A 250,024-nucleotide genomic window follows, 5' to 3' on the forward strand; every position below is an offset into this window, starting at 1 on the left:
GTGGTAAACGGGTCTGAGGTTTTAACTGAAACCCAGTTTGTGTTTCTGTTCTTCACCTGAAGTCAAGAGGAGCAGTTCTACATCAACAGTACCTTCCACACTTGAACTACAAGGACATTCCTGACATCTGGATCGGTCTCTCAGGTAGTCTACACACAACACACACACACACACACACACACACACACACACACACACACACACACACACACACACACACACACACACACACACACACACAGCAGTCTCATGGAAACTCCTGTGATCAGATAAGGACAAGGACGGGACGTTCCAGTGGGTGGACAAATCCAAGGTCACCTTTTCAAACTACGGACCCGGCTGGCCCAGGAACACGGCGAACTTCTGGGACTGCGGCCAGATCTTCACAGGTTGGACTGAGCTCGGCTTTCTTCTGTGGTTTTCTCGGTCTTCCTCCCAGATCCCGGGTTCAGCTCGCGTCTCTGTTTCCACATTCCAGGAAACTACGCTGGCAAATGGGAAATGACCAGCTGCTTCAAGAAGCTGGCTACATCTGCGAGATGACGGGGCGGACAGAACCCCAAGCCCACCGCTGCTCCTCGGTCAGTCCCGCCTCCGGGCCCCGCCGGGGCGCCGCGTCACGGCGCCGCCATGTTTAATCCAGGCTTCCTGTTGGCCGCAGACTTCCACTGCGACAGCGGCTACCTGCTCTACTGGGAACTTCTGCTACTTCTTTCGAGATCGAGGACGTGACGAACTGGGCCAACGCCGAGGCCGAGTGCGTGAAGGAGCAGGGCCACCTGGCCAGCTTCCACTCCGAGGAGGAGTTCTCCTTCTGATCGGTGAGCGCTCAGCAGATCAGTGAACTCTTCTGTCTCCCAGACAGCTGGAACAAACACAGATGGAAAGATCCGGATGGTGATCCGTTATGAAGCAGAGAGGCGTTGGTGGAGCATCAGGCCCTGCAGGTTCCACGTGTGGCCTCTAGGGGCTGCTGTTCCTTTGGAAAAGTTCATTTCAGTGGAAATCGACTCCTGTCAACAGACAAACAAAACGCTGCTGGAGTTTTTCATTTTCCCTTGAATACGGAGCCTTAAGCAGTGGTTTATTTACTGGAATGACTGTGAATGAGTGAATCTGTGGGTGAGGTTTAAACTGTCACTTAAACCTCAACACCTGTTAAATATAACAGAATATATTCCTATCACATGAACATTTCTCTCTGTATCATTCAAACAGATTATTAAGAGAGTGCATAAAAAATGTAATGATGAAAGGCATAAAAAAGGCCCAAGTTCTGTCAACATGTTGTTATTAGAGATTAATTAAATAAAATCCTTGAAGTATATGAAGATAAATACATTTAGTGCTTTTACAGGTTAAATTCTGAAGTTTGATTGTCTCCACTCACTGTGAAGTGTGATCTCTTTCAGCAAATCCTATCCTGAAGCATTTTAAGTCCTGTTCTGTTCTGTCCCGTCCCGTCCCGTCCCGTCCCGTCCCGTCCCGTCCCGTCCCGTCCCGTCCCGTCCTGTCCTGTCTGTCCCGTCCTGCAGCTCACATGCCCGGGGAGGCCTGGGGGGTTTGAATGATAGAACCACTGAGGGCCACTTCGTGTTCACCGACAGCACTCAGGCAGTAAGTAACACTGACACGATCTGTTTCATTACACCCTGGAAACCTTCATCACTGGTTTCTTTTTATTTTATTTTCGCTAAATCAGCAGAATTTCAGGAAACTTTTAAACAAACTGTGCACCAAGTTTGGATATTTTCCACATATTTGAGCCAAACACTTTTTTTTTTAATTAAAAAGCCTCAAATAGATAAACTTGAGTCTGAAAGGATTTTCTCTCCTTATTCTGTTTAAGTACTGATAATGTTAACGACTACCTTTCAAATTGAAAAGAAGTGGAAGATGAAATCAAACACTGTTCAGAGCCTGAAGCTGCAGAACGCTGATGTGTTAAAGAACCTCTGCAGACTTATCGAGCCATTTGTTCGTCTCATTTTCAGATATCTATGGTTATGCAGTTTCTTTAATTTTTTTGTATTTTTGTGATATTTTATTTTCATATAATTTTGTTACTAAATGAATCTGTTTCTGAGCTGAGCTGTTCTGTTAGCTGAGTAATCTGTGACTCATGCTGTTCATGTTTTCTTAATGTGATTGATCGGTGATTGCTTTGTGATTGATTTTAATATTTGAAAAACCCCAAAACAATTTTCTCTTCTGTTGTGTAAATATTTAGAGATTTGAAGGAGGTGAAATTGAAGAAATGAGTTTGTAGTTTTCTTCAGGACCTTTTTCTGAGGAACGTTAAGCTCCGGAGTTTTCTGCACATCAGAAGTGGAATCATTGGACTGAACTGTGTGTGAAGAGCTGCTGCTGCTGCTGTGTGTTCAGGACTTCCTGCCCTGGGGCAAAAGTCAACCAGACAACTTTGAGGATGAGGACTGCGTGCATGTGCAGGGAACCGGCCCAACCGGATCCTGGAAAGCTCAACGACGACTGGTGCACGTCCAGGAAAGACTACATCTGCAAGAAAGGTGAGCGCCGAGCACGTTGGGGTCTGCCGCTGCTGCAGAGTCACTAATGAAGCCTCTGTTCCCCCCAGAGAAAGGCGCCGGGCCCCCGCCTCAGCCTCCCACATCAGGACCAGGTCAGAGCTCAGATCTCAGGGTCAGGGTCGGGTCGGGTCAGGGTGACTGACCGGCTGTGTTTCCTCCAGGGTGGAATGAGAGTGTGGCTCGTGGATGTCGGACCCCTACAACGACTACTGCTACCTGTTCAACTACTACTCCATGAGGACCTGGGCCGAGGCCCGGGCCGACTGCGTCAACCAGGGGGGCGACCTGGTCAGCATCACCGACCCCGTCGAGCAGGCCTTCATCCAGGGTCAGCAGCCGCCCATCCTCCATCCTCCATCCTCCATCCTCCATCCTCCATCCTCCATCCTCCATCCTCCATCCTCCATCCTCCATTCTCCATCCACCCATCATCCATCCTCCATCCTCCATCCACCCATCCTCCATCCTCCATCCACCATCCTCCATCCTCCATCCACCATCCTCCATCCGCCCATCCTCCATCCTCCATCCACCCATCCTCCATCCACCCATCATCCATCCTCCATCCTCCATCCTCCATCCACCCATCCTCCATCCTCCATCCACCATCCTCCATCCGCCCATCCTCCATCCTCCATCCGCCCATCCTCCATCCACCATCCTCCATCCGCCCATCCTCCTCCTCCATCCTCCATCCGCCCATCTCCATCCTCCATCATCCATCCTCCATCTCCATCCTCCATCCACCCATCCTCCATGCCTCATCCACCATCCTCCATCCGCACCATCCTCCATCCTCCATCCTCCATCCTCCTCCTCCACCGCCCATCCTCCATCCTCCATCCTCCATCCGCCCATCTCCTCCATCCCCTCCTCCTCCATCCGCTCCATCCTCCATCCACCCTACCTCCATCCTCCATTTTGCCGTCCCATCCCTCCCTCTTCCATTCCGCCATCCTCCATCCGCCCATCCTGCATCCTCCATCCACCCAGCCTCCATGCCCACCCATCCCTCCAAGCCTCCATCCTCCCCATTCCTCCAATCCTCCATCCTCCACCCGCCCAGAAGATACACACAATTCTAATCATAATAATTTTCTCTGTAAGATATTAGAATTTGTGAAAAGAGGCTAAACGAAAATAAAATAAAGAGCTTGATGATAATATTGACTGGAGCAATCACAGCTTTACGGAGTGCAGTGATGTTTCTAAAACTCTTTCATTCCCATAAATATAAAAATCAGTCCTAAAGTTCTGGGGGTTTTTTCAGTGGACACGTGAAGCGATAGGGTCCCATGGTGGTACAGTGGTTAACGCTCTTGCCTCACAGCAAGAAGGTCCTGGGTTCAACTGCCGGCCGGGGCTTGGGGCCTTTCTGTGTGGAGTTTGCATGTTCTCCCCGTGTGTGTGTGGGTTCTCTCTGGGTACTCCAGCTTCCTCCCACGGTCCAAAAACATGCATGTCAGGTCAATTGATCACCCTAAATTGCTCCTAGTGTGAGTGTGAATGGCTGCTCGTCTATCTGTGTCAGCCCTGTGACAGACTGGCGACCTGTCCAGGGTGTACCCCGCCCTCGCCTGCAGAAGCTGGAATCAGCTCCAGCGACCCTGAAAGGGAGAAGCGGTTCAGAAAATGGATGGATGCATGTGAAGAGATGCTTTTCTGCTTTCTCTGCCACCAGGTGGAGCCAAATCAGCTCCAATCCAGCGGGTGTGTTTAGTTCTGCAGAGTTTAAATACATGAAGTTATGAAACTCTGCTGCAGGTCATTCTTTTAAATTATCTCAAGACTTCTTCATATTTTTAATTGATTCATTCCAGACACGTCAAACTATATGGACTTATGCACACACACACGGACACGTGTACACACACAGCATGGTTACAGCAGCGTTACTTTTCACGTTGGTGTTTGGTTGAAGCTGAAGAGGCGAAGTGGGGTCAGGTCCTCGGTTCACCTCTGGACTGAATCCAGATGTTGACGGTGTCCCACAGGTGTGATCCAGCAGAGCCCCACCGGGGTCTCCCTGTGGATGGGGGGCTTTCACTCCACCAACGAGGGCGGCTGGGAGTGGATCGACGGCTCTCCATTCAGATACGTCCACTGGAACGCAGGTCAGTCCGAGAGGGGCCGGGGGTCCAGGGGTCTAGCGGGGCCCACCAGGGGGTCTGAGACGAGCCAGTTCATCGGGGTCTACAGGGATGGGAGCTGGGACTGAGCTATAACTAAACTGAACCCCCTTTAACGTCCAGGATTACAGCTGGAAACAGAAGAGTCCTGCTTTCTGATCATTTCCACTAATTTTAAAATTTCTCGGTCTCCTTCAACCAGTTTTCAGCCAAGTTTGACCTTTTCTTTGTGGTGACACGGGTCTCGTCCACGGGCCTCGGTCCACGGCCTCATGTTTTGACCCCCCTGACTCTCCGCTGTCCAGGTAACCCAGACGTCTATAACGGTGAAGACTGCCTGTCCATACTGATCAACAACGGCTACTGGAACGACGACAAGTGCGAGCGCAACCGGGGCTACATCTGCAAACGGAGAGGTGAGGAGAGCCGCCGCCCACTTCCTGCTTCCTGCTTCCCACTTCCTGCTTCCTGCGGAGACGACCTGGAGTCCTGACGTCTGTTCTGTCCTGCAGGAAACACGCCCGAGCCGCCGCCCGCCTCGCGACGGTAACGACCACCGTCGGACACATCTAGCCAGGGGACGGGAGTAGGAGGAGGAAGAGGAGGAGGAGCAGCAGGGGGCGGGGCCTCATCTGTCCGGGTTCTGACTCTCCACAGGGTTCCTGACCGCCGTGGTGTGCCAGGGCTCGGGCGCCGTGCTCCACTGTGAACACAACAGCGTCATCAACATCCAGGCCGCCTTCTACGGACGCCAGAGCGACGACATCTGTCCACACCTGGTGAGGAGGAGGGTGAGCCGCTCCTCCCATCACCTTCATGTTGACTCCACCCTGATTCAGACTGAGCTCTGAGTTTGGGGGTCATGGGTTTGAATCCCACTTCCAGCTGGAAAGCCTAATGGTCAACGGTTGAAGCTGCCTGGAGGCGACTCAGCAGGTGTTGTTCCTGCAGGTCAGTGCAGCGTGGAGGGAATGCTTCCCGTCTACAGGAAGGCCTGCGACAACCGGCAGTTCTGCTTCGCGTACGCCAACGTGGAGGACGACCCCTGTCCCACCATTTCCAAATACCTGCAGATCACCTTCAGCTGTGAGCAGAAAGGTGTGTCCCTGTTTCCCTCCTGCCGTCCGAGGCTCCGTCCCGCCCCTCGCCGCCCCTGAGCTGGCTCTGCTTCCTGTCTGCTCTCAGTGTGTCCGCACGGCCTGGGCGTGGAGGACGGGAACAACACGGACGTCCAGCTGTCCGCCTCGTCCTCCTCCGGAGCCTTCACTGCCAGCCGGACCCAGCTGAACGGGGACTCCTGCTGGATGCCTTCAAGAGGCGGTACGTACCATGAGAGCAGGTTCACGTCGTTAGATCCTGAAAAGACCCGGAGGACAGCTCATCAGGAGCTGAGCCATGTCAGAGCAGAGGAGGGGGTGTTAGCAGAGACCTTTGGGGACTTGACACACTCTCCTCCATCTGTCTTCATCTGGACTCCCATGTCTCCGTCACAGAATCCTCCAGCGGGTCCAGGTGGAACCTGGCCAGACCAGAAAAGTGATGGGCATTGTGATCCAGGGATGTCCTCAAAGTGACAACTGGGTCACCAAGTTTAAGATGCAGCACAGCCTCGATGGAATCTTCTGGACGGACTACACAGCTGACGGAGAGGTGAGTTCTCTGGTTCCACAGAAAACCTCCGTTCAACCCGAAGAGCTACAGAACCTTTGGTTATCCTCCAAATGTGCAGTTCTTCCCAGGTTCGACAGACAGGGACACAGCCGACACTCAGCTGCTGGGAACGCCGGTCTCGGCCAGATTCATCCGCATCTTCCCAACAGAGTCCAACAACCGGACCGGACTGTGCTTCGACGTGTTAGGATGCACACCTGACTGTAAGAACACACAGAGGCTTCACAGGAAGATGCTCTATAATCTGGATGTTAGAGGAGGAAGATGCTCTATAGTCTTCAGAGCAGTGTGTCTTTGTGTCATTTACTATAACCGTGGTTCAAACAGATGCCATCAGCTGTCAGAAGAAGCCTGACCTGAACTTTGCAATGATCGAATGACGTGAGTAAACTCTAAAAACTCTAGAAACTCTTTTGAAACCCATGAAGAAGCGTTGTACGTCCTGTTGTGACACGTTTGTGTTCGTCAGGGTTCACTGTCCGGCAGGATGTGCCAAGGCTGATTATGCGGTGTACGGTACTTCCACGTACCGAGGGGTGAGTCCAGGTGTCCTTCAGAGGTAAAAGCAGCCTTTTCTCCTGTATTCTGATCGTCCATGGGTTTCCCGTTTGAACAGGACTCAAACCTCTGTGCAGCAGCCATTCATGCAGGAGTGATCCTCAACGAGCTGGGAGGCGACTGCACCCTGCCTGAAAGCCGATGGCCAGGACTTCTACCCTGGCTCCGTCAGGAATGGCATCACCTCCAAACAGTCAGTGGACCAAATGTTATTAACCAGCAGCAAGCGCCATGGAATAACAGGACCAAAACCCGTCGTTTGGACTGTTTTCAAGGGAAAACAGGAAGCGTTTTGGGGTGTTTATGTGACAGGAAGTGCTCAGAGCCAAACTCTGTCTCCATTGAAACGGGAAAAATGAAACTTTTTGTGAGCCCCGGTCCTGCATGTTTGAGTTCTCTCCCTGCTTCAGCACACCTCGATCTGATGCTGAAGCTTGCTAAAAAGCCCAGGAATGAGTCCTCGTTGCAGTCAGGTGTGCTGCACCTGGGACAGACCTGAAGCCTGCAGGACTGCGGTCCAGGAGGACCAGAGTTGAAGCAGCTGTCTTAAAGATGTCCATGAACTTTTTCTGTGTTCTGTAATCTCACTCTGAACAGATATGTGGAGATTATACGTGTCCTACACGTTCGCAGACGGGGGTGAGTGGAGCTGCCTTCCTAATCCCACAGATTGGAGATGAAGTGAACAGCCGGTCATGACGGTGGTCCTGCCTCTCCTGTCACAGAGCTCAGGTGTCCTGGAAACGACTGGTACGAGTTTGGGCGAGTTCTGCTACAAGCCGTTCAGCGAGAGGAAGACGTGGCACGGCGCCCGGCAGGCCTGCAGGGCCCAGGGGGCCGAGCTGGTGTCCGTGCTGTCCATGGCCGAGCAGAACTGGCTGGAGAGCTACCTCTACATGGGTGAGGACGCACTCAGGGACTCGGTCAGCACATCTGTGGTGTTTGAGTAGAAACGCTCTCACTTAGGACACTTTCAAAAAGATGGTCTGAGCAACTGGTGTGCGGCATTCGCTGCCTATAATTTGACACCTGCATCTCTCACGTTGCGGGTTAACTACATGTTGCACCTCGCTAACCGCTGTGTTCGTCCTGTGGTGCAGCCACCAGCGACATGTGGACGGGTCTCAATGACCTGGCGTTCTCAGGGCTGTTCATGTGGTCCGACGAGCACCTGACCACCTTCACGTACTGGGCTCCGGGCGAGCCCAACAACCACGAGGGCTTCCAGGAGGACTGTGTGGAGATGTCACACCAGGTGAGGGGCAGCCGACGACCACCACTCAGCCATTAAATCATACAAGAACTGTGAAGATATCACTTATTTCAACATCTGCGCCACGACAAAGAAAAGCTTCAAAGTGTTGTTCCTTGGTTGACTGATTCCAGACGGGCCGATGGAACGACGTGGCCTGCACTGAGCTCAACTCCTACATCTGCAAGCAGGCTAAAGCTCATTACCCTCTCCCGTCGGTGAGGCCCACGGTGTACGGCTGTCCTCAGGTGAGACCCGCGTGCCCCCACCACACACGGACATGGCGCTGTACCGGCACTGTGTGTTTCAAACCCTCCGCCTGCGTCAGGGCTGGGACGCCTACGCCTACGCCTGCTACTGGATGGAGGAGACGGCCAGGAGCTGGACGGAGGCCAAGGCCTCTGCACGGAGAAGGAGGGCTTCCTGGTGCATGTGGGAGACATGTGGGTACAGTTCAGACCGCATTATCTGACCTTACTCCGATATGGCCTCACCCTGACCCGAACCCTGGGGTGACTTTACGTCCGCCTCTCTTTCAAACTGCAGCTATGAGCAGGCTCACTTCACCGTGGCTCTGTCCTCGCGGACGGGTTTCTGGTGGATGGGCCTGCGCGCTCAGGGTGGCGGCAGCGGCGGCGTGGACTACGTCTGGGACAACGGCTCACCGGTCACCTTCACTCACTGGGACAGAGACCAGCCAGGTCCGGCGCCGGCTGCAGCTTCACCGCGCGAGGAAACCTCCACGCCCGACTCAACGGCGTCTTTCTGTCCCGTCTCCAGATAGCGGGGACGGTACCTGTGTTGCTATGACAACCGGATCGGCCGGCGGCTTCTGGGACGACAGGCAGTGCTCTGAGAAGTTCGCCTTCATCTGCGAGAAGCCGCGACCGGACATCGGCCCGCCCACCGCCGGCCCGACTCCGCCTCCAGCGCAGGGCTGCGCAGCCGGTTGGACGGCGCTGCCGCACTTCAGGAACTGCTACAAGGTGGGCCCAACCCCAGAAACCCGGGTCTTCATGTTGCCTTTTATCTTTAATGTTAGGATTAACACTTGTTCTTGGAACGGACCACGGGCCGATTCCCTGCAGCTCTTCCACAGATGGACTGGTCCCAGAAGAAGAACTGGGGCGCCGCACGCAACGACTGCTTGTACAGGGGGGGGGATCTGGTCAGCATCCACAGCCAGGAGGAGAAGGAGTTCCTCTCTACCTACAGCAAAGGCACCAACAAGTGGATCGGCTCAAACACAACCCTACAGGAAGTGGGTTTGATTCCCATGTGTCACTAATCACTCTGGAGCGACGGTCTCATAACCCCCCCCCACCCCCCCCGTCCGGTTCCCAGGGTACTCCTGGAGCGATGGGACCCCGCTGTCCCACACCAACTGGGCTGACGGGGAGCCCAACACCACGAGGGCCGCGAGGAGTGTGTGGAGATGGTGAGCAGCCCCAGCGGGACGTACTCCTGGTGGAACGACCTGAACTGCGACACCCATCAGGACTGGATCTGCAAGATCGTGAAGGGGAAGGAGCCGGTCCGAGCCCCGGGTGGCCCCCTTCCCTCTCCCAGGTACCGCCGCTTTGCTCTTCACCTCCAGGAGGAAAGGGTCCAACAGAGCCAGACGCACCTGCTCAGGCAACAGGTTCCTCTCCAGCTCCACAGCAGCTCTGTTTCTCTGCTGCTGTCAGATTTCCAGGATATCTCATCATTGGTTGGTTTGGTTCCAGTTCTCTTTCAGAACTCTTTCAGATAAAACCTCTTCTTTGGTAGTGTTAATCACATCTACTGAATGTTCACGTACATTCAGTGTCCATTTCGGTCAAGACAATAAAACATGATGCACTGATTCCATCCTGCCACGCTCACCCTGGATGTTTCCCAGTCACTTCAGATGTTCTGCAGGACCACAGTGTCCCAGTGTCAGTCGGGTTCAAACCAGTCCATCCCTCCGTCTCCAAGGAGCAGAAACGTCTTCCCCTCTGGCCCATAGTCCACTCCACTTCCTGCCACTGGAGCTGCAGTTCTCCTTCAATATGCCATTACACTCACTGTTCCGCAGAAGGATGGACAAAAATCTACATCCTCTTCTGAGAGCACTTTCTTTGCAAGAGAGTCTGTAATTTCATTTCCTTCTATTCCTGAAAAACTGGGTATCCACAAAAACATATGTGGCATCCTAATCTGTCAACTCAAACAGCTTAAAATCTCCCAGATTTAATCTGGAAATACTCTTGATCTCCCTTCTTTTAAAGCCTCCAGAACAGCAGCAGAGTAATACAATAGAGAGCATGCAACAGTTTTTTGAGGCACATTCTCCTTTATCCATTTCAGAGCCCATAAATTAGCAAGTAGCTCAGTGGAACAAACTGACAGACTATCTAAGAACAGACACTCTGTTTTAACCCACCGGTGGCCATATACACCCCGAGCCCAGGTCTTCCACATTCTGAGTCCTTAGAGCCATCAGTAAAGATTAATTTAAATTCATTTAATTGCTTCAGACATTTATTTACTGCACCACTGGAAACACTCCTCCCCCTTTCTAACAGCTGGAGATGAACCAGGAAGAAGCCAGAGGGGAACAGGAGACAAGAGTTCTTCCTCACTCTGCCTTGATTGAAACACGTCACTTTTGGTATTTGCTTAATCTGATGAATGGAAGAGGTCTACTCAGTGATCCAGACTTCTGAGGTCCTCAGGAAGAGGTCTACTCAGTGATCCAGACCTATGAGGTCCTCAGGAAGAGGTTTACTCTGTGCCTTTGAGTCAGGAGAAACCAGGTGAAGCAGCGTTCAGTTCCTCACCTGAACAGACTTCCTGCTGTCACACTCTCTTCTTTCAAATCAGGACTTATATTAAACCACTATAATTAACTCAGTCTTTCCATTAAACTATAGATTTTACCTTGTTTCATCACCTTTGTCTTAGATAGTAGTGTTCTGATGAAATCTGAATCCCGTTTAAGCGCTGGAGTGCGGTTTGAACCCTGGCTGGAGGAAGTACAACGGCATCTGCTACTACTACAACGACACGGACATGGTGGACTTCCACACGGCTGTGCTGCGCTGCTACGCCGAGAAGGCTCTGCTGGTGTCCATCCTCAACCAGCACGAGCAGGCCTACGTCAACAGCATGGTGAGGCGCCGCCGGGCCCCGGAGGGGTTCCTCCGCAGGGGCTCCGCTGACCCGGTGTTCTCCTGCCCCTCCAGGTCGGCACCGGGAAGGTCTCCGCAGCCTGGATCGGACTGAGGAAGTTTGGCGTGGCCAGCGGACAGTACCTGTACGTCAGCCTCATGGAGGGAAGCAGCACAAACACAGAGGAAACCACTAACTCATGTGAAAGCAGCACACCTTACTGAAAAGCAGCACTTTGATAGGTTTATTTTTAATTGTCTCTTTCAAGTGAAGGGGACAGACAGTTAAAAAAAAAAAAAAGTGGATTTTAATCCCTTGATTAAATAAAAGACCGAAATGACGTCTGCACTGCAGCGCCATTTAACCTGCTGACTGGAACGATAGCAACTTCCAGACTATAGAGCATCTTCCTGTACTAACATCCAGATTAACTACTGACTTTCTTCCTCAGCTGGGTGGACAACTCGCCGGTCTCCTACACTCACTGGAATCCCGGTGAGCCCAACAACGCCAACAGGGAGGAGCAGTGTGTCCAGATGAACAGACATCAAGGTATGACAGGTCACTGCAGGCGCAGCCTGTGGGTTTCAGTGACATCTAGTGGTCACGGTGTGCACGGCAGCCACCTTCACCAACCTGAAACGCCCTGAAATGCATTCATGACCTCTGACCTGTTAAAGGTGGATGGAACGACGTCAACTGTGGGCGGGCCGGGGCGGGCTACGTCTGTAAGAAATACCACGGAGACGACCACACTGCGCCCCCGCCCACCCAGCCCTGGGAGGGAAACTGTCCGGAAGGTAACTCAGGGAGGGGGAGTCCGTCACAGTGAGGGTCAGAGGGTCCAAGTCTTATTACTTAAGGCCCTGCTGGTTCTGTGGCTCTTCTGTTCACATATTTTGGAGAGCTTTGTGATGGAAATAAAACATACTGGTCTCTTCCAGTGTTCGCAATCGTCCTTCCAGGAGTTTTAAACTGAATTGTTTTTGTTGCAGGGCTGGATGCGTTTAAGGACAAGTGCTTCCTGTTCAAAGGGAAAGCCAACGACATCCACGGCACCTGGTTCTTCGCTCGGGACTGGTGCAAAGATCAGGGAGCCAATCTGGCCGTCATCGACAGCCAGGAGGAGAACAGTGAGCTCAGCACTGATTAATGTAGGAGTTCTGACTGAAGAGAGCCTCCATGTCTCCATCCTCCTCTTCCTCCTCCTCCTCAGACTTTGTGACCAGCTACCTGAAGGACCTGCAGCACCAGACGTGGATCGGCCTGTCGGACCTTCTGGTGGAGAACCAGTACACCTGGAGCGACGGGGTCAGCTCGGTACTCTACACCAACTGGAACGACAACGAGCCCAACAACGTGGGCGGAGCGGTACGGCCGTCGCTCCACGGCGACAGAACAGTCCTCCTCAGCCGCCCGGTCGTCTCCAGCTTCTCCTGCTCCTCTCCACAGGAACACTGCGTGGCCATCACTCACACCATGGTGGCGAGCGGCAAGTGGAACGACGACGCCTGCAGCAACAGCCACAGCTTCGTCTGCTCCATGAAGAAATGTCAGTCAGCGCCGCGGCGGCGGAGTCAGAAACACGGCGCCTGAGCCATTCGGGAGCAGACGGTCTTAATGTTCTGGCTGGTGTGTGTCGTCCCCCCCCCCTCAGCAAGCAGCATCGATCCCCCCCCAGCGACCAAGCGCCCCTGCCCGTCCGGCTATATCTCCTGGTACCAGAACTGCTACAAGCTGGTGGAGGAGGCGGCAAGCTGGGAGGCGGCGCAGGCCGCCTGCCGGCAGCAGGACCGGGGGGACCTGGTCAGCGTGGACTCCAGCTACGAGCAGGCCTTCCTGTCCGGGGTGGTCCTGAAGGGCAAACACGAGGCCTGGATGGGACTCCGGCGCCAGGTGCTGCCTGGAAAACACTCTCATTAAACTGACTGACGGGATCAGAACCTTGGGTTCCCGAGGTCTCTATCAGTGTCTCACGTCTCCAAACATTCTGTCCCCCGACGGTGCCGCAGGGCGACGGCTCCTACAAGTGGTCGGACGGCTGGCCGGTGTTCTTCACCCAGTGGGGCCCCGGAGAGCCCAGCAACCTGCAGGACGAGGGCTGCGTCAGCATTCACGCCGCCTTCCCCTTCCACGGCACCTGGAACGACACCGACTGCGCCGTGGCCAAGTCCTACATCTGCAAGATCTCCTACGGTACCGCCCCCCTCCGTCCCAGGCTTTGACGACCGTCCTGGTTGACGGGATTGGTTTGATTAACCACTTCCTGTTTCTAAAGCTTTAAACTTACAATAACGCAGATGTTATTCCAACCCATGCCCGTACTTGGCAGTAGTTGAGAACTGGTTGTGTTTCAGACTCTCCGCCGCCGACCCCCGCCCCCGGCGACGGGCAGTGTGTGTTCAACTTCGTGCCGTACGGCCGCCACTGTTACTACACGTACGACGGGAGGAAGGGCTTCTCCTGGTCCGAGGCGCAGCACAGCTGCCAGCAGGCCCACGCCGAGCTGGCATCCTTCCACAGCCGGGCAGAGGTGGAGTTCATCGTCAGCCTCAACCGCACCAAGTACCTCCACCTGTGGATCGGCCTGACCCGGGACAGGAACAGTGAGTCCGGACCCCCGTAGCGTGTCCGGAGGGCGGAGTGCGCCGGCCTGCTGGACGCTGCTGTGTGTCGTTACAGTCGGCTGGGGGTGGACCGACAAGACGGCCGTGGGCTTCCTCAACTGGGCGGCGGGCGAGCCCAACGCGGCGTTCCACCCCGGGGAGACCGGCGAGGAGGAGTGCGTGGAGATGTACCACGACGGCCTCTGGAACGACAACAACTGCCTGGAGAGGAGGGGCTTCGTCTGCCGCCACCGCCAGTGTAAAGTCTCTTTTCTTTACTGTCCACTGTGAGGACGAGCAGACCACTCACCCGCTGTCTGTCAAACTTTCAGACTACCACACGGACGAGAACAAGGACCCGGTGTTTCCCACTGACGATCCCGGCAGCGGCAGTGACGGCGGCAATGGCGGTAAGCAACAAGCAGCAGCCATGTTTCCTCACTTTACTCTTATCCTCCATATCCTCTTAAAACCTGCATTTTGAAGCACTAGCAGCCGTTGCAGAACCTTTCCTCTCTACGAACAGGCGTGATCGCCGGCGCCGTCATTGGCGCCATCCTGGTTGTATGCCTCATATGTGGACTTCTGTTCTACGCCATCCGCGTCCGAGGCTGCATGCAGAGCAGCATCAGCTTTCCAGACATGGAAATCACCACGGTCACATCGAGCGGCGTGGTGAGTACAGGTTCAGAACGCCGTTAGATCTCCATCTGAAGGAAACGACGAGCTGTGACCTTCCTTCTGTTGCAGTCGGCGTTCAACAACCCCAACTTCGAAGAGGAGTAAATCACCGGGACGACGACCGCGATGCGTTCTGTTCAATCAGCAATGAAGTAGTGTGAAGTCTTGTAGGACTGAATAGTGTTGTGTATATTTTAATACACTAATGAAACAAGGACTTTCCAGAGATTACTTGGTCATACTGTCAGCTTTTCTCCCTAACATGTCCAGATAATGTAACTGTAGTGCCTTCAATAAATTACAGTAAACACAGATGTAGTTTCCAGTATTTATTTACATCTGCAACACATTTTTCTTTTTTTTCTTTTTTTTTTTAATAAATCTCACAAAAAGAGAGAGGGGAAAAAGCATTGTTCAAAACACTTTTCCCAGTAAATCATTAATTGTGCAGAATAATTAAAAAAAATGAGGCACCGACAGCCGAGAAGAAGGTGAACAGAAATGAGAAGACTCGGGCTGTTTGAGCTTCCCGCCAACGTAAACAGTCATGATTCACACAGCACCCCTCCTTTCCATAACACACACACACACACACACACACACACACACACACACACACACACACACACACACACACACACACACACACACACACACTTCATGAGTTTGATTTGTGCCCCAACACCAACCGAAGTGCAAAGTTCTGCCCTTGTGTCCAAATCGGATCGCTTCCTCCATATTTACATTCTCATCCAACTAAACTCTTCGAGTCAAACTGAGGGTAAACAGAAGTAGGGACCGGCGCAGTCCTGCAGGTCTTCAGAACCACGGATGAGGAAAAGACTGGAGTGGCGGCCTGCTTCAACGAGACCAACTGAAATTCATCCAGCTTCCTACTGCAAAAACGCAAAGGGAACAAACGGCTCCGACCAACCGGGCCGCTGTAAACGAAAAAGAGACGGTTTCCCTCTCGCTGTGATGGGAGCCCCTGTTTGAGGGACGTTAACATTTTACTGTTTCGGTTCTGGTTCCGTAGTGGTTCTGGGTCCGGGCTGGCCCTGAAACGAGGAAGCAGGCCGGCTGAAGCTCCTGTAAACCTTCTTATTTCATGTCTCATGAAGGAAACATGTTAGCTTGTGATCCAACAAACAGCCTGTAACAGAATGATTCATTCAGACACCGCTCCACTCTAAAGCTAAAACAAGTCTTCATGCTCTCTCAACCCCACGTCAATCGAAACGCTGACTGAAGCTGATGCTAATTCTGACGCTAAGTAAAGAATCCAATGCTAACTTGATGCATACTAAAACAGCTGACTCTAATCTTGATAAGAGCTGAAGAAGCTGATGCTAATCTTTGCGTGAGCTGAAGCTAACACCATCTTGACTGACAGCAGTGTGAAAATCAATTCGCCGACACAACACGGCGTTATCACGTGAAGCTAACAGACCTCACCTGTCGACAGCCAGTGGACACCAGGAATCACTAAAGGAACCAGAAACTCTTCAAACGTGGGTTAAATGAAGTATTTCCAATCAGCAAGTGGCTGCAGACCCTGAAGTGAACAGGCCTGATGTGAAGGGAACCGACAGAATCTCTCCTCTTTGTTCGCAGGTCACGGTTTGATTGTTTCAATCATTTCATTCTTCATGTCAATGATTCATTTTTGGTTATTTTTTTCCACCCTGAGCATAGTTTAATCTGAGAACAGAGTTTAGAAGCTTTGAAAAAAACAACCACTTTCCACGTGATATAATTCAACCCAGTCTCACGCAATTCGTGCTATGAGTCACGTTAATTAATCTATTGCATCGTGTCCGGGAGCACACTTGCACAGTTTTTTCGTGTCCCACGTGACTCTTCTTCTTCTTCTTCTTCTTTTGGGTTTAACGGCGGATGCGGACTGACTAGCGCACGACCGCCACCCTCCAAATTAATAGTGAACGATTGCCATTACAGCTTACATCTTTTGAAAAGGGGTGCAGCATACAAGCTTAAAAAAAAAACAAAACTTATATTCTCTTGTCAAGTCCTGTATTTTTTAAGAACTGTAGCAAATACTTTATAGCTTTGTGATCTGATGTTTTTGCCAAAATGTTTCTCAGACTAAAAACATCTCCAGAGTCCTCAATTTTCCTTTTGGTAAGGAGTTGCTCATCATTATATTTTGCACAACTCATTAATACATGTTCAACTGTTTCATATACATTACAAACGTCACATTTCCCAGTATTATGCTTTCCTAATAAATGTAACGTTTTATTTAAACCTGTGTGCCCTATTCGAATCCTTGAAAGCATAACCTCTTCCTTCCGGCATCTACTACCTTGGTGACCTGATCCAACCTGAGGACTAATACTGTAGAGGTCCCTCCCCTTATCACCCATGTTCCATTTCACTTGCCACAGTGCTTTAACTTTGTTCCTTATTATTGACTTGGCCTCCGATTTTGCAATATTACACTGAACAGAAATATCTCTTGAATTTAAAGCCCGTTTAGCTACTTTATCCACTTGCTCATTTCCAGGCAGACCGACATGAGCTGGTACCCAAACAAATTTAACATGTGACCCTGCATTTTGGATGCTCTGTAGCAGAACCAGAATTTCACATACAAGATCGTACCTTTCACTTGCATTACCTGATTTGAGATTCTCTAGTGCCGAGAGTGAATCTGAGCATATTATAATTCTTAATGGTCTAATTTCATCCACCCATTGTAATGCCATTATAATGGCTATAAGCTCTGCTGAGAACACTGATAACTGATCGGTAACTCTTGCAGAAAACTTAATATTAAATTCAGGGATCACATATGCTACTGACACCCTCCCTGTGTCTGGCTGCTTTGACCCATCAGTAAAAATTTGTACGTATCCATAATAATTATCGACATACATCAAGGCCAACTGACCAACTGTTTCCTTTATAAGTCTTCATCTTTTCATGTAAAGTTATATCAACTTCTGGAACTGGTAGCAGCCATGGTGGGTGCGGAGGAAGGACTATTGATGGGCTAAAATCAATATTTCCAACCCCAGCTTCCTGTGCTTTCCTTTGCACACTGACGCCAAAGGACTCTCTTTAACTCTTTTCCTGACTCCATGTTGGTGTGAGGACACTTTTTGTTGGGTGATCTTCTTTATGTCCTTTCAAATGAACATAATATAACAATGACAGTTTTAATCGCCTCAGCTCTAAAGGCATTTCACCAACTTCTACCTGAAGCGCACATACTGGGGAAGATCTTATTGCCCCTGAACAAAGTCTAAGCGCAGTACCCTGAATAACCTCTAGCTTCTTTAGCTCAGACTTCGCTGCAGATCCATACGCCAGACACCCACAATCAATAACAGACCTTATTAATCCGTCATATAACCTTTTCATTGAAGTCACATTTGCTCCCCATTCCTTACTGCACAAGCACCTGATTATATTAATAACTTTTTTACATTTCCCCACCACCTTTTCAATATGGCTGCGCCAGGTAAGTTTAGAATCAAACTGCATCCCTAGAAATCTCATACAGTTTACTCTCTCCAGCTCTCGGCCATACATTTTAAACTTAAATTTTCATCAACTTTCTTAAATGAGAAGAACACCACCTTAGTTTTTCCACTGAGACCCTAAATCCCCACTTCCCAGCCCATACTTCAACAGTGTCAATAGCTTTTTGCAAACTTTTAACTGTGAACTGAACATTCCGTCCCCTTTTCCAGAGAGCTCCATCATCTGCAAACAATGACTTACCTATAGTATAATCCAATGAATCATATACATCATTTATCATAATTAAAAATAAAATGGGAGAAATAACACTACCCTGAGGCACACCGTTTTCTACAAAGACGCTCCCTGACAGACTACCATTAACTCTAACTTGGATCTCTCTATTGCTAAGGAAATCTTTAATCCAATTGTAAATTTTCCCACCTAGCCCAAGCATGCGAATTTTGATTAATATACCATCTTTCCAAAGCATATCATAGGCCTTTTCTACATCAAAAAAGACAGCAGCAACCACCTCTTTGCATGCTTGGGCTCTTCTTATGTCATTCTCCAACTTGATTACTGAGTCCATTGTCGACCGTCCTTTCCTAAACCCACTTTGAAATTGAGTCAGCAGATTTCGAGACTCTACATAGAAATTTATTCTTTCGACAACCATTCTCTCCATAATCTTGCCAAGGTGCGATGTTAATGCAATTGGTCTATAATTTGATGCTACTGCAGGGTCCTTTCCTGGCTTCCTAATTGGAATGATAACAGCTAGCTTCCAGCTTCTAGGGATTGTCCCTTGCTCCCATGACTTATTAAATAACTCTAACAGAATGTTAAGCGCTGAATTACTGAGATGTTTTAGCATAGCATAACTTATCCTGTCTTTCCCTGGAGCAGTAACTTTTGCCTTATTTATAGCCTTTTTTAGCTCTCTGAGCAAAAACATTGCATTCATACTGTCATCTATACTCTCTACATTTTCCAAAAGATGCTGGTAATGATTCCTTGTCACCTCTCTCCCCAAGTTTTCCTCATGGGTTAAATTAGCACTACTATGGACCTTGGCAAAAGCTCTGACCATCAGCGCCGCTTTATCGCCATCGCTTACTGCTACATTTTCTCCATTCTTCAAAACAGGATAGTTCCAAGACTGTTGCACCCCACCCATTTTTTTAACAACTCTCCATACATCGTTTATAGAGGTTTGCCTCCCTATGGTGCTACAATAACTCTGCCAATGCTCCTTTTTAACTTTCCTAATTACACTCCTTACTTTGGCTTGCTCTCTTTTATATTCTAAAAACTTATTAAAGCTCAGACAGTTCTTAAAGTCCTTAAAAGCTCTGTTTCTACTTCTGATTGCTTGAGTACAATCTTCTGTCCACCAAGGGACCATTTTCCATTTCCTGGTCTTGACTCCTTAATAGACGCTTTTGCAGCATCAATTATCGCTTGTTTTACATTTTCACTAAAAACCTCCACGTCATCTATTATTTCAACTTGCCTCATATTTCTATCACTCATAACTGAAAACATAGTCCAATCAGCTGTTTTAAAATTCCATTTCTCAGAAAAAACCATAGCTGCCCTGCAATTTCTACTACCAAGCTTAAAACTAATAGGGTAGTGGTCACTTCCAATTGTAGTCTCATTTAAAACTTCCCACACTACCTGGTCTGCCAGAGACTGAGTTACCAAGGTTAGATCCAACACCGACTGCACTGACAGCCCCACTCGCGTAGGTGACCCATCATTCATACAAACCAACCCCTTCCTATCCATAAGATCCTCTAAAACCAACCCATTGTGATCTGTTCTATCTCCTCCCCACAGAGAGTTATGCGAGTTAAAATCCCCCATCCAGATTATTTCCCTACTGTCTTGCCCTTTGATCAGCTCTAAAGTCTCAATATCCAGCCTCTTACAAGGGTTATAAAAATTTACTAGTACAAGGCTCCTTTATCGCACCACACTTCAACCACTAAATAATCCAACGGGAGCCCACCACCCTTACCCAAAACTCTATAAGAGATCCCCTCTTTAATAAAAGTAGCACATCCACCCCCACTACCCTCAACCCTGTCACTCCGCTCGCATGCATATCCATTTAAAACAAAGTTCAATTGTGGTTTTAACCAAGTCTCCACAATACATACTACATCAGGCTTGATCTCTAGATCCAAAATAAATTTCTTGAATTCTTGTCCATTTGCTATTAGACTTCTAGCATTCCGTTGCAAAAAGTAAATGCTTAGGTTTTAGCTGATAAAGGCGACGCTGACACCTGCAAAGATGACTGTGATCGGAGGGCTGCCCTCTCAGCTTCCTCTCTCTTCTGAAGCTCTTCATAAATACTTTCCCATCTGACATCTTTAATACCCAGATATCTCGCAGCACTTTTAACAACAATAGCAGTCTTTTCGGACCGATGTTTTGCTTGGGATGTACAATTAATAACTTCAACAATAAAATATAGGAAATCTTTCTTTTTAACAACCAGTGAGTCTGCATCTATAACTGTACTTTTCCCCACTCTTGGTGCTTGGTTCATCATACTGGGCACTCGCTTAGCTGCCTCAGCGTAAGACACTTTTTCCTCTGCTCTAATGTGCTGGATTTCAGCTGCTCTCTTTCTGACAGGGCAATCTCGATATCCCACACTGTGCGCCCCACCACAGTTAACACATTTCTCTTGCACCCCAGCTCCACATGTACCATAGTCATGTTCCCCTCCACATCGACCACACGTTTGTGTACCTTTACAGTAAGCAGCTATATGGCCATATTTCTGGCATTTAAAGTATCGCAATGGCGGCGGGACGTACATCCTCACACTGTAACTTAAGTATCCCACAGTCACATATTTGGGAAGTACACTCTCTTGAAACTCCACTAATACTGACAGACTATCAACTTTGTCTCCAGCCCTCCAAGCTTTAGCCTCTTCAGACCAACCACACGTCCACCCCGATGCTCTCCTTAAGTTTCCCGAGATCCTCATTAAGGGGAATACCATATATCACCCCTCTACTGATCTCTCCTGCTCCCATCCTTTTCCTTGCAGTCAACACTTGTTTTTTGCAAATGCTAGTTAATTTTAGGACTTTGTTCTGTTGGGCTTCATTTTTACACACTATCATTAAGTCCCCATCCGAGTGCACTCTAGCCCTGATCACTTCCCCAATTTTCTCCTGCAGAAAGCGAGAGAGAGCCACCGGCCCTACTGTTCTAATATCATGGCCCTCCTTAAACTTCACCAAAACTCTAATCCCTTGCTCCTCCTTTCTCCTACTAACAGCTGGCTGCCTCGCGTCGTCTGAATCACTGCCCTGGCTCAACACTCGTTTCCTCTTTACACTAGCGTCCTCAACGTCACTCTCCCCCATACTCTCCCCACTCCCCCATCCCCCCGATCCTGCCATAAGGCAATCGCTCACAATACAAGTGGAGGTTTTGTGGATCTCTTTTGTCAAAACTCACGACCGGTAGTCAACTTCGCGCTCCCCTCCGCTCCCGCAGCCACTCGCTGTCGACCGTCCCCCACGTGACTCTTTTTAAACTAATACATTTCAATGAGAGTCTCCTGGCCACGCCCCCTCGCGATTAAACGAGGCATAAACTGTTGTTTCTTTTATCCAGACACTCAAATAATAGCCAGTTTTACTGTTTTATTGCCCTGTCCATGCTGAAGGTAACTTTTAAGATGTGTGCACCCACATAGCCGAACAGGAACATGCTGGAAACATCGCGATAGTATCCATTCAAATATAAAAGGGGAGAAAAAAAATTATCCACTCTCTGTATGGTGGAAATACATATTGGCGATCTACGTGGTTACATTCTCAGTTCAAATGTGTTCAATAGTGAGCAAAATGACGTTACAAAGCGAGTTTGACCGGGGAGGAACGGACATGCAGCGCAGGAAGTAGCTACAATTGCTCACCGGCTGCCGACAGCTCAGTCGCGGGCAGCCGGTTCAGCTGCTCCGCTGCTCCCCTGCTCCGCTCGTCGCGTGCGGGCGGGCGGGCGGGCGACTGGGCTGTGCAGCCGCGCACCGGGCTCCCCGGTTGGGAGACTGAAGGACAAATTGTGTGATTCTGGTGACTGACAGGTTAGAAGTGGACAATGTGCCCGGGGCTTAATGTCGCCGTTCTGTGTGCACCGGCTAGCTCAGCTACAAGCACGCAGGCTCTGTTTGCTCACGTGACCTAACCGCAATGCATCATGGGAATCGTAGTGAAAAACAAGACGGGTGGTCCGATATGCACAATAACCCGCCGCGTGCGTCTCATATGCACATCTGTTCGGCAGGTTTATGCACCAGATCATCCGTGCTTCCACATCTGCCCGGGACGCTGCGCCAAAATCATCTTTTAGACTGTCAATGGACAAAAACCGTTCATCCAGAGAGCGGGATTGTTGGTATCGCGAGAACACAAGATCTCGCGGGAATAGCAACATTAGCAGTCACACAGTTGCTGGCAAATCACAGAAATAAATCCAGATCGATGTGTTTCTTCACTCTCAATTCATAAGACACGCATTACCCTTTACCAGTAGCACATGCTTAGCTGTTCATATGTTTTATTGGCGTTCATAAGCTCATAAACGTAACCCTACGTTCAAACCCCATAAGGAACTACAAAATCGGTGACGTCATCACATAGACTTGCATCATTTCCGCCATTACAATTTGTAGTTCTATCTTCAAAATACCCCTTATCCCTAAGTAGAAGAGTAAAACATACAAAATAAGTACATTTAGGGGTTTAGAGTGATGAGGAACATGCTTCTTTGGATTATTTTTTCAAATGAAACTGACATACATAAGTGAAATTTAGTTTTCCCCACATATCGTGATGCCCCCTGCTGGTGATAATATCAAGTCACACCTGACAGGACAGTGGAGTTCAAGAGCTTTGTATAACAGTTGGTCCCATGATTCTAGCATTTTTCATTGTCAAAATAGAAGCTTTAAAATAAGCAGCAAAGTCAAAGTTCAAAGGTCAATATCTCTGAGCAGGAGCAAATTCAAACTTCAGGTCTGGCATAATCTTACTCCCCTGATCAAGTTCTTTACAATGATGTATCATGCTTAGTCTTATGACATATTTTTAATTTTCCCTTCTCTGGAAGCAGGCCTGTTTGACATGTACGTTTCAGGGAGAAATGTGGTCTGAGGGACTCTGGAGAGCAGGCTCAGGTCCAGCCTCACCAGCAGGGACGGAGGACTGCCGCTCAGGCCCCGGCCGGCCTTGGCCGTGCGGCCGGGCTGCTTGAGGCGCTTGCGGCTGGCTTCACGAGGCGTGGCGGCGCTGTGAGAGCCGCCGGACGCCGCTCTGGACCTGCTGCGACTCCCTGTGTCTGGAGGAGCCAGAGAGGGCGGGCCGGGCGGAGCAGGACTCTGGGCGGGGCAGGAGCACCGGTTTGGATGTGGAGCACCACATGATGGACAGAGAGCGGGCGGGAGGACAGAACAACAAGACGTCCTTTTCAGACGGATTTTAATGGACACCTTGTCCTGGGAGTTCCCGCCGAGTCCGACTTTCGTCTTGACCTTGGCTTTGTCTGTGAAGCTGGAGTCTCTGGTCTGAGCGGTCGCCGCGGCGCCCGGACCGCTGGCTGCAGTGCTCTGTGACGGTTTCCTGGAACCGCGGCGTCCGTCCCCATCAGCAGGGACGGCTTTCTGGAGACTGTGCTGCTGGTGTCTGTCCGGAAGGTTCTCGCTGTGCTGCTGGGGACCGCCGAGGTCGGGGGTAGACTCCGCTTGGTGTGAAGAACCCTGCGGCCCCGACTGGCTGCCGGGGGGAGGGGGGGGGGGGTGGGGGTGGGGGGGGGGGGGGGGGGGGGGGGTGCCGTGGCCTTCAGCGCCGGAGCTCTGCTGGCTGGACCGGATCCAGTTCCCCAGCTGCCAGTCGCCACGGCCCAAAGCCGGGCCATCAGGCAGCTTTCCATGCTGCTCTGCATCACACACACTCAAACACACACACCATGAGGAAACGTGCAGCATTTATACTGACGACACACAAAACCCAGGAGCAAGACGCCACCTGTGGCTGGTCTGGCGGTGGGAGTGGCTCCTCGGCGGTGCGTTCACTGTCCGACTCGGACCCAGAGCTGCTGTCAGAGTCGCTGGAGCTGCCAGTGTCTCTCCTGCTGGAATGTCCTGCTTCTGAGGAACTGACACACAAACACACACATAAACCCTATTGGTCAAAATATAAAACACCTCACTTAAAAAAACAAAAAACAAACAAAAAAAAGAAAACAAGGTTTGCTCTGAACACAGTTTCAGTTTTGAAACATTTTAAATGTTGGTAATCAGATGCACATAATTAACTGCTAATAAGTGTGACAGTTGTAGACGCAGTCTCCGGTGTCTCATACATGAGACATCTCGGTTCATACATGAAAAAGCTGCGCGAGCTCGGAGGCCACGCCCCCTCACCCAGAGGCCACGCCCCAAACTGGCTGAACTTTTATCAGCTTGGCCTGGAGAGTGAACAGACCTAAAGAGGAGCAAAGATGCAGCAGGGGATTCTTCAGTATCTTCTGCTCGGCGGTTTAAAACACGTCTAAATACAAAACCAGTCTTGAGGAGTCACCTACTTCGAGGAAGGTTTTTGCTTGAGGTTGGATGAAACCGAAGATGAAGAGTCATGATTTCCTGGAAACAGATGTAAGCCAAAAAAAAGACCTTCTCAGTGACTCAGAATTTTGACCGAGTCTGATCAACACCAACAGTCAAATATTTCCTGAACCCTGAATAAACCTGAACCTGGCTGAACAGTCTCTACACCTGAAGTGGAGTCCAGCGCTCCGTCTCTCAGCAGGTTCATCAAACTCAGTCTCACCCTGAACCGAGAGTCCATCTGCTCTGAGACAGAAGTGTTCGGGTCCACAGCAGCTCATTTGAGCTGGTTTAACTCGGAGTAGCTCCACCTGGAGTTTGGTGCGTGAGCCGCAACTTTAAAGAGACGGTATGGATGAAGCCCCGGTTTGACGAGTCGCCGTGGCGACGGGGAAGCAGAGGGCTCCGTGCATGGCAGCTGGCTCCGTTGGTGTGTGAATGTGTGAGTGAATGGGTGAATGTGATTAGACTGATGTGATTAAACACTGTGGGGCTGCTCAAGTGGCAGAAAAGCCTCATATAGTGATTTAAGAAGGCTCCCTCCTGCACCACAGACCTGCTCCGCAGCAGTTTGTAGATGGTGTGATGCTTCCCGCCTGGAGCTGAATGTCAACAAATGATCCACGGTTCACGAGTCCAGACTGTAGAGGAATACAAATACCTGGGCACTGTTTTTCAGCAAGTTTCAGCAAGTTCCAATGGGTCTCAGAGGTCCAATACCAGTCTATTTGATGTTTTTTTGCCTAAAAATCCAGTTTTTTCCTGGACTTCAGCCAGCCTGAAGTCCCCTCTCCTGAGCTCTGCTGAGAACACGCCGTTTCTGGTCTGTAGCTTTACATTCTAATGAGCTTCTCTGACCACGCCTCCTCCACACCATATATGCGAGAGGGCATAGCTCTCGCTCTGGTATCACGCTGTAATGTTGACACACGCAGAGCCGGTCCGACGGAAAACCATGCATTGCGGAATTCGCATACACCGTATGTTGATAGATACTGATGCTGCAGCGGGATAGATACCTCAGGCTTTGTCAAAACAATCAAAACATCATCCGCGTAAAGGGTGATCTTATGTTGCCTAGTGGCAGTGGCAAGACCATGAATATTACAATTTGTCCTGACTGCCTCAGCGAGTGGCTCGATTGCCAGGGCAAAGAGCAAGGGTGATAAGGGACATCCCTGTCTTGTGCCCCTTAGAACTGGAAAATTAGCAGAGCACAGTCCATTCGTAAGCACTGCAGAAAGGGGATTGGTATAAAGTAACTTTATCCATCCTAGAAAATTTTCACCTTGGCCAAATTTGTGCAATGTGTAGAGCAGGTATGGTGTGGTGGATCCACTTTGTGAGGGAGAAGAGACATTCACCAAAGAGGGCTTGTACCTTTAAGAGGGGAAGAGTTCTGGGGTGATTAGTGGTTATGTGTTTCAGCTGTTGTGTGCTTTTAAAGGTGAGGTGTTTCAGTGAGTTTGGAGTGGAATAAAGCAACGGAAGTTTTCAGTTCACCTACGTCCCCCATCTCATTGCTTCAACTCCACACTGGTGACCCCGACGTGAGCGAACTATGTCCGACCACGAAGCCGTCCCTGGAACTCCGATGCAGGTCGCTGCCACCGACACAGTTAGCAGTAACGCTAATACCATCTATGCTGCGGCAGTCAAGCTACCCGACTTTTGGCAGCATAACCCACGGCCATGGTTCCAGCATATTGAAGCACAATTCCAGCTGCGGGGGATTACACAGGATGCAACAAAATATTTCCACGTGGTGGCAGCGTTGGATGCTTCCACCACGGCGCGCGCCATGATGCTGCTGGAAGCGCCACCAGCAACCGGCAGGTACGAGGCGTTAAAGACATTCCTTCTGGGGCTGTACGAACTGTCAGAGTTGGAGAAGGCTGACCGCCTGCTTTCTCTCAACGGCCTGGGTGACGGCAAGCCATCGGAGTTAATGGAGAAGATGTTGGCTATATTAGGATCGGCTGATCCCTCATTCCTCTTCACGCATATTTTCCTGCGTCAACTCCCGGCGCCTGTCCGTACGGCATTGGCCAGTTCCCCGCTGTCCTCCGGTAAGAGCTACCGTGCTCTGGCAGCAGAAGCGGACAGGGTTTTCCTGGCTAACCGCCAACAGTTCGTCCATGCCCTTCTGCCTCACCAGGACATCCCTGCACCGCTTATGGAAAACTGTGCAGACACCGCGGCTGCAGTGACAGCTCGCCGCCAACCCGATGAAGGCTTCTGTTATTACCATGCCAGGTTTGGAGCCAAGGCCAAACAATGCCGCAAGCCCTGCAGTTTCAAGGTTCGGGGAAACGCCGGGGCCGGCGCTCGCTAGCAGCTCTGGGTGCCGGCAGTGGTTGCAAGCTGCTGTTTATCACAGACTCATTGTCCGGCCGGCGGCTGCTGGTCGACTCCGGCGCACAGCGCAGCATCCTGCCAGCTCAGACTGTGGACACCATGGCCGGTGGACATGGACTACAGATGGACGCAGCTAACGGGACGCCCATCCGCACGTACAACACCAGGTCGGTGGATGTGTATTTTGCCGGACACCGTTTTAGCTGGGACTTTGTTATGGCCGCTGTGTCCACGCCGCTCCTGGGCGCAGACTTCCTCTGTGCTTTCAACCTGCTCGTGGATGTTAAGAACTGTCGCCTGATAGACGCTGTCTCTTTTGCTTCGTACCCATGCACGCTCGGGGGAGCGGGAGCACTCTGCCTGTCTAATACACTTGTCGCCGGGGACCAGTACGAACGCCTGCTAGCCCGGTTTCCCGACCTAACTACACCGACCTTCTCATCCACCGTAGCTAAACATGGCGTGGAGCACCATATTACCACCGTGGGCTCTCCAGTCTACGCCAGGGCCAGGCGTCTTGACTCTGCCAAGCTTGCCATCGCCAAGGAGGAGTTTTCTACTATGGTGCGCTTGGGCATTGTGCGCCGCTCGAACAGCCCGTGGGCTTCCCCCCTGCATATGGTGACTAAGGCTGATGGTGGATGGCGGCCGTGCGGCGATTTTTGTCGCCTGAGCAACGCCACTACCCCGGACCACTACCCCGTTCCGCATATACAGGACTTTTCTGCCCACCTGGCGGGGGCCGTCATTTTTTCCCAAGGTGGACCTGGTTCGTGGTTACCACCAGGTGCCGGTCCACCCTGCGGATGTGCCAAAAACAGCTGTGATCACGCCCTTTGGACTTTTCGAGTTCTTACGCATGCCGTTTGGCCTTAAAGGCGCGGCACAGACTTTTCAGCGCCTTATGGACTCTGTGCTACGAGACATGCCATTTTTGTTCGTGTACTTGGACGACATCCTCGTGGCCAGCGCTTCCCCAGAGTAGCACATGACGCACCTGCAGCAGCTGTTCCTGCGGCTCACTGACCATGGCCTCATCATCAACCCGACTAAGTGCCAGTTTGGTCTGTCCTCCATCAACTTTCTCAGACACCACGTTACGCCGCAGGGAGCCGTTCCCCTTCCTGCCAGGGTGGAGGCAGTCACCGCTTTCCCCCGCCCCCGCACCGTGCAGTCCCTGATGGAGTTCAACGGCATGGTGAACTTTTATAACCGCTTCATGCCCCACGCCGCCCACCTTATGCGCCCACTGTACGCAGCTCTGCGGGGTAAAGCGCCTAGGGACGTGTTGGACTGGTCCACGGAAATGGACAAGGCTTTCAGTGCTGCCAAGACTGCGCTGGCAGGCGCTGCTCTGTTGGCGCACCCCTCTTCCACTGCTCCAGTTGCACTCACAACAGACGCCTCTGATTATGCCGTGGGGGCGGTGTGTGAGCAGTGGGTGGGTGGAGTCTGGCAGCCTTTGGCTTTCTTCTCCAGGCAGCTCCGGGACAACGAAAGCAAGTACAGCACCTTCGACAGAGAGCTGCTGGCCCTTTTTCTTGTCACTAGACATTTTCGGTTTCTGTTGGAGGGTCGGCGGTTCACTGCCTTCGTGGATCACAAGCCGCTGACTTTCTCCATGGCTAAGGCCTCGGAGCTGTGGTCCGGCCGTCAGCAGCGGCAGCTTTCCGCGATCTCTGAGTTCACCACTGACATCCGGCACTTGTCCGGCAAGAACAACTTTGTCGCCGACTGCCTTTCTCGGGCGGTTGTGGGCTCTGTACACCTGGGGTTGGACTATGCTGCCATGGCGGTGGACCAGGCCGTGGATTCTGAAGTCCAGGCCTACCGTTCGGCCCCTACAGCACTGCGGCTGGCCGACGTGGCATTCGGTGTGGCCAACACCACTCTCCTCTGTGACACCTCCACCGGTTGTCCGCGTCCTCTGGTGCCTGCTGCTTGGCGCCGTCGGATTTTCGACGCCATCCACGGTCTTTCCCACCCGGGTGGGAAGGCCTCAGTTAAGCTGGTGGGCGGCAAGTTTGTTTGGCCCAGCCTCCGGAAAGACGTTAGAGCTTGGGCGGGCTCATGCGTGCCGTGCCAGCGTGCAAAGGTGCACCGTCATACCAAAGCCCCTTTGGCACCCTTCGTGGTGCCCGAGAGACGGTTCGACCATGTGAATGTGGACCTGGTGGGCCCTCTGCCCTCCTCCCATGGATACACTCACCTGCTCACGATGGTGGATAGGACGACCAGATGGCCCGAAGCTGTCCCCCTCTCTTCCACCACAGCAGCGGACATCGCCCGAGCGTTCATTGGGTGCTGGGTGGCCCGTTTTGGCACGCCTGGTGACATCACAAGTGACCGGGGGCCCCAGTTCACGTCAGAGCTCTGGACTGCAGTCGCTGACCACCTGGGGGTGCAGATTCACCACACTATGGCGTACAATCCGCAGGGCAATGGACTGTGTGAGCGTTTTCATTGGGACATGAAAGCTGCTCTTCGGGCCGGTCTTACGGACAGTAACTGGATTGACCGCCTTCCGTGGGTCATGCTTGGCCTCCGCTCTGCCCCCAAGGAGGACCTCAAGGCATCGTCCGCCGAGTTGGTATACGGTCAGCCTCTACGAGTCCCCGGGGAATTTCTTCCCGACACCACAGCTCCCTGGTCAGCCACTTCCCATCGTGCGGTGTCTCGGGCCGCCGCCGACGCCTTTGTTCCTGTTCCAACGTCACACCACTGTTTGCCTCAGTCCTATGTGCCCAAAGACCTGCCAACTGCGAAGTATGTTTTCATCAGGCACGATGGCCATCGGACTCCGCTGCGGCCCCCCTACGACGGACCCTTCCACGTTCTGGAGGCGGGGGCTAAGAACTTTGTTGTGGACATGGGCGGTAGGCCAGAGCGGGTCACTGTAGACCGTCTCAAACCTGCTCACATGGACATGGAGGAGCCGGTTCAGTTGGCCCTTCCCCCGCGGCGGGGGCGCCCGCCGGTTTTGGACCGGGCCCCTTCGCTGGTCGGGCCGCCGACCTCCGGTGGCACCATTCCGCCAAAGCGTACTCGTTTCGGGCGGTTGATTCGCCCCCCACGACATTGACGGTTTCTTTGGTTTTGGTGAATTCTGGGGGGGCCTGTGTGGTGGATCCACTATTTGAGGGAGAAGAGACATTCACCAAAGAGGGCTTGTACCTTTAAGAGGGGAGGAGTTCTGGGGTGATTAGTGGTTATGTGTTTCAGCTGTTGTGTGCTTTTAAAGGTGAGGTGTTTCAGTGAGTTTGGAGTGGAATAAAGCAACGGAAGTTTTCAGTTCACCTACGTCTGGTATTTCAACGCGGTCGAATGCCTTCTCAGCATCTAGAGAAAGCACCATACCACTCAGAGATTGCTGTTGATAAACTTGAATTATGTTTAGCAGTCTACGCACATTATTATATGAATTACGACCTTTTATAAACCCAGTTTGGTCCTCTTTTATAAGAGTTGGGAGTAAGCCTTCTAATTTTGTTGCTTAAATTTTGGAGAGGAGCTTTAAGTCAGCATTCAACAAAGAGATAGGGCTGTACGATGCACAGTCCTCAAGGGTTTTGTCTTTTTTTAAAATTAGAGAGATGTGTGCCTCTCTCAGAGACTGTGGCAATGTCCCTTTCCTAAAAGAGTCATTAAACATATTTAGTAGAGGGTCAATCAATAAATCACTAAACTCCTTATAGAATTCACTACTCAGTCCGTCTGGCCCCGGAGATTTACCAGATTGCAAACTCTTAATGGCATCGAGGATTTCCTTCTTAGATATAGGAGCTTCAAGAGATGTTTTCTGGTCATCAGATAGACCAGGAAGGCTAAGGGAGGGAAAAAAAGTGTCCATTTTCTCTGTTGTATCAGTTTGTAATCCAGATTTATATAAATTTTCTTAAAAGTTTTTAAATTTATTATTAATGCTGATGGTATCAAAGGTCTGCTTGCCCATATCATCTATGACTGAGGAAATAATACGAGAGTCAGATTTTTTCTTTGTCAAGTACGATAGATATCTCCCCGCTTTTTTCACCATGTTCAAACATTTTTTGTCTAGCCAGTCTGATTTTACCTTCTGCCTCTTTTGTCAAAAGTAGATTTAAAGTGGAGCGAAGTGCCGTTATCTCTTTGAACTTCAGTACAGAAGAATTTTCAACATAAGCTCTCTCAGCACGTTTCAGTTTAGATTCCAGGATTTTCTTTTGTTCTTCCTTTTGGCGCCTCTTAGTGGACATATAAGATATAATAATACCTTTTGAGTAGGCTTTAGATGTTTCCCACAGCAGTGAGGGGTCAGTTGTGGAAGCTGAATTAACAGACAAAAATGTCTGAAATTCTTCTTTGAAGTAAGATATTAATTTATGGTCTGTTAGGATAGCAGGGTTAAATCTCCAGCGTCCAGTGTGGCTGACTTGGTTCCTGAAATTATACTGCATGAATACAGCAGCATGATCCGAAATCACTATATTTCCTATAGAGCTAGAGATAACTGATTGTAACAAGATTCTTGGAAGGAACAGATAATCAATCCTGGTATAAGAATTGTACACTTTTGAAAAAAAAGTATACTCCTTCTCAGCCATGTGTTGAGCTCTCCAGACATCTATGTAACCTAGGTCTTCACAAAGTGCTGAGATAGTTTTCGCCTGAAGAGAAGGTGGAGAGCTACCAGGCGGAGATTTATCTATGATAGGATTTAAATGACAATTAAAGCTCCTGTCCGGAGTTTTGAAAGAGAGAGGTTTTTTTTAATCCAATGTCTCGAGGTTCCCCCTCCCTCTGCTTTCATGAGCGACCAAGCCACGCCCCCTTAATTGTGCACGCTATTATCCGTCGGGTGAAAATGAGAGCCTCCGAGTCCTACAGCATCCTCCATGTTTAGCTGTTTACGGTGGATGTTCAGCAGACCATGGATATATCCGAGGTAAGCGCAGCAGCTGCTGCGGAGCTAACTCTCCTCTGCCTGGGCGAGCGGCCGTGCTCTCTGGCTGCTCCACACTTTGATTGACAACAGGAGAATGTGGACGCTCGAAATCTATTGGCTGACGCTGACCGGCGCTTTTTCGGATAACATGGGGGTCTATGAGACGAAGGCGGGGCTCAAAAATAAATTTTTATATTGCGTTATGCTAATGTTATATTATAGTATCGAACCAGACTGACACATTTAAGCTCTGTTGAAAAATGATACATACGTTGGAAACGAACGGAAACTCCGGACACGAGCTTTAAAATCACCTCCAATAAGCGTGTTTCTAGTTTTAAGTTCTATTACTTTAGAAAAAGAAGTAGTTAAAAGATCACTCGGGTGTCCAGGCGGGTTGTAGATATTCATTATAGCAATTTCTTCCCCATGAATTACACCTCTCACAATTACATAACAACCTGTGGTGTCCTTTGTACAGTCCAAAAGTTTGAATGGTAGATTTCTCCGGAACAAAACAGCCACACCTCTACTCCTTGAAGTAAATGAAGAGAAATAAACCTGTCCAAAACCACTTTGCTGTAGTTTCAGATGCTCGCTGTCACTTAAAGTCCGAGTTAACCAAAATCAGCCATTTTCTTCTAAACACCTTAAATAAGTCATAAATGTGTTTCTTTACAACATATAAAAGCCATTCCTCCATTTATGATTCAATTTTGGAGGTAGACTTCACAGACTTTTTTCAGCGCTTCTGTGTTCAGGATTTAATGGGCAGGTCAGAAATGAGGGCCGCGTTACGTAACGCGGCCCTCATTGGCATAAACCCGCCCCCCGGATGCTGAGGATATAAAAACATCTAGCGCGTTAGCATCGGTGGTTTTCCCGCTAGCTTTCGAGTCTCGGATAGCATCTCGTACGACAATTTGCAGTTAGCTAACCAGTCAGCCAGCCAGCTAACCAGGCATGTCACCTCCACGTCGCTCGTGCATCTTCCCTGCGTGCCACAGTGTGCAGGGTAACGATGCCGTGAGCTAAATAAACCCGCCCGGCCCGCCTCGCGGGTTGCCCTCGTCCCTGGGGGGCGTCGGCTCACCCCAGTCCCGCCACCGCGCCGCGAGGCGCGGCCGGGTCAGGGAGGCCTTCTCCCCGGGGATCGCAGGGGTTCCTCCGCGGGGCGGTGTCCGAAGCCGCCGCGGAAGGCGGATCGGTTTCGGAGGGGGTCGGGTCGGCGGTCGGCGGCGGCGACTCTGGACGCGCGCCGGGCCCTTCCCGCGGATCTCCCCTGCCGCGGACCCACGGCTCCCCCGCCCGGAGCCGCGGGTCGACTCGGCTGGCGCCTAGCAGCTGGCTTAGAACTGGTGCGAACCGGGGGAATCCCACTGTTTAATTAAAATAAATAAATTACCATTCTGATGGACACTGTGAAGAACGAGGCTGAGCACTCTCAGCATCTGACTCAGAGTCAGTTTTGGCTGTGATGGCTCAAATTGGTATGGCTAACAAGCTAGCGCTAACAGCCTCATGAGACGGACCCAGCTGGAGGCGGCTCCCCTCCCGCGTGTGGGCGTGGTTCCAGAGCTTCTAGCTGACACGCCCCCAGCGTTTCACAGCAGAGAGAAGTGCTTGTTTTTACATGATTTTGAGACCTTATTTTATATACTTGGCAATTTTTTGAATCATTCAAATTTGGCTCAGTGGTTAATGACACATGTTTATGCAGTGTGACAAACTCATAACACAAATTTATTTCTACTTAACTCGGACTTTAAGTGTGTTTCCTGCAGTAGCGCTACATCAACACATTCCCTTTTAAGATACATTAGAATTTTTTTACGTTTTACAGGTGTGTGAATACCATTCACATTCCAAGTGCATAGCTTCAAAGTTACCATAATTATGGACTATGAAATGAAATATTGCCTGAACACATATTGCCTGCAGGATAATCCACAAAAGAGTGAGCCAAACAGAACCAGAACAGAACAAAAACAAATAATAAAACAAAAACAAAGAACGGTGTACTTAAGGTACACTTTGCCTAGCATTGGCAAAAACAACAAAATACACTATCCTTCTCCCACACTAAGAGAAGCTCGAGTGATGAGGTCTTCTAACACCAAAAGAAAAAGATCTATCCGGGAGGTCGGGAGCAGTTACACAGTGATCTTACAAATCACCGTACCCCAGATAAAGAGAAAAACATGTCATTGTCAGTCCTTAAAACTTTAGTTAAATGAAATGAAATTACAGCCCGACAGAGCTGTTGCCCCAGATGGAAAACTTAGTTTGTTTACTCATCGTCACCGGGGGTGTCCTTCAGTGACTAGAGATATTTCTCCACCGCAGCTGGATCGTGGAACATCTTCGTAGATCCGTGAAAGGTGATTCTCAGTGACGCAGGGTAGATTTGCCTGTAGTCAGCACCGAGAGCTCTCAGCTGTTTCTTCACGCCATCATACTCCTTTCTCCTGCGAAGGACGGATGCCGAAAAGTCCTGGAATATCATCACCATACTTCAGGGCTTGATTCTTCCGTCCCATCTCCCACGCCGCATTCATTACCCGCTGCTTATCTTGGTAATTGTGGAACCTCACCAGCACCAGCCGCGGTCTCGGGGTGGGAGGGGGCTTTGGAGCCAGCGTACGATGTGCTCTCTCTAACTTCACTCGGCCGGACTTCGTCTGAATGTTGAGGATTTTTGGGAGCCAAGTCTCGAAGAACTGAGTTCGGTCTTTTCCTTCGACCCCTTCTGTGAGACCGACAATGCGGATATTCTTACGTCGCCCTCTGTTTTCCAAGTCGTCGGCTCGCTCACTCAATTCCATTACCTTCTTCTCCAGCGCTTCCAGCTTTCCTGTGACCGGGTCTGTGGTATCCTCCAACGCTGAAATTCTCTGTTCAGCCTCAGTTATGCGCTTATCGTGGCTGTCTGGCTCTTCTCAATGCTTCATTAAGAGCTCCGACAGTGGACTTAGCTTTTCATCAATAACTTTGGAGATGTTAGCCGTTATTTCACCCACCGCTTCGCAAAGTGCTAATAGGCTAGCGTCTGCTCCGGTGTTAGCTGTAATGCTAACACCCGTATTTGTCTCGCTAGCCTGCTGGCTTGACTCCCCCTCCTCAGGTACTTGGTTTTTCGGTAACGCTTCCTTTTACAGTACGGTAATTACCATGTATTAACGTGGTAATTGCAGGGTAAGTACCATGTAATAAGGAGAAGTTACTGTAAAATTACCATGTAATTACAGGGTAACTATGTTGCTAATTACCTAGTACTTTTAGAGTAATTACCAAGCCAATTCCAGGCAAATACCAAGTAACTACCTGGTAGTAAGTATTAATTACTGGGTAATTATAATGTATATAGCAACTATGTCGGTAATTGCCAAGTACTTACTAAGTAATTGCTAAGTAATTACCATGTAATCATTGGGAAATGTAGACTTTTTACTAGGTATTACTAGGTACTGCTAGGTGTGTACGCTATGTATTTCCCTATTAGTCAAGTGTTTTTTACTACTTACCTGGTAACTTCTTAGTATTTCCCAGTAACTACAACATTTACCTGGTAATTACGGTTGAACTGTAGACTACTGCAAAAGGAAGTGAGGCCTGTTTCCACACTATTACCTGGTAACTACTTATTCGTTACCCAGGAACTGCAAAAATACCTACCTCGAAATTACATAGTTATTAAAGTGGATTTGTACTGTAAAAGGAAGTGAGGTCTGTTTCCATGTTATTACCTGGTAATTGCTTATTTGTTACCTAGTAAATAGAAAAATATTTACCTGGAAATTATATAGTTATTAAAGTGGATTTGTACTGTAAAAGGAAGTGAGGTCTGTTTCCATGTTATTACCTGGTAATTACTCATTTATTACCCAGTAAATAGAAAAATATTTACCTGGAAATTACATAGTTATTAAAGTGGATTTGTACTGTAAAAGGAAGTGAGGTCTGTTTCCATGTTATTACCTGGTAATTACTCAGTATTTAGCCTGTTACTCGGAAACTTTCACATTACCCCACAAACTTGCACCAAAAATGCATCAAAGCCCATCAGTGTCTGTGATACAGTCTCTGAACAGCACACTGTATCTGTCAGGGGATCAGAGTTTCCATCAAAACCACCATCACCAGCCATCACATTACATTAAGATGAACGCATTATTATTACACTTCCTCACTCCAAACACCCCACTGTGACAGACATGCAAAAACAAGAGAGCTGCCAAAGATAAACATTTTAATCAAATGGAGTTCAACTTCTTAGAAAACAATTTACAAAACAGTGCAAGTGCACATTTTTAGCAGTCAGGCACCTTTTTTTTTTTTTTAAGAAACAGAACAGACTTCTTTTGCAAAAAACAAAATACAAATAACAGTGATAAACAATCACTATAAATCAACATTAATAAGCACACTGCTCCAGTCTTGTGAATTCACATCATGTGTTTTCTGCAGACCCGTCTGGTCTACAGGAACCCTTGATCTCCATCATTCCGAATACCCAGGACCGCCGTCGCCAGGTGTTGTCACGTTGTCCACGTCCAGACTTGTACCTCCCTCGGCGAGATGAAGACGAGGACAGCACAACTGTTCCTTCTTAATGCTCAGGGTTTATTCACTGTAACACCCAAACCCCAAACGTGAGAGCTGAAAACATACAAATATACATATTAATAAACAGAAACTTACACAATAAAGAAATATACACATTGCACAAAACACAAATATCTTTAAACCTTCAAACATACACATGAAACCGACATTACAACCAAAACATTCACCCAAGCCTGAACCACAGCCACCCAGCACCAGCTACTACCACCGCTAGAATGATCAATAAAACACCAAGCAACACGGAAATATACACACCTCACTGGCTGCATCACATTGTAAGCCGTTTGTTTTTGCTCTTTTTACATACTTTTTGGAGCGTTTTCTCTCTCTCCACGTTTGTGTGCACCACTTAATGTGGTCCGGAACGTCTGCAGAGGGTTAGTTCCGCCACTCGGTGATATTTATATTTAATTAAATTTCGGTTCTACCTCGACTGAGAGAAAGCTTATTTATGGCAGGACGTCTGCAGACACTTGGTGATATGGTGATATTTATATTTAATTCAATTTCGGTTCCTACTCTAATGAGAGAAAGCGTGTTTACGGCGGAACGTTCCAGGTGGGACCACATTAAGTGATGCATAGATAAACGTGGAGAGAGAAAATAAGAACAAAAAACTTCGTGAAAAGAGCAAAAACAAACGGCTTACCTCCTTTACAATGTGAAGCAGCCAGTGAGGTGTGTATATTTTCATTTTTCTTGGAGTTTTATTGATCATTATCGTGGTGGCAGTGTGGTGGCTCTGCAGCTGGGTGCTGGGTGGCTGTGGTTCAGGCTTGGGTGAATGTTTCGGTTGTAATGTCGGTTTCATGTGCATATTTGAAGGTTTAAAGATATTTGTGTTTTGTGCAATGTGTATATTTGTTTATTGTGTAAGTTTCTGTTTATTAATATGTATATTTGTATGTTTTCAGCTCTCACGTTTGGGGTTTGGGTGTTAAAGTGAATAAACCCTGAGCATTAAGAAGGAAGAGTTGTGCTGTCCTCGTTTCCATCACGCTGAGGGAGGTACAAGTCTGGACGTGGACAACGTGACAACACCTGGCGACGGCGGTCCTGGGTATTCGGAATGATGGAGATCAAGGGTTCCTGTAGACCAGACGGGTCTGCAGAAAACACATGATGTGAATTCACAAGACTGGAGCAGTGTGCTTATTAATGTTGATTTATAGTGATTGTTTATCACTGTTATTTGTATTTTGTTTTTTGCAAAAGAAATCTGTTCTGTTTCTTAAAAAAAAAAAGGTGCCTGACTGCTAAAAATGTGCACTGTTTTGTAAATTGTTTTCTAAGAAGTTGAACTCCATTTGATTAAAATGTTTATCTTTGGCAGCTCTCTTGTTTTTGCATGTCTGTCACAGTGAGGTGTTTGGAGTGAGGAAGTGTAATAATAATGTGTTCATCTTAATGTAATGTGATGGCTGGTGATGGTGGTTTTGATGGAAACTCTGATCTCCTGACAGATACAGTGTGCTGTTCAGAGACTGGATCACAGACACTGATGGGGTTTGATGCATTTTTGGTGCAAGTTTGTGGGGTAATGTGAAGGTTTCCGAGTAACAGGCTAAATACTGAGTAATTACCAGGTAATAACATGGAAACAGACCTCACTTCCTTTTACAGTACAAATCCACTTTAATAACTATGTAATTTCCAGGTAAATATTTTTCTATTTACTGGGTAATAAATGAGTAATTACCAGGTAATAACATGGAAACAGACCTCACTTCCTTTTACAGTACAAATCCACTTTAATAACTATGTAATTTCGAGGTAGGTATTTTTGCAGTTCCTGGGTAACGAATAAGTAGTTACCAGGTAATAGTGTGGAAACAGGCCTCACTTCCTTTTGCAGTAGTCTACAGTTCAACCATAATTACCAGGTAAATGTTGTAGTTACTGGGAAATACTAAGAAGTTACCAGGTAAGTAGTAAAAAACACTTGACTAATAGGGAAATACATAGCGTACACACCTAGCAGTACCTAGTAATACCTAGTAAAAAGTCTACATTTCCCAATGATTACATGGTAATTACTTAGCAATTACTTAGTAAGTACTTGACAATTAACAACATAGTTGCTATATACATTATAATTACCCAGTAATTAATACTTACTACCAGGTAGTTACTTGGTATTTGCCTAGAATTGGCTTGGTAATTACTCTAAAAGTACTAGGTAATTAGCAACATAGTTACCCTGTAATTACATGGTAATTTTACAGTAACTTCTCCTTATTACATGGTACTTACCCTGCAATTACCACATTAATACATGGTAATTACCGTACTGTAAAAGGAAGCGTTACCGGTTTTTCTTGCGTGGCATTCCGTCGGACTGTCTCAAAAAGTAACTGTCAATGTTCATGTTAGGTTAGTGAACCATGGAAAGGTCGGAGCACTATTTTTCAGGATAAAGTGGAAAGAATCAGCGATTTAGCCTAGCAGCTCTCCCGAACGTGACCGTCTCCTACGCCGCCATCTTGAAAACCCCTAAACCCTATATTTAAAAAAAAAAAAAAAAAAAAAAAAAGGAAAACTCGCCTCAGAGATGAACTCGGTAACATGACATGTCACAGTCTGTACCAGTAGCGAATATTGGCGGAAAAAAAAAAAGGAGGGAGGGGAAAAAACTAAAAAATTAATTCCACACATTGAACTGTTAAGCAACATAAACAGTTGTGAAAGTCAGCTGCCGGAAACAGTACCTTCAGTCTCCTGGCCTTCGGCCAGTAATTATTCACTCCAGCTTCAGATGCCGCAGCAGTGTTAGTTTAGCGTTCTACACAGAACATTTGAGTCAGATCAGGTTTCAGCTACTCACGCTTAGCTGTCAGCCGTGTTATCCTTTTCTCCCAGTTTGTTAATGAATGCCATTGCATCCTCCGGCTTGTTAAACGACTTTGTAGCGTTGTTTATGGTGATCCTCAAGGTAGCTGGATAGCTCAGGCCGTAGCTGTGTATTCCCATTGATTGAAGCTTCTTCCTGGCCTCGTCAAAAGCTCGACGTTTCCTCTGAGTTCCACTGGAGAAGTCCTGGAAAAAGAAGATTCAGCTCCCCTCGAGCTGGACCTTTTTCGCCCTCCTAGCTGCCTCAAGCACTCGAGCCCGGTCGCCAAAATTATGGAATTTCACAATCATGACCCGTGGATAAGATGGTCGGGATCCGGCTCCTCTCAATGCAGGTCCCGCCATTCGGTGCGCTCTTTCCAGCTTTATTTTCCCAGCCTTGGTGGGGAGCGCCAGGACTTTGGGGATCCATGATTCCATGAAGCTCAGCACTGACGTGCCCTCCGAGGATTCTAGCAAGCCCACAATTCTGAGGTTTTTTCGTCTACCTCGATCCTCTTGATCATCCAGTCGTTCCTGCAGTGAGGCTACGGTTTTTTCCAGGTATGAAACACGCTGCTCCGTCTCCATGTTGGTGTCCTCTACTGCTGAAATGCGTTGCTCAGCCTCATCCACACGCTTGGATACATCCTGAAGCTCTTTTATGATATCTCCAATATTTTGAAGAAAGGAGTCAAACTTTGTTTCCATCATCTCTGAGATGTTCTCAGTGATTGTAGTCATGGCTTTGGCCAAAGCAGGACCTAGCGTTTCAGTTTGGACTGAAATGATTTGGACTCTTCGTCATCTAGTATTGTAAACATTCTCCTTCTAGCTAAATATCACATTCACTGCTGCAAATGGAGAGGAAGTACCCCTGTTTTCTTATGTTTTCTGAATGATTTCAAATTGTATTATAGCTCCCTGAAGACACTTAAACCAACACTAAGGAACTTTCAGTTTTTGTTGATTTTGGCGGTGCCAGTGTACAAAAGCGGTAGTGTTTTGCCTGAACAAATACTACAGTTCCCATGAGGACTAGCGCGTGGCGTCGTAAAATGCTGCTCCTGGTGGCATGCTGTCGGACTGAACTCGCCGACATTTGTTTCCAGTGGCTGTGTGAAGGACGGATAGCGACGAGGTAATGAATGTAATGGTGGCTAAACAATGTTATAGTTGCTTATGCTTGCTCATGTGGATCTGTTGGGTTTCTCTGTAAAAGTGTCTAGAAACAACCATGTTGTAATTGGCACTTCATAAATAAAGCTGAATTGAATTGAAAAATTGAATTATATCATGATGTGACGCATGCCGTAAAGCAGTCCGCACATTTGGAGTTTTTTAGTGTGCAGGGTTCCTACCACCCTCCTCACAATTGCTTAGTCCAAGTGAAAGCAATACTGACGCTCTCAGGCCATGACAGAGGGTCATTCAACTAGTTGTAAGTGGATGTATCATCACTAAAGGTATTAAAATGTTTTATTAACGTTGAAAAGTTCCTTAGTGTCGCTTTAAGGACTGGAAGAATGCGCAGATCATCAGCAGTCAGATCTCCAGAAATTTACTCATTTAATATGTATGCTCCCACCTTCAGCTTTTTCTACTCATCTTTTCTTTTGTTGTATATTATTTGCGCACGCAGGCCATGTACCAGATGCTGGACCAGTGCTTCGTGGGCCTCATCTTCTCCTGCTTCATCGAGGACAAGAACGCGAAGACGGGCCGCGTGCTGTACACCTGCTTCCAGTCCGTGCAGGCGCAGAAGGGGTCCGAGTATGAGCGCGTGGAGATCCCGGTCCACGTCCACAAAAAACTCTTTACTGAGCTGTATTTTTATGGAGAGAATTCCATTCAGTAATAATATATGGTTTTGTGATAAACTACCCCACCGAGCATTTTTCGGTCTAAATGATGTCTGCATGTTTCTTTGACGTCTAGTCTAAAATTGGTCCACCAGCGGTCTAAAAATTAAAGTTTTTTATCGGTCTAAGCTAGACGTCTTTTAGACGTTTAAGCATTAGCCGTCTTTTAGCCCTCTATGTCTGTACGTCTCGTCTCATCTTAGACGTTTAAATAACCACTAATATACGTCTATTTGTAGACGTCTAAACTTAAGACGTTTATTAGACGTTCATTTATATACCAAATTTATACGCCTCTTCTGATCTTAAGACGTTTAAATAACCGCTAATGAACGTCTATTTATCGACGTACAAATTTAGACGTTTGCTAGACGTTTATTTTGTACCAAATTTAAACCCCTTACAGAAACCACTAGTCTTATAGACGTCTATCGAATGTATTAGGATATTCTAATAAAAATGCAGTCATTGCAATTTTTTAATTATTCACCACAAACCTGTATTTTAACATTTTTTTAATCTGAGCTCCTTTTTTAACCATTAGTACTGTAATCTAAACCAATACCTTTTAAATAAAATTCAAAAATATGAATGTCCAAAAAATATTTTTAATTTCTTTAGCCCACTTGAAAAGAGAAGCACAAACTCCAATACAAACTACCTACATAAAATATTTAAAAAAGTTTTTTTTTTAAAATGTAACCTGTAACGCTTATCAGGGGGTGCAACAATGGAATTACAGTAAATAAACGTTAGGGCTGAGTTAATGCGATGGAGGGGTGTATCTGACTTAACAAAAGAAACCAGGTTCGCTATAGGAGCTCGGTATGTGAATGAAAACCAATGGAAACAGAAATTGATTTTGAAAGATGTATTGACAAACAAACAATAATAAACAACAAAGGGCCCAACACAACAGAACATACACAGATGGGGGGAAAAAAACCCCAAAGGGAGAAAAAAAACCTTCAACCTTATGCACAGTTCAGGTGTCCATATAATCCTTGGTTGGTTTGGAAAGTTTATTTCAGTTCATGCTATCCTTAATTGGTCTGCAAAGTTCAGTTCAGCTTACACGATCCTTGGTGTGTTCGCAGAGTTTAGTTCGGGTTTATAATCCAGGCAAATTGAGGAAGGAAAAGAAGATCCTACCAGGCTCGGGCAGCTCGCCACCTCCCAGGGGAGGAATCTTTTTCAATGTTCTTTTGGTAGGAGGGGGAAAAAAAACCTGACCTAAAATGAAGGCCAGAGAGAGGAGATGCAAAACAAAAAACACAATCAGCATCAAAGTTCAGTTACTAGTAACAAATCATTTCTTCATAAATAAAAGGGCCATTTAAATCAATATCTATAAATAAATCAGTTGTATTACATTAACTTCACAATCTGTATCAATGGCACTGTATTGAGCCTAAGGCTACAATTAAAAAATGCAACCCAAGAAATATCAAAAAGAGATAACGGCAAACGGCCGTCACATCACATAGTATGGTGTCGTTACTGCAGGTACAGAGACTCAACAAAAAAAAGAAAACACACTCGGAACCGGTCCAGCGCTAACCCGGAAGTGCCGAAATTAAATCAAATTAAACACATTAGATGATATCCTCTATTTTATGGGAAGGGTTCAAGTGATTGTACTGTTTTGGTGACTCACCGTCGGATGTTGTAGTTTGTACGGCACAGAATGAAGTGGATTTGAGGCAGGAGTGGGTCGTGTCTCTGTTAGCATAAGAAGGCAAGGCTACGTTACCCACGAGTGCCGATTGCAGTCAAATGCTTACTTAAAGTTGAATATTTGGAAGCGGTGGCACACAGGAGGAGCGGAGTAACTCACCATTAGCAGGTATGATTTCTGATTTCAGCGCTTTTAGCTCTATTTCACCGCAGCGAGGGCAATTTCTCACGAGAGGAGGGTTAGCTGCTGCAGCCCACAGTCACAGCCGGAGAAACCGGAAGTGGCCTCGGCTCGGCCATATTTGTTTAGTGCCCTCTAGTGGCCTGGGCCAATCAGTGCGTGGTGCGTTCATGGGCTGTCAGGTGACACAGGTTACAAACGCACTTCAGGGTATGTACACGTCACATACGAGGTTCGTAGGAGCCGAGTCAAACAATAACCACTGGCCACAGAGGCAGAATGATTTGAAACTCTTTCCTTCCACAAAGATCTTAACAATACAAAACACAATAACATTACAACCTTGGGCCCATAAACTAAGAAAAAATAAATAAATAAATAAATGTCCAAATGGGAGTGTTCCTCGGTGGTTTGAATCCAAAAGTCAAAGTCAAAAGTCAAGATTCAAGGATATCGAAGGAAGGCTTTCGTTGGTGCCGGTCAGTTGGACTGACACAAATCCTACCACTGAATCCGTTAAGTGGTGTGGCGGAAATAAAAGTTCTGCTTGAAGCACCGAAGGTGGACTGGGAGCTCGCCATCAGTTGGCTCGCTCATCAGCTTTGTCAGACACGAAAAGCTGAAGCTTCACTCTTTCCAAGCATCACAATAGACCTTTCCGAGCTCACGTCACAATCGCGTCACAATCCAAAATGGCGGCTTGCGTCGGTGAAAACAAGACTGTCGTCAGTGAGAAAACACATCGGACTCAGAGCGGTTTTGGCTTTTTTGTGCATTTTTTTTCTTTAAAACAGTAGCGGAATGACGTATGAGTATTACAGCAACCTGCCCAGAGAGGCTAAAGTCCGCTACAAACAGAAATTGGACTTGATAGGTGTAACTTCAGATGAATGTCCATACAAACTGCCGACAGGCGCTTGGAGTAACGACCCCACGAAATGACCAGATAATGGATGTATGGGGACCTGTACACCTATCTCATTCACACCAGGTAAGTTCTTTTATAATACACATGCAAGTTAAAACCATTAGCTGGAGTGTACCTTTGACGTACTTAATGTAAGCCTTTTGAGAGAAGTAGTATTTTACATGCTGTGTGTTGTTTTGTTTGTTTCAGGAAAGTTCACCAGGGACAGCATGAACAACAAGAAGAGTCTGGAAGCCTACCAGTACTTCCAATCTGGAAGGGTGGAGAACGTCTTATCTTGCCACATCCACGTTACATGCCAACGTGAAACCGTCACAGAGAGACACATCAAATCACACATCACATCAAATATGTGTACACAGCCTTGTAAGTGGTTCAACCACATCTCACTGCCAGCGTGCATGTGCTCATGACAGATAAAAGCTTTACACAGGAAGTCATTTTTTGTCATTATTCATGTTTGTGTCAGTTTAACTAGCCATGTTGTGATGTGCTGTGTAAATAAAGAGAGAGACATTTTCAAGTTTTCCGTTTTATTATAATGACATTAAAAAAAAACCATTTTCAACAGACTGGAATGCCTCCCCAAATAACCTAAATGATGTAAATTCTTCAGCACAATGTTGCACCAATGTGTTTTTTACTCCTGGTACACAATGCTGTCACCTTGGTTGACAAAAGCTGCACAGGAAATCAGTATGTTGTCAATCCTGCTAAGATCAAGTTCATCTACCTCATCAGTCAAAGTTTTAATTACGGACAAATTTGGACAGACTTGGTGTTGGGATGAGATATTTTCTCTTCTGGCAGCAGCAAATCTCCGGCGTTTTGACTCTGATGACTTGGGGTCAGTTTGGTTCTGCTTGAAGATGGAGGGAATGGAGTGATGTGTAGGATCTTTGCTGGGTCTCCCTGAAAACAGAAAGAAAATGAATAAATAAGGCTAGATGATAATGCATAGTTCCTACAGTCAGACTGATGTGTTATTCATAACTCCACATTGAATTGAATTAAATTGAAAGTCCTTTATTTGTCCCGCAGGGGGAAACTGCAGGGTTACAGCAGCACAACGTAGAAAAGAAGATGAAAAGGTGTCGGGAGCTGTATTTAGATATGGTTGATAGCGATAACTTCTTGTGCAGTTTTCAAGTCATTTGCATCTGAGAATTTGAAGATAAGAGTGACGCATCTCGCACTCGCCGTTTAGTTTACCCGTTATGAAGGAGGTTCCCGATATCAACGTCATAATAGAATGTGTGCTGTAAAACGCAGACACTAAAATACACCCACCTAAAGTTATTTGTTTGAAAAAAAAACACCACTCGTTCGCCAGTTTTCAGTCCTCCGACGCCACTGGCATTTATCTAAACAGGTGTTGTGCCAAGGTACTCACCCCCGATGACGGCGTTATGGTATTAATAACTTAGTAAACCGACAACACAGCGCTGGCGCTAAATCAAAAACATGCTGGAAACAAAACAACAGGCTTTATCTTTCTCAAAAACGATTCTTACCACTTAAGAAGTGTTCACCACAGAGGGCTGCTGGCGTCCATTCCGAGTCGTCCGGTTCCACTCTCTTCCTACTCTTCATGGCGTTTAACTACTTTCTCCGACGATCGGGGTCCATGGGGAAGATGTGGAAAGACAATGCCTTCTCCTTCATGTTGTGGCTGGAACATCTAACCGCACAAAAACTTTTCGGCATGATTTCTAGAAAACGTTTACAGCTGTCACAAAGCTACCGCTAAGGCTTGTTTTCACCGAGTAAAGTGCGTTGCATTGTGGGTAACCTCGGAAATGCCCGGATATTCGGAAAGGTCTATAGAACCTGACCTGTATTTAGAAAACAGGTTTACAATCCAATTCAATGCATAGAACCTCTTCAAATGATCACCTAAATGTTCAATTCAAGGTGGTTGTACAACACTGATATATCTTTATCAAACAGGAATCAAAATACTATGGGTTACATGCTGAAAACCATAATTAATCTTAACAATTAAGAGTTTATCATGTCAAAATGTATTTAAATCAATTTGAATTAAAAGGAATAATGTTTTAAAGTTTTCATTCAACCAATGAATTCTTACTTCTACATGAAGGCATAACATGTGCTTCCTCATGTGTTTCTCTGATTTTCTAGTTTTTTTAACATCAGAGAAGAGATTTTCACTTAAATACATAAGTTCTCATAACCTAAGTAACTTAAATTACAGCTTTGCTGCTTCTAAGCAACTTAAATGAACTTAAAATGACTTCTTGTACACCTTCTGAACACATTTTAACTTCCCATCACATGTGCAAAAGATGAGGCATTTCACAAAGTAAAACTCTCATAATGTGCTCATTCCAGTCAAATTTCACCATCAATCCATTAATATAAATGCTTTAAAGTGCAAAACATGAATCAAAAACAACTTAAAATGTACAAAACACCCTTAATTGAATCAGCATGGTCACCTCATGACATCTCCACACACACACACATTGCAACAGGTGGCGACTAGCTTAACAATGGTTTTTTCAGGAGAAGCGCGGCCGGAAAGTGCTTCAACGACGGTTTTTCCTCTCTCTGAAACGGAGTTTTCAGAGCATGGTATCAACAACTACTTCATTCCTCAGTTTGACAGTGAAATTGTACAGTTTTCATACCTTTTTTCCCGTGTTTCTCTCTTACGCGGAAGTGAAGTCGCGTGCTCCGTCTGTGCATTAGTGAGGTTAAGCTGCTTCACGAGCGGCCTACTACTTCCGGTCTTCAAAATAAACTTCAGGTTTTTCTAAGTAAAATACAAAACATTTATAAACATAAGGAAATAATTAAATAATGACTGCAAATTAATAGATTGTATTTATTAACCCTTCTGGAGGTGGGTCACATAAACATTGCAGTGAAAAAATAGAACAAGTTGTAAATACAAAATTAAAACCATAACAATAACAACAACATCATCATCAACATTTTTTTTTTTTTTTTTTTTTTTAGATTTTTTTGTTTGTTTGTTTTATTGCTGCAAAACAAACCTTTAAAATAAAACTACACCACTGGTGTCCTGGGTCTCCTGTAACCCCCTCCACCAGTCTGAGCTGGGGCCTGTTTGAAATAGAATCCCATGGCCGAGTGGATTTGGTCGTCTGTAGCCTCCTTAAAATTCTTCCGAATTGCTTCTGCAAACAAAGCAATAGAAGAAATGAAGAAAAACTGCAAATGTGGCTGCCTATTGTATTATGTATTATGGTCAAGTATTGGCAACTGAATATATCTCGTCTTCGAAGTTAAACACTAAAATGTTTTGAAAATAGCCGAAGCAGAAGCTTTTAACCTCAATTCCTACAGAGAGAGCAGCCCTTAATTACTGAACGACAAGTTAGCACTGACTAGCCGATGCTGTTGGGCCCAGCTTGTGACACGGCAGCCCGCCTGCTAGCAACTAACACAACATGCAAGCAAATGCTAAATTAATCAATGACGGTAAAAGGACCAAACATTGCAAAAATAAACAATTTTCTATAGTATTTGCTTCGACACCCACCTCTGTATGCCTGAAACAGCACTTCTTCGACCAACTTTTCCGCCGTTGTTTCAGTACAGTGGAGCACGCGTGCACAAGGATTTCACAGTTGGAAGAAGCGCAGTCCACAGGCACAAGTTGAAGCTGTTTTCAGGTTATGGTCGTACAATCTCCATAAGACTGTAAAGTAGTTAAGTTTTATCATGGACTACTTCTCTCTGAGCGGAATAATGTTTTCCCAGAAGTGGTTGCACGGTGCGTCACGTGAGCGTAGTACACCAATGAGGTTTTTGTCAATAACGAAAGCAACATGGCGGCAGTCAGCGTTACAGAGGCTGAGAAAACACAATCAACATCTAATAATCTAAGGGAATTTCAGCCTCAAACTTCGTTGTCGAGTGTTCAGCAGGATCTGGGCTTTCAGATTTACCGAAGGTTTTGGGGAGGTTTCATACATTTTGATAGAATAACGCGAAAACACCGATCACTCTACTGTGAAAGCTGTGCACTTCAAAGAGCTGGCTCTTCCATCAGATTTTTGTTTGATTTGTATTCCGAAGATGTAAAATGGTGTAATTATCGACTCTGAAATGTGGGATATTAGACGTCTACATCTAAACTATACCTTATAACAATTATGGCAATTAAAATGTTCTCAATCCAATATTTAGAGATCAGTTTTGCAACGTGTAGTTATTGTTTTAAATACACAACTACTGAATGATGGATTAAATTCAGTTGACTAGATTTGGTCTATATCTAGAAGTTGAAATGCAGTAGAGATTTAGACGTCCAAATCTCGGCTATATTTATACTATGCTGTATATCGCTCGATGGCTATCAGAATTATATCAGTTCAGTATTTGAAGATCAGTTCTGCAACATACAGTTATTGTTTTAAATAAACAACTTTTAAATAATAGATTAAATTCAGTTGTCTAGATTCGGTCTATATCTAGACATTGAAATGCGGTAGAGATTTAGACGTCTAAATCTCGGCTACATTTATACTATACTGTATATCGCTCAACGGCTATCATAATTATATTAGTTCAGTATTTGGAGATTAGCTATGCACCTTACAGTTGTTTTTTTAAATAAATAATTCTAGAATAATTGATTAAACTGCAGCGTCTAAATTCCGTCTAAAAAGAGACGGAATCTAGACGGTTGAAATTAGGTCGAAAAAAAACTAGGTGTCTACTAGGCATCAATTGCTCAGTGGGATGGCATCCAACGTACGTATTACCCACGCCCCTGCATCCATCGTACGTCATCGAGTACAGCCCTATATAAACGATGCCTCCCCTACGAGTTGGAGTCGGACCAGAGCGACCGATCTTTTTCACAGCGATTAGCAGATTAGCATTGTTTTGGCATTAGCATCATTTTAGCATTAGAGTTAGTTGGTTAGATCATTTAGCGTAGTACACAGGCGTAATTTACGTAGGGTTGGTGGGTTATAAAAACCCACAAGCCCCCCGGGCGCTCCTACGCTCCGTGTTCCGAGTGAGCACCACTCTGCGCAGCTCCGACACTCCGTGTGAGCACCACACCGACCGTCACCGCTTGGACTCGCTCGGCCAGCATGCGCTGTCACAACAACTGTTGATATAGCCAATTGACTGTTGTGGTAAAGATAAATATTAAGTCACTGTGTACAGACAAATCCAAGGCACTTCCCGTGGTGCTGAAATAGCCAATCCACCATTGTAGTACAGAGTATCAGTTGGTCACTGTATCCGTGAAAATCCAAGGCACTGTCCATGATGCTGAAATAGCTAATCCACTGTTGTGGTGCAGAATGTTTGTGGGTCACTCTTTCATGATGACTCCAAGGCACTGTCCATGGTTCTGAAATAGCCAATCTACTGTTTTGTTTAAGATCAAAAGTGAGTCTCTATTCTTTGAGGAAATCCAATTCGCTGTCCATGGTCCAGATATAGCCAATTGAGTGTTGTGGTAAAGATTAATATCAAGTCTCTGTTTACAGATAAATCCAAGACGCTGTCCATGGTGCTGAAATAGCCAACCCACCATTGTGGTGCAGAGTATCAGTTGATCGCAGTATCATTAAAAATCCTCGGCACTGTCCATGGTGCTGAAATACCCAAACCCACCATTTTGGTAAAGATTAACAGTGGGTCTTTATTCATTGATGAATTCCATTCCATTGATGGGGGGGCTCCGCATGTAACGTCGGAGCGAGGATGGTGCGGTGCTCGTGCTATTATATTTGGCCGATTTAGTTTGAAGGGGCACAACATTTATTTGAGGGGACCAGGCCCCCTTTTGCCCCTGCGTAGACCTGGTCCTGGCTGCCGTGTTACAAGCTGGGCCCAACAGCATCAGCTAGTCAGCGCTAACTGGTCGTTCAGTAATTAAGGGCTGCTCTCTCAGTAGGAATTGAGGTTAAAAGCTTCTGTTTTGGCTATTTTCCAAACATTTTAGTGTTTAACGTTGAAGACGAGATATATTCAGTTGCCAATACAACATAACACAACATAATACACATAATACACCATAATACATAATACAATAGGTAGCCACATTTGCAGTTTTTCTTCATTTGTTCTATTGCTTTGTTTGCAGAAGCAATTCGGAAGAATTTTGAGGAGGCTACAGACGACCAAATCCGCTCAGCCATGGGACTCCATTGTTTTGCAGCAATAAAACAAACAAAAAAAAATCTAAAAAAAAAAAAAAAGTTAATGTTGTTATTGTTATGGTTTTAATTTTGGATTTACAATTTGTTCTATTTTTTTTCACTGCAATGTTTATGTAACCCACCTCCAGAAGGGTTAATAAATACAATCCATTAATTTTCAGTCATTATTTAATTATTTCTTTATGTTTATAAGTGTTTTGTATTTATTGTATCTAGTGAAGCAGCTTAACCTCACTATTGCACAGACGGAGCACGCGTCTTCACTTCCGTGTGAGAGAGAAAAACGGGAAAAAAGGTATGAAAACTGTACAATGTCGCAGTCAAACTGAGAAATGAAGTTGTTGATACCATGCTCCGAAAATTCCGTTTCAGAGAGAGGAAAAACCGTCGTTGAAGCACTTTCCGGCCGCATTTCTCCTGAAAAAACCATTGTTAAGCTAGTCGCCACCTGTTGCAATGTGTGTGTATGTGGAGATGTCATGAGGTGACCATGCTGTTTCAATTAAGGGTGTTTTGTACATTTTAAGTTGTTTTTGATTCATGTTTTGCACTTTAAAGCATTTATATTAATGGATTGATGGTGAAATTTGACTGGAATGAGCACATTATGAGAGTTTTACTTTGTGAAATGCCTCATCTTTTGCACATGTGATGGGAAGTTAAAATGTCTTCAGAAGGTGTACAAGAAGTCATTTTAAGTTCATTTAAGTTGCTTAGAAGCAGCAAAGCTGTAATTTAAGTTACTTAGGTTATGAGAACTTATGTATTTCAGTGAAAATCTCTTCTCTGATGTTAAAAAAACTAGAAAAGCAGAGAAACACATGAGGAAGCACATGTTATGCCTTCATGTAGAAGTAAGAATTCATTGGTTGAATGAAATCTTTAAAACATTATTCCTTTTAATTCAAATTGATTTAAATACATTTTGACATGATAAACTCTTAATTGTTAAGATTAATTATGGTTTTCAGCATGTAACCCATAGTATTTTGATTCCTGTTTGATAAAGATTGTCAGTGTTGTACAACCACCTTGAATTGAACATTTAGGTGATGATTTGAAGAGGTTCTATGCATTGAATTGAATTGTAAACCTGTTTTCTAAATACAGGTCAGGTTCTATTGTGATGCTTGGAAAGAGTGAAGCTTCAGCTTTTGTGTCTGACAAAGCTGATGAGCGATCCAGCTGATGGCGAGCTCCCAGTCCACCTTCGGTGCTTCAAGCAGAACTTTTAATTTCGCCACACCACTTAACGGATTCAGTGGTAGGATTTGTGTCAGTCCAACTGACCGGCACCAACGAAAGCCTTCCTTGGATGTCCTTGAATCTTGACTTTTGACTTTTGGCTTTGACTTTTGGATCCAAACCACCGAGGAACACTCCCATTTGGACATTTATTTTATTTTATTTCTTAGTTTATGGGCCCAAGGTTGTAATGTTACTGTGTTTTGTATTGTTAAGATCTTTGTGGAACTAAAGAGTTTCAAATCATTCTGCCTCTGTGTCCAGTGGTTATCGTTTCACTCGGCTCCTGCGAACCTCGTATGTGATATGTACATACCCTGAAGTGGGTTACATTTAAAAAAAAAAAAACTTTAAATATTTTATGTAGGTAGTTTGTATTAGAGTTTGTGCTTCTCTTTTCAAGTGGTCTAAAGAAATTAAAAATATTTTTTGGACATTCATATTTTTGAATTTTATTCAAAAGATATTGGTTTAGATTACAGTACTAATGGTTTAAAAAGGAGATAAGATTAAAATTATTTTTAAATATAGGTTTGTGGTGAATAATTAAAAAATTGCAGTGGCTGCATTTTTATTAGAATATCCTAATAATACGTTCAATAGACGTAATAAGACGAGTGGTTTCTGTAAGGGGTTTAAATTTGGTACAAAAGTAAACTTGTAGTAAACGTCTAAATTTACGCCTATAAATAGATGTTCATTAGCGGTTATTTAAACGTCTAAGATCAAAAGAGGCATATACATTTGGTATATAAATGAAAGTCTGACGTCTACAAATAGACATATATTAGTGGTTATTTAAACGTCTAAGATGAGACGAGGCGTACAGACGTAGACGGCTAAAAGATGGCTAATGCTTAGATGTCTAAAAGACGTCTATGTTAGACCGCTAAAAAACTTTAATTTTTAGACCGCTGGTGGACCAATTTCAGACTAGATGTCAAAGAAACATTTAGACATCATTTAGACGTCATTTAGACTGAAAAATGCTCGGTGGGACTCAAAGTGCATGTGTACATCATGTAAGAGAACAGAACTAACTCAGTATTAGCTCACAGCAATAAGCTAACGTCACAATCAGTGTACTACACATCATGCTAAAGGCTAACAGAATAAGCTACATAGCTAGAGCTAACTAGCAAAGAATTCGGCAATTCTACCACAGAAAGTAACATACATCTGCAACAGGCACCATCAACACGCAGCAACAAAACAATGAATCGCTACTTACAGACGTATAATCACTCAGACTTGTCATAGAAAGGGAGATGATGCACAGGCTGCACTGAAGGGGAGCTACTGCTGGAGACAGCAATATTAAAAAACCAGTAGGGGGTACTGTTGCAGGAAGATTAAAAGGCAGAACACTCCCCACCTGGTATTACATTGTGATACCACTGTCAACTAAAACATAACATGCTGGGGGCCCCGTAAAACAATTAAGTGTCTTTTGACAGAAGGAGAACAACTTCTGAGATGGGGCTCAGGAAAACCTTGATGGCACCTTGACTGATGATTCTCACTTCGACCTTGCATGTTTTCCCATCAGCACTAGGAAGAGTCTTCTGGATGACTCCGACAGGCCATTCATTGCGTCTGGCCTGATTATCTCTGAGAAGGACGACATCTCCCTCTTGAACGCTTGGTTTATCCTCTGTCCACTTTCTGCATTTTTGGAGTGTTGCCAGGTCTTCCATTCGCCAGCGCTTCCAGAACGTGTCGGCTAGAAATTGGACTTGTCTCCATTGATTTCTATGCAGATCTTTCTGGTCGAACTCTCCTTGAGGGGGTAGCAGAGGACTGATCTTTATATATATATATATATATATATATATATATATATATATATATATATATATATATATATATATACATACATATATATATATGTATATAATACTTGTATTTTCTTCCTTTAACCTGTTTTGTTTTTATATTTTTAGCTGGGGGACTACCAATGGAAATTAGCTTGGTAGCTAGAATTGGGTACATTTGCATTTTATTTTTCTTAAAGTGTGTATTAATGTACATTGTCCCTGCATTAAATAAACTAAATTCAAATTCAAATTCAAATCTTTTGAGTCAGCAGCATGGCAGGTGTTAGGAGAGTGGGCATTTCAGGATCCACTGATACCGGCACCAACGGTCTGGCGTTCATCATGGCCATAACCTCTGCCATCAATGTTGTGAATACCTCATGAGTGAGAGGAGCTGCACCTGCACGTAGTAGCATTGTGTCCAAGATGTGGCATGCAATCCCTATCATCCTTTCCCACGAGCCGCCCATGTGGGAAGAGTGAGGCGGGTTGAAAGTCCAGGTGCACCCTTGACGAGCAAGGTAGTTCTTGAGCTTGGAGTCTTCCGCGTAGATCTTTAACTCCTTGCAGGCTCCGACATAATTGGTGCTGCAGTCAGAGCGGAGTTGCTTGGCAGGCTCACGGACAGCGAAGAATCTTCGCAAAGCATTGATGAAGGAAGACGTGGACATGGATTCTATTACCTCAATGTGCACAGCACGGGTACTCATGCACGTAAACAGAACTGCCCAACGCTTGCTTTCAGCGCGGCCTCCTCTAGTTCGGCGTGAGGTGATCAACCAGGGTCCGAAGGCATCGAGACCTACATGTGTGAAAGGAGGCTCCTTGGCAAGACTATCGGTAGGTAGGTCGGCCATTTTCTGCTCCATAAACTTTCCCCTCAGCTTCCTGCAGGTCACGCATTTATGGATCACTCTGGAAACCACATGTTTGCTTTACACAATCCACAACCCTGCAGCCCGGAGGGCACCCTCTGTGAAATGGCGCCCTTGGTGAGCTACCTCCTCATGATAATGCCTTACCAAGAGAGTTGCAATGTGACTGTTTTTTGGAATGGTCACTGGGTGCTTCTCATAGTTAGGGAGATCAGCTGATGAAATACGTCCTCCGATTCTCAGCAAACCGTCTTTGTCAATGGTGGGATTAAGTTTCTTCAGAGGACTTTGTTTTGAGAGTTTACCACCCTTCTCCAAGCACCTGATCTCTTCTTTGTAGGCTTCCTGTTGAGCACTCCGAATGACCACAGTCTTTGTTTGCCAAAGTACATCAACAGCGTGATCTTGAGAGATTTGTGCTGCAGCTCGCACAGTGTGTATGAGTCATCCCACGGCCCTTAATATTGACCTCCAGGTTGAGAATTGTTCGAAACGGCTTGCTCCAAGTTGACCCTTTGCAGTTTTGGTAGAGAACACTCCAACCACAGGCCGGATCTCTTCATCCACGTCTGGCTCAATCAGTGCAAAGGCTCCTTCTGGTGAGGGTTTCTCTTTTTCCAACTGTCTTAGGAACTCTGGGCCAGAGAACCAGTTGGTGTTCTTTAGGGTTGCTGCTGACATAGGTCTTGTGGCGTGATCAGCTGGATTACTTTCAGTTGTGATGTGGTTCCACTGTTCTGGGCAACTAGACTTGAGGATACGGTTGACTCGGTTAGACACATACATGTAGAACCTTCTGGAGGTGTTATGAATGTATCCAAGGACGATCCTGCTGTTCGTGTAGAAGTCAACCGCGTTTACAACCTCATCAATCTCACTGAGGATCAAGTCCACCATCTCCACTGCCAAAACAGCACACACAGTTCCAAACGTGGAACTGTGTGAGCTGGCTGAGGCGCCAGCTTGGCTTTTCCCATGACGAACCCCACGTGGCACTGGCCTTTCTCATCAATGACTCAGAAATAGGCGACCTCTGCAATGGCCATCACTGAGGCGTCAGAGAAGACACACAACTGCCGATGTTGGGCTGAAGCAAGGGACGCAGGGAAGTAAGTTCTTGGGATGCTCAAACCCTCAAGGCCTGAAAGAGATTCCTTCCCTGCTTCCCAGGGTATTTCCTTTTGGAAATGTCCTGGGAAATGCCCTCCTTTTTCTGCAGGAAGAGTGGTGTCCCAGTCGAAATCCCCGCTCGATATTTCTCTGACCAGTGCTTTCCCTTGCATGGTGATGGGAGCAACCAGTCCAAGGGGATCAAACAAACTGTTGACAGTTGACAGGATGTCCCTACGGGTGAACGGCTTCTTTTCTTGTTTAGACACTTGAAAGGTGATGCAATGTGTCTGAAGATTCCAGACCAGTCTAAGGCTGCGTTGTGGTGGCAGAGCTTCGGTTCCTAAGTCAAGGTCTTTTAGATCGTTGGCGAGATCTTCTGCAGGAAAAGCTGCCATCACTGCAGCACTGTCGGAAGTGATTTTGTGAAGGCGCAAATTGGACACTGCTAACATCTCCCTTGTTCTTGTCAACAGGTCGATTGCTTCTGCTTCTGTGGGGACTGATGTGAGGCCATCATCCACGTAAAAGTTTCTCATCACGATTGCTGACAGTCTGCGCCATACTCATCTTCACACTGCTGGACAGCTCATCATGTTGGTATGTTGGATGTTTTAATGCTTTAATCTTTCAAGCTCAATGAGCGCATTACCATGATAATGTCGGGCTGATACGGCCGTCCGCTTTGCTCCTCATAACATTGGTTTGTAATAACCCATCTCCTTCACTTCCTACCAGCCACAGCCAGAAATTCACCATAAACATTACTGCATGGTTCCTCAATCCAAGTCAAAACTTCTCCAGGGTTGCCAGATCTGACTCATTGTTTTCAGGCCAAATACAACATAAATCCCATCTAGCTCGATAAAAGCCGAATCCTCAACCTCTGTAGAAATTCGTGAAACTACTATTTGCGTAATAAAGAACATGTCATGAGGACACAGCTGTACATAAAAAAATTAAGAAAACAGGAACTCTAACAGGATCTGGCAACACTGGTCTTCTGAGTGGACAGATGCAGCTACTTCACGTATACTCAAGTTCATGGTACACACTATTTCATTTCTAATGCCTTCATTCACTCACAGCTTGACACTTTTTCAGTTAAGCACAAATAATTTCGCTCTGTCACGTTATCAGAAGCATTTTTCTGTGAAATCTTTCTTTTCTTTCAATTTTATGCTGTTGGGAATTACTTTTTAAAGAAGATGCAGATATTTCTAGCTAAAACTGCAAACTCTGGTGTCAGTCAAATCTAAAAACTGATGTGCGAACTGATGACTTGCACATCTGTGGAATATTCTGGTGATTCGTTATGTCATGAATGTAAAGGTGAAGAAACAACGAAACGAAGTGTTTGCTGTTCATTTATTCTGCATCTACATGTTTATACAAACTGAGATAAAATTCATCTGATGAGACAATACATTCATATCTACAGAGCATAAATAATCTTACAGGTTGTTCTGTACATGAGCGTGGAGCAGGGAGAGAGGCGGTGTGAGAACACACACACACACCTCACGGGTCTGCGGGTCAAACGCGCTTGCTGTAAGGCTTCTGAAGAACCCAGTCCTTTGAACCCGTCCTCCTTCAGCAGGGACTCCTCCCAACACCGCTACGTTAAGGCTCCTGTTCTCACCAGAACCCTGGAAGAAGTCTGACCTGTTCTCCAGACGTCCCGCAGAGCCGCCGAGGAAAGCCCTTTGACGTTAAGGCTTCAGTATGAACGAGTGAGTGAACGAGTGAACGAGCGGAGGAGGCTGCAGCCGGGACAGACTGATGACAGGCAGCGGTTTGACATGTGGACGTCCCTCCTGGTTCGACACGGCTCCATACAGGAGGTGAGAACGCTTTGAAATGCTCCGACTGCCGGAGAAATGGGTCGACCTGCACGACTAACCGGACCGAGCCCTACCGCTACCAACCAGCCAGAACATTAGGACCACGCTGTCAGGGTAGAATGGTGAGAGCAGGGGAGTTGAACCCACAACCCACCATGTAGCGGTCATGTCACTGCTGGTCCCGATGTGTCCACTGGGGGGCGCACTGACACTCTGCTCCAAAGATCTTCATATTAAACAGGATTTAAAATTAGGTTATCACACAGCAAATGCTGATAATCTTAAAAACAAAATCTGCTTTTTTCCATTATCTGAAGTAAAAAATCTAAGAAAAGAATCCAAATTCCATTATTTCCTCACAGATCAGGCTGGATCTAGCAGACACATCAGACAGCTGGTCATAATGTTGTGGCTCATTGTGTGAGCACTCAAAAGAGCAAACCATAGGATTACCCTACATTTATTCTGAAGGACGAAGCACCTCCTGACAGGAGGGCCGACGCCGTCTGTACTGAAATTTCCCGTATAAAGTAACTTTAAACATTGATTTCATCCCGAGTCGTGCTGCTCAGCAGCACTACGGCCAGAGGATCTCAGGAGGTTTTCACCTGCTGACTGTGGAAAACTCAGCGCTGCGGCTGACAGAAGGTATTTTTTCTTCTACAATGAAGAAACGAAGGTGAGATAAATGAGAAGTGAGACAGAGGAGCTCTGAAGACGATTAAGTCCTTGCCACTCAGAGTGAGGAACCGAGGCTCTGCCGGGCGGGCCAGAGGCGGAGCGGTCCACTGCTCCACTGCTCCCCGTGATGGAGGGCGAGATGGTCCGTCGTGGCTCTAACGTCTGACCTCTAGTGTTGTGTACTCGTGACGGTCCCCAGCCTGCCGGACCTGGATCGCTCTGAGCCGCCCGGCCGGCTGCTCTCAGTTGCTGACGGCGGCCTCGGGGCCGGCGGCGGGCGCCGCGGGGATGCGAGGCATCTTCTTGGCTGGACTGGGGATGTGCTGGAGGGAGGAGACACAGAAACAGCAGCAGCGTGAGTGTTTCCGTTCAAACCGACAACCTCAGGGACATTACATCAAGTGTAACACCACATCTCAACACCAGGTGGTGTCATGAGTCAGTGGGGCAGAAGGATCAGCTGTGCTGACAGACAACAGTAAATATATTTAGCTTCTGAGCTTCACTGGACTGAAATTCCTGCTGGAGACACTTGGTTACAACATCGTTGACCGATCAGACGTGAGGAAGTGAATCTGAGATCAGCTGGAGGTTTACTGGCAGTTACGCTTTAATAAACACCCTCTACTTTTAAAGCTGTGGTTTCTCTTACTGACAGCGTGAGAGGACTTCTACAACAGGACACTATTTTTTTCCTTTTTAATACCGCAAATAGGCATACTTGTAGCTCGACTGCATCGTATTTGTCATATTTTGGGACAGCTTGTCAACAAGGAGCCGTTAATGTTGAGGATTTCACTGCAGTGAGACTCGGCTTTCCTTCAGTCACACTCAGCTGCTTCTAAGCCGACGTATGAAATCCATGAAACGCCACGCCGCTGTAAACACACATCTTAATACACACACACCAGACACCTTTATTACACAGGTGGATCTGATCACACACAAAACCAATCCTGCAGTTATAAACGTCTCATTTAGCTTTGCTTAACGTAAAAGCTTTAATTAGAAATGTGTTCAGTTTCTCAGTGTGTGTGTGTGTGTGTGTGTGTTGCTGCACTTTCAGATCCAAACACTGGAAGAGGCGCCTGAGGCAGTCACCACCAGTTCGTCAATGAAAGAAACCCAGCAGCAGGTTGTAATCAGAATAAAATTTATTAGGACGGCAGCCTGAATAAAAATATATAAATAGTGCAGATCACAGCTGAGGGACTGGGGGGTTATTGCACCGGGTTTAGAGTCGGGTCTCTCTCCTCCAGGGCGGCGGGGGGAGAGGGAGGCGTCCGGGGCGGGCGGGGGTCCTTTAAGTGACGGACGGCCTCCTTTTGTAGTCGGCCACCTTCACCACCCGCTGCGGGTCACCGTACACACACCGTTAGTGCCGCACTCTGTGTGTGTCTGAGGTTTAGCCTCAACTCAAAGCGACACATACACACACACCCTTGCTACAGGAGCTCCTCCCACACACAGACACACACCCTGTGGAGAGAAGCAGCAGCAGGTGAAAGGCAGGCGGCGGACGGCGTACCTCGGCGGCCGAGCTGGAGCGCAGGCGGTCCGGCTCCGGCACCAGGTCGTCGTCCAGAGGGCGGCGGGCGTACTCCCTGCGGTGCTTGTCGTCCACCCGGGTCAGGTACCAGGTCCCGGGAAACAGGTCCTCCAGCGAGCTCTGGGGGACGTAGCTGGCTGTCGGGACGACAAGAGATCAGCAATTAATGGAAACTCCGGCTTCAAATCATCCCATGGGAGGATTCTGACGGCTTCCGCTGATGATGATAGAGGAGGCGAGTGTGAAGCAGCGCCACACCTAAGTGGTGAGTCTCCTCTCTCAGCTGCATGGTCTCGGAGAAGACGGCGGGGGACACCTTCGTCCTGGAGTCCAGCCTCACCTTCAGGTCGCTCAAGCTGGACACCAGTTTGTCCAGACTGGAGCCTGAAACGGCAAACAGAGGAACTCTTAGCAATCCATTCATTTAAGCCCATAACACAACTTTAACTGAATTCCCCCTGTGTGTGTGTGTGTGTGTGTGTGTGTTCTCCTCACCGGGTGTGTGGTCCTGTGTGACTCTCAGAGAGTACAGCGTCGCAGCGAAGCCCGATCCGTAGGAGAAGACTCCGATCCTCTGCCCGGCGATCTGTGAAGGAGTGTGTCTGCAGACACACGGTGTGGTTACAGCCGGCCGGACGCCGCTCGTCTGCATGCTGCAGTGTGTTGCTGTTGTCGTTGTCGTTGTGGAGACTCACAGTGCGATGACGGACGCCAGGCAGCCGTACACCGACGGGGTGTACATGTTCCCGTTCTGATTGGAGATAAGCAGCGACGGCTTGGTCTTCCTCTCAAACAGGTCTGCGCTGGCCTTCATGAAGGCTTTCTCCACGTCCCGGTCGAAGTAGGTATCCTCTGGCCGCACGTCCCTGTCACACACACACACACACGATGAGCAAAACAACCACCGGCAGCCGTTTCTGCTCTGCAGGGGAAGCAGTGTACCTGAAGGCGTCGAGGCCGGCGAAGGGTCCGCTCTCAGTGTTGGGGCTGGGATGGTTCAGGAAGTCATTCAGCATCAGCCTGGCCAGGGACTTCTGCACCAGCTTGCAGTAGGGAGAGTGGAACACGAGGAAGCCGAAGTCCTCCAGGCTGAAGCTCTTGTCTACAGCCTCTGTCCGAACAGGAAGGAGCGGACTATGTTAGAGGAAACCACGCTGAGACCCTCCTCCCCCCTCCTCCTCTCAAACAGCACAGACAGAGGCAAAGCAAGAGGGAGAAAACGCTCTAAAGAAGATATGAGCGGTGAAAAATCTGCTTCAATGAGCTCCGCTCCATCAGGTACCTTGAACATGGATACGTCTCGCCACGTTAAATGACTTTATGCTCACTGAACCCGAGTAAACTTCTTAGCACAGCAAGTCGGTAACGACTTAAACCCTCTGAGCTAATTAGATCATTAGTTCCTGGGGAACCAACTCTCTCCTCCACCGGTCCCGGTGGGTCGTGCTCCTGAGCGTGGTCATAATGTTCTGGCTGACGCTCACCTCGCTGCCACTGGGCGTGGATCTTGTTGCGGTACAGGGAGTAGCAGCGGTCCAAGGCACTCAGGTAGCACTCGATGGACAGCTTGCCGTCCACCACCGGATACTCCGACACCATGTCCGGCTTGTAGAAGTCGTAGGCGTGCTGCATGTGGGTTCCCCGCAGACCTGACGTTCCACACACGTAGAAAAAAAAAACTGTTCATAACACTGAGGTCTACAATCTAACATCCAGCAACACTACAACCAAGTGTTCTGTAATGTCAGGATTTACTGTAAGGGAATAACTGTTCAAAAGTGTCATTATTTAATCAGTGTTCACCATTAAAATCTGCTCCTTCCTCAATTAATGTTGAATAATAAAAAGGTTATCATTTCTTAAATTGTAAAACTGCTGCATGTCTCCACTGAAACATATTCAAACCACAATCAACAGGCAAAGTAAATATCTGAAACAGAGCGACACGCTCAGTGAAACGAGGAATCAGTCTGATAGTTTCCATCATGACTGAAGTTGAATTTTTCATCCCAAGAAAAGGCAAAAAAACAAATCTGTACTAACTGCATAACACTGATCAATGATCGATAGTCATGACGTAACCATTAAAAACAAACAGCGAGCCACCTGACTCGTATCTCAGGGCTGATCAGATAAGACAGTCAGTTCTGCCGACTGTGAGCAGAGGTGGACGTCTGACACACTGAGCGCTGACTGAACACACTCGGGCTGGACTGACCTCGCTCGAAGGCCAGCGGAGCGTTGGGCCCGACCAGCATGGCCACGGCTCCGGCGCCGCCCGTCGGCCGGGCGCTTCCCGTGGCGTACACGGCGATGTCTCCCGCCACCACCAGCGCGTATCGGCCTGCAGAGGACAGACACAGACAGACAGATGTGCTAAGAAGTCACAGGCAAGTTGAACTTTGACCTGTGAGGCCGTCCCCCTGTGTGACCCACCGTCCCACGAGCTGGACTCCACCCAGTTGACGGCATTGAAGAGTGCGGCCGTTCCACCGTAGCAGGCGTTTGTGGTGTCGATCCCCTCCACGTCCGCGTTGCCGGAGTCCTCAAACAGCTGCATGAGGACCGTCTTGACCGACTTGGACTTGTCGATGAGGGTCTCCGTGCCGACCTCCAGCCGCCCGATGCTGTCGTAGGAGAGGCTGTTCCTCTCCATCAGCCGCTGCACCGCCGTCAGGCACAGGGAGTTGATGTCCTCGCGGTCGGAGCAGAAGCCCATGCGAGCCTGGCCCAGGCCGACGGTGTATTTGCCCGCCGACACGCCGTCATACTGCTCCAGCTCGGCCTGGTCCACGTACTGGGAGGGGAAGTACATCTCCAGGGCGATGATCCCTACGTCTTTGGGCCATGGTCCCAAACAGCTGACGGGGGCTGAGCCAGGCATCCTGCACAGGGGAGCAGAGGATTCACCGTCAGCCTCACATCCAGACACCGGCACCAGAGCAGCAGACCACACGGTTAGGACAGGTTAAAGAGGGGGACGATGAGCACAGCTCACAGCACAAAACCAAACACCAGACTAAGACAGACATCTCCTCTAACCCTGGAGCTGCAGGTCCCCTGTCCTCTCCCTGTCCTTATAATCAGATGAAGCAGGGAAACCTGTGACCCCTGCAGGGCAGGAGCCCCCGGTACCACTGCTGGAAGCCTCCTGCTTCAAAAGTTCATGAATTCCATACAAGTGGCAAGAACACTGGCCTGAAGCGAGCTAGCAGACTAGCGAAGACACGGACACGGCTACTTCTTACAGCCGCAAACACAACATGGTTACAGCGTTTAAATGTCCCTGAATGCACCGAAACCTCCGCTGACAGGGAGGCTAACAGCTAGCTAGGCTAGCTTCCACCTCCCCAGTAAAGTTTGTCCAGTGGAAGTAGCATCACGGGCACGTGCAGAGCGACATACCGGTTTGACTGACGGGACCCGACAACGACCGGGCAGGAGGAGAAACTGGGGGAAAGGGCGTCGGGATTTCCTGGAACTTAAGCAGTTTATGACCGCTAGCGTAAAGCGGTCGGCTGTCACTCTGACAGGTCACACATCCATGTGAAAGAAAAGCAACTCGCACGAAAAGACAGCCTCTGTTTAATTAAAGACTGCTACACAGATAGCCAGAATCCCACCACGGAAAGGAGAGCAGAGTCTGCAAAACAACAACAATGCTGATAATAAGGGTGTGTTTTAAATTTTCTGTCCGGACCAAAATAGCAGACGCACCGCGTCTGGCGGAACGCTGGGGCTGCCCGGAGCTGCCCGGAGCTGCCTGGAGCTCCCCGCGGTGACTTCAGTTCAGCAGAAACTGGGTCATAAAGGTTTACCCGCTGCTAAGGACCGCTAACTTTTATGGTCCAGTAAAAACAAGCCAGACATCCCGAAATAAAATAATAAAAAACAAGGGAGGGAACTCTTTCTGCCTATCCCGAGCACGCACGGACAGTGACCGCGGCTGTTTGTGACTTCCCGTTCCGCAGACACGTGCACTGAGCGTCGCAGTACAAACCACCGTCCTCACCTGAGTGTGAAGTCCGCTCCAGCGAAGGTCTGAGGTCTCTGCGGCCTGTGTGCGTCCTACCCGGCGGTCCCTGCCACCCGGCCGCGTTTTACGTGTATTTATGCCGGACGATGACGGTGCAGCACAGCACCTGGCCTCCTGGCCAATCCCCGCGCACGAGCACCATGCGGCGCGACGCTTCTGTCGACCTCTGGCCAATCAGAAGCCGGGAATCACAACCACGCGCCGGAGCCGCGGTGTCTATCCAATCGGGTGACATGTACGATGTCTGGTGAGAGAGGATGGGCCAATCAAGCTGCGGGAATAATTCCTGGCGCGGGAGACATCTTAGCGGGCGGCGCTCGAAGTCCGGCTGCCTGAGTGCCGCCGAGCTCACCTGTGTGCAGGTGGTCTGATCCGTGCAGTTCACCTGTGTGCAGGTGTGCAAATAAAATACACAAACATAACTGAAAGCTCTTATGTGAACAACACTTTTTTTGTTTTTATTTTTTTACGTAGTGTAAATTAAATGCATCAGTTACGTGAACGTGTGCTTTTCCAGATCAACAGCAGCATGCATCCTAGAATATAGCATATCAATGGAATCATGCAATGAGTTTTAGCAAAGTATAATCATAATTTGGAATTATTGTACCTCTAATAATAATAATAATAATAATAATAATAATAATAATAATAATAATAGTAATAATAATAATAATAATAACATTTTTTTTTTGGTCCAATGAAGATAGAATACACAAATCGACAGAAATAGTGTAATTAAAAAGTTCTAATGAGTTTTTTTTTTCCTCTACAGTTTAAGAAAGTTGATTTTCAAGGTAAAGCTAGAAAAACAATGTGGGACATAAAAGGTGAAGTGATGTCTGATGTCTTTTTAATTCCATGGTAGGTGATGACTTATTATTCACAAAACATCATAAATCAAAGGGCAACAGCGGCGTCAAGGACAGGTGGGGAGACGTGCTGCTGTTTTCCACGTGGAGAAAACTTGTGTGAAGGTCAGAACAAATACAAGATTGTAACAAATGTAACACCCTGAGCCACTAACCAGTTACTCCAGGACGTCTCTGTGGGGGGTCCTCAGGTCTGAGACAGCCTGGAGGTGTCTGCAGTAGACCCTGTGTTGTTGAGGATGGTTAGGGGAGCAAGGGTTGGAGGGTTTCTCCTAAAATCCTCCTGAGCTCAGTGCTCTTGTCTCATGGCAGGAATAGTTAAATTTCCTCCTGCTGTCCAAAATCTGGTCCTTGGGGCTATTTAGAGACAATAATCTTCATCATCTGAATCATGTGTCCCTCTGGGTTTGTGCGTGTCCCTGGTCTGCACCCATTGTTAATGAAACCCTGAAGGAACGACTGACTGGTGGCGGTAATGCTCCTAAGTTGGTTGCCAACCGCTGTAAAAATCTAAAAAGAAGAAGAAGAACGACTGACTGGAGAAAGAACAGAGAGTCTGGTTTTGCTTTTGTTGGTCCTCTTTTAAAGTACCGTCACAGGTTTCCAACGGATTTGTCTCGTCTCCACATGCTGTTGAAAGGTTCTTGGAGCACTGAGTCAAGTGTGTGTGTGTGTCGCCACCCCTGTTGGGTCCATGTGTTCATAATGATGTCCTCAGTCTCACCTGTTTCCTGTCACTGTCCTCTTTAACCCTGTCTGCTCTGGCTGTGTCCTCGTGCACAGTGCAGGAGGACACAGCAGCTGTCAGTCAAATGAAGAAAGAATAAATCTCCCTGACTGTTCTGCAGTAGCGCATCGAGGGACGTGCAGCTGCTGAAGGAGGCGTGGACGGTGAAAGCTACGAGCATCGTCGTCGTGAACGTTTTGGAAAATCTGTGGAATCCGTTTTGCCTTTGCTGCAGATCAGTCTGCTGCTCTTTCACCTTTACTCAGATTACCACATCCAGATGAACTCTGCCAGTCTGGCTTAGAATAAAAAGGCTTTTGACAGAGAACAGAGTGAATCATTGACTTCAGTCCATACAGCAGCACCAAACCCTCCAAGCATCAGTGCAAACTCACAGAAGAAGAATGAGTCACTAAACCAATCATCAGGACAAAGAAAACAAGACAGCGGAGCAGGAGAGGCTCCACCAGACTCTTCCTCTTTCTCTGTGAAACTCTAACTTTCATTGAAACACAAGATCAGGTCTTAAGAGGTTTTCTCTTTTTGATTTTTGAATCAGTGTCTTTTAAACGCTGTTTCTCTACCCGTCCTGTAAATGTCTGCCTGCAGAGCAGGAGAGTTTCCAGACTCTGAAGCTCCTCCACTTCATTACTCAGAACCACCAAGCTTAACCACAAATATGTCTGTTATTTCCTTTGGACACCCTTTCTTCCACATGCTCTCGGCAGCCGCCCCCAGTGACTCCAGTATTCATCACCGTCTGTGCGCTACCCTCCCATATCAGTCTTCTGATACGAATCAAACCCAAACTGCTGTATTTTTATCTCCCCCAGCACAACACTGGACACAGAGTAGTGAAAAGTGTCTTTCTCTCAGACTGTGTCCTGAATGGAGACATGCTGTCTTTTCCCTCTGGAGCTCGCCGACTTCTTCAGAGTAAATATTGTCCCTGGACCACTGCAGAGCCTGTGGTATGTCCGATAACAGACGAGGATCTGAAGCCGTCCAGGCTCCACAGGTTTAAACACCCGACACTGGTGATCAATACCATGAAGCCCCATATCAGTTTCTGAGGGATTCAAAGAAAAACTTAACCTCTTCCATGCTTGTTGTTGCCATTGTCCCCGAATTTAACCTTTAGGTCCCTGAAATGAAGACTTTTATTTTGTAGTTTCAGATACAATAGTGAAGAGTTGAGGCCATGAAAACTTTAACCTGCTAAAAAATCCTTTCCTGCTGGGTTTGGCTCCAGCAGCTGCGTCTGGATGACAGCTTTCCAGTTTCCAGACATGAAGCTTCAGTCAGGACACTGCAGAAGAGACGGATCGCTCCAGACCAGGACTGCCGGTCCTCTGAGGGTCTGCAGCTCTGACCTGCCTCCACTGGAGAGAAGCTCGGCTGCAGTTACCGCTGCGAAGCGACGAGAACATCAGACAAGACGGTTTTCACCTAAAAAAATTTATTTCAACACGGCCACACCTCAGCCGAACAGCTGCAACAATGAACTCCAGACTAAAGTCAGAGACGGGAACGCGAGAGATGAACTTCTCTCCTTTGGATGAATTCGTCCACTCCTCCCCGCTGCAGGAGGAGAGCCTGGTGGAACTGGAGGGAAACGCTGGATTAACTCATAAAAACACTCTCTCTGGGCAGGTTCCTCCAGAGCGCCGGCCCCACATGAGGAGCGGCTGCCGTCCTGCCCGAGGCTCTTCAGACACGCCGCGCTCGCATCTGGAAGGAGGACAGACACAGAACCACGTTCCTCGTGTTCAGACCGGGCTTGGAAAGTCAGCTTTGCTTGGAACATCCTCCAAACAGGAACCAAAAGGCCTGACTGCTGCAGCGAGACGAATTACCGTTTATCATCATTTTAACTGCTGCATCCTGTTAAAGCTGCTGGGTTTAAAATGCTGTGGACCTCTCGGCCCTGGTTCCGGGTTTGAAGACGGACGAGGCGTGGGTACCTGAGCGGAGCAGGAGGCGCTGGACGGGGACAGGCGACCCTCACGGGGCTGAGTCCCGGACGGCGGCGCCTCGTCTCTGCTGCGGACGCTCGCCTGGGACCCGGCCGAGCCCGGAGTCCGACCCCGCCTGAGCACAGCGGGAAGACACGCTGATGCTGGCTCCACACAGCCCTGTGTGTGTGTGTGTGTGTGTGTGTGTGTGTGTGTGTGTGTGTGTGTGTGTGTGTGTGTGTGTGTGTGTGTGTGAGTGAATACCTGTGGCCGTTGGGGTGTGTGTGGAGCTTCTGCCGGCTCCAGGAGTTCTTCACACAGCTCCTGGATCCCTCCTCCACCATGGGGCTGGGGACCTCCCCGACCCCGGCGGGCTGCAGCAGGCCGGCCGCCTTCTCCTCGGCGCTCAGGACCTGGAGGAGAGCAGAGCTTTAGCCAGGCTCACCGCGAGGAGGAGGAGGAGGAGGAGGAAGAATAGCACCTACAGACACCAGCGTCTGGACCACGGCCTCGTCCTGCTCGGACCAGGGCTTGGTGGGGAAGCGGATCCTCCGAGTCAGCAGGCTGAACCACTTCTGCTTCAGCTCGAACAGCAGCGCGGCGGCCTGGAGACAGCAGCGGAGACACGGTGACCGGAGAGGACGAGGCAGGACGGCCGCCGCTCCGAGGCCAGCTTCTCTACCTCCTTATCCAGCTGGAAGACCAGGAAGTCGTCGATCGTGATTCCTGCTTGGTCCTCTGTCTCACTGTCACTGTCCTCCTGCGCTTCGTCTGAACACACCACATGGACAGAGGACAGAGTCTTCAGCAGGACATCGGAAGGTTTACTGTCGGGAAGCTCCACTCACTTCTCCAGAGCCAGGGTCTGAGCAGATGGCCCACCGGGTGAAGGTTAAGTTATCAAAGCTCGTTAGAGACATTATGTTTGGTCAGGGTAAAGAGAGCCCTGACGGGACGGCCACGTGAGACAGGGTCCCCGTCCATCTGCTGCACGTCAACACAGAACTGTCTCCAGGAGGACAGCAGGAGGGACAGGGGAGCTTTAACTGGACCCGACCAGACCGGACGCACTGAGGAGACTCCTCACAGCCGGAACCGGGTCCGTGGCTGTGAAGACGTCCAGCGGGACTTCTGGTTGAATCTTCAGAGGACAGACGCCGCTGTCTTTACAGACCATCCACCCTGCATGTGACCGGTGCCCCTCCCCCCTCCCCGGGGTATTTACCCCGCTAACATAATGCTGCATTAGCATGGGGGAAGTGTGTGTTCACGGACTTAAAAAGGAAGAGTGCAGTGTGAGCTGACTGCATCTCCTGAAGACAGATCACCACGAGAGGCTCCGGAAAGGTTCAGGTCTGCATCTGCCAATGATTCCCTCTCCTGTGGTGTACCACAAGGTTCGGTGCTGGATCCTCTGTTTTTCATTTTAGCCTTTATTTACCAGCCCTGTTCTCTCTCTATTCATTACTGCTTGGATCCATACTTAGAAAACTCTTTGCAGACGACAGACAGATATACAAACCAAGTCTGACTCTTTCAGAACCAAACCACTGCTCGACTGTCTGGAACTTTTCACACCTTAGAGACCACAACACCGAGGTGGTGGTTCAGCATCTCCAGGAGGTACATTTCTGAAGTGATGTATCAGCCAATATTCTGAGTATTAACACAAATACAGTGTGTTTATAAACCAGATAGCGACGGGCGGTCTGGAACTGGACCCTGAGGGTATTTCCAGCTCATCCCACACTTCTTGTTTACATGTGGAATATATTCCTGTTGTGTGGGTGTCCCACTCTCCATGCTTGTCAGGTTATAAAATGAGACAATTCACAGTACAGAGAAGGTTTTCATAAGACCACTCTGCTTCGATGCGGCACTGGACAGCGGCCCGGGCGGCTGAACTGCCGAGTCAGCAGGCTCTTACAGTAATTACAGCAGTACACCCTGAACCCGACCAACAAACTGATGAGATTTCTACTGCGGCAGTCGGGATTCACTTACAGTTTAAGATGTGGTCGTCCAAATGAAAATTAAAAAATGATAGAAACTCTTTGTTTGTGGTGCACTGAATCCTTTGATGTACAGTTCTGCTTTTTAAAATAACTGCTACAAATATTCAGCCTATGATGGCTTGAACTGAAGTTGCACATTAATGATGAATAAGCAGGAATCACAGCTCCGTGTGTGTGTGTGTGTGTGTGTGTGTGTGTGTGTGTGTGTGTGTGTGTGTGTGTGTGTTCACCTGCGGCCTTCTCTGCGCCTCCCTCGTGGAGGGAGAAGCCCAGCGCTTTGGGATCGCCTCCGAATATGGCGATGGTGACGGCGGTGACCACGGAGCAGCAGCGGACGCTGGCCTTCCTGTGGCCCCGCCTCATCTCGTCGTAGACCAGCCAGTCGGTGGGGAGCGCCTGGCTGGGCTTGGCGGAGCCGGGCTGCACAGCGGAAACACAGCGGATGTCAGCTCCGACGCAGAGCCAGGACATCCCAGGATGCCCTCCGCGGGGCGCCGCTCTGCTCGCCCTACCTGCTTGACCTGCACCTGGCTCAGGACGGACGTGGGGTGGAAGAGGACCTTCTTCTCGCGGCTGCTGGACAGCGTGGAGGTCTCCCGGTTGATGTGGACGAAGTTGGGGTACATGCCGGCCACCAGGGCGGCCTTCACCACGGCCCAGTTCTCCGAGTTCTGGTTCACGTCCCGGATGTTGCTGCCTCCTCGCGCCCGCACGAAGCCTGCGGCGCAGCAGCAGAAACCGCCTCGTTGTCAGTGGACAGAGTGAACGTTAACTGTGATTAATCACAGTTTGATTTATACGTTTAAAATGAAGGAAACGACTTCAGGTGTTCAGAGGAACAAAGGATGAGCAGCGGCAGCGGGGGGACTGACCGATGGCCCGGAGCTGTCCCAGCAGCTGCGTCCTCATGCCCAGGATCATGTCCATGGTGGCCTGGGACAGGAAGTTCTTTTCACAGAAGGATTTCTCCCAGCCTTCGCTGCGAGACTGCTGCCACGCCTGAAGTCACAGAGAAAAAAACAGCGTTACTGAACTTCCTACAGCCGGAGGCGAACACAGCCGCAGCGTGCCGATGCCGGACGGTACTGCAAACGTCGACGTGTGAATCTAATGTCTGGGCTGACTGCATGTAGTCATCATACAGCTCGATTATTTCCGCGTGTTGAATGAGCGAGCCAGAGCCACCGCTGTTCCACCAAGGTCGGATCTCAAGAGGAGGAAAAACCATTCAGACAGAAACGATGGTTTCTGATCACATTTTACTCAAATGAACAGGGGTGTTCAACCTGCGGCTCTGGAGCCACATGTGGCTCTTCGGTCCCTCTGTAGCGGCTCCATGAAGCCTTCACAACATGATAACATGAATAATCATTTAGCTTATTTTTATGATTCGTCACTCTTGGTTCAAAAGGGATTCAAATAGCTGAAACTAAAAGAAATGGGGAAAAAATGTTAGAACTGCTTAAAAAACCTGAAATGTCTCCAATTTCTAACATAAGAGAAATAAATATGGCAGGAAAGTAAGCATAGAAAACTCTAAAAAAGAGATAAAACAGCGAAAATTTCAAAACTGTCAATAAAGACTGCTAAAAACTGCTAAAATCAGGAACAAAAACAGGTTCAATGTAATAAAATGTTCTCTGTTCTGAACTGCAGTTTAAACTTCATGAATGCATCATAAGATCTAGTTTTCGTTTGTTCATCAAAACCAAGAATGAAGCTTCCTGAGCTGCATTCGCCTCATTTTAAAGGTTAAATGTTCTTTATGGCTCCAGAACAACTCGCCTTAAGGAAAAGTCACTGAAATGGCTCTTTTGGTCATAAAGGTTGCAGAACGCTGCTCATGAAGGTGTTAAAAAAATAATTCATTCATTCATTCATTCATTTTCCACCGCTTTATCCCTTTCGGGGTCGCGGGTGGCTGGAGCCGATCCCAGCTGCTGTGGGCGAAGGCGGGGTATACCCTGGACAGTTCGCCAGTCTGTCGCAGGGCTGACATATATAGACGAACAACCATAAAAAAATAATATCACTTTGAATCTGAGCACTGAGACCTTTAAAGTCAGTCGTTCACCCTGACACAGTGAAGCACTTTGTAACGGCGCAGAATAAATAAAGTGTCGGTTTCCCCGGGAGCTGCTGGCGACGGCGTGACCCCCACCTGGAACGCCCTCAGCAGAGCCATGTGGTCGCTGAAGGTGTTGGCGGTGAAGCGCTTGCGGCTGTGCAGGGCGCTCTGCTTGTGGGCGCCCTGGGCGGGCAGGGTGAAGGGGTCGCGGTAGGCCAGGGTGCAGGCGATGGTCAGGATGGGGTCCAGACACTTCAGCACCACGGCGCACAGCACCATCTTCCCCAGGTGAGGCTCCATGGGCAGGTCGGCCAGGTGGTAGCCCAGGTCGGTCAGGTCCTCGTGCTGGTCCATGGCATCGATCGTCTGAGGAGGGACACACACACACACACACACACACACACACACACACACACACACACACACACCTTTACAGGTGAAGGAAGCGCAGGGAGGAGAGGAAGCGGCTCAGCAGGGCTCCTCACCTTCAGCATCTGCACCGCGTTCCGCACCGAATGAGCAGGAGGAGGCTGAGGAGCTCTGGACAGGAAGTCCGCCACCGGACACCTGGAGGGGGCCAGCAGCTTGGTCTGCAGACACAGCTCCTGACACACACACACACACACACACACACACCTGTGTTAAAGCCCTGCGTGGGAGATAACCAGCTGTTCACAAGACACGGCCTTTCTCTGCTCAGTCCACGTTCAGGCAGGAGGGTGTGGCGGAGGAGGAGGAGGAGGAGGAGGAGGAGGTGGAGGAGGAGGAGGAGGAGGAGGTGGAGGTGGAGGAGTGTACCTGCAGTGGCATGCGCAGCAGCTGGGGGACCTGGAACTCCAGCATGCTGCTGAACCTGAGTCGGCTGAAGAGGCGGAAGCAGATGCCCGGCCGGCAGCGGCCCGCTCTGTGGACACACCGACAGGCGTCTTCACGGGGCAGCGGGCGGAAGCCAGGCTCGCCGTCCGCGCTCACACTCACCGTCCCGTCCTCTGCAGCGCGCTGGCTCTGGAGATCCACACCGTCTTCAGCATGGACACACGGCTCAGCGTGTCGAACGACTTCTGTAGGAGGAAAACCAGCAGGTCTCAGTTCACCGCTTCCTGTGTGTGTGTGTGTGTGTGTGTGTGTGTGTGTGTGTGTGTGGGGCGCCGCACCTCTTTGACTTTCCCTGAATCGATGACGAACACCACATCGTTGATGGTGATGCTGGTCTCAGCGATGTTGGTGGAAAGAATCTGGACATAAATACATACAAGTGTTTTTGTTCTTAAAAGTAGAAACAAGTTGGAGAGAGGGCGTGGCTGGGGGCGTGGCTGGGGGCGGGGCAGAGCGGGGCGGGGGCGGGGCTAACTCACAATCTTCCTGATGCCGGGCGGCGATGTCTTCATGGCTCTTCTCTGGTCCTGCGTTTGCATGTCGGAGTGCAGGATGAACACGCTGTACCTGAGAGACAACACAACCATCAGGCCGGGCGTTTCCATGGCAACTTCTGGGACAAAAACACTAAATCACCGGTCAAAGTACGAGCAGCTGAACATCCTGATGATCACAGGGTTGTGAGAACAACATGATCTTCAGACTTTAACGCTGAAACAGGCCGGACGGCGTCGTCCCTGCGCAGCTTCTTCAGGTCGAAGCCTCTACCTGTCAGGATGAGCGGCGAAACGCTTGTCTTCATACAGGATGCAGTCTCTCAGCGCCACGATGTCGTCGTACCCGGGGAGGAAGATCAGGACGGCACCTGAACACACACACACACACACAACACACAACCACACACACACACACACACACACCTGGTTTTAACCTGCATTCAAAAAACCCTGACACAACAAGGGATCAATATAAGTGAAGAAATACATGAGATGATGGAGACACTGGTCTATTCTTCGGTCAGAACGGGTGGCAGGTGAAGGAGATGCTGCGTATTTGAAGCTGTATCTGTGTCTTTGTTACTTTCTGTTTGTTTCTCTACTTCTTATCAGTGAAATATAATAAAGCAGAGAAAAAAAAACAAGAAAATGGGACAAAGGTGACGAAGAGGTTGGAGAAGTTGACGGTTTGAACCCCAGTGCTGACCTGCAGTTAGTTTTCTAGTGTGTGTAGTTAAGGCAAACTCCACAGGAGTGTGTGTGTGTGTGTGTGTGTGTGTGTGTGTGTGTGTGTGTGTGTGTGTGTGTGTGCGTGTCGAACCGTCGCTGGTGGTGGAGCAGATGTTGTGCAGCAGGTCCATGATGAGGTCCAGGTCCACGAACTGGTCGTCGAAGCTGCGGTGGTAGAGCTCCAGCAGCCGCTGGTCCTCGGGGCTCAGCTCGGGGCCGGCCGGCTCCAGAGGGACGTCGTCCAGGCTGCAGCCCGGCTCCAGGGGACTGCACAGGACACAGCCACCGGCGTGAAGGCGCCGATTTGAAGGCATTTACTAACACATTTAACCAATTCAGGGTGTAATATGTGTATTTTACAGGAAATGCTGAATATCTATTTTGAGAGGTTTAAATGAAGCAGCAGCAGGTCGGCGCTGCACTCACATTGCAGACTTGAGTAAATCCTCAGCGTCCGTCTGCTGGAAGTGCTGAGCGAAGTCCAGAGCCGACCTGAAACCAGAGGAGAGCTTCGGGTTCAGTTTCAGTTCAGCGGGAGCCCACAGTCTGAGCAGCCCGGCCAAAAGGTCGCTTGATAGTCTTCACTTAGACAGTCTGAGTCTTCAGTATGCGGAGCCGGACGGCGGCGGCGGCCTCCGGTTGCACATTGTGTGGTGTGTTTCGTGGCGTCCCACCATCCGTTGGAGGTCTTGATGGTGAGGTCGGCGCCCACGCTGAGCAGCTCCTCCATCTGCGGCAGGAAGCCTCGGCCTGCCGCCACCATCAGAGGCGTGATGCCCGTCTCGCTGTGAGCGTAGTCCACTAGAGGGGAGGACGCAGAGACGGCTCAGTTCAGGTCAGAGCAAGTGGAAATACATCACCCAGACATTTAGTAATCAAAAGAAACCTTTTATGCTAAATGGGTTTCGCTTTTATAACGCTGCGTGTCAGCAGAGCAGAGAGAGCGGGGAGGTGAGGAGCTCAGCGCTGTGGAGTCGTACCGCTCACGCCCTCGCTGAAGATCAGGCTGAAGATCTGAACGAAGCCCTCCTGGTCTTCATTCAGGAAGACGTGGGAGATCCAGTAGTCCATCTCCTTCTGAAGCCTCGGGTCCAGCTGCTCTGCGCTGCTCTCGCTCTGAAGCACAAACATCACACAACCGCTCACCAGGGGAGGAGGAGGTCATCCTGCTGCTTCAGGTGATGTACATGAGCATACACATGAAGATAAGTTAAAGAGAAATAGAAAAAATGAACATTTATACAACGGAGGAGAAACAAAATGAGGCTAGCAAGGGAAAAGGTAACGTGTTCACGCTACAGCAGAATGACTGGAGCTCAGGTCCAGACATTCAGAACACAACAGGAAGACAAAGAGGACTGAGTCTTCATAACGCAGAGCAGCTAAGTATCAAATGAAATCTGGAAACACGACTTTGTTTCTTTTAAAAGTGCTAAAAGCAGCTGAGCATCGTCCGTTCTGGTCTGAGGACGCCGAGTCATGATCGGATTAGAAAAGACACACACTGATACAACGGTCTGATATCCATCCAAACCCCGCCAGCCTGCTGCAGCAGACCGCAGTGAAGGCGGGGTGACTGGATGGGCAGGTGGTCTGCAGCCACCGGGGGAGGGGGGGGTCACCGGTTCACCTCAGGGGGTCAGGGGTCAGGCCTACAAACCACTGTGCCAGTGTGAGGCTGAACTATTGCTCATTGCTCCACATTTTTAAACAACAAGTCCAGTAGAATGTCTCCATTTGTTAAAGATTATTCAGGAAACTAATCATAGGCGTGATCAGAGCAGTGGCAGCACTATCTGCATTTTCAGAATATCCTGTCAGAGCCTCCTTCAAACACCCAGCTGTACCAATAAAGCGCTTCCTCTATTGGCCACTAGGTGGCAGTGCAGCGACTCTAACTACAACTACGGGTGAGTAAAAACAGTAAAACTGTGGTGTGTGTGTGTGTGTGTGTGTACCAGGTTCTTTCCCTGCGTACAGCCGCCGTCCTGCAGCAGGCCTGCAGTCAGCATGTGTGTCCTGTGAATGTCTCCAATGGAGCATCTGTCCACCGCCTCACAGCACTCGGTCAAACGCTTCTGCTGCCGGTCCTCTGAGGAGGAGGAGGGAGACAGACGGGGTGAGACGACGGTCAAAGGTCAACCGAGCAGAGCTTCCTGTGGCTGCACTGACTGCTATCCTTGGTGTTGAAGCCCGTCATCTTCAGAATGTCCTCCAGGAAGAGTTCCTTCACCTCAAACTGCCGTCCTTTGACTGCAGAGACGCAGAAGAATCGGTTCGCTCTGAAAATCCAGACTGGACTTCTGGACGGTTCCCACGCCTGGGGCGCGGGACTTACGGTAGATCACCGGGCAGGAGCCGAAGTACTGCGTGAACAGGCTCACGTCCAGGGCGGCGCTGGACAGGATCAGTCTCAGCGAGGGCGTCTTCGGGAGAACGTCCCGCATCTTGGTCAGCAGGAAGTCGGTCAGCCCGTCACGCTCGTGTACTTCGTCCTGGGGGAGGGGGAGGGGCAGAGGGGGTGAGAGCTGGAAATCCAGTTTAGTTTGAGTGGTTTAACTGCTTCCACCAGAGGTTTACTGGCTTCTTCAGAAAGAATAACTTGCGTTCATTTGAAGGCACGTTCTCAGATTCAGCTGCAGAGATGTTGAGAGTAAATTAGACCTAATAGCAAACCTCAATGAGAGAGGAGGAGAGAGCAGCAGGAGCACGGCCTCTTCGGCCTTCATAAAGCTGATTTCAGCTGAATACCCAGACTGGCACTCACCACAATGACATGAGTGACAGACGTCAGGATGTTATCTCCAGACATCAGGCTCCTCAGAAACACGCCGCTGGTGCAGAAGGTCAGCAGAGTCTTCGGAGACACCCTGAAATCACGCAAAGTCAGAAGATGTGAGCTGATTTGCAAATAGCACACAGAAGCCAAACGCTGGCAGCAATCATGTGTGAGTGGGGGCTTGGCGCAGGGCGGGGCGGGTCACCTGCTCTCCAGCCGGATGTGGTAGGCCACGGTCTGGCCCAGACTCTCCCCCCGCTCGGCCGCCACCCTCTCGGCCACGGCGATGGCCGCCAGACGTCGGGGCTGAGTGCAGAAGATCCGGCAGGCCTCTCCTCTCCTGCTGCAGTCATCCAGCAGGAACTGTGGGATCTGAACACACGGTCACACTCCAGCACTCACTACACATCTGGAGCACAAACAGCTGCTAACAGAGAGAGAGATCAACACATGCGCTGCATCCAGAGCTCTCATGACAGTTTTCATTATCATAGCTGTATAATTTCAGTTCGTGGTGAGACAATATTAAAGAAAAACGATAACCTCACTTACTTCATCAGATTATTTAATGTATTAAATGAATAAGAAGGTATTTCGATGAGCACCCACCTGTGTGGTCTTCCCCGAGCCCGTCTCGCCCACCACCAGCACCACCCTGTTGTCTCTGATCAGCTGCACGATGTCCTCCTGGTGTTCGAACACGGGGAGGGAGCGGCGGAAGCCGTCCAGCGCTGACGGCGTCCTCTGCAGCGGCACCATGGGAAGACCGCTGTTCAGGCGCTTGCTGATCCTGTCAACGTCACTAAAGCTGTCTGGAGAGACGATCATTATCAGCGACGCCCTGTTCGTCTCACACGTTCCCTGAACTGAGCAGGTCTGGTCGTCACCGTGCTCGGCAGGCAGAGACGATCTCTTGCTGCTGAGCTGCATGTCGGAGCGCTCCCTCTTGCTGATGGGAAACCTCTGAAGCAGGCTGCGGATGGCGACCAAGGAATTGTGGGAGATGTCGAAAGACAAGGTGGGCTTAGCTTTATCCGAGCCATCCTTCTTCTTGATGGTGAGGAATCGACTCGAGCCTTTCCTGGAAAACGAAACAATGGAACAGCAGAGAGTTTGACTGAAAGAGTTCAATCACCGTCTTCTTCTTTAACTTCAAATGTCATCAATAGGACAGATACAGGAAGGCCTGTTTTGAAGCTTTTACCCTTTGCTCTTGGAGATGTAGCCCAGCGACCGAGCCATCTCGTGAATGAAGGCCCTCTCAGTGCTGGTTAGAGAAGAAGGAAACTCCAATTCTGTCCAGGAAGAGAAAGAAAACCAGGAGATGAACCCACTGTAACCCACTCGAACATCAGCAGTGTTCGTCGTGTTTACCTTTCTCATCACTGAAGCGAAACGTCTCCAGAGAGCGGGTCACTGCGATCTTCACTTCTTCACCAATGTGGATGTTCTTGAGGCCTTTGGAGCCCCGGGATGGGCGCGCCTGGCTCCTGGCCTCTTTCTTGGAAGCTGCACGTGTGTTTGACATGATGCACTGCAACACAGGAACCCTGCATCTCATCACACGTATCCGTTTCATACAGCGTCCTGATGGAAAACACTGCTGGGCTACGCTGTCTACGCTTCACACTTTCCTGAAACACATTTAAGATGCGTGTACAAGTTTGAAAGCAGTGGTCAGTGGGCATCACTACAGGGGTGAATAATATCATCAGCAAATTTACCCTCCATGAAAAGTTTTTAACTTTTATACCAACTGGTGAAAGCAAAATAATAAATAGTATCGTTAAGAGGTATTCAACCAAAGGGAGGCTCCAGTTTCCCCAAATCTGCTTGTTTCCAGAAAAATGTCTTGTTGTGATGAACACAGCCTCGAACAAAAACACTGAGAGAAAAGTCATGATGAGCAATGAAACTCAATCTGATGTGCATAACGCACCCAGCACTTCTCCCACAATCACTTTTACAGTGGTTTGACCTTTGACCTTTGCCTGGAGGAGGTGATCTGGAGTGAGAAGAGTCTATGGCCTTAGAGGCAAGAGAAAGAGCTTTACTTTACTCTGAAACGCACATTTCAAAGCAACATAATTGCTTTAAGCACTTTTATCATAAATCATATCATTACATACTGCAGGTTTATCAATATATAAAATATTAGATAGTTTAAACCTGTTAATATTGTGCTGTGTTCAGGTGTAAACAGACTGTGGGAAATCAGAGGACTCGTTCTTCAGCCTGGAGCTTCAGCCGCAGTGGAAGCGGGTCCCGCGGTGTTGTTAGCCGTGTGTACCTCCAGGAGTTTCTGCTCTGCTTCAGGAGCGGCTGTAAGTTTCATTTCACTGAAAATGATGGAGCTGGGACCGAGCGGGACGAGCCGCCGCTCCCTGCTAGCTAAACTCCCCGGCCGCGCTGGAAGTTACCTGCCGCCGCGGCGCCGGCTCGACCGGCGGGCTGCTCGCTCTCCGGCGACGAGTCCCGGCACGAAGACGGCTCCTTCCCGGACGGTGGACGAGGGGCTGCGGTGCGAAACGGCGCTAAACCTCTGGGTGGCGTTCTCCTCCAGGATCCCTGCACCGGCTGCTCTTCTTCTTCGCCGTGTTGACGGTCCTCGCGGGTCTGACGCTCTGGCGCCACCTGGCGTCCAGAGGGGGAATCGCACCAAACCGTGGAGACGGAGTTGATCCATTCTGATCCAGGGGCAAATCAGGTTCCACATATTTCACAATATAGCATCTATTCTGAAGGAACAATGGTAAATTGAAGAAAAATGACTACAAAAAGGGAAAACACTATTTCACTGTGTATGAGTCACACTGCATTCAACCAGAAACACCGTTCACAAACCAATCACTCAAGAAAGTGGAGTTGACAAGGTATTCTGTAATGCACCTTTATTATGCAGGTTAGTTGTGAAAAAATAGACTAATATTCACATTTAAAGACCCAACAAAACCAGAACACATGAAATCACTGTCTGTACATCTTCACCAAAACCCTCAGTGACAAACAGCACGAGCAAGATCTGACGTTCAGGTTCAGTCTCTCAGGCCTGTGGCCTCCGCTCAGGAAGTGTGAGCGCTGCGCTCGCTGCTGAAACACGTCCGGCGAACCAGTGGCTGCAAATCTCCAGTCAGGCTGATGTGGCCCTCTGAGGGATTCTCCTGTAAAAACATCCTTTCCTGCTCACAGCATTTAAAAGCGTGGTCCAGCGTCGTGGTGCGTCGCCCGGGTCTCACCCATGCTCCTGCTTTCACAGCAGCTGAGTGGTGGGAGGTAAAAAAAGAAAAACGTCGAGGGGCAGACGTTCTGCGGAGCAGCTCCAGGGAGACGGGGCGCAGTTAGCTGAGGCTCGTTTTAAGGCAACACAGATCTCTTCTATCACATGACACAGAGCAACAGAGTGATTCTGTTTCTTCAACACGTACGCTGGAGTGCGCTCAGAGTAGCGAGTGCACAGACTCGTATGTGGAAATGTAAATGTGTGTGCGTGTCTACAAAGACCGGTGACTGTCTGTCTTCACCTCCACGTCATTCGGGCCTCTCAGCTGGCTCTCTCAATACGCCACGCTGTCGTTTTATGAGTCTGTAGAGTTCAGGAGTCACAGTGCTGAACGAAAAGACTCTCAGCCTGTCAGTCGAGATGCAGGGTGAATTACACCCATGGTGTGAAGACTGGTGAGCAGCTGAGGACCACCTGAGGTGAAGACTCACAGTTACTGCTTCTCGTAGGGATGCACACTAACAGGAGGCGTACAAACGGTGACACAACTGTAACGGCGCCTCTTCACATTCACACACGAGCCAGGAGCCTCGGAAAACCCGCAGCGTCATCAGCTTCTGCACTCAAACATCGAGGAATTTTATTCTAGCAGTCCGGGACATCCTTCCTGCTCCGTAACGCTGACTGACGGACATTCAGCTGCAGCGGTGAATTCACAGAGACCTCACGTTTCCACCTTCCCCAGTGAATTCATTTCATTCCACATTCTTCACTTCTGACTAAAATCAAATGGACCGCCGGTTTAAAAGGGAGTCAATCAATGTGCGGCAGCGGAGCCAATGAAACTGTTAAAAAGCTGACATCCAACACATCGAATCAGGGCTTCGAAGCCCCGCAGGCCGGCACACTTCCCCACTGGGTTCTGTTCAGCAGGAACAGAGCTGATCACCAGCAGGCTTCTCTACAACCCGCCTTATGATGGCTTCTGTCTCTGACGGTGATCTCTGTTCTGCTCTAAATTTTGCCATCTTAAAATCAAAGACATGTTAAAGTGTTTTTTTCAGTTTTCAGTGTCACTATGAACACACTTAAAATCAGTTTTTATTCCACGTGTCTGTCCTACCGACTGAGACCTCAGTAACTCTGGATTCAGAAGCGGAAACGACTCCTTCCTGGAGCGGACCGGCGGCTTCCCCACTCCCGACGTGTGTCTCCGAAAGCCCTCACGAGGCTGGGGAGGCGCCGCCGGCTCGCTCAGTAGTCGAAACACTTCATGATGGCTTCTCTGTCAAACTTGAAGTTGAGGAAGGTTTTGGAGGACAGCAGGTGCTCGCCGCTCTGCTGGCCGCCGGAGCTGCCGGGGTTCACGTCTGTGAAGAGAGAGGAGCAGGGCGTCTGTGTGAGGACGGTCAGGTCAGGAGGAGGTCAGGAGGAGGTCAGGAAGAGGTCAGGAAGAGGTCAGCTGAGCATTCTGAGGAAGCACACCTCTGTCGAAGCTGTCCTGGAGTCTTCTGGGGTGAAGCCTCTTATCTTCCTTCTGTGAAGACAGTGGGAGAAACAGTTTGTTGTAACTGTCCTCGGTCGGAGGGAAGCTGGAAGCGACGGTTTGTCTCGTACGTAGACGGCTTTCATCTGATGGCCGCCGGCTCCGTTGTCAGCGGCTCCTTTCCTCACGTACGGCGAGTCCTGACCTTTCTTCCCATTGCCCTTCAGGTTTGGCTTCTACAAAAGGAAAAAGGAAGAAGTGGTGAAGTGTCTGTGTTTGTAGCAGACTGGGATGTTTCTCTGCTGCGGTTCATGACGTTTAGCTCTGCAGTTAAAAGCATCAGTGCAGAGCAGCATCTTGTAGCTGCGCTCTCTATTAGAGGCTGTGAGATCCAGATAAATCCTCAGATGTGTGACAGTCCTGACCTGGTTCACTTCATACTGGCTCAGCTGGCCCACAGGCTTCTGCTTGTTCTTCCAGCCCTCTGCAGGAAGTGATTCCACGCCAGCGAGGTGGCGAGATTTAGACCTACGAGCCAGAAGAGGAACACCGAGATCATTTTAATTTTTAAAATAAAATCACAAATCTCAATTTTACTGTCATTTTTTAATCTGTGGGAGAGATTTTTTGCTCTGGCTGATCCTGGACCGGCTGCTCACCAAACGCCGTCCGAGGCTTTGGCCGGAGTGTTGCTGTTGCTCGCCGAGTCCTCGTCGCTGTCTGGAGACTCTCCCTTCAGCTTGCTGATCCACTCCCGCAGCGGTCTGAGCAGAGAACACAGAGTCAGCCTGCAGAAACACTTCTCTCACCTGCAGCTGCCCTGTTGGCACAACACTGCCCTCTACTGGACGGACCGACTGACTCTACACATCATCTGCTGGTGGAAACTTGTACTGCAGGTCTAAACAGATGTATTACACTGGTAGGCTAGTTCCCTACAGGAACTAATTTCATTACTTTGGGTGGAAAAAGTCGGAATATTATGACTTGACAGAACTGAGGAAGAACAGAATATTCGGTTATCGTGTGTGTCTTCATCATGAAATGCCAGATACATCTGCTCTCCACACACCTGATGAAGGGAATGGCCATGAAAAACCTGTTGGGGGCCAGACCCAGCTTGGACTTGGGGGTCATGTCATTCCTGTGACAGGGCAGCTTCTCGATAGGAAACCATTCAATGTTCTGGAGGAAAAAACAAAAAGAACACAGATTTGAGACATTTCCACCAGTGACACAAAGCACCGGACGGGAAAAGAAGGGTCGCCCACCCTGATCTCCTTCCTGGTCTTGGGGTAGAACTTGGTGTCTTTGGACACCCCCGGGATGATGTAGAGCCGCACCAGCTGGTCTGTGATCTTCTGCTCGATGTAGCGGTCTTTACTGATGCGGTTCTTGATGTCGAAGCCCGTCTCCTCCAACACCTGGACAGACAGCCGACCAGCTGAGGCCTGAAGCTGCTGCTCCCCGTTCAGACTCAACAATACAGCCCGGAACGCTCCGTTTCACTGAGAGCTTCAGGCTTTACTGAGGGACAGTTTGACTTATTTAAGCTTTTTGTGGGGAAAAATTACAAACAGTGTTTGTGCCAATCTCCACAATTGTGTATTTGTAGGGATTGTGGGAGATTATCTGTTGAAAACCAATTACACACGTATGAAAATCATCACACGTCTTGATTATTTATAGGTACTGTAAAACTGTAAGAAGTCATTCTGCTGCTGTAACGGCCCACAACAGTCAGTGTTTACCACGAACGCCACGTGGTTTGGGGCTCACCTCCCGAACCGCACAGTCGTACGGCGCCTCGTCCTCGTTGACCTTCCCCTTCGGGAAGCCCCAGCCCGACTTGGCCAGATATCCCTGAACGAGCAGCACCTGGGCGGAGAAAGAGGCGGCGGTCAGGAGACGGAGCAACGAGGTTAACTTTCCCATTTATTACTTTTGAGCTCTAAATGATTGAAATATGTTTGGTCTAAAGGGTAAACCGTGCACTCACGTTTTCCAGCGTTTCGTCCAGAATGATGGCGCCGTGCGTGGGAACTCCCATCTTGTACTCTTTCCACTGCTCCAGGACCTTCTGCACGTCTTCTCCATGAGGCAGCAGGAACGGACAATGCTGGAAGAGTTTGCAGCTGTCAAGGAGCAGAACATCTGGACGGAGCGCCAGCGCAGCTCGCCGGGGGGAGAGGTCATTTTATGGAAGGATATCAGCTTTGGCGAAGTCTCGGATCCCGCAGTGAGGCGCCCCCGGGGTGTTCTGCATGCAGAAGTCCAGGTAGAACCAGTGGGCCAGCTCGATCTGGAAGCACACCCGGATGGCGTTGTCCCGCTCCTCACTGGGGATGTGCAGGATGAAGCGGCTGAAGGGACACAAGACAGAGGACTGGCTGAGGAACACTGCTCAGAGACTTTCAATCAGCCGATGTATTCACGCTCATCGTTCGATCCAGCGGCTGAGACGTGGTTCAGGATCACCGGATGCGGTCTATATAAGACCGGGGTATCAGAGACATCTGCCCGCCAGAGAAAGGGCAGAGATCCTCAGCACCGCCTCAGGCAGGCTGACCTTATCGGAGACAGCACAGTCCCCTGCTCCAGCACCGCTGCTGATCATGGGTCAGATATATATGTGCTTTATGCAGAGACTTTAAATGCACAATTACAACTGTTCCAATCAGTCTCACACAAACAGCACACAAGACAATGTTCAAATATTGTGTTTGTCTTATTTTCTAAATAGTGCCGTGTTGCATATTCTGTATTTACTGTTTATTTATACTATTTTGGATATATATCTGAAATTGTGTACTATCTTCATTGTGTATCTACTGTAAGTACACGTTGAACGTACACATTAATATTTTATACAGTATTCTACAATGTGTACATACAGTCTATCGACTGTTCATTTTTGGGTGCTACCCTCCGATGCCACTGCCACGTCTGAAATTCAGAATAGAAAACACAATAATAAAGGGATTTCTTTCAGTGAGCACCACACAGAGAAAGTAAAAGAGAAGGAATCCTCGTGAAGAGAGTATCGGTGGTTTACAGCGCAGGATGCGGCTCACATCCCTCCTCCACCCGGTGTTCCATATCAACCTGTGACCATTTTAACTGGTGACCGAACGCCCCGAGCGTCCGTTGTTACTGCTAGCAACAGCAGATGCGGGAAGACCCGACTGAAGCCTATAGCTGTCCTGGTGAACGCCTTTCCACAAACTGTACAATAAAGTTTCAAAGCGTGTTACCTTTTGTGACTGTTTATCCTTGTTTGATGAACTTGTTACAGGTCGTGACTGTCACCCAGCTGCTTCTGCTGCTGCGTGCGCTCATATTAGCATGATCGAAACGGAGTAGTGTCGGGGTCCTGACACGTCACCGAGGGGGCGGGGCCACACCTCGGTCACAACTTGACACGGAGGGTGCAGGCAGACAGTCACAAGTCATTATAAGCTGGTGTTATTGGCCTGGAATGGCTACAGTACTCATGTACATACTGCCTCTTTCAATAAACATCACTGTGATCCATATTTATTGTCAGTCGCTTGATTACTGAGCAGTGTGAGCATTGTTTATAGCTGCGAAGCTAGCTAGCTGCGGGATCCCGTTACGTCACCAAATGGGCGGGGCCACACCTCGGTCACAACATGACACAGAGGGTGCAGGGAGACAGTCACAAGCCATTATAAGCTGGTATTATTGGCCTGGTATTTCAACAGCACTCATGTACACACTGCTTCTTTCGATAAACATCACTGTGACCCATATCCATTGTCATTCCTTTGACTGTTGAGCAGTTTAAGCACTTGTTTGTAGCTACAAAGCTAGCTAGCATCGGGATCCCGTGACGTCACTGAGGGGGCGGGGCCACACCTCGGTCACATCTTGACATGGAGTGTGCAGACAGTCACATCTGCCCTGAAGCTGGATCAACCTGTGACTGCTGTCAGTGTGGGGATCTGTTAGTAGCTGTCACCTAAAGAGAAACGGCCCAAAGGCTGAAGAACGTTCTGGTCAGTAAATGGTGACGGAAATAATTCATCAAATGTCTTTATTTCGTAGTTTGATCCCCCCCTAGATGACCTGTCCAACATCTGCTGCAGATGTGGGGAGAGTGACGTTTTAAGGGGTCCTATGGCTGACTGGGCGTGTAAAGTCGATTACAACTATTTGAAATGTATGACTCGAACTGTATGTATTTCTCTCCTGAGGCTGAATGCTGAAATTGCAGCAAATGGTGTCACTGCCCCTGTGTTGGGGAACCTCACGCAGGACTGGACTTCTGTCCTGTGTTATTTCATATTTCAGTCTTTTTTTATTTCTTTTTTCATTTTGTCAGTCCTGTCCTTATCCCCTCACCCAGACCAGAATGGCAGAAAGTCACCCTCTCTGAGCTTGGTTCTGTAAAGGTTTCTTCCTGTAAAAAGGGAGTCTTTCCTTTCCAGAGTCACCTATGTTTGCACATGTGGATCTGTTGGGTTTTTTGTCTATAACAGTGCCAATACATTTTTTGGTGTGAATACACTTTCTTTTTTGAACAACATTGTGCTGTATGATATTTGTGGGTGTTACATCGACCAACATGATGTCTTGTTACTTCGACATGACTTCCCATTGACGCTGGATTTAACACAGTGGTTCTCACAGGGTAATTTTACCCCTGGGTGTACAATGGTATGCCAGTGGCAATAAAACTAGCAACAAGTCAAAATACATTTATTAAATAAAACTGAAACAAACTATGAATGTAATTTCATTGACTGAATTTCATAGCAAGTAAGTGCTTCCACAAATTCAGAGCTTCCTCCCATACCATGATGGCTTGACCCCACCTGGCACATTCCACATGTTCATAATTAGGTTCATGAATCCTGATGGTTCTCTGTTATCATCCAAACAGGGCACTTTAAGTTGATGATTACTTTCTATGTGTAGAAATCATTTTTTAATCTAATTGAATCACTTAAAGTTTTATTTGTATCTTTTTTTCTGAAGAGTTCAAGAAACACCTCTTCAAATGATTGATATTTTGCACTGTTATAAAATTTTATAAGTCAGAAACTGATGACATAGTGCAGTATATCTCTTTTGTTCAACCAATAATGCACAGGTCTAATCAGGGGGTGCTTGAATGAATGAATTGTTCACAGGGGGTACATGACAGAATACAGTCTGAGAACCACTTATCTAACAGATCCCCACACTGACAGCAGTCACAGGTTGATCCAGCTTCAGGGCAGATGTGACTGTCTGCACACTCCATGTCAAGATGTGACCGAGGTGTGGCCCCGCCCCCTCAGTGACGTCACGGGATCCCGATGCTAGCTAGCTTTGTAGCTACAAACAAGTGCTTAAACTGCTCAACAGTCAAAGGAATGACAATGGATATGGGTCACAGTGATGTTTATCGAAAGAAGCAGTGTGTACATGAGTGCTGTTGAAATACCAGGCCAATAATACCAGCTTATAATGGCTTGTGACTGTCTCCCTGCACCCTCTGTGTCATGTTGTGACCGAGGTGTGGCCCCGCCCATTTGGTGACGTAACGGGATCCCGCAGCTAGCTAGCTTCGCAGCTATAAACAATGCTCACACTGCTCAGTAATCAAGCGACTGACAATAAATATGGATCACAGTGATGTTTATTGAAAGAGGCAGTATGTACATGAGTACTGTAGCCATTCCAGGCCAATAACACCAGCTTATAATGACTTGTGACTGTCTGCCTGCACCCTCCGTGTCAAGTTGTGACCGAGGTGTGGCCCCGCCCCCTCGGTGACGTGTCAGGACCCCGACACTACTCCGTTTCGATCATGCTAATATGAGCGCACGCAGCAGCAGAAGCAGCTGGGTGACAGTCACGACCTGTAACAAGTTCATCAAACAAGGATAAACAGTCACAAAAGGTAACACGCTTTGAAACTTTATTGTACAGTTTGTGGAAAGGCGTTCACCAGGACAGCTATAGGCTTCAGTCGGGTCTTCCCGCATCTGCTGTTGCTAGCAGTAACAACGGACGCTCGGGGCGTTCGGTCACCAGTTAAAATGGTCACAGGTTGATATGGAACACCGGACCACAAGCCGGGTTCAGAGGAGGAGAAGCAGAGGATCGGTTCTGCGGGGTTCTGCGGGGTTCTGCGGGGTTCTGCGGGGTTCTGCGTCCTCCCTCCTACCTGCAGAGGTCGTCCAGCACGCTGGAGGGGATCTCCACTCTTTTTGTTTCCATGTTGCTTGAAAACATCCCGACTCTCCGCGACTCCCACAGCCATCAGAGCCCAAACAGACCGCCTACGTCCCGGGCTCCCGTCGTGACTTCAGCCGGGAGGAGCTCCGCACTCAGACCTGCCACGGGAAAGCCACTTTTATCCCACAAACACTGACACAATTAACCGCGAACTACAGACGCACAACCGACCAGGAACTGGAGAGCGAAGTGTTGTTTGTGCTGCGTTCACGTCCCACGGGAGATATCAAGATAAGCCAATAAAAATGGTTTAAGCCACATGTAAGAGCTAAATATACTGTGGCTCATTGATTATGTCTGAGTTTCTGTAAATTTTAGTGGCATTTCCGCCTTAATTAAAAGCTACTCTTAAAACTTGTTTTTAGTGACCGCTGTGTGCATCGTCGGTCGTTGTAAATACGACATTTTTGTACAATTGAACGCGGCATCAGTTTACGTCCGGAAGTAAAGTCATCCAATCTGAAGCTCGAGCAGCGGTCACGTGACGTCTCGGGTAAACTACGCTTCATTTGTTTTTTTAACTGAAGATTTTCCAGTCTTGTAGAGGACAAACTATAAAGACTATAAAACATGGAAGAAGGAACATCAGTTCAACATGGAGATTACACAAAGTCGTAAAAGGACAAATATAATGAAGCATAAATTGTAGCTCACAAAAATAGTAATAAAGTAAATAAGCATTAAAACAGAAGGAGCTGTGAAATTAAAACAAATATTGTTTTGGTAGTTTTCATCAGTCTCAATGAGTAGTACGTCTTAAAATAAATTATAAAATAGTCATAGCAGGGACTAGGCTCTCCATTTACAGCAGTGAATGTGGCATTTGGCATATTAGAAACTGTAACATTTAAAATATAAAGTGTGTTAAAAAAGGATGTTTCAGATTTTTAGAGAAAGCTGCTCAAAATTTATGAATAACAAGACAGGTTAAAAAAATGTTTTAAATTGCTTTAATCAGAAAAACTGCCTACCTGATCGAATCTAAATCGTTTATGCAGGAAAATGGACATTGGATAAAATTCATGGCAAATTTTGAGATATGTCTCGCTGACCACAAGCCTTCATCTCGACTGGGAAGTTTACCTTTTTCTGCCAGAAAACCAGAAATAATCAGTTTTAGAAACCATACAATATGATTTATGTTGCACTTTTTTGTACAAGAAAATGCGGCACAAAGTGTTTCACACCTGAAAAACTAAAAGAATTAAAGATTAGACTAAACATAATATCCAGATGTGCATTCTCACACAGACATGTAAGCAACTCATATTTAGGGTAAATTCTCTGAAAATAATTTAATACTGGGAAGTAATACTCATAGGATGTTGCAAAATTACTGTAAAATGGTTTAGCTGAATTCTTAAGACAAAAAAGATGCTTGAAATTAGTTCTCTATTTATCCTGTGAGATATTATGTACTTGTGTTTTGTTGTAAGCTAAAAAGCAGACAGACGATGTCATTCTAATATCACGGTCAATAAATTCCTGCAGAAAGTTGACTAAATCAAATTAAACTTAAATAAAGAATTAAACCTTTGAGGTTTTATTAAAGGGATTTTACTTGATACTGTACTCAATTTACTGTCCTGAAATGTCTGCTCCTTTAAGGAAGATCTCAACAGGACTGACCTTTTAACCTCCAGGGACTGTGCAGAACAGACTACCCTCAATTAAACTTACCTTTAAAATACAGCTGTTTTTTAACTTCTCCTGCTCTGTAGCACTTTGAAATCTTGAAATATAAACTGCACTATAAATAAAATTATTAAAAAGTTCAAGGTTTTATTTAAATGTTATTTAATTTCTGGGATGTTTTTCTTTTCTCATGATGTTTGTCTATCTGCTGCTGATGGTGCTGGAACTGTGATGAATAAAGTATTCCTCCTTTAAGATTCACTGTGGTGTGAGATTAATCATCCAAACTACAATAAGGCTTCAGTAGGTATGCGATACAAAACAGATTTAATGAACAAAACAACTTTATTTTACAGCATGAACAACAACATTACAGTGATAAACAGAATATTAGAAAAATAAACTCTGAAGAAATAACTGAACACTTTACAAACTTTGACTTATTTGTCTTAATTTGTCTTGTGGCTTTAAATGTCACCTTAAAACCATTCTGAACACAAACATGTTCAGAAAGCCGTGTTAAACCCCCCCCCGGCAGGTGTGGAACACGTCGAAATTCACAGGTGGTCCTGGCCACGGATCCTCCGGGCCAGCTGGATATCTCGAGGGTAGATGGTGACCCTCCTGGCGTGGATGGCACACAGGTTGGCGTCCGCCAAAAGCATGACGAGGAACGCTTCTGCTGCCTGGAGAAAACCACAAGAGCTCCAGTCAAACCCAGGGAGACTGATTTACACCAGCCAGCAGGAAGCCGCTCATTCAGACCTACATTTGTCCTACATTTTCCTGAATATAATGAGATTCACATCTCATTTTAATATGCATGTGTGGAGAGGAAAGGATCAGCTCGTCTGAGTTCAAACGCCAGCGGCCGCTCACCTCCTGCAAGGCCAGGAGTGCGTACACGTTCCAGCGCAGCGGCACGGAGCACTGCATCTGGCAGACCTCGCGAACCTGCAGCAGGAGGAGCATGAGAGATGGTGAACTGAGCCGGAGCTTCAGGGAAAGGTCACGTCTGGCGCGGCGGCGTCAGACCCACCAGGCGGAAGAAGGGGGCCTTCCTCAGCAGGAGGTTGGTGCTCTTCTGGAATTTACGAATCTCCATCAGGGCCCGGGTTCCAGGACGGAAACGTTTCCTCCTCGGCGTGGCCGGAGGCCGATCTGGAAGACAGACACATGGAGTTTATCCCAGGGCGGGGGGGTTCTGTGGCTCTGAGGGATTACAACCATCATCTAGTGTAGAGCGAGATGCTGACAGATCTCATACAGCAGAGCTGTGAAACAGGACATCCAGGAGGGGACCAGCAGTTCAGGGTCAAAGTTCACTATCAAGCCACTCCACAGGTCAACCGATACACTCCCTAGCTCCATCATAGAGCAGCAGTTTGGGTTCAAACACGCTCCTTGGACAGGTGTCATCTGGTGTGCCGCTGACCTGCAGGCGCCCGTCCACCGGTCCGCCGCCTCGGGCTCTGAAGACCAGACGTCGACGGCTGCGGCTCCGGATCCGGCTGCCTGGGGCGGCGCTGAGGAGCTTTGCCCTTCCTACGGCTGGCGGATGTGTCGTGACGCATGGTCTCTGATAACCAGGTCAGTGGCCGTAGAGGACGTTCTCTCTGCAGAGCAGATGAGGACAACACGGAGAGAACCTCAGAAGAACCCTGAAACACCATCAACACAGAGCAGCCCTTCATGCAGCCCAACAGCCACTGCAGCTGCATCATTAAAAGCTTCTCTTGAAATGATGAGTTATTTCATTTTTTTGTGCAGACAAAGACAAAATTTATAGTATAAGGAAAACTTCAGCTTCATTTTTAAAAATTATCTGCAATATGTATCATCAGACAGTTGTATGGAGGGATTCACGTGTAACAGAACTAAATATAAGAATAACATTTTAAAATAAATGATTTTTATTACTGATATATTGGAACTGAAAGTGAGGAGAAACAATATAAGAAATGGGAGAAAGAAAAAACGACGATAACTGCATGAAAACAATAATCTGAGGTGAATTTAGTGTAGATTGTACAGATTACAAGTGGAGAAACTGCAAGTTTATATCACATCTGACTGGAATTGCATAAAAAACTGTCTGTCTGTATTATTTTTTCCATATTTTTAAAGGAAGCTTTTACAAATAAAAGACCAATGAAGAGACACAAGACGAATCGAAGTCAACCAAAACAATGTGAAACTCCACATACAGCCATCTGCAGTACTGACAGTACAGAAACTTCACTTCGTGAACAGTTCTCGTATTTTATCAGGAATTAAACGGATGTTGGCATAAACGTGTCTTTATAGCTCCAGAACAGTATTTTTATTAAAAAGAAACTAGCGTAAACGTACCTTTGCAGAGTCCTGATGAATTTGTGTCGGGCTGGATTCAAAACATGCCACATTCCACTCAACCAATCAGGAGCCGGCTTTATCTTCTTCGTTTCTTCTGTTTGAGGGTGGTCCGTAAGACCGCAAGAGATGCATTACCGCCACCCACTGACCGGAGCGCGAAACAACAGAAGAACGAAAAACACCCTTTTTCAGCTTTTTAACAGCTTTTTTAAAATTAATTGATGATACATTTAATTGATTATTTCATTATGTATTTATTTATTAATTTTTTTCCCTTTTAGTCCTCCATACTTTTTAGCATGAATGTAAAAGCGCAGTTCTTCTTCAGACGGCAGGTAGTTCCATGCCAGAGCCATATGGTGAGTTTAATAGCATTTCAGATTGTAAACTGTAGATGGATGAAAACATTTCTGGTATATAAAAGGATGCTGTAAAAAATACTGCTGCTTCTTTGAGGTTTTATATTAAATGTATTACTTCTCTGTGTGGCCAGTAGGGAGAGTGAATGAATTGAAGATAAAATAATTGACAAATACAATGATTCCCAAGATAAAGTAACACCTTTTGAGTTAGTTGGATGCTTCCAATTCTAAATATTCCTGTAATGATCTGCAACTGTCACCACTGTTGTCTTTATTTTTCTCTCTTACTTACAGTAAACTGAGTTTGATGAAATATGTATTTTCATAAAATAATGAATAATCCTAATTTACAATCAAAATTTAAACTGAAAAAATGACACTGCATGCTTCGAGACTCTCACCCCCTGACCTCTGTGCCCCCGTCTGCCTCAAACTTGGAACATCAATGTTCCTGGATAAGAAGATTAAACTGTCTGTCCCTCCACAGTTAAAACACTGCATTTTCTTTTTTTCTGAGCTTTTAAAAATGTCTCACATGACTTTTCCTATTTTCTAATGAAAAGTTTATTTTATTTTTTTTTTTTTTAAAAAAGCTATCTTCAGTCGTCTTGTTGTACACTCAAGAGAGGAAAGTAACCGAGCATTTGAGTTGAGGGAAAGGTCCTCTGTCTCTGAAACAGTGGACAGGCTGGGCGGGCTGCAGACAGTTTGTCACTGCGTTGTCAATCAGAGACATTCATGTTTTACTTTCTGATTTCGTCTTTAAAACTCATCAGCCGTTGTCAGAACAACAACACTGCGTAGGTAAAGTGAATGAAACCTTCTAATGGATGATTTATAGACCTGTCAGCCACCCTCATCCTGATGTCCCAGGATGCACCAGTGCAGAGGGTAGTGCTTGGCATCACAGACTCAGAGAAGAGCCTCAGTGAAGTGTGGCAGATGCTGAAGGACTTCAGTCACCTCAGGAACAGACTTTCCAGCAGTGCATCCAATAACGATTCCCAAACAACTTATCAACACTCCATGTTTATTAAGGAGCAGATTCACCAGTCGCCGTCTCCACTGCTGAATACACTCCGATCGGCCTTCACTCGGTGTCCATCATCTGAACGGACTGGTCGACCACTTCCAGGGTGAGAGGCGTCACCGTGTGGCTGAGGACGCCCGTGGTCCCGGGTTTATACCTGTACTGCCCCCCTCTGTGAGGAGAAACACAGCAGCAACACAAAGGCTTCAGGAATGGTCCACTCAATGAATTACTCCTGAAAAACAGTCTCAATGTTTTACCCGGTGAGCTCACTTCAAGGCGTTAATGCATGGATTCATTCCTCAGCGTCACTCTGAGTCAACGGGTATATTAGTATAAATCAGCCCTTCTGTAGCGGCTTTCCTGAAGCTTTCTGTAAAATGTACCTAAGAAAACATTTTATCGTATTTTATTTTATTTACACACCAGAATGGTTTTCAAAAGGACTCTTATCGTTTGCTTGAAAAGAGGTTAAAAAGATGTGGAAAAACCACAAGAAAGGGACAAAACAATAAAACGGTTAAAAAAAACCCTAAAATGACAAGAATTTCTGGGGGACAAACAACGTGAAACTGTTGTAAAAAGAGTCCAAATATTTGAAACAGATAAAATGTCACAATTCTCTAAGAAATGCTAAATAAAAGGATGAAACCACTAAAAACGTTTAAAAAGAATTGTTACTTCATAAAATGTAACATAAGATTTGAAACAATACGTGACACTAGCCTGATTTTAATGACTGACATTAAGCTGAGTGTATTTTAAACTGTTTCCACACGATTGGCCAGCAGAGCGTCTTTGACTGCTTTGGAGACGGACTGGACCCGAGCCAGACGGACCCGATCCGACCCGACCACAGCTGGACCAACTCACTTCTCCCCCTTCACTCCCACTTGGTCGAAGGATCGGAGCATCTCCACGCCGGCCTCGGTGATGACGCACAGGTCCACGTTGCTGCCCGAACCCAGGTCGCAGAAAATCCCTGCAGCGATGGCGTCTCGCACCAGCTGCTTCCCCTCCTCCAGCTGAGGCGAACACACACACACACACACACACACACACACACACACACACACACACACACACACACACACACACACACACACACACACACACACACACACACACACCCGGATCTTTACCGATCAGGCCCAGTCCTCAGAAAGCACTCGGACAGGGTAGGAGAAGAAGTGGAAAACTGGATAAAACTTTGGTTTTGGTCTGAAAACTCACTCAGGGTTCAACAACTCCTGATCACTGATCATCAGTAACCTCCCGCCAAGTAGCAGAATACACATTTTGTGAACAGCTGTTGGAAAAACTACTTAACAAAAGCATGAAACATTTAACCTAAACCTATTTCTTTTCTATTAGAATTTGTTTTTATTGTTAAATATTCTGGAAATTAGGCTTGCTGCAGAGAACAGCACGCAACAACCTAACAGTACATTCACCCAAAACCGTATTTTAAACATCATTTTCAAACATACATTAACCAATGAAGTTTAATTTGAACCTTTTTAGTCACATGCGCCACAGCAGCATTTCAGGAGACGGCTGACTTTTGTGCTTCTGAATTGTTTTTTGTTGAAATGTGTGAATTAATACTGAAATATAATCTTTTGTGAGGCCAGTCTAGAGTAGCAGGACTCCGTCTGACATTTTCCCTCATGATATAGTATCATTTATTAAGATATTTCCAACATATTGTGCAACCTTATTCAGACAAACTGTTCCTGTGAATGTGTTTGTGTTCTATTATTTCATGGTTTTGCTGCAGTTTGACGCTCAGATTCAGGTTTTAGAAAAGAGATGCAAATTTGAACGTTTCATACCACTGTTGCACCACATTTCTCATAGCCAACATGCCTTTTTATTCAGTGAAGAGTGGCTGCTCTCACCTCCATGTTGGGCTTGAATCTGTCTTCAAACACCGAGGCAGCCGCAGCAGCTCCAGAGCCTGAAACCACCACCACACAGGCTCTTATTCCTCTTTATTTCCAGGTTCACAAGGAGCTCATAGACCGAGTGTGTTGATGCTGAGAGGAGAAATGCGGCGATAGCCGGTCTGGTTTGGCCCAGTGTGCAGGAAGTGTGTGTGACAGCTGAATACATGCCCATGGTGAGGAACGGCAGCTTGTCGTAGGAGCCGTGCGGGTAGACGCTGTACAGGTGAGCCCCGGTCACATCCACTCCGCCGACAATCAGAGAGGCGCCGACGTGACCCTGGTACCTGCAGGCCACACACACACACACACACACACACACACACACACACACCTCCTCCGGTCAACCCCTGGTGGATGCCGGGCCTCGGGAGGAGAGGGACGCCGTGTTTCGGACAGCCTCACCTGAACAGCATCTGCTTCAGCTGCCTGGTTACCATGGCGATGAGGGGAGGCCGCCCGGTGTTGAGCGTGTGGAGCTCCACGTTGGACGACAAGATCTGCGTGGTGATCTCCGCATCAGCGGCCACGCCAGCGCCGCAGCAGCTGCACACACACACACACACACACACACACACACACACACACACACACACACACACACTGCTCACGTCTGTCCTGCAGGTAGCAGCAGGTGGGTATGAGGAACAAGATGCCAATCTGTTTGTTTTAAACGCCTCACAGGAGCTTCTCTTTGTCCTGATTCAACATTCACTCAGACGAGCGGGTCCAAACATGGATCCGTTGGAGCCGGTCCAGATTACCCCTGAGAAACGCTGCAGACCACCTCTGAAATCTGATTCGCTGAAACATCACAGCGAAGCCAAATGCTGAGAGACGCAGCGACTCTCTCCGCTCTCCTGGAGCAGCGGGGGGTCATTTCCCAGGCCTGTTCTTGCTGTTTCGAGGTGGAAATCCAGTTTGACTCACTAGATCTTCGGAGCGATGTAGTGAATCTTCATGCAGTTCTTCTGAGCCACCACCATGTCGTCCGTGGCTCTCGTGTCTGCCCCCAGGATCACCCCGTCCTGGAAACAAGCGGCGCATAAACACACTGTTTGAACCAGTTTCCTGTTTCTTCACAGACACACACTCCCAACCGGGAAGTACGTCTTCGAAGCTTTTTGTGTACACGATCAGCTTAAGAGTGGTGTTTCAGGAATGTGCGTTGTTCCGGAGAGCAGGCCGGCCTCTGTGGTCGACCCGCCGATCAGCCTCACCATGCTGAACACAGCCTCACCTTGAACACGATGGCAGCGATGGTGGTTCCTGTCTTGACGGCTTTCGGGGATTTGTAGCCCATTTCTGACAGATCAGACTCCAACACAGCATTCCTGGAGAGGGTGACAAAACACACAGATCAAAAACCAAGAGGAAGAACTTGTATATCGGCGTTGTTTTCATGTAACCTGACTCTGTCCCCAAATCCAGTCAGTTGTATGACAGACCTATCATGATCATAGATGTATAGTTTCTTTACCTGCGGCTGTTTTCGAAAGAAAAGCCTCTGTTTGGCAGGCTGCTGGGATTCAAGCTGTGAAGCATCTCCAGTCAAGTTTAGACACACTCTTTCAGAATGCTCAGTCACGTCGCGTCTCTGTGCTTTTCCACCTTTTTGACTTTCACTTTCGTTTTTTCAGCTGAAGCCAAACCTCCCTGCTGACTCACCAGCTATTGGTTAACCCTCGAGCTGAGCTCTGCCTCCAGCCAGGACAGATCCTCATCTGGAAGACTGCACACTGGAAGGCAGCCAGTCAGCGAGTCCAACGGCTTCATCTGTGTCTGATGGGAAACCCTGAGAGCTGCTGGAGCTCCGCTCTGTCTCTGAGGGTGAGGAATGGATGCTGAAGAGGATCCACCTTCAGTAGGCCAACGCTACTCATGGTACCTTCACAGACCAAGTTGCTGGTCAGCTGTGTGTTGTGAAGTCCAGAGTTTATCACTCTGTCTGTTGGTTTTCCAGCCTCTTATCTGTGGGAGCAGCACAATGTTGGATACTTTACAAAACACACAAGACTGCAAGCTCAAGTTACGTCCAGCTGAAACAAAGCACAGAATGTCCTGCAGGTCCAATACTCAAAAGGTTTCACCCTGATTTGAAAGAACTGGAGACGAACATAGATCAACAATCAATAAAACTCCTGAAAACACTTTTTCTGTGCGTTTTATGTTTTCCCCTCTCCGACTTTAAAATAAAGGCTATGTGATGATGGAAGTTTCTCCTTGGTTTTTTTTAAGAAGCAGAAATCACATTATACAATATGTTATAGATATGAGTGTTCCATTCCACGATGTGGAAGTTTTCACCGTTTCCAACATATATTTTACACTAATTCATAGACTCATTTAAATGAAATTATATGCCTTTTTAAATTTAAAACAATGACATTTAGACGTTTGATTAAATTATGGTTTTCTTTAGAGACACACAAGTTTATGGAATATTACAGAACGTGGTCTGTTTAAATGTGCTGAAAATACTCCAGTTTCCTGATGGCAGTAAATTCATACATCAAACTTTAAAGACTTACTAGATAAACACAATTCAACTAAATACTTTATGACTGATTAATCCAACTTGCAATGGAATTTCATCGGACATGTCACTTTTGGGCATGAAAAAAACATGAAATAAGGCCTCTGGGTGTTCCGGCGAAGCAGAGGGGAGGAGACATACTGGAAAACAACACGAAAAGCTCACGCAGATAAACTGAAATACCTGATTGGGCCAAAGTCTGTGACAGATGGCCTCTCTTGTCCAATCACAACATAGCATGTCTCCGCTGAGCATTTTAGCCAATTTATAAACGTGGCACTACATAGCCGCCATTGTTTGCCAGCTCTACGGAGTTTATCCATACGCTGTGAGATCGGATGACAGCGCGGCGCAGCTCCGCAATACGTTGCGACACAAGCTTGCTTTGACGGGAAGTGGGCGGTTCTACTCAGAACTACTGGCGCACGTACATGCGACAGACTGCGACTCGAAGTATTTTAACTTTTTTTCAGCGCCTATGTATTTCTGTCCTCAAGGAATGATATGTAGTTAACGTTATACCGCGACCGTAAAGGACAACAGTCGGGTGAGTAGTTCTCCAGCTCCAGTGAAGCAGTGCAGCGCTAGCTGGGAGGCTAACCTGGTGCTACACGTTCAGCTAGCTTAGGGTGTCTGCAGTCCCGTAACGTGATCAGAATGTTTAAGGTTTAACCCCTCTAATGCTTCACACGGCAACATGTTATCTCTGTAAAACAACTAACAACGCATTAATCAAACCCGTATTACACCGTGAGGGAGTCGACAGGCAGAGGCGTGTCAGTACTGCAGCTCTAAACTCATTTCACTTCAGAGCATCAAACCTTTAAATCACGACCAGTCCAGGTGTTTCCTGTCCCTCTCGTGAATTATGAAAAACCACACAGCGAGCTTCAAGTCTTATTCACCCCCACATTAGATATTCCCAGATGCCACCTTCCCGGAGCGCCGGGAGCGTGTTGACTTTGTTTGTCCCTCTATGACCAAAGTGTGTCTGGTGTGATGTTGAAATGAGGAGTCCAAACATATGGAAACATTTTGACTGCAGTCCACTCAGGCTTTTAGAATGTTCCTATTGTGAAGGTAAACACTGAGATGAGAGGTTTGCTCTGTAATGCGCGCCGTGATTTGAGTGTGCTTTATTTGACTATCCAGATCAACTGAAAGGTCTGAACTCTTATCATCCACGACACAAATGCTGGGAAAACCTGTTGTTGCTCGAATTTTGGGCTTAACTCCCATTGTTAGTTCTGAAAACCTCTCATTCAAATTAATAGCAGCACCCACTTTGATCAAAATAAGAAAGATTAAGGGATTTCTTTGTAGTTTTTTCAGTCTCATCCTAATCCCGAGGCACTGTTCTGTATTACATGTTTTTTTTTTCTTCTGTTGTTCTGCAGTGATCATCATGGTGTCCATGTTCCAGCTGTTCCTGCTGCCTTTCCTCGCTCCGGTGCTCCACGTCACAGGAGGTCAGTGCTGTTTTTACCACAGGGTTCGGTTCAGTTTTCCACCCGTTGACAGACTGAGTGGGTTCTCTCCAGACGTACAGCGACCCCTTCACCTTGATCTGCTCTGTTTGAGCAGACAGGGCATCTTTCAGCCAGTTGCCCTGATTTTAGTCACATTTCAGCTTCTCCTGTTTGGAGAAAGCCATGTAAATCAGACTTTTACTTACTGCAATGAAACACTGCTGAATTTAATTATTTTTTTTAAAAGGGAAGAGTAGCATTTGTTGGGGAGACAAGTAGAAGGAGTGGACATCAGGTCAGCAGCTAAACTTGAGGTTGTAGGTGAAGCTGCTGCAGAGAAACAGTGAACGTGGTTCTCACTGTGAGTCATGTGCTGTGGAGGAGGTGTGATGTTGTGGTGTGTTGCACTGTCTTTCAACTACAGCAACTTTCCCCAAGTACAAAGAGGCCTGATGGCCGTGCGTTGCCGTGGACCGTGACGGCTTGGTTATCTTCATTTTTTTTTCTTTCTAAAAAGTCCCCGGTTGAGGGGGGTTTGTACTTTTTAAAGTTCAGCGTTGTGAGCAGGGCCTGTAGTCTCCAACGTATCTGACTGGATGACTACTCGTGAACAACTATTGTAATTTTTTGCATCATGCTGCTGACTCTCGAGGATCTTACTCTGTAAAGTTTAACTGAATTTTCGTTCCCTGTTCTGTCACTTTTCAGTACATTATCATCTGATTACCAGCCCGCAGCCTTCAGTGCTGGAGATCGGGACTAATTTCACAGCTACCTGCTCAATCGTCGACACGACCGAGGTCACAGCAGACGACCTCTACTGGAATCTGACCAAGACCACGGTGCCCAGAGCACAGTACACCAAAGTCAACTCCTCAGCGCTCAATGTCACCATCGCCATCAGGGAGGACACTCCCAATTATTTGTTTTGCTTCTGCAAGAAGCGCTCCGAATATGTCCGCCTGAATGAACACAGGTTCCAGCACGGGATTTTCCTCAAGACTGGCTGTAAGTCTTTGCCGCTTTGCTGTGTTGTATCCTTCTTTTTCCTGTTGTTTGTTCGACTTGTGTCTTGCTGTCATGGCATTGTGTTGCACTGAGGGGAAATCAGGGCGGCTCTTGTGTTTAGTCTGACCCGTAGCTTTGTCACACAGCTGTATTATGAGCAGTCCTGATGACTAAAACAGCCTCGATTTAGAAGTCACCACTGGAATGAGGAACTACACGCAAACACAGGAAAAGTGATTCAAAGGAGAATGTAGTCATCTTCGCATCGTTTGGTGGGAAACCAGTAATAATCCGTGTGTTTCTGTGTTGTTTTTCCTCCCATCAGACCCTCCAGACAAGCCGGAGAACCTGTCCTGTGTCGCAGTGCAGGAGAAATCCCAGATTTCAACTCTCACCTGTGAGTGGGAAACGAGAGGACGTTCAACCACGCTCGTCCCAACATCACAGAAGCTGTTTGTTAAATATATGTGAGTAGACGCGTACGCCTTCACGCCGCTGCCGCCTGCTGGCAGACTGCTCACACCAAGCCTCATTCATGACTCCATGAATCCAGTCGCTGCAGCCGGGCTCAGACTGCCCTGATGCGTTTCCACACCTTCGCTCTGTTTAAAGGTGGTAGATCTGAGCCGGGCTGCAGCGACTCGACCGCTTCACATTTCAGAGGACTCTGGGTAATTTCAGGGCGATGCAAACCGCTTTGGTCGTTGGTTTACAGGATAACTCCTTTTAGATTCGCTGAAATCCAAACATAGCAGTGTGAAAGAGGGAAACAGAGCTGATCAGTGAGGATTTTACCAGGATCGAGATTGTATAAATGGTGAGAATTGAGGCTGCTTATGATCGTGTGGGTTTCAACATTGATGCCGTCTATTGATGCTTTATCAACAGAGGTGCAGTCTTTAACGCAACACCGTCCGCAAACAAAGCCCAGGTCCGCTTCTCTGCCTTCCCGCATTTCATGTCTCTGGAAATCTGGGTGGAGGCTGACAATGAACTGGGCCGAGTGGAGTCCGAGCGCCTGTGGGGTGACGGCAATAGCTTTGGTGAGCAGAACCTCTTCCTGTTGGTAGAAGTGCTCCGGTTGAACGTGGGCACACAGACTGTTGACCGCTCGCTGGATTTGTGGTTGCAGTGCAAACGAGCCCTCCCTCAAACGTCCAAGCCATCTCCGAGAAGAACTTCTCCACCTCTCTCCTCATAAACTGGACGGAACCGATGCCCAAGGTGTATCTGAGCTTGAAGTACGAGATCCGCTTCTGCCGCCGCGGAGCCTCAGACTGGACCTACGTGAGTACAGCACGGCCTGGACGCCGCGAGCGTTTCAGCGTCTGCTTCAGCCGTCTCCCGCTCACACACCGTGTCCGTCTGAACAGCTGCTCGGGCGCTTCTGCCTTCTGGTTTCCTTTATTTGACTTTGGGTTTGCTGACTGGAAGGAGTCTTTTTTTGGAACTGTTTGCTTTGAGGTCCACTTCCTTTTTTCTGCAGCTTTGTGAAGGTTTCGTGACTTTGTGTTAAAAATAAACTCACACAGTATAGCTGGTGTAATATTAAGTTCAGCACCTTGTTTGTTTACATTTAGGAGCTTAGATTAAAATCACATGTTCGTCATGTTTTGATCACGAACTTCAAATCCCTGATTACTGAGCTTTGTTTCATCATTTTGTGTGTTTTGTCCCGTGCTTCAAGTCCTGAGAAACATGTCAGTAGAGCTGTGTGTGATGTTCTTTAGGTGCCTCTTGGGGACGTTTCCCACGACGTGCAGTCCTTCCGACTCCAAAAACTTGAGCCAGACACGGTGTATATGAGCCAGGTCCGCTGCAAGTATTTCAAAGAGGACCAGGGTTACTGGAGTGAGTGGAGCGCCAACGCCACCCAGAGAACCCCCGAGGACCGTGAGTGTTTCCGACCTTCGCTGTACTCACCAGGCTGCAATACGCCTGGAGACTGAATGCGTTACAGTGGAGCACGTTTTTGTTTCTTACTGAAGGATTTCCTTGTTTTCGCGGCAGGACCATCAGGGAAGCCAGATTTATGGAGAATCATCACTGATCATGGCAGAAATGGGCGTGAGGTGGAGATTGTTTGTAAGGTAGGGTCTTATCGTTCACTGAACATGATTTTATTTCATTTTTTCTCGTCTGATGCCGCAGCCTTAAAGGAATACTCCAAAGATTTTGGACCCACGCCCTATCCCGATCATTTACAGAGTGAGATAAGCTCATAAATACCTTCTTTGTGTCTGTTTGTCCAGTGCCTGGCTAACAGCTGTTAGCATCGTAGTTAGCTTTGCTCAACTACCGCAGGTGAAGAGGAGACAGAGCCAGACTGAGAAGGTGGACATAATCCTCCTTCCAGTGGTCCAGGGCACGGCGTATTAGCACACAAAGTAAATATGAATGGTTATAAAACATTTTAAAAGACGTGTTTTCTTTTTCAATCCGTTAAAATAACATTTTGATACACAGACCTGCGCATGCGCAGTGCTCCGCGGAAGGATATACCGGAGCACAGCAGTAGAAGCCATAGACTCAGCCGCTGTGTGCCGGTATATCCTTGCGCAGCGCACTATGATTGTGCAGATCTGTGTGTATCAACACGTTATTTTAACGGATTGAAAAGGAAAAAACGTCTTTTAAAATGTTTTATAACCATTCGGGTTTACTTCACGTGCTAATACGCCGTCCCCTGGACCACTGGAAGGAGGATTTTGTCCACTTTCGTCAGTCCGGCTCTGTCTCCTCTTCACCTGCTGTAGTTGAGCTAAGCTAACTACGATGCTAACAGCTGTTAGCCAGGCACTGGACAAACAGACACAAAGAAGGTATTTATGAGCTTATCTCACTCTGTAAATGATCGGGATAGGGCGTGGGTCCAAAATCTTCGGAGTATTCTTTTAAGATACTGATACCAATCCCAGACCTTCTTTTTCCATTAACTTTAGTCAGTGTCATAATTTTCATCTGAAAATACCCCATTCTGCTTCCCTGAAGGCAGAAATGAAATAGCTGACAAAATAACTGAGGTTATGCAAGACTGCTGTGGCTTTATTGAAAACTACCACAGCTCTAACGGGATCTGTCAACCGCACTCAACTGTTTGAATGAAATGAAAAAGGAATTACAGTTCCTGTGTGAAACAAAAGCAAACGAGAAGCTGCGTCTTCCAGATGTGCAGAGATCAAGCTGTTTGTACTTCAGAGGGATCAGCAGACCGCAGATAGCACCGCGGTGTTTCGGATTAACTGGTGACCGACACCCTTTAGCAGCAGCTGTCAGTAAATGCAGATGCTTTGAACCATTATTTGGCCGAGTGAACGCTGTTGAATCGCATTTACAGTAAAGTTTCAAAGTGTTTCAGCTTTTTCGGTCTCTTTTTAACCTCCTGCTGTTCCGAGCAGCTCCGACAGCTCCTGCGATATTCAGACTGATTCACTGAGTCCACCTCTGAGCAGGTGTAGATGGAATGAAGACAATGGAGTAATTACATTTTGACAATGAATAAAAAGGTTATACTATTAGCTGGTTATTCCCTTTTAAAGTAGCATTAAAAAGCTGTTTGAAAATAATGTACAGGTGTGTCGGCATGCATTGATTCATTGAAAATCAAAGTGTTTATGTAGTTTTTGTGCAGTGAGCTTATCAGGAATCGCTGTGGTGAGTTGTGTAGTTGTCATTTATTCTTTGAGGATAAATACTGTGCAGCTCCATCTCAGCTCTGCTTGGAAATTTGTATTTCATACATTGTTGGCAAGTTATTACATGATTGACTTTAAGTGAGAACATTTCCAGAAGCTGTTCTCTGAGAAAGGAGACGATAAAGCTGTAGTTTTCCTGGTCTGGATCAGCTGTTTCAATGGCGTTAGATGTGTTTTCAGTCCTTCTCTTCGTCGCCGCCGTTGTCCCTCCATACTCGATGACGTTGTGTGACGTGGCGTGTAACCCGGCGCCGTGTCTCCGCCCTGCCAGGATCCTCGGCCTGCCAACGGGAGGATCACCAGGTTCAACGTGAGGATCCAGGACGAGAGGGCTCAGAGCGGCAGCGAGGGCGGGGAGTGGGAGAGCGTGGCCGTCAACGGGTCGGAGGGGGACCGGCCAGAGGCCGTCGTCCTCAAGACGATCTCTCTTCCCGAAAACAAGTTTGTGAAAGTTCACGCCACTGCCGACAACTCGGTGGGAACGTCGCTGAAGGCGCTGATGGGCATTCCTAAGAAAACAAACGGTAAATGTGCATGTGTGAGATAATGAGGGCCCGCACGGCTCCAGATTCCCAGCGGTACACACACACACACACACACACACACGTTGTGGTGACGAGGCTTGGTTCGCTGTGTGTTTGCAGAGCTGGACCTGGTGCAGGGGCTCAGGGTGTGGCGCCAGGAGGGGAAGCTGCAGGTGGCGTGGAAACTCCCCCACAACAGGACTGTGACGGAGTACGTGGTGGAGTGGACGGATGGAGACCGGAGGGACTGGCAGAGGGAATCCAGACTGACCACCACACACACCGCCATCAGAGGTGAGCCGTCCGCCGAGCTCGCCACCATCAAACCTGCATCAGTAGGGCCGTCGGCGTCGGTCGCAATGGGATCAGTACAATCCATAACGCCTGGTGCTTTATTTGGTGTTCTCAGGAGAACAAGTATCGCCGTGGAATCGTCCTCACGCACAGCGTGACGCAACATTTTATACCTTAAATGACTCCAGTAGTCCACTGAAATGGCTATGAGACACTTTTTTTTTTTTTAAAGCAAAAGATAAAAATTACAAAGGGAGGGGGGAAACAATCAAACAAAACATAAGCAAGTCAATGCAAATCAATGTCAATTAAATGTCCACTGGTCTGGGTCTGCTACGTTGAAATCAAATCAAAAGAAAACGAGACATCACAGCATAGTTTTTGGGAAACAGCCCCTGACATCCTTTTTAGAGACAGAAAATAAAGGTCAGACTGATTTTTTTAATAATTAAAGGACAGTTTTTTTGTTCATCCATTTATTACAATGTAAAAGATATTTTCCCAACAGAAGAATTATTAGTAACAGTGGATAAAGCTGTCTGGATACGTTTTGTAATATAAAATATCAGAGAGGTCCAAACTCTTAGTATCAATCCAGTCTCAAACATCACCCCAAAATGTTTTTAAGAGAGGACGTAAAAAAGAAATGTTGTAAAGATTCATTTGATTCATCACAGAATGGAAAGATTAACTTCGAAGCCAAATCTATTTGTTAAGAATTCTCCAACGGGGTAAATCTTATGAGCAAGTTTAAAATGTGTTTCCTTCACCTCCAGAGGAATTGGCCTCTTTATAAAGCACTTTCGAGCTTTTTCTAATTTTGAAAGAGTTTTGAATGAATCTGTCTTTCATAATTACAACAGATGATTGATTTAGATCTCTCTTCCATGAACCTGTTGTTACATCCAACTGATTTAGTTTACATGCTTGGACAGACGGCTCAGGCAGTGCAGGAGCCACACTGGAATATTGTGCGGTGTTCTGAGTCAGGTGTATTAATGGGAGTGGGATTGCTTTACACAATTCAAATTAAACTTATTGGTGAAAGTGTGAAAACCATTAAAATGCACGGCTGTCTGGTCTGACATTACAAACGAATGTCTTCCGGTTTTCAGGCCTCCTGCTGCAGGCGTCCGTGTTTAGAGATCAGTTTAGCGGAGTGATCCGCCCAGCGGTCACCACCAGAGTGTTTTAGTTTTTCTTTGGCCTCTTTAAACGCGCTGGAGCCCTTTCCTATCCACACGAGGTGCAGTTATGTTGAAGGAATCCATGAATGCATTCCTGCTGAGTCTCTCATCATTCACTCACATACACTAACAGCCACGTTGTTACTGACAGTAAGAGAACAACTTTTTTTCCTTCTTGTTTACATGCATGCCAACCTCTTTAGTTTTTGTGTGTTTTGGATCTGAGGATTTCAGTTGAATTACTTCCCAAAACCCGGGACTTGAAGCCGTCGCAGACTAAAACAGTGTTGACATCTGCATGATTCCAGGGAGCCTGGAGGTCGGTGTGTGCTACCGCGTTTCCGTCTACCCCATATATTCTGGCTGGGTTGGGAAAGCAGCACATGCTGAAGCCTTCCTGGAAGAAAACGGTAAGCTACCACTCTCTCTGTCTTCTCTGTCAGGACGGGTGGCTTTTACAAACTGACAGCAACTCTTTTTTTTGTTTTTGTTTTGTTTTTAGATTAGTCTCTTATTTGCAAGAGTTCAGTTTGGTGAAAGTAGTAAAGGAAGCAGGTTTGTTTATTTGAGGCGTTGGAGCATAAAAAAGAAGACGAAGAGAGAAGTCAGCTCTGCTTTAGCTTCTGTTGTTCTGCAGACATTCAGAAGTGTGATCTAAAATGTGACCAGTCCGCCACAAGATCCAAGCAAGTCTGTAAAGAAAACACTTTCTGAGGGCGTCTTCACTCTTCTTTTCACCTCCCGGCCATTCATGTTGGATTTCATCGTCTGTAAGATTTGATTCTGCATCAGGAGGCAAACTGTGGGAGTTATCAGTGACTGGGAGCAGACACTTTGCTGCTGATGTCCTGACTGCGTCCTCTTCGCTGTGCAGATCTTCCCGTGTGTTCCAGTAACGTGAGCTCCCTGAGCGGCCAGACGATGTATTTGTAGATTGTGCCTGGCTGCGCGGTTTGGCGTGTGGTTTCACTTCTCCTGTTCCTCTGAGCAGGGCTCTTTATGCGTTACAGAAAAGGAAAGAAGTCCGTCACATTACACCGAGCCTCAGAAGCGTGGTTACCTCTCTTCATGCTGTGGAAACTGTTTAAAGAAAGCCACTGTGAAAAGTACAGGACTACATGATTTTTAGCCAAATGATGGAACAGCAAAATAATACACTGAATTTAACAAGCTCACCTGATGAGTTCTACAATCTTATAGTAGAATATTTCAAGGTTTTAGTTTAGTGGCCGTTTGAGTTGGTTTTCCAGTTGAAGGAAGTCTGCTGGAGGGTTGAAGTCTGGGTCGATGTTGGTGTTGCAGAACCATCGGGAGCCCCGGACCCCAAAGTGCAGGGCAACGCCGGACACACCAAGGCCACGCTGGAGTGGGAGATCTCAGACTCCAAGCAGAAATGCTTCACCAACTACACACTCTTCTATAAGAGCGGAAAGAAAGTGTTGAGTATGTACCGGCCTCACCTCTAGGGGGCGCTGTGGTTGGATGAATGTGGTGAGCATTGTGTTAGTTCGCCGCTGGACTTGAGGGCGTAATCTGTCGCTGTGCTCTTCTGCAGGCGTCCCGCTGCAGGCGAACGCCACGTCCTACACGCTGAATTCGCTGTCTCCAGACACGCATTACACCGCCTGGATCCAGGCGTCCTCCGGCCGGGGCTTGAAGAACGGCTCGTCAACCAACTTCATCACTCAGAAATACGGTGGGTGACGCGGCTGAAAGGCTCCTCTCTGCACGTTAAAGCAAACAACACGCGCAGCTCACACAGCAGCTGAACCGTCTTCCGTCCCCCGCAGCGCCCGGAGAGATCGAGGGCATCGTGGTGGGAGTGAGCCTGGGCGTGATCTTCGTCTTCCTGCTCAGCATGCTGCTCTGCATCTACAAGAGAGACGTGTAGGTGTCGCCGCTTCGCCGTTACTCCGGTGAGATGCCGCCGGTGCAGAGCAGTCTGGAGATGAAGCGGCCGTCCTCTCTGTCTTGCAGGATCAAGGACAACTTCTGGCCCGAGATTCCAAATCCCGGAGAGAGCACGATCGGGACCTGGTCTCCGGACTACTCTCTGAAGGTAAGCCGGCCGCAGACCCGGACGCCTCCTGCAGCGGGATGAGTTTTAACCGCGGCGTTGCTCTGCTCGCCAGGCCGAGACGCCGAAGGAGAGCTGTCTGTCGGGCATCAGCGTGCTGGACATGGACATGTGCGACGCCAAGTGTGTGTTCGAGGAGGACAAGGCCAGCCTGGCCCTGAAGAAGGACAAGTACCTGTCGGAGGAGCACAGCAGCGGCATCGGCGGCTCGTCCTGCATGTCGTCGCCGCGCCAGAGCGTGTCGGACAGCGACGAGGGCGGCGACGTGGCCGACACCACGGCCAGCACGGTGCAGTACTCGTCCGTGGTGGCCTCCAGCGGCTACAAGGGCCAGACGCCGGGCCCGCAGGCCCAGCCGGCCGTCTTCTCGCGCTCGGAGTCCACGCAGCCGCTGCTGGACTCGGAGGAGAACCCGGACGTGGCGCCGGAGTGCGGCAGGGCGGCGCGGCGCCTCGCCGGCCCGCCGGCCATGGAGCTGCAGGACGTGGTGGAGCCTCTGGACTTCTGTCCCCTGGAGGAGGACGCAGAGGCGGCGCCGCCGGCCGCCCCGGCCTCCAGCTACATGCCTCAGCTGGGCGGCTACCGGCCGCAGTGCCAGTGAGCCAGTGAGCTTCCGCCGACGCCTTTCGCCCTTCGGAGAGGGATCTCCCAGTATATTGTTTTGCACTTAACCAAGTATAAATAGTCGGCGGCGCCGTGGCGAGGACCGGAGGGCCGCGGCGCTCACATGGCAGACTTCCTCAGCAGCGTGTGTGAGCGCGACGCCCAACACACACTTTCCCGCGTCGCCTGGAGCCCGTGGCGGCGTCTCAACCCCCGAGGCCGCGGGAGCCCCAGTCCCAGCAATCACTGGCTCCTCTGCAGCGCCATCTGCTGGAGGAGCCTCCGCGCCGCGGGGACGCCACCATTTCACAGCCCGGGCATCCTCTCTTCACATATCGAGTATTTTTACACCTCCGCCTGACCGATCAGCCATAACATTATGACCAGGTGGACCTGCTGCGGCCGCTGATGCTGTGGCTGATCCCTGTAAATACACTGCTTCTGAATGTAATTCCTGTTGTGAGTTCATACTGACAGAGACTGCCGAGGCTAAAGGTTCCACAGATTTCATTTTAAATCACAGAGCATTCATATGACAGTCCACGTAAAATTACTAATTTCACGTGTTAAACAATCACAACAAGGCCGGAAAACCTTCCCCGTGTGGACGCCGTCCCTTCAGTGCAGCGGCTGCTTTGTGTTCCCATGACATTTCAGACTAAAGGGGGCTAAAGGGAGGAGATGATGATGATGATGATGATGAAAACCACTCTGACACTTCATGCACCGTCTAATTAACTCGAGTCTGTCCAGGATGGGTTCAGACCCAATAAAAGGAGTTGCACTTGTCCTTTGAAGATGTTCAGATTAATGTGACATGTTTGTGTCCCACCCTGTTCCAGATGTGACCGAAACTCCGATCGCAGTTTGTCGCGTTCTGATTTCAGCTTCAGAAACCTTCCCGGCGTTCCATCTGCAGCTCATGTTGTTTTGGAGGTGAATGTGAGGATTCTGCGGTTCCATTGCGAGCTCCCTGAGCGCCTCTGCTTGGTTCATCGTACAGAGCCGTGCCGTCCACTTAAAGCCCCGCCTCCTCCTCACACTAACTCCACGGGGGACCGAAGCGTCTGGGACCTCCTGCGACTCTGCAGCTCCTTTCACTACCCGGGTTCTCCTGGACTCACTCACTTTATAGAACATCCAGCATGTTTCATGAGAGACGCTGACAGAGTGGAGAAGAGAAACGTTTTTTTTTTTTTTTTTTGTCGAAACACTATTTCTCATGTCTTTCACAGACGTGTGGCTGTTCCAGTGCTGTAAATGACTAACATCAAGTCCAGAATAAATGCTTTACCTGGAGAGAAGCTGTTGCTGCTGTGGTTTCATTTCAGAGGAGCAGAGCGAAGCAGTCTTCATCTGGACGGACGGACCTTGTGTCGGAATATTCTGTCGGCACTCAGAAGGGTCGATTCTCAGCTGTGGAGTTTGCATGTTCTTCCTGTTTGTGGGTTGATTAGCATCTCTAAGATGAAGGTGTAAGAACCTGCCACCTGCTCCCTTGAAGCTTGTCTCCATGTTACATTCATGTCTTTGGAAGTGATGCATCTTGGGACGGAGCTGTTCTTGACAATCTGATTTATAAGGTGTAATGTAGGATTTCCCAGGAGCTGGGACAGTTCTGCTGTACAGGAGTCGCGCTGGAGTTGAAATTTGGTCTCGTATAAATCATATATCATCCGAAATATATCAAGAACAGACAAATGATTCCACCTATAATAAAGGATAAACCTGTGTCCCTCAAACAGTGTTGAGATTTAGCAGGAAGCTGCACACGTGACATATCAGGTCTTTTTATTAAATAGAATGAGTCAAAATGCACATTGAATTTAAATGCCAACATATCCACCCAGTGCGTGTGTGTGTGATGTGTGTGTGTCCGGGACGCGCCGCAGAGCGTCCTCTGGATGGACGGAGCAGCGCGCGCACCGTCGTGTCTCTTTAACGGAGGTATTCTCAGGACGGGGAGGGGGGTGGATGGGTTCATCGGGTTCATGTAGTACCGGACGCCTCCTCCTCCCATTCCAGGTCGGCTGCCTCCCCGCGTCCCGCTCCAGGAGCAGCTGATGGGGACGGGGCGCAGGTCCGCAGGGACGCGGCTCAGCGGTCCGGCTTGACCTTCTACCGGGGACACGGAGCCGCGACCAGCCGGTGACTCCGCGCCAGCCGCCGTTTCCAGGTCATTCGAGGCGCCGGGCCGGAGCCGGTGTGTGACCGGCAGGCCGCTGCGCCCCCCGGAGCCCCCCTCTGGAATGGGCCCTGAGCCGGACCGGCTCCCGCGGATCACCGACCATGATGGCTGATGGATGCTGCAGAGGCGTGGAGAGAGGCCGGGCGAAGGCTGCGCCAGACCCGCTACCCAGACACCCGTACCCCCCGCAGCAGTACGCGCACGGCGGCTCCCAGCAGCAGCCGCAGCAGCCGCAGCAGCAGCCGGGGAACGACATCCAGGAGCTGGCGTCCAAACGCGTCGACATCCAGAAGAAGCGCTTCTACCTGGACGTCAAGCAGAGCGTCCGCGGCCGCTTCCTGAAGATCGCCGAGGTGTGGATCGGCAGAGGCCGCCACGACAACATCCGGAAGAGCAAGCTGACGCTGTCCATGGCCATGGCGCCCGCGCTGCGCTACAGCCTGGGGGACTTCATCGACTACTACGCCCGCATCGGGCTGCGCGGCGGCCCGGCGCCCCCGCAGGTCGACGAGCCGAGCAGCAACGGCCAGGGCCGCGGGCCGGAGCCGCGCCGGAGGGGCGCCGCGCACGAGCAGCCCGCCCCGCCGTCCCCCGGCGGCTCCGCGGCGTCCGACGACCACGCGCACCGCGTCCTCAAGAGCGAGTTCATCGAGCGGGACAACAGAAAGTACTTTCTGGACCTGAAGGAGAACCAGCGCGGCCGCTTCCTGCGCATCCGCCAGACGGTCAGCAAGGGCCACGGCACCATGGGCTACTACGGCCAGGGCATCGAGCAGACCATCGTGCTGCCCGCGCAGGGGCTCATCGAGTTCCGGGACGCGCTGTCGCAGCTCATCGAGGACTACGGGGACGAGGACGGGGACGAGCGCGGCCGGGCCGGCTCCCGGGGCCGCGACGAGCAGCCCGAGCTGCCGGAGGCGGCGTCCTTCCGCGTGGACAACAAGCGCTTCTACTTCGACGTGGGCTCGAACCGCTACGGCGTGTTCCTGAAGATCAGCGAGGTGCGGCAGCCGTACCGGAACACCATCACCGTGCCGCTCAAGGCCTGGGCCCGCTTCGGGGAGAACTTCATCCGCTACGAGGAGGAGATGCGCCGCATCTTCACCTGCCACAAGGAGAAGAGGACAGACGGGCGGCGGGACAGCGAGGAGCAGGAGGACTGACCCCGGGGGGCCGGGGAGGGGGGACCGGGGGGGGGGGGGGGGGGGGGGGGGGCGGTCCCCGGGGCCGGGGTCCGGGGGTCCGGGGTCCAGAGGGGGGCTGTCTCCAGGGCTGGACAGGACGCAGACACAGTCCAGACAGACGGTAACATCATGTTCTGGATGTGCCCCCCTCTCCCCTCCACACACACACACACACACACACACACACCCTTAATGATGACTGCGTTCACTGATCTGCCAAGGGCTGGTAAACTCTCCTCTGAACCTGCCAAGAAGTCATCCACTCATTCATCCATTCATCTGTGCACTTTAACCCCCCCCCCCCCCACTGTACCTGACCAATCAGAACAAGACCTCCCCAGTAATCTAGAACATCAGTATGATTAGAGTCAAAGCGTTTGTGCCTGTAGTGAAGCTACTGAACTGTATTGATCAGACCCCCCCCCCCCCCCCCCCAGGTGCTCTGAACGCAGCTCCTCCTCCGGAGGTGAACCTCTGTTCACCTTGAGACTCGTTTCTGATGAAAAGTGCAATTTAGGAAGTTGTGCAAGAAGAGAGCTCTGTTATTATCCTGGAGATGTGGCGCTGAGGCGGCTGCCGGGTGTCAGGTGTGTTTAACGTGGTGCGATGGTCATGTGACACCTCCACGCTGCTGCCAGAGGTCAGAGGTCACACCGACCTGGCCCCCTGCTGTGAGTCCATGGCCGTTATCCTCCATCCTCATCGTCATTTACCAGGTGTGAAACACACACACACACCGCCGCTGCAGCGCAGTGTGTGTGTGTGTGTGTGTGTGTGTGTGTGTGTGTCTGCAGTGTATGAAATGTAGCAGTGTGTTGCTTTGCTGCTTCCCCGGCCGGCCTGGTGCTGAGCGCCGTGCCCCCCCGGCGTCCTGACCGGACCGGCGCTGTGTGTGTGTGTGTGTGTGTGCGTGTGTGTGTGTGTGTGTGTGTGTGTGTGTGTGTGTGTGTGTGTGTGTGTTTCATCCACGTGGCAGCGCAGCAGTGCCGTCTGCTGTCATGAGGGAAAGCCCCTAAATGATCACCTGTCAATCAAACACTTTATACCCAGTGCAATCTACCTTCATGTATTCAACAGCGGCACTTACAAGACACACACACACATACACACACGTGTGTGTGCTTTGTGGTATTTTGATTTTATTGAACTGAATTGCTGACATTGCTAACATTTCAGTCGGTACTTGCTTTGAAGCCTCAAAAACTTGAAAAAAACTAAACAAAGCAGAACCCTGGTTGTGGACGTGGCGTCCAGGGTGGGTCACTTTATGGGAATATTGAGGTGGTGAGAGGACGAGCGGCGCCGCTCGCCGCCACAAAACGCCACTGAGATAGAAGAAGAAGCAGAAGACAGTCAGAGGTCTGCCCTGTCTGAGGGCGCTGATAGCCTGATATGTTCTGGAGCTCAGCTGCAGGCCTGATGGCTCTGAAGGAGAGCTGCTGTACTGTTCTGCTGAGCGCACGCGTGTGTGTGTGTGTGTGTGAGGCCCGGCTCAGGCTCCGGGCGGCACGGCGGCGTCTCCTCGGTGTCGGCAGGCGGACGTTGGGACCGGAGCCGGGACCGGAATCAGTCCTGCCGTTAAACTACTCCAGAGTAGAAGTTCAAGGAAGTAACTAGAAAGTGGAGTTTTTCCAGGCATCACTGTGAAAATCCACTTCTTACACACTCAAGGTGTGAAGTTTGAGTTTCATCTGTCTCAAGAATGAAACTGATTGGATGAAATTAGTATTGAATAGCCATTAATTCATATTTTATAACAATTTAATAGTAGAAATTAAACTCATAACACTTCTGAGTTCCAGTGAGGTGAGAATCAGCAGTTTGCTTCAAGTTCTGCTCATGATGACTTTAAAAAATATTTTAATGTGTTTGTTTCTTTATTTTTGGAGGTAAATTAGTCAGATGTGCAGAAAGATGGTTTATTGAGGGGCAGTTTTGATTCCTCACCCTTTCATTTGAGTGTTCTGAAGAGAGACTCAGTGGATTTTCATGAAGCTGAGAGACGCTTTCATGATTTTAAAACCAACTCTGCCCCTGAGAGATTCAAACCTTCTGTCCACGTCTCGTCCTGAGCCGGACCGGGAGCCGGACCCGGAGCTGGACCCGGACCCGGAGCCGGACCTGGAGCCGGACCCGGAGCCGGAGCCGGAGCCGGAGCCGGAGCCGGGCCCTTTGCCTCAGTCTGCTGTCAGCTCTCACTTCACTGAGACGTAACGAACGGGCTGGTGTTGGTGTGAGATGGCAACGAAAAAAAAACTCAAAACAAAAGAAACAAAAAAAGAGCGGAGTGTGAGGAGAAGAGATTCCTGGTGCAGCCGAGTCCGGACCTTCAGCCGGCCCGGCCGGCTCCATGTTTCCTGTACCGTCTGGTGAAAAGTGTGGACTTTAATAAGACAGTGACTTGTTTTATTTTCATATAAATGGTAGAAATATATTAATCGGTGAAAAACACAAAGCACAATTTATTTAAAAGAAAAGATTCAATCCTATTCTCAATTCTTGACGTGAAGTTGGAGGCGGGGCGGGGCGGGGCGGGGTGGGGCGAGGCGAGGCGAGGCGAGGCGGGGCGGGGCGGGGCGGGAAGCAGGAGCGGGAAGCGACGGTCCTCTGTCCTTTAGATTCCAAATACCCAGAAAGCACTTTAAGAAGAGCTGCACTTTGACGTCGGGACCACTCGAATGAACCCAGGCCTTCGGTGTGAAGCGACAATCACGGACCCCTGCTTCTCCAGTCCCACCAGCTGCGCCCACAAACTCCCAGCATGCTCTGGGCCGCTTCCTCACGCTCCAGAGTCGCTCATCCTCAAATCCTGAAAGCGAAGAGCGGGATTCCGGGTTGTGCGTTTGAAGACTCCGGTGTGTTTAGACGGATTTGCTCAAACTGAGGCCAGCAGGGGGTCACTGATGAGTGAGGGCGCTGATCAGAGGTTTTCAAAGTGTGGGGGTATAAATGCCCCCCTACCCCCATCCAGATTGAATCACGTTGCGCCGTCCCGGTGTCCCGATGGGACTGGGACCGATATGCAATAACGAGCGCGACTCCTCCGTATGGAGGGATTAAGATATCCAGGAACGCTCTATATTTTTTGCAGATGCTAGTTTTTGCACAGAGCTCACCGAGGTGAGGCGCATTGCTTCAGAGCTCCACTGATTCCTGAGAACGTTCAGAGGAGAAGGTCCTGCTGGGAGACGGAACCAGCCCCACCGCCCACACTTTGAAAACCACTGCCTTCCTGCTCCGGAGGGGAGAGGAAATGATGGCGCTTCTTTGAAAATGAAAGGATTTGCTGGATGTTGGCGACATATTCAAGAAAAAAAAAAACTAAAATAGGTGATTTCACTGATCTGGACTTGAAGAAAACAGAATACTCCCTTCATTGATGTGTGCGTTGAGGTGGGAACTCCTCCTGTGTATTTATTATAAGGTTAGTCTCCTATTTGCATGGTAACGGTGTTTCTCTGTGAGTTTTTTTAATGGCTTAAGTTGATTTGATATATTTTTCTGGTTGTTCTGTTTTCTGTTCCCCTTCAAAAAAAAAAAAAAAAGAAAAGAAAAACCCATTCTGCTGCTTTCGGCCGTGATGGAGTGGGCCGATCTTTAAAACAGATCCTTCCTCCTTTACTTGAGCAGATTTAAAGAGAACTGGGTGAATCCCTCCTGTTCTCTCCGAGCTCCAGATCTGATCTTTCCACATGGCCGCGGTGTGTGTTAACGGGTTCTGAGTAGTTTTTTTTTTTCTTTTCTTTAACCGTCGTACATCGAACCTTTCCAGTGTTTCTCTCAGCGAGCACAAACACACCTCCGCAGTTTCCAGACCGACTGGAGCACTAGAGCCACTTTACCGGGCGGAGAACACCCAGCAGTGTCGCCCCCTCCACCCCCCGCATGCTTTCACAATCAAAGATCTGCTCATTTCACCCGCTGAGCCGCGCTGAAAGCTGCACCTTCTACCTGAGCGGCCACGCCACATTCTGGCCAGTAGAGATCCAGTTTTTGCTCTGTGGTTTTACAAAAGCTCCAGACTGTAGCAGGTGAAGGAAGATGAAATGTGAACATCTCCACGTCCCTCGTGTCTCTTAACAGACCCACCATCTACTCCTGTGTTACCTGGCGTTTCTTGTGCAGTGAGGGACCTCAGGGCCGCTCACACTCACACTCAAATGGCGGTTTCTCCAGAAGGAGGCCTTTCCTCCCCAAACGCGCCGCGGGGCGTGATTCAGAGGCGATGGCGGCGCCGCGGCTCGCTGTGGAAACGTGTCTGCCGATCTCCTGAGGGTGGAGGGCTGCAGAAGGTTGGACTTCAAAGAAACAGCTTGATTGGAAGAAATCTTGACTGTTAACAAAGACCTAATGTTTCCAACCCTGACGCCTTAAAGCACATCTCCAGGTCCAGCGCTCCTCCCGCGGTTCCTCTCTCGCTTTGTTTTTGCAGATTTAAAAAAGAAAGAGGATTTCTGACGTTTAGCTGACCAAAGCTAAGAGAGCAGCGTCCGTCGGCGTTCTCCAGGGTGGAGGCCGCCCTGACAGAGTGTGTGTGTGTCCGTGGTCGTGGTTGTGCGGGTGGAGTGATGTGAATGTACTGAAGACCACCTCCCTCTGTCGGGCTCCGGCAGCGGGGAAAGTGTTGAGATGTAGATGTGTGGTAACCTTTATAAACACCAACCGAAGTGAGTGATGACAATGTGAAACGGTGTAAATTTAGATAGGTGTAATCTCAAACCTTGGTGTGTCCTGTAGTCCTGTAACCGAAGACTTAAAAAACAAGGACATTTTGTACTCTAGCACTTTCTTTAATGTGTACTGTATGGGTTCATCTTCTACATGTAAAGTACTGTATGAATATTCATTACTTGCCTTGTAACGTTTGAAATGATGCTACGTTTAGAAATGGTAACCAAGAAAACAGTTTTTAGAGTGTATGCATGCTCCGGGTTGGGTCCCAGTATAATAGGAAACTATATGAAACATGGTGCTATGTCATATTATATAAAGGTGCTTCTATGGACCCCAGCTGAATGCATGCCAAGAGGAACTATCACAGTAGAACAAAAGACAAACCTGATGTCCCAACTGCTGTTCTCGAGTCGTGCTGCTGCCCAAAGATGTCAGAAATCTGGAGAGTCTGTGCGAGAAGGCGGCGGCCGCCCTGCCACCCGGCGGCGGCGGCGGGAAGCGGCGTGTCGAAGGAGGCGGTGGGCGTCGTCCACGTCGTCCCCCCGTTTCTCTGAGCTCGGCGGCCTTCCAGCCGCCCGCAGGCAGAGCAGTCGAACTGTAAATATCATTCCTACCAGCTTCCTCGGCTCCGAGCGGACCCGGGGCGGCGGCCGCCCGGCCCCGTGACCCCCGACCCCCGACCCCCGGAGCAGGGCCGTCTGAGACCTTTGAGGCAGTCAGTCAGGAGGTGGCTCTTATTTTTCCAGAAAACAGACAAAGAGAAAAAACAAAGTCCGTGTCTATTTACAGTTCTACTGCCTTTGTGACGATGTGTAAAAGATCCACAGACAATCTGACCACACGGTTTTTTACTCTCGATTCTTCTGTATTTCTCATGTAGCCGAGCCGTCGGGCAGCCAACATCGATATCGTCTCTGGAAGGACGGAGTGGTTTGAGTTTGGAAAACTTTGTGTTGACTGTCACTGGAAAAAGAATTTGCAAACTGTGTATGTTTATTAGTTGTACTGATCATTGTTCTTTTTACGTTTTTCATTAAATGTTTTGCAGAATTATCCACGTCTGTTTCCTCATGACTCCAGTCAGCGTTGTTCTACAGTAAAACATGGATTTTACTCTAATATTCAGCAATATTCACATTCTCATCATGATTCCCATTATAAAACTATGATAATGACCATGTACTCTACTGATTTACTGGTAAAAATCTATAAGCAGTTTTAAGAAGTTGCAAAAATGTTGAATATCTCGACAAATCAAAATAAATCACATCTCTATCATCAGAATATCATTTGATTAAGATTTCCAAACATCAAAACCATTTTAGTCAAAAAGCAGTTTGAAATCACTGGAAATTAAACCTAAAAGCAAAGAAGTAAATGTTAAAAAACGTTAAAAAAATCAAACATTATTAGAAGGAAATAAAAATAAAACATTTTTACTCGAGTTCTCTCTGTATTCTACACATCATATTGAAAGGTAAAACAAACATTTCTCACATTTCATCCTAAATCCTTACGATTATTCAAACAGCAGGGGTATTTTGAAGTCATACACAGTTCATGTTATAACAGTACATGCTGCTCCTCATGTGCTCATATTACTCCACTCTTTATGTTATTACAATAAACTCAGTAATCCATAAATACACACCGTTTAAACAGCATCAGTGAAAAGTTGGGACAGACCTTCTCATTCAGGGATTTTTCTGGATTGTTCTTGATGTGGATTCTCCCTGAAGGCAGCAGAACTATGAAGGATTCCATCCTGGAGTTCTGGAGTTCTGGAGTTCTCCATCATGAAATAAACCAATAAAGATTTGTTCCCTTTGATCTGAACTTTGTTTGTGTTCGATTGTTGAATTTTTTACTTTTATGAATGTTGGATTCCTTCATTTAGGAACAGCTGCTCCTGATTCTAACTCCGTTTTGGTAAATAAAATAAAGTGTGTGTTTGTGGTTTCATGCACTGGTGAAACAGTAAATGAACTTCTCGCTTCTCCACCACTCCACTGCTCCTCCCTCCTCAGGCTCGCTGGCGCTGCTGTCCTGTTATTCTGTTTCGGGTTATGTTCCAGTTTTGCTCATCTTCTTCTGGGTTCTCCGGCTTTTATCTCAATGACTTCAGAGAGAATTGTTGTAGGAAAGTTAACTTTAAAGGGGCAAAATCTTACATCTGAAGACAAGCCTTCACCACACTCACTACGCCAGTAGACTTCTGGTCAACTTCGTCTCAGGTGTTCCAACAGAACATGGAGCTGATATTGTCAGGGATCAGGACTGGACCCAGAAGCACTCAGGCACAAAGAGTTCAGTTCACTAAGTTCATGAATGACTCCCTGAAGGAGGCAGAGGAATACCTGAGGAGCAACCTGGAGCTCTCAGTGAAGTATCCCCCCCCCCTCCTCCTTCAGGGTCCGCTGTCCGTTTGGTCCAAGCCTCCATCAGGTGACGGCTGTGCTGTAAAGAAGCGTCTGCCGGTCACCTCCGCCCCCGGCAGCTGTGGAGCCTCCCATGTGACCGCCGCTATGCACCTCCTGCCATTGTTCCAGGACAACACATAGCAGCAATTCCTCTGCAGCCGCAGCAGCACGGCATTCAGCGCCGGCCGCCGCACACTTCTGGTCTTTTCATGGCGTGTTCTGAGCCTCTGAGGGACGCTTTTCTGTCTGATCCGGGTCTAACAGGTTCAGGAATACTGAGCTGGTCTGCTGATTGGAGCGAGCGCTCCGTCCATGAATGACCCTCCGTGGGACTTTTATCTCAGATTAGAGACGTTCGGGGAAACTTACACACTTTCATTTTTGTGACAGTGGGATGGCGGAGGAAGCGCTGAACGACCCCTTCCCTGATCTGAAGGAGCTGGAGAACAAGACTGGCAGGAAGATCCCGGAGAGCCTTCTGATCTGGATGAGAGATGCTGCGGAGTGCGAGGACAGCTGGAGGTCGGGTGAGGCAGAGAGAGGAGAGCCCGGCTCTGCCTGGGACGGCCTGATCCACAAAATCCACAACCTAAAGCAAGAGATGGTGAATACGTCTCCCTGACACTTCCTGGTGTGTCTAGCATGCTTGCTTCTAAGTGGACCATGTTGTTTCCCTGCTTCCTCGTGGGCTGACGCCACGACTTGTTTGACTTGTTTGAGTCTGTTTATCCAGCTGAAGAGTTCGAACCGTTCTCTCCGCTCTCAGCCGCTTCAGCCGCTCGTCTCTGATTTGTAGTGACAGCATTCTCACCTGTCGCCTCGCCGCTCGCCTCAGGTGTCTGCTCAGGCACGCCAGCCCGGATTCCTCCGCTGTCCTCACTCATACCGCTCAGCGCCTGACTGCTGATGTGTCTCCTCGGCTGTGTCCTCAGAGGTGGCTCCGCTCCGCCGACGTGAGGATCCTGCGCCAGCTGGTGGCCGTGCACGAGGGCATCGAGGCCGTGCGCTGGCTGACGGAGGAGCGCGGCGCCTTGGCCAGCCGGGGCAGCAGCTCGACGGGGAGCCTGAGCAGTCTGGCCACTGTGGACGAACACGGACCCTGGACGTCTCCCTGCAGGTAGCCGGCCATATCTGAACCCAAATAACCCGTCTCTTCCTGCTGATGTGCTGAAGTGTCCTGGAGCAAAACACTACCCTCCAGATTTTTTTTTGTTTTCTGTTTGCTCATGATGATGGATTTGTGGAGAGGAAGGATGAAGCAGTCTGGTTAAATGTTTCTGCTGTTCCTCCCACAGAGAAAGCCCGAGTCCAGGCTCTGATCAGGGTTTGACTGAAGCCACAGATGAAGAACCAGCAGACCAGCATCCCTCCCATCCAGACAGCGGAAACTCAAACCACAAGAGACACTCAGACCTGCTGAGGCTGAACGCAAACCTCTCCAGATCCAGACCAGAGCCGCTCTCATCCAGCTCCTCCAAGACTTTGAATATGGCCGGTTTACAGCTGGACTCAGATTCAGCGCCGCTGAAAAGCATCGGAGACGAAGCCGACGTCGTCAGAAGAGCTCTCCTCAGGTCCAGCAGGTCCAGGAGAGACGAACGAGAGGACGCTGCTCCGGGTTCCCTCGCTCGGGATTCAGGAAAGCCACAAGCTAAACGCCAAACTGAGGACAGCTTCACCACAGCTCAGAGCTCAGAGGATTCAGACGCTGCTCAGTGCGGCGTCCTGCTGGGCTACGACGCTCAGTGGCGATGGGTGGAGTCCCAGGACGACGTGACGTTCTTATGATTCCACAACAACGACATTAACATCTGGGATTTTTTTGATATGTTTATTTCTCAACCACCAGCTTCCAAAAGAGACAGCGGGACTCAGAATGCACTTTAAAACTCTTCAACATGTCCGTGAACTGGCGTGCTTTCTGCTGTCTGAGTACAATGTGTGTCTCCATGCACCTGGCCAGCTCTATCAGAACATGTATGTTGCACATTTACATATATAAACAATCTCTGTGAAGAATATTGAAAGTTTTATCGATCTGACTTGCACACATTTGAAGGTTTTTGTGAGGTTTATTTCAATAATTCTTTGACTTTTCTCTTCTTAATCAGACAAAGAAACAAACGTGATTATTCTGCATATTTTTCCATCTAACTTCATAACTGTGGATACAATGTAGCTGAAAATTCAGGACACTCAGGATTCAAGATTCATGAGCTTTGATTAAATGGGATAGCGAGCTTTATGTCTGTCATAATAAAGCAATAAACTCTTTGTGCTGATTGTCTTGTCTTTGAACAGACTTAGGGACAAACTGGTAACACAAAGAAGAACTGATGAGTGTTGATGTTTGAGTGATTTTGTTTCTTCCTACGGACTTGCAGGCAGCGCCTGGTGCTGTGTGTGGCAACACCAGACCTGTGTCCTGCAGGCAGAGTTGGTATTAATTTTTCAACACTTTACAGCAGTAGAGTATCCATCCATCTTCTGATGCCTATCCAGGACCGGGTCACCAAAGCAGCAGTCTAAGCAGGGATATCCAGACCTCCCTGACCCCAGACACTTCCTGTCCCCAGACACTTCCTCCAGCTCTTCCCAAGGCATTCCCAGATGAGCCATCCTATGGAGGAAGCTGATTTCAGCTGCTTGTGTCTGGGATCTTGCCCTTCGATCATGACCCAGAGCTCACAACCATAGATGAGGGGAGGAATGAAGACTGACCGGTAAATCCAGAGCTTCTCCTTTTGGCTCAGCTCCTTCTTCACCACAATGGACCGATATGGCATCACTGCACCGATCCTCCTGTCAGTCTCACCTCCATCCGCCCCCCACAGCGAACAAAACCCCAAGATACTAAACTCCTCCACTTGGGCCAGAGTCTCTCATTGACCCGGAGAGTTCAGACCACCTTCTTCTGGTCCAGAACCATGGCCTCGGATTTGGAGGTGCTGATCCTCGTTCCCATCGCCTCACACTCTACTACAAACTGCCCCAGTGCATGATGGTCCAAGTTCCATGAAGCCAACAGGACAGCATCATCGCAAAAAGCAGAGATGAAATCCTGTGGCTACCGAACCAGAACCCCTCTGGCCCCTGGTCCCTGAACCGGACCCCCTCCAGCCCCTGGCTGCAGCTGCAAATTCTACCCATAAAAACCCTGAACAGAACCGGTGCATGTCGGACCCCTGCCAGGGTCCAAGATGCACTGGGAACAGGTCCGACTTACTGCCGGCAATGCAGACCAGAGCTGGTCCAGCGTTCCATGACCAGGACGACAAACCACATTCTTCCTCCTGGAGCTGAGGTTCGACTATATCAGCTGGAAACAGGAAGTGGGTCTGTGGTCCGATCTTCACACGATGCATAAGATTCCAGCTGATACGCTGTGTCAGGACGGCAAAGACGAACTCTGACCTCTGCACTCTCAGTCGGCTGATTTACAGCAGTTCCCGATGTTCTCACTCGGTATTGTTTGTTGCTGTTTCATGATGCAGGAGGAAGATGAGGACAGATAGTTACTTTTTCTTCCCTCTCTTCTTCCTGCCAGTGCGGCTCCTCCTTATCCTCCTCCTCTTACTACTACTTCTGCTAATAACAATAATACAAATAACGACATTAATACATGTGTGTATGAATGTAAAAACGTGTGCAACATGCATTCATAAATAACTGTAAAGGATTACAAAAAATGGAAGAAACACTGAAAATTATAGTATAACGGTATGAAATTCTACTACTACTACTACTACCAATAACAATAATATTAATAATAATAATAATGAATATTTTTCAAAAAGTGTATTCATTTTTACTTTGCATGTTTGACCAAAAAATATTTAATTACTTTATTTTCATTTAATTTGTTGGGTCCAAAAAACTACTATAACAGTACTGTAGGTGTAGGATATGCTGTGCTGTACTCCTGACGGTCCACAGAGGGCGCTGATGAGCATGAGGGGGCGGTGATGAGCATCAGCACGGTAAAGCCGCAGAAGAAGGAACTAAAAAGCAGGAAACGGGAAGAAGGAGGAGAAGAAGAAGAAGAGATCAAGAAAAACAAAACATCCAGCAGATTCCTCCGGTCTTTCGCTCCACTCCGCCCTGTTCGCGGCTGAAACGGCGTCGTCCTCCACCGACGGAGCACCGCGGACTCGGACCGCTTTGAAGAAGGAGCCGCTCTGATTTTCTGCCGTTGAACTTTGCGGTCTAAAGATTTGCTGAGGCAGCAGACGTGAGATGAGCTGAGAGGAACCCGCTTCACTGAGACGGTCGGTAGGTCCACTTCATCCCCGCTTCCAGAAACAGAAAGACAGGAGGAATCACACGGTTTCACTGTCAGTTTGTGTTATTTGACTCAGTCACTGGTAGCTTGTCGGCTTCGTGGTTGACATCCCAGCTTCATGAGGTGACAGTGGTAAATCAAGAGTTTACTAAGCTAAAAGTAGGTTTTCAGATTGGAGCAGGAATGTACCGCAGCTTGGAGACACATGTGACTCCTGCGCCCTGAAGCCTGAAGCTTTCACTGCATTACAGATGAACTAACGGTTTTACAGAAGTGATGATGCTGCAGAAGGACTGCTGCCTCCCGGCCCACAAGCTGAATCAGCTCATATTTAAAAAAAAAGAACTTATATGGGAAAAACAGCTAAAATGAATTGAATTGTTAATATCACTGGTAAAAATAAATAACTGATAAGAAAAAAGTGCCAAAATGGGATACAGTTGATAGAAACTGCCAAAAGGAAAAGTAAAAATGGAAAAGTAACTAAAAATACAACTACAAAACAACTATAATCCCTAAGGTAAAAAAAAACTAAGCTAACTAACTAAAATGGTAAATCTGCTAAAAAAGTTGGAGAATAGCACTAATGAACCAAACTAAAATTTAGCAAAATTATAAGTACAATTTATGAGCTGTTTCATTTTCATTTTCTAGGCCAGATCTGTTTTTTGGTTTTTCCAGGTTGGTTTTATTTTGTGGAGATTGGCAGAACTGGTTAATCTAGATCTGGAAGCATCAAGACGAACGATTAAAACATCAGATTCCATCTCCACATTCCAAACAAAAAAATGTAAAAATGTCGCGTCTATCACAATAAGTTTCAATTTTTAAGTACTGGGATTGTCTGTTGCATGTCTGTTATTTGTTTATTTGCTTGTCATTGTAAAGAGATATGGTCAACATCTTGTTTATTTGGTTGCTACCACATAAAAGTGGGACGATGGGCCTCCGGCCATAAGCTTTAACAAGCTTTCTTGGGTCTGACCCCTTCACATCCATCTCTGTAAGTGAGACCGTGTCTGCGCTGGTTCCATTGTCACAGGTCACCTGATGTCGTGCCTGCTGTTTGTTTGTACATGTAGGATATTATTGTGAAGGTAGAAGAAGAAGACAGACGTGGTTTTGACTGTAAAGAAGTCCTGTGCATTAAACGGAAATCCTCAGCAGTTCATTTAGGGTCACTGGAAACCTCCCGGCTCGCTGTACTGGACACATGGCCAGTACAGCTCGTTCTTCTTATGACCTGTAAACAAAGAGATTATGAAAACCGCAGAGCTGCTGCTCCGTCAGGTTCGGCTCCAGGGTCAGGGTCAGAGACCAGGTTGAGTTTATGGATTCAGATCAGGTGATCTCTCACACTTCTTCTCTCTTAATGAGCTGAGGTCGGTGTGTTTTATCATGATCACTCATAATGTTGTTCTAACCATCCCGTAATCAGTCATTCTCCATCTCAACGATTCGCCAACAGACAGTATTCTGATGTAATTTCACTTGAGTGTTAAAAAGATGAGAATTACTATTTTCCTTCTGACTCTCCTCAGTTTTTATACATTGTGTTGTAGGCTCATGTCGCTCAGGTTGGGTTCCAGAGTATTAAACTAGATCTGGCTCACATGTGCTGCAGTTTCACGATAACTCCACTGATTTAAACTGTTAGTTGAGCAAAGTCTGTTTATACGTCCCATTAAACAGTGAGCCTGCCTCAGAGCTCAGTGGAAGCTGGTTTTCTCACTGCTGTGCTAACTCTTCCAGAAGTCCTCTCTTCCTTCAGTTGATCTGCATCATAAATGTCCAGAGGAGGTTTATTCCTGGTTTATCATTAAACTGCATCAAACAGCAGAAGAACAAGCCGCACACGCCACTGAAAACACCAAGTGGATCGGCCAGCATGGTGACAGGCTGATCAGTCAGCAGGATAGAATCAGTGGATTCCTCGGTCCATGAGCCAGAGTTCCTCTGAGTTTCACTCCTCTCTCGGTCTGTGACGCGGTGCAGTGTGTGTGGTTGGGAAATGGTTTCCAGCAGCTCAGGTTTGCTGCTGGTCCAGGTTCATGAAAATCAGCTTTGAGAGATTAGAGCTGGGCTCCTGCAGGCCCGCTGTTTCCACCGACGGCCCAGTTTCTCCTGGTCGGTTTGATGACATGTTGGAAAATGTTTCAACACGCTTCAGAGGTTTTCCTCCCTTCTGTGTTCATCCTGACTCCACTTTCCACACGTCTCCTCCCAGCCAGGTGATGAAAGTTGGGGAGCGATGGAGGACGACAGCAGGCCTCTGCTGAGCAGCGAGCAGACCGGAGAGAGCTACTCGCACCGCGGCTCCACCGACTCGCTGGACGTCAAGGCTAAAAGGTAAGCCGCGTCCCAGCAGGCTTCACTTCAAGGACCTGCTCGTCAGGGCTCCTGCGTCCACGCCGTCATGTGGAACGAAATGGAGCCGCTTCTCAGCTGACTGACCACAGACATGCAACACGTAGACACCGTGATCACAGAAAATAATATCCTAGGCGCGCCGTCGGGACCAGTGGGTGAAGGTGAAGTTCTCCTTCATCCTAAAGTCAAATTATTCTGTGGATTTTTCCACAGATTTCCCGTGACCAGTGGTTATGATCTGTTTAACTGAAAACGTCACATGTGCAGAAGTGAAACGGGAGGTTTTAAAACAGGCACATTAGACCCTGTAGAGTCACTGTTCCCTGGTGAAGAACACCATGGAGCCAGGTGGATGTTAAACAGTGAGAGAAACCCTCCGCTCTTTTATTTTCCCTTCTTTCCATAATATAATGGCTCTCTTTACATTATTCCATGAACGGCTTCAGCCTGCCTCTCGTGTCTCTGTCAGATCCTCCATATCGGAGCAGACCACACATCTTCCTGTGTGGCCTGCTCGACAGCGAACCCTCCACGCCGCGGCTGAATTCCAGCCTCTGGTTTCCTCAGAGATAGAGAGCAGGTAGAGGAAGCTGAGGGTGAAGCTCTGCTGTGCGGCCGGCAGCAGCTCTGCAGCAGAGCCCGTCCTGCCGGCGTCCGCGCCGTCGTAAACAAGCGCGGCTTCCTGGAATTCACCCGGCGTGCAAATACCGAGAGGCTCGCGGCGCCAGTGCGTACGTGTGAGTTTGGCACCGTTCTGTCCTGTATTAGCAGTTCGTGTGAGTTTTAATCCCGTTAGGTATTTCACAGTGGCCGCTGAGCTCTCTGCTCCGTGGAGAGTTACAGACACACACGTGCCGTTCCATCGCCTCAGGAAGGAAGTGCTTCTCTAAATGATGGCTGTCGGGCTGGAAGTCTCTGGCAGGAAGTGGGTGCTGATGAATGGATCTTTTGCAGGCCGTTCCACGTGGAGCCCAGGAACATCCTGGGCGACGACCCCCAGGAGAGGGTCTCTGCTGAGGCGGCCATCCTGAACAGCAGGGTCCACTACTACGGCCGGCTGACCGGCTCCTCCGACAGGCTGCTGGTGGGTGAAACAGGAAGTGGAGCAGCTGTGTCATCACTCACACACAGGAAATGACTTTCACAATAAAGGTTGCCATTGCGAGCAGCTGTGTGAGTTATGTTAACATGCAAGATTTCTGTTCATGTTAGTGGTGTCAATTGATTTTAAAATATTAACTAATTAATCAGATGTGTTTGTAATTAATTGTGATTAATCACATTATTCATGAGCTAATCGACACACAAAATCACCAGTTTGGTTTAATCTGAATCTTTTAACTCAAGTCAAGCATGAATTTTAGCTGTAAAGAGTTTCACATCCAAAAATACAGATGTGGGATTTGAACCACCCACCGTTTACAAGTTGAGTTGCTCAAGGGAAGGCCAGTCTGTTATGGCCCAAAACAATAATAGAATTTACTAAATGGCATAATTAACTTTGAAGTAACCGAAGTACGATAACTGCACCGCTGTCTGAGTTCCAGGTTTTCTCTCTGTCTTTTATCTTTTTGGTTCTGTTTCTGCCTTTAATCACAATTAGAAAAATTAATCTTTCCACAGCGCGACATTAATTAATTGACATTAATACGATTAAAACTGACGGCTTTAATTCCTATACAGAGATGATAAGGCCTTAGTTTTAAATATTTTTAAATGCTTTTATATTTTGTTCACTTCTGAAAGTGTCCTATAGAATAGATGATTTTTCTCTTTGAAACACCCCGTATTTGGAGCGGCGCTGCTGGACGGCGGTGAAACCCGAACACAGCGGGGGGTTTTCTACCCGGGCCTTCAGAGGAGGCGACAGTTAATGAAGGAGCAGTTAGCTGTGCCGCTGACAGACCGCCTCCATCCAGATAATTAATGTGAGGTGCGGAGCCAAATGGAATTATGTGAGGGGTGAGGGTGAGACCTCATCAAGGAGAAAGCCAGGGCGACGTGCCCTTGAGCAGCACTAAGAGCCCCCGGGGAGGAAGAGCTGGGATACAGCTGCTGCAGCATGTTAAGAGAATCTGGAATCCATATGGCGCCGTTGTCTGAAGACGTGTCAGTAGTTTTACTGATCTTACGTCTGATTTTCCTCGCCAGAGTCCTCCAAACCATGTGATCCCCCGGCCAGAGGAGATCTACATCTACAGTCCTCTGGGGACGGCGTTCCAGGTGACGGGCAGCGACTACGCTTCTAAGAACCCCAGCATCATCACCATGTGAGCGCCGTCGGCACCGCACACAACATCCAGCAGAGAAAAACCCTTTTTCAGCCCAGGGACAGACTGTCTGACCGCTGTGAACGCTGGCTCCTCAGATTTGCGATATGGAACACCATGATGGGCACGTCCATCCTGAGCATCCCCTGGGGCATAAAGCAGGTGACGCGCCTCCCTCCTCTCCTGCAGCAGCAGCATGAGGGTCGTTTCGGTGCTTTGACGCGGCGCTCGAGCGCCTTGTTTACACGCTGTGACTGAAAACAGGCCGGCTTCGTCCCCTCAGGCCGGCTTCACCCTGGGAGTCCTCATCCTCATCTTCACGGGCCTGCTGATGCTCTACTGCTGCTACATCGTTCTCAAGTCACCAAAGGCAATCCGTAAGTCCCGCAGCCTCGGCGGCTGGAAGGAAACTCCTCGCAGATGCAGAATTAGAGCTGGAGAATGTCTGCCTCCTCTGGTTGGAGTGGAGAGTGAGTGAGGACAGAAAGTTGGTTTTAACTGATGTGACCACATAGAACCTGAACCTGTTGAAGGGAATCGCTGCAGACCGCCAGTCTGTCGCTGGATGTCCCGTAGAGACTCTCCTCTGTCGGAATCACCGCCCGGCCCGTCTGACGCCGTCTCTCCCTCGCTCACATGACTGAGATGAGTTTCGGCTCACGTTTCCCCGGAGCAGCGGCTCTCTTAGCGTGTACGTGCTAGCCTTCACACGAGAGTCAGGCCGGCACGCCGCGGGACCGAGGCGGATCCTCAGTCCCCAACATGACCCGGCCTCCTTCAGTCCTCTCTTCATTCAGCCACACTCTGGCACAAGTTGATGTTTTTTAAGGTTCATATTGAATAAATATGTCTTGAACATAATTTCCAGGGACTTTTCATCACTGAGGAATCAAACTTCAGGGTGTTACTGCTGCTCCGGATAGTTTAAGTTTGTTCTCGATGGCTCTTGGACTCTGGGATCTGGTAGCTGTGTCCTCGCTCCAGTCGGCTGTGGTTTGACTGTCAGCGTCTCTGTGCTCCGTCCAGCCTACGTGGACACGTCCGACTGGGAGTTCCCCGATGTGTGTCGCTACTACTTTGGAAAGTTCGGCCAGTGGTCCAGCCTGGTGTTCTCCATGGTGTCGCTGATCGGAGCCATGGTGGTCTACTGGGTCCTCATGTCCAACTTCCTCTACAACACCGGACAGTTCATCTACAGTGAGTCGCTCTGCTCCCAACCAGCCGGTCTGGTGAAGTCCACCTTCAACCTAACACCCTCCACCTGTCAGAGTGAGAGTCAAGGCTGACAGAAAGGTTGATGTCCAGCTGTCCTCTGTCCCCCTCCTGTCCACAGACTACGTTCATAACGTCAGCATGTCCGACTCCGAGTTTGGAACCAACGGCTCAGACAGAGGTGAGGCGAGTGTGTAGCTTCATCTGTATCGCAGGTGTTTGTTTTGATACTGTGACATTGTATTTTATCATAGATTTGAGCGCAGTCAGAAAATCAGCCTGGAATCTGCTACGTGAACTAAATCCAAAGTGTTTGACGTCAGTGAAGTTATGGATCAGTAGCAGTTGTTAAGTTTTTGTTGACTGTGCTCAATACGCCATCTGGTGGTGCAGACTGGTAATGCAGGAGTAAAGAAATGGTTACCTGGTTAACTTTGTTCTGCAGCAGCAGGCCGTGACCGACCTGATGATGGTCTCGTTTGGTTGACGTTTCTCTTTCAGATTTTCATGAACTGCTTAGAAAATAAAACGTTTTCTAATTCACCCATCAGTCCCGGGATAGTTGTGAGGGAATGTTCCGATGTGTGTTGTGAGCGGTGCTTCCTGTGTTCCGGCCAGTGGTGTGTCCATACCCCAACACCGACCCCGGAGGGAACGCCAGCCTGAGCCTGCTCCTCCTGAGCGGCGGCGGGAACGACACGGCCGACCGGCCCTTCGAGCACTACTGGAGTAAAACCAACACCATCCCGCTCTACCTCATCGTGCTGCTGCTGCCGCTGCTCTGCTTCCGCTCCGCCTCCTTCTTCGCCAGGTTCACCTTCCTGGGTAGGGCGGCCGCGGCCGGCGGTCTCCGTCCAGAGCTGCTGTGGTTGGTCTTCTCTTGACGGGCGTCTCCTCGTCCCTCCAGGCACCGTGTCCGTCCTCTACCTGATCGCGCTCGTCACCGTCAAAGCAGTCCGCCTGGGCTTCCACCTGGAGTTCCACTGGTTTGACTCCTCCACCTTCTACGTCCCAGGTACGCCTCTCAGTAGTGTCCTCCTGGACGCCGCCGGTCCTGACGGAGCTAGACCAGAGCCTGATCCAGCCGCTCGTCCTCCTGCAGAGTTCAGGCTGCTGTTCCCTCAGCTGACGGGCGTCCTCACTCTGGCCTTCTTCATCCACAACTGCATCATCACGCTGATGAAGAGCAACAAGCACCAGGAGAACAACGTGAGACCTTAAACGCCTCGAGCCACACCCTCAGCCTCAGACACAGGAGTCTGTGAACCGTTGTTCTCTCTACCTTCTGGTTCCCAGGATGTCTGGACCTCTTCAGCCTGTGGGACTCCATGCTCTGACCGTAAACCTCTTTTGGTGTTTTCAGGTGCGTGACCTCTCCGTGGCGTACCTCCTCGTCGGAGCCACCTACCTCTACGTAGGAGTTTTGATCTTTGCAGCCTTTCCTTCACCTCCTCTGGCCAAAGACTGCATCGAGCCGGTAAGATCCTCCTCCTCCTCCTCCTCCTCTTCCTCTTCCTCCTCCTCCTCTTCTAGGTTCTTGCTCCTGTTTGCTCGCCGGTCTCCACTGCAGAGATGTTTAAACCCGTCGCTGTGCTGCTCCTGTCTCTCAGAACTTCCTGGATAACTTCCCCACCACGGACGTGATGGTGTTTGTGGCTCGGACCTGCCTGCTCTTCCAGATGATCACCGTCTACCCTCTGCTGGGGTACCTGGTTCGAGTCCAGATGATGGGCCAGGTCTTTGGAAACCACTATCCCAGGTAGCGCTGGGTTACTTCAGTGTGTAACTGGATACTTTTAATTCTTCACACTGATTCCATTACTCAGATTTTACTCAAGTTTTAAGCTAAATACCTAAAATATTTTTTCAAATTGAAATGAAGTGAAGGTTACATTTAAAGCTGCTCCATCCTGACAGAAAGGACCGCTGCCTTCTGTCCTCGGCAGCGGCTCCTGGTTTGGTCACATGTTCATCCAGGTGGAATCTGGCTGTAGTTTGAAGAACCAGTTTGTCAGTAAACAAGTCGCTGCAGTTCAGAGCCTGGGATGGAGGATCTGTTGACTTCTTCTCTTAGTTCAGGTGTTTTCCGTCTTCTCGATGAGTCTGCTCCTCACAGCTCATGTTTGTACCGTGGTTCTGCTTCCTCCAGCTAAATCCCTCCCAGTCACTTTAGAGCATGAAATCCAGACGGAGAACCGAGCTGAGCGTTAGAACCGAGCGCTGCTGTTCTTCACCGGATCCACTCTTCCTTTGTCTCCTCGTCTCCAGTTTCCTTCACGTTCTGTCTCTGAACGTCCTGATTGTGGGAGCCGGCGTCCTGGTGGCCAGGTTCTACCCCAACATCGGCTCCATCATACGGTAGGTTGCAGCCCTCTGTGCCCCCCCCCCCCCCCGGTAGCCAGCTGAAGTGGGCGGTGTTTCCTCTGCAGGTTCTCCGGAGCCACCTGTGGCCTGGCCTTGGTCTTCGTGTTCCCGGCGCTGGTCCAGCTGATCTCCCAGCGGCGGCAGGGCACGCTCCGCTGGCCGTCCGCCGTCTTCCACAGCCTCCTCATCGGCCTGGGCGTGGCCAACCTGCTGGCTCAGTTCTTCATGTGAAGAACCCGGGTTCGCTCCTGCAGCCGCTCACTTCCTGGTTCCAGGGCTGTGGTCGCCGTGGGGGATCAGAGCTCCGGCCAATCGCAGCCAGCGTTGATCTTCTCCACGCCTTCCAGCCGTGGTCTCTCTGACACCCTCAGCCGACGCACTGGGAGCGTTTACCTGGACCGACCAAAGCGACGAGCTCTTCCCTTTAACCTCCACACTGCAGCGTTTCCGCCATGGGGCGACGGAGTGGCTTCCTGGTTTCAGCTTGTTGTCATGTTTTACTTCAGGTCGCAGTAAATCCTGTTTTCTGGTGCTTTCATTATCAGAGAAACACACACACACACACACACACACACACACACACACACACACACACACACACACACACACACACACACACACACACACACACACACACACTACTCAGTCCTTGGTGCAAACAGATATTCCTCAGACTCTGGAGTGAAATGTGACTGGTTTTCTCCTGTGCAGTGGAAAAGGGCAGAATGCTTGTTTTTGCTGCCCCCTTGTGGCGGAGCGACGGGCTCTCCGTGTTCCATGGGATCGATCCGGGCCCGGACGCTGTGGCTGGTGGAAGAGCTGCAGTCCGCAGCTTCTGTGTTTCCTCTGGCTTCAGCCTCTGCTGGTTTTTATCAGCTGTTGATTCACATGTTTTCTTGATTCCTCTGTTTTCGGCCCTTTGCCCAGAGGACTGAACGATACTAATGATAGGATAGAAAAAGGGAAGTGTTGTGTGAAAATAAAGTATCCGTAAATAAATACAATATGTTCTTGTTGACTTTTAATCTGTTTGTTGCAAAATAAGAATATATTTGTTACTGACTTGATTTTTGTTGGTCTTATAATTAATAAAGTTGCACTCAGACCTGAAAATGGCTGCAGACTTTATTTTGAAAGCTTCCAGTATGAATTGAAGTTGTGAACGTACCCCATCAAAATATATAAATTAGAAGGCACATATTTCCTGATTATTGATTAGTTTGAGAGCTTCCCTCAGTCGTTTTTTTTTTCATTCTATAGTTTTCTATTAAATGTATATTTCTATGTGACTGAGCAGTTTAAAGATTAAAATATGTTTGGATGATCCAGAATAAGCCAGAGAGTTTTTGTGAATCATACCGGCTCTATGCATTTCTCCGAGTCCAACATGGCGTCCAGGTTCTTTACGTGATCTGATGGTTTTCAGTTAAACAGGAAGGGGCCTGAAATGGAGCCTTGGGGCACACCGCATTTGATTTTATTATTATTGTTTTATGAGTGTTCAGTCTGTGAGGCAGGACTTGTCCTGGAGGCTCTATAGTGGTCTACTGTATCACAGTCCTGCAGCACCAGGACCAAGGTCTTCTAGGACTGGCTCTGTAGTGAAAGTTTTTTTTTTTTTTTGCTAAAAGTCATTCAACTGAATAAAAACAAGCTTCTCACAAAGTTTACTGAAAAATGTTCAGTTGGATCTGAACCACAGTTCATTAAAGTCTGATAGATGTTTTCAACGCGGCGCGCAGGTCAGAACCGCCCGGTGTTCCCTCGGGTTCATACGGGATGTAATCAAATCCGATTCTTCTCATGAACGGGTTGTTATTGTCAATCTGTTTTTATTCAGATCAGGTCGACTGTAGAAAACTGATTTCCAGGACTGTTATTATTCTCAGTGATTAGTTTGGAAAAATATGTATTTCTCTCCTCTTTCATGGTGAAAATTTTTTGAGTTTCTCTTGTAAGATTTAATAACTTATTAAGAGTTATTTTGTCCTTAGTTTCGTTAGTTAACAGTGCGATGGGAAACGGTTATGAAGCTTATCTACTTATTTTGCTGTCAAATGACTTCATGATTATATGGAAAAAATAATTAAGACCATTAGAAGTATTGATGGTGTGTTAAATCCCAAAATGAGCCAAAAAAAACTTCAAAACTTGTCTGTTTTAATTTAAAGAAGTTCAGTCAATACATTATCTTTTTACAAACGGAAATATTTTGAAGGAAAATCTGTTCATTAAAACCATCTTGATGCTTTTGGTAAAAAAATGATGGAGAAATGACCAAAAACATCCTGTGGTTTGTTTGCAGCTACTGTTTGAATTTCATTACATGTGAACATAAAACTGAAGACTTTGTGCTTCATTTGGAAAATGATGGATGAGGTCTGGTGTTCAGAGAGGATCTCTGAGAGGAAAGTCTTTGTGCTGAAACACTGAAGCTACTGTTGTTTTGTACTTCCATCCTTCTCACTTTATTTTTATCATTTACGCTGACGAATATCTTTTCCCTTAAAGTAAAAGTCATCTATCGTCATCAATGCGTTCCGCTCCTCACCTCACAGTTTAGTTCTCCGTCACTCCTGGAAATCAAGCTGTGAAAGTTGGTTTTGAGGACAAACCCGATTGTGAAGCCACTTTCCTCCAGACGCGCCGTGCTGGGATTCACGCCGTCAGACGGCAGCAGGCCTTTGTGTGCGTCGCTGTTCATCCGAATGTGTTTGCCTTCTCTGCATTGATCCTGCTGGCGTATTTATTCCCGGTGTCACTTTTTGGCCTCCTGGTGAAGAAGCTGGAAATCCGGAGGAGCGAATCAATATGCAGGTCACTAATTCAGCAGGCTGACAGGAAGTCCTCTCCCCCAGATACCATTACTGGTATTAATTCTGTCTGTGGATTGGAAAGGGTCAGAGCGCCGGCAGTGTTGACCTGACCTTTGCGGCGCTCTTCATCTCGTTTAAGCCCCGACTTTTCCAGAGGATCCTGGATTGTCCTGCCAGCTTATTTACCGGCGTGCCGGGGGGGTTGGGGAGGTTAAGAGTTTTACAGCTGGTCTGGGGGCTTTCTGCCACACTTACACCCGATTAGGAGAGTGTTGCTAATCATCCAGAGCATGAGAGGCGCTGAAACACACGGGGAAAGGAATCTGCTTGAATTCAATACATTAATAAACCAAAAGTATGAAAGTAATTATTGTATTTGTATGTTTGAGATTTATCCAATTTGTAAACTTTTAAAACATTTGTCTATTGTTTGTAATGATGTAGAGGAACATATAGTGTGTGTTCTGCATCGGATGGTGTAGAAATCAGTCGTTCCTCATTCAGTGTCTATAAATGAGCACCATCGTCTTGTGTGTTCTGACGCTGTGATTGTATTATTGCATTAATTAATGCAGCTACTTGGGATGAGTGGAGCACAATGGCTGCATCCCTCTGGGAGGATCATGTGTCTGCCTCCTCGGCTCCTTCCCCTTGACAAAAAACACACCCTTCGGTATCAGCATAATCAATGGGGAGTGGTGCTGGGGGGGCGGCGGCCGCGGCCGCTTCCCCGCCTGTGATTCGCCAACACGCTCTCTAATTGGATCAAGTAGGAACTTGCTTAGCTGGATGCTTTGTGCTGGGATTGGGAGCAGCGAGCGCACTGGCAGACAGGAAGAGGGGCGGAGAGGGAGGAGGCCGGCCGCCCTGCTCGCCACTTGCAGAGGAGGGGTGAGGAAGGAGAAGGGGAGTATCCAGTCGTCTCTGCTCTTCCGTGCTGCTGCAGCCCCCCTCCCTCTCGGTGAGGTTCTCTTTCTCTCTCTTTCCCCTTACTCATCTGTTTCTGTGGCTGCGCTGAGAGGAAGGGCACCTGCCGCTCCCTGATGATTCAGCCTTTCAGCCGCTCGCAGCTCCTCGGACCAGACAGCATGTCCCCGCTGCCACTGCAGTGCCCGGCCGTCCCGTCCTCCGCGCTCCGGCTGCTGCAGCTGCAGCCGGCCTCTTCCTCCTCCTCCTCCTCTTCCTCCTCCTCCTCCTCCTCCTCTTCGGCCCAGCAGTTCAGGTGAGTGAGAGCTCCTGCTCCGCCGCGGCTCGCTCGTCCGACACGCAGCAGATTGCACGACTGTGTGAGTAAGGAACTCTTCTTCCTCGTGCACAGGCTCGCCGCTGACTTCCCGGACTGTTAACAAGCTCCGACTCCCCCACAACTGCAGTTGTCCCACCTTCCTGTGCGACCCGGCTCTAACTCTGCGGCCTGACGATGGAAGACATGCTCAAGGACACCGGCGGCAGGCAGCCTTTGTGTGATGCTCTAAGTTAATAGTTAGATCAGAGATACTTTCGTCCGCTACTTTGACAGGATGACTGAGGGAATGGAGGACTTGTGCGCAGGGCCCACTCCCCCTCCGGGGTCGGCCTCCCCCACCGGCTCTGCGGTTGATACCGGACAGGTCCCGGAGGAGAAACCGGAGGAGAAACCGGAGGAGGTGGAGGCAGCTGTCCAGAGCGGGGAGGAGGGCGCAGAGGAAGCTGCAGAGGGAGGCGCTGCCGATGGCGACGGCGACGGCGATGGGGGGCGTGCGGGGGCTGTGGGGGTCGTGGCCTGTCCAGGGGCCTGCTGTGTGTGCATCGAGATGGGACAGATTAACAACTGCCTGCACTCGGAGAAAATCTGCATCCTGCCCATCCTGGCCTGCCTGCTCAGCCTGGCCCTCTGCACCGCCGGCCTCAAGTGGGTCTTTGTGGACAAGATCTTCGAGTACGAACCCCCCACACACCTAGACCCCATACCCATCGGACAGGACCCCATCATTATATCAGTCGACCCCACGCTGGGAATAACTGTGTCCATCCCTCACCCGTCCCCGTCGAGCGTCTCCTTGACGACCACCATCGCCATTACCCCGGGACGGCCCGAGGTCCTCGTGGAGGACAGATCTACACGAGGGCCGCCGGCGCCGCGGCCGCCACGAGGGACCGAGCCCTCCGTCACGCTGAAATACAACGCCGAGCGCCCCACCACCGCAAAGCACCCGCAGACGACACAGGAGCTCGACAACAACATCCCCACAGTGTGTGAGTACCCCAGCTCCTCGCCTCCGCCGTCGGCACCCAGACCCAGCCGGGCCGGGTTTAGAGAAGCCCCACTTCCTGCTAGGCAGGAGGCTCAGGCAGAGAGAGTGTCCTCACACACAGAGCACCCTCCCATGTGGGCAAAGGAAGGATTATTGAAGATATTTTCACCACTGATAATCATATAAGCCTTGTTTTCTCTTTCATGGCTGGTGTTGTAACAACTGAGCTGCGTCAGGCATGGCAGGAAGTGCTGCGAGGAATTTTCCTCCAAACAGACGTGCTGGGACTTGCAGAGTGTAACGTCGAGGCCCATGACTAAGCCTCTCAAGTATTGCTCCACAGCTAGGTGTGCAGGAGACAACTAGTCTGTCCAAGCTTCTCCACCGTTCGCTCCTTCCTGTCTGAGTGTTTCCTCCCACGTCCGGCCGGGACCGGGACGTCTCGGCGGTCAGACAGAGTGTGAGCAGAGCAGAGGGTCCCTAAGACGCGTGGAAGCGCATTTCCAGTCATATGGAAAAAGTGGAAATCAATAAATGATGCATGACCCGACCTGAGAGTCCGGGCTGTGGTGCAGGGAGACTTCCTGTTTTCTGCCCGTGCTCCATTTCAAGGTCATCGCCTGCGGGAGGCTAATTGATGCCCCCTCCATTCCTGCGCCGCAGGGAAAAACAACCCACTCATACTGTCTGCCTGCCGGCGGCTCGCCACCGCTGTAGTCACATCAGGATGATTTACTGCCCCGCATGTGGGTGAGCCAGTCCCAGGTGGTGCTGGTGGCGGTGGTGGAGGTGGTGGTGGGGTTAGCGTCAACGAAGACAATGCAGACGGGAAAGTTTGGCAGCATCAGCGGGCAGTAAATCCTCTCAACATGAATCAGATTCTGATCAGTTAATTGCAATGTTTTTTTTTTGGGGGGGGGGGGCTTCTTCCATCTTATACAAATCAAATCATTGTTTAATTAAATTAATTAAAACAACAGTAATAAAAGAATATCAGAAAATGGCTATTATTCATAATAGCAGAATTTGACATTGAATTTGACAAGTCTTGTACCTGTCATAAACATTGTGGCCAGTAGAGGGCACAATGAACGACACAAATCACACGTAAATCACACACGTCAACAGTTTCCTGAAGGAAACTAGGATTTTAGACATAAAACGAGTCAAAATTCAACATTCAAGCTGAAACATTTTGTTGTTTTTTTAACGACTTTTCTCACATTTAAACTCAGCTGCAGCTGCCAGATGCCAAACAGTTCCTCCAACTGGAATCAGAACCTCAACATTTATCAACATGTTCTTCCCGTAAAATCTTCAAATTGTAGTTATCAAACATCATAAAGGGGTTTCTGTGGCTTTATAAAAGTTAAAATGACTCTTTTGGCTGAAAAGGTCATGTCGTCAGCGTGCAGGGATGAAACCACACACACACACACACACACACACACACACACACACACACACACACACACGTTAGTTTGTTTGACACGTTGTCACATGACCGCTCGAGTCTCGCTCTCCATACTGAACCGTATCTGCCCTGCTCGTCAATCGATCCATCAATCAGTTCCTTTCACTCAAACAGCTGACACAGAGCAGTTAGCACGTTACCAACCCTCCTCCTCGTCTTCCTCCGCCTCCTCCTCGGCGAGCGTCTAAACAGGAAGTGAGCAAACATCAGAGCTCTCATGCATTTGTAATTACAAACACCAGACGCCAGAGGCAGGGGCAACATGAAAAATTCACATCTTGTGTGAGCGAGAGGTCGAGGGGAGTAGCGAAGCCGGCCGGACCGAACGCCGAGCGCTAGAGTCACCTCTGGAAAATGGCAGCCGGCGCCAGAGGAGCAGAGTGATTACAGGATGGAGCCCGGACCACGGGCCCGGCGCTGACCGAGGCGCTAATGAAAAGGCCCTGGAGCAGCAGGACGCCCCGGGACGGCCAGCTGATCAATAGGTCACGTCAATACTTTTTGGGACCTTCGTAAACCAATAAAGTGATCTTGAAATTGCCATCAGCTGACAGAGAGCGGCGCTCCAGCCTGGACTGGTTTGGGCTGTGGATCCTCTACACGTCTGCTCACTTCAGTGGCTTTATTCTGGCCACATTATTCACACAACTTTTAATAATTGAAAATACAATAGCATTAACATGTATAACCTGGTATCTTATGTATCAAGAGAAGGGAGTTCATGGTGTCTTCTTTCAATCAAACTACCAAGAAAACATCCAGACTCACACTATTGTCGTTTATCTGAGCTCTAATCACGCCTGTGAAGAGATGTTAGCCTGACACGACCTTCCCTTCGCTCCAGCATGTGCGAATTCTTCATCATCAGAATCAATAATCACACATGGAGAAGGCGTGGCCACGCGCCCTACCAGGAAAGAGACTCCACAGATGTGGAATCATGAGTATCACTGTTTTCACATAGATCTGCACATCCTGATAATATACCATCTTGGAAGAATAACCTGACTGCTCTGAGTTTACTCTGCTATCTTTGACACTGTTACACTTGCTTTACAATGAATTAATCTAAAGTTTCTATACAAACGTTACGATGGCAGGTAAAGGACACGTTCCATTGAATCTTAATGATCATCTGGTCATTCCCCTCCTCTTTGAATCCAGTCTGCTGAGAGTTCCTGGCTCTCGGTGTCTTTACAAAGCATTGTAAAACAAGTGTTTTCACATTATAGACTTTCAGGAGAAGATGCGACACACGTTTTCACTTGTGTCCATTCCGCCGTACCTCATTTGATGGGACTGAATATTTCAGGAAGGTTTTGTGGGAAAACATTCAAAGTTCAAACCAATTTCAGTCTCAGTGAACGTAGGATGATTCGAAGCTCAAAATGACTCACTTCATGAGTCTAACACTAAAATCTAACCCTAGTCCTAACCCTAACCCCAACATAACCCTAACCCCGACCCAAGCCCAACCAAACTCTAACCCAACCTAACCATAACCGTAACCCCAACATAACCTTAGCCATAACCATAAACCCAAGACAACTCTAACCCAAACCCAACCTGAACCCCAACCTAACTCTAAACCTAATAATAAGAAGAGAATGTAAGAATGTAAGACCTGCCATTGTTGCAGGCTGGGAGACAATGTTAAGAAACCCTTATTATTTCTATGAAATCCGGTTCCACTGATTGGATTTTAGAGTTCTGCTGCCTTGGCTCCTCTTCTTGAGCTTGAAGACCAGGTCCAGAGGGTAAATGGCTTCAGCACTGCAGTAGCCCAGAGCTTGAAGCTTTCGTTGTGGCTCAACAGAACATTTCTTTTTTTTTTGTAATTCAAGTTTTTATTTCTTTTTCACAGCTTAGAACAAGACAAACAAAAACAGACAGCAGTGAACAATACAAAATGTGGCCAAACTAACATACAAAATGAGTACTTCACCGTATCTAAAATGGTTAAGATGTTTCAAAAATCTGAGCCCAGGATTCAACAAAGTTATCCATGTCATTATTCACTCTAGCCAATAATTTTTCATATGTTACAATTTTCTGCATATTTTCTTTCCACCTGCTAAACTCTGGAGCAGAAGGATTCTTCCACACACTCAAGATTACAACAGAACATTTCTGATCTGAGATCAGTCGCTTCATGTGACGCTTCCATCTGATATCGGTTTCAAAATTAATGGGTAAAGAAACAGAACATGCTTCATTAGTTGAACTGACGTTTTCATCTTCCAATCCTGAAGCTGGATGTGGGCTTGAGTCACAAACGTTACCGCGCAAAGCATTATGGGATTGATCCGCTGACTGTGAAGAATATAAACCGTCATATCAGTCTGATCACTTTATTCAGTGCTCATGTAAACAGACAATCTGATCTTTCAATTTGGAAGAATTCAATGAGATTGATGAAAAATTGCTCTGTCTCTGAACAATTTCTCTTTATTGCGTTCCAACACAATTTCACATCAGTGTTGTGTGATTTCTGAACGCTGCCCTCACTCCAGGAGTGACCAGCAGCTATCTTTCACTGTACATTCTGAAGAAGGCGCCAGTTTTCCATTCATTCACCTCTAAAATGAGCTCTAGCACGATTCAGACGACGTTGTAGAGCCTTGTGAAGGATTTCAGACGAACGGGACAGGAGTGTGCTCCACCTCATCGTCTGCATCGTATGTTCTGAAGCCGATGAATAAAACAGAGCGGTGCCGTGCAGGCGCTCTCCCCAGAGCTCACCAGGATGCGGTATGGTTGTGAATTTTGCAGAGGGTACTGCAGGGCAGCCTGAATTTTCATACATCACGCTGTATGTCTGGATTAGCTGTGAGACAGTAAATCACACAGCCGGCCGTTCATCCATCCATCCATCAACCATTTAACCACGTTTGGCTGTGGAACAAGACTGCATTCAATTCTGCCAAGTGCAACATGAAATATAGAGAAAACCTCAGTATTCAGACAGAGACAAGTAATTTCTACTTTAATCATTCTTGGAACCTTCAACCATCGGACGGGATTATGTTTTATTTAAAGCTCTTCAAGCTACTTTACGGTTAAATTAAGACAATTATTTTAGATTGTATTTTACGTCTTATAAGAAGCTAAAGAAGAGAAGCAGTCAGGGTGATTTCTGATCTTTCCTGCTCTAATAGTATTCAGAAAATTACTTTCTAAGATGCTTTGAAAATAAGCTTTGCTTCATCATTCACTTCGCTCAGCTTGCTGCTCATCAGGCCTTTATGTCGGTTGAAGTTGAAGCTTCACTGTGTTATCAGATTCATCTGGTTAAATGAAAGAATCTTAAACTTTTCTTTACAGAAAGCTGGTATAATGGGAAAAGTATGAGTCTTAACACAGAACCCTGAGGAACACCATGGTTCACGCTGCTGTGAGAAAATCAGTAAATCTGAATAAGAACAAAGTGAAATCTGTCTGATGAAATGCTTTAAACCAGCTTGTTCCAGATTATTCAGTAAGATCATATCATCAGTGCTGCTGAAGCCCCCGGAACAGATTTCATTCTGTTTTATCGGAGGTGATCATTAGCAGCTTTGAGAAAAGGCGTCTGTTTGACTCTGAATCAGCTCAGATCAGATGGCGTAGCCTATACAGAGAATTAGATCAACCAAATGAACTCGGCTCTGCTTTCCTTTTATCTGTTAAAGTCGCAGATAAGCCGTCCCACATGTGCCGTCATACAGAAGTCATCCGGCTTCGGTATCTGCAGGATCTGGAGTTCCTGGCAGGTACCGGCAGCAAACAGCAGCTCGTCTGAGGACGACCCTCACATCGCCGTGTGAAATCTGCTGCTGTTCCCCTCATTCTGCTCACTCTCCAGTCCTCCAGGACTAAACGAGTCAGTCAAATGAAGGTTTTCAGAACACATCTGTAAGACTGATGAGCAGACTGTGAGTGGGTTTCTCCTCACTCGTCCCACTTTTCCCGAGGACATCTGGACTGAATGAGGAATCCTTCAGATGCAATGAATGATGTGTGTGATGGGTTACAGCGCTCTCGATGTTACAATCACACACTCAGAGTAGCATCACAGTTTCATTCATGGGTTTCGATCTGATCAGAAATATCCAAAGACAGTCATGAGTGTGAAATCTCCGGTGTTACAATCACAGTATCGACCTCGGTAACGGATACATTCATATGACGAAAGTCTCCAACCGCAGCTGAGAAGATCAACCAAATGAATCATAAATCTCTGAACGTCCTACTACAGCTGGAAGGTTTCATTATTTAGAAGTTCTCCTGGAGGTGTGGCAGCACGTCTCCGACTCACCCGGCAGCGAATTAGCTGGAATGACTCAAGCAATGTGGAAACATGCAGCAACTGTGAGTCAGTGTGGTTCATGATATCACGCCGGAATACAGAGTAGAGCTCTCTTTGACCGCAGTGCGTCATTTCACCTGTACAGCACCAAAAAAATAAGTCTCAGCCTGCTTACTGTACAGCGCCGCAGAGGCACCGTCATGCCATGAGGCCTTGAGTCTTTTTTTTAATGGTACTTTAAAGCATCTGTGCAACTGTTCTCTCAAACCAAGCTGCTCACAAGCTGACTATTAGTTTTAGCTAATGCTAAAGCTGTTATTCTAATGGTTACTATTTCAGGAGACTCCTGTTTACCGGTCTGCTCATGACAGAGGAGGCATGCCTCATTAATCCTGAACTAACTTTGTCATCCTGACATGAAAGATGTCCTATTCTGAGTAGCATCAGCATTAGCCTGTATCCACGGTAGCTGTGATTAGCATTAGCATTAGCATCCTCAATAGAAGAAGAGTTATCCGCATCGGTCTGTATGTTAGTGTTTTATTTGTCCCCTTTTCTTTTCTGTAGCTCATAAATCAATTTGTTTATATAAACTCATCTACAGAGTTAGGGTCCGTTACTCAAAAAAGTAAAGAGTTACCTGTTACTAGTTACTTTTGAAAAAAGTAGTGCCTTACACTACTTGATTACTCCATGGAAATAGTAACGAAGTTACACTACTCGTTACTGCATAGTGCTCCGTGGAGCTATGCTTCCTCATCTCTCTCCGCGAAGCACTGCGCATACGCAGATCTGTGCGTATCAAAATGTTTTTTTTTTTTTTAACAGATTGGAAAGAAAACACGTCTTTTTAAATATTTTATAACCATTCGGATTTACTTCACGTGCTAATACGCCGTCCCCTGGACCACTGGAAGGAGGATTTTGTCCATTTCCGTAGTCCGGCTCTGATTGACTTCTAGCTAAGCTTCGAGCTAAGCTACTACGATGCTAACAGCTGGGAACCAGAGACACAGGGATTTATGAGCTTGTCTAACTTTGTCAATGATAGGGAAAGGGCGTGGGTCCCTAATCTTGGGAGTATTCATTTAAAAGGGGCATTTACAGTCGGAGGGAGTGCAGTATTGTCAGCAGAGTTGGGTATGTAACGACAAGTAACGAACGTTACAAGTAGTTAAATTACTTTTGATGGGAACCAGTAGTGTAACGGCACTACTCCTTCTAGATTGGTAGTTAAGCTAGCGTTACAAATAAAACGCTACGATCGTTACTTTTACAATGACTGCAAATAGAGCAACCAAAATATTATTATTTAAGCGGCATTTTTTTTTTATTACCACCAGTAGATGGAACGATGGCCATACGAGCAACTACTCGCCCTCTCTTCTGGGTCAGGGCTGATGGAACCGTCAAAGTAAAATTGGTTGCCTTATATAAATTGTGCCCCACTGACAACACTGCACTCCCTCCTACTGTAAATGCTGCTTTTAAAGGAACACTCCGAAGATCAGGGACCCACGCCCTTTCCCTATCATTGACAAAGTTAGATAAGCCCATACCTTGTGTCTCTGGTCCGGCTGGTTCCCAGCTGTTAGCATCGTAGTTAGCTTAGCTCGAAACTTAGCTAGAAGTCAATCAGAGCTGGACTACGAAAGTGGACAAAATCCTCCTTCCAGTGGTCCAGGGGACGGCGTATTAGCACGTGAAGTAAATCCGAATGGTTATAAAACATTTTAAAGGACGTGTTTTCTTTTCAATAAGTTAAAATAACGTTTTGATACACACTGATCTGCGCATGGCAGCGCTCCGCGGAAGGATATACCGGAGCACCGCTCCGCGGAGCACTACGCAGTAACGAGTAGTGTAATTTCTTTACTATTTCCATGGAGTAATCAAGTAGTGTAAGGCACTACTTTTTTCAAAAGTAACGAGTAACGGTAACTCTTTACTTTTTTGAGTAACGGACCCCAACTCTGGTTGTCAGTGGGGCACAAATTTATATAAGGCAACCAATTTTACTTTGATGGTTCCATCAGCCCTGACCCGGAAGAGATAGCCAGTAGCTGCTCGTATGGCCACCGTTCCATCTACTGGTGGTAATAAAAAAACTCCGCTTAAATAATAATATTTTGTTTGCTCTATTTGCAGTCATTGTAAAAGTAACGATCGTAGTGTTTCATTTGTAACGCTAGTTTAACTACCAATCTAGAAGGAGTAGTGCCGTTACACTACTGGTTCCCATCAAAAGTAATTTAACTACTTGTAACGCTCGTTACTTGTCGTTACACACCCAACTCTGCTCATCTAGACATCCAGATTATAGAGCATCTTCCTCCAAAAGAGTCAATCCCTTTGGATTTTCAATGTTTCTTAAAAAAAAACAAAGAAAAGCTAAAGCTAGAAGGTAAAGAAATATCTAGTAAAAACTAAATTACACATAGAGTGTGAAGTTTAGGGATCCTTGTGCCTCACTTACTCAGGATTACCTGTAGTGGAAACTGTCCGCTCATGGTTGCAGGGCTCATCTGTGTGATTTCATCCTGGAACCGCCGCCTCGTCTCCGGCTGGTCGTCACTGTTCTGTCAGTGTGTCATTACAGTGTGAGTCAGAACACAAACAAACACACTCCGCTCTGCGATCTCTAACCACAGCATCACAGAACGTGCTCGTCTGTGCCTTGCCTGTTATCCATACTGTACGATGCTGCTGCCACAAGGGGGCGCTGCTGTGACAGTCAACGGGCTTTGTGTGTAAAAATGTGTTCACCTAATAAGTGACTTGCTTCTAATGTTAAAACTTGTGTTTGTGGAACATGCTGTTTATGTTCTTATGAGTACGCCTCGAATGAGTAATCTTGGAATTGTTTATGTTATCGGCCTGAAAAAGCCGACTGGCACCCGACAGCTAGCCTTTCTGTCTCAAGTCCATCCTGAAACTCCAAGACTTGCGTGACTGTTCTGCGATACAGCGAGGTGCCAGAGAAGCTTTCAGAGTGATCAATACAGTTCTAAATATCCATTTTAAGTTGGGCGGGAGCCAGCGAGGGGAAGAAATGAGTAGAGAAGAGGGCTGATTGTGAGTCATCCTAAAATCTAATCACAAGGCTGTGGGTTTCATCCTCCTTCGTTCCCCAAAGTGTTCTTGATCAAGACACTGAACCCAAATTATGGATTTTGTGAGTGTGTGTCAGTGTGTGTGTGGATGGTTGACTACAATTAAAGCAGAACGATGCAACTTTTTTACCTCAAATGTTTTTCAGAATCCCTGTGGGAGTAAACAAAGACTTGGCGGTGATTGGCCGCCCGGGGGGGGGGAGTGAATGTTTATGACAGTGAGCTTTCACAGGATTCCAGTAGGGGGAGCGCGAGAGCAAAAGTTGCCTAGTTCTGCTTTAACTGAAGAGCAGCGGCAGGTGGATCTCCGATAGACATCAACTGTCCCAAAAAACATTCCTGGTCAACTGCTGATAACAAAATAGCTGTTTTGTGCTCACCTTAAAGGTGCAATAAGTGATATCATTTCACAGAGTGTCCCCCCCCCCCCCCCCCACCCCCCCCCACCCAGGAGAGCGTCAGGCAGGTCGCCAGCTGTGAGTTTAGACAGTTCAGGTGTGTCACCCTAATGGCCCTCGGTGCAGTCATAACATACGGATTGCTGCGCTGCTGTTTGGCAACCTCAGGAACTTACGACTGATTGGCTCTGGAACCAGGAAGTGTGACGGTCTAACCCGGCCCATCAGAGCTGTTCCATCCTGGAACTCTCATTTTGAAACAAAAAAAACTTGACTAAGACGTTTATTGACGGAGAGGACAGATTATTTAAAGGGAAAGTTTCTTCAATGACAGGTGAAAAATTAGTGATTTCTATTGATTTTATAGTAAATTTCTTATTTATTGTACCTTTGATGCTTAATCAGGTAATCCACTCAGAAGTGAATCAGGACAGGAACCGCTGTCTGTTGCTATTTCTGTTGAACATCACGGACTCCAACGGCTCCTCAGAACGTCACCCCACATATCCACACATGACAGCAGTGACCTCTGTAGGAGGGTCACAGCTTTCCGCGGATCAGCAGAGTGAAGTAGAGGATGAGGAGGAAGTGACCGCTCTGACAGGAGACAGAGGAGCATCATGGTTTGATGCCGTCAAGTCGAGCTGCCTCACATGAGAGACCTTGGTCCATGTTATGCACCATTAATGATACAGTATCATTAATTATCACTGGGTTATCCTAAAATTACCTAAAACAAACTGCATTGTCCACTGCGTCTGTCCTCAGTGTGTCCTCGAGTACTGAACGTGGACTTCAGATTTACGACATCTGAGCGTAAAGCGTCATTCAGTGTTTAATAGATTTATCAAATTGTTCATGTGATTTTCAGAACCTAACCTCATCAGATGTGTGTGTGGATGACTCTCAGTGCCTCCTCCTCGCCGCCCGTGTGGCTGCCGTGACTCCGGTTCATCATGCAGATGGAGGTTTTTTGCTGGTGCAGTGCATCAGTGTGTCCTTGACAGCACTCCAGAGAAACCCCATCACTGCAGCAGGCAGACAGTGCTGCAAAAAAAAAGAAAAAGAAAAAAGCCCTCGCTCTGCCCAAACAGCCTCACCACCTCCGAGCAGCCTCTGGCAGGCCTCCAGCGCCGTGTGGCGGCTTTTGGTTGGATGTTTCAGAGCGGAGGAATCTGCATTCTCCTCTGCGCCGGCTCCGGACTGGAGGACACGAGGAGGCCGTCAGCCGGCCGCCGGGGCGTGTCGCGATGCCAGACGGCTGCCAAACTCCTGTCCGCTTCAGGACGCTGATTTATGCCCCCGAAGCTTAAAGCTCCGACTGCTGAGGAATACTTCAGGAGCGAACGCTTCTCTACCATGGTGTAAATGTGTTTTATGTTAAAGAAGCAAGAAAAGTTCCATAAAATCAACTGATGGCTGAACTCCATCCACTCAGGCAGGACAGATCACCGGTCCAAGCCAGGGGACTTCTTTCACTTTCAGAGAATATTGTTGATAAAATCCATAAATAAAAGTCGTGGCAGGCCAGTGGAGGAAGTGTCTCTGAGCACAACGGCAGCAGCTCTGATGAAGGCTGTGCTGATCCACACCTTGTATTCTGTATTCATGAATTGATAGTGGGTCAAATGCAACCGTTAGAGCGTCCAGTTTGTCAGTTTTGTGCCTGTTTTCATACTGTTGGTCAGATCTCGGAGTCCACATCTGGACCCAGGACCCGTGCACTCACAAATTCACTTCCCAAAATGTGATGGAACAGTGAGACGGTGATCGCCACATTATGCTCACACAGAGAAAAACTGTGCTGTCCTCTGAACCGAGCGACCCGACAGAGAGACTGGGTGTGTCAGTCAGAGAGGAGCTGAGGATTTATGACCGGTCTGCTCCTGAATGGAGGGATTCAGCCCTCCATGTTATGCAGATCAGAACGCCGATCGATCTCCGGCGGTGCTGGGCTGCAGCCTCGCTCCCCTCGTCCTCGGCTCATTCAGTCTTTCATCAGCCGGCGATCTGAGGCTGCTGCTGCTGCACGGAGGAAAATCTGCTGCGTAATGCTGAGAGTGGAAAAAGTGGCAGAGCGCGTGCACACACACACACACACACACACACACACACACACACACACACACACACACACACACACACACACATACACACGGTGCGGTGGTTTGTGTTGGACTGGATTAGATTCACCGCGTGGTGGACCAGGTCAAACGCCTCTGGTTCCTTCAGGATCTTTTGGTTTCTCCTCCTCAGACCAGGTCTGAGGCGAAGCGCCGCAGGCTGCCATTAAAGGGGTTTGAGACGGAGGCTGAGGCTCTGCGCTCGACGCCATCAGTGACACAGCGGAAAGTGTTTTGGCTCAGAGGAGCGAACCCGAGATGAGTCATGAATGGAAAAGCTTCTGCTCGTTAGCCGTCCTTCACATCAGTCTGAAGTCAGATATCGTCTGGAGCGAAGCCCTCTCCCTCATGCCAAGGCTGAAAGAGTAAAAACAGGAAGTGCACTCTTATCCCTCCTGTTTGACTATAGTGCCTGTTAAGAGTACTACACTGTAATGAGTGTGTGTTAAGTGTATTTAACAGCGGGACTGGAATCTGTAATGCCCATGTTTCACCTGCAGTGGGTCGGACTCGAACTGTGTTCACAGACAGTGGTTTGTGGAAGTGATCCTGAGCCTGCGGTGGTTTTCAGTACAGAGTAACGTCGGTATTTAATGTAGAGTTCATATCAGTGTGCGAAAACCATAATTCATCATTCATGACTTCCTCTGAAGGAATTATTGGAAATATCAGAGGCCGTTTTCTGAAAATCCTCCATGTTGGTGAAGCTGTGCTCAGCTTTTAGGACTAAAATATTTCCTCTTGCGTCTGTCTCCCTGCAGCCACCAGCAGCAGCTCCACCACGGCGAAGACCTCCAGCCACGTGACGCCCTGCAGCGACAGCCAGAAGAACTTCTGCGTGAACGGAGGAGAGTGCTACATCCTGAAAATCACTGAGGGAAACACCAAGTTCCTCTGCAGGTACCCGCCCTCCGCCGCTCACCAAACACACACTGTATGAATGAGGCGTGAATGTGACTCACTACTGCCCCCTGATGCACAGGGGTGGTGTTACTTCAAACGGCACCGTGAAGGACGCTTTGGCTTGGTTTAAACTTCTAGAGGAAATTACACAAAGAATGTTCAGAGATTCCTAAATGAAGCTTATTGCTGTGTTTACAGAAATGAGTTAAAAGTTCGTCCTAACCTCATCTGGACTGATGGATGCAAACAGAATCACGTTACTGATCAGTAAGCACAGTTCCTGGAAGTTTACCTCCCAAGAAACACGCTCTCAATGATCTCAGTGAACTAGCTTGGTTGGTTTTCCTGTTTAATTGTGCACCAGAATTATAGTTAATCCAGAAGTTTGTGCCAAAGTGTCACGGTGCAAGGATGGAAGGACCCACGCGCAGGCAGCCAGGCCGAGTTGAGCTTGTCTTATTTCAGGAACAGGTAACAGGAACACAAGACAAGCTGAGCTGAGGTGCAGGCTAGGGAACAGGCAGACGGACCCACAACGAACCGACAAGGACAAGAGAGAACAGCAGGGTTTAAGTAGGGGAAACACAGGTGTGGCACATTCGGGTGGTAACGAGACAGGCAGGAGAACATGAGGAGCAGACAAACACAAAACCAGACCCGAGCGCCCCCACAAGGCCGCAGGGCGTGACACAAGGTTCCTGATCCGTCCTTTGAGTGATGAAGTTGTGAAGTACAGAACGCTGTGAAGCGCCTCGCCACCCAGCTTTAGATGCAGTAAATAAAGCTGAGGGACGCCCTGCGCCCTGCTGGCTCTGTCACAGCCCAGAGCTGGGGAACCAGACGGTAATGCCTGCTGTTTACGAGCTGCTCAAGCGGCTGAATGGCTCCACATCACGGCTCTTCAGCCTGCGGTGAGGAGGGCAGCTTTTAGAGATGGCTCTCAGGAAGACAACCGCAGATGGATTTGAGGGAGATAAGAGTTTAATTCACTGAGGACTCGCTCAGTGTGATGCTGGTTTATCTGTATATTTCATATAGACATGTGAATATAACTTCAAAACAACAAATAACAACAGAAACAGTCATTTTTAAAGAGCTGAACAGATAAAAAACAGAGATCAGATATCAGGACTTCAAAGAAAATGTATTTCTATTTGAAGGATGAAGATGATTTTATCTCTGGTTCGTGCTTAAAACCGTTTGATCCTGAGCCAAACCGCTCAACACGGGGATCACACAGCAGAAGGACTGGAGTCAACTTAGCCTCCCGTTCCAGCAGCAGACATGGACAGAGCAGCCTGCTGGGGTGAGAGACAGCAGCTCAGTCCGCCGTGCAGCTTCTACACTGACATGTAAGAAGACTGAAACTAGACTGAGAGCAGAAACGACCAGCTAGTGAACAGTGGAAGCCCTGGAGCTGCTGTGTCACTGCAGCCTCAGCTCCAGCGAGCCGCGAGGCTTCACCGCCAAATGCTTCCTGATGTGACTGAGAGCCTCTGAAAGCTTTGTTTACAGCTTCAGTAAACCGAAAATATCCATCTGCAGGATGTTTTACTGCACTCCTCAGACCTCTGTGGTCACTCTGGGACGTTTGAAGATGTTTCCTTTATTCAAGAAAATCAATCTGTGGTCATTTCAAACAAATAGTAAAGGAAAGAGTCCAGAAGGAGGTAGACGTTTCTACTAATTCTGTGAATGACAGTAGACGAGCTGCTTCACAGGAACCTCCTCAGCTTCCACTCAGTCCTCCAGTCCGTTACTGAAGCTACTTCAATGGTTAATGGAGAACTTTTCACTCTAAATGATTTTTTACCGTTAACACTGTGGGAACATTCAGGACTAAAAACACTGGAATAGGTCCTGGACTGTGGATTACACCAAGATTATTTCCTCCTGAAATGCTGTGTATGTGCTCCCAATGGAGAGGGGAAAGTTATGTGCTAAAAAAGCATCAGAAGAAGAAAAATAATATTCAAATTAAAGATGCAAGCAGCTTTGGTGGGAACCTCGCCACCCACCTGACTGGGCCAAGCCTCCGGGGCTCGGTCCCTCAAGGAACCTCTGCCTGGGAGAGGAATCTCTGCAGCTCGCCTCTTCAAGAGGCAGACAGCCATGCAAGAACTGGACTGTGGTATTAGCTACAAAAAACTACCAAAAAAAACTTTTCAATCAATCAATCAATGTACTTTTTTATAGCCCAGTATCAGAACAACAGCTGCCTCAGAGGCTTCAAGATGTTACATTGGTTGGTAAAAATAAAAACAGTGAATAAGCATAACGTTAATATGTCAAATTCACAGTAACAAGATAAAATGAAGCAACCACCGCCTTAGACCCTCACATCCGGCAAGAAAAAATTCCAAAAACCCAGTGGGAAAAGAAGAAATCTTGGGGAGAACCACAATATGGAGGGATCCCTCTCCCAGGGACGGACAGCTTTGGCAACAGCTAGCATGAGACAATAAGAAGTAAAGCCTAGGACTATGTTGAGGACAGTCCGTTGGACGGTCCAGCACAAGAACCACGGATCCCAGAAGTAGAACTGAAGCCAGTCCGTGGGCAGCACCGACAGGAGTGTCCTCCCGGTCCGGACGGAGCTTGTTCGTAGGCCCTCGTAATAGTGGAGTCAGCAACTGAAACTGGAGAAGACTCCCCCTCGAAGGGGGGGACAACAGGTGAAAAGCAATGAACGGATTAAAGGGAATAACATTCAGACATTAGAGGACAGGGCTCAGTGCACCGTACTTCCCACAGCATTCTAGCTCCTAGGGTAGCTTTTAAATGTTAGAGTATCCATTGATAATCCTTTAGGAGTGTAGCATAACTGCTCTACCGCGAGGGCGCAGCGTTTCCATCTGTCTCTGTTCTGAGCTGAAAATAAATCTCGACAGCTCCAGGTATCTTTGACCAATCAGAAGAGCCCCTGAGGCTCGAGGGTCATTCGTCGCACGTTCTTGTGGGAGGGGCTTAACTTGCGCAAGGGCGTGATGTCAGAGAAAACAGGACAGGATTGGCTGTGCTGGGTTTCAAATCGCCATCTTAGCTGGGTCAAATCGCCATCTTGCTTAGGTAACCCTAAGCAAGATGGCGGAGATGCGGAATCCTGCCTACAGCACCTTTAAAATAACAGACAGTCAATATTGAGCATGTTTGATGTCATTGTTTCATTATAATAGGAGGACAACTGAGTGACTGTCGTACAATAAGTTGGTTTTTTAAGAAAAAAAAATCTTACAAAATGGAAGAACTGTAGTGAGTGAAAATAAAAGCGTTTTGTCAGTTTTCAACAGTTTGATTATCATCATTGAGGATATAACCACTGCAACGCTCGATCAATGATGGCTTTTATATTACAGGGTTTATTACATTCACAATGAACAAAACTAGTCTGTTCTTGGCTGTTATTTCAGTTCAGGTCGCTAAAGCACGGAGGAACTTTCTCAGGTGTCGATACCGGGTCGATACCAGGTTGATAATGAGTCCATGCTGAGTTGATGCCAAGTCTATACCGGGTCGATTCCGGGTCGATTCCGGGTCAATTCCAGCTCGTGCTGCGTCAGTGTCCACTCGATGTTTGTGTGTCTGTCCTCATATGTCCTCATGTGTTGTGTGTAACATGTATTGGTGCTGTTTTGTCTCTTTCCCCCTCTACCCATCGACCAGGTGCTTGGCCGGATTCACTGGGCACCGATGTGAACAAGCTGTGCTTAAGAAAGTCTCAGACCCAAAACGTATGTGAACTCGACTGTATCCAATCCCACACGTCATCGCTGGTGTGTCACCCCCCCTCCGCCATGTTTTTTTCCAACCGATCCCGGAGAAACCCTGGTTTCCCGTGTGTACAGTTCCTAGAACTAAAGGTTGACGGGCGACTTTGAGCCCTCAGCAGGGTCTGCAGGTTCAGACACAGTCCCCTCAGGCAGGCAGCACACTGAACCTTGCATGGACATCACACCTCATCTCACCCCATCCGTGTTGTTCCCGGCAGCGAATCCCTCCACCTCATCCTCCACCAGCGTCTCTTGCCTGACGGTAAGAGTCGGCCTCTCTCGGCCGCCTGCCGAGCATCCTTCAACTGGAAGACCGGAAGGATCTCTGCTTTGGCAGCTCTCTGAACTCTGCCTCTGATGGCCTGGACGCCGTCTGATCTGGATCTGTCAAGTCCAGGACTGCTCTGGACCCTGCTCATGCAAATTTCAGTGTGTGTCAGAGAGTTTTCAAAAAAAGAGGGGGCTGTGCAAAAATGTACCAGTCCTACAGACCCTGAGTTCCAGACCGATCCCCTCCACAGTGGAAGTCCCCCAGCCTGAGACATTCGGCCCGTCCTCCCGACACCAGTGGTGACTGTGGTGGGTTTTGCACAGCTCTGGTACTAACCCCTGTCTACTGTCTGTCTCTTGTGTTTTCTACTCAGGTGTCCAAATGAATTTACTGGTGATCGCTGCCAAAACTATGTAATGGCCAGCTTTTACAGTATGTCCACATACTTTCTTCTCCCTTCGCCGTTCTTTAGCAGCATGCTTGACTAACACCCGTGCCTGCTCTCCTCCCTGCACCCCTGCTTTCTGTCTGTAGTTCTGCATGCTGTAGATGACGTCTTGGACTGTATCTCAAATCTTCTAAAATTTATAAAAACCTTTGTAGGCTTTAAGACTGGAGGTTCAGTGAATGTTTGATGTCTTTGTCTTTATCATCAGCAGAAGAAGGAAAGTTTAGATGCAAATCTAACAGGCAAACAATACTAAAATATCTGCACTCGATTTTACTTGAATTCTGCAGTTTTCCATCATTTCACATCATTTCCGCAGATGTGTGTTTTTGTCACGTAAACACAGGTACAAATGTTCATCTGAAAGTTGAGAGCTCTTCACCCTGCAGCTGAGGGGACATGTGTGACTCTTCAGCCTCTTCAAAGTGGCTTTTTGAAGCACAAACTTTTTATTGTATTTAAATACTGGATTCCCATTCTGGCTGAAATATAGCAGCAATAAATTATGAAACTAAAAGACAAAGTTAGGAGCCAAAATGGCTTAAGCAGTTAAAATGGTAACACTTTACTTTAAGCACCCGGTGTAACACATTATAAGTAGTTATAAACACTCATGCATGATCACAATGCTTTATAACTCACTATACAGCATAGGGTTAGGGTTAGGGTTAGGGTTAGGGTTAGGTCCTGGCATTGTGATCATCTATGAATGTTTATAACTATAGCTACACGTGTTATAATGGCATTATAATGCTTTATAAATGTAATTATAATGTGTTGTACAGGAGGGCTTCAAATAAAGTGTTACTGTTAAAGAATTAAACTGGATAAAGTGGTTTAAATCACTGAACAAGCCTCTCAGTCCCAAAAGCTGAAGACGAGGCAGTGGGAGGAGCGGAGAGAGAGGCCGAGGTCGAATGGCTTGTTTGAGGAGCTGCATAGCTGCAGGTTTCTCCTGGAGCCATGTTGACCGTCTCCCACCAAACAGCAGTGAAGCATCGGAGCCGGACACGGAGGGACCGGAGCTGTCGGCAACCAGACCAGCTGAGAAACACTGAGCCCGCAGAAATGTGGCTCTTTGTTGATGTGCGGCAGTTTTAAATGTGTGTTTATACTGAAACGCCTGTGGGATTTATGACAATGCTAACTCCAGATTTAATGACTTTTGGTGACATGAGTCTGAGATTCATCACCTTCTTCAGGATCCTGTTTAAAAAATGGATACTTGTGGGAAGCTGAATAATTAGAAAATATCTTTAGAAGAGCATATCTGACTTTATGGGATGAAAAACTGCCACTGAACACATTTTTCTTTATTCAAATGAAAATTATAGTTTGTAGATATGAGGCTGTTATTCTAGTGTCTGTCACTCAGGTAGACGAGTTTCTGTGTGTTTTTACTTGATTCGGCGTCTTTTATAAAATTACGGCCCTGCCTGTGAGAGGACCTGCTCGTTCTGTGTGCTGCAGGCTTGTTGCTACCCTTGCTGTCAAGCTTTGCTGGACAAAGCTTTAGTCTGGAGAGTGTGAGATGGCATTATACGGCAAACATTTAGTCACAATTGTGGTTGATTACCTCCGCCAGGAGGTTATGTAATCATGTTGGTTTGTTGGTTTGTTTGTTAGCAAGATCCCGGAAAAAGTAATTGACGGATTGCAATGAAACTTTGTGGAAAGGTGGGTCTTGGGCTAACTTAGAATTGATTAGATTTTGGTGATGATCCGGATCACTGTCTGGATCCAGGAATTTTTTAAAGGATTCTTTATCATTGAGAGCTAGGGAGTCTTTCACATGGTTGGGCAGGCCCGCCGACAGGGGCGACAAACACCTGGTTCACACAAGACGCACCACTTCCGACGCGGAAGTGGAAGCGCCGCGCACCGACTGTCAGATCGGCGCCCCTGTTAACCTATCTGACGGTTACAGGAGGTGCGGGACAGCGCCGCGTGCGTAGCGGCTCGCGCCGTGGACCGCGGCGCTCCGCTCCTCTCTATTTTCTCCGCAGGCGGTGTGACCCCTCATGCACACTGGATGCGGTCCGGCTACGGAACGGCTCCGGTCCGTCTCCGGCCCGGTACACCGGAGCACTGTGATTCACACCGCCTGCGGTGTCTCCGCATTCAAGCCGGAGGAGGTTGCCAGATCTGTCGTTATCCCCCGTAGACAATATGAAACCCGTTTTACTCAATAGAAAGCAGCCCAAACCGCCGTCTCGGATGAAAATGCATGTTAAAACCGTATTTGTATGATAAAAAACACGTCATAAACACATAATCATTTCATCAACCCGTCCGACGTGTACAAAAAAGACGCTTGATTTGGAACAAACCCGCCCAATCTGGCAACACGGAGCTGCTCCGGTCACAGAGCTGTTTTGAGCCATTTTGCAGTCATTTGACTTCTCAGCAGTGACGAAGAACAAAACTGTTCATTCTTCTAAAGCGTATAATGACTACATGACGTTTGTTCTGTATTCTACCAGAAGAAGTAAAGAAATAGAATATTAAGGCAAAAACACGACACATATTTTATTTTGAAGTGACTTATTTTGGAACACGTATCGCGTTTCCTTCCGGGCACGCGACTTGCTTCCGTCTGAATTGATGCGGTAGGGCTCCGGCTTGCGGAAAAATAGGATCTTTGCGGAAAGAGACCGGAGCTCCGCAGAGGCTCCGCAGCCGGACCGGAGCCGGACCGGAGCCGGACCGCAGCCGGACCGCGGCCGGTGTGCAGCACAGCATTGATTTTAATGACTACGGATTAGCTGCGGTGTCCGGACCGGAGCCGTTCCGGAGCCGGACCGCATCCAGTGTGCATCGGGGGTCAGCATCCTGATTTGTAGCTACACTGGTCCAAAGCAATGGCGACGCTTCATACTGATGTCATTTGCAAGTTTATTCGATCTCTCTTCCTTGCCATAGACACCGTGAAAACTACAAAGGAAAATAGAAATAAAACACATTTACATTGATTTCATCCACTTTCATGAAGTGTCTCACAACATCCTGCAAAGAGTGTCAGCATTTAGACAGCTACAAACACAATCGCGAGACGACAGGAAACTATTTTAAAAACACACACACAACAAATGAAAGCATAAAATGCAAGTTACCGTGTGCGCTTCCTGGACCGTGTAGGATGTTGCAGTTTTGCAGCTGTGTATGCTTACTTTCAGATCAAGTTGGCGTTCGGCTGAGCAGCCAACTCGGCGTTCTCCGCCATGCAGCCTCTGCCACTGACGCTGCGCATATGACCTCTGATCGGGTCATGTGACTCGGACTATAGTAAATCAAATTGTTTAAACTTACTTTACATAGAAAAAATATACTCTTTATTCATCCAACATTTTCTAAAAGTAATATATCTTAAAATCACCTTTTAATAAACCATGAATTAAAACAATGAAATTAAGATGATAGAAAACACACTTATTCAATGATAGAAAAAACGTCCTATAGACAGTTACATGATTCCTCATCCAAACTGTTGTAACCGCAGACATCAGATATGTAGACGCTGCATTCACACTGCTGCGGACTGGAGCTGACCTGCCGATGCGGCGGCCATCTTGTGGAGGAGCCACTCGCTGCCACGCACAACATATAATGCCTGATTTTTCCAAACAGCTTCTCCTTCTTCATCTTTTGTCAGATCATGAACAGCTTTAAGGTAGATAGCGCCACCTACTGTACTGTGTACAGTATCACATCACGTACCTCTCAGTTTCCAAAACTACAGTGCGAGACGAGGGTCACAAAATGTGCGCGAGTTAATCACGCATCAAATAAATTAGTAGCGTCAATAGGAATTTAAATTAACTCGTTATTATCACACTAATTTTGGCAGTCTCAATGACTACATATTCGTAAGGCCTGTGGGTGAGTTGAAAGCAGTTTTCCACTCATTTTCTTTCCAAATGTGCATCAGATGGTGGGCGTTCTGGAGATCCAACTTTGTGAAAACATTCAAACCCTCAAGCAGCTCAAAGGTGGAGTGGACGAGTTGCAAGGGGTGCTGTATCTGTTTCTGATCAGTCCTCCATAATCAATGCAGGGCCAAAAAGGCCTCTACTGGATGAAGAAGAATCCGGCCCCACCAGGGTAGGATGATGGTCGGATCAGACCTGCAGTGAGGAAGAACTCAGTGTATTCCTTCATCGCCTTAGTTTCTGACAGAGAATAAAGGTTTCCCTGAGGAGGAGAGGTGCCAGCCAGCAGGTCGACAGGGCAGTCGTAATCCCACTGAGGTGGTAGTGATCTAACTAGGTGGAAGGTGGGTGAGATGGTACTCGGGGAAGCATCCCCCCTAGGACCCTAGGACCGAATGTGGACCAGTTCACCTGTAGGTTGTGCCTCTTAAGCCACAGGTATCCCAGGATCAGCTGGTTGGAGGAGGTAGCGGCCACAAGGAAGTTAGCTGACAGGGTTCAGTGTAATGGTTACCTGCCACAGCAGCTGGCTGCTGAGGGCTGTGCCCTGAAGAGGTCGGTCAAGGTTTAGGAGTCAGGTTGGAATGGGAGGCAAGGGACTGGTCTACCAGGTCGGCATCAGCCCCAGAGTCCATGAACACCACCTACTGGACAGGCACAGAAGAGGAGGAAACGCTGACTAAAGGCATGGGGCGGCTGACTGATATCGTGCTGCAGCGAGGGGGCGTGGCCCCGTCTGCTCAGAGAAAGAAATGTCTTGACTGAAACAGAATGTTTTCTGCTGCTGGCTGACGTCAGGAAGCCAACTTTGTTCTTCTTCCTTTTGGACTAATAGGCCTTTCTCCTACGAGTTCATCAACAACAGGATCATGGGAATATTCATGCTCATGGAAGGAGACTGATTATTACAGTATCGTCTGCAAATCTGATGAGAAATTTGTTATCACGCTGACTGTGTGTGTAAAATGTAGAGGACGGGGGAGAGGACACAAGACTGGGGGAACGCAGTGGATGAAGTTATCTCCTCCGACATTCATCCGGTCACCCTCAGCCTCTGAGCTGTGAAGGGATGTTCATTTGGTTTGGTTTTCTTTCACACCGCACTTTTAAAAGCAGACCAAGACGCCCAGACAACGTCATACTCGTTTGTGGGCGCTGTCGCCTGAAACGAACACTGACCAGAGAGCAAGTAAAGCCTGACGAAGAAGAAACGCAACTGATTTAACTGATCCAGACAGAAAACGGAAATCCTGGCTCAGCAGCCGACTTGTTCACAACACAAACAACGGAGCCGCAGCAGTTTAGAGAAGTGTTGGAGGTTCTGTTTTAATCTTGATGTTCAACTTGAGCTAATTTTCTAGGGACCTTGATGTAGAGTTTTTTTTTTTTTTAGTTAAAGGTGCATTAAGGAGTTTTTCAACTTTTAAAATACTTATTTTCCACTATAAATATGTTACACATTTTTAATGATGTGTACAATGTGCCCTGACATATTCATTACAAGTTCCTCTAACAGCGCTAAATTGTCACTTGAAAGTCGCAGTGCCGGTGCGGCACCAGCATTTTTTTAGGGGGAGAATTTGAAAGGAATGATGTAATGCGTGCTCTGGCTCGTTAAGTTTCGTTTTGTCCGCCATTACTCTGCCGGATGCTTAGTGAGCAACAACTGAGTAGGAGCTTCCAGAAAGTAAGAACAGACTGGCTTCTAGCACTGCCACAGCTCCACACAGACCCACCAGGGAGAAGAAACTTAGATTTACTCGAGCGCTACTAAACGAGCGAGGAAGGAGTTCCCCTCTTCCGTGCACGCGAGCCACAGGCACGAGTTTTTCGCTAAGCTGCATTACACCCAAGGCCTGCAGGGGGCGCTGTTTTGCATAAAACGTGCAAACTCCTTAAGGCACCTTTAAATGTCACTGATCTGCCGACAGATGGAATCCCAGCCGCCAACTTCTTGCTTAATAGCATGAAAAATAGCCTTGTTTTTGTGGGTAGTCAGAAGCAACCACAACATGTAGTCGTCATGAACCAAACCAAGCAGCCTTTACCACGCAGTCCCTGAAGTGGACTCTGGTCCGGATCAAACAGGGCTGCTGTGACGGCGTCCTGAAAGTCCAGTCCACTGCTTTTGTGTTGTAGAATGACTACTGCTGGCCGTCAGTTACCTTTTACCAGGAATCATTCTCCTTGCCTGCTGTTTTAATAACGTTCTGCTCTCTAAATGATAATACCTCAACACATTATCTCCACATCACACTTTTCACTTGGCTTGTTGCTTTCAGGAATCAATATCAGCAACTTGTGCTGCACATTAAAAATAAAAGTCGGCTGACCTGACTGGTAATAGTCATGCTCTGTGATGAGGAGGCTGCTGAGTTTCTGGTCCTTGAATGGTGCACGATGGTGACAGCATGCTAAGTTTGCATCCATGTCCCGCTAGCTCTCGGCCTCCTGGACACGGATCACAGCAGGCCACCCATTCTCCTGAAAGCATGCATCAGTGCATCAGGCTTCCAGTAGATGGTGGGAGATAATCTCAGCTACTTGATTTCAGCACCATGCTGACTGAATTCAGCAATGTAGTTGTAATGTTTCTGTCCTTTGGCTGTTTATCATTTAAATACAGTGAAGAAAACAATATCACCGAAAGAGCAAGCAGTGGAGAGGAAAGAGGTTTTCTGCTGTCACAGGACAGAATAGAGATTTTTGACTCCACTGTAAGAGATCATCCAGGAATATGCAAAGAGAAGAGAAAGCACTGAGTAAAGGAGAGCGACACAAAGGTATTGATATGAACAGTGACACAGGAAGTGATGGAGAGTGGAGAAATGACCACCGGTGTAAAACTAAAGCGAGGTGACCTGAGGTAGCAGCGACACAGTGACTCCTCTCGTGATAATGTGAAGAGAAAGTTCCCAAACTTTCTGTTTTTAACAGGATGCACCAGGATGCACCACGTAGCAGCACTGGAGGGAAAAGATCCTGAACTGAATTCTCGACTCAAGGACCTCACTGTTTCTCACTCCTCACGCTGTTTACAGCAAAATCTGAGGCTGCAGAGAGAAGAAAGCTTTACTTTAAAATCACAGTGGATGTGAATGTAGTCTCGGATTTTTGCATCAACGGACTGCACACTGCCGTTGTGTGTGTTTTGGATATTTATATTGACTGTGTGAAACTGGTATTTAGCTTCTGTTTAAATCTCACATTTAACTTTATTGAAACACTAATTTCAGAACTGAGTTTGAATTATTATTTATTTAACCAGAATTATCGGTCAGTCAGTTGCAGGTTTTCTCAGAACAATCTGTCTGTCGACAGCTCAAACCTGTAGCATGTTCCCAACTGTAATTTTATATTCGGGCGGTGCAAACATCTTTTGCCGCAGTGGAAACACAGGAAGTCCAGCATTCAGCCAATTATTAATAATTCACATGAAGGAAATTGAACTGAGAAAAACTGTGATGTGAGATAAAACTGCAGCTTTCCCTGGGTTTTAAGACATAACCGCAGACGAAACAGCTCTGATTATTATAAATCCGTCCCCTGACTCTGCTGCTGTACTGTAGCCTCCTCCTGGAGAAAGAATCAGACGTTAAACTGAGCGGACGGCTGCTCTGTTCTCTGACGGCAGATTTGAGATACCCCTCCTTTAATGAAATGTCTTTATGTGTATGCTGTGTTCCTGTTTGACAGTGTGTCCCCTCCTCACCCCGACTATCTTCTTAAAAGTGCATGTGAGAATGTGAACATTACCGCCTCTGAAAAACAAATCCCCCTCTCTTCCCCTCCCCTTGTTTTGGTCACCTCTGCACTGACAGAACATCTTGGGATTGAATTTATGGGTATGGATCATTCCTTCCTCCCGGTTTGCAGATGTAAAGCTCAAAGCTCTGTCCTCCTATTATTTAGCAGCACTTCACACATGAATCTGCTTCTGACGATTCCACGTCTGTGTGACGCATCTGCAAACTAACCCACGTCCCACGCCGCCACAGTGAAGAGAGGCTGGCAGTTCTCATGCATGCCTTCATTCCTTCTTGCATTTTCTGTTGCACCCCTTGCTCAGCATGTTGCTGAAGACCGCCGTCAGTGTCCTCGTCCGTCCACCGCCCGTCCACCGCCCGTCCATCGCCCGCCCTCCGCCCGTCCACCACCCGCCCTCCGCCTCCTGTCTCTGGATCTCTGTTATCTCACTGCACTGAAGGCAGGATGTTTGCTTTCTCTGTGACCATAAAATAAATGGATTAGGATCTATTGTGCTGAAAAGGTGTTCCTGTCTCCTATTAACCTTGAGGAGAGACAAGAACCTGTCACACTTAAAGTCCTTTACAGCTTTAACACAACTAATTGTTGTGATTTTGTAAGAGTCCAGCCATAACTGTTTCATACCTCAGACTACAATCGATGACAGCAGGAGGCAATTTCAGTGAAACAAAGGTGAAGAGAAAAACACTCATAAAGTATGTGTTTAGGTAGTGCAATAGAAAAATATACATTTTAGCATAATTTCTAAAATTGGTACATAATCATCAGTTAATAAAAGATAGAGTGCTCAGTGGAACAGGTCACAGGTCAGCACAGGGCTGAATTCTACTGCAAATCCAGACAACATTCACTGATTGACTTTAAATAATATCCTGGGAATGTAACAGGAAGTCAAACCACGAGGAAAACTGTGTAGGTTCAGGAAGAACATCAAACTCATGAAGGAAAGTCTTCGCCAGAATCTAAAATATGTGTTCAATCTGTGAAGTGGATCAATAATCAATACATTATCAATGTTATCAGTGTTTGCAATCAATCATCACAACATTTAGACAAAGATACTGGTCATAAAAATGTTTTATCAGTGATTTTATAAATCTCAGAAGGAGTTTGCTGTGCTAAATTTGATTTCCTCGTTGTAAAAAACAGAAGATTTGATGCATTTGATTCAGTGAAAGCCATCCAGAAGACCAATTACTGAGTTCAAATCAGCACATTTGCAAAAATATGGAAAGTTATTTTGTCCTTTTGTTTCTTTATTTATTTATACCACACATTTTGAAAGGTTTTTCTGTTTGAACAATTTGCTGCACTAATACACAACAATAATAATGATAATACGCTCTACTCCTCTGTTTGAGCCATCTAAAGAGAGTTCTTCTTTAAGAGCTTTAAAAACCCGACTCTCCCCCTGAGAGCCCTCATTGCTCGTCTCCAGCAGCTCCATGAAGCCCCTTCACACCTGCTGAGCCTGCGACATCTAACGCTTGTCATTTGACACCAGCCTCACCGGCTTGCTGGCTGCCGTTTTGCCCTGAGTGTATTGAGTGTGGAGCAGGTGGGGGTGTGTGTCTGGTCCAGACTGTGAGTGAAAGAACCAGCTTTTCATTCCTACAATCCTCGCTCCAAAGCAGTGACGATACAAAACGAAACCTGCAAATAAACAGAGAATCATTCAGACCTCATGTTCAAAATCCAGTAGAAGGAAGACAGCATTTCAAATGATAAAGTCTCGATTTCATTCAGTCTAATTCACACGTCGCTGATGGTGAACCACCAGCAACGTATCTAAGACACATGAACCAGGACTGATCTGCTTTGTTTTGTTCAAACAGTCAAGAAAAGATCAGATATGGGTCGTGTGTGTGAACGAGTGTCGGACTGGGTCCACCTTTACTTTCAGTATGAACGCAAACTGAACCAAACTCGAATGAACCCATACAGACTGAACACAACGGGATGAGTTAGCATTCTTGATTTGATTTGAGGTTGTTTTCATTCTCCATTATAATAACAAGCGAGGAGGAGTGAATTCAGAAGAGGAGGAAACCAGGCAATAACCCCTGAATGACCCCTGGATGACCCCTATGACTCTCACCATTTCCCATTTAAAGATCTACCTGTAAGATACCGAGACGAAGTTTTTCAAAGGCATCATGTATAGAAAACCCACCAATTCCACATGAGCCTGAGAGACTGTGGAAATGAAAAACTCCTCTTTAACAGGAAGAAACCTGCAGAACCAGAACCAGAACCAGAACCAGAACCAGAACCAGAGGAGGAGACTTTCTGCTGTTCTGGTTACAGAGAGGGAAAAAGGAGGCAGAGAGCAGCAAAGCAGACATAAATCCAGTCACTGCAGACATGATGGAGTCAGAAGATTCAGACCGGGAGGGAGGTTATAGTGAAACATGGCGACAGAGAAAGGAAAGAAGTCCTAACCTGTGGCAGCATCACTAGAAAATGGCATAAATAATGCAGATGCTGATCCCCAGCAGTAAATTCTATTATAGAACCATATCTGTGTTTCAGTTCTATAGATTCTCAACATCCTTTACTGTGCATACAGAGATTGAGGCTGTGATCATGAATTATTTAAACATTGTGCTTTCATTAAGCTCGAATAGTTTACAAAATATCACAAAAAACAAAACGTAACTGTTAGAATATAAAGATTGCTGGATAGAACTAGACTCAGGCTCACATATTGATCTACCAGAAGACTTGTTCAACCCTCCGATGGTTCCAATCTGAGGCACACTACGTGACTACATCACTGAAGTCCACTAGCCCCATTTGTAAGGTCCATTATCCCCTTGGTGAGGTCTACTACCCCGTTGATAAGGTCCTCCACCCCCATGGTGAAGTCCACCCCGCTTTTGGTAATGTCTACTACCCCCTTGATAAGGTGTACTTCCCCCTTGTTGAGGTCCACTACCTCCTTGATTAGGTCCACTACCCCCTTGGTAAGGTCCACTACCCCCTTGGTAAGGTCTAATACCCGATTGTTGAGGTCCACTACCTCCTTGGTAAGGTCTACTACACCCTTGGTAAGGTCCACTACCCCTTTGGTAAGGTCTAGTACCCCCTTGGTGACATCCACTACCCTCCTGGTGAAGTCCACTCCCTTTAGTAATGTCTACTAGCCCCTTGGTAATGTCTGCTACCCCCTTGTTGAGGTCCACTACCTCTTTGTTAAGGTCCACTACCCCCTTGGTAATGTCTGCTACCCCCTTGTTGAGGTCTATGACCCGTTTGTTGAGGCCCACGACCCCTTTCTAGAACCAACAGCAGATGTGTGAAAGTGTCCATTTCTGCGCCGTTGCATTGCATCTTTAGCTTCACTTTAATATCCTGGAAAACCAGCACGTCTGGGAAGGTGAAATTAGCCTTACTGGAGGCCATTTAGAAGATAGAAAAGTTGAGAACCTGTGTACTATGGTGTTTGACCAAAGGAGAGAAAGTCCTTTTATCTTCCCTTGATATAGCACACTCCTCACCTAATAACCGATTCATATACTGACAAAAACAAACCACAGGAGGCAAAGTGTTGCCTAACTCTGGAAAACAGAGAAAAATCCAAATCAAACAGCTATAGTGACCCTGCTTGACCCAGCCTAAAGTCTCCCACAGGTAACTACTTTCATTACACTGTCTGACTGGAGGCTACGTCTGAAGTGTGAAGTTCTTCTTCCTCTCTGGCTTTTTCACTGGACTGGTCTTTGTGTCTGTGTTTGTGTGACCTGAAGTTTGACCGAATGGTTGTCCTCTTTTTCAGAAGCTGAGGAGCTGTATCAGAAACGTATTTTAACAATATCAGGAATCTGCATTGCACTCCTAGTCGTTGGAATCATGTGTGTGGTTGCCTACTGCAAAACAAAGTAATTAATGTCACGTTTTCATTTTTCACATAAAGGCACTCTACCTGCTTTTCTTCCGTAGTTTAGTGCCAAATACTGCACCAAAATCCCCATATCTAGTGCGTTCCCAGAGCCAAAGAAAATATCCTCATAAGACATAATTAAATAAAAGTGTAAATCCTGGAAGAGAAGAGGAATGACATGTATAATGCTAATGTTAATCTGGCTCCAGCTGAGAGAAAAACATTCAATTTGTCTTTCTTCAGCACAAATTATAATACTTCTTCATGTGCTATCCCAGAAAAAAGAGCATTATAATATAAATGGTTGAATATGTATGAAAAATATTCCTGATTTCAGATGCTGGAGGTTTAAAAGAATTGGTTTGTGTTTGAAGATCTGGCATCATGATTAAAGATCAGAGCCAAATGCAATGATGTGAGGAAGGTTTGGGGATTTTGTAGTGCTATTGGACACTTTAACAACATGGAGAACTGTATATTACTCTCATCTCTACGTTTTCAAATCTGTTAGTTACTGTTACACTCAGTCAGTGTGAAATTTGGCTTAAATGGAACTTAAGGAGCTGAACTCTGACATGTTGCTGAGGCACGATCAGGACTGCTTCACATTCCAGCCTGTTTCTCCACAAACAGGAAGCAGGGAAGGAAACTCCGTGACCGTCTGAGGCAGAGCGTGAGGAAGAAGAGGAACAGCAACACCAAGTCTGGCGCTGGCTCCAAGCCTGCAAGCTCTGCCGCAGGACGTCAGATTTCCAACCTGCCCCTCCAGGATCTGCAGCTTATCAATGTAAGGCGCCGCCGGTCGGGGCGGAGCACCAGGCGCCGGACGCCGGCTCACAGCGGCGCTGATCCTCTGCTTGTTTCAGCAGTGTAACGGGACGGCCACGCAGCATGCAGCCGAGAGGGAAACCGAGACAACCTTCTCCACAAGCAAATATGCCTTATCTGCAAATGAAGCCACCACATTCACCCACGTCTCCACCCAGAGGTAAGAACGGACCTCCAGTCACTGCAGCAGGCTGAGTCTGAACCCACTGACAGCAGCGTCTCCGTCCTCCCGCTGACTTTCACACATTCAGTCTACCGTTCAGAGGTTTCTGGAGAAGCATTTATAGTTCCTGACTGTGTTCTTGGTCGACTCTGAAGAGAAGCTCATCTTCTCATCTTCAGTGTGACTTCCACCTCCTCGGTCTCCACGGTCGTTTTGGACGAGATGTTGGACCCGGTGGTGTGTTGATGGCCGCTGTCACTGGTGTGTGTGTTTATGTGTGTGTATGTGTGTGACTGTGGCTTTACCAGCAGCTGCAGCTGAAGGTCGCAGACTGGACGCCAGCTGAGACGTGGCTCTGTGTCGTGGTGAGGCGGAGTGCTCATGATGTCCTCTGCCTTGCTCACCGGCTGCTCATTTGATGAAAGCACCTCAGCTTTCAGGAGAAAAGCTGCTGTTCTCAGGAAGAGTCTAATCAGCTGACTTCAGTTTGCTGTTCTCCTTTAAAGATACTTTCTGTGCCTCAGATGTTGACTCTGTGGCGGATCTCAGATGGTAGATTTAGTGATGGGAGGGTGAAGACACACAGCTATAGAACAAAGGCAGTTATGGTTTGTTTGGTGGATCTTTGACAAAAAGCAAGATTTAATAGAGCGTTTTACAGTTTGGCTTTTCAAAGTGTGGGGGCCTCGGTAAATGTTACACGGTGCTTTGCACTTCAGTATGAGTAAAATGACATGAAATACTTCTTTATATAGAATGAATCAAATGTTTGCTGATGACAAAGCAACACAGAGCATTTAGAGAGGTGTGTGTGTGTGTGTGTGTATGTGTGTGTGTGTGTGTGTGTTACTGAGCAGTGATGCAGTTCAGACACTAAGTAAGAATTTAAGCATGAATCAAGTTTTAAAACAACTTTCAGTCCCTCTTGAAAACACCTGGGAAAAAACCTGAACACAACATTTACAAATAGATAATTCACATTATTCCAAAGTGTTTTTTAACCTGTCAGAATTCAAACAACCCTCCTAAAGGAGTGTTTGAAGGCTGAAAGCTGCGGTGGAGGGTTGAACTATAAGCATCTGTCATTGCTTCTGCTCGGCATGAGTCCTGATCCTGAAGGACTGCCGTCGATTCTCCACAAACCAGCCGCCCAGAACGTCACGGTGACGCCTGACAGTCCTGTTCCTGTACTGTGCGGAGCTGCTGCAGAGGTTTAGTGATGTGTTAGTGCTGCTAGTCATAAGAAAGCTGAACGACAACCACAGAGAAACCGAGCTGTGGCCTTCACAGTGACAGTGTGTCTCCTCTGGGAGTGTCGAACAAAAGAACTCCAAACCGGCCCGGTCGGCGACACTGATGATGGAGCTGCTGCCACATGAAGCCAGGCTCCAGACTAGCAGGTTAAAACCCTCGAGGTGTGTGCCTGATTGTCTAAATGCCCCTCCCTGTCTCTGCAGCTGGAGTAATGACTGGAGCACCAGTGTGCTGTCTGACACTGAGTCTGTGTCGGTGAGCTCACCGGCGGAGAGCGGCCGCCGAGCCGCCCGGGGTCGTCTGAATGCCACCGCTGGCACCAGTGACCTCAGTGCTCAGTGCCGAGACACGCCCAGCTCCGACAGGGACTTGCCTTAACCTTCAAGGTAACTAAACTATCAATCTCCAGTTCGGTTTGCAGACAGAGAATCTTCACATGAAATTATCCTGAAATGGATTGAAATGTCGTAGATCCCTCCTCCACTTCACTTTTAGACTCCATTTATTTCCTCTGATCAGGATTTCCTCAAATGGGGAGAATGTCAGGAGAAGGCGTCTCCCCTAAACCTCCCTTTCTCCTTTTTTTTTCTGCTGCGACACCGAGAGACATCCAGACTCTTTCAAATAAAACTTTCCATGATTTTCAGTTGACGAGGAACACTGAATGGTATTTATGGCTTTCTTTATGGCGCCGGTTGGCTCATGAGGTTGAAATATGGCTCTGGAAGCGGCAGACGGGGGGTGAAACGGGGAATGAGGCAATGCGGCTCGGCTCTTCATCCCCGCTGCCGGACTCTGAGTCTGATGCTTCGTTGTCCACGAGGGTCAGATGTCCTAACCGACCAGTCCACACATCACTACAGCTTCTGTCTCGCCTTTTGAACACACAGAGAACACTGGGGGACTCGACGTTAAGCCAGATCCAGGTTGGAGCTGTAAGTCAGCTTCTGTGAGATATTGAAAACTCTCCAGCATACAGATATTTTACAGCTGTAAAGCATCCGTTTTCTGTTTGTTCTGTTTGACATTTATTCAGAAAAGGAGTGTTGATCATCATTAACTATGATTTGCATGAACAATGACAAATGAGGCAATTATCAATTTAATATTTCATAAAAAGGTGAGAGTATTAGAGGAGATTGGTCCTTATGAATGAATGAAATATTATAAATTCTTTCAACTAACCAGCAAAGTTCCTGCAGTCCTTCCTACACGTAGCTTTAGCTGAAAGTTAGTTTAAATTACTGCACAAGAAGACTTGTGAAAGTAGTGAGTGCATCTTCAGTTAGTGCTGCACTGATTGTGTTATTGCTGTGACACATTAGCAAAGCAAGGAGAGAGAGAGAGAAGTAGAACCATCAACTCTACTGATAAGTTCTGATCCCTTTTACATCCAGAGCGTCGGACTGAGAGCAGCCGCTGGACTGGCTTCAGGTCGTCTCCCATAAGACACACACCAGCCACGTCCAACTGGGTCAAGGCTTCAGAACTGTGCCAAGAAAGCAGAGTGTGAGCAGCATATTTAGAGGAGCAGCTGCAGTCGTGGCTTTAAAGGACACTGGCTGGATGTAAACCTTCAACGGTTCAGAAAAACACACTGAGCCCATTTTACCTGCTGTGGATGAAGGTTAGAATGGATGGATGGATGGATGGATGAATGGATGGATGAATGGATGGATGGATGGATGGATGGATGGATGGATGGATGAATGGATGGATGGATGGATGGATGGATGGATGTTTGGGTGGGTGGATGGATGGATGGATCAAGAGATGGATGGGTAGATGGATGATGGATGGATGGATGGATGGATGGATGGATCAAGAAATCGATGGGTAGATGGATAGATGGATGGATGGATGGATGGATGGATGGATCAAGAGATGGATGGGTAGATGGATGATGGATAGATGGATGGATGGATGGATGGATGGATGGATGGATGGATGGATCAAGAAATCTATGGGTAGATGGATGATGGATAGATGGATGGATGGAGGGATGGATGGATGGATGGATGGATGGATGGATGGATGGATGGATGGATGGATCAAGAGATGGATGGGTAGATGGATGATGGATAGATGGATGGATGGATGGATGGATGGATGGATGGATGGATCAAGAGATGGATGGGTAGATGGATGATGGATAGATGGATGGATGGAGGGATGGATGGATGGATGGATGGATGGATGGATGGATGGATGGATGGATGAATGGATGGATGGATCAAGAGATCGATGGGTAGATGGATGATGAATAGATGGATGGATGATGGGTAAATGGATTGATGGGTGGATGGATGGATCAAGAGATGGATGGATGGATGGATGGACTGATGAATGGATGGATGGACAGATGGATGGATGCTGATTTCATCTCCACCATCGACGGTTTTCACGTCTCTGGCAGAAGCAGGGAACGACCCTTGATAAACCTCATGGTCTGTTTGGCAGCAGCACGTCGGCAGTGTGCTCCGTGAGAAGATGGATGTTTTCTTTGTGTTTGTTGTGTTAGAGTTTGTGTGTTTGTGGTCTGAAGGTACATCAGATCACATTTTCTAACCCGGTCACGCAAAGACACGAGCTGCTGAACAGCTGACTGTAGTTTACAGTGTGCTCCACTTTGTTCTTCATTAAATCAATAAAAAACATTTGAACTGATCAGATATTTGAGGACTCTGAAGACTTCGGCTCGCAGGCGGGTGATGAAAGTCTTTCTCTTGCTTTTGTGTTTGTGTAGGTTTGCGTCTCCTGTGACAACGATGACCCGGCTCTCCGGGGAGTCCCGGACCTCTCTCACCACTCCCGGCTCGCCGCCGTCGGAGATGTCGGCCCCCCTGTCCAGCCTGGCCGTCTCCGTGCCCTCCGTGGCCCTGAGCCCCTCCGGGGAGGAGGAGCGCCCCCTGCTGCTGTCCAGCGCTCGCCGGACACACGGGCCTTCGGGCCGAGACGACCAGAAGAGGAGCTCCGCCCACTACAACCATGGCCACGAGGCGCACAGCCTTCCCCCGAGCCCGCGGCTCGCCTCGCAGACCCTAGACTGCCCGGGCGTCGGCGACGCCGGCCGCACCTTCTCGGCCTCGCCCCAGGAGCCGCTCGGCGGAACAAACGGTGTGAGCGACGGCGGCGGCCGAGCGATGGCCGACCACGTGCTGCACTACATGGAGTCCGGAGCTCAGGCGGAGGAGGCTCCGGGGGATCGCACGCCCTTCCTCACCATGGAGAGCACCGCCGCCCTCCTGCTCAGGGCCAGGGACAGCAGCAGGACTAACCCGGCGGCGCCCGGCGCCGACCTGCAGGGCAAGCCGGCCAAGGCCACCATCAAACAAGATCCAGATGCTGTGTGAAAAGAAAGGAAATAGATGAAAAAAAGAGAGAAAAAATCCTTTATGTTGAGGGGAAAAAAAGAAATAATCACTATTAAACCTTTATTTTCTATAAATGATTTGCTGCATAAAGACTTTCAAGGACAAATGAAAAAAAGAAACTTTTATTTTAGTGACGTAGTGAATAAAGAGTTTTCTAAAAAAACGAAAAACAAAACAAACAGAATACAAAAAAGAAAGAAAACATGTAGAAAAGTGGTCATGTCCTGTGGGTGAAGTGCCATACACTCGTATGTTGCTGCAGTTCACGATATATTTCAATGCAGAAAAATATCAACGGTGCCTTTCTGTTCAGTGTGTTTCGGGGAAGTGTGACGCTGCAAACTGGACCGTGTTTCCCCGTTCTAACCTTCCAGTTAACACTCGCAGCGAACTCGCTGGCTGCTTTTCCAGACGTCCTGCGGGCCGAAGCATGTTCCGCTCAGAGAGACCGAGACTCCTCCCACACACACACTGCTGACCCTCACCGCCCAGAGCCTCTGCAGCCAGACACCGCCTTCGCTTGACGCGAGGTGAAGGTTTTCCACACCGCCAGATGATCCGTCCCACCGAGTAGATCCCATCCCTCTGAGATCAGTCAGCGCCGCTCCGTCACCTCTGTGCTTGACATTCTCCTGTATTTATTTATTTTTTTCTCACACTGGGTTGTTACCTCCATGTTTGAAGCTCTCCGGCGTTGAGGGTGTGCGGCGCTGCTGTGGTTCAGTTCCGCACTGAGCAGCAGACTCTTCATGTTTCCCCTCAGTTCATATCTGTGCCGGGTACGAAGGGACTCGGCCAGCCTGTTTCCCCCCAAAGACATGACTACTAGTGCGAAGACCAGCAATTAACTCTATGATTGTATATTTACCTCCAAAAAAATGTACTTGGATGAAAGTCTAATATACACAGAAATGAATGCCTTCCAGAGAAAACCAAATGTGAAAAAGGTGTGGAGGCAGTTCAGACTTTTAGTTTCGTGTATTTTAGGAGTGTTGTGCAGACAGTAGACACTCACTGCTCGGCCACAGAGCTTCAGAACAGCAGGAAGCACCTATCCAAATTAAAATAATCACCACAATAAGAGCATTGCATTTTATCGCATACTGATTCCAACAGGCGAGAACAACAAAAGTTGGATTTTTTCTAAACAGTAAAGTCCTGCATTCAGTCAGAAAAGGCTTCCTGGCTCTGAGCTGCTTCTGAAAACTCTCAGAGGAAAGAACAAAGACAGGCAGGAAATTGCATTAACAGTTTTTCTAATAATTTTTCCAGTGAAGCAATGCATCATGGGAAACACATGTCAGGAAGATGCACAGCATAAACAGTTTATTCAGATCTCACCTTCAGTGTGTGAAAACTGCAGCATCCGAGCAGAGCTTCACTCTTCAGGGCTTTTCTGCAGTGGAAATGCTTCTTTCCTCCAGATGAAGGTGGGCTCATCTCAGAGTTGTTCTCAGACAGCCTTAAGACTTCACCTTCACCCTCACCTTCACCCTCACCTTCACCCTCACCCTCACCCTCACCTTCACCTTCACCCTCACCTTCACCCTCACCCTCACCGTCCCCCCATGCAGAACTGGCAGGAATGCACTGGTTACACGCCACAGCGACTGCCTGAGGGCTGCAGCTCTTCGATCGCACCTCAGGCACATGGGAGCCACTGTTGTTTTGTTCTGGAAATGCAGCTTGTCGCCTCCTCCTGAGAATGTATGTGCTTGTTTTCATGGGCCACAGCTTGTGTTGAATTGTATGTGTGCTTTGAAATGACAGAACCTGCTGATATGAGCAAAGTTTATGAACGCCTGCCAAAGACTGTCACTTGGAAACTCTTGAAAAAAAAAATACTGATTCATGCAAAATAATTCAAATAAGCAACTACTGGCTCTGCAATAGATCATAGTTTCTTTAGATGTGCGTATTTAGACTCAGCGGTTGGCCGAGCTTAAGAAGAATGACGACAGACTCATTAGTGTTTTTAATGGAGGCTATACTTCTGTACTTTACATTTAGATTAAGATTATTATTTATTCGGTTCTTCATAGGATAATATATGCATTTATATTTAAGAAAGTTAATTTAAAAAGATGTAAGAACTATACAGCCGTTTGATCCACATGGCCATCAGTACTCACCAGAAAATGACTCCTTGCACATGTTGCCACTTGTATGCTCAGCATCACTCACCAAGCATCGCTTTTAGGACTCCAGATTCTGTAAATACACCATGAAAGCTATGGGCGCCGTGGTTTCTCATTGAATATGAGACCGGTTCTTCTGTATTTTGTGCCTCAGAGTATCAAAATATTTCTGATGAGAACGCATCGTTTGAGTTGTTCTGTCGAACCACTGAGGAAAAGATGAAACTGAGTCATGTGCAGCTGTAACGATAATAAACCTTTCACCTTTGATCTTACTAAATGCTCCGTGTGTGTTCTAATAACGCCGCTGTCCTTTAGTTGGTAGATTTTGTAAATATGTCTTTTTAGAACATGTCTGTCGTTTTAAGAGAGTGAATTTGTCCTTTTGTGAACAGTTTTATCAGGAGCCCCTCAGCTACTGATCACACCTCCACTTGGCTCATCATTTCATATAAAATCAGCAACACTAAATATCTTTTTGAGTTGAAGTTGTGGGCAGAGAGCACATGTGAGGAAAGTTTCTGCATCAGTGACAAAAGGTGAGAAAGTGAAATATTCAGGCCAGTTTGAAAAGACCTGTGAAAATTCAGATCAATAATGACAGTTGTAGCTTTAAGTGACATGTAGTGAAGGGGAGCACTGACCTTTGACATTTCATTTTTGGGGTCTAAGACAATCACTTCTGTCTTATCTGGATTGAGCTGGAGAGAATTCTGGCACATCCACTCATTGATTAGATGATCAGCACACTTCCTCATGTGATGAAATATAAGGTTGTGTGTCGTCTGCATCGGTGAGACAGGAGTGACATCCATCATCTGAGCAAGGGCCAGCGTCTACATACTGAACAGAAGTGGTCTGAGAACAGAGCCTTGAGGAACTCCGCATGTGATCTCAGACTCATAATTACTGGAGCCTCCAGTCCGTCCAGCAGCAAGTCCTGATCATCTGACCAAATGCAGCGCTGAGACGGAGCAGGAGCTAGAGGGTGTCGGAGGCCTTACTATTCACAGGTATGTCTTAATGGACAACAGTTCATAGGAACTGATGTAACTAAAGCTCTACGACTGCTTCATGAATATGTAAAATTCCCGTAGTAAAACAGTGAAGTTACAACGACACGCTGGTGTGAGTTACTACACAATTTCTTATTGATCTAGCTATCTTGAACATGGTGAACAAACATAACTGAAGTCTGAGCATCCTGCTCCTCCACTCTCAATACCACTTCTATTTCATATCACAGTGATTCCCCTACTTCAGGGGTTTTGAACCATGTGCCCAAAGAGCCCCTACCCAGCACGTTCTAGCTCGTTCCCTGCTTCAGACACACACTTCACACATCTGCTCTCGTTACTGGGCTCTGCTCGGTGCTTGATGATGAAATCATTACGCTCAGGAGTGTTGAAGCAGGGAGAGAGCGAGAACATGCTGGGTAGGTTCTCTGTAGGATCACGGTTGGAGAACCCTGTCCGACATCAAATCTTTGAATTTTAATAAACACCTTGTATTTTAAACACCTGGATCTTATCTTTTTTTTTAATCTGGTGAAAAAACATTCTATGATATTATATGTCAAACTGAAAGATTTATGGCCCCGAATAAACCCCTCCCCTTGCCATTTGTCCACCATTTGTCCACCGTTTGTCCACCGCGCATTTGTCCATCCTCCCCCACCCCCCAAACTTCCTCCCTTCTGAGGTCTTTTGAAGTTTTTACGACGGGTTAGGTGTTGACACATCTGAAGGGATGAGTAGGAGCCAGACAGATGGTTAGAGGGGGGTGAATTTATATTGTACCGAGAGATGGCGGAGAAGCGTGTCATGAAGAGATTATATTACAAGCTGAGTCATCCTGGTAGTTTCGGCGGGCTTCATAAAGCGGTTCAAGATGAGACGGGAAAGAAAGTCAGGGTGGAAGATGTGAAAGACTTTTTATCATCTCAAGACACCTATACTCTGCATAAACCGGCTCGGGTACATTTTCCAAGCACCAGAGTTTTTGTTACAAGACCTCTCAAACAATTTCAGGCAGACCTTTGCGATATGCGGGCGTTAGCTGATGAAAATGATGGGTATAGTTATTTACTCACGGTCATAGACGTTTTATCCAAATTAGCGTACGTGCGAGCTTTGAGAAAGAAGACCGCGGCTGAGGTGGTGTCTGCCTTTGAATCCGTCTTTCGCGAGAGCCAGACGCCTGAAAAACTACAAACTGATGCGGGAAGAGAATTTTTCAACAAAAGTTTTGAGATTCCGATGAGGAAACACAACATCATACATTTTGCAACAGCCAGTGATCTAAAAGCCTGCGTGGTTGAAAGATTTAACCGAACGTTAAAGACTAGAATTTTACTGCTAAGAACATGCGTCGGTACGTGGAAGTCCTGCCAGACTTAGTAAAAAGCTATAATAACACTCACCACAGCAGTGTAAAAACGCGTCCGGCTGATGTGACTAAGGGCCTTCAAGTGTTTCACAATCTGTACGGTACGCCTACACCACCAGACAAGAGAAAACAAAATAAAGGCAGGATTTAAGGTGGGCGATGTTGTCAGAATATCCAAGTTGCGAGGGGTCTTCGATAAAAAATACGAACAGAGATTCATGAACAAAATATTTACGGTGTCAGAATGCATTCCACGTACTCCGCGTATATAAACTCAAAGATTATGACGGCGAAGCTATCGAAGGTTCATTCTATGAGCCGGAGCTGCAGAAAGTGAAAAAAAGACTCATTAACATTTAACTCATTAACATTTTTCAATCATACAGTTTTCAAACAGTCTGGGTTAGATATTACATTTTACTACAAACAGATACGTCTGGATGTCTGTAGCACTTTAGATGGTTATATGACCTTTTTAAAAGCTCTCCAGAGGTAAACCTAAAAATTATGATCCAAACAAGAAACTCAGGTTTCGTCTTAACATAGAAAGCAGATAATCAAAAGTGTTACTATTTGTGACCTGAAGATAACCAAATTTGCTCCTAACTTGAAAATTTAAGTTACTGCTCTCAAAACTTTGAAACATGTAGTGTCCTTTGTGATAAGCATCGTGAAATTTTCTGATATTTCCCAATTAACGTGATCACTGGAAAACCTTCACATCCACCCAAATTCTAATAAATAGATATAAAAAACTCAAAAGAAGGGAAGGTTTTTGAAAAGTGTATAAAATACAAAAAGTATAAATGAATAATAAAATCATTAAAAGACAGTCTCATTCTAAAATATTCAAAATAAAGCCACACAAACTTAATCAGGAAGCGTAGACACAGCCTTCAATAAAATCAGAATATCTGGTTAACAGTTTTTATAAACTCAAATTCAATTTTCTGTATAAGAGACAATAATGATGTTGTCGATGTACGCCAAACAAAACCGAGTCAGCAGGTAATGTCAGCTTTGAAAGCTGCTGTCTCACAGCTGCAGCGTAGACAGTTGGACTGTCCAAAAAAAAAAACAACCCATCGTTAATCTTGTAAAGCGATATTGTTGGTCACAGAAGGTGAAACTAAACAAACCCAATGTATTCCTGTGTACAGCAGAACACAAATACACAACTGTGTCCCATTTCGCTCTGGCTGCTATTGATACTAAAATAGCCTTAACATCTGGTACAACCAGAGTTAAAGGAATGACGCTGACATTTATTTTTTTTCCTCGGGTCCTGTGCAAATCTGTACTTCTTTGTTCCTGGTTTCAAAAATGGGGTTTTTTGGTGTGTTGTTTGGAGACACACATGGCACTCCTCGTTTCAGCAATGTTTGAACCACTGGTCTGACCCCCAGTTCTTTTTCCTTTGATAAGGGCTACTGTTTAACTCAAACAGGATATTTCGCATAGTTAATTGTTGCTTGATAAGGCTCCACAGCCAGCAATCCTACATGATTTGCGATTACAGATTTTCTTCTCCTTTCTAACAAATCCACAGAAACATTACCAAAGAACAAAATATGACAACCCCTTGTAAGAGCAGCATTTATATAAGAACGAAGAAAGAACAAAATAAAGTACTTAGATTAAGAAACAAATATAAACATCAGCTCTACATTAGCTTTTTCTTTTGTTCCTGTAGCAATTTCTTTTCTGAACAGTCTCAACCAGTTGCACAAGAAAAGAGAATATCAGCTCAATATACATTTTCTCACTCTTTTTCTACTCTGACAGAGGAAACATTTGCACTCACCTCGTTTATGTTGTATTTAGATCCCGGACGAGCCCCCAAACTGTTGTGGAATTTTTGGTGAATCAGAGCAAAAGATGACGAGTCAAGGTGTTGACGCTGCACAGGGAGGATTTATTGAGGATTGCAGAGGAAGCACACACAAATCAGCTGATTGAGAGCAAGGCTGTTGCTCCGGGGAGAATCCAACCCGACTCTGGCATGACTTCCGGCCACGCCATCTCGTATAGCTAGATCTCACGAGACTAGCAGACGCTGTTTCCAAGTGACTTCAGATAAAACAGAGCGGCCTTCACACTGTGTTCCTGAATACTTTGAAAACAAAGCATTATTCCATATCACACACCAATAAACCCCATTTTTGAAACCAGGAACAAAGAAGTACAGATTTGCACAGGACCCGAGGGAAAAAAAAAAAATGTCAGCGTCATTCCTTTAACTCTGGTTGTACCAGATGTTAAGGCTATTTTAGTATCAATAGCACCCAGAGCGAAATGGTACCCAGTTGTGTATTTGTGTTCTGCTGTACACAGGAATACATTGGATTTGTTTAGTTTCACCTTCTGTGACCAACAATATCGCTTTACAAGATTAACGATGGGTTGTTTTTTTTTTTGGACAGTCCAACTGTCTACGCTGCAGCTGTGAGACAGCAGCTTTCAAAGCTGACATTACCTGCTGACTCGGTTTTGTTTGGCGTACATCGACAACATCATTATTGTCTCTTATACAGAAAATTGAATTTGAGTTTATAAAAACTGTTAACCAGATATTCTGATTTTATTGAAGGCTGTGTCTACGCTTCCTGATTAAGTTTGTGTGGCTTTATTTTGAATATTTTAGAATGAGACTGTCTTTGAATGATTTTATTATTCATTTATACTTTTTGTATTTTATACACTTTTTAAAAACCTTCCCTTCTTTTGAGAAAATTTCACGATGCTTATCACAAAGGACATGTTTCAAAGTTTTGAGAGCAGTAACTTAAAATTTCAAGTTAGGAGCAAATTTGGTTATCTTCAGGTCACAAATAGTAACACTTTTGATTATCTGCTTTCTATGTTAAGATGAAACCTGAGTTTCTTGTTTGGATCATAATTTTTAGGTTTACCTCTGGAGAGCTTTTAAAAAGGTCATATAACCATCTAAAGTGCTACAGACATCCAGACGTATCTGTTTGTAGTAAAATGTAATATCTAACCCAGACTGTTTGAAAATTGTATTATTGAAAAATGTTAAAGAGTTAAATGTTAATGAGTCTTTTTTTCACTTTCTGCAGCTCCGGCTCATAGAATGAACCTTCGATAGCTTCGCCGTCATAATCTTTGAGTTTATATACGTGGAGTACGCGGAATGCATTCTGACACCGTAAATACTTCGTTCATGAACCTCTGTTCGTATTTTTATCGAAGACCCCTCGCAACTTGGATATTCTGACAACATCGCCCACCTTAAATCCTGCCTTTATTTTTGTTTTCTCTTGTCTCGTGGTGTAGGCGTACCGTACAGATTGTGAAACACTTGAAGGCCCTTAGTCACATCAGCCGGGCGCATTTTTACACTGCTGTGGTGAGTGTTGTTATAGCTTTTTACTAAGTCTGGCAGGACTTCCACGTACCGACGCATGTTCTTAGCAGTAAAATTCTAGTCTTTAACGTTCGGTTAAATCTTTCAACCACGCAGGCTTTTAGATCACTGGCTGTTGCAAAATGTATGATGTTGTGTTTCCTCATCGGAATCTCAAAACTTTTGTTGAAAAATTCTCTTCCCGCATCAGTTTGTAGTTTTTCAGGCATCTGGCTCTCGTGAAAGACGGATTCAAAGGCAGACACCACCTCAGCCGCGGTCTTCTTTCTCAAAGCTCGCACGTACGCTAATTTGGAAAAACAACGTCTATGACTGTGAGTAGATAACTATACCCATCATTTTCATCAGCTCACGCCCGCATATCGCAAAGGTCTGCCTGAAATTGTTTGAGAGGTCTTGTAACAAAAACTCTGGTGCTTGGAAAATGTACCCGAGCCGGTTTATGCAGAGTATAGGTGTCTTGAGATGATAAAACGTCTTTCACATCTTCCACCCTAACTTTCTTTCCCGTCTCATCTTGAACCGCTTTATGAAGCCGCTCCACCCCGCCGAAACTACCAGGATGACTCGGCTTGTAATATAACCTCTTCATGACACTCTTCTCCGCCATCTTTAAGTACAATATAAATTCACCCCCCTCTGTCTGTCTGTCTGTCATCCCTTCAGATGTGTCAACACCTGACCCCTCATAAAAACTTCAAAAGACCTCAGAAGGGAGGAAGTTTGGGGGGGGGGGGGGGGGAATGGACAAATGCGCGATGGACAAACGATGGACAAATCGTGGACAAATGGCGAGGGTCGGAAGTAGGGGAGGGGTTTATTGGGGGCCATAAATCTTTCAGTTTGACATATAATATCATAGAATGTTTTTTTCTGGTGCGTGAGTTCCATTCTTTTGCTTCCTTGTCTTGATTGTTCCATAACTGGATCTCTTCCACCAGAACATGACGCTCCCTCATGTTGGTTTTCTCTGCTCCTTTTAGCTTAGAGGTACTTTACTTTCTCTTTTTTCAAACCTGTTCTCAACATTGATAGATGAGGTTTCTTTCTGAGTTTCATATATAGTTTGCAGCGGACTATGATCTGCTATATCATGAAATTTCACATAATCTGTTCCCTGTGAAGCCTCCAGACCCCAGGTGGTCTGGGACCGGCCCATCATGTTCCCCGAGAAGCAGAACTTCCTCATCACCTGAAGTCTGCACAAAAATGCTGAAATCTTTATTGCTCACTGCAGCATTCTGATGATTTTAATAATTGTTCACTGTTCTAAATGCACTTTTTATTAGCTCCAATTTATATATTTTTTATTTCCTTTGGCCTCATGTATCAGCAGTGCCACGCAAATAAACTTGCTTTGTCTTGTAGATTTATCTTACATTACTGTTGCTGTCACTGATGCTACATTTTATAATGTGAGACAATTATCAAGCTTTTAAAACAAGAGACAAACAAACTTTTTTTTATTGTGGAAAACATTGAAAAAAAAATGACTGTTTTCACTCAAAAATGTCGATTACAAGAGCTTGTAATATGTGTAACCACAGGTTGCTTTCAAACTCATTTCTCACAATAGGTTACGTTTTATGTACACATCAACAGTTTGGCTGTTTTTCTTTGTAGGTAAAAAGTGCAAAGTTGTTTGAACCAACATGCACCCTCGCAGTAGTTTGCATGATTTGCAGACACTCAGATTGTTGCTCTTTGGAAAGTCAGCCCAGAGGGTCTTCCTTTAGGGGACAGCAGGAAACAGAAACACGACAAGTTGCATCAAATCTACTAAAATGTAGCTTTAGCAATTAAAAGAAACAAAAAACAAACAAACATTTTTTGATTGACTTCATCCATCCGTCCATTTTCAACTTCTTATCCATGTCCGGGACCGGGTCGCAGTGTAAGCAGGGACGCCCAGACTTCCTGTCCCCCAGACTCTTCCTCCAGCTCTTCCGGGAGGATCCCAAGGCGTTCCCAGACCAGCCAAGAGACAGTTTCTCCAGCGTGTCCTGGGTCTTCCTCAGGGTCTCCTCCCGGTGGAATATGCCTGGAACTCCTCCCCAGGGAGGCTCCATCCTAAACAGATGCTGAGCCTCCTCAGCTGGTTCCTCTGGATGTGGAGGAGTAGCGGCTCTAGTCCGAGCTCCTCCCTGGTGACGTAGAAGGCTGACTGGTAAATTGAGAGCTTCTCCTTTGGGCTCAGCTCCTTCTTCACCACAACAGACCAACACGACTGCATCTTACAACAAGATGGCAGTAACTTACAGCCAGCAACGTGGACCAGACTCCTGCTTCGGTAGTACAGAGACTGGACGGACCTTAGCAAGGGGCCCCGGATTCCGTACTCTTAAAGCACCCCCGACAAGGCACCCCAAGGGACACGGTCAAATGCCTTCTCCAAGTCCACAAAACACATATGAACTGGTCAGGCGAACTCTCACGGACCCTGGAGCACCCTATGGAGGGTCTAGAGCTGGTCCAGTGTTCCTCAACCAGGACAAAAACTTCATTGTTCCTCCTGGATCCGAGGTTCGACTATCGGTCAACTCCTCCTCTCCAGTACCCTGGAATAGACTTTCCCAGGGAGGCTGAGGAGTGTGATCCCCCTCTGGTCTCCCTTTTTAAAAAGGGGGACCACCACCCCGGTCTGCCAGTCCAGAGACACCGTCTCCGACTGCCACGTGATGCTTTCATGTCATGTGAAAAATGTTCGCAATCCATCTTCCTTCTGCTTCTCACAAAGCAAGCCATGTGTGAAGCAACATTCTGAATTCCTTCCATGGATCAGCTGCAGTTTATTTAATCGTTTTCTTCCATCTTTAACAATCAGCATAAAGTGTCTCGGCCTCAGAAGAGATAAGGAATATTCTCTTACAGTCAGTCCTCCACATGCTGTCAGAAAACCAATAGAAGAGGACAGTCCCGTTTCTCTTCCTACAACAGTTCAGTTGAGCTGACACAACTCAGCGGTGGACCCTGAGCCCTGGAAGTAGTACGCCCTGAGTCCAGCATGGAGGGGCTCAGAGAAGGTGGTCTGGACCCTGTGGAGCAGCGTCATGGTGCACTCTGGTGTACTCACAGAGACTCTGTAGAAGGACAGAATACCCTCCTGGTGGTCCAGGTACACTCCTACTCTGGAAGTCCAAGGTGACAAGAAGGACTGACATGTTTTGTCATGGAAGAATTGGTAGTCACCATACGAACACAGCAAGGCCCAAGACCTGTCATTATTTCCAAATTCACTGTCGTCTCCTTTTCTGCTTATACTCTGGTATGCCACTGCAACGTAAATGCCAAAGTCACTCCACTCCACCTCCCAGTAATGACGTCCAGTCAGACCCTCTGCACTCAGAACCTGAGATCTGCTCATGAATCTGTCAGGGTGGCTGGGGTACGTCTGTCTTCTACTCACGTATGTCGCCCTCCGGTTCCCGTCAGAGAGTATCAGCTGCTTGTTTACTGAGTTGGGATCCAAAGAGATCTGGGAGAAAAACTGTAGGAATTCAGCTCTGGTCTGTGGCTCTGCTCGGGGCAGGAGAACCTCCACTTCGTTCAGCGTCTGAGAGATTTTGGGCCATTCCTCAGAAAACACACTCTGCAGTGTGGAACTCGCGCTTGACACGGCGGTGGTGAAGTTATCAAAGTAGCGCAGTGGACGGGGTTTCGGGCGGGACAACTGTGTGCTTTCGCTGATTTCTGACAGTAGAGGGAACAAACGCAGGAACTGGTTGTGGTCTTGGTTGCCAGAGAGCTGCTCCAGCTTGGTGCTTTTCCATTTCAGCTCGGTGATTTCATCCTTCAGCTTCAGGAGAAAGTCTTTGACTCGGTTCACCTCAGCTGTCTGCTGGGACCGGATCTGCTCTCTGGTATCAGACTGCTTTTCCTTGATGAGATGGATCAGCTCATTGAAGATCTTTTCACTGTCTTCTTCCGCTTTATCGGCAGAAAGATTGATGGCTTTTATCTCCTTCAGAAGTATCATCATGTCTTCCCCTCTCTCCTGGATTTGCTCTTGGATTCTGTCACAGCTTGGCTTCAGCTCTTTCTGCTTCTCCATCCTTTCCCCCTCAGCTGAAACCACTTCGTGCTCTTTGTGTTGATCAAAGAAGCACAGAGAGCAGATACACTCCTGATCGCTGCGGCAGAAAATCGTCATCACCTCCTTGTGGTGAGGACAGATGTTCTCCTCAATGTTCTTGGACGGGTTGACCAGCTTGTGCGTCTTTAATGCAGCTACTTGGTGGTGAGGCTGGAGGTGCTGCTCACAGAAAGACACCAGACACTTCAGACAGGACTTCACAGCCTTCAGCTTCCTTCCAGAGCAGTAATCACAGGCCACGTCTTCAGCTCCAGCAAAGCTGGGATCACCTGGGGCACCTTGGACCGCTTTCTCCTCCAGTTCCTCCATCAAATCTGCCAAGATGGTGTTTTTCAGCAGAGCAGGCCTGGGTGCGAAGTGCTGTCTGCACTGGGGACAGCTGTGCAATCCCTTCTCGTCCTCTTTATCCCAGTGAAGTCTAATGCAGTCCATGCAGTAGCTGTGTCCACAGGGAATGGTAGCAGGGTCCCGCAGTACATCCAGACAGATTGCACAGCAGATCCTCGCCCGGTCGAACTGTGGTACGCTTTTTTCTGCCATGTTTACTCCTGGATGAGGTGTTAGAGAATGATCGTGAATACCATACAGCCTCACAGATAAACAGAGGAGGAGCCTGAAAAAGGAAGAACCTGTTCAAGTCAGAGATGACTTAGGGAGGTCATGGAAAGTTGCATGTTCTCTGGATGGCTGAGTGGGTTTAATCCAACGTCACTCCAGTGTCTGCTCGATCTGTCCAGAGATCCTGTTCCATATGTGCTTGTTGCCTTGAAGTAAAAAAATGTAAAAAATCTCCATATTCAATTTATCCTTGAGAGAATCCACCGTGCTGCTTTCCGCACACTGAACACAGTAAAACAGTGACTTCTGAGTTTCCTGCATTGAGGATGATGTACCAAACTGCAGCAGAGAGCAGGAATGTGGTGGAAGAAGCCGTTCAGTCAGATTTTCCTGTTTGGTCACTAAAGTAGACTTCAGAGGCATTGCAGGTTACGATAGGAAGATACAGCACAAGTACTGTTTCCTATATCTGTACTGGCTTGTTTTTTCGTGACACTCCAGTTATTTTCCACTGGAATGATACCTGACAACAATTCAGATGAAGATCACCACAGACTAATCAAGGAAATGACAGACAAAGGTCATCAGAGGGATCTCGTCCTTCTGTCACGTCATGATGGTGGTGCTCGGTCCAACACCTCCACGCTGAGCAGGTTGACCCTTATGGCCACCAGGAACACCCTTCCAAGTGATCTCTGTAATCCAGTGCTACGGCAGTGGGTGGGATTGGTTCAGCAGTCAGTAAACTTCAAAACTCATGGAGCCATTTGGACCCGTTTCCCATTGAAAAAGGAAACTGAGCATTTTATCAGACTGGATCTGATTACAGCCATATGATCTAGCAGGTGGCGCTCTGACCAGCAGCCAGAGCACCACTGATTCAGGAGAAGGCCTTATCAACAGATTTATTCAATATTTCAAGAGGCTGGTCAACTTTCAGGTCACTATCAAACACAGAATACATTTAGTTATTGTCATTATGAACACAGGGATGGATTTAAGCCGACCCTCGAAGGCTTCTTAATTTGTCACATTTCTCAAGATTAGTTATGTAGGACTAGATGTTGTTATCCCTCAGTAGATACCTATGGCACCGATGAGACACTGTGGCAGGCAAATGAGTGACAGCATCCTTTGGGTTGTCAAATGGGCGCCCTCCTTCTTAGGTGTTTCGCTGACAAGCCCACGACACCTCCAGAGGGTTCAGCTGTGAGTCCCAGCGTCTCAGGTTCACCCCCATCAGCCATCAGACATTTGGAGGCCCAGGTCAAGTCCGTCCTCTTGCTCCATAGCCACTGACTCCCCTTCCCAGCAGCCCTGGAGAGGTCACTGACAGCCTGCCTGTGAGCCTTACCCCGCACTCCATCTCCCTAAGTAGCCTAGATGTTGACGTGGCTACGAAGCCTCTGCAGCCTACTTCCACTGTCCGTACTTTCACACCTTGTTCACACCTGCTTTGTTCTTTGGCGTCTGCTGCGAGATCGGAATACCTCAGCAACTTCCGCTCATAGGCCTCCTCCACTGCACTCTCCCAGGGTATTATAAGCTCAATAATATAAGCGAGCTTATGCGAGGATGACCACAGAACGAGGTCTGGACGCAGATTGGTGGACGCAATCTCCAGTGGAAAGCAAAATTTTTTGTCCAGGTCTGCCAGCAACATCCAGTCCCGTGCCTTACCCAGCTGCCCACTGTCAGCTGAACTGGTATTGCAGCTTGTTTGACCCTCCCGGACAAAGAATGTTGGTTGCTGATGTGATGGTGGCTGAGGAAGGGCGTTCGTTCTTGTGCGTTGGTTTTCCAGTACTGCTGCAAGACACCTTAGCACCTGATTGTCAAGGATAATGACTGTGTCAATGTCCAGGTCCTGAATGTGACTCTTGACAGGTTTACTGAATAAAATACTCCTCATGGAGTGAAGCTCAGAGGGCAGCGACGTAGAAAGAGGCAACTATTGGACATTGTCTGTCACTCGAGCTGCAACATCAGCTGGAAATGACCTTTGGTCCTTTTCCCTGACACCACAGGGGTCTGAACTCTGACAGGAGAGTTAAGAAAATACAGAGCTGCATTACGGGTGAAATTAACAGCTTTTTATTATTATTTTCTTTGTCCACCTGTGTGAACACATGACAAAACAAAAAACTTCAATTAGAAAAACCACAACGATTAACGAGTAGAAATATGAAAGATGATAAATAAATTTTTTCTTTGCGTTCATTTGATTCATATTAAACACACTGTGACAGGAAGAGCTTTATATTGTAATTTCTTAACATTTTGGATCGGTGGTTTGCATCGTGATTATTTTAATGAAAAAAATTTACCCTAGATTTAAAACGTTTGAAAAACAGATCTAGTCTAGATCCATCTCGTCAGAGATTGAACGCCATTCAACATCAAACTTTAGCTGTGTCTCCATCTAGTGGACATGATGAAGAACTACAGCTATCAGGTATAGATGAATATGTGATCCTCCTTCAGTCCTGCTGTATCTGGGAGTGTGTTGACTTTGAGTTCCTCCACAAACAGCCTGATATCTCCTGAGAGCAGGGTTTTAACCCTGGTGGTCTTTAAAGGCTTGGTGCTGATCTTCACTTTACTCATGTTCCACCACTTGAAGAGCAGAAACCAGGGTAACAGTGAATACAGTCCTGTTTGAGAGGAGACACATGGAGAAAGACAGAAACAGAAGAAGAAGAAAATAAGAAAAAGAGAAAGAGAGAGAAGAGCAGGAGGAAGAAGAGGAGGAGAAAGCACGGTGCACAGTGATTAGCGTTCTTGAATCAGAGCAAGAAGGTCCTGGGTTCAGTGGGATGGGTGGGCAGGGTTGGGAGGGTTTCTTTAAAAATGTATTTGCTGCAATTCCAAGTTAGTTAGCTTAATAGTTTTAGTCGTCATAGTTTTACTTTTAGTAGTTTTCTTCATCAGCAAACATAAAAATAAAGAAAACGAAAAAAAGACAAAAACAATGTGTCGTCCGCTCAGTCTATTAACTCTTACACACAGCAAACAAAACACCAAATGTGTGTATTATGGATACATGTTGAACTCTGTGTGCTCAGCTCTGGTTAAATCAGCTGGATTCAGGTCTTTAGGGTCTTGATTGCTCGTCTTCAGAAGCGGCTTCACCACCGCTGTTTTAAAGGCAGTGGGGAAGACACCTGTCTGAAGAGAGCAGTTCATGATATTTAAAAACTGCTCGTCAAAGAAACGAAGAAAAGATTTTGAAAGTGGTGGGAATGGGATCTAAAAGGCAGGTTGTTGGTTTTACTTTGGAGAAAACTGGACCAAGAGTCCTTCATCAGCCAGGTCTAAACTCTCCAGCATGAACAGCAGCTCAGCTGTGTTCTCTGATAGAACCTGTTGGGGTGAAAAACTGGACCTGATGTCCAGTGTTGTCACTAACGCGCTACTAATTAAAGCGTTATCTGATTACTTTCTTTCAGTAACGAGCAATCTAACACGTTCTTTTTTCCAAACCAGTAATCTGTTTCTCTTGCATTTGGGAGTGAGGTCGCATGTCACGTTTTCCCAGGGGAGGACAAAACGCTGGGTCACGTATATTAAAGGTGTAATACAGGATTTTCTCGAAAAGACGAAGCCAAACGTCTGTTACTGACTTTTTGAAAAACGCGCATGCGCCAGACCATCCGCAGTGCTCTCCTGCTTCTCCCAGGAAACGCCTATCAATGTCGGAAGCGCGACCCATCTTCTCTGGGCGTGCACGGCTCTGTTTACAGTTTCAGCGATCGGCCTCGATCATAAAGCTTATGTAGCCAGGTCATGCAATGACTGGACTGGACACAATATAAATTTTATGTGGGACTTTATTCCCCGACTGAGTTAACAGCATTAGACTCAGCATTTATGTGACAGGATTGAGGTTGGTAGTTCGCAGTAGAAGCAGAAATGCTGTGAAACAAAATCAATACGTACAAATATGGTAGTGATATAGACAACAGTACTAGCTCTCCCTCCTAAACAGAGACAACACAGATATAATACATCAGAAGGAGTTTCTTCAAACAAAAATATTCACCAATTTCAGTAAATGCATGAAATTGAACTTTATAAACAACACAAACTTTACAGTACAACCATATTAACATGCCTTCAAACATAGTTCACACACAAAATATAAACTTAATTCCACTCCTGTGGTTGACCTGTGCATGAACACACACACACACCTGGAACACAGCGAATCTCCCCTCTGAATTCACAGAACACAATTGAAAACCATTATACTCAGAGTATACAGAACAAATGATATTAACTTCATACACTGATAAAGATCAGTCACGCTGTTCTGTAGCTCAATCTCTCTCAGCATGGTGGTGAAATAGCACAACCAGCACGCCTCAATCACCTTCTTTCTCCAGATACTTGCGCATGTATCTTTTCCCTCCTGTTCTCCATGAGTGTTTTTTAAAATCTCACTTGAAGTCAGCTCTGGAAACTAGCCCTGCTGTGCTCTTAAAGTGACAGTACCACTCCTAATTTTAGTTTCACTTCCCCTTGGTTACACTTATTTTCCGAAACAGTTACAGTTTCATTATTTCAGACTCGCCATCGGTAAGCACTAGCTGAAACCGAAGCTCACCGGCTACATAAACACTCTGAATGTGCAATACGTAGAACGTGATTGGGAGCGAGCACACAATGGCTTGATGAAAGCAGCTCGTCAGAATGATTGACAAACAGACCCACCAGTTATTTAGATGATCCACCCGGAACTCAAAGCAAATAGAAAATCCTGTATTACACCTTTAATGCTGTGTGTGCGTAGAGAGTCTGAGACCAAAACAACAAATCCTATCCACCTCATCAGACGTGAACAATGAAAGAAGCAGGAGAAGCAACACAAACAGGTGCATTTGCTCCCTGGAAATACAACCATTACTTCTCATTTTTGTCCAGTAAAGATGACAAAAATATCTCAGTGTGTTGCAAACTTTGCGCTGGCTCAAAAACATTGTCGACTGCTAAAAACTCTACATCCAATTTGAGGAAACACTTGGATTCACAGCACAGCGGGATGCAACTGGAAGCAAAGCCTTCAGGTAACAAGATAGCCAGCAGTTCTACAGTTACTTCAGGTCCCCCGGCACGCAAACAAATGAAGCTGGATTTTGGTAAAAAATCACCAATAAGTGGAAGTGAGCTGAAAAAGTTGGTCGAGCGATATGTGATGCTACGTTCACACCGAAAGCGTCGCGGGCGTCGTGAGCGTCGCTTTTCTATGCAAAGTCGATGGTGGACGAGCGTCGTGGAGCGGCGGGCGGCGGGGCGGCGCATCAGGACCGTCATGAGCGTCGCTTTTCCAGCGTTTCGAGCGTCGATGCCCACGACGCTCGTCTCCGGCGTCAGGAGCGTCGTGAGCGTCGCTTTTTGAGAGTTGGGAAAACTGAACTTTCGACGCGCTGCCGCTGAGCGTCAACCAATCAGAGACGATCCCTCCGCTGCTACGTCACTACGTTTCACGTCGTTTACGTCAGGACCAGGAGTCCGGAAAAGAAAGACAACGATGGAGGACAAGTTGATTGTGGCTGTGTGCGCTCGTCCGGAGCTGTACGACACGTCGTCTTTCCACTACAGAGACAAGAATAGAAAGGATCTTGCTTGGGGGAGGATCAGCGAGGAGATCGGGGTCCCAAGTAAGTTATCTAAACTTTTCATCGCGCTGTATTGTGTGCTACATTCAGTCAGAACATTGTACAGCCGCTGCTATCTTTCCCGCTAAAACCAATGTTTATCCAGAGGAACTGTGCAAAAATCGGTGGAAGAGCCTGAGGGACAAGTACACCAAGGAGTTCAGGAAGGAGCAAGAGAGGAGGAAGAAGAGTGGTTCAGAGGCAGGGTCAGCCAAGGGGTGGAAATACCGAGCTGTTTTATCCTTCCTCGACCCCCACATCGCCCCACGGGAGACGTCAGGCAACATGCTGTTGCCAAGGGTCGAGGAAGAGGAGGAAGCAGGGTATGACCACCCAGAAGAGCCACAGGAAGAAGCAGGAGCAGGGATGTCAGGTGCTTTATGTCTGATTTTGTTGAAAAAAACACTCACACAAACATTTTATGATAGCTAAACAAAATACATTGATTTCTGTCTGATCGGTGTGCTGCCTTGATATTTAGTAGCAGGAGTACAAGCAGTGGAAATAATATAAATAATATTTATTTTTTTGGAAAAATAGAACCAAAAACAGAAACGGTGCATTTATTTAATCATTTATTTTTTCATACAGAACTTGCTGACATAGGACCTGGGACAGAACCATCCTCTTCTAACCCAGAGTCACCTGTGCCTGCTGCTGCTGCTTCTTCTGCCTCTTCTGCGCAGGCTGGCCCTTCATCTGCTCCTACACCTTCAGGTGTGCAGGAATTTTGCTAAGGTTGAGAATGTAGGAATATTTTAAAAGCTTTGAAAAAGATCCACACAATCAAGTAGATTCCAAAAAATACTATAGATGTATATTTTTGGAGAGCTACGTGCTTGTGTCAAGAAAATATTTCTTTTGAAACTTTTATCATACTTTTGGGTCCAATAGTCATTCATTTGTGTGTGTCTTTGAATGATGAACTGTGAATCTAGGAATTTTACTGAATTTGTTCAGATGTGAAATAATCATGGTCAGTTTAAATAACAATTGTACTATGAATGCTCATTTACTTTGACATAATTTAACATAAAAGTTGTTTAGATATTGTTAAATTACACATATTCTTCTTTTAACACAGAATTTAGTTGTTGCTTATGTTATTTTCTTTGTAATAATTGGTTGAATTGTGGGTGAAACATATTTCAGCTGTCAGGATTCTCATTGTCCTGTGTTTCTTTAAAGGGCCACCTCGTAAGAGGCAAGGAAGAAGGCTCCAGGACCGCTCAGAGCCATCAGCGTTTGAGCGGGAGTTGCTGGCAGAACTGAGGAAACCTTACTCAGAAGATGAGCACTTCCTCCTCTCTCTGCTTCCTCTCCTGCAAAAAGTGCCGCCTCAATCAAAAGATTTTGTCAAATTTCAAATACACAAACTATTATATGAAAGCAGCACTTTTATGCTAAATTTGGAACAATTGGAGCCAACTCAGTAATTTGACCTGAATGAGGTGACACTTTTTGCAGGAGAGGAACCAGACTCCGGTGTGTCCCTCCTCTTCCACCGCACCTCCTCCAATTAAGATCCTTTCTATTCTTGTCTCTATATTTTATGTATATAGTTTTATGTTTTGTTAAATAAAAAAAAATTATGCTCTCTGCAACTCCTGTTTTTGACTGTGACTTTAAGCACACCTTTATCATTTATAATCCTGATTGATTGAAAATGTTGATTTCCCCAATTGTAGATATTTAGTTTCATATAATCTTAGAAGGAAAAAAACAGTTTTCTGTTGGAAATTTGTTTTATTTATTTCACCTTGTGTTGTTTAGACTGGTCTGAACGTGCACGTTGTGATGATACAGAAGTCTGGGGAAGGAGTAGAGTCTGGCAGCCATTACCTGCAAACAGGATGGAAAAAAAGCTCCAAAGAGTATTGAATATAGAAACATGTACACAAGAAAAACATTAATATACACATTTTATTTGTACATTGTTAAATGTAGCTGCTTAAATGTTATAATAGAAGGAGTGCTCTTTAGGTATTTGTGGGTGGCTCTTAAAAGAGCCGTTGTGGGTCAGTCCTGTGAGGACATGACTATTCTGCTGGCTGCCACGGTACTGCTCCCTCCTCACAGAAGTGGGCCATGAACACATCTCGAGTGTTGAGTGCGTCTCGGGTCGCATTGTTGGCCCCCATCCGCCGCACACCTGGAAGTGGCTCCTCTTGCTCCACCGCTCCTCTGCATGCAGGCGCTCGCCCATCTGCAGACATCCTCATGAAGTTGTGGAGAACACACGTCGCCTTCACACATTTCTCAACAACTTCAGGGTGGATTTCCAGCAGAGTGCGGAACATTCTCCACTGGGACGACCAAATCCCGAACGCATCCTCCACCACCAGCCGGGCCCGGGAGAGGCGGTAGTTAAAGATGCGCTGCTCCAGGGTTAGGCCACCACGTCCAGGAAAGGGGCGCATCAGGTAGGGGCGAAGAGGAAACGCCTCGTCTGCCACAAATACATGAGGCTGGGATCCTCGGTGGTCAGCTCCGGGTAAGTGCTGGTTTGGAGGCAGATCCAGTGTACCTGCACGCAGAGCCTGGCCAAAGGCGGAGTTGGCAAAGATCCCTCCATCGCTGGTTCTGCCATAACCTCCAACATCTATCACCCTGAACCTGTATCTCGCATCTACAACTGCAAGCAGGACCAGGGAATGGTGCAACTTGTAGTTGAAATACAGGGAGCCAGAGTTGGGGGGTGCCTTCATTTGAATGTGCTTCCCATCCACAGCACCACAGCACAGAGGAAAGTTCCATCGCTCCTCAAACTCCTCCGCAATGGACCTCCACTCCTCTGCTCCAGGAACAGGCATAAACTCCTCCACCAGGCTCTCCCAGATGACTGTCACCACCTGTGGGATTATCTGGGAGACAGTTGAAATGCCCACCCTGAAGCTGCTGGCGATGGTCCTGTAGGAGTCCCCAGTGGCCAGAAACCTGCAAGCAATAATAAATTGCATATTTTTGACCACATAATCATATTACTTTTCTCATAAAATGGAAAATATTTTTTTCTTGTCTATGGAATAAAATAAAACCTATTGCAAATTACATTTAACTAGCAGACATTGTGTTTTTTTTACTGTAAATTTAGTAACATGCATAGCACGTGGGGAGCATAAAACATAAATAACTCCATCTGTAGATATTGTCACAAATAATTTAGTCCATACTGCGTGTCTGTCACCTGTCACTAGGTGTCATAGTTGTCACATTAGCTCTCTGTAATGACGCCTGTTCAGAACACGTTTAGTGCTGCTAATAAGTTTAGCATACATTACAGCGGGCTACATATGAACAAATCTACACCAGCTTAGCATATTTGCACTTTATATAAATAACGTTAAGTAAAAGAAAACGTAGGAATAGGCTGACCCTGTTGTCTCCCAAGTCTGTATGCTAATTTATCCAGCACTATATGTGCTTATAGTGATAAAAAGTGCATTTTGTAAGATAATATCATAATACAATGTCACTGACTAACCGGAGACAGATGGACAGGCGCTCTTCAGGAGGAATTGAGCGTCTGTAGTTGGTGTCCTGGAGAGTGATCCGAGCACCGATGCGGGCCAGAGATGAACCCAGAGACGACGCCAATGTGCCCGCCGACGACGCTGTCTGGCTTTATTTAACAAATAAAGCCAAGCCACTCTCCTGATGCGATCCGCCATTGCTGGAAACAGAAGTCACAGCCTCCCGCGCGCCAACAAACTGACTCGCGTCAAGAGCGTCGCAAGCGTCGTGAGCTTTGTGACCACTTGGTGTCAGCGTCGTGCTTGAACCGTCACAAGCGTCAGCTTCGAGGCGTCGCAAGCGTCGACGACGCCCGCGACGCTTTCGGTGTGAACGTAGCATTACAGAGGAAATGCGTCCGTTGAGTACTGTTGACTCACCCTCTTTCCGTGCAATAATAGAAAAGATCACTACTAGCAACAATGCTGAGCTGCCCCACAGAGTGTCTTTCTCATCATACCTCGAGACAGAGTATGCCAACATGGAGAAAAACATCAAAGCTGCGCTAAACGAGGTTGATTCCGTTTCGACCACAGCAGATATTTGGACCGCACATAAGAGTTATATGGGGTAACGTGCCACTGGATTAGCAGAAAAACATTACAGCGCAATAAGGCCGCATTGGCATGTCGGAGTATCCGTGGTAGGCACACATATGATGTTATTGGTGCAGAGCTTGAAAACATTCATGCATCATATGGACTTACAAATTAACCTGTGGCCACAGTAACCGATAATGGGTCCAACTTCGTTAAGGCTTTCAGAGTCTATCAGCCTGTAGAGTCCGATGATGAGACGGGGGAAGAGGAGGGGGCCCCTACTGATGATGACGTCACCTTTTCAGATATGAATGAAATCCTCTCAGCTGAGAATGACACTGATGCCCAGGTGACACTCCCCCCACACTACAGATGTGCTTCACATACCATGAACGTCATCACTACAAATGAGGCGGACAAATACCTGGCATCCCACGCAGAGAGCAAAGCTGCGTACAGGAGCAGCACAGCTAAATGCACTGCTGTTTGGAGCAGTAAAGCAAAGCAAGCCGGTCACCCCTTGTTGCAGAAAAAGTGGAGGAAGTCCACACAAGAAAACTCCTCGTACCGTCATCTACAAGGTGGAATTCCTTTAATGATGCCATAAAAAGAATATTAGAAATCCCCATAAATGAGCTTAATACTCTGTGCGCCACTGTGGGAGCCTCGTGCTTCAACGAGAAAGAATACCAGTTCTTGCATGAGTACTGCACGGCCATGAAGCCTCTGACTGCAGCACCGGACACATGACAAGGAGACTGTCCCTGTGGGACTTTGCTACCCACACTTTAAGTGCTGATGCAGAAGACGCTGGCTCTGAAAGACACCCTCTCCAAGATGACTGCAGGCCTTCCAGATGTCATAGTGCAGGTAAGTCTCTCTCTCTCTCTCTCTCTCTCTCTCTCACACACACACACACACACAGCACTATTCATGAACATTGAACACCCTGGTGTGTAGGTTTGTCAGTAGCTGACAGAAAAAAATAGTAGAAGCATATTAACAGTGCAAAAGATTAAAACAAATAAACAAAATAATTCAAAACATCACATTATTGTTTTCAGGCCATCCAAAGTCGTTTTTCCAGTCTGCTGGACAACAATGATGCCCTTCTCGCAGCTGTCAGTTGTCCTAAGTTTAAACTGCGGTGGCTGAGAGATGAAGGTAGGAAGAAGCGAGTAGAGCAGCTGCTGACAGCAGAATGTCGCTCTATGCTGGTCCTGCTGCAGCACGGCGCCCTGCCAGTGTCCCCAACACACCTGCCAGTGAAGGTGAGGCAGACTTGTTCTCCTTCGAGACAGGCCAAGAGGAGCCACACTCTGCAGAAAAGGAGGTGATGGACTATCTCAGGTCAGATTCTGCATAGATTTTCAAATATAAAGGTTTTCTTGAAGTACAATGCTCCAACCCCATCAAGCGCGCCTGTAGAGTGGCTGTTTAGTCTCAGAGGGTTGGTTCTCACCCCTACCCAGCAGGCACTTGACGTTGATGTAACGTTGGAACAATGTTGTACTCCAACGTTGGATTACCATTGGATTATGATGCGAAAATGAAAGTTAGATTTATGTTAAATCCTTACGTAGCCTTGACGTCAACTTCTAACGTTAAATAGACATTGAATATTTGTTGGCCTTCCAATGTTGGATTATCATTGTATTATGATGCAAATATGAAAGTTGGATTTACGTTAAAACCTAACATAGGCTTGAAGTCAACTTTCAACATTAAATAGACACTGGATTTTGAATGTAGGCTTTTTGAATGATGGGTTGACGTCAAAATCCAATGTCGGGATAGCATTAACCTCCAACACTGAACAGACACTTAAAGGTATAACGGACGATTTTCTCGAAAAAGTCGAAGCCAAATATCTGTTACTCGCTTTTTGAAAAACGTGCATGCGCCAGACCATCCTACCGGCTCTGCTGCTCCTATGAGCACGCTTGACGGCGTTACGCAAGCATTTCTCCAGCATGATTGACATGTTAGAGGACCAATAGTTGAGACTCGCATCACGCCATTCATTGGTTAAAACACTGTCTATTATACCTTTAAGTCAAGGAAAAAAAAAAAAAACTTGAGCACACAAAAATGTAGGTCACAAATTTACTCTTTAGAATTCTTTAAACAGTGCAAATAATGGCTATAAACTGTGCATATCAAACAGCATTATATAAAGCTAGCTTCTTTATAGGTCCCGGTCCACATAAGTTGAACTCCGCCTGGACTTCTTGCGTCATCAACCTGTGGGAATAAGGATACAATCATACATTAACTTAGCAATTATCCAGCGTTCCAGGGCAAATCATGGATTCTTAAAATGTATCTGGTTGCCAAATCTGTGCAAGGCTTGATTTACCTTATCTTCACAATTTTCACATGTGCACAAGTAACTGTGGTGGGGTGGCGAGTGCCTGGTGGCTACAGCTTGTGTATGCGGGGCCTATGGTCTGATTCTACAGGAAGTGTACAGCTGAACTAACGGCTTGCTACACATGCATCGCTTAAACTTACTCGTCCATGACCTATTTGACATTGGTTTCCATACTCGTTCCTCTGTCTACCATTGCCAAGTGTTGAATCTGAAATTGGAGAAAATCGGTGTTAAACAAGGTGAGTGTTCAGTATATCCCCATGACTGTGTTACAAGATGATTCAAACAGTACACATGAGAAAATGCATTATGTTGTAGTCTAAACATTGCCAGTAGGATTGGGCACCGAATCGCGGTGCTTTGTTGGCACCAACCGAATGATATCAGTCCACCTATGACCAAACACTATTTATGAATTCGGTGCTTATCTTCAGTACTTAAAAAAAAAAAAAAAAAAAAAGAAAGAAAGGAAAAAATACACCAACACAAAACTACATCAATCCCATCCTTATTGCACATGCAATCAGTGAGGAATGCTCAGAGGAATACATTATTATATTATTCTCACTGCGCAAGGCTTCACAACAGATATGAAACCTACCAGTTTCTGTCTTTCCTCCACCAAGTTCAGCGACTCGTCAAGACTTTTAAGTTCTTCAACTGTTGTAGCCTTGTCAGGAAGAGCTGTGTCCTGCGGCTGTGCTTGAGTGACCTTCAGCTCCTTCAACATGTCTCGGATCTCCACAAGCATCTGCATAACTTTTCTGTGAAATCCTAAAGCAATGAAACAAATGACCCAGAGCACAACAGACCAACTCAGCACTTGCCCCCATTAGTTTTATTTGTTCCACTTTACTGCAGTAGAACTCACTGGAGGGGTGTACCCTGGTCCAATTTAGAACGCGTACAATTTTGGTGTGGATCCGACTCACTGGGCGGTTCCACTGGCCATCCAAACTCGACCTTCCATTGACCTCTATTCATTTTTAGACCAGGATTACACCTCATTTTCATACTTAAATTTGTTTGTCAATAAAAATTGTAATACATAAAATGTTTGTATACATATTTGCTTTCACCATGTTAAATTTCATTATGGTGGGAGTAAAGGAAAAAAATAACCCTATTAGGGTGCCTGGCCTCAACATAGGCAATTTTTGATTTTTGCCAATAATTCTACTCCTGTTTGAGATTTTTTGGGCAGCCCTTCTGGGATGTCTTAGGGAACATGTGTCAAACTCAAGGCCCACACTTTACATGTGGCCCGCGGACACCTAATTCAACAACTGTTAATATATTGACAGCCATGGATTAATTCTTTCTAATGCTGATGTAACCCGCTAGTCAGGTACACGTGAGACCAACGGGCAAGTGGGCCAATGTTCCGGGTTCCAAGGAGGCAGGAGATACGGGAGGATCCATGAAATATCAATTAATAGTTGGAGTCGGAGATGAAGTTTTTACACAACAAACTGTATTCAAAAACCATCAAATAATAATATTAAAGGAAACTTATCAGCCGGCAACTCCAATGAAAACAAAACAATTTCAACCAATAATCACCACAAAGGTGGAAAAGCTGCACAAATGTGCTCAAGTTCAAAAGTTCAAATCCTGGTTCCTTGACAGGAAAAGAGATCCTGAGATCGAGTTCAGCGAAGTTAAATAAAGTTCAGTCAAGTTCCTTGGGGTCGTGTTGTCAACTGTCTCTCCATCCAGTTCAGTAGTATTGGTTTTGTTGGTCAACGGTGTTAGTCAAAGTCTAGTCTGTGTCGGGGTTTGAAAGTCACCGGTTCGAGGGTCCTACCGGCACAGCAGTGATAAAGGTGAGGAAATGGGTTGTTCCTCCACCGGGGTATCAGGATCAGGTTCTGGTTCTGGGACAGCTCGCCAACTCTTTGGTCAAGGAGGAATCCATGTTCAATCCAGGGGTTCAGCGTACCAGTGGTTATCAACCAAGGGAACAAAAGAAAACCCAGCCTGCACGACAATAAAAACCTTATTGTACACAGGATGTCACAGAGCATATGGCCATTTGTGTTATTCAAATTTCTGCATGCTACTTAGTAAAGAACACAGTAACAATCATTTCTATTCACTCCTTTCAAGACTTACTTGTCTTTATGAACCAATACATCAACTCAAATAGAATACTTTTTTAACCTATGAATGGATGATGGGTTCAGTTTCTTTTAAACCATGAGTTATGATTACACATTTTTATCATGAAATCCATTGTTTGTATTTCAAATCATGAACTAGAATATTTTTCTAGCACAACCTCTAACAAATTAACTTTTTATAGTTATTGCAACTTTTTTGCACACAAAAACATTATAAACCCATATTTTACAAACAAATTGGCAAAATCTCTTCACAAAACAATCAAACCAGTTAATTCAAATCAATACTCAAGAAAATTACACTGGTGATTTTGCAAAACACAACTGAATTACAGCTCACATCAGGGATCCCAAAATATAATCAAACCACAATAAAATGTCTTTTAAAATTAAATAAATCTATCTATCAACTGTATCCTAGCAGTAACTGTAGTTTCAGCAGATGAACCAAGATGACAGGAAAAAAACACACATGCTGAAAGCACACCATCAGCAGGGCAGCAGCTAGCTTGATCAGACACGTGCGCTCATTAGCTGAGCTGAGAATATCACTCACCAAGAATTTCGGAGAGTTTTAGCATCACTTCCTGGATGCTTCCTCGCTTCCAAGTGCGTTCATGGATGGCTAAAAGCTTTTCCAGCTCTTCATTCGTCCTTAAAGTAATGATTTTTCTCAGTTCGCCTCCTCCCGTGTGTCTCCTCTCTGCTCGTCTGGATCAACTGCGCTGCTGCCAGACGGGGTGGGAACTAGCTTCCCTCCAACCAATAGGATTTCAGTATTTCTACATAGCAACCAATGAAATGAATGAAGTCTCACAGACATCGTGAACAACCAATTAGTTTCTTTTTTTCTTCACAGTGTCTGAGAATAAATGAATAAAAAATTAAAAACCACAATATAAACGAAAATAAATTAAAACACATTTATAAAATATACACACAGTATGAAGCTGAGCTCTACTGGGCTACACTGACCAACAGAGATCGTAAGCCTCTGAGAGATGAGTTCTGCAACCTGATGAAAGTCTCAGACTTTTCACTCATGGTGACTGTGACAGATCAGCATTGGTATGAAAATAATCACTTGTAAAAATGGCCAACATAACAGCAAATTTTACTCTGGCTCTCTTCACTGCTGGGCATGATGGGTAATGTGGGGCCATCTGAGAATAGCTGCACTGTCAAAGTGACCGCGGCCATGAAGCTGTGATATTCTGCTGTGATGGAGATCCTCTCTCACCGTTTAAAGTGGATAGCATGAGGATGTTGTAAGTTTTTTTTCCCTAAATTACATCCTATAACCAGCAGAACCTGCTTCAGACACTTTCGGACGTTAATTCACCAAAGAGCCGGGGAGGGCTGACTGTCGCTGCCTTTTTTTTTTTGGGACGATCTTTGGACACAATTACTCACTCCAGTCACAGAGTCTCCCTCAAGACAATAAGACGATAAAACCACATTTAATAGCATTGTGGAATAGAATGTGATAAAGAGATTATGAGGGAAAGTTTGTTGAATCAGGTCACATGATCACAGCAGGTAAACAGCAGACCTGCAGTTCTCACACCTGAGACACAAGCGCTCTACTGTGGGACAATTATGCACCAAACATCTACTTCCACTGCTTTGCTGAAGATGTCCAGTTATATCTCCCTATGAAGAACTCCTTTGCTACTACAGCCCGTTCAGAGAGCGACAGTCAGCTGACCAACGGTGCTCAGTGTTGCCAAAGGCCAGGCAAAAGACCAGGGGAGACATAGCCTTTGCGGTCGCAGCCCCCAAACTCTAGAACACACTCCCCCCTCACATCAGAGCAGCCGAGACCCTGGAGGTCCTTAAATCCCTCCTCAAGACCCACCTCTTCTCATTTGCTTTTAAATAAGTGTCCAGCCACCAGCCCAACCCATAGATAAGTTAGGCTTTTTCATTATTATTATCATATTTAATTACCCTCTGTATATATATTTTATCAAGCTCTTTATGCACTGTTTTTATGTGAAGCACTTTGGTTTCAGCTGTTGCTGTCTGTAAATGTGCTATAGAAATAAATTTGACTTGACTTGACTTGATGTTAGAATTTAATGTTATTTCGACGTTGTCATTATGTAATGTTCAGAGGATGTTGGAATTTGGTTATATATCCTACGGCTGAATGTCAGCATTCTACGTCAATTTGACAATAGCCTTTGACGTTGACCAGACGTTGGATGTTGGTTACTTGCCAACACAACTTAAAACCAACTAAATGAGAATGTCGGGTTGACGTTAGAATTTAACATTGTTTGGATGTTGTCAATATAACATTTAAAAGACGTTGGGCTTTGGTTGTAAACCCAACAACTGAACGTCAGCATTCAATGTTAATTTGACGTTAGCCTTTGACGTTGACCAGACGTTGGATGTTAGTTATTTGCCATCACAACTTAAAACCAACTAAAGGACAACGTTGGGTTGATGTTGGAACTTAACATTGTTTGGATGTTGTCAATATAACGTTTAGAAGATGTTGGAATTTGGTTGTACACCCAACAACCGAATGTCGGTATTCAACGTCAATTTGACGTTAGCCTTTGACGTTGACCAGACATTGGATGTTGTTTACTTGGCAACACAACTTAAACCAACTAAAGGACAACGTTGGGTTGACGTTGGAATTTAACATTGTTTGGATGTTGTCAATATAATATTTAGAAGATGTTGGGCTTTGGTAATATAGGGCTCGAAAGGACATGTGATATCTTGCAATGCACTGTGGGCAATGCCGGCGGTGTGCGGTAACGTCGGTTTACGCCAGCTACAGGCAAGACGCTGCGCTCGTGTTGCTCTTTTAATTTTGTTTGGCGAGTTTCTACAAATACAAACATGGTGCAGTCGTGCTGTGTCATTAACTGCCACAGTCATTCTCACGATCGCTTCAGTAAAAAAAAGAACGAAGGGATGACGTCTGTCTCATTCCCAACCTGGAAGCAGCGGCGGACCTCGGATATGAATGGCCTGGAGAGCAGCTGTCAGACGACCAAACATGACCCGACAGAAGTAAACACGAGGAAAAATGGACCGAAACAGAAAGGCGACGGACCGTACCGAGACAAGCTGGACCCAGTTCAGAACCCGGTTGGGCTCACTTACCGTTCCTGTTGCGGAAAAGGCTGCCTGGAAGTGAAATGTCCATCAAAGCGTCGCAGGAAAAAAAAAAGAAAATCATCGCAACAGCACAGCGCTACAGGCTTGTCAGGGCACAAACTTCAGTCTGGACTTCAGTGACGGCATTTTGTCTTGAAGAAGACACAGAAATACTACAGCCAGACAGACTCAAATCTTTGTGACAGCTGCAAAGTTTTGTGACTTAGTTGTGTGGACTCCGGTGGACTGCAAGGTGCACATTGTTTTCCTTCATTTTATTTGCAGTGTTATTTGTTTATGCACAATCTAACTTTACTTAGTTGCAGTATTTGTTTGCACAAAGACTTTTGCACCTTATTAGAACTGTAACTGTAACTTTAACAATGTCGTTGCACTACTCAAGGTTGGTAATAAACAAAAAAGACTTTGAAACAAGGAATGGTCTGACATTATTGCATGGGTAAATGGCTCAGTCTCAGAGGATTTCCCATTAAAAGGAAGTTTCATAAATAGCTACTGAGCTATAATATTTAATTTCACCGCAGTATTATTAACTTATTAGAGCAGAGGCTGGGTTTTGTCACCATATGAGCAGTAACAGCTGGGGAGGTTTACCTGTCCTGACAGAATGAAATGTTAAGGATAAATATTAGAATTAAGCAGAGGAAGAATGTTGGCAGTCAATTTTATTTACAAAAAAACAGGAGTTGGTCACATATAATCCAGATAAACAAAATCGGTTCATCTCACCATGGACCTAATTTCACCATTCATATGTTTATAACGGACACTGCTCATTCTCCACAATGTCGTTCTGTTGTGGAGCTGTTCTGTTGTGGAGCACCTCACACACCAGCAGGTGCAGCAGTTGCCTCCTTTTTCTCCGTTGGAATCTTTGGTAATCCGCAGCTTTCACCTCCGTGTGTCGAGATGTAATGACAGGTGCGCAGTCTGGATGAGTTTCATTCACTTCATCAGCAGGTCTCCCTGAAAAAAAAACACACATGCCCATTATGACTTTTAAAATGAGGTCAGTTGCAATGTACTGTCAAAGTCAATCTCCTATGAGTGAGGACAATTATGATATAAATTCAAAAGTAATCGTTAAGGAAGTGGAGGAAAGAGACAGTGTTTGCTTTAACTGCCCTCCGTGGCTAACGCTAGCAACCAGCTAACACTAGTAACACTGCAACACGACAGTAATATAACAGAACTCACCATCTGAAAATGCCGTAAACAGTCCAACATGTATCGGTGGTGGCGTTGAATGTGATGTTTGGTCGTCTGACAGCTGCTCTCCAGGCCATTCAGCGTCTCTGTTAGCTCACATATCCAAGGTCCGCCGCTGCTTCCAGGTTGGGAATGAGACAGATGTCATCCCTTCGTTCTTTTTTTTACTGGAGCGATCGTGAGAATGACTGTGGCAGTTAATGACACAGCACGACTGCACCATGTTTGTATTTGTAGAAACTCGCCAAACAAAATTAAAAGAGCAACACGAGCGCAGCGTCTTGCCTGTAGCTGGCGTAAACCGACGTTACCGCACACCGCCGGCATTGCCCACAATGCATTGCGGTTTTTGCCACTGCTGACGTCATCCTTTTGAGCCCTATACCTGACGTCAATGTAACGTTAGCACTCAACGTTGAGCAGACATTGAATGTTGGTTATTTGCCATCACAACTTAAAACCAACTAAAGGACAACGTTGGGTTGATGTTGGAACTTAACATTGTTTGGATGTTGTCAATATAACGTTTAGAAGACGTTGGAATTTGGTTGTACACCCAACAACCGAATGTCGGTATTCAACGTCAATTTGACGTTAGCCTTTGACGTTGACCAGACATTGGATGTTGTTTACTTGGCAACACAACTTAAACCAACTAAAGGACAACGTTGGGTTGACGTTGGAATTTAACATTGTTTGGATGTTGTCAATATAATATTTAGAAAACGTTGGGCTTTGGTAATATACCTGACGTCAATGTAACGTTAGCACTCAACGTTGAGCAGACGTTGGATGTTGGTTACCAGCCAACGCAACTTGAAACCAACTAAATGACAACGTCAGATTGACGTTAAAATTTCTATGTTTAACTGACTGTCAGCTAAACTGTCAGCTTTAGATGTTGTATCAACGTTGGCTTTTGGTTGTCCAACGTTGCAACCCATATCCAACCAAGAACCAACGTTAATACAACGTAGTGTGTCTGCTGGGAAGCAGGAACTGCCTTTCTGTCAAGAGGTTTGAGAGGCTGCTCCTTCTCAGATATAACAGCTGGTTTTCTCAGCCCTCTGCCCTGCCTCACTGGGACGAATAGTTCATGCTGGTTCACTCCAGAGTAGAGTACAGCAAAGCAACAACTCAAACCGAGTTGTAAATGTTTCTGTGGTGACAGGTGGAAGTCTGAAATGGAAAGTACAGGCTTCAATGAAACATTTACGAGGTTGAGGTGAGTGATTAAGTAGCTAGCTAGCATTAACACGAGGGTGTCAGTCGTCGCATCAAGCTGTGTAACTTAACTATTAATTAATTAGCTTTGTTAGAATCGGGTACTGTCTGTCTGCGGTTTGTGGACAACTTACAGTTTATTAAGTGTCATCCAGGGAAATAATTTTAAACCAAACCTCAAACACGCCATAAAGCAGAAGCAGCACACATTCAGTACAGGTTAAAAAGTAAAATAATAATAATAATAATAATAATAATAAAAAAAGCCCTTACATAGTATCTAATAATATCCCGCCTTATGGGATTAATAAAGGATTATTAACTTTGGATAACTCCGCTGGTCCGTCCTGCCACGGAGAGGAGGCAGTTTTAACAGTGTGCAAAGACGCACAGCTGCTGCAGAGCAGCTTCAGATCCAGCGGGGGAAACGCTGCTGTTCAGCCCTGAAAAGATGTGGGACTTTATTTCGTCCTGTGCTGTTTTACACAATATTGTACTGGCCGTTAGAGTTACTGTTGATGCACCGGCGCCACGAGAGGAGCTGATGTGGGAACCAGCAGGACCTGAAGAACCGCGACTGACATGTAAATAAACTCTAAAGTTTAGCAAATGATTTATTTAATCAGTGATGTGATGCCAGCAGCCTAGAAAATAAAATTAGCTAAAGGGAGATTAAATACAGACAGAGGACGTTTAGCCAAACATTTTATTTAGACTTCTATAAATTGTCTTTAATTTCAGCAGCACCGGGAGCGGGGGGCACGCGCCGCCCTCGTGGACTGAGTCCCGGGTCCGCTCCGTCCTGTGTCCTGCTCGGTCCGGGGTCCTGCTCAGGACCGGGTCCGGTGCTGGGTGTGTCTCGGTGGGACCGTCCCGCTGTGAGGAGGAGACCTGGCTACGGTGCCGCTGCTGTCTGGCTCTGTGACATAATTAAATGAAACAATAAAAATCTGATCTATATAACGTGAGTCCGCCTCATTATTTGTAATAGCAGTAAAAATAATATAATGATGTAATATCGGAGGAAAGCAGTAGTAGGATATGGTTTTGTTGACATCGTTTCTGTTGTTACAACACGGGACACAGCACTGCACCATACGCTTTGGACACGGAAGTGACGTATTCAGCTCCGATGACGTAGCTACTAGCCATCCCCATAGCTAGTTTGTAACCAGGCTACATTTACATTTTATAGTTACAGTTTGTAACTAGCTTGTTATAGTTAGGCTACAGTTTGTAACCAGCCTGCAGGTGTAGCGTGTTATACACCAGTTTCTGTATTGTAAAGCCAATGAAACAGAAACAAAAAAAACATGTTCATGTTTCAAGTTCGTGCACTTTCAATAAAGTATTATTTAAACAACCAGTTGTCATTCTTATGTTGAGGCAGCAAAGGCAGGAAATTGGTAAAAAGTACCTGAGCTACTTTTAAAGTAACTTGTTACTTTGATATTGACGTAATCAGTAAAGTAACTAGATTACCTTTTTGATGAGTAATCAGTAATTGGATTACCTTTTCAAGTAATCTGTGGCAACACTGCTGATGTCCATGATTTTAGTTCTGAAGTGGTCTGCAAAGCTCTCACAGAGAGCGTCTGTCGGGGCCTTTAAATCTTTCTTAAAATTTGAGTGTTTTAAAATATTGAAGTTGGAGAAGAGGAACTGAGAGTTGTATAAAAGTTTTTTGTGTTTCACTTCATCAATGTAAGTTTAGAGTTGTTGACGTAGGATCTGGTAGTGTACGGTCAACTCAGAATTCCTCCACCTCCTTTCAGCACTCCCGCAGTTTCAATTTGTTGATTCTATGTTTTTTCTCCTCGGGGTTTGGGTTGTCCTTTGATTATTCTTGTTAAAAGTGGAGCTACATGACTTCTGGTTATGGAGGGCCGCCGGAGCACCGCCAAGAGCTCTGATAATGAGGTTTCTCAACTACCAGAAAAAACATGAGGTGATGAATACTTTACGGGCCAAAGAGGATATCAGCTTCCAGGACCAACGTGCTCGGTTCTACCTGGACCTGTCTGCGGGGCTACACTGACTGAGGAAGCAGTTCGACCTGGTGCGTCAGGACCTACGCAACTTGGGAATACGGCACGGCGTGATCCATCCGGCCAAGCTTCTGGCCACACACGGAGAGCGTACCTGCATATTCAAAACTTTGGCCGAGGCACAGGAGTTTGTGAAGGAGATCCAGACAGATACTACAAGGAACTACCGTATTTTCGGCACTATAAGGCTCACTGGATTAATAGGCGCAAAGTCAATGAATGGCTTTTATTAAAAAAAGAAATTCATACATGGGGCGCACCACATTTTAAAGGGGCTGTATCATGCAAAATTCACTTTTTGTATGTTTTAACCTTGTTATATGGCTATGTTCTCACCAAAAACACCCCCAAAGGGTTTTTTTCCTCCGTGCCTGCGTGTTTGAGCTTTCCTCCTTGTTGTGCTGCTCAGAGAGGCAGCCCCTCCCGCACCGTGAAAACGCTCTGTTTTCCCACGTTCACGTCACACGGTGAAGACGGCTCCCCTGAGCCCCCCTCCCACAGGCCCTCGGCAATCAGCATTGCCGCTTTTTTCTAACTCTGATTATGGAAATAAACTTTAACCATCATCTGAAAGCAACAGTCAAGCAAGAGCAAGAGTCTGAAGGGTCTGAAGGGTCTGAAGGGTCTGAGGGGTCTGCACTTGGTGAGTTTCTAACAGGAAAAGAGGTTTCGCGTGTCTTTGCATGTAGAGAAGCTAGAGCTAAAGAGCTAAAGCTAGCCACCATATTTGTTTTGAAGCGCTGATTGGTTGAAGTAGCTGTCAGTCAAAGTCCACAGGGGGAGAGGTGGGATTTTCAGTGAAACGGAGCGTTTTCTCTTCCGGGTTTCAGAATTAGCCCCAGAAAATCTTTTATTTCACAGAAAATTACTTTTCCTTTGCGCCAAAAATAAACTATTACCATGTTAAAGGGCAACTCCGGTTTTTTGACACCTGGACCTTATTTATAGGTGTGTGTCATGCTCATATACTCACTCAGACAAACATCGTGCAGCTCGGAGTCCTTCAGAAGTTATTTAGATCCAAACGATGTAGCCGCACTAGCGGGGGTGCCACAGCAATGGAGCGTTGGCGCTGGACATAATCTCTGCAAAGTCGCTCATTTCGGCTGTATTTCTTCATCCATCGCCAGTGTTATCATAAAGTCAGCTCGTCTACCGTCTTCAGGTGGGTCAGCTGAAGAGCTGACAGTTTTCGCTAACTTAGCCATAATTAGCTCGGATGGGAACGTTGCGGCGCTCCTCTCCCCAGCAGAGAGGCACTTTGAGTCGGCCTCGGCTGTCACGGTGCCCCGGCGTCTGACTTCCAGGGGCCGAGTTGGAAAACGGCCCTCAGCTGCTCCACGGAGGCTCCGGACACCCGCGAAGACGCACGGCTCACACGCGGCCGCTGGGCCGCTGGATGTCTCTCCTCGCCGGGAGGATGCGTATCTCCGCTCCCCGGCAGATGCGCGCTCCGGGCCGGCCGCGGGACGCACGACGGCCCGCCGCGCCGCGGCCGGAGCTCTCTCCTCGCCGGGAGGAAGCGTATCTCCGCTTCCCGGCGGAGGCGCGCTCCACGCCGGCCGCGGGACGCGCGACGGCCGGAGCGCTCTCCTCGCCGGGAGAATCCAGATCTCCGCCGCTCGGCGGATGCGCGCTCTGAGCCAGGCCACGGGACACCGCCGGAGGCCCCCTTTCCGACCGAAAGGCAACCCAGCGCCGATGGAGGAAAAATACAGCCGAAATGAGCGACTTTGCAGAGATTATGTCCCGCGCTAACGCTCCATTGCTGTGGCACCCCCGCTAGTACGGCTACATCGTTTGGATCTAAATAACTTCTGAAGGACTCCGAGCTGCACGATGTTTGTCTGAGTGAGTATATGAGCATGCACACACCTATAAATAAGGTCCAGGTGTCAAAAAACCGGAGTTGCCCTTTAATGCCATTTCTAGGGTTTGGACGGGCTAAAAAAGCATGATACAACCCCTTTAAGGCGCATAGGATGTATAGAATAGTATGAGCGAAATACATGAGCGAAATATATATTGGCAGTCTGGGTGGTTACATTCTCAGTTGAAATGTGTGAGTAAAGTGACATATCAGAGCGAGTTTGACTGAGGATCGCTCCTCTTCACGGATATGCAGCTCAGAGCGGCCACGACTCTTCTAACTCGCTTGGTCACCAGGGTTCAGCCAGCTGCGGTCTCCTGAGTGAAGTGCCCCACCGACAGCTCAGGCGCAGCCGGCCAGCTGCTCCTGGCGTCCCGGCGGGTGAGCTGCCGGGCGGGGGCCGGCCGTTCTCGGCGTCGCAGCATGCAGGCTGCCGCCCGGTGTCCAGGCGCTTCCCACGTCGGCCGGCTGTGCAGCGACGTGCCGTGCTCCGCTGTTGAGAGAGTGGAGAATGTGCCTGAAGCTTCGTGTGTGCCGTTCTGTATAAACTAGCTAGCTTAGCAGCTTAGCAAGCAGGGGTTGTTTGCTCATATGATCAGGGTGATTACCGTAATTGCCACAAAAAAGGCGCATCCAATTATGAGGCACTCTGTTGGATTTTGAGAAAATTACAGACTTTCATGTGCATCTTATAGTGCGTGAAACACGGTAAATGGAAGTTCAGACGTCCATGTTCGTTTTTGCGTCTTTACAAACTATGTTTGGTGTTGCAAGAAAATCTGAGTTCACTGATGCCTAATGTCACAGGGAGGGAAGGTTAGTTTAGTTTCATGGAACTGTAGGGTCTTCAAAAACTTAAAAACGTCAAGCAGGTTATGACTGAAATAAACTATCTGCAACAGCACTGCTGGTGTAGTGGTATCATGCAAGATTCCCATTCTTGTGATCTGGGTTCGATTCCCAGGCAGTGCATGAAGAAGCTTTATTTAGAAATCCATGGTTAGTGTTTATAGTGTACTGTTTTCCACAGTGTGTGTGGTTTCATTACAAACAAGCCCTCAGAGAACACAGATCGACTCCAACCAGCTCTGAGTGCCGCCGTCGACACAGTAGACCATCACATTTTAATAAACAGACTGAGTCACCTGGTGGGCCTCTCTGGTACCGTTCTTAACTGGTTCAGTTCTTATCTCACAGATCGATGTTTTTAAGTAAGTTTGGATATATGTTCCTCAGGAACCCATGAAATCAGGTGTGGGGTTCCCCAAGGTTCAATTTTAGGTCCCATTCTTTTTCATCTCTACATGCTCCCACTTGGGGACGTCATCAGGAGACACGGCAGCAGTTTCCATAGCTACGCTGACGACACTCAGCTGTTCATCGCCGTGTCTCCTGGTGAGTCAGGGCCAATAGAAACCCTTTTTAACTGTATTTCAGACATCAAGTCATGGATGGCAGTGAATTTCCTGCAGCTCCACCAGGACAAGACTGAGGTTTTAGTTATCGGTCCCGAAGGTCAGAGAGAGAAAATTTTACTAAAATTATTAGATTTTAAACCAGCACAATCAGTTAAGAACCTGGGCGTGATTTTTGACTCTGAGCTGAGTTTTATTCCACACATTAAAAACATTACTAAGATTGGATTTTATCATCTTAAGAATAAAGCCAGAGTCGCCCGTTTCTCTCTCAGGCCAGTACAGAGGTGCTAATGCAGCTTTTATCTCCTGTAGATTAGACTACTGTAATGCCTTGCTCTCTGGTCTTCCCAAAAAGAGTATTTCAAACCTACAACTATTACAAAACTCAGCCGCCGTTCTGACGAGGACCAGGGGGCGGGGCCACATTACAGCGGTTCTACAGTCGCTACATTGACTCTCTGTCTGCTTCAGGATGGATTTTAAAGTTCTCTTATTAGTCTTTAAATGTCTTAATGGCCTTGCGCCTTCTTATCTAGCTGATCTGTTTTTACCGTCTGGACCCTCGGGGCCCTGAGGTCCTCTGGCAGTGGCTTACTGTGTGTTCCTAAAACCAGAACCAAGACTCATGGTGAGGCGGCTTTTGGCCACTACGGCCCCCGCCTGTGGAACAGCCTGCCGGAGAACCTCAGGACCGCAAACACTGTTGATGTTTTTAAAGGGAGGTTAAAAACACACCTTTTTAATCTGGCTTTTAGTGGACCTTTTATAGTTGTATAAACTACTACTACAAAACTCGGCCGTACGCTTGCTGACGGGAACCGGGGGGGGGGGGGGGGGGGGGGGGGGGGGGGGGGGGGGGGTTGTTATAGTTATCTATTTATTCTGTTTATTTGTTATATTTTATTATGTACTTTATAATCTTATCTTAGTTATTTTATATTAACTTTGTATCACACCCTCTTAAGTTTTAGCAGTTTAACTCCAGTGATTCCTGAGGGGGGTCGCTCCACACCGGGAGCTGGATCCGGTCCTCTGCCGTTTACATTTCCAAATACAGTGGGATAGAGTTCCCTTTTCCTCGCTACATTTTATACAGCTATCAGGAATATTGGGGTTGATTTTATTCAGTTTTTCAGGTTATATACGTTCTCATTCGCCAATTATATTGGATCAATTTTAATCTACTATTAAAAGATAGTGTTTGTGCTTGACAATAAACTTTTTCCCACTCATATTCAGCAATTTGTTTTTCAAGATCTTCTTCCCATGCCCTTCTTTTGTGGTCTGTAGATTCCAATAAGCCTCTAACAATTTCTTCTATATTTTTGAGATCGGAGCTTTGGTATATGGGTCTACTATTGCCAAATTTTCAGGGCAGGACATCGATATGAATGCATCTTAGAATGAATAAAGCTACGTATTTGAAAGTATTTAAATAAAAATCTGGATTATTAGAAAAGGCAGAATAAATAAGCAGGTAAATGTACAGACAGAGGGTGCAGAAATAGAGTACATAAAAACAATTTTGTAGGAGTTCTGATTGATGGCAAAATTATCTGGAAAACTCAAATAATACATGTTCAAAACATCCAGAAGCAGCTCAGTCTTGGACAAAAAGGAGATGCTGGACCAGAAACCTCTCTATTTTCTTCACAGTTCACTGATTTTACCTCATCTGACTTACTGTGTGGAAGTATGGAGAAATACTTCTTCCAGTTCCCTAAAAGCACAGGCAATGGTATAGAGTGCATGATATTCACTGCACTTAAAGCAAAGATCTGGAATGCCAGGGTTAAATCTGTTCAATTTTGCAGAAGTAGTGTAAAGCCTCGTTATCCACTTGTATTGTATCAAGCGTAGTCGGGTGTTAATGGTCTGAGATTGGGCCCTAGAGCATATTGTACCCCATTCTTCCAGAGAAATGTCTTCATTCAGATCTTGTGATCATTCATGTCTTTTTCTGTCAGAGTTATCCTTGTTCTGTTTACTTGAGCAACCCGCCCCTTGCTGAAGCAATTCTGTATGGAGAATGATTCCAGCATGGATAATGGAGGTTGCTGAGATGAATTATTTAGGCGAGACGAAATAAAGCTTCTGATCTGTCAGTACTTAAAGAAGTGTTTCTTCGGGATATCAAATCTACTTTTCACATCGACAAACGACAACAAAATATTGTTCTTGTGTAAGTCTAAAAGCAATACCATTATTTAACCAATTTTTAAATCTTTATTGGCTGGGCTAAAATGTTCATTGCCCCAGATCGGTGAAAAACAAGACAGTCCTGGTAAATCCTCTAGATATTTATGTACTTCATACCAGACCACAATGGACTCTATACACAATTCAACCACTTCCTGAAATTCAGGAGGCTCCTTGTTTCCTGTCTTTCATGATAGGACGAGCTGATTAATGCAGGTGTGTCTGACCTCTGTAACAACTTCAGACACACCTGCATTAATCAGCTCATCAAATCATGAAAGACAGGAAACAAGGAACCTCCTGAAGTTCAGGAAGTGGTTGAGTTGCGCATAGAGCCTATAGTATTTTTCACAAAGGGATTGGTTGTTTTTTTTCAACAAAATTTAAGGGGGCAGAATATAAAAATCTATGTAGTGTCAATTCCCCCGAGGACAGACGCTCCACTTGTAGCCAGGGTAAGTCTGTTCCCTCATGAAACCAGAACATGGCGGCCCTCAGCTGGGCTGAACAATAATCCCACTGAATATGAGCCAGTTGTAGTCCACCCCTGTCATACGGCAAGTAAAGAAGGGACACCCTAAGCCTTGGCTTTCTATTATTCCAGAAAAACCTCGAAAACAACTAACACTTGTTATTCTGTACAACGGAGCAGTACGAATTGAGCACGAGGTTGGTTTCTGAGAACACACAATCCACTTTTCCCACAATCAAGAGTTTTAAAATTCAGAGATATTGTGGAGTTTAAAACTATAGCAATGATAATACATAAAACAAAGAATCACTTATCACCTGGTAATATTCAAAACTGTTCTGTAACAGAGAAAACGGCTAAGTTTCATAGAGGAGGGTTGCAGTTTAAAATGCCTTTAAACACTCTGAAATATTTTTGTGTTACAGTTTTGGAGTGAATTATGTGCAGAGAGTTGATAGAGTGATGTGGATTCAAAAAGAGCTATGAAGAGGTTGAACCTCAATGTGGTTCATTGAGGTTCAGGTTTGGGGATGACAGGAGGAATGCTTGTTTATGCTGCTGTTTGAACTGTTGACATTACAGAGGATCTGCAGAACACTGGAAGTGAAGATAATCATAATGATATAATGTTATTGTAAATTAAGATAAATGCAGGATTCCATCAGAACTCACTGCTTCCACTTCTCACCAACACTGGGAGTCACTGTTGATTTACACTTTGCTCACGTCTCAGTGCGCCATCTAGCGGCCAAATTAAAGCGAGACAGCAGTGGCTGACTGGCTGCTTTGAGGAGAGTGAAGGAAGAGAACTGACAATCAACAGAGTCAAAGCTGAGATGGACACCTAACCACACATTGATGAAGTCAATAAACACGGCTGCCGCAGGGCAAATCCTGCAAGAAACAAAACCTACAGAAACCTGTGAACCAGGAACCAGCACTGACACGTGGAGGCGTCCAGATGTTCCCTGCTTTGCCATTTTTCTGACCCTGCCCCTGTATGTGACCCCTGACCTCATTTGAGCTTGACACCCCTGGATTACATGCTGTTAATCCATCCACCTTCTATACCTATTAGCCCAGGGTCACCGTTCACTGGAAATAATCCCAGCTAACTATACACACCACACACACACACACACACACACACAGTGTGACAGACAGCCACACACACACACACTCACACCAATCAACCTCATGCATGTTTTTGGACTGTGAGAGAAAACCAGAGCAAACCCATTAAATCCACATTGGAAGCCCAGGTGTTTGAACCCTTGACCCTGTCGCTGTGAGTCATGAAAACTAACCACTGCTTCACCACACTCTCAATGTAATCACATACTGAGAAAGAAACACCCCAAGAAATATTACTCATTGATCATATTTATACATTTTTATTTTCAACAATACTTTGAGCAATGGTATTTCTGTTGAAAGTGGGATAACTTTATTGGAAAAGAATAGAATGCAATAGAAATACTTCATTATTTACACATAGAATAAATAGAAAAGAAAGTTAAATATCAAATTTGACAGGTTAACACTGAATATAAATAAGTACAGGCTTTACGTGACAAATTTAACCACAGAAAGAATGAAGCCATCTGAAAAACTGATTTCCCAGCACTAAAATACTTCATCCGGAGTTCCTAAAGTAACGTAGTACACAGGTGACCGTACCATGTCTGACACGCAGGGGGAACGGGGCAAAGTTTGAGCAAACTGCACCAAAGTGGACAAAACTGGAAAATAAAATCTAATCTGCGGTTGGACTGACTCTATGTTCGCTCCCAGACCGAGGTCGGAGCAGCTTCAGCGACATTCTCGGAGAAACGTGAGTGTTTCAGCGGAGGTCGGCCCCCGGGCGGCCGTGCAGATAGAACGGTCCGGCGAGCGACCCAAACACGCGCGCACACGAGCTCAGAGGAGTGCGGACGGGAGCACGTCGGCCTCGCGAGCCCTTTAAAGAGTGACTGAGCCGCCGCCGGTCAACAATGTGACGGAGTGGGAGGAACGGCTCGGCTCGGCTCGGCTCGGCTCGGCTCGGCAAGGCAAGGCAACCGACTCCGGTTGTTGTGAGAAGAAACACACGCCATGGCATCTCAGCCGAGGTAAGCGGACACACGCGTATAAACACACACGCACACGCACAGTCCCACCGCGGCCAGCAGCCGTTATAGGCCGTGCGCGCGAGCCCCCGCCAGCACCGACCGTTGGACCGGAGTTAATTAGCTGCTCGCGGTGGAGTGTCAAGTTTCAGCACGAGATTAGAACCCGGAGTGGAAGTGTGAGGAAGAGGAGGTTTTTCTGTGTCAGAGTGTGTGTGTGTGTGTGTGTGTGTGTGTGTGTGTGTGTGTGTGAGAGAGAGAATCAGCTGGAAGCTGCGGTGGTTCCTCCCGGCTGCTCTCCTCTCCTCTCCTCTCTCTCACGGCTGATAAAACACTTGGATTAAATGAGATAACCAGTGAATCATGTCCGGTCGCCTTCGTGTTTGTCTGAAACCGTTCGTCCCTCTTCATGGTTCAGGATCTTCACTGATCCAAGCACAGGATGAAGTTCCTTCATAATGTGCAAACTTACATTTCAGTCCCTTCTCTTGTACATTCGGGGTATTTGAAGGGCAGACTGCCCCCTGAACCCGCTACACCTGCTACACCTCTGTCTGAAGAAGTTGACTCAGATGGAAAATACTCTTGAGTTTCTCTGACTGCGTTTCAAGTGACAGAGCGTCAGTCATTTTCTGTCAATATCAGGAATAGTTTGGACAGGACATGTTCCTTTGGTACATAACATTGTTTTGCAATTGTCAGAGTTATTTTGGTTTGGTTTTGGGGGGTTGTTCACTGTGGGGGAAAAAGAAAACCTTGGCTGAGCATTGATGTAGCACCATGTGAAGACGAAAGCATGAAGAGGACCTTTTTTAACGCTGTAGCATCGAAGTTAACCAAGAAACAAAAGAAACGCAGGAAGTGGAGTTTGTTCATTTCCAGTAGACGTGAATCTGTCTCGTCTGCCCGCTGTCCAATCAGAACCCTTCACAACCTCCAGAGTGACAGCGGAATATATTGTTTCCCATGTAACCTTATTTCTGAATTAATATTCCCATGTAAACATGAAGCAGAATACTTTAATTCTGAATAATTAATTCCCAATTAAAAGCCATCATGTATGCGTGGCCAGTAATGTAGTTGTGCCTCGACGGTGGACTGGAGCCATGTTTTCATGAAGCGTCTTCGTCCTGTCGGGGTTTCTTTGGGTTTGTTTCTCAGATTTTCTGACTCATTTTCTGGTGCTGCCTCTTTCATTGCTGTCTTTCTGTTGAAGGAGCTGAATCAGACTGAGATGCTTTACCTCTGTCCTGCACCCCACAAATCTGATTCCGTGTACACACCAGTCAGCCACAACATTATGACCACCTGAACGTTGATGCTGCTGTGTGACGAGTCCATGTGTTTCATGAAGAATTCTGTCTTGTTGCTTCAGTCGGGCGTCATCAGGCGGCACTGCAGTCAGTCCGCTACACCTTGTGTTTCTGGTGTGCTTTGTGAGCTTACCGTGTGGTTTTCCCTCGGATCAGCCTCATTGTCCACCTCTGGGTATTGCCGAGTGTGACTGGGCAGTGCCCGTTTGATGAGTCTCTGCTGCGTTAATGAGTGAGCGCTCATCTGTTTGGCATGGGCCCAAACCTGTGCCGCTCCGCCTGTTTCCATGGAAGCATCCCGCTGGGACTGCTGTCAGAGAGGAGCATCAGCCCTGTATTTTTGGGAGGACAACTATGCAATGTCAGAATGGGGCTGGAGCGCTGACCCCAGTGCAGATAGGTGAGCCTGAAGCCGGACCTGACCCCTGTGGGACTGCTGCTACCCTGTACAGCAGGAGGCCGGCTGTGTTGCAATACGTGGATCTGTAATTGTTGGTTGGATATTTGAATGGGCAGGAAGTCCTCTACAGGGATTAGACAGAACAGATGTGAATGGTGCAGTGAAGTCTCAGCCGTGAATATCATCTCCCATTAGACACTGGCACTGCCCCTCTGGTGGGGGGGGGGCCGAGGCAGGAAGCAGAACCTCGGTTTTCTGGTCTTTTTAGCTGGTTGCGTTATGAGGAGCAGTCTCTGCAAAGTCATGATTGAAACATGCTGATAAGATGTTTTTCACTCTCATTCTACTTTTGAAAGCAGCGTCGGCTCAGCGTGTGTTTCTTTGACTTCAGCAGCACACTGACTGAAGAAAGGAATCGTCTTCGCCTTCTAGCGTGGAAACAGAGGACCCAAGAAACCAGCCAAACCAAAGATCTCATCTACGACAAGTTTCCAGTCCTGGGGGAACCATACAAGGTACCGGCACACACGGAGGAGGTGAAGTTCTAAAGGCTCTGGTCCCTGATCTGTGCTCAGCGGGGTTCACCGTCTGCCGCTTCACCTCCAGCTCTGTTCTGTGATGGATGAACGTGTGAAGAGCAGGTCTGGATCCTGCCCGGTGGCTTCAAGCATGGTTTGATTCTGCCAGGTTTAAAAATGTGGGTGGATTGTAGCACTTCCTGTAACGTCTCGAGCAAACGTCATCAAACTTGCTAAAATAAAGACTTCCCTATTATAAGAACTTTTAGGAACCGAGGGGATGATTTAAAAGGCTTATTTATTGTTGAAATGAGGGTTTTGCACATGCTTTCAGTCACTGTGAATCACATTTCGTGTGATTTCAAGCGACTCTTTACAGAATTGTTCATGTTGTGATAGAAACACCGGATATCGAACGTTCATCCAGGACAATACGCAAAAAAGCCTTTGTTTTCCCTCAGCCATCCTCCACTGAGTGCCCAGGCAGTAGGCGGGCTTCCACATGATGTCAAGTTTGTTTTCTCTGGGACGTTTGGAAAGGATTTAAGAATAGAGATAAAAATTATGGGAAGTCCAGAAAAAATCTAATATTGACATTGTTTTCATGACAATCAACAATGTTTAACATCACGTAAAGAGAAGAAGGGATGCCAGAGTGGTGGTGCTGTTGATATGGTCCACCAGAGCATCATTCTGGGACAAAATGCTCCAAAGAAAAAGAAAATATCAGGCGTCTATTGACAAAATGTTTTCTGTCTGTTTTTTGTTTGTTTTTTTTTTTTGTTTTTTTTGTCTGTAGGTGTACAAAGAAGATGAGCTTTCCAGCCGGATCAGGAGGATGTTTGGCAGCTATGACGATGTGAAGAGTCCCCGTCCCTTTTCCATGGAGGGTTTTCCCATTCCTGCCTACGTAGCCCCGTCAACCAAGCCGCCGTTCCACAGCCAGGTCCTTCACTCGTCCACTGAAAGCCACACAGGACCGTCTGCCGTCGGCCGCTCTTCTCAGCCCTCCAAGATGTTGAGCGCCTCTTCTTCTCCTGAAGCCGTGGGACAGTCGTCATCGCGCTCCCCTCCCTCCTTGATCCACGGTCAGAGCGGCGAGCCCGGCCGCTCGGCGCGCCAGCTGAAGAGCGAAGTCCACTCAGAACTCCTGGAACCGTCGTCTCCTCCTCCGGACGCCGAGCTGCCGCCGCCCTCTCATTCCACCGGCCCTAAAACCACCGACGCAGACGCTGTGGACACCCCTGACAGGCAGCGGCTCCACAGGTCCGCCGACCCCCCCGCAGAGTCCGTCATCACCGGGGACGTCTCCGCACGAGACATGAAGCAGTCCCCCAGAGACGTGGCCGTGTCTCAAACCACCAGGCCAGGCCCGCTGCCGTCCCAGACCTTCCCCCCGCCGCTGTCCTCCAAGCCGCCCTGCTCGGCCACGACCCAGAAGCCCACCGCCTACGTCCGGCCCATGGACGGTCAGGACCTGCTGGCCAGCGAGTCGCCGGAGCTGAAGCCGTCTCCGGAGCCGTACGTCCCCGGAGCGGAGTTCATCAGCAGATCGGACCTGGACAAGGCCAGCGCGAAGCCGCCGTCTCTGGAGGTGAGTTCATAACCTCACATCTTGAAGCCATCTGCTGTTTAAAGTCAGCTAAAGGTGGTAATGAGCATTTTGTGCTCTTCAGAGGTGAGCTGTTGCTGCTACGCAGCTGCTGTCCCGTCGTTTGAGTCCTGTAGGGTCACTGAACCAAACTGACCTTTAAAGGCAGGGAGATGATGTTTACTAGTCTAACATCCAGAGCCGTGCCTCCTCTCTGCATTCAGCCTGTCATGATGTGAATAGGAAGAGCTGGAGTGTTCGATGTGTGGCGTCTTGAGACTGGATGAGCTGATAAGACGAGTGGAATCGTCCCGTTGTGTCGGCTCTGCTGCTCCCGGGACGTTCTCTGAAGACCCCATCACTTCTGTTGGAGGACGTCCTGCACCGTCTTTGTTTTGGAGCATTTGGCTGAACTCCAGTTCAACTCTGTTCACCTGCAGCTCCTCCCACCGCCCCTCCTGCAGCAGCAGCAGGCTGCTGTTTGTACTGCTGGGACTGATCCAGTGCAGGATGGCTCTCCAGTGACTCATTCTCCTATTTCCTACCAGTGGCTCACTGCCGAGTTAAGCTTCTCATTTGCAGTAGGTCATATATAAGTCATTACTTATACACACATGCGTGCATGCATGTGTGTGTCACACCCCTGCCTTTGCTCATTGTGAGCCGGGATTGACTCCAGAACCCTGTGAGCCTGATCTGATTTAAGCCGTATAGAAGAATTGATTGACAGCCCAACAAAGTAAAGTATCAATCCTCGTCAGCCTTGACGAGTGGAGACCGATCTTTTCCTTCTCACAGTATTGATAGCCAGAGAACCGCTGATCTTCCTCTTGATGTGTTGGGGTTCCCTCAGACCGTCCCATCAGTCACTCCTCCGTTAGCTGGCTGCTCCACTGTGCAGAATGTGTCGTCGTTCCGCACCACAGCGAGTTTAACGCCCGCCGTCGGCCTTCACCGCCTCTGAGCAACACCTGCCAACATAAATCTACACAAGAACTACAGCTGTCCCGCATGTCAACAACACACACCTCAACGCCTGCAGCGGATCAACCCGGGAAGATTACCTAGAACCCAAGCATTGCTTTACAGTTGTTCCAAACATGAACATTGGAGAACAGGGAGAACAACACACTCCAAACATTAACAGTGGGAGTCATGGCTGTCCATCTACTGAGAACGTGCAGATCATCCTGCACTCACAATAGTCAGTAGTGTTCAGTCTTTACGTCTCGGCCCCCGGTGTCTTTTTGAGCATGTCGTCTCACGTCCCACTCAGGTGTGAGTGTGTGTGAGTGGAGTGAGTGTGTGTGTGTGCTGCTGCCTCTGATGAACTCACCTCTGGGCCGTGCAGAACAATGAATGAGCTTTGTCACCAGCTTACGTAACGGCCGCCCCGGGGGCCCGTTCAGCAGGACATTATCTCCAACACGGTCCATTCAGAAGCAAAACCTCCGAGAGGCCTGAAAACAAACACCCGCGCCGTCTGTCCACACACACTGTTTACCCAGCGCTGCAGGCCCGTTGCACCACTGGTCCAGTTTTTAAGATAGTGCAGCTTTCTTTTCTTTTTTTTTTCTTTTTTTTTTTTTTAAATGTTGTCTCCTTTCTTCACTCTCATAAGAAGAAAGCGGAATGTTTCAGTTTGTGGTGTTTTCGCTGCTTGAAGCAGCAGTGTCTGATTTCACACACAGGCCTGATGACAGCCAGCAGCTCCTGCAGCTGGCCATGGACGTGCCTCTGAGGGGTTTTGGTATTGTTGCATTGCACGGTGTGGAATGAGTGATGGGAGGTGCACAGGACAGATTTACAGATCTTTACGGATTTCCTCCCTGCACTTGGCTTCATTTTCTGTGTTTGCACAAACTGTACATTGAGACGTTAATCAAACTCTTCCTGTGTGTCTCAACAGACAGGAGCACATGAAGCACAGTGTGTGGAGGACATCTTGAGGGTAAGTCCAGCGCTCGCTTCTCAGATTTACTCACAATGTGAAGATAATCAGCTTTGAAAGGTTTTCTCAGCAAAACTGCAAAACATTCTGACCGGACTGCTCTGTGAGTTAAGACTCCAGCAGAAAGCCATCTCCACTGCATCACTGCTGTAAATTATCTTTAAGCAAGCGTTCATACCTTCTGCTCTCTCATGCAAACTTTGTGTAGGTTTTTTTTTTTTTGTCTAAAAGAAACAAGTGGACTTGTTTTCGATATGGTTCTCTTCCCACCTACGTTTCTCTGATCTGATCACTTCATCCTCGCAGTTTTAAAAGTGTTCCACACCGTTTTCCCTTCCTGCCGAGCAGACTAAGTTTGGAGGCCTTCCTTCAGTGTATTAGTAAATTGCTGCTCCCTCTCCTGTCTCAGGGCCCGTTTACACAATGTTTTCAAGTGAAAGTGTGAAACTTTTGTTGTTGATTGGTCGTCTCTTTATGCTACAATACTGTGAACGCAACTTTTTGAAAATGCTCCAACGTCATCGTCATGTAAACGGGAGAAAACATAGCTTTCTGGAAACACTCAGGCTCCAACTCTGCAGACAGCAGCAACACTGCTACTGCTCCTGTGCACCACCACTGCAGGAACCAGTTGTTCTGGTCCTGATTCCAGTCCAGATCCTCCTGGTCCTGCTAGTTTTAGAGTTGACAGTCACCATAGTAACAACGACCCAACCTGGTGTTCTGTCCATGTGAATGTCTGAGTTCTTCATTGTTAACGTTTAGAGTGCGTTGTTCTCCGTGTTCTCCATTGTTAAAGGGGACATATTAAGCATTTTTCACTTTGTGAAGAGTTTCTTATAGTAGTGTTTGTTGCCGTGGCCTCATTATGACGTTCACATGTGAAAGCTGTCTGGTTCCTCCCTGTCTTGCTACACCGCATTTTGTGAAAATGTCTGCTGAAACGGTCAAGTTTGAGTTGGGTCCTCTTATCCTGAAATAAGTGGATTTAACTCCTCCCCCTAACTGTGCCGCCACCATGTGTGTTTGTGAGAGTGGGCGTGGCCAGATGTGTTCAAGCTACCAGGAAGAAGGCTCAGAAACAGGCTGTCCTGAGGACGACTCTTCAGAGCGACTTTTTACACCGCTGAAACTCCGAACATAGGATGAATTTAATACAAACTTAATTATTATGTTTTTGGGCTTCTGAGGCCGATATGACGTGACTGAAAAATAGCATCATATGTCTCCTTTAAAGCTGCAGCCCTGCTCACATGCAGACAGGAGAGGAGCGGAGCTGCAGGGAAGCGTTGCCGGCTGTTGTGCAGCAGTCCGCCTGTTGCTCCGTCACAGCGTCAGGGTACAGGCTGTACTCGGCTCAGGACAGATTGTGGTCTCACATATTCCGACTGGGCTCCTGTTGCATTTTCATTGATCTGTCACTAAATAGCAAACATGTTTCTAGTTGCTCAACAGCCCTCCGCTGCTGATAAGAAGCCTTCCCTTCAGTTTTCTTTCAGACGTCTTCTCCGGGCAGGAGTCCTCTTATCACTGCTTCTGCTCCGTGCATTTAACTCTCAGCTCCCTGACTTTCCAAAGTTCAGCATCAGTGCAGCTGCTGCTGGCCGGGGCTGTGCCGTTAGGCTGCAGAGCAGCATGGAAAGTCTGCACCAGAGCAGGAGGAAGGAGAGAGGAGAGTCCTCTTAGATCTCACTGTCACACATTTTCACCATGAAGGATAGAAGGATGAGCCGGTGTGAGTGGGATCAGTGTGTTTCTTAAAGCCTTCACCATCATTATAACGTATCAGTAACCTGGTGCTGTAATGATCTTTATACTCAGAGCTTTCATATGGTGAGGTGTGGATAGAAATGTTTTTGCAAAAGACAAACCAATACTTCTGGAAGTGACTGCAGTCTCAACATAAAGCAGATTTTAATGAAAGCTTCTTGTGAGGCTGACTGACCATGTTTTCCCTGACCGCATGGCGTTGAGCAGGAAGTCAGCTTTCATGGCTGTTTGCCACCCTGAAGAAGTTTCTTTTTTAAAAAAAAAATCAGTTTTCTTTAGTATTTTTTTTTTTCCATTTGCTTGGTGGTTTGGCTGAATTCAGGCCTCTTGTTGGCCAGTTTTGGCCCACGAGCCTTATGTTTGATACCCCCTGCCATCAAAAGCAGAAGCAGCTTCAGAGCTGGAGCTTCTGAAGTTCCTGTGTTTTGATCTTCTGTCCACGTTCAGCCTTCAGCCAGACCTCCAGACCTCCAGACGTCCCTCAGACCGGCCTGTGGACTCGCCGAGGGCTTCTCTCTCACTCTTCTCTTGACTGGTTTTGGGTTTTCAGTGTAAACAAGCTCACCTGTTAGCGGTGAAGACGAGACTCTGGGTCAGATTTGGCTCCTTCCTGTGGAAACGGTCTCATTTAGAGAGCAGGTGGAGGATTGGACCAGCTGAGCCAGCCTCAGATATGAGACACTTGTCAAACAGCTCTCGGATGTCAGCCAGACCCCGGAGCGTCTGTGTTTTGGGTTGTGTCGTCTCCGTGTTGAGGCGCAGTGTGTTTGGTGACTCCTGTTCTCCTGCTCACAGGAAATGACTCAGTGCTGGCCTCCTGTCCTGACAGCTCTTCACACACCCAGCACCCAGCAGCCCTCCACGGGCCCCCTCCCAGCCAAGGTGAGGCTTCTTCAGCTCCGGCAGAAATCTGATGTTCTGACGTGAATCCAGCACGTCTGACCCGTGTTTCCTTTTCTTCCACTGTTCCCAGGACGGCGAGCGTGTCTCCTCATGTCCAGGACGAAGTGAGTAACGAGGGAAGAAACCCAGCGGACCATGAGTCACAGAAAACTCGGCCGTCGCTCAGGACTGAGTGAATCTCAGCAGATTAGCTCCAAACACAAGTCGTGCTCGTCCGCTCGGCAGGTGGCGTTCACAGCCGCGAGTCAGGGAAGCCTCAAAACCCAAGGCTTCTCTCCCACATTCAGCAGCGCAGTGTTTGATTCCCTCATTCATTCACTCATTCATTCACTCAGCTGGAGAGTTTAAAGAAGCATATTTCTGCTGTCTGTCATTTAAAACAATCATTTTTAAAAATATCAGTGAGTCTTGGAGTCCTTCAGCCGCAGTGGAGACTTTCTTCACCAACATGTTCAGAGAACGATCAGTGGATGAATCAGCAGCGTTACTGAGCAGAGAATTAAACATTCTCGTCATGGTTCATCATGTTCATACACATCGTATCGGTGCATTAAAACATCGGTTCTAGTGGAGTGAAGCCCCTCCTCTGCTTCCCCGTCGCCACGGCGACTCGTCAAACCGGGGCTTCATCCACACCGTCTCACGCACCAAACTCCAGGTGGAGCTACTCCGAGTTAAACCAGCTCAAATGAGCTGCTGTGGACCCGAACACTTCTGTCTCAGAGCAGATGGACTCTCGGTTCAGGGTGAGACTGAGTTTGATGAACCTGCTGAGAGACGGAGCGCTGGACTCCACTTCAGGTGTAGAGACTGTTCAGCCAGGTTCAGGTTTATTCAGGGTTCAGGAAATATTTGACTGTTGGTGTCGATCAGACTGCATCATGAGAATATCTCCTTTTTTTTTTTTTTTTTTTTTTGTATTTACATCTGTTTCCAGGAAATCATGACTCTTCATCTTCGGTTTCATCCAACCTCAAGCAAAAACCTTCCTCGAAGTAGGTGACTCCTCAAGACTGGTTTTGTATTTAGACGTGTTTTAAACCGCCGAGCAGAAGATACTGAAGAATCCCCTGCTGCATCTTTGCTCCTCTTTAGGTCTGTTCACACTCCAGGCCAAGCTGATGAAAGTTCAGCCAGTTTGGGGCGTGGCCTCTGGGTGAGGGGGCGTGGCCTCCGAGCTCGTGCAGCTTTTTCATGTATGAACCGAGATGTCTCATGTATGAGACACCGGAGACTGCGTCTACAACTGTCACACTTATTAGCAGTTAATTATGTGCATCTGATTACCAACATTTAAAACGTTTTAAAACTGAAACTGTGTTCAGAGCAAACCTTGTTTTTTTCTTGTTTGTTTTTTGTTTTTTAAGTGAGGTGTTTTATATTTTGACCAATAGGGTTTATGTGTGTGTTTGTGTGTCAGTTCCTCAGAAGCAGGACATTCCAGCAGGAGAGACACTGGCAGCTCCAGCGACTCTGACAGCAGCTCTGGGTCCGAGTCGGACAGTGAACGCACCGCCGAGGAGCCACTCCCACCGCCAGACCAGCCACAGGTGGCGTCTTGCTCCTGGGTTTTGTGTGTCGTCAGTATAAATGCTGCACGTTTCCTCATGGTGTGTGTGTCTGTGTGTCTGTGTCTACAGCCTGATGGCCCGGCTCTGGGCCGTGGCGACTGGCAGCTGGGGAACTGGATCCGGTCCAGCCAGCAGAGCTCCGGCGCTGAAGGCCACGGCGCCGCTCACGTCTCTGAAGGGCCGGCTCACCGACCGCTGCAGCGGACTCCCGGCTCCGGGCGCTCCGGGCTGGAGGCCGCCGCCCCCCCCAGCGGCGAGGCGGAGCCCCAGGGTTCTTCTCACCAAGCAGAGTCCACCCCCGGCCCCGGTGCTCCCCAGCAGCTCAGTCTCCAGAAAGCCGTCCCTGCTGATGGGGACGGACGCCGCGGTTCCAGGAAACCGTCACAGAGCACTGCAGCCGGCGGTCCGGGCGCCGCGGCGACCGCTCAGACCAGAGACTCCAGCTTCACAGACAAACCCAAGGTCAAGACGAAAGCCGGACTCGGCGGGAACTCCCAGGACAAGGTGTCCATTAAAATCCGTCTCAAAAGGAGTTCTATCCTCCCGCCGGCTCTCTGTCCATCATGTGGTGCTCCACATCCAGACCGGAGCTCCTGCCCCGCCCAGAGTTCTGCTCCGCCCGGCCCGCCCTCTCTGGCTCCTCCAGACACAGGGAGTCGTAGCAGGTCCAGAGCGGCGCCTCGTGAAGTCAGCCGCAAGCGCCTCAAGCAGCCCGGCCGCACGGCCAAGGCCGGCCGGGGCCTGAGCAGCAGTCCTCCGTCCCTGCTGGTGAGGCTGGACCTGAGCCTGCTCTCCAGAGTCCCTCAGACCCCCAGCAGCTCCCCCCAGGGGCCCCCCGGCCCCGTGAGGCCCTCGGCAGCGGTCAGGGAGGCAGACGGAGGGGACGCCTCTGCCAGACACGCTAAAACCAGCAGCAGGCACAGAACGCCCAACGTGAGGGAGAGCCCGGTGCTGCTGGACGTGAACCCAGTCCGGTCTGTCTTCATGTGCGGTTTGTCTCCTTCCAGGGTGACGTGGAACATCCCGCCGTCCCCAGGAAGAAACGGAAGCTGGAGAACAGCAGTACCCCAACTGTTCCTGCCAAACCAGAGTAGGCCTCCTCCAGCAGTCGGCTTGTTCTCCAGGTTCGTTTGCTCTTCACCGAGCTCTCTGATCCTCCTCCGCAGAATGTCCAACAAGCCAGCGGAGGCGAGGAAGAAGACCAGGAAGACTTCACAGCAGCCCGCCGTCTTCAAGGACACAAAGCCCCAGAGCGGCTGTTCAGGGAGGAGTCCCGAGTCCAGCGGGGAACCGGCGAGGAGCAAAGGCTCCAGCAGAGAGAAGAAGAAGAAGAACAGCGGCGGGAAACACAGGGCAAAGGTCTTCAGCGTTGACCGCACGTACTGGTAATTACCACGGCTTTCATCTGTCGTCAGTACTGTGCCTTGTGCTCAGCAGAAGCCACCAAAGACGAACCCGGCCGCCCCGTCGCCTTCACAGCCCACGAGCCACGCTTTGACCAACCGGCCGCTGCTCAGGCCGGAGGAGAGGTGAGACCAGGAACAGCTTTCCTCTCAGGAGGTGTTTGACCAGTGGAAATAAAACCCTGAGAGCAGAGACGGCTCTCGCCCACACTTCTGAATGAGTTTTATCAGCAAATGAAAAGCTTTTCACAGAAGTGTGTTGTTCCGTTGGGACGGAGTCAGAGCAGCAGAGTGAGACCGTGAGGCCCAGAGATGCTGCAGCACGGAGCCTCACAGCAGTTCCCACTGCTTCTGCATTTATTTCCAAGACTTTGTGGAGACGGCAGACTGACCTGGGTGTCCGCTTCCTCCTGCAGGCGCTATCCGGTCAAGCATTACATCAAGGAGGCCAAACGGCTGAAGCACAGAGCAGACGCAGAGGTAGAGCTCCTCTTGTTGGCGTCTTGCGGCTGCTCTGTGGACTCACTGCTGTCCCCGCTTTGTTTCCCGCCCTGCAGCCGGATAAGCTCCGGAAGGCCTTCAGCTACCTGGAGGCGGCCATGTTCTTTGTGGAGAGCGGCATCGCCATGGAGAAGGACCCGCAGATTTCTACGTCCTCCTACACCATGTTCGCGGAGACGGTGGAGCTCCTCAAGTATGACCGGCCGCCGTGGCCGAGCGCCCGCTGCGCTGCGCATCAGATGTTCAGAACGCCACTTCCTGCCTCCTCTGCAGGTTCGTGCTGAAGCTGAAGAGTTCAGGGGAGTCTTCCTCCTCTCCCTCAGAAAAGGACTTCTTGTCTCTATGGTGAGAAGCAGAGGACCGTGTAGCACTTCACGTGTTTTCAAGCTTTCCAGACAGACTGAAGAAGAGTGTGTGTGTCTGTGTGTGTGTCTGTGTGTGTGTCTGTGTGTGTGTCTGTGTGTGTGTCTGTGTGTGTGTCTGTGTGTGTCCTGCAGTCTGAAGTGCCAGGCTCTGCTGCAGATGACCATGTTTCGCCACAAACGTAAAGCTGCAGTGAAGTATTCGAAGACGCTGACGGAGCACTTCGCTGTGAGTCCTCCGCTGGAGGTTCTGCTGCTGTGGAAAATCAGAACCAGCATTTTGTTGAACTTCTTCTTCTTCTTCTGTTTTTTCAGACTTTTGCTCAGACGACGCACAACCCTCCCAGGTGAGTCGTCCGCCTCCTCCTTCTCGTCACTGCTCTGTGTCTCCGTCAACATGGTGAGGTCTCACGTCTCCGTCCCTCCAGGGCGGCAGACCAGCCGTCCCCCGGCGCCGGGTCCACCGCGGTACTTCCTCAGGCCATCGAGCAAGTGGCCTTCAACTACGTCGGCATCACCACCTTGGTGCTGAGCTCCCATGAGGTGTGGGAGCAGGCGGAGGCGCTGGCTCAGGGAGGCGGCGGTGAGAACCCACCGCCAGACCGGACCAGATCCAACCAGAACAGATTCAGGGTGGAGACGTGGTTCAAAGCCCGGCCGTCAAGCCAGGGGGGTTCTAAGTGTGTGTGTGTGTGTGTGTGTGTGTGTGTGTGTGTGTGTCTGTGTGTGTTGCAGGTCTGCTGTCGGAGCTGGACGCCGTCCTGGGTCCGCTGAGCCTCTCTTCAGCCATGAGCTCCATGGTGCGGTACACCCGGCAGGGCCTGCACTGGCTGAGGCTGGACAGCCACCGGGGTTGAGGGTTCCACGCCGGACCAAGCCGCTCCTGGGTGTGTTCAGCCGTCCTTCCTTCTCAGTTCGGACTCCGTTCAGCAACAACACTGATGTCTGTAATGCTGGAAGTGCAAGACGGTGGTCCCTGAACACACCGCCGGTTACCCAGAATGCCGTTGGTAGCCTGGATTATAACTTGATTATGTGATTGTTTTGCACAAACTGACACAGATGAGATTTGACTTCAGGACTGCACAGTAATCAGGAAACCCAGGTCTTAAGGACGTTTTGAGTCGTTCACACATTTGTAAATAGATATTTAAATCCTGGGACGTTTCTGTCTTCCAGAGTGAAAGACTGGACTTACTTTGACCTTGTTTCTCTGACCGGGTCAGAAGTTAATTCAGGCATTTCTGTTCCACATGGCCGCACTAATTTCATTTGCTGCTGCTCGCCAAATCCTAACTGTTCAGGAAAATAAATCAAATATTTACTAAAGTGCCGTAAAATAATTATATCACAAACTTCCATGTTGGAAAGTGATCTTTTTTTCAAAGCTTCTAAACTCTGTTCTCAGATTAAACTATGCTCAGGGTGGAAAAAAATAACCAAAAATGAATCATTGACATGAAGAATGAAATGATTGAAACAATCAAACCGTGACCTGCGAACAAAGAGGAGAGATTCTGTCGGTTCCCTTCACATCAGGCCTGTTTCACTTCAGGGTCTGCAGCCACTTGCTGATTGGAAATACTTCATTTAACCCACGTTTGAAGAGTTTCTGGTTCCTTTAGTGATTCCTGGTGTCCACTGGCTGTCGACAGGTGAGGTCTGTTAGCTTCACGTGCTAACGCCGCGTTGTGTCGGCGAACTGATTTTCACACTGCTGTCAGTCAAGATTGGTGTTAGCTTCAGCTCACGCAAAGATTAGCATCAGCTTCTTCAGCTCTTATCAAGATTAGAGTCAGCTGTTTTAGCATTGGATTCTTTAGCTAGCGTCAGAATTAGCATCAGCTTCAGTCAGCGTTTCGATTGACGTGGGGTTTAGAGAGCATGAAGATTTGTTTTAGCTTTAGAGTGGAGCGGTGTCTGAATGAATCATTCTGTTACAGGCTGTTTGTTGGATCACAAGCTAACATGTTTCCTTCTTGAGACATGAAATAAGAAGGTTTACAGGAGCTTCAGCCGGCCTGCTTCCTCGTTTCAGGGCCAGCCCGGACCCAGAACCACTACAGAACCAGAACCAGTCAGTAAAATGTTAACGTCCCTCAAACAGGGGCTCCCATCACAGCGAGAGGGAAACCGTCTCTTTTTCATTTACAGCAGCCCGGTTGGTCGAAGCTGTTTGTTCCCTTAGTGTTTTTGCAGCAGGAAGCTGGATGAATTTCAGTTGGTCTCGTTGAAGCAGGCCGCCACTCCAGTCTTTTCCTCATCCGTGGTTCTGAAGACCTGCAGGACTGCGCCGGTCCCTACTTCTGTTTACCCTCAGTTTGACTCGAAGAGTTTAGTTTGATGAGAATGTAAATATGGAGGAAGCGATCCGATTTGGACACAAGGGCAGAACTTTGCACTTCGGTTGGTGTTGGGGTACAAATCAAAGGGCTTGATGAGGAACAGGAGTGTGTTCCTCTCCTTACACTCTGTGTGTGTGTGTGTGTGTGTGTGTGTGTGTGTGTGTGTGTGTGTGTGTGTGTGTGTGTGTGTGTGTGTGTGTGTGTGTGTGTGTGTGTGTGTGTGTGTGTGTGTGTGTGTGTGTGTGTGTGTGTGTGTGTGTGTGTGTGTGTGTGTGTGTGTGTGTGTGTGTGTGTGTGTGTGTGTGTGTGTGTGTGTGTGTGTGTGTGTGTGTGTGTGTGTGTGTTATGGAAAGGAGCGGTGCTGTGTGAATCATGACTGTTTACGTTGGCGGGAAGCTCAAACAGCCCGAGTCTTCTCATTTCTGTTCGCCTTCTTCTCGGCTGTCGGTGCCTCATTTTTTTTTATTATTCTGCACAATTAATGATTTACTGGGAAAAGTGTTTTGAACGATGCTTTTTTCCCTCTCTCTTTTTGTGAGATTTATTTAAAAAAAAAAAAAACGTGTTGCAGATGTAAATAAACACTGGAAACTACATCTGTGTTTACTGTAATTTATTGAAGGCACTACAGTTCCATTATCTGGACATGTTAGGGAGAAAAAGCTGACAGTATTACCAAGTAATCTCTGGAAAGTCCTTGTTTCATTGGTGTATTACAATATACACAACACTGCTCAGTCCTACAAGACTTCACACTACTTCATTGCTGATTGAACAGAACGCATCGCGGTCGCCGTCCCGGTGATTTACTCCTCTCAGACGTTGGGGTTGTTGAACGCCAACTGCAACAGAAGGAAGGTCTCAGCACGTCATTTCCCTTCAGACGGAGATCTAACGGCGTTCTGAACCTGTACTCACCACGCCGCTCGATGTGGGATTGGCTGAAAAGCTGATGCTGACCTGCATGCGGCCTCGGGCGCGGATGGCGTCAAACAGAAATTTACAAATGAGGCAGACGACCAGGATGGCACCGATGACACCAATGACGGCGCCGGCGATCACGCCTGTTCGTAGAGAGGAAAGGTTCTGCGACGACTGCTCGTGCTTGGAAATACAGGTTTTAAGAGGATATGGAGGATAAGAGTAACGTGAGGAAACATGGCTGCCGCTTGTTGCTTACCACCATTGCCGCCGTCACTGCCGCTGCCGGGATCATCAGTGGGAAACACCGGGTCCTTGTTCTCGTCCGTGTGGTAGTCTGAAAGTTTGACAGACAGCGGGTGAGTGGTCTGCCCGTCCTCACAGTGGACAGTAAAGAAAAGAGACTTTACACTGGCGGTGGCGGCAGACGAAGCCCCTCCTCTCCAGGCAGTTGTTGTCGTTCCAGAGGCCGTCGTGGTACATCTCCACGCACTCCTCCTCGCCGGTCTCCCCGGGGTGGAATGCCGCGTTGGGCTCGCCCGCCGCCCAGTTGAGGAAGCCCACGGCCGTCTTGTCGGTCCACCCCCAGCTGACTGTAACGACACACAGCAGCGTCCAGCAGGCCGGCGCACTCCGCCCTCCGGACACGCTACGGGGGTCCGGACTCACAGTTCCTGTCCCGGGTCAGGCCGATCCACAGGTGGAGGTACTTGGTGCGGTTGAGGCTGACGATGAACTCCACCTCTGCCCGGCTGTGGAAGGACGCCAGCTCGGCGTGGGCCTGCTGGCAGCTGTGCTGCGCCTCGGACCAGGAGAAGCCCTTCCTCCCGTCGTACGTGTAGTAACAGTGGCGGCCGTACGGCACAAAGTCCAACACACACTGCCCGTCGCCGGGGGCGGGGGTCGGCGGCGGAGAGTCTGAAACACAACCAGTCCTCAACTACTGCCAAGTACGGGCACGGGTTTGGAATAACAATCTGCGTTATTGTAAGTTTAAAGCTTTAGAAACAGGAAGTGGTTAATAAAACCAATCCCGTCAACCGAGGAGGGTCGTCAAAGCCTGGGACGGAGGGGGCGGTACCGTAGGAGATCTTGCAGATGTAGGACTTGGCCACGGCGCAGTCGGTGTCGTTCCAGGTGCCGTGGAAGGGGAAGGCGGCGTGCATGCTGACGCAGCCCTCGTCCTGCAGGTTGCTGGGCTCTCCGGGGCCCCACTGGGTGAAGAACACCGGCCAGCCGTCCGACCACTTGTAGGAGCCGTCGCCCTGCGGCACCGTCGGGGGACAGAATGTTTGGAGACGTGAGACACTGATAGAGACCTCGGGAGCCCAAGGTTCTGATCCCGTCAGTCAGTTTAATGAGAGTGTTTTCCAGGCAGCACCTGGCGCCGGAGTCCCATCCAGGCCTCGTGTTTGCCCTGCAGGACCACCCCGGACAGGAAGGCCTGCTCGTAGCTGGAGTCCACGCTGACCAGGTCCCCCCGGTCCTGCTGCCGGCAGGCGGCCTGCGCCGCCTCCCAGCTCGCCGCCTCCTCCACCAGCTTGTAGCAGTTCTGGTACCAGGAGATGTAGCCGGACGGGCAGGGGCGCTTGGTCGCCGGGGAGGGATCGATGCTGCTCGCTGAGGGGGGAGGGGGGAAACACACCAGCCAGAACATTAAGACCGTCTGCTCCTGAACGGCTCAGGCGCCGCGTTTCTGATTCCGCCGCCGCGGCGCTGACTGACATTTCTTCATGGAGCAGACGAAGCTGTGGTTCTTGCTGCAGGCGTCGTCGTTCCACCTGCCGCTCGCCACCATGGTGTGAGTGATGGCCACGCAGTGTTCCTGTGGAGAGGAGCAGGAGAAGCTGGAGACGCCTGGCGGCTGAGGAGGACTGTTCTGTCGCAGTGGAGCGACGGCCGTACCGCTCCGCCCACGTTGTTGGGCTCGTTGTCGTTCCAGTTGGTGTAGAGTACCGAGCTGACCCCGTCGCTCCAGGCGTACTGGTTCTCCACCAGAAGGTCCGACAGGCCGATCCACGTCTGGTGCTGCAGGTCCTTCAGGTAGCTGGTCACAAAGTCTGAGGAGGAGGAGGAAGAGGAGGATGGAGACATGGAGGCTCTCTTCAGTCAGAACTCCTACATTAATCAGTGCTGAGCTCACTGTTCTCATCCTGGCTGTCGATGACGGCCAGATTGGCTCCCTGATCTTTGCACCAGTCCCGAGCGAAGAACCAGGAGCCATGGATGTCGTTGGCTTTCCCTTTGAACAGGAAGCACTTGTCCTTAAAACGCATCCAGCCTGCAACAAAAACAATTCAGGTTAAACTCCTGGAAGGACGATTGCGAACACTGGAAGAGACCAGTATGTTTTATTTTCATCACAAAGCTCTCCAAAATATGTGAACAGAAGAGCCACAGAACCAGCAGGGCCTTAAGTAATAAGACTTGGACCCTCTGACCCTCACTGTGACGGACTCCCCCTCCCTGAGTTACCTTCCGGACAGTTTCCCTCCCAGGGCTGGGTGGGCGGGGGCGCAGTGTGGTCGTCTCCGTGGTATTTCTTACAGACGTAGCCCGCCCCGGCCCACCCACAGTTGACGTCGTTCCATCCACCTTCAACAGGTCAGAGGTCATGAATGCATTTCAGGGCGTTTCAGGTTGGTGAAGGTGGCTGCCGTGCACACCGTGACCACTAGATGTCACTGAAACCCACAGGCTGCGCCTGCAGTGACCTGTCATACCTTGATGTCTGTTCATCTGGACACACTGCTCCTCCCCGTTGGCGTTGTTGGGCTCACCGGGACTCCAGTGAGTGTAGGAGACCGGCGAGTTGTCCACCCAGCTGAGGAAGAAAGTCAGTAGTTAATCTGGATGTTAGTACAGGAAGATGCTCTATGATCTGGAAATTGCTATCGTTCCAGTCAGCAGGTTAAATGGCGCTGCAGTGCAGACGTCATTTTGGTCTTTTTTTATTTAATCAAGGGATTAAAATCCACTTTTTTTTTTTTTTTTAACTGTCTGTCCCCTTCACTTGAAAGAAACAATTGAAAGTAAAGCTATTAAAGTGCTGCTTTTCAGTAAGGTGTGCTGCTTTCACATGAGTTAGTGGTTTCCTCTGTGTTTGTGCTGCTTCCCTCCATGAGGCTGACGTACAGGTACTGTCCGCTGGCCACGCCAAACTTCCTCAGTCCGATCCAGGCTGCGGAGACCTTCCCGGTGCCGACCTGGAGGGGCAGGAGAACACCGGGTCAGCAGCGGCCCTGCGGGGGAACCCCTCCGGGGCCCGGCGGCGCCTCACCATCCTGTTGACGTAGGCCTGCTCGTGCTGGTTGAGGATGGACACCAGCAGAGCCTTCTCGGCGTAGCAGCGCAGCACCGCCGTGTGGAAGTCCACCATGTCCGTGTCGTTGTAGTAGTAGCAGATGCCGTTGTACTTCCTCCAGCCGGGATTCGAACCGCACTCCAGCGCTTAAACGGGATTCAGATTTCATCAGAACACAACTATCGAAGACAAAGGTGATGAAACAAGGTAAAATCTATAATTTAATGGAAAGACTGAGTTAATTATAGTGGTTTAATTTAAGTCCTGATTTGAAAGAAGAGAGTGTGACAGTAGGAAGTCTGTTCAGGTGAGGAACTAAACACTGCTTCACCTGGTTTCTCCTGACTCAAAGGCACAGAGTAAACCTCTTCCTGAGGACCTCAGAGATCTGGATCACTGAGTAGACCTCTTCCTGAGGACCTCAGAGGTCTGGATCACTGAGTAGACCTCTTCCTTCCATCAGATTAAGCAGATAGCAAAAGTGATGTGTTTCAATCAAGGCAGAGTGAGGAAGAACTCTTGTCTCCTGTTCCTCTCTGGCTTCTTCAAGAAGGGAGATCAAGAGTATGTCCAGATTTAATCTGGGAGATTTCAAGCTGTTTGAGTTGACAGATTAGGATGCCACATATGTCTTTGTGGATACCCAGTTTTTCAGGAATAGAAGGAAATGAAATTACAGACTCTCTTGCAAAGAAAGTGCTCTCAGAAGAGGATGTAGATTTTTGTTCATCCTTCTGCGGAACAGTGAGTGTAATGGCATATTGAAGGAGAACTGCAGCTCCAGTGGCAGGAAGTGGAGTGGACTATGGGCCAGAGGGGAAGACGTTTCTGCTCCTTGGAGACGGAGGGATGGACTGGTTTGAACCCGACTGACACTGGGACACTGTGGTCCTGCAGAACATCTGAAGTGACTGGGAAACATCCAGGGTGAGCGTGGCAGGATGGAATCAGTGCGTCATGTTTTATTGTCTGGACAGAAATGTACACTGAATGTACGTGAACCTTCAGTAGATGTGATTAACACTACCAAAGAAGAGGTTTTATCTGAAAGAGAACTGGAACCAAACCAACCAATGATGAGATATCCTGGAAATCTGACAGCAGCAGAGAAACAGAGCTGCTGTGGAGCTGGAGAGGAACCTGTTTGCCTGAGCAGGTGCGTCTGGCTCTGTTGGACCCTTTCCTCCTGGAGGTGAAGAGCAAAGCGGTGGTACCTGGGAGAGGGGTGGGGGCCACCCGGGGCTCGACAGGCTCCTTCCCCTTCACGATCTTGCAGATCCAGTCCTGATGGGCGTCGCAGTTCAGGTCGTTCCACCAGGAGTACGTCCCGCTGGGGCTGCTCACCATCTCCACACACTCCTCGCGGCCCTCGTGGTTGTTGGGCTCCCCGTCAGCCCAGTTGGTGTGGGACAGTGGGGTCCCGTCGCTCCAGGAGTACCCTGGGAACCGGAGGGGGGTGTTATGAGACCGTCGCTCCAGAGTGATTAGTGACACATGGGAATCAAACCCACCTCCTTCTGTAGGGTTGTGTTTGAGGCCGATCCACTTGTTGGTGCCTTTGCTGTAGGTAGAGAGGAACTCCTTCTCCTCCTGGCTGTGGATGCTGACCAGATCCCCCCCCCTGCATAAGCAGTCGTTGCGAGCGGCGCCCCAGCTCTTCTTCTGGGACCAGTCCACGTTGTGGAAGAGCTGCAGGGAATCGGTCGCGGTCCGTTCCAAGAACAAGTGTTAATCCTGACATTAAAGATAAAAGGCAACATGTAGACTCTGGGGTTCTGGGGTTGGGCCCACCTTGTAGCAGTTCCTGAAGTGCGGCAGCGCCGTCCAGCTGTCCGCGCAGCTCTGCGCTGGAGGCGGAGTCGGGCCGGCGGTGGGCGGGCCGATGTCCGGTTGCGGCTTCTCGCAGATGAAGGCGAACTTCTTGGAGCACTGCCTGTCGTCCCAGAAGCCGCCGGCCGATCCGGCTGTCATAGCAACACAGGTACCGTCCCCGCTATCTGGAGACGGGACAGAAAGACGCCATTGAGTCGGGCGTGGAGGTTTCCTCGCGCGGTGAAGCTGCAGCCGGCGCCGGACCTGGCTGGTCTCTGTCCCAGTGAGTGAAGGTGACCGGCGAGCCGTTGTCCCAGACGTAGTCCACGCCGCCGCTGCCGCCACCCTGAGCGCGCAGGCCCATCCACCAGAAACCCGTCCGCGAGGACAGAGCCACGGTGAAGTGAGCTTGCTCATAGCTGCAGTTTGAAAGAGAGGCGGACGTAAAGTCACCCTGGGGTTCGGGTCAGGGTGAGGGTAAGGCCCATATCGGAGGTCAGATGATGCAGTCTGAACTGTACCCACATGTCTCCCACATGCACCAGGAAGCCCTCCTTCTCCGTGCAGAAGGCCTTGGCCTCCGTCCAGCTCCTGGCCTTCTCCTCCATCCAGTAGCAGGCGTAGGCGTAGGCGTCCCAGCCCTGACGCAGGCGGAGGGTTTGAACACACAGTGCCGGTACAGTGCCATGTCCGTGTGTGGTGCGTGGACGCGGGTCTCACCTGAGGACAGCCGTACACCGTGGGCCTCACCGACGGGAGGGGGTAATGAGCTTTAGCCTGCTTGCAGATGTAGGAGTTGAGCTCAGTGCAGGCCACGTCGTTCCATCGGCCCGTCTGGAATCAGTCAACAAGAAAACAACACTTTGAAGCTTTTCTTTGTCATGGCGCAGATGTTGAAATAAGCGATATCTTCACAGTTCCTGTATGATTTAATGGCTGAGTGGTGGTCGTCGGCTGCCCCTCACCTGGTGTGACATCTCCACACAGTCCTCCTGGAAGCCCTCGTGGTTGTTGGGCTCGCCCGGAGCCCAGTACGTGAAGGTGGTCAGGTGCTCGTCGGACCACATGAACAGCCCCGAGAACGCCAGGTCATTGAGACCCGTCCACATGTCGCTGGTGGCTGCACCACAGGACAAACACACCGGTTAGCGAGGTGCAACATGTAGTTAACCAGCAACGTGAGAGATGCAGGTGTCAAATTACAGGCAGCGAATGCTGCACACCAGTTGCTCAGACCATCTTTTTGAAAGTGTCCTAAGTGAGAGCGTTTCTACCCAAACACCACAGATGTGCTGACCGAGTCCCTGAGTGCGTCCTCACCCATGTAGAGGTAGCTCTCCAGCCAGTTCTGCTCGGCCATGGACAGCACGGACACCAGCTCGGCCCCCTGGGCCCTGCAGGCCTGCTGGGCGCCGTGCCACGTCTTCCTCTCGCTGAACGGCTTGTAGCAGAACTCGCCAAACTCGTACCAGTCGTTTCCAGGACACCTGAGCTCTGTGACAGAGAGGCAGACCACCGTCATGACCAGCTGTTCACTTCATCTCCAATCTGTGGGATTAGGAAGGCAGCTCCACTCACCCCCGTCTGCGAACGTGTAGGACACGTTATAATCTCCATCATGTCTGTTCAGAGTGAGATTACAGAACACAGAAAAAGTTCATGAACATCTTTAAGACAGCTGCTTCAACTCTGGTCCTCCTGGACCGCAGTCCTGCAGGCTTCAGGTCTGTCCCAGGTGCAGCACACCTGACTGCAACGAGGACTCATTCCTGGGCTTTTTAGCAAGCTTCAGCATCAGATCGAGGTGTGCTGAAGCAGGGAGAGAACTCAAACATGCAGGACCGGGGCTCACAAAAAGTTTCATTTTTCCCGTTTCAATGGAGACAGAGTTATGCCGGGAACGCACTGGACACGGAAGCGTAGCGGAGGCGCCGTGCGCGTCTCCGCGCCGGCGCTTGGCTGTTCGCACTGGAGGCGTATCTGCTGCCTGCGCTCTCCGCGCTGGTTACACATCGACTGCACTCGGCTGGTGAATTCTGCTTCACAATGACAGGAAGAGCCGACATCGAAGGATCAAAAAGCGACGTCGCTACGAACGCTTGGCCGCCACAAGCCAGTTATCCCTGTGGTAATTTTTCTGACACCTCCTGCTTAAAACCCAAAAAGTCCGAAGGATCGTGAGGCCCCGCTTTCACGGTCCGTTCTCATACCTCCTCCTCCTCCTCCTCCATCCGCCGGCCAGATGTGTCCGACGGTGGTCGTTACCGTCGTGAGGCAGCGGCGGCTCGGGCGTGTTTCCTGCAGGATAGAACAGACGTCAGGACTCCAGGTCGTCTTCACAGGAAGCAGGAAGTGGGCGGCGGCTCTCCTCACCTCTCCGCTTGCAGATGTAGCCCTGGTTGCGCTCGCACTTGTCGTCGTTCCAGTAGCCGTTGTTGATCAGTATGGACAGGCAGTATTCACCGTCATAGTTGTCTGGATCACCTGGACAGCCGAGAGTCAGGGGGGGTCAAACATGAGGCCCGTGGACCGAGACTCGTGTCACCACAAAGAAAAGGTCAAACTTGGCTGAAAACTGGTTGAAAGAGACCGAGAAATTTAAAATTAGTGGAAATGATCAGAAAGCAGGACTCTTCTGCTTCCAGCTGTAATCCTGGATGTTAAAGGGGGTTCAGTGTAGTTTTAGCTCAGTCCCAGCTCCCATCCCTGTAGACCCCGATGAACTGGCTCGTCTCAGACCCCCTGGTGGGCCCCCCTAGACCCCCTGGACCCCCGGCCCCTCTCGGACTGACCTGTGTTCCAGTGGACGTATCTGAACGGAGAGCCGTCCATCCACTCCCAGCCACCCTCGTTGGTGGAGTGAAAGCCCCCCATCCACAGGGAGACCCCGGTGGGGCTCTGCTTCATCACACCTGTGGGACACCGTCAACATCTGGATTCAGTCCAGAGGTGAACCGAGGACCTGACCCCACTTCACCTCTTCAGCTTCACCAAACACCAACGTGAAAAGTAACGCTGCTGTAACCATGCTGTGTGTGTACACGTGTCCATGTGTGTGTGCATGAGTCCATATAGTTTGACGTGTCTGGAATGAATCAATTAAAAATATGAAGAAGTCTTGAGATAATTTAAAAGAATGACCTGTCTTCTGGGTGGATGGATGATGGGTGGATGGAGGATGGGTGATGGGTGGATGGAGGATGGGTGGATGGAGGATGGGTGATGGGTGCACAGAGGATGGAGGATGGAGGATGGAGGATGGAGGATGGGTGGATGGAGGATGGGCGGATGGAGGATGGAGGATGGGCGGATGGAGGATGGGCGGATGGAGGATGGGTGGATGGAGGATGGGTGATGGGTGGATGGAGGATGGGCGGATGGAGGATGGAGGATGGGCGGATGGAGGATGGGCGGATGGAGGATGGGTGGATGGAGGATGGGTGATGGGTGGATGGAGGATGGACGATGGAGGATGGAGGATGGGTGGATGGAGGATGGGTGATGGGTGGATGGAGGATGGGCGGATGGAGGATGGGTGGATGGAGGATGGAGGATGGGTGGATGGGCGGCTGCTGACCCTGGATGAAGGCCTGCTCGACGGGGTCGGTGATGCTGACCAGGTCGCCCCCCTGGTTGACGCAGTCGGCCCGGGCCTCGGCCCAGGTCCTCATGGAGTCGTAGTTGAACAGGTAGCAGTAGTCGTTGTAGGGGTCCGACATCCACGAGCCACACTTCTCATTCCACCCTGGAGGAAACACAGCCGGTCAGTCACCCTGACCCGACCCCGACCCTGACCCTGAGATCTGAGCTCTGACCTGGTCCTGATGTGGGAGGCTGAGGCGGGGGCCCGGCGCCTTTCTCTGGGGGGAACAGAGGCTTCATTAGTGACTCTGCAGCAGCGGCAGACCCCAACGTGCTCGGCGCTCACCTTTCTTGCAGATGTAGTCTTTCCTGGACGTGCACCAGTCGTCGTTGAGCTTTCCGGGATCCAGTCGGCCGGTTCCCTGCACATGCACGCAGTCCTCATCCTCATAGATGTCTGGTTGACCTTTGCCCCACGGCAGGAAGTCCTGAACACACAGCAGCAGCAGCAGCTCTTCACACACAGTTCAGTCCAATGATTCCACTTCTGATGTGCAGAAACTCCGGAGCTTTAACGTTTCCTCAGAAAAAGGTCCTGAAGAAAACTACAAACTCATTTCTTCAATTTCACCTCCTTCAAATCTCTAAATATTTACACAACAGAAGAGAACATTTGTTTTGGGGTTTTTCAAATATTAAAATCAATCACAAAGCAATCACCGATCAATCACATTAAGAAAACAATGAACAGCATGAGTCACAGATTACTCAGCTAACAGAACAGCTCAGCTCAGAAACAGATTCATTTAGTAACAACATTATATGAAAATAAAAATATTACAAAGATACAAAAGATAAAAGAAACTAAATAACCATAGATATCTGAAAATGAGACGAACAAATGGCTCGATAAGTCTGCAGAGGTTCTTTAACACATCAGCATTCTGCAGCTTCAGGCTCTGAACAGTGTTTGATTTTCATCTTCCACTTCTTTTTCATTTGAAACGGAGTCGTTAACATTATCAGTACTTAAACAGAATAAGGAGAGAAAATCCTTTCAGACTCAAGTTTATCTATTTGAGGCTTTTTAATTTTTTTGTTAATATTAACCTTTTTAATTAGAAAAAAAATGTCTTTGGCTCAAATATGTGGAAAATATCCAAACTTGGTGCACAGTTTGTTTTAAGGTTTCCTGAAATTCTGCTGATTTTGAGAAAATAAAATAAAAAGAAACCAGTGATGAAGGTTTCCAGGGTGTAATGAAACAGATCGTGTCGGTGTTACTTACTGCCTGAGTGCCGTCAGTGAACACGAAGTGGCCCTCAGTGGTTCTATCATTCAAACCCACCCAGGCCTCCCCGGGCAGGTGGGCTGCAGGACAGGGTAGAGCAGAATAGAACAGAACAGAACAGGTGTATTTAACAGGTGTTGAGGTTTAAGTGACAGTTTAAACCTCACCACAGATTCACTCATTCAAGAATGTTTGCAGTGAATAAACCACTGCTTAAGGCTCCATATTCCAGGGAAAATGAAAAGCTCCAACAGCGTTTTGTTTGTCCGTTGACACGGAAACATCAGTCGATTCCACTGAAATGAACTTTTCCAAAGGAACAGCAGCCCCTAGAGGCCACACGTGGAACCTGCAGGGCCTGATGCTCAACCAACGCCTCTCTGCTTCATAACGGATCACCATCCGGATCTTTCCATCTGTGTTTGTTGTAGCTGTCTGGGAGACAGAAGAGTTCACTGATCTGCTGAGCGCTCACCGATCAGGAAGGAGAACTCCTCCTCGGAGTGGAAGCTGGCCAGGTGGCCCTGCTCCTTCACGCACTCGGCCTCGGCGTTGGCCCAGTTCTTCACGTCCTCGATCTCAAAGAAGTAGCAGAAGTTCCCGTAGAGCAGGTAGCCGCTGTCGCAGTGGAAGTCTGCGGCCAACAGGAAGCCGGGATTAAACATGGCGGCGCCGTGACGCGGCGCCCCCCCGGGCCCGGAGGCGGGACTGACCAGGACCCGCGGTGGGCTTGGGGTTCTGTCCGCCCGTCATCTCGCAGATGTAGCCCAGCTTCTTGAAGCAGCTGGTCGTTTCCCATTTGCCAGCGTAGTTTCCTAGAATGGAAACAGACACGCGAGCTGACCGGGATCTGGGAGGAAGACCGAGAAAACCACAGAAGAAGCCGAGCTCAGTCCAACCTGTGAAGATCTGGCCGCAGTCCCAGAAGTTCGCCGTGTTCCTGGGCCAGCCGGGTCCGTAGTTTGAAAAGGTGACCTTGGATTTGTCCACCCACTGGAACGTCCCGTCCTTGTCCTTATCTGATCACAGGTGTTTCCATGAGACTGCTGTGTGTGTGTGTGTGTGTGTGTGTGTGTGTGTGTGTGTGTGTGTGTGTGTGTGTGTGTGTGTGTGTGTGTGTGTGTGTGTGTGTGTGTGTGTGTGTGTGTGCAGGCTACCTGAGAGACCGATCCACATATCAGGAATGTCCTTGTAGTTCAAGTGTGGAAGGTAACTGTTGATGTAGAACTGCTCCTCTTGACTTCAGGTGAAGAACAGAAACACAAACCGGGTTTCAGTTCAAACCTCAGACCCGTTTACACCACAACGTTTAAAATTAACACAGTGTTTTAGTGTTTTTGTTTTAGAATAATGTTGCAACCTTTTGAAAAACGATGTCAGTTTCCACAGAAAGAGCAGAAACGCTGAAAACCCTGTCGTCTTCGTGTTGGTCCACCAGGTGGTGCTGCTGGTTCTTTAAGTAATGCACGTTTCGCAATTGGAACTTTGATCGCACGGCAACTGATTGTGATTTCGACCTCACCACTGCGGTTTGTTTTCGCGGCAGCAAGGACTGCAAGATGTGTGGTTCAGCTGTAGCGGATGTGTGCGCCCGTCCTGATGGGCGGAGCTCCGCCTCACCTGTCGATGATCAGCAGGTGAGCGCCCAGATCGGAGCACTTGGTGAAGGCCTCGTGCCAGGTGGTCATCATGTTTCTGTTGCTGACCGTCCAGTAGCAGCTTCCAGAGAAGCTCTGCCAGCCGTCCGGGCAGATGGCTGAGAGAAGGTCACAGAGGTCACAGAGGTCAAACTGAGTGCGAACTGTTTAAATCGCCGCTGTTAAAAGTGACCCGGGCCTGGGAGGAAACTCACTGCTCAGCGGTCGTTTGCACATGTAGGGACGCTCAAATCTGCACTGATGTGACGTCCAGTTCCCGAAGGAATCCGACGCGTCTTTGACGATGGCGGCGCACGAGCCAACCTGAGCGTCACTGAGGAGAGACGGCGTTTCTGTGAGACTCGTTTCATAACATCTGGCCCGTGCTCATCCGTCCTCGTCTCCTCTCACATCTGAGGCTGTCCCTGGGCCCAGTGGGTGTACGACACCGGCTGACTGTCCGACCAGGACAGGTCCGAGTTCCCGGCTTCGACCTGGCAGGAAATCTTGGTGCATTTCTGCAGAAAGACACATTGACAACCTCTAAAGTCAACACCGGCGTGGAAGGACTCGGGGCTGCCGTGGGAGGCTCCTCTCACCAGGGTGGAGAGCCCGATCCAGAGGTCGATGTGTCCTTCGCCCATCATCGCCATCACATACTGGTTCTCTGCCTCTGAGGCGATGGACACCAGGTCCCCTCCGTCCAGCACGCAGTCCACCCGCGCTGCAGTCCAGCTCTTCCTGGTGTCCGAGTTCAGCTTGTAGCAGTTGGAGTTGTGCTGCATCCACCCGCTGGCCAAGTCACACTTCGGTACCGGGTTCGCTGAGGGAGAAACAAAGGCTTCCAGTCTTATCACCTTTGACTCCGTCTTCCAGATCGACCTCTGGCCTCATGCTTGATGGCTTGACGCTTCGACCCCCGTCACATGTCGGCTTGCTGACTCACGGTTGGCGTGCTTGCAGATGAATTTCCTGGAGACGTTGCAGTGTTCGTCGTTCCACTGTCCGAAGTTACATCCCACCACCTGAACGCAGTCCTCCCCGGGGTCATCGCCGTAGTTATCAGGCTGTCCCTGCATCCAGTACCTGAAACCACAACTCCACAGTGAGCCCGAGATTCAGAGGAAGACAAAACCCCTCTGGCCACCGGGTGGCAGCTCTGAGTCACTGTTCCTCACAGTCTTTGAAAACTTTCTCTTGAAATCTGGAGATTTACCTAATCCTCTTTTCTCTTGTTGACCAATGACAAATGAAGCCCTTTCTGGTGTTGTTTAAAACTTTTGGACACACGGCTAATCGATACCAACAGAAAGTTTCCAGACTGAAGAAATGGTCACAATGATTTTCAACATTTTCAAGTGAAAACACAAAATCTTGGTTGTGTTTTTGGGGGTCAGTTGTATGGAGATCCTCAGGGGAGTGTCATTAGCCCTGTACTGTTCTCTGGAATGATCAGTGAGGTGTTCTCACTAGTTAAAGGAGGTGTTGGGAAATGGCTTTATGCTGACGATGTCGCTCTGTGGAGAAGAGGGAGGAACATTAAACACGTGGTGAAGATGCATGAAGCAGTTAATGTGGTGGAAAAATGGTCCTGGTCATGGAGGTTTAGGTTCTCAGTAGAGAACACCAAAGTGCTGTGGTTCTCCAGAGAAAGGGCAACTGAAGGACTAAAGCACAGAACCTGGTCCCAGCAGGCAGCTGACAGGTTCAGGTTCTGAAGTGTGGCTTGATGAAGGGTTCAGGTTTTGATGTTCTTGGTTCATCCTCAGGATGGAGACCAAATGTAAAAAGGTTCTAGAAGTGATGAGGTGTTTAAAATGCATGCTGTACGTACGAGAAGTACGGTATGAAGGTGGTCCCGTCGCTCCACTCATACACTCCCTCCACTGCCTGGTCGTTCAGGCCGATCCAGTAGATCTCACTGTTGATCTGCGTCCGGACCCACAACTACACACAAACACACAAACACACGCAAGGATGTGGAAAATGAGAAGGGAAATGGTTTGAACCTGGAGGTGTGTGTGTGTGTGTGTGTGTGTGTGTGTGTGTGTGTGTGTGTGTGTGTGTGTGTACACGTTTTTCCTATCCTTGTGGGGGTCCCCACAAGGATAGGAAATTCCGGCACGATGTGCCTTGTGGGGACATTTCTTGGGTCCTAATGAGGGAAAACAGTGTTTTCTTGACCATGTTGCTGTTACTGAAAAAAGTAAAAGTGCAAAAACATTTCTTTAGGGCTACGCTTTGTTTTGGTGTGGGTTAGGGTAAGGGTCAGGGTCAGGAGTTAGACATGAATGGGAGTCAATGGAAGGTCCCCACGAGGATAGAAAGACAAAAGTGTGTGTGTGTGTGTGTGTGTGTGTGTGTGTGTGTGCCGGACCCTCTCCTTGACGTCCCGGATGCTCATCAGGTTGCTCCTGCGGTGGAGGCAGTAGGCGTTGGCCTCCTTCCACGTCTTGGGCTCGGTGGAGAAGAAGTAGCAGCTGCCCTCGTACTCCCTCCAGCCCTGATCACAGCCCAGGCCTGGGGCGGCCGGCCGGCCAAAACATTACAACCGGGGGTCATTCTCTGCACTCAGCACCGTCACGTCTCACACAGCAGCTGTCACAGAGAGTCTGGCTTCAAAGCTCTAAAATCAGTCATTTAACGCCACATTTCAGTCAGAAACTAACAGAAGGAATGATTTCAATGGCGAAGAGACGGAATATTCAGAATATTCAGACATTTATAGAACAAATACCGGTATTTCACATTCTTGAGTTGTTTTGATAAACAGAATACTCTGATTACTTTATGTGGTTCATCAGCACAACAGGTGTGTAAATTCACAAAGCTGCTGAATCATCTGGCTCAAGTGTCTTTCATAAAAGTCCCAGGATGATGGGTGTGAGCACAGCAACACACACACACACACACACACACTCACAGGAGTGAATGTTTGACTTTAACAGCTCCTGCGGGTCACATGATTGACACACTGATTGATTCGGTCACAGATCAAAGCTACTGGGTGTCAAACACTGAGTCACGGTCAGAAAACTGACTTCAGGTGAGTTGCTGATCTGTTCTGCTGCAGGGGACTGGGGATTAGATTAATGTCGAGTTTGTTTCAGCGGTGGATGTAAATTCACTAATTTGTAATAAAGTGACTGAAAGCAGGTCATGAAAGGGAGAAGAAATGTGATTTAAAAGTAATCCAACTCTTCCTTCATGCGAAAAATAACACAATAATCAGAATTAATTCTGCTCTGTTCTTTTCACTACAAACACAATAATCTGGGCTGCTTTGAATAGTTTGTTATAAATTCAAACCATCATCTGTTGCTAAGCTCTTCTTCTACCCAGTGAGAGCTAATCCGCTTTAAAATGTTCACAGAAATGATTATTAGTCGATACAGCGCACAATATTTCTAACAGCTTCATTGTGTTCTTCTGGTAAAATAATAAAAGTTAAAAAATGTAAATTTGTTTCTTCAGTAACAACAACAACCATTCAAAGGAACTTCCAGGAGAATTTCAGCAACAGTTCCGTCTGAATTTCTCCTTTTTAAACTCTTTCTTTGCCATTTTATTAATTACTTGTGAACTTTAAAGGTTTCATGTGGAAGTTTGTGTCCACAGCTCCTGAATCCTCCCTACTGGATGTTCTGTGTGTCAAAACACTGAAACCTGCCTCTCGGCTCAGTCTGACTGCATTAAAACACAAAAAATGAGGATCGGATACAGAAGATGTGTTGAGAAGAACGGAGAACTGACCTGCAGCAAAAAGAGCAGCGACGCCCAGCAGCTCCAGAACCAACCGTCTCCCGTCCATCGTTCTCTTCTGGGGCTTCACACAGATCTCCTGAACAACCTCCTGGATCTACTTCCCCCGACAGGCTCCTGTGTGTTTCAGTGTGTGTTTCAGTGTGTGTGTGTGTGTGTGTTTCAGTGTGTGTGTTGTTGAGACTGGAGCAAAAAACTGAAGAAGAATGCTCAAAAGTTTCAAGTCTCTGCACAAGATCTTTAATTCAGTGGATAGTTGATCTGACAGGGAGATAACCTGAATGCTCGCAATAAAAGATAAGCAGGAGTCCTGGACCACGTCCGTGAGATCTGAGAGCATCAGACTCTGGAGCAGAAAATGGCACCGATCTCTGCCCGGAAAGTTATACTGTTGTGCTGACATGACTGATGGTTACATTTTGATAACGCTCCGACTGTCACAAGTTTGTTCTTCCGAAGACCAACAGACAGCAATTGTTTCATGAAGGTCACACGTACTCTGACGAGAAATAATCAGGCCTTTTCTCATGAGAAAAATAAGGAGTCAGCTGGAAAAGAATGGTGAGTATGTGCTACTCTTTGCTTCGACCCTGGCCGGCCCCGGTCTGAGGGAGAAACGGCTGAGTTGTTCTAAAAATCCCTGGATCCCCTCTGATCCTGAGCTGTAATGACACAGACTCGGTCAGAGCCTTTTTACATCCCTTCATTCTCATCAACATGTCAGAGTTTTACTGAATTGATTTTCTACCACCGGTGCCACACTCGGTCGGTCTACTCTCCCTCTCCGAACTGCACCGCTGACATTCATCGTCCTTTTGGCTGCGACTCGGGGTGAAAGAAAAAAACAACAACACCAACAACACAGATGTCGTTTTCACTTTTCCTCAAATACGAGCCAGTTTGTCAAGCCCATCTGCATCAGCACTTGGATGAATCCCTGCTTGTTATCGAATGTAGCTGTAATAAGGCGGTCCTGGATGGCGAGGGTAATCAGGTTGGAAGGCAGCGCTTTCTTTCCTTCCATTGCTCCGCTTCCATCCTCACATCCCAAAACTGATAGCGGGGCAGACACATCGGAGGGGATTAAGCTAATGTGATGGCAGAGCCACCTACCAAGGGGCCCCATGGGCTAATTTTAAGAGACAGGCCTTGACATCCAGGGAATAACTTGTCAAGACCTGGCTGCAAGCAAATATTGAGGATATTAATCCTTAATGTAATGGTCTTGACTAGATTCTACTCTTGTCTCAGGGTACAGCTTTCAGCACAGTCATACGTCTCTTTAATCACTGACATGAAGCAGTCCCTCAAGGAGTTTTACAGTAATTATTGCGCACCGAAAACACTTGTTTTTTCCCCTCTTTGCTGCAGCCTCTGTGAGAAATTGCCAAGCTGTTTGCATATGTTCTCTGCTCATTGGCAGGGTTTTTTTATGAGCTGCTGGCAGATGAGTGCTTTGTTTTGTTGCATTAAAAAAAATGTGATGAAGTGGTAAAATCACCACCCGTGTCATTTTACAAAGGAATGTGAGGCTCCTGTCAGAATGAAACCGCTGCAACAGGTCGGAGCCTCGTGTCTGTCGCTGTCTGCTGGAGAGCGGCGATCAGGTGGAGGGGAGAAAAGCGAGGCCACACAGATCACTCCCAGGGAAAGCAGCAGCTCATTGCCTTCTGATTATAACGTAAACCGGGGAATCAACTCAGAGCCAGGCTTTAAATTTAGTTCTTTCAAAGAAGGGTAAACAAAAACGCTACTTTGCAATCTCATTCACTTTAATGAAAGATTGGTAAATTACGAAACGCCACAAAGGCAAGGTTGCTGAAAAACAATCATTCCTCCAGGAGCCGAGCGAGCACCTTGACGACGGGCGCTCGTCCTTGCTGCAGGTCTCCTCTCACAAACGGTGCTGTCTTGTCTGCCCGCGGTCATGTTTTGTGATGGATGTGAACCCCTCAGCGATCAGACGCGTCGCCGTGGTTTAAGCCTGATCACAGGCCTGACTGTTCTCCTCGTCGTCTCCCTCGCAGGCCTGCTGATAGGATCGGGCTGTGCGCTCTACCCGCCGGGCTGGGACAGCGAGGAGGTACAACAGGCCTGCAGCAACAGCTCAAACCAGGTCCGGCTCGGTAAGAGGTCTGCACTCAAGATCCACCACACACACACCCACGCCCACGCAGTCTGAATGCACTGCTTATTGGATAGAAGCATGTGTGGTGGACTGAACATTTGCACTCATGCACTGCTGTTACATCAGATCTCAGCTGGACGGTGGACAGTCCATCACAGGGTCAATGCAGAGAGACAATCACGCACACTTAAATTCCTGCGCAATACAGAGTCACCGGGTCGTTCCAAACATATGTCTTTGTAGCCGAGCAGAGAAAACTTGCGTTTGCACAGGAAGAACATGCAGAGTTCCCACAGAAAGGTCTTCAAATCCATACATGATTTGGCACCCATTTTCAAACTCTATGTTGCATTTTGACGTCCGTTTCCACAACAGAAGTTGCTCTGAGCAAATGTGACTTTTAGAAAATGGCTCTCAAAGTGAAACTTTCTGAAAACACTAATAAGTGGACAAAAACAATGTTTCCTGTGTCATGACTCCCAGTCCACCTTCTCCTGGTACGTGGTGGTTTTATGGTCGAGTCACACCCAGTAGCAGTCTCATTTAGCCATCGGTCCACATAGATGTCGGTGTACCCGCCTCTGTTAATTTTACACAGTTTTCAGTCTTTCTGCTGATCCCATCTAAACGGACATCATTTTGAAGACGTTGCTGTGTCAATGCGAAACTTTTCCAGAATCGTAACAATGCGTTTTCACTTGAAATGCTGTTTAAACAGGCTCCACGTTCATCAGGTCTGAGACGATAACAGAGCTCATCCTGAGCATAACCTCCAAGAAATGTTTCCTCTTCGCTTTGTGAAAGCTGCTGGAAGTTAATGGAATGCGGCCGAGTCTGGAGACTCGCTGCTAAATTCAGACTGTTGCAGGAGACTTCTCCCAAACATCCCCCCGTCTGGAACTTGCTCAACGTTCTTGGTCCCAGAACAGACGAATCAATGAACAAGTGTGAAGCTGTGAGCACGGACTTTTTACATCAGACGTTTTTTTTATATATATTTTTTGAAAGCAGGCACAACTCTCTGGTGCTGTCGTATGTCGAAGAGATATGAATTCTTGGTGTTTAAAATGCATGATAAGAATTCAACAGAACCTTCAGCGGCCGACGATTTCCGAAGTGTTTTATAGCTATAAATACGGTATGTGCCGAGAAGAAGCTGACGCTGGATTTGTGCTCTGTATGCAGCTGGCTGTATCGGTACTATCTCGCAGACCGTAATGTGCTACTTCATCAGACACTGGGGAGGTGGGAGGGCCTTTCACACCGCCAGCTCTCTGCTTCTTGCTGTGAGTCAAACGTCACTGTTTGCCAAACATAAAATATGGACCTCAATTAAAATCATAAAGAGAAACAATGACGATTTAGTGTCAGTTTGGTTCAAGGAAACAGAAACTTCATTCTCATGTTTCTTCTCACTCTGGATGATTTTTCGTTATTGTGCAGAGCTGACATTTTGACCCGAGGGTGGCACAAGCACAAAAACTCATTTAGCGTTGGAAATGAAAAGACTCATCCTTCTTGAAGTGTGAATTTTATCGGGGAATGTCTCCTCCATCAATTCAATCTAAGAGAAAATGACAATTCTCCCTTGATGGTGGTTTATAGCAGTGGTCAACAGGGTCGGAAAACAATAAATTCAGACTGAATGGATCAGGAATGTGCAGACAATTCCGAATAATTGACACATCACAGCACCAAAAAGAACACAGCAAAAACTAAATATGGACCAAATAAATCAAGCAGACATAGGCTACAGCGGAGAGGAAAAAAGCTTCGAACAGGAAAAAACCTCTCGGGATGCAGACTCTGAGGTGGCGGCCATCTGTCTCTACCGGTTGGGGTTATCGAATTGTATGGAGAGAAAAAAGAGGGACTGAGAAACAGCAAACAGAAAAATAGTTAAAGTGAAGCAAACTGATGGGACCAGGACCCACAGATTAGGAACATTTAGCTCCACATAAAACTGTCATCCAACCGTGAGGTGTGAACGTGTGGAGCAGGTTCGTGATAAATGGATTCAGGTTCTGCAGCACTTTTCAGCTTGAGCAGCGCTACAGTGCTTTACACTGCCAATGACAGGCACCCATTCACACACACCAGTGGAGGCGCCTGCCATGCAAGGTGCTCCACTCTGTCTTCTCCAAGGACACGTTGACATGCGGTCAGGACTCTGAGAGATGACCCACAGCCGCCCCGTTCAGTAGACCCAAAGTTTCACGTTTACACGGCAAACAGCAGAAACGTGAACGCAATGCAGCTTTCATGCTACAAGGGCCACTTGTGGGTGCCGTTGTTTGTTTCTGCAATCGATCCATGAACACAAAAAAGGAGTGTTTTCAAAAAGTTCTGTTTTCAGTGGCTCTGATCACTGTTGGTGTGTAAACAGACATCCAGAACACGACCAAAGGTTTGTGTTTACACTTGAAAAGGTTGACGTATAAACCGGGCCTTATTTGATGGTCACATACAATCTCACAAAATCCCAACTGGATCAGATCAATAAAATTACAGCAATGAAACTTAAAAATAACAACTTCCTTTGTTTTAAAGTACAAGATCTATGAGCACATTTAATGCTGCAGAATGTGCTAGGGATATACTTTAATTAGCACTACTACTATGGAATAATTGTATTAAAGCTTGTGTCCGGAGTTTTGAAAGAGAGAGGTTTTTTTTAATCCAACGTCTGGAGGTTCCGCCCTCCCTCTGCTTTCATGAGTGACCAAGCCACGCCCCTTTAATTGTGCACGCAAATTATCCGTCGGGTGAAAATGAGAGCCTCTGAGTCCTCCAGCATCCTCCATGTTGAGCTGTTTACGGTGGATGTTCAGCAGACAGTGGATATATCTGCTGCAGAGCTAACTCTCCTCTGCTGGGCGAGCGGCCGTGCTCTCTGGCTGCTCCACACATTGATTGACAGCACGAGAATTCGGAAGCTCGAAGTCTATTGGCTGACGCTGACCGGCGCTTTTTCGGATAACATGGGGGTCTATGAGACGAAGGCGGGGCTCATAAATACATTTTTATATTGCTTTATGCTAATATTATATTGTAGTATGGAACCAGACTGACACATTGAAGCTCTGTTGAAAAATGATTCATACGTTGGAAACGAACGGAAACTCCGGACACCAGCTTTAACTGCATATTAGGCCTTTCCTGAGAGAAGTACACCAAGGTATATATGATGCTCTGCTAAAGTGTAAACATACCCACAAGTTCTGGAGAAACCAACACACACTCACTAGTGTTCCAAAACATACTGGATAAGGATGTCAGCTCTTGGTTGGCAGCTGACATCAATATCAAATTGTCCAATTGCGAACAAAGTCCAACCTATCTGTCGGGGCCCAGCCCAGAAGAACATGGAATAAAAACTCTGTTTCAGCAACGATCAGGATCCTTTAAGGGGCGCAATACTGCGTATCTTTCCCTGTAAGGTCCAGCTGAGCATTACATCTGGCTATACTTAAATAAATGGTAATAATCTGAAGTCAGTCGTTTTGGCATTCTTTATCCCAAGCATAGAATCAAAGAACCGGGTGGAGTCAGCCGGACAGAAGTCCTGGGCTCCAACAGATCTCTCAAATGCATTTTTCTGCATCCCGATAACTGAGAACTCACAGAAGTACTTTGCGTTCTCTGATGAAGGAAAACAATATACCTACACCAGGCTGCCCCAAGGACTGAATGACAGCCCCTCCCTTTTCAATGCTGCACTGAGAAATCTAACGAAAGAACTGACTATCCCACCTGACGTGACCTTCCTCCAATATGTTGATGACATATTGATCGCTAGCCCATCAGAACAAACCACAGCCGAAGCGACAACTTATCTCCTCAAATGGTTGGCAGAGAAAGGATTTAAAGTTTCTAAACAAAATCTGCAGCTCTGCCGACCCAGAGTAACCTTCCATATCAGTCACAGGAGACCACAAAGACACAATACTGTCACATCCGAAGCCGGCCATGGTGAAAGAACTAATGAGCTTTCTGGGCTTAACTAACTACAGCAAAAACTTTGTAAGCGAATATACAGAAACAATCCACCCTCTGCGCCAAATGATTAAAACTGCAGGAAGCAGAAATTACTCCCACCCGCTGGAATGGACTGTGGAGGGAGAAAAGGCCGTCATCAAAACTAAACAGTGGACGCCATCGAAGCAGGACAACCGAGCTGCGTAAGGGGGGTGACGCCATCGCAAACTCCATTCAGAAAACAACTCACATAACAATGGGACATGAAACTGTAACCATGCAGTAACAAGTTTTATTACAAGCCAAAGATTTTCACTTTTGCCAGACAAGGAAGCTGCAGAGCGTTCTCATTGTCCATCAGACACTCGCGTTAAGGCAGCTAACAATAACACAGCCTTGGGGATAAAACGGAATGAACCACATGACTGCCAGCGAGTCACAGCAAGAATATCAAACACACACGACTCTGACCACAGAAGAAATGATCAAACCTGATCAGACATTATTGATGATGGACACAGTCACTGCTCTCCGCTGAACAACAAACAAAAACCCTCATAGAAAAACTTGGATCCATTAGACGACTAGTAACCTTTACACTCTGCTCCCCACAGAGCAGACTTAAGGATATTTATTTTATTCTATCAGCATGAAAGACACAAGATTATACAATTAGATAAAACTATTTGGAGACTGAATCCGAGATTACATTAAAACAGCAATACAACAAATAAAATCTGAAATAAAGACCTTTCTTTAGATTAATGTCTGAAGAGAAGTTAACCAAAGCATACTCGGGATACATTAAAAGAAACGGATCTCTTTTGGGACAGTAATTAAATAAATAAATAAACTTGAAGAACTTAAAAAATTATCCAAAAGGCCTGGA

General features: G+C 47.7%; 13 protein-coding genes and 1 non-coding gene across 25 annotated transcripts; 7 read left to right on the forward strand and 7 right to left on the reverse strand.

Moving 5' to 3' along the window:
• Positions 1-56,678: 56,678 nt before the first annotated feature.
• On the reverse strand, positions 56,679-63,527 carry hmgcs1 (3-hydroxy-3-methylglutaryl-CoA synthase 1 (soluble)). Of its 3 annotated transcripts, none has more exons than XM_030085457.1 (10): positions 63,411-63,527; positions 61,835-62,283; positions 61,617-61,742; positions 60,883-61,047; positions 60,341-60,509; positions 60,094-60,264; positions 59,894-60,000; positions 59,657-59,782; positions 59,378-59,535; positions 56,679-58,172 (listed from the first exon to the last, which is right to left on the reverse strand). In XM_030085457.1, exons 2-10 carry the CDS (start codon positions 62,280-62,282, stop codon positions 58,092-58,094), a joined length of 1,551 nt encoding a protein of 516 aa, XP_029941317.1. In that variant the 5' UTR covers position 62,283; positions 63,411-63,527; the 3' UTR covers positions 56,679-58,091. The 3 variants fall into 3 exon arrangements, with proteins under 3 accessions (XP_029941317.1, XP_029941318.1, XP_029941319.1); XM_030085458.1 differs by lacking the exon at positions 63,411-63,527 and adding an exon at positions 62,804-62,947; XM_030085459.1 differs by lacking the exon at positions 56,679-58,172 and adding an exon at positions 59,029-59,200.
• Positions 63,528-66,481: 2,954 nt separating this feature from the next.
• Positions 66,482-78,535, reverse strand: ythdc2 (YTH domain containing 2). Of its 3 annotated transcripts, none has more exons than XM_030085446.1 (29): positions 78,373-78,535; positions 77,327-77,486; positions 77,157-77,247; positions 76,840-77,033; positions 76,562-76,764; positions 76,158-76,324; positions 75,941-76,043; positions 75,512-75,668; positions 75,346-75,426; positions 75,132-75,265; positions 74,154-74,289; positions 73,848-73,974; positions 73,600-73,665; positions 73,265-73,440; positions 72,716-72,812; positions 72,427-72,514; positions 72,226-72,306; positions 72,050-72,132; positions 71,870-71,975; positions 71,557-71,676; positions 71,165-71,437; positions 69,876-70,002; positions 69,516-69,721; positions 69,234-69,423; positions 67,671-67,759; positions 67,474-67,593; positions 67,253-67,401; positions 66,998-67,124; positions 66,482-66,764 (listed from the first exon to the last, which is right to left on the reverse strand). In XM_030085446.1, exons 2-29 carry the CDS (start codon positions 77,478-77,480, stop codon positions 66,744-66,746), a joined length of 3,666 nt encoding a protein of 1,221 aa, XP_029941306.1. In that variant the 5' UTR covers positions 77,481-77,486; positions 78,373-78,535; the 3' UTR covers positions 66,482-66,743. The 3 variants fall into 3 exon arrangements, with proteins under 3 accessions (XP_029941306.1, XP_029941304.1, XP_029941305.1); XM_030085444.1 differs by having other exon boundaries at positions 66,890-67,124; XM_030085445.1 differs by having other exon boundaries at positions 66,890-67,124; positions 77,327-77,502.
• Positions 78,536-78,828: 293 nt separating this feature from the next.
• Positions 78,829-87,121, reverse strand: dcp2 (decapping mRNA 2). Its single transcript, XM_030085520.1, has 11 exons — positions 86,837-87,121; positions 82,870-83,021; positions 82,658-82,785; positions 82,438-82,536; positions 81,930-82,082; positions 81,731-81,843; positions 81,318-81,422; positions 81,084-81,186; positions 80,790-80,894; positions 80,658-80,709; positions 78,829-80,542 (listed from the first exon to the last, which is right to left on the reverse strand). Exons 1-11 carry the CDS (start codon positions 86,902-86,904, stop codon positions 80,427-80,429), a joined length of 1,194 nt encoding a protein of 397 aa, XP_029941380.1. The 5' UTR covers positions 86,905-87,121; the 3' UTR covers positions 78,829-80,426.
• Positions 87,122-88,902: 1,781 nt separating this feature from the next.
• cenpa (histone H3-like centromeric protein A) lies at positions 88,903-110,212 on the reverse strand. 2 transcript variants are annotated; one of them, XM_030084628.1, is made up of 6 exons: positions 110,200-110,212; positions 90,895-91,776; positions 89,978-90,158; positions 89,582-89,703; positions 89,422-89,496; positions 88,903-89,228 (listed from the first exon to the last, which is right to left on the reverse strand). In XM_030084628.1, the coding sequence occupies exons 3-6, from the start codon at positions 90,114-90,116 to the stop codon at positions 89,100-89,102; spliced, it is 465 nt and encodes a 154-aa protein (XP_029940488.1). In that variant the 5' UTR covers positions 90,117-90,158; positions 90,895-91,776; positions 110,200-110,212; the 3' UTR covers positions 88,903-89,099. The 2 variants fall into 2 exon arrangements, with proteins under 2 accessions (XP_029940488.1, XP_029940487.1); XM_030084627.1 differs by lacking the exons at positions 90,895-91,776; positions 110,200-110,212 and having other exon boundaries at positions 89,978-90,366.
• Positions 92,278-95,872, reverse strand: psmb10 (proteasome 20S subunit beta 10). Its single transcript, XM_030084626.1, has 8 exons — positions 95,716-95,872; positions 95,476-95,569; positions 95,166-95,263; positions 94,641-94,781; positions 94,407-94,522; positions 94,191-94,249; positions 93,163-93,314; positions 92,278-92,461 (listed from the first exon to the last, which is right to left on the reverse strand). The coding sequence occupies exons 1-8, from the start codon at positions 95,778-95,780 to the stop codon at positions 92,350-92,352; spliced, it is 837 nt and encodes a 278-aa protein (XP_029940486.1). The 5' UTR covers positions 95,781-95,872; the 3' UTR covers positions 92,278-92,349.
• Positions 97,175-108,599, forward strand: il6st (interleukin 6 cytokine family signal transduce). Its single transcript, XM_030084624.1, has 16 exons — positions 97,175-97,318; positions 98,169-98,240; positions 98,949-99,248; positions 99,574-99,715; positions 100,137-100,291; positions 100,381-100,535; positions 100,979-101,141; positions 101,259-101,338; positions 103,215-103,467; positions 103,588-103,761; positions 105,257-105,358; positions 106,251-106,391; positions 106,504-106,644; positions 106,739-106,835; positions 106,926-107,007; positions 107,081-108,599. Exons 2-16 carry the CDS (start codon positions 98,177-98,179, stop codon positions 107,624-107,626), a joined length of 2,595 nt encoding a protein of 864 aa, XP_029940484.1. The 5' UTR covers positions 97,175-97,318; positions 98,169-98,176; the 3' UTR covers positions 107,627-108,599.
• On the forward strand, positions 109,484-110,979 carry purg (purine-rich element binding protein G). The gene has a single exon (XM_030084625.1). It carries the CDS (start codon positions 109,918-109,920, stop codon positions 110,977-110,979), a length of 1,062 nt encoding a protein of 353 aa, XP_029940485.1. The 5' UTR covers positions 109,484-109,917.
• Positions 110,980-118,243: 7,264 nt separating this feature from the next.
• LOC115383060 (leucine rich adaptor protein 1-like) lies at positions 118,244-120,368 on the forward strand. The gene is made up of 3 exons (XM_030085084.1): positions 118,244-118,698; positions 119,027-119,211; positions 119,390-120,368. Exons 1-3 carry the CDS (start codon positions 118,489-118,491, stop codon positions 119,880-119,882), a joined length of 888 nt encoding a protein of 295 aa, XP_029940944.1. The 5' UTR covers positions 118,244-118,488; the 3' UTR covers positions 119,883-120,368.
• A 1,743-nt stretch (positions 120,369-122,111) lies between these two features.
• Positions 122,112-131,704, forward strand: slc38a9 (solute carrier family 38 member 9). The gene is made up of 15 exons (XM_030084854.1): positions 122,112-122,366; positions 124,604-124,725; positions 125,701-125,830; positions 126,898-127,016; positions 127,115-127,178; positions 127,300-127,393; positions 128,043-128,213; positions 128,350-128,409; positions 128,847-129,053; positions 129,136-129,243; positions 129,331-129,437; positions 129,592-129,705; positions 129,839-129,987; positions 130,497-130,586; positions 130,658-131,704. The coding sequence occupies exons 2-15, from the start codon at positions 124,628-124,630 to the stop codon at positions 130,821-130,823; spliced, it is 1,677 nt and encodes a 558-aa protein (XP_029940714.1). The 5' UTR covers positions 122,112-122,366; positions 124,604-124,627; the 3' UTR covers positions 130,824-131,704.
• A 2,543-nt stretch (positions 131,705-134,247) lies between these two features.
• On the forward strand, positions 134,248-171,641 carry nrg1 (neuregulin 1). 5 transcript variants are annotated; one of them, XM_030084849.1, is made up of 8 exons: positions 134,248-134,630; positions 134,727-135,643; positions 147,800-147,938; positions 151,605-151,672; positions 163,906-164,008; positions 164,644-164,797; positions 164,877-164,998; positions 169,002-171,641. In XM_030084849.1, exons 2-8 carry the CDS (start codon positions 134,929-134,931, stop codon positions 169,606-169,608), a joined length of 1,908 nt encoding a protein of 635 aa, XP_029940709.1. In that variant the 5' UTR covers positions 134,248-134,630; positions 134,727-134,928; the 3' UTR covers positions 169,609-171,641. The 5 variants fall into 5 exon arrangements, with proteins under 5 accessions (XP_029940709.1, XP_029940710.1, XP_029940711.1 ...); XM_030084850.1 differs by having other exon boundaries at positions 164,880-164,998; XM_030084851.1 differs by lacking the exon at positions 151,605-151,672 and adding an exon at positions 152,356-152,414.
• Positions 171,642-179,638: 7,997 nt separating this feature from the next.
• LOC115382397 (tripartite motif-containing protein 16-like) lies at positions 179,639-182,505 on the reverse strand. The gene has a single exon (XM_030084110.1). The coding sequence runs from the start codon at positions 182,174-182,176 to the stop codon at positions 180,482-180,484; it is 1,695 nt and encodes a 564-aa protein (XP_029939970.1). The 5' UTR covers positions 182,177-182,505; the 3' UTR covers positions 179,639-180,481.
• A 24,291-nt stretch (positions 182,506-206,796) lies between these two features.
• trnag-ccc (transfer RNA glycine (anticodon CCC)) lies at positions 206,797-206,867 on the forward strand. Its single transcript has one exon. It is a non-coding gene; the product is annotated as a tRNA-Gly (tRNA).
• A 5,067-nt stretch (positions 206,868-211,934) lies between these two features.
• LOC115382999 (AF4/FMR2 family member 1-like) lies at positions 211,935-226,901 on the forward strand. Of its 3 annotated transcripts, none has more exons than XM_030085003.1 (19): positions 211,935-212,095; positions 214,197-214,320; positions 215,123-215,917; positions 217,824-217,865; positions 220,431-220,517; positions 220,609-220,642; positions 221,476-221,533; positions 221,959-222,088; positions 222,179-223,042; positions 223,117-223,199; positions 223,276-223,468; positions 223,547-223,638; positions 223,929-223,992; positions 224,070-224,206; positions 224,287-224,358; positions 224,511-224,604; positions 224,691-224,722; positions 224,804-224,958; positions 225,111-226,901. In XM_030085003.1, exons 1-19 carry the CDS (start codon positions 212,079-212,081, stop codon positions 225,230-225,232), a joined length of 3,195 nt encoding a protein of 1,064 aa, XP_029940863.1. In that variant the 5' UTR covers positions 211,935-212,078; the 3' UTR covers positions 225,233-226,901. The 3 variants fall into 3 exon arrangements, 2 of the variants coding, with proteins under 2 accessions (XP_029940863.1, XP_029940864.1); XM_030085004.1 differs by having other exon boundaries at positions 214,200-214,320; XR_003930614.1 differs by lacking the exons at positions 223,929-223,992; positions 224,691-224,722; positions 224,804-224,958; positions 225,111-226,901 and having other exon boundaries at positions 224,511-224,554.
• A 581-nt stretch (positions 226,902-227,482) lies between these two features.
• Positions 227,483-232,441, reverse strand: LOC115383382 (macrophage mannose receptor 1-like). Its single transcript, XM_030085563.1, has 16 exons — positions 232,438-232,441; positions 232,160-232,384; positions 230,922-231,091; positions 230,777-230,847; positions 230,365-230,465; positions 230,117-230,236; positions 229,785-229,922; positions 229,547-229,701; positions 229,367-229,466; positions 229,023-229,261; positions 228,723-228,906; positions 228,311-228,559; positions 228,052-228,234; positions 227,901-227,978; positions 227,639-227,784; positions 227,483-227,562 (listed from the first exon to the last, which is right to left on the reverse strand). Exons 1-16 carry the CDS (start codon positions 232,439-232,441, stop codon positions 227,536-227,538), a joined length of 2,190 nt encoding a protein of 729 aa, XP_029941423.1. The 3' UTR covers positions 227,483-227,535.
• Positions 232,442-250,024: the final 17,583 nt, after the last annotated feature.

This window comes from Salarias fasciatus, assembly GCF_902148845.1.
Source record: "Salarias fasciatus chromosome 7 unlocalized genomic scaffold, fSalaFa1.1 super_scaffold_4, whole genome shotgun sequence".
Taxonomy (NCBI): Eukaryota; Metazoa; Chordata; class Actinopteri; order Blenniiformes; family Blenniidae; genus Salarias; species Salarias fasciatus.

Bases quoted from the DNA above. Each gene is read 5' to 3' on its own strand.
- il6st (XM_030084624.1), top strand. From the start codon at position 98,177: ATGGTGTCCATGTTCCAGCTGTTCCTGCTGCCTTTCCTCGCTCCGGTG. The intron at 106,836-106,925 runs GTAGGTGTCGCC...TCTGTCTTGCAG, and splicing joins TGCATCTACAAGAGAGACGT to GATCAAGGACAACTTCTGGC. The intron at 107,008-107,080 runs GTAAGCCGGCCG...TCTGCTCGCCAG, and splicing joins CTCCGGACTACTCTCTGAAG to GCCGAGACGCCGAAGGAGAG.
- LOC115382397 (XM_030084110.1), bottom strand. From the start codon at position 182,176: ATGGCAGAAAAAAGCGTACCACAGTTCGACCGGGCGAGGATCTGCTGT.
- nrg1 (XM_030084849.1), top strand. From the start codon at position 134,929: ATGACTGAGGGAATGGAGGACTTGTGCGCAGGGCCCACTCCCCCTCCG. The intron at 147,939-151,604 runs GTACCCGCCCTC...CCCATCGACCAG, and splicing joins AACACCAAGTTCCTCTGCAG to GTGCTTGGCCGGATTCACTG. The intron at 164,999-169,001 runs GTAAGAACGGAC...GTGTTTGTGTAG, and splicing joins ACCCACGTCTCCACCCAGAG to GTTTGCGTCTCCTGTGACAA.
- LOC115382999 (XM_030085003.1), top strand. The intron at 220,518-220,608 runs GTGAGGCTTCTT...CACTGTTCCCAG, and splicing joins CGGGCCCCCTCCCAGCCAAG to GACGGCGAGCGTGTCTCCTC. The intron at 224,605-224,690 runs GTGAGTCCTCCG...CTGTTTTTTCAG, and splicing joins CGCTGACGGAGCACTTCGCT to ACTTTTGCTCAGACGACGCA.
- purg (XM_030084625.1), top strand. From the start codon at position 109,918: ATGATGGCTGATGGATGCTGCAGAGGCGTGGAGAGAGGCCGGGCGAAG.
- hmgcs1 (XM_030085457.1), bottom strand. From the start codon at position 62,282: ATGCCTGGCTCAGCCCCCGTCAGCTGTTTGGGACCATGGCCCAAAGAC. The intron at 60,510-60,882 runs GTGAGCGTCAGC...CTGTTCGGACAG, and splicing joins CCACGCCCAGTGGCAGCGAG to AGGCTGTAGACAAGAGCTTC. The intron at 60,001-60,093 runs GTGAGTCTCCAC...GTGTGTCTGCAG, and splicing joins CTGGCGTCCGTCATCGCACT to ACACACTCCTTCACAGATCG.
- ythdc2 (XM_030085444.1), bottom strand. From the start codon at position 77,480: ATGTCAAACACACGTGCAGCTTCCAAGAAAGAGGCCAGGAGCCAGGCG. The intron at 76,325-76,561 runs GTGGGTGCTCAT...CCGTGTGTTCAG, and splicing joins GCTCGGGGAAGACCACACAG to ATCCCACAGTTCCTGCTGGA. The intron at 67,594-67,670 runs GTAGAGAAGCTG...TGCTGTCTCCAG, and splicing joins TCTTCCAGCTGGATAAGGAG to GCCGCCGCGCTGCTGTTCGA.
- dcp2 (XM_030085520.1), bottom strand. From the start codon at position 86,904: ATGTTTTCAAGCAACATGGAAACAAAAAGAGTGGAGATCCCCTCCAGC. The intron at 82,537-82,657 runs GTGAGTGCACGG...TTCTCCGCCCAG, and splicing joins TGGACGAAACGCTGGAAAAC to GTGCTGCTCGTTCAGGGATA. The intron at 81,423-81,730 runs GTGTGTGGAGAG...TTCTCTGCTCAG, and splicing joins ATGGCCATTCCCTTCATCAG to ACCGCTGCGGGAGTGGATCA.
- cenpa (XM_030084627.1), bottom strand. From the start codon at position 90,266: ATGATGCAGCTGCAGTGGCTGTTGGGCTGCATGAAGGGCTGCTCTGTG. The intron at 89,704-89,977 runs GTCAGCGGCACA...TCTGTCTTCCAG, and splicing joins CGGTGGACGGGCGCCTGCAG to ATCGGCCTCCGGCCACGCCG. The intron at 89,229-89,421 runs GTGAGCGGCCGC...GGTTTTCTCCAG, and splicing joins CACTCCTGGCCTTGCAGGAG to GCAGCAGAAGCGTTCCTCGT.
- LOC115383060 (XM_030085084.1), top strand. From the start codon at position 118,489: ATGGCGGAGGAAGCGCTGAACGACCCCTTCCCTGATCTGAAGGAGCTG. The intron at 118,699-119,026 runs GTGAATACGTCT...CTGTGTCCTCAG, and splicing joins ACAACCTAAAGCAAGAGATG to AGGTGGCTCCGCTCCGCCGA. The intron at 119,212-119,389 runs GTAGCCGGCCAT...TTCCTCCCACAG, and splicing joins CCCTGGACGTCTCCCTGCAG to AGAAAGCCCGAGTCCAGGCT.
- LOC115383382 (XM_030085563.1), bottom strand. The intron at 229,923-230,116 runs GTAACTCAGGGA...TTTTTGTTGCAG, and splicing joins GGAGGGAAACTGTCCGGAAG to GCTGGATGCGTTTTAAGGAC. The intron at 228,235-228,310 runs GTGAGTCCGGAC...GTGTCGTTACAG, and splicing joins CCTGACCCGGGACAGGAACT to TCAGCTGGGGGTGGACCGAC.
- slc38a9 (XM_030084854.1), top strand. From the start codon at position 124,628: ATGGAGGACGACAGCAGGCCTCTGCTGAGCAGCGAGCAGACCGGAGAG. The intron at 127,394-128,042 runs GTAAGTCCCGCA...TGCTCCGTCCAG, and splicing joins CAAGTCACCAAAGGCAATCC to CCTACGTGGACACGTCCGAC. The intron at 129,244-129,330 runs GTACGCCTCTCA...GTCCTCCTGCAG, and splicing joins CTCCACCTTCTACGTCCCAG to AGTTCAGGCTGCTGTTCCCT.
- psmb10 (XM_030084626.1), bottom strand. From the start codon at position 95,780: ATGCTTCACAGCTTGAATCCCAGCAGCCTGCCAAACAGAGGCTTTTCT. The intron at 95,264-95,475 runs GTGAGGCTGTGT...GCTTGTTTCCAG, and splicing joins TCGCTGCCATCGTGTTCAAG to GACGGGGTGATCCTGGGGGC. The intron at 94,250-94,406 runs GCATGTATTCAG...TGGTGGTTTCAG, and splicing joins GCTGCCGTTCCTCACCATGG to GCTCTGGAGCTGCTGCGGCT.